We start from the raw sequence: 288,358 nt of genomic DNA on the forward strand, positions 1-288,358 counted from the left end.
GAAACCCTGTCTTGAAAAGAAAAAAAAACTTTACTTTTTTTGTTTGTTTTGTTTTGTCTTGTTTTGTTTTGTTTTTCGAGGCAGGGTTTCTCTGTGTAGCTTTGCACCTTTCCTGAAACACACTCTATAGCCCAGGCTGGAAAACTTTACTTCTTAAACATGCCTCCCTGACAACACTCCTCTCAGCTGTTCACCCTCTTTCTTTCGTTTATAATATTCACACAGTGTTTGCATTGTCAGTCTTCATCTCCTCTCCCTAATTCCTCCTCCTTTGTCCTCTGAGACCAGACTTCCACGTCCAGGACCTCCAGCACTGAGTGGCATTCACTCCTGACATGTGTGGGGTCTTCATGCCCATTCCAGTGACATGGTCTCAGTACTGCCACAGATCTGCCTGGTCCCTCAGGCAGTGAAATACCGGGTGTGGGGCCAGAGGCAGAGAGCCTGCCTCAAGACCTCAGCTACTCCCAGCCAGACAACCTTGGGCATCTCACTCTCTATAAAATGAGACTAGGAGGAGTACTCACTTTTCTTGGGGTGGGTGAGGACTGAATGAGATAATGCACGTTAAGCTTTGCCATGCATGTGGGGGCTTAATAACCATGACTTCTCAGTTCAGTCCTTATATTCGTCTCCCCTCCCTAATCCTGAGGACCCAACATTCTTTGCTATGCTTCCTGGCACTCACGCATGGTGTTTCTCCAGAGCTCTGTCCTCAGGCTTTAGAGATGCTCTAAAAAATCTTACCAGTTGCCCAGCACAACAGCCTCTTGTACAAGACAACCCCACCTCCATGCCCTTCCCCAGTGCTTCCCCAAGTTTTTCATTTGTGCTGTGGTGGGACTTCTGAGCATTTCTCTGGGGACAGGGATTCCCACTTCTGAGCATCTCTCTGTGGAGAGGTATTGAATGGCCCAGATGTTCTCCAGTAAGAGGAGGCAGCAAGGGCTGTGAGCCACAAGCTAACAAGAAGACACCTACAAGCAGAGCAAAGGCTAGGGGAGCTGTCCCTGAGCATGTCTTGTTAGATCCAGAGGTCATTCTGTAAGGCATGAACCTGATGCCCAACAGAAGGGATGGAGACTAACCTCCCTGCACATCCTCAGTCCACCTGTCTCACCGCTCCTGAGATATAATCTCTTCTCAGGAGGCTTCCCTGCAGACACTGTGCCAATTTCCTCACCATGTTAATCTTTCTAGTGACCTTAGCCTGCAGCCATTCCCATTTTACAGGTAAGTAAACTGACCTTCGATGAGCTTCTCCAAGTATGGCTAAGTTTGATTCAGTTCAACAGATGACACGAACTACCTTGTCTGATGGCCGAGCTCTCTTTGCTTCCTTCCTCCTTCCCTTTGTCCCTGACACATTTCCGACGGACACAGAATAACTGAGTTCTGAAGAATCTGGTTTCTTGGAATAGGGAACAAACCAGGGACAACCGCCCATTGGTAGTCGTCCTGCTGAGAAACTGATGGAGAAACTAAGTCCACAAGAGGCACCTTTACCACCAAGGCTCCATGAGAAAACTAGATTTCCAGGATACATTATTTTTAGGACTATCCCAAGAACTCTTCGGTCCAAAAGGCAGCTCCCAGTTTCATAAGCTAGTGTGAGGTGTCATGCTTTAGTGAAATCCTCCACAGATAATAAAAGATGGGTTCTGAAGAATGTTCTTTGTTTATGAATCACATACTGCCTGGATTCCTCTAAGCAACAAGGCTTCTGCTTCCATAGAAATAGCGGAAACAATGAAGTGGTTAACGCAGGGAGCTCAGGTTTGCTTCTGATAAATGTGAGTGACTTTCAGCATAAGCAATGCACCCAGAAACGTCAGATTTGGGTAAATTGGAAACAAATGGTTGAGAAAAAAAATGCTATACCAGAAAAAAAAAAACCAGCCTCAAATTAAAGCCTTTTGCACACACTGAATGAACAATCCTCTGTAGAATACGAGTGACACTAATTTTCCATGGTTCCTGAGGACACATTAAAACACTCTGAATTGTTTTCCTGATAATATTTTTGGGAGGACTACTTCACGCAGTCACATAATTCAAACATGAAATTATATACAGTGAAAACATTTCTTGTCCCTTTATTTCCATGTCTAATTCTCATCTTTCCAGTAAGATTAATCTCTCTGGTTTGTTCCTTTATAGATGTGCTATGTCTTCCGGTAACAAGGCACTGGTATGCCAACACCTTCCACCCCTTTGTCTTTATATAAACTGTAGCACACTAGATATGATTTCTGTACTTGGCTTTTTTTTTTTTTTTAGCAATAACACCGCTAAGTCCTTCAAGTGGTGCACAAGTGGGAGAAACTATTCTACTGTTAAAATGTTTCAATAATGTAGAATAGTAATTATGATGATTAAGTCTATTTTTCTTAAAATTTATTTTAAAAAAAGAGGAAGGACTTGATACAGTACACTTTGGTTGCTTTAATGAAAAAGATGCTATAAAATCCAAACTTTTCAAAGTTTAATTTAAACAATTCTTAAGTCATGAATAGCTAATTAGTGAATACAACTCATAAGCAAAGGCTACTTTTCCATTCCATCCTTCAGCTGAACAAAGCTGTCTTGAATTCTACCATGTCTCTGGAACCACACACATATTCTTTTTTAAGCTTTCTTTTTATTTATTATTTGGGTCTTTTACATCATGCATCTTGATCCCATTTATCTCCCTCTCCTCCCATATCCACCTTCTACCCTTGCAACTCCCCCAAAATAAAATAAAAATTGAGAGAAAATAAGAAAGAAAGAAAGAAAGAAAGAAAGAAAGAAAGAAAGAAAGAAAGGAAGGAAGGAAGGAAGGAAGGAAGGAAGGAAGGAAGGAAGGAAGGAAGGAAGGAAGGAAAAGAAAGAAAGAAAGAAAGAAAGAAAGAAAGAAAGAAAGAAAGAAAGAAAGAAAGAAAGAAAGAAAGAGAGAGAAAGAGAGAGAGAAAGAGAGAGAGAAATATGGAAGGAAGGAAAAAAGGAAGGAAAGATCTCAACATGGGAAGCTGTAGTGGGACACAGTGTGTCACACAGTATATCCTTTTGTCTATATATCTTTACTTGCAAGTGTTAATTGCAAAGAGTCATTGGTCTGGTTTGAGGCCTTTGGTTTCTGCTACACTATCAATACTGGGCCTTCACTGGGGCTTCTCTTGGATACCCTGTTGTTCTCTCTCTGTCTCTCCCTCTCCCTCTCTCTGTCTCTCTCTCTGTCTCTCTCTCTGTCTCTCTGTCTCTCTCTCTCTCTCTCTCTCTCTCTCTCTCTCTCTCTCTCTCTCTCTCTCTCTCTCTCTTATGCTACCCCATACTTTTGCTCACCATAATAGTGCTGGACTGCCCAGTGCCACTCTCCTCAGGTGCCTAGGGTGGACTGTGTGTAGATCTCCTTGTCCTGCTCAATCCATGATGGTGCTGAGCAGGGCCATGCTTTCTCCTCAATGCCTGAGTACACACACATTCTAATATGTACTTTCCTGACTCTTCTTTTGGGTGCCTTGATTATTTTCTTTTAGTATTTGATAACAATTGAGCCCTAAAGAAAAAAACATAAAAATCAATCTTTTTTCCCCCCTACATTTTAATTTCCATAGCAAATTGACCCCAAGAATGCAATGCTAGTTTCATGTATGGATTTATTAAAAGAAGATACATCCATTTTCAAGCATTAGAATCAGCAAGTGCCAACATCTTCTGTGGTACCCAGAGCCCTCTTTCCAGCCTCTAGCCTGTTGGTTTTCAATCCTGAGTGTACATCAGCATGTTGGCAGGGAGGGTCTTGAAAAATACAGATTTTGTACAGGACCATAATCCCAGAACAGGCCAGAACACAGCTTAATACTTTGTATTTCAAATACATTTCCAAGTGAGGCTCACATAGTGTTAAGATTGTGAGTACTCAGGTGCCGATGAGATGCTCCCTCAGAACTGCCCACAGCTAAGGACAGCATTCTCTTCCAAAGTCACGGCCCTCCTGAGGACAAGCTGCTTCTGAAGACATTCCCTACAGAGGCATGAAGGCCCTCAAATCTTGCTTCAAAGCTGAACAAGGCCTCTTGGAATGGGGTGAAATGTGGCTGCAAATTATCTTGGTTCAAAACTCCACGTCTTGCTCAGTCTCACTTGTTTGCCTCTCTAGGTTGTATATCCTGAGAACTCCCCAATAAAATCCTGTGAGCAAATGTTGATCCATTGTTTTGTTTTCTTGAGAACCTAGCCTAAGATATGTTCTCAGATTTAAACATTTACCCCTGAAAATACATAGAGAGTCTTGAAAACAGCCATGTAAGGTGGCTTTTAGATTTAGTGTTGTCCTTGTGTAAAGGACTATTTTAAATCGTGTTTGTGTTGTTTTTTTATGGCACACGGAAAAGGCCCTAGATAATACGCAGAAGTCTGTGCATAAGTCCATTGAGCAGTTTCATCTTACATTGATAGGCTTTCCTAGTGAGCAGCATTATCTTTTTAACAGCAACATTCATTTTCACCTTTAAAAAAAATTAAGTAACAGAAATTACCTTCCTTTCAATAGACATTCATTGAAGGTCACTGGCCATAGTTGTATGCTGTGTGATGAAGACATGAACCATACTTACAAATAAGAAAGAAAATACATATCAAAGTTTCTAAAAATTCACTAATACAAGTGATGGAATGTTAGGTGATGCCTGGGCTTGAACTGATTTTGATATCCAGGAATGTCCCTGAGGAAGTGACATGATGAAGGCTCCATTTTAGAAGAGTGTATGCCAGGTGGTGGTGGCGCACACCTTTGATCCCAGTACTCGGGAGGCAGAACCAGGCAGATCTCTGTGAGTTTGAGGCCAGCCTGGTCTACAGAGCAAGATCCAGGACAGGCACCCAGGCACCAAAACTACCCAGGGAAACCCTGTCCTGAAAAACCTAAAAAAAGAAAAAAAAGAAAAAGAGTGTGGTATGTCAGATACCAACTATGGGAGTTCTAAAGGATAACACATACATAGTACCCTAGAAATAGAAAGGTAAAGGATTAAGATAGACATGAGAGAGCCTGGCTGGACTTGCAGACTTTAATCTAATGGAATGGGGCCCATCGTAGGGTGAGGTCATCAGGTGTCATCAGGGTAAGGTGAACCCTGATTTCTGGGTGAAAAATGAACTGTAGGGGTAATGGAAAAGCAGAGACATAGAGAGGTTGTTGCAGCAATTCTGGTGGAAGATTTTAGGTTTTCATTGTGAAATAGCAAGTTTGTTGCTTGTTTCTCCTTCTGACTGTAAGCAGATATTGACTCATTTATATTATGTAGTAACATATATCTGTATGCTGTGAAACTATGTTGCTCTGATTGATTGATAAATAAAATGCTGATTAGCCAGTAGCCAGGCAGAAAGTATAGGCGGACTAAGCAGACAAGGAGAATTCTGGGAAGAAGAAGGCTGAGTCAGGAGATACCAGCCCACTGTCCAGGGAACAGCATGTAATGGCACACAGGTAAAGTCATGGAACATGTGGCAATATATAGATTAACAGAAATGGGCTGAGTTTGAGTGTAAGAGCTAGTCAGCAGTAGGCCTGAGCTAATGGCTGAGCAGTTTTAATTAATATAAGTCTCTGTGTGTCTACTTGGGTCTGAGCAGCTTTGGGACCAGGCGGGACACAGGAAAACTTCCAGCTGCATATATCAAATCTTTACTTATACTCTCCTTGGTGTCATGCTTAGGAAAGTCCCTTTTATTTGATTATATTTTTTCTAGCACCATAAGTTTTCTATAGACAACATTGAATTCTTTAGCCTTTCTACAATTCATTTTGGTGTTACTGTAAGGCAATATTCCAGTTTTCACAAATGGTTAGTCAACTGTGTTAACAATTTACTAGATAATCCAACCTTTCCCGAGGCATAAAAGCCGACTTTATATACCTAAATTTACATGTAATTATACCTATATTTTGGCTCTATTTTGTTCAAATAAATTGTCCAGGATAAGAAAATTACTCTGAGTCCCAAAATACTGACTTTCAAACTACTTGTTAAAGTAAATGTACTCAAATAGAAATAGTATGGGATTTGGAGGCAAAGAACATCAGAGAGCACATGACATTCAACTAATCGTCTCAGTGTCTTCAGTAACAAAACAGAAAAAGTGGCATTTCACTATTGCTGACGTATCCTTCAAGCTCTCTATTCCAGGCTGTCTGAACTTCTTTATACTTGGCTTTCTTATATAGCTGTTCATGTATTGGCATGTTTCCTTTGTGTTTTAGTCAGTTTCCTTTAGCTAAAGCAAACTACTTGAGATAATCATGTTTGAGAGAAGAAAGGTTTATTCTAGGTCATAGTTTCAAAAGTTTAAGTCTGTGATTGATTGGCCACCATTTGGGGCTGTTGCAAACACAGGGCAGGAGTACAGGGCAGGGTCCTTGCCAAAACTCATCACCTGATGACCAGGATGTGAAAGAGAGATGAAGAGTTCAGCAACCAATATCTGCTCCAAGGGCAATAGCCAGCTAATACTTCCTCACACTGGGCCTTACTTCTTAATAGTAATTACCGCCTCCCAGTAGTGACCAAGACTTTGAGGGATACTTACCAAAACAAGAACACTCAGCTTGGATAGTGTTTTCATTTTGACATTTTGGCAAACTCTTGTTCATTCTTCAGGACAGATACCAATGTCATTTCCTCTTAGTTGGGTCTCCCAGACTCACACACTCTTCTCTTCCAATGGCCTGTGTTCATGTTTCATTGTGCTATAGTTATTCATTTGTGACTCTTTCTCCTGTGGTTGACTTTAAGCTTCCTGAAGATAAATCTTTTATTCCATTGTTTTTCTCCAATCTCAGTATTTAACACTTGCACCAGATGAGTGAACAGGCAGGTGAATGGCTAACCAGATGGAGGACTGAGTGAATGGTTCAGCAAGTTCAGCATTCCATCCTGCCCTTGGCAAGTATATCCCAAGATGTGTTGCCCCTGTGGTCTAGTTAGCTATATTCTTTTTGGGTCCCTGATATTGTGATCCCAATGTAAGAGCCTATCCTTATGGGATCCCTGACTCCTGTACCGGGTTCCTGGAAGGCTAGTTCAAGTTCTCCCAGTAACTGTCTACTTCTTTTTCAGTATTCTGCTCTCTGCCTTCTCTGCAGACATGAGGTTTTTGAGCCCTCTGGACTTATACTTTCAGACATCAGGTGGGTCAGTCCATGGCCTTTCAGCTTTAAAGATCATGTTTTCTGGTGCTTCTTGCTGTTGGCTCCTAACTCGGCCTTTAGGCCCCACAACTGGGCTCTCAGTCTCCCTTCTGCCCATTCCAACCCTTCAAATTAGAGAAAGGCATCAACATTGGTTGATTAATTAAGAGTCAGGTGCTTTCTGTGTGACTGTATTTAATCCTCTCAACATCTTATGAGGACTGAGTTATTTCCATTTATAGAAACCCAGAGAGGATAAGACTTGTTCATATTTAGACAGAAAATGGCAGATGGCGGTAATCAACCTTGAACCTGTCTGATTCTAAGCACTACAAACCTTCTTCATCTTCCTATGAATGCTGGATTCAGTTTCCTGGTAGCTATTGACAAACACCATCCATCCATTCAGCTTTTCCTGACAGCCTCACACCCCACTGAGACTACAAAGGCAGAACTAGCCTGGAGTCTGGCTGTCTGACCTGTGTATTTCTCATTTTCTTCTTTCTGAAGTTTTGCTACACAGGATGTTCCAAGTCCTCCCAGAGACAGTCAGTTTCTAGGCATAGTAAATAATTTATCTATGAGTATAGTTTTCAAAAGTGAAAGTCATCCAGAGCCCAAATGCCCACCACCCCATTTATCAGTTTCTCACATTCTTAGTTATTCAACATGTATCTGTAGCTAAGTACCACACTATAGAACCATTTGAACTTGCCAATCCTAAGCCTTCCTACTCTTCCTTGCCATTCTTTCCCTTGGAGTCATGATAAAGCCTCTTGACCAAGGTTGTCTTTCTCGTCCTTCACCTGGAGCCAACTCCCCATGACCAGGTTCTTCACATGACCTCCCTCCCCTCAAGCAAAGCAAATCCCTTCTCTTGAACACTGTTTTCTCAATGGCAATCACCTCCTTGACTGTTAGCCATACGGCTCAAACTGTCTAGTACACTTTAAGACAGGATATGAATCCAAATTTCAAGTTACCAGTTATATAACCTTAGACACATCTTTGAGCTTCTGTCTACTAAACAATAAGGATAGTGTTATTCTATGTAGACTGATTATAAGGATTAAGAAATAGAATTCCTGGATATATGCTTAGTGTTCAAAGACTAACTGCTGGTATAATTGGCACTGCTGAGAATCTGTATTCATTAAGTTCCCACTGTGGTGGCACAAGTCACAGTGGACAGAAAATGATCTTGATTTGAACAATGACAATCAATTTTCAGTAACCCTGGGATTCTGAGATATAAATTTATTCAGGGAAGGCAAGAAGTAGATATTTGCCAATCTTAGGACCTAGAAACATAGTTGTACTAAATAGTTTGCAGTAACATACCAATACAGATGCAATGTTTAACCTTCACTAATCAGATTGAATAGATTCGAGAGACACTTAGGAGGTTGGTGAAGCACAATGCCCAGTGTGTCTGTGAGGGCATTTCAAGAAACAAATTATAAGGGCACAGACTTAACACTTTAATACACTGATTTGTTAAAAAACTAAAAATAGAAACAATCTGAATAGTGTTGCCTAACCACATATTGCTGGGCCTCCAAGTTTACTTCTAAAGATTTTAAAAATTAGTAGCTCTAGGGTGACATTAGCCAACCAGCACTGTACCCTCCTCTCTTTCTCCCCAAAGCAAACTGCTTCCCTTCCTACCAGGCTCATTCCCTGTGTTGTGTTCCTTGAATGGAGAATTTGTTTCCACACTGTAGACATCGGACTTGGCTCTATGATTTGGCTTTGCCATGGGATATGAATACATGGACTGTGTGCCAAGAACCAGCATGTACTTCTGCCATCTTTTCTCCTCTGCTGTAATGAGGCCAGCATGTCCTAGACACGGGCTGCTTATTCAGCTTGGGTCCAGTATGAAGAGATGAAATTGAACGGTATTTGATCACAAAGAAGATGCCAGCTTGGCATCCAATGTGGGGACACACATTTCCACATAGAGCCTGAGAAAGTGGTCTCTTGGGTAGGCTTGGCATCCTGAGGCATGGCTCTTTTAAGAGGCCCTGCTGCCAAGAACTTAAATGGGGTTTATGAGCAGCAGGCAGTACACTACTTGGTAGGGTGAGACTAGGTAGAATGCCTACTGAAGCTGGGGCAGATAGACAGGCTTCAGGCCTGAAACAGGCTCTGCTCTCACTGACCATAGGAGGGAGGAGCCAGCCCCAGACCATGTGCTCAATGGAGCCATGTGGCAGAGGACCTAGCCACCTCTTAGCAATTTAAGGTTTGTCTCACACAGTCAGAGAAGACTGCAGACATGCCAAAAGTCCGGTCCAGGCAGAAAAAACCTCTAAACAGGTATAGCATGCTTTAAAATGTGCTTAGATGCTGAAGAAAGAAAAGAAAATGGGTATAGACTATCATAGAAAAATAAGTAGTTTAAAAATAATAAAGTGAAGTCTTCAAAGAAATAGTAAAGTAATATTAAAAGGAAAAGTTACCTAAGGATAGAAAATACTATAACACAGGGAGATTGGCCCTTACATGGTGTTTTGCTTTTTTGTTTTTTTTTGTTTTTTTTTTTTGAATTTTTTGAATGCTAATGAACAGAAAAGTGGCAACTGCATTTGGATACATTGGATTATGGAAGGGGCTGCTGAATTAAACTAGCCTATATACTTTAAGAATGTCTTGCCGGGCGGTGGTGGCACACGCCTTTAATCCCAGCACTCGGGAGGCAGAGACAGATGGATCTCTGTGAGTTCAAGGCCAGCCTGGGCTACCAAGTGAGTTCCAGGAAAGGCACAAAGCTAAACAGAGAAACCCTGTCTCAGAAAACCAAAAAAAAAAAAAAAAAAAAAGAATGTCTTAACTTTAGCATGGAAGTCAAAAAATGTATTGCATTTGGGGAGAGGTTATGCTTTTGTTTCCACAGGAAACAAAAAGTTATGGTTCTTTTCAAAATTAATAAAGATTAGACTTGATTGGGTAAGACCTCCTGAAAATCTTGGCTACAGACATTAAGAAAGAAGCCAAGAAAGACTACAGGACAGGTGACATATATACTAATTCCTCTACTATGGGAACATCTCTGAGAATGGATGAGACATGATAAATCTTGTTGGCTACAGAATCCTCATGACGTATTATCACATAAGACACTTTCATATGGCATGGATAGAAGTTTGATTATATAGTCCAATGGACTTAAAAAGTTGACAGATGACTTTTACCTGCTCAAACATAAAACAAAAAAATCATCTTTAGCTGACTTGCACATATTACACATTACATACTTGTGTTAATACAAATATATATTTTACCTTTAAAAGTTTATGTGTTTTCAGACAAAAAGAACCAGACACCAATAAAGACAAGTAGCCCAGGTGATCCAGCCTCTCAGAATGCCTCTTGTTACAGTTTCCTTAAAACTTTGCATCCAAAACAACATCAAAGCTGCTAGCTGAGATGGTCCAGCCTATCAGACTACTCCAGCCAGACTTCAGATAAGCCCTACATTTTCCAGCAACACTGAAACTAGACAACAACTAGCTCTCCTAGGACTTGACCATTGACCCAATTTTCTCAGGGTTCCTTAAAGATGCCATCACCCCCAGACAACAGGAAGTAGTCTAGAAAACATGACACCCACATTCCCAAGATGTAGGGTGGGTGGACTTGGGGCTTTTAGTGAATTATGGATGTTTGTATTTAGGAGGATTGGTTACAAATTGTTGTTGATCATGGTCATGGAGAAAGCTGAACAAAGGAGATTATATTCAGGGATCTCATTCATCAAAGATAAAAGGGGATATAGGAATGATAGGATAAAAGGGTAGATTTATTGAATCTACTTTAAACTAAAAAGCAAGTATTAATTTCAAATACTTTACATTGGTATGGACTTCTGTATACTGATACAAATTTAAGGTTATTTTTGATAGATTATTGAATCTACTTTCAATCGAAAACAGCAACTACCAGTCTCAAATAGTTTACATTAGTATTAATTTTTGTATTTTGATACAAATTTAAGGTTATTTTTGTTATACTGTATGTATGTTTCTACTCTTGTTTAAGACATTTTTGCATATTGATGCAAGTTTAAGGTTATTTTATTATAATATGTGTATGTGTATGTTTCTATTCTTGTTTAAGGTATTGTATATATGAAGCTCATTTAAAAATGTAGTGTAAAGTTTTAGTTCTTGAAAGCTATTTAGGATAATAAAGAAATACAGGTTAATAGTCATCTATAACAATCAACCTTATAGTCATCTTAGGTATGTTTTCAAGGTCAAACTGAGATTATATTTTAAATAGATAAATGGTCTTCAAACACTTCAAAGACCTATGGAATGTTACATTTAAAATGTTTTAATAACATAAGGTTTTTCATGACAATGAGACACCTCTGCTCCTGGCAACACCAATTTACTTCAGAAAAGATGATGGGCATCAAAGAACCTCCATACAGAGTTTGCTTTCACTGTGGCAAAGCTAGCCATTTGGTCAAGAAACTGCCCTTGCCTTGACTGCTGACAGTATGCTGTCCAAAGCTGGACAAGCAAGATACAAAAGAAGGTGACTGCTGAACTTTGCCAAGACAAGGCAGAATAGTCCCTCAAAATTCCTGATTCACAGAAAAGTCTGTCAGATATTCTAGGCCTGTAGGCCAAAGATGGATGCTCCAACATTGTACAGGCATCTAGGGTGACTGTCCAGGCAGCCAGATGTCTTTGTCATTTCTTAGTTTTGGAAGTTGCTTGCTCTGCACTTCCTGTAGACTCAGGTAGTATTATATCCTTCTTGGTCTCTGATGTGAACTGAAGACTAAATAGGTACCTCGTTACCAAATTAAAAAAAAAAAACAAAAAACCTCACAAAATGGGTGTAAAATACATAGGGTTGAGAGACATGAAAGTTTAAGTTATTCATCTAAAAAAATGTTTTGGGATCTGAAAAGATAACTTTGTGTTGGTAATACAAGTTAAGATAAAAAAATAAATTAGGTACAAAACACTGGACTCACCAAGATATGATAGATAATGGAATATTTTCTCTGAATTGCCAAATGGATTAATGGACTGGACATTGTGAATGTATTTCTTACTTAATAATTGTTCTTATTGTATATGGTTTTACTATGTGAGAGTTATAACCTTTCCTTTTTATTTAGACAAAAAGAGAGAAATGTGGAATATTTGAACACTGTATGAAGGTGCATTCTGTGATTGGTGTAATAAAAAGCTGAACATTCAATAGCTAAGCAGGAGGTATTGGCAGGACTTCTGGGCAGAGAGAGAAAGGAGGAGGAAATGAATCTATGCATGCGAGAGACACCAGGAGGCACAGAAGAAGCTGGATGGGCAGTACATGACAGAATGTAGATTAATAGAAATGGGTTATTTTAAGTTATAAGAGCTAATTAAAAACAAGCCTAAGCTAAGGCTAAGCTTTCATAATTAATAGTAAGTCTCTGTGTCATTATTTGTGAGCTGGAGGCCCAAAGGCAAATTCAGCTACACCAGGTTGGTCATAAATACATCTTTATTGTAATAAGCAACTAAGATATGGTGACTGTGTGTGTGAGCAAGATAGAATGACTTTTCCATACAAGACTTCTCAAGGGAAGTGATGCTGATGCTGAGGAGACTCTCAATGGCAAATACTGGGTACACACATGACAGTATACAGTATGATCAATGCACTGAAAACACCAAAATGCAGTTTGGAAGCTGCTGGTAGGAAACAATCACTGACTTACAGGATGAATAGAACTGACAATAATTTACCGTGTATCTCAAAACAGAGTGAAAGGATGATTTTGAATGTACTCACCATACAGAAACAATAAGGATTTAAGGTAGTAGATATGCTAATTACCCTGATTTGATTATTACATAATATATACAAGTCAAAATAAGTTATATTCCACAAATATGCAGTTATTATAAATTAATAAAAGTACAAACACAGAAAGTCATCAGGTAGGAGCCCAAAGAAAGAAAACTCAAACATGACATGTCATAAAGCACTAGATGTTGCTTCTTCTAATGTCTTCTTCAATAAATAAATCAATATTTGTCCATTCCTCAATTCCCAAACACCAGAGACATCCTTAATGGATTTTCATTTCCTTCCTACCCTCAAGTGTAGTTGGCTGTGTCTGCAAATATATGTTCAGATCCACTGCCTCACCCATGTCCCAGGTGTAAATCTGCCTGTTGTTGCCCTGGGTTCCTTCACTCCAGTCCTCATGCTGAAGGCAAGGTGATCTGCTAACAATATGTAAATGATGCCACATCCCTGCTAGCAACCTTCAAATTTTCCACTCACAATTAAAGTTACATTTGAACTCTAAGAATCTAACCCCCACACTCTTAGTTTAATTCACTAAGTTCAAGCTACCCTGAGCTATCCCAGTCTTCCTGCTTATTTATGGACATTTGCACTGTAAATGCTCTTCTTTAGTTGTTCACACAACATTGCCTCTAGGAGGCTTTCCCTGGCCTCTCCAAATTGATTTCTCTCACATCATTTCATTTCTTTCATTTCATTGTACCTATTGATGATTGAAATTATGTAGCTTCATTGATTTATTGTTGTCTGAATACCCATTAGCACTAAAGTTATGAGAGGACAGATGAAAAACGCCATTCCTTATATCACTGGTATACTGAGTAAACTCTTACTAGGCATCTGGTATATACAAGACTGATGGATCTGAAAGCACCACAGGCAACATTTCATCAACAAACCATTGTTTTGAATATGCTGTTTGTTCAATAAAAGTAATTGATGAAGTTCATAAACGAACAAGTCAAATGTCAGGGGAAAGGTTTGAACTAGAAAGAAGTATGTAGGTCCAATGTACATTGTTAATGATGAAAGTGAGCTGTATTAAGAAAGCAACCAAATGCTAATTAAACTGGTAGAGACATGTAGATCAAACATGGCTGACAGAAAATGAGCTAGAAACAGCTCCTTCTTGGGACTCTTGAAATTATACAAGAATCTTTAAAATGTAGAACATGACTCTGAGTAACCAGCGTGAAAATGCCATGTCTACTTCTTTATTAGTGTAGTGACCACTCTGGCATATAGGCATAATTTATTAAGTGCTTTCCATGATAAATGAAAGGAAACTGTATTTGTAATAACCACACTTGCACTGCTGCTTCTAACGATAATTTTATGTGCAGGAGTTGATGAATCTTTTAGGAATTTTAATTAAACCACAATGAGCTAGAGCCCATGTTCAGATTCACAGAGGCTGTTTATCAGGGACATCCTTCCATGGGCTGAATGCAGGGCTCTGTTCAATCCAGAAACTCACAGTCTTCCTGTTTTCAAGTTCTAATTTATTTTTCAACACTATAATGTTACTTTCTTGCTTATTGTTTTGTGGGGAGGTTGATGCTGTTGTGATATGGTTTTACTTTTGGGTTTGGTTTGGTTTTGGATTGAAATAGGGTCTCAATCGTGGTTGACTTGGCTCTCACTATAAAGGACAGTACCCTCCAACTCATAACAGTCATACTGCTCAGGGTTCTAAGTGGTGGAATTATAAACATATGCCAGCATGCCATGCTATGTGTACCTTTCATCCCTTCTTGAAATCACAAGGACTAAGAAAGATATAAATAAAGTTCAAGTACAGCAATACCTCAATGATTCATGTTCATGTTAGAAAAACACCAGTGGGAGGTTACAAAGCCTGAACTCTAGAGAACTAGGAAGTGATATGTGCTTTTCCAAAAAGTACATTCAATAATGTAAAGTAAATTAAGCAAGTATTGACTTTTGCTTGTACTTGGATAGAAGAAGCTAAATTAGTAATAGATTAAAATGCCTTACAGGAGCATATTGCATATTGATTTGTCTCTTAGAGAAGACAGACATTTATTTTCCTACAAGATACCTTACATATTTTTTAATTCACTTTTTCGGAGCACTTAGAAAAATATCAACCCAGATGCACTCCAATTAAATGAGAACTTTGAGTCGGTGCATTTGATTTAATATTTTATTAATTTTTAGTATTTTATTGATTTTATTTAATAGTTTATTGAAAAACTAAAATGTATTCCTTACATGCCATTTTTCCTAGCTTTTCTTAGAGATTTCTGTTTAGATGTGAAAGTATTAATTACTTCTTCAAGTGTACTGTGACTCACCCTTAATCACTCTTCTTTAATGACTCAAGCAGGGAAGCCAGTGACATTTGAGAACAATAGAGGGGAGAAAAGGAACCAGACACATTTCTTCCCCATCCCCCAAAACATCATTTCACAAGTGAGACATGTGCTGAGGCTGCTGACCAATTCAGGGGTCACTCACTTACTTCAGAGTTGAGGAATACTTTAAAGGTTGAAGTTGTGTTTACATGGGGAAAGAGTAAGCCAACAGAGCAGAATGAAAGTCCAGGAAACCATATAATCAGTAGCTTTACATTAAGGAGGAAAGATAGTATTTCTAATAAGTGACTCCAGGTAATGGATAGTAAAATGTTACAAAAAAAAAATTCTTAATCCCCCACCTCATATCAGTTACAAATAAGAATTACAAAGAAAACACAAATATAATACAAATATGATAAACTATGGGGGGGAAATGAGTATGTGTGGTGATATATTGTGTACCCTAATAAAATTTACCTGAAGATCAGAGAGAAAAAGGAACAAGCCACCTCTTGCCTCTAGGACTCCTCAGCCTAAAAAGCCTCAGCCTATAGGCCTCTAGCCAAATGAGCTTCCTCAACTGAAAAGGTTTCTAGTTCCTGTCTCCTCATGCCTTATATACCTTGCTCCACCCAACCATTAAAGGTGTGTGTGTGTGTGTGTGTGTGTGTGTGTGTGCTTCCCAAGTACTGAGATTAAAGGTATGTGCCAACACTGCCTGGCTCTGTTTCTCTCTTAGACTGAGTCAATCTCATGTAATCCAGGGTGGCTTTGAACTCACAGAGATCCAGACAGATCTCTACATCACAAGTGCTAGGATTAAAGGTGTGAGCCACCACTGCCTGGCATCTACATTTAATCCTAGTGGCTTGTTCTGTTCTTTGATCTTCAGGCAAATTTTATCAAGGTACACAATATATCACCACATAATGTCTAAAATCATTGGGATACCCTGGAGAAAAATAAGCCCATTAATCCATGCGTAGAAGAAGCTGAGATAAACACACAAAAAGAACTCAGAATCTATCCAATGAATTATACCTTAGAAGTTTCCAAATCTAATGATGGGAATATAGTTCAGTTAGTTACACTCTTGCCTAGAATACAGGAGGCTCTGGACTAGATCTCCAGACAAACTAGATGTAATTGTATAGTTTGGGGGTTGGAGACTAGAGGATCATAAATTCAAGGACATTATCAGAATACACAGCAAGTCAAAGGGCAGCCTCTGCTACACAAGACCCATCTCAAAAAAAAAAGGCAAGAAGAAGGAAGAAGAGGAAGAAGAGAGGGCACAGGAGGAAGCTCATGGATCATTGCAGGAGAGCAAAGGAAAGCTTTTAAGAGCCAGACATGAATATGATGGATGACTAAAAAGAAACTTTTTTCCAGACATTCATATGAACTCAGCAGTTATGACAGCATTCACAAGACCTGTACAAGCTCAAGCCAGACAGAATCCCAGGATGAAGTCCCAATTCTAGCTAAGGAGCTGTTAGCAATTGATAGCTGTTGAGAGAGGAAGTCAGTTTTCTTTAAGGGAGTGGTCCCTGGTAGATTAACCAAGCCCAATGGAAAGCCTCACATCTAAGAATGCATGGGCATCACAAATTGGACTTGATGGGCTTTATAAAAAGGACAAAGCTACGTGGGTAGGGAGGTGAGGGTGGGTCTAGGAGGAGTTGGGGGAGGGGATGAATTTTATGAAAATATAATGTATGAAATTATCAAAGAGCTAAAGACAGAAAAAGTAAAACCAGGATACACCAAGAAGATCATACACTATGGAATGCTGTTTGATTCTACATGCACAAACCATTAAGTAAAATACTTCAGTACACTTAAAAATAGAAATCAAATGATCATCTCAATAGAGACAAAAGGCTTTTGATAAAGTTCAACATCCTTTCACAACAAAAGTCCTGAATAAACCAAGAATAGGAGCATGCATCAACATGACAATAAAGACTATGTATCACAAGCCTACAGCCAATATTATATTAAATGAAGAAATACTGAGAACATTTTATCTAAAATCTGGAATAGTACCCACTCTCACTACTTTCAGTTAATATCGTTCTTTTAAAAAATTTTTTTACAGGAAATTGGATGTAACTGAAGATCATTGCTTTAAGTGAATGAAGCCAGACTCAGACAAGTATGGCGCTTTTTCTTACATGTGGATTCTTACTTAAAATCGTATATATATAAATGACTTTGTGTGTCATGAAATTAGAAAGGTGATCAAGAGAGGAGGAGAAGACCTTATGGGAGTGGGGGAAGAAGAGTTAATATAATACATGTGACATGAAAGTAGAAGAGTGGACTAGATGGCAATATGCAAAACAGCCTGAGAGGAGCAAGGCACACCAAAGAGGATAGTTGAAAAAGGAATAATGGGAACACACTCCAATGACATCCAAGGATTAAAGTGTCATAGTGAAACCTACTGCTCTCTATGCTATCATAAAAATTAACTTAATTCTTATATCATTAAAAAATATATAAAGGAACACTTCACAAGACAGAATATCCATTGGGCTAATAAACACAAAAACTAACAAATTCCATTATCAAACAGGAAAATGCTAATTTATTTCATTGTGTGCCCATGTACGAGTGTGTCACAGTCCACATGTAAAGGTCAGAAGACAACCTCAGATGACAGTCTAATCTTCCACCTTGTATGAGGCAGGGTGTTTGTTGTTTACCACCGTGCTGTATCCACCAGGCTAGCTGGCCTGTGAGCTTCCAGGGATTTACCTGTCTCTAGTCACATCTCACCATAGGAGGAGTGGGACTGATTACATATGCTTTCTACCATGCACAGCTTTACATTAGTTCTGGGAAATTGAATTCATGTCCTCAGGTTTGGCAGCTAGTATTTTATCCACTGAACCATCTCTCCAGCCTGGAAATGATATTTTGAAAACAGTGCTATGTCACTGAACACTCAACACTAGGCCTTGTTGGGAAGGATGTGGAAACTGAGCCTTCACATACAAAAACAGGAACAGGGCATATTTGCAGAACTGTATTTAGAAAGCCTTCACCACTAACCTAGCATTTAAGCATCTCTCATAACCCAGAAGTCATGTGTTACAGAAAGGGTACATCAAGAATATTCATAACCCCAAGCCCTTTCCCCCAGGAGCACCAATATGCATCTCTTTCCCTGAAATAAAATTTTCTGCAGTATAACACACAGCATGTGTTGACTGGGCATTCCAACTGACCATAGTACTCTTACAGGTTGGACCTAAATATCCATTCATTGGTAGAAAGAATAAATGAATGGTGATGTATTCATGAGCTTGTGAAACAACAGAGAACTGTGGAGATAGTGCGCAGCAACATAATCAAGTGATTGATGGTGATTTTTCTGCAAGGTTTTAGTGGGACTAGGAGCAAGAAGGGGACTTGGTTGCTCACATATTTTGATTTTTATTTCAGAATCATTCAATTTGAGAAAAAATCAAGATGGACAGTTTGTAACATGTTCATAAACCTGAACCCTATAATTTATGGATAAAATAAAATCTCATTACAAGTTACTGCATATTTTCCATTTATTTTGATTACATTTGGAGAGGCAGATTTTACATGATAGCTTCAAACCAACATTAACCAAATTTTACACGAGCCATTTGAAAAAAGATCTAAAAATGTGCTTAGTTATTGGTATTATATAACATTTATCAAGCACCAAGAGTGTGCTGAGAGCTGTACAGAACAAACATAGAAAGACACAATCCCTGCCTTCAAGGAAACCCACCCCTTTAGGGTCTTCACGTGAAACTTTGCCTTACATTTCACACTCTATTGTTCATAAGGCATAAATAAGGAAGGTTGCTCCATTTCTCACTGTCACTTAATAAATATCTCATACTCTTCAGTTATACCAACAGTTATTCAAATCTTTGCCTTAAAATACAAATTTCTGTAGTACAATATACAGTATATAATGATTTGGTATTCACACAATTAATTAATCACAATATTCTTGTAGGTTGGTTATATTAATAATAGGAAGCATGTTGAATTCCAACATTTATAAATTCTCATACCATTGAACCATTAGCAGAGGGTTTTGTGCAATAATATAAACAAACAAATAAGGTGTCACAAGGAATTAAGACAATGGCAACAACAGTACAGATATTCAGAACACTGATTGTTTTTTATCATATCTATTAAGCTAGCCTTGGAGGTATTATTCACATGGCTGCATGCCCTAAAATAATAAATAATTTATGATTAGCTGACAGCAGATGATGTGTGATTGGCTTCATTGTATCAGTTGTTTAAACAAGGGAGTGCTAGAATAAAATTCCTGATAGCAGAGAGCTGAAAAGTTCTTCTGATTAGTGATTGCTTTTCTGCAAGGCTGTGTTCAAAACAAATTCAGATTAGTAAAAAGGATGAAATGATTCTGAATTTCATCACTGGATAGAGACATCTGATTGCAAAATAATACCTTCAATGGTAAAGTCATCTGATTAATGCTATAAATTTTTATAAAAAGAAAAGAAACAAAGAAAGAAACCCAACAAAAATGAAGTGAATTTGTAAAATGAAGTGACTTTAGATTTGGGTACAAAATATGTATTTTCTATAAAAATTATAGAGTGAAAGATGACACTCAGTACAGAAGGCCAGTCACCTTCACCTTCACCTTGGGGTTGGGGGCAGAGCATTGCAATAGGAGATGAGGGGAACACATTGTACAAAGGGATGCATACTTTTCTGTCAAGTAAACTATCTTACTTCATTATAAAAATTGAGTAGCTGGGGAGCTAGGGTGAGTCTGGGATCTAAGAAAAGCAAGTTTGGGATCAAAGAGAAAGAGATCTAACTATAAACATAGTCTTTTATGGATTCTGAGACTCCAGGCATCCATGAGCTCACAGACATGGCAAAGGTGTGGTCCTTCAACACCAGGCTTGGTACTCTCTGACAAAGGATGGCCATTTTCCAAAGAAAACCACCTTCCTTTCTTCCTTTGCCCTTCATGATCAGGCTCCTGGGTTATTACTGGGTCTAGATGCTTTCATTATGTGACAACGTCGAGCTGGACTTATACTGGACTTAGAGCAATATTGGATTTCTTTGGTTACCTCCCCAGAAAGGAAAAAGGTATTAGAAAATTCTATAGGGTTCTTTTACTTCTATGCTTGAATTAGGTTTATAGTCATCCCCTCCCTAGGTAGCTAGGCACATGACCCACGTAGGGCCCATTAGATTTACCCCAGGGCAGTGTCAATGGATGAAATGTGTTTGGTTCATTATATCAGCAGTTTCATCAAGGGAGTGCCATCTGGCCCCCATAATCCCATCTGTCAAATGGGGCAGTTGGGTTGGGATTTGACAAGATTTTTATTATCCTAAGAGCATACATTTCTGTTGTTCTGAAAGTCACAAATCAAGAGGTTGAAAACTGCTATCTCTGACTCTCTGACAGCTTAATTTGTGGTGTGGGGCAAAATGGTGGCATCAGAATGTGGAACAGAGTCATTGTTAACAAGGGGGAGGTGGAACAGGGCCTCTGAGGGATGTAACCTAGTATCTTTCTTGGAGTGAAAGAAACAACCTTATTTGAAGTGCCCAATCCAAAACAGAGCACCAAAGGACTAAAATCTGACAACAAACATGAATGTACGCATGCATGTATGTATGTATGTGTGTGTGTATGTATGTATTCATTTTCAATGACAAGTCCACCTTAAACAAGGCTTAAGTTTCAGTCACCTAATTGAAGATCCATTAGTAAACATAACATATCAACAGAAACAGATACCATGAAGACCTCTAAAAACAAAGGCTCCCTACAGGTGAGAGAATCCATCCCTCATCTGTTAGCATCATAAAATGCACTGTCTAGTCTTCACTAGTGACAACAGGATCTGGTGCAGCAAGCTCAGCACAGTTTGGAATTATTTAGGATGGATGCTGGACTCCTATTGCTTTAGAAATGAAAGGGCTTCTCAGATTCCACTTGCAGAAAGTGTGCAAACTTTCCAAAGTGATTATTCTTACTACCACAGTGTGTGTATGTGCCAGTTTGTTATTAAATAAATTTATGGTTTCTAAATCTGTTAATCATTTTCTTTAGTTTGTTGTAAGACATTATACATAGATGTTGTTAAGAAGTCTTTCTGCCAATTATTGTCAAAGCACCAATCAGGTGGAAACAGAGATCAATCTCTAATAAAATTACAACAGCTTTTTGTACACTTGGAAAAATCTTGCTCTCAATTTATTTAGCAGTGAAGACACAAAACAAAAACCAGGTATTTAGACATGTAGATAGATAGATGATTAAATAGATACCATTTTTTGCACTGCTGACAAATATTCAAAACTCTGGAGTAGATGTTGTTGTAGTTGAGGAGACCTTGGTGCCTTTACCATGTTATTAAATAAACATTCTTTTAAAAGCCACTGAAAATGGTTGGTGCCAGTGGTGGATGGCAATCATGGTTTAGAGTTAGAATGTCAAAGTGTCACCATTGTCTCTGCTCTTCAAGGCACAAGGACAAGTTCCAAACTCTTCAGAGTAGAGCATCAGGTACCACCAAGAGTTAGAAAATCAAGGAACAGAGCCACATGCCAGAGCAAGAACAGGACATCCTTTGGGGTGTCTGTGACCTTCAGATGTTGAACATACCCCAATATGTTACTCACATATGTTGGGGACAACAGGAATGTGGCCTGTCCTGAGTATCTTGGCCCATTCTGCAAAAAGAGGACACTGGATATCATGCTTGGAAGTGCAGCTCCTTCTTACCTGGGCCCAGGAAGAAGGTTCTTAATGCTGCTGTGAAGAACTGCAGGGATTCAGATGTCCTGCAGTGACAGTGACAGAGGGCAAGAAGGAAGTCAATAGCCCTTGACAAAAGTCCAAAGAGAAGCCACATTCATGGACACACATCCAGTTACTTCACCAGCAACAGTCGTAAATTGCCAAGGAAATGGATTCCACCCCCTTTGTGTCACCATCAGCTCCTCCAAAGAGCAGGTATTGAATCTGTTCGGCATAACTTGATGCCCGCCATGAATCATCATCAAAGTGAAAGAATCCAATTAGTCTTCCTTTTTTTTCCCTTTGCTTGGAATATTCAATTTTTATTTACTGATAATCCATGGCATTCTGTAGGTGGCAAAAGATACCATACTTTTGAAAATATATCAGAGTCTAACTATAACTAAGCTTAACAGCTAGGTAGATTTCTTTCTAGAGTATATACTCTCTGAAGACAACCTTCAGCACTGTAGAAAAGCATCTGAGATTTTTTTTTCTCTATTTCAACAAACTGTAGCCACACTGGGGTGAGCTTTTGAAATCCAGAAGAAAGCGGCGGAAGTCGTGAAGGGCAGGTAACGCTGGGTCCACAGGTTCAGGACTTCATCGTGCAGATGGGCACTACAATGACTAGAATGACCGTACATGCAGCAGCTGTGATGAGAGCAGCGATCTTGCAGACCTTGGCTCGTCTGAATTCAGCTTCTTTCCGCTTTAGTAATGAATCATAGCCTGGAGTATAAATATCTTCCATCCAGTATTCTAAGTTGTTTGGGTTTAAAGATTCTTGAGTCTAAAAGTAAAGAGATGTTAGAAATACAGTTAATACCAGGTCTAAGACATCCTGACAGTTTCCACTCTGGAACATTTAAAAGTTGTCTGCAGCTGGTGGCTAGCAATGAGAGCACCATAAGATGCTTCCCCACTAGGCCTGTGCCAGCAAATGGCTTCCAGGGACCCATCCATACATCATAGACTGCACTGGCTTCTCCCTCACTAAAACTGACACAAAACTCAAGGGTCATCTCTATATAAGTAAGCAAAATTGCGAAGACTCAACTTCAAGGGTATGTGATCAAGAGTAGGTTGGCTCCACTGTAAGCAAAGCAAGAAAATTCATTGAAAAATATTCTCTACCAGAAGCCTCTAGGAAAAGATCTGCTTGAGCCAGGCAGTGGTGGTTTATGCCTTTAATCCCAGCTCTCAGGAGGCAGAGCTAGCCAGGCAGATCTTTGTGAGTTCGAGGCCAGCCTGGTCTACACAGTGAGATCCAGGACAGGCACCAAAACTACACAGAAAAACTGTCTAAAAGAAAGAAAGAAAGAAAGAAAGAAAGAAAGAGAGAGAGAGAGAGAGAGAGAGAGAGAGAGAGAGAGAGAGAGGAAGGAAGGAAGGAAGGAAGGAAGGAAGGAAGGAAGGAAGAAAGAAAGAAAGAAAGAAAGAAAGAAAGAAAGAAAGAAAGAAAGAAAGAAAGAAAGAAAGAAAGAAAGAAAGAAAGAAAAGAAAGAAAAGAAAGAAGGAAAGAAAGAAAGAAAAGCTCTGTTCAAAACAAGACTATCTTATCATTTCTAGTCAGCTCATTTCTCAGAGCTTCTACTAAAAAATCAAAGTTACCTCAAGCTCAATCAAAATGTAAAATATTTCCATTGTAAGCATTTGCATGAGCAGGTTATAACACTGTTCAAAGTAAAGGATTTCAGACCCATGGCAGACTGTCCTCACCCTGTGCCTGTGTTGCTGATGATTCTAGACTAAGTGGCAATTTCCCCCAAAGCCAGCTTCTACAGCAAATGACTACTCAAGATTAATGCATTATCTGCAGAGGAAGTATCGTATTTAACCTACATTTCCCATGAAGCCCATTGCACGTTGATGGCTATAATCTATTTCCATGAAGCAGAGCTATGCTCTTGTTTTATGGTAAGCATTTAATAACGTGTCACCAAAAAAAGCAACAACACATTACAGTCCCAAGTGAAGCCACCTAAATCTCTAAATCACAAATCAAATACCCATTGTGAGAAGAGTTCTTAGATTGTTTAAGTTTTATAAACACTAGTACATTAAAGTCACAGACACAGGATCAAAAACAAAAGTAAACCTCAGGCCTGTAGGACTGAGAAAGCTCAGCAGTGGCACATTTTTGGTGGAGTAGCCACAGTCCTAAGGCATGCTCAGCATTTCCCACCTGCCCTTCTAGATAGTTTCTTCTGCACATTGCTCTGTGCCCACTGGAGCCACAGTGTGGACTTAGCCAAAAGGAACCAGAGGAGAGAAAGGTGGAGTGGGGGTCCTTGTGTTCCTCCTGATGGGTTGCAGCTTGCCAACAGCTAGGCTCCCACCAGACTCTAACTGGCAGAGCTGTGGGCCATGGTGAATTTCACAAACAGCTTCCTGCCCTGGAACCTTCAGACCCAAGAAAGACAACAGCTCTTCTCTCTCTTCAGTCTGCTCTCTGGATGTTTCACTGGCTATTGCCGGCCCCTAACCTGCTCACAACACAGTGAACACTCCTCTTGACTAGCAGCCCTTCCCATCATCCCTTTGGGCATGCCATCTGCTTACTGCAGGGTGCTGACAACTCACTGCCATTCAGTCTCAAGATTTCATCCCTCCTGTTGATAACTACCGTATATCTGGGGGGAGGGGTCCACAGACTGTGGCCTGCAGGCCTGTTCCAGCTGGCCTCCTGTCTTTATATAGTCCCCAATTCTGAATGAGTTTTCTATTTTTAAGTCATTTAAGTAAATCAAATGAAGATAACATTTGATGACATTAAAAACTATACGAAATGCCAAGTTTGATGTCTAAAAATATGGCTATTAGAGTAGTCATTTACAAATCATCTGGAGCTACTCTGGTGCTACAGTTGGCAGATGGGCAGGCTGGACAACACTGTATAGGGTCAGGAGAAAAGCACTTAGTGTGGCTGGTGTCGACACTGTTTATAAATTCTGTAAGCTATATAGAAGGGCAGAAGGCAGTGCTAGCCACCCACAATTCTCTTTATATAAACCATAATGTTCTTGATGTGGGCAAAGCCTGTAAATGTCTTTGTAAGAAACTCCTGGGGCCTAGTGTCCACTGCTGGAGTCTAGGAGCCTCTCCCTAGAACTGATCTAAACAGCTTTGCAATGACTAAGCTCTACTATTTAGAATTATATCCCCCATACACATGCATGCAAATACACACACATGAAAACACAGGCTTACATATGTCCATGCATATGTGCAACATGTACACACAATTCATATGCATGTGTGTGTGTATATATATATATATATATATATATATATATATATATATATATACAAACACACACTCACACTCACACGCACACGCACACGCACATAGAGCTGTGCTCTCCATAGACACCAGTGGGCCCCATTTGTTCTCCCTGACATGAAAATCCTTCAACAACTGAATACACATTCAGTAAGGAATGAAGGGATCCAAAGATAGACCTGTCTTGCTGGAGTACTGACCTATCATGTGAATGATGTCCCCACGAAGATTAGGTTTGGGTGGAAGGTTAGACAGCCTTCCCTGCCTTATAACCTTGAAGACAAACGCTGATCATTATGGCCAAAATAAGCTGCTCTTTCCCCCAGATTTCCAGGCCTGGCCTTGGAGAGACGCAGCACATAGAACACAGCAGATTTTGTGCTTTGTGCTCTCCATATCGGACAGAAGGGAACCGGCCTCCTTTCAAAGCTATCTACACTTTGTTATGGGTTAAGAGTCTGCCTGAGAAATAAACTATTTTAATTAGTTTTTTTTTTCAATAACTTCAAGCTGTAATGGCACCACAGCACAGAGAGGTAATACCCAGGTTCCCAGGGACACCACACACATACTCACTTGTTAATTAGGCCTACCAAATGATGAAAATAAAGCCAGGCCTACACCAATGCCTACCCCCTCAGTGGATATCACTAATGGATTTACATATGGACAAAAATGGGCCCCAAGAAACCTGTTCCAGTGCTAACCTGGAACAGCTCTTGAGTTTCTGCAAAGCAACGCAAACCGATAAGCTGGTGCCTCGCTGCCCCACCTGCCTCGGATGTCTGCTCTGCCTTTCTGCCAACACATCACCAGGCAATGAGCTCCCCACCCCTTCAGAACATGCAACTGGATACTCTGTTCCTCCATTGTTAGGCAGAGTTGCCTAAAGCTCTGTAACCCGAACGGCTGTTTTTATTTTATCCTTCCTAATTTTATCTTTACACTTTAAAACACTGGCACATTCAAACCGCATGTGTTTATACATGTAAAATCGCTCAGCTCTCTCTCCCTAAACTTTCAAAATCTGTTTTCAAGGTCACCTCCAGGGCATGGTCAAACATTGGTTATCATAACCTCTGGAGCTGTTTCTGAATGTTTTCTAGCTGGTAGGTTATGATAACCTAAGGCACGCTGATCAAGGGGTGCCACGTGTAGCAAAGTGCACAGAGCTCTGCTTGTGGGAGACTCAAGTTATGATCTAGCCTGCTTGTCATCAGGAAGATGACAGGAAAGACAGCAGCAACCCACAGAGACAAGTGGCATGTGGTGTGTATGGGGATATTACTACACGGAGTAGCAGGGGCAAGGGGGAACTTAGGGTGCTCCTGCTGCCTCCACAGACCTCTTCCAGGATTGGGCCAGGGCTCCCTCCAATTGCTACCATTTAGGGTCCCAGATATCCAAGTGTGATTATAATTCTTTTGTCTGAGATTAAGTTCTTTTAAACTCCTAGCAATGGCAAAGGGTAATACTACAGAGGGACGAGAAGAGAAAGAAGAGGAGATATATTGTCCAGTGGTCCAGTAAAGATCCAGACCTGTCTGACCTGGGCCAACTCACTGAGCTTCCTGCTTCCATTGTTTCCTGTTTTGTAAATTGGAGATGGTCTCACAGGCAACTGTGCCTGGAACTAGGTGATGGATGTGAAAAGTACTATGTGCATTGCCTGACTGCAGCTTGCTCTACCAACTCCTGAGTGCCATCCTTCTCAACACCAACCAGTGCCAGGTTTCTTTTTTATGTATATTATTTTCAGTTCTCACAACAATGCCATTAAGGTTGACATGTTTATGCTCATTTCACAAGTGAGAGGACCACAGCTAAAGCAGGTGAAATAAGTGCCCCAAGTCACAAAGTCTTAAGAAGCTTTGGATTAGGTCTTGGTGCTGCTCAAACCCATTGTCTTTTCTCTGCCGCATGCTGCACCTCCCACACCCTCTTTGTCTAGAGAAAGGCCATAGCAGAAGAGCCTTGTCATAGTGGGCCTGCAGACAGCCCTCATCAACCATGCCTCAAGTGCACGGGCCACCTGGAGATAACGCATTCCTTGGGTGCTATGGCCTCTCTCTCCACACAGCTAAGCCCAGAGGTGGCCACAATGATTCCTTTGCAGTGATGTGAAAACATAGACAGACGTGCTGTGAATGGAACCACTCAGAGCTGCCCACCAAAATAAAAGTGCAGCCCAAACCCAGCCCTGTGGTGGGTGAACAAAAAAAAAAGCATGCCCTCTAGCCATAATGGCATTCACAGACCTTCTAGGAATGGCTCTTACCTGGGGTGGCTCCATATGGAAACATAATCCATAGCTTGGCTCCCACAAACATGCTTATCCCACGTGCTACATATGGAAGGAGAGATCAGCTTGTGTTTCATTAAACAGTTTGGCTCAGGTCTTGTGAGCAAAGACTAGAATTTGCACTTGGTTTTTAATGCATCATTAGCAAATCAGATGGCCAACAAATATATAAATCAAGCACCCTCATTGTTAAATGCTTACAAACAAATAGGCAAGGTATAAATCCCCTTGTTTAAAACAACAACAACAAAAAGACCTCTCTGCTCTCTGATTTATTAAAGTTCAGAATTCTATGGCAAGGACCCAGGGAGTTTGAAGGTTGAGGGAGTGGCCAGATTTAAGTTATCCACACAGCGCATGGCTGGGTCCTCCCACCCAAAAACAGTGAGACTCACCTGTAGGTCCAGGGCTGTCAGCTTGCCTTTGTCACCAGAGTTGCGAGCATACTCCTCTATGGTCCAAGAAGGCTGGCCCCGCTTGACCTCAGCTAGCTCAGTCAGCCGCATGTCTGTATACAGGGGATTGCTCTTCATGTGGGCCTTGAGAGAGGTGGGGTAAGGATGCGGACTGAAGACTTGCTCTACCAGGAAGCTCTCTTTGGGTTGCTTGGGCAGTCGGTGCTGTGGGGGAATGTCATACTGCCTGTCTGCCTGCAGAGGAGCACAGAAACATCCAGAAAAGCCACAGAGATGCCATCAGGTCTCATAGTGCATTTGAGCAGCCAGCCAGCTTTTTAATCAATGAGATCCCAGTAGACACCAGGTAGTAACATGAATTTACTTATGAACCCACACAAAGTCTACCTATTTGGAGAGACATTCTCTAAAGAGAGCTTCTGATCCTGATAGTACTGATAAGAGCAAATGTCTCCACATTTAGAGGAAGTTCTTTATAACCCAATCCTTAAACTATCCTTACCACAATTGACTCCTCTTGTATACTCAGACAATGAAGTTCAGAAAGACTCAATTATTTGCCTGATAACAGGGAGTTGAGCAGGGTTTTAAACCTAGTCAGCTAGTTTTGGGGTCTCTGGTTGAATCTTGTATATTAATGCCCCTTCTTTTCTGTTCAATTTTATACCTAGACTCAATGAGAAAAAGACAGATCATCCAACAGGGAATTACTTAAAAGTTCTGAGGAGAGCCTGCCTTGGAAGAGAGAAGCCAAGCTGGCAACCCCACATGGGGAGTCTCTAATAACTGTCCATGGCCGCAGGCGGCTCTTTCAAAGGTATCTGTAATAAAACTTAAGATAAAGGAATAACTTGGGCAGCATTGTGGAGGTAGGAGTATCTAAAAGGGCTCGATGTCAATTATGTCCACAGGCCTTGAGACACATCACAGGCTACTCTATTCTCAGTGAACCTGTAAGAACAGGGCCTCTGATCTTTCCTATATCCACCCAGAGGTCACTGGGTTTTCACAGAGATGACCCTCCAGCTAGTATTCTCTCACAAATGAGATGGGGTTTATCTCTGTGATCTTGGGGGGTTGTGTACAGTCTCTTCAGCCAGAACTTGCCACACTAAACTATAACTGCTTATCTGCCAGCCTGCCTCCTCCACTGGACTTTGAGTTTCTCCAAGGCAGGGGAATAGCTTGTTTGTCTTTTAATCCTGGCTCCAGCAAAGTGGCACTAATAAATAGGGCAGTTCACCATGATTTGTCCAAGGGATAGAAACCAGTGATATGGCACTAGGTGTATGAGAAAGGGAGCAAAGCATTCTGTTTGAAAGTAATAAAAAGAGGAAAAGAAGAGTGTGAGTAGAGGTGATATGACAAGTGAACAAACACATGATGAGCAGATGTGTGTGGCTGTGAGTGTGCCTATCGTACACCTGTACATGGGCTAAAAGCACATATCAGCACACCTGATCCACCAGCGTGTGCCCAGAAGTAATGTAGCTCAGCTATTTAAAACCATTGAGGCTACTGACAGAGGTATAGACTTAGGTAAATCAAGCAAGATGGGGTTCCTTCTTGCTTTCCAACTCATCAAGGCCAGGGATTTTCTAAGAGGCTCTGCTGGTTTTATTTATTCTGCTTACTTATCATTCCTCAGTCCTAATGTAAGCAGGCCTTGCACAAAGCTGAGGATGGCGGAAATACCCATGACAGTAACCTTGGTGGTAGCCATTGGGCTGGCTGTTATATCCACCACTCTGCCTAGTGCAGGATGTGCAGCATTTCATATCATCTTCCCATTAACATTTCATCATCACAACTAAAACCACCCCCACTGGGAATGTGGAAGATCAGGTCAGAGAGACTAAGAGACAGACTCAGTCTTGCCCAACTAGGAAATGACAGAGCCAGTATTTGAACCATTTCACACTTCTAAGAACATCTCATTGAGGCCCAGGCTTGTTCCTACTACTTAATAGTTTATGCTCTCAGACAGTAGTCAGTATGTATATACATAATCTATATGTTTCAATAAATGGTTTTGACCAGCACATCTGAAGAAAGAGAACTGAAAGCTAGAGTAAGGGATGGGCAACAATCCCTATAGAAGTGTCCAGATATGTGTGAATGAGAAGGCCTTGAGGAGTACACAGATCAGCACCAGCCAGTCTCACCTTATTCTAAGAACAGAGGAAGTAGATCAGACAATCTGGATGTAGGAATTATGTGAAGAAAAGTTTGATCACATAACAAGGTCTGTCCGTAAGAGTTACTGAAGTATTTACTAAGTAGGTGACTGAGTGAATGGTTATAGCAGTTTTGAGGAAATACAAGTGTACTCATCAAGGCAGAGCAGGCTTTGAGGTAAAATGCTGCATTCTGGTTAGAAAAAAGTGTGTGAAACTCAGGCTCAGTGGGTAAAAGCACTTGCCACCAAGCCTGGTGACCAAAGTTTGATCCTTAGGACCTACATGGTAGACAAAGAGAATTAACTCCTACAAACTGACCTCTGACCTCCATGTGCAAGAACACACACATGCACACACACACACACACACACACACACACACACACACACACAACCAAAAAATATGAAAGCCTGGGTTAGAACTTGGAGACCTTTTACTGAGGTGAAGAAAATCTCCAGGGGATTTGGGAATTAGAGGCACTGAACACCTAGAGATTGTAGTTTTAGGGAAATAAACACAGAAGTTGCCCAAGAGACAAGGTGGGAAATGGAGGGTGGGTCCCCAAGCCCCAGGTGGGATGTGAAAGCTGGACTAGAGGATACCAAAGGGCAAATGAGGCAGAGATGAAAGAGATATCACAAATGGTAAATACATAGAAGCTGGAAGCTAGATTGGGCATGTGTGAGCCATGGCTCCCGGGGAGTTCATCACTGGGAAAACTACAGGGGTGGGGTCCGTCCCCCACAACAGAAACAAAGTGGAAACACTAGCTACAAGAGAACAGAACAGCTAATCTGAGACCAGAGGACTTTGACCTGGGCATGGTGGCAGGACATTGAAGGACTGGGTGTTCAGCAATTTCTGACACTGGACTGAAGCTGAGACAGTGACCAACGCTGGTTAGGTGGCAAATGCCAAGAAGAAAAGTCACAATGAAATAGCCACACAGTATAGAGGGCTTACTTCAAACAGTAGCAGCTTGATGTGAGACTTTCCAAGAGGATTGTGTTGGCCGTTTGTCAAGGTTATATAAGACCCTGGGCTCCAGAAATCCAGCCTTAGCCTGGTGTCTCTGGCAAGCAGCTTAGGGAAAAGAGCACCATGGGATACAAGGGGCTCCTTTGGAATCAGAAAAATAAATAAATAATGCCCCTTCAGTTTTCTCTTTCCCCTCATTCTGGACCCTGAACTCAAACCCATTTTTGCAAATTTGCCCTTCTTGACGTCACTTGGGAAATCTACACCTCTTCTTCAGCTCAGCATCCTTAAAGACCACCCTACTACTCCCTTCCCTGCCATCCAATCTTCAGAGACGCTGGGAGGGAAGTTCATGACCTGTCCAATGACCATAGAAGCAGAAAATGGCAGAAAGACAAGCTACAGACTGAAAGTGCATCAACCAGGCATAGACACTGGAACCCATCTAGAGTGAAGGGATCAGATGTGTGTCCCCCGGAACAGTCCCCTTCACCACAGAACAGAAAAAGGAAGTGTTTGAATACATGCATGCATGGATCCCAGCACTGGTGGAGTGAAGTCTGTGATAAACGGTCAAAAATAACACTCACATGAGAAGTATGGAGCGCCTATTTTGTAGGAAAAAAAGAGACAACCAAAGAGGAAAAGGAGACTGTTTATGATGGGCTCTTTTTCCATGGTGGAACAATGAAAATGTTTCCTTATTCTTAGTAATCAACTCTCCTATAGTGAATAGGCTCACACTTTCAAAAGCAACATCATGCATGCAACGAAGTTCATACAAGAGACCTATCAGCAAGGACACTTGCAAAGGCCACTTCGTTTGCTTGCTTGGTGCAGATCCCACTACTTCAGCAAGGACAAGAAGATAACCTTGGTGATGCTTGCCTTCCTCCGTGCACTCCCCCTTTTGCAAAATCCTTCTCACACCACCTGTCCAATATCCCAACTGCACTGTCTACTGTCGGCACCATCACAGCATGAGCTCCACCCAACTGACTGGCACCTTGGCAGCACAAACAGCCTGCCCATGTTGCCCTCTCTGTTCTCATGGGCAGAGCCTGCCAATTCTAGAAGGGGAACCAGAAAGGCACAGTTACCAGCAAGAGACAAGGCTTCTCATGAACTGTCTGAGGCTGGGACAATGCCGAAACCCATCCTAAGAACTTAAATTTCCATTACCTCCTTAGATTTCCGATGCCAGTCTTTGCTATCACCCGGGCCCGCATCTTTTATCTCCTCTTCGTTGAGGCTCATGCGGTTGGTGTAAGTAATGGTTCGCCAGTCTCTGGGAGAGTTGGAGATGCTGGCAATTTTGGACTCTGTGGCACTGTTCTCCTCGGTCAGGGACCTGGAAGACGGCCTGGTAAAGAGGCTTTTCTTTAAGGCCTTGACACGCAGGCTTTCACTATTGCTTCCACTGGCATCGGAGCAGCACCAGTCCGGGCTGTTCTCCAGCTTGGGTCCATGGGAGCCACTGTGTGCGCGGAAGACCCTCGGAGAGGCACTGTCATCGGAAGGTGCCTCACTGGTCAAGGAGTTCAGGTCAATCTGGACATTCACCTTCTCCGGCTGCTGTATTTTCTGATCTAACTTATTGAGTTTCCCAAGGACCTGGGAGATTTCCTCCCGGACCCCCGACAGTGACTCCAGCTTCCGCTCAATCTCACCGATCCTGAGAACCAGTCTGCACACGCTGCTCTTCAACTCTTCTTCCGAGCGGTGGACGTTTTCAGGCCGGTGACACTTGTCTCCCTTGCTGCTGGGGCCCCCGTTGGTGATTTTGGCGAGGTTATGCTCTGGCGAGCTGTCACAGTCTGACTTATGAAGCTGAGACAAGGAGCCGGTGCTGTTGTAGCAGGAGGACTGGATCACTCCCGTGGAGCCGCTGATGCTCATGTCATCGAGAAACCGGAAAATGTCACTGATGTCGTCGCTGACAATTTCTGAGTCATCATCCGAGTGCTTCATGGCATGCCTGTCACTGTACTTGGCCTGAGCCAAGGTACACAAGTCCTTACATTTTGGGGGATCCAGCACATGCTGCTCTGTCTGGGTACCCACGCTGCTGGTGTCCGAGCTGTGCTGCCCACTAGTGCAACTGATGCTCTTGTCTTTAAACTTTTTGACCGCTTCATGCTTCTCCAGGTCCACAGGGGATGAGATCTCTTTAGATTTGAGTCCACTTGGTTTCACTCCATAGCCGGCAGGGAGAACCTTCTGTTGATCCTTTGGCACCAGGTAAGTTTGATGCCTGTCCGGGCCTGAGAAATTGGGGGTCTGGCTGCCAGAATTTGGATAGCGTAGCTTCTCTTCAGAGGGATTTCTATTGAAAAAGGACCGTTCAAAGTCAGGCACTTCCTCCGTGTTTAGGCTCCAGCTTTTGGCAGGCCATGGAGTCTGTTTACTGGGCCTTCCTGGACAGCGCCTAGCATCTTGTGTTCCCATCACTGGGGTGGGTCCAAAATAGGTAGAGGCTTGAAGGTCATCTAAGCTTTCATGCTTTGCCCGCCTTTTGTCAGGGATCGGGGAATACACTGGATTCAGGTACTGGTTGTGGTAAGGCATCTCAAAGCTGTGGTTAAAGAAGGGGGGCTTGTGGAGCTCCTTCTGACTCTGGGTCTCCCCATGATCCTCCTCTGCTTTGTTAGTGGGACCAACCAAACTGGGGGACACAGTCATGAGATTGTGAAACTCTTCTTTGAAGATGTTCCTTTTCTGAACGCAAGACTGAACCACAAATGGTTCCTCACTGGAGATGAAGGTCTCCTTGATGCCTTGGCTGATGGACAGCGAGTCCTGATCTGAAATGGATTCGTTCTCAATATTCATGGGGAAATAGGTCCTCTGCATCTCACAGGGCTGAGGACTGGCCACAGAATATGGAGACAGGGCTTGCAGCCTGTCCAGAGATGCTGCCCGGTTTTTCACCTCTTTGCTGACACCCAACAGGAAGTTGGGCTCAGAGGCAGGGACAAACTGTGGGCATTCCTTGCAGTCCCTCTTCCGGCATTTGGATGATTGCCTGGTGGGGTAGCCTCGGCTAAAGGGCCTCTCGCCTAGCTCACAGTTCAGAGGCTCACAGACTGTTGGGTTGCACACCTCAGTGTCTGACCTGCAAGATTCAAAGGACGCCTCCTTCTTGCGCACCTTGGGGCAACTTGTGGGTAGCTTCTCTTTGGCAGTGCCCCCATTCATTTGGATCAGGTTGAAGATCGTCACGATATCTGCTGCCACCATGATCTTCTTTGACTGCTGATTATTTACAGAGCATTTCATCTTGTCTTTGAATAAAGTGGCTGGAAAGTTGGGGTCGAGACATGCTGTGTAGAAAAGCACGCTTCTCAGTTTGGCAAGCTGAGACAGATCAAACTGGGCACACAGTGACTTGCACAGGTCTTGATAGGAAACAGTATTTTGCTTACTGTCCAATTCTTCTAAGATCTTCACCAAAAAGAGAGAAGCTTCCTGACTGGCCTCCATGATTTAGAATTTGCAAGCTCGCTGACTGCACTCGAGCATCAGTCAGTTCTACAGTAACAATAGCGGAAAAGAAAGGCAGGGAAGACAATTAGAAACAGTGGCAGAGCTCTAAGTCCAGACTTTTCTGAACCCCTTAAAGAAACTCACTTAAAGAAAAATTTAATGACTAAAAATGTCTCAGGGCTTTAAAATATTTACATTTGATTCAGCAATTCCTTTCCTAGGAATCTACCTCAAAGAAACAATGAATGAAAATTAGACATGACAATGTTCACTATATGGTATTCATAGTAGCAAAAAATATTGTAAATATCCAAGTAATAAGAAATACATAAATAAAACAAGTTATAAGACACAATGAGCTTTACTGAACATGAAATTTCATAAATGTGCATTCTTATAATGCAACTTATCAGTTTAAAAAAAGACAGACTGCTAGGATATGCAATGTGAATAAAGCATGAAGCAAAAGAAGCCAGAGTCAAAACACTACACATTGTACTATATGATTTCATTTTATTCCAGTTCTGAACTATAGATCAGTAGTTGCCAGGGGTAATGTGTGAGGAACATGGACAAGTCATTTAGAATGGTAGTCTATATCTTGGTAGTTGTGTTTGCAAAATACATCCATCAAGTGCAAGGAATTATACCCTTAAAAGTGTAGGTTTTACTGCATATAAATGCCTTAACTTAAAAATTACATAAAACTTTTATGATAAAAGTAAGACACACTACTGAGTAGAGAATATGAAAAGAAATCTGCATAAAGTAAGATCTTCATAATGTGAAATTATGTATTCCTAGAAACTAAAATGAAAGAAGATGATGTGCACTAAAATGTAAATAGTAGTTAAGTTTGGGCTTTAAATATGGATCTCTTTCTGAAACAGTACTCTCTTTAGCTCTATATCTTATCATGCAAATTTTCAGAGCTACCGCCAAGTTGAAGGAATATTATCGCAAACACTCATGTATCCACCATCTGGATCCTATCATTAATGGTTTACTATATTTGGTTGATCACACATCTATCCATAATCAGGCCATCTGATTTTTTATACACTTCAAAGTAACTTGCAGGAATCCATACACTTCCCCCTAAATAATATATAATCCCTCTTGCAAGTTCAATGGTTATTTTGATTTTTATTTTCCTATAAATTTTACATACAATGAAGAACACAAATATTAAGAGTACCTTGGCTGGTTTTGATAAATATGTAAACATTCCTGTGTAGTAACCAATGCCTATATAAAGATCTGGAATGTCTCCTCTTGCTTCCCCAACAAAGCCCCTAATGTTGCTCTTATCACTTTTCTTAATAACTTTTCAGCTTTTCTAAAATTCCTACAATGAGCAAATCTGGCTCTGACCAGCCAAGCCTGCAGAGGACTGCCCTGGACAGGTGCCACTGCAGTCTCTCTGCAGGCCGTTCAGGGAGATATGTAGAGCATCTTTCAGCTGCACTCTGGAGCTTGTCTCTAGCCCTGAACTCCAAGCAAAAATGGCCTGAAAACTTCCCCTGTGGAAAAAGCCACCCCTGATCCTTAGCACTTGATGTCAGTTGCTAGGGAGGCCAAGGAGGTCATCCTACACAGCCTGCAAGACAAGACATTCTCTGTTGCCATTGTGTTGAGCATATTATTTGTTTTCTGTTGTTTCTGCTGCGTTTTTAATGGTTGCATTAGTGTGGACTGTTCCCTCTTTTTTCCCCCACACTGGCCACCTTGGTGGTTGCCCTGTAGAGACCTCAAGTGGATCCTCAGCCAGCCATGCTTCCCACACCAGCCATAGGCCACATCAGTCTTTTTCCAAGAGAGGGAATGAAAGCTTCAGGCTTCACACCCAATGGTCCACTGGCAGGTACAAGCCCTCCTCATCACATGCAGCCACCCTGTGTATGCCTGCCATTGGTGCATTAAATTTAACCAGGGAGGAGGGTGAAATGGAATAGAATCACAGCATGAACTAATTCAAAATAGGAAAATTAAAATTCAAATCAAATTTCTATAAGAAAACTACCCATTGGTAAGCATAGGCACAGCTTCTGAGATTTAAAATACGTCAATGACACTCACCTTGTGTTCACTCCCTGAGCACATGCTGCTTAGAAAGGGCCCACAGAAGCCCTTTTTATCCCTTTGTGATCCCAACACCCATGAGGCAGAAGCAGGAGGATTGCTGCTAGTTTCAGACCATCCTGGTCTACATAGTGAGTTCCAGTCCAGCATAACTCTGTCCCCTGAACACTAGACATGTTTTAATTGCCATTGACTTTTAAATTGACAAAGTCCTGGAAGGTCCAGCTCATTTTCAACAAAAGCAATTCATTTCCTCAGACAATACTTCAATAGCGGAAGACCATGGGCTTTTTTTTTTTTTTTTTTTTCCATCCTGAGGGCAGCTGTTGCTAATAGGCTTTTATAAATCTTAGCATGGTCTCTGCCATCAATGTCTGGAGACTCATGGCTAGCCCTTACTTTCCATGGTAAAAGAAAATAAAGTTTAACAGGTTCTGTTCCTGCCGGGAACAAGCCACCAGGAGACAGACTTCGCCCACACAGTGCCTCTGCCCTGCCCCAGCCCTCACTTCCTTCAGATGAAAACATTCTGTGTCAGGATGTTCTGGCTTGCTAGAGGCGAGGACAACCTGTCACGCTTGGTCTGGAAGTAAATAAATGGGTGTAGCTATCAGAGCATAGGACAAATGAATGTAATTTAGAGAGTAGCGTGCAGCAAATGCATATCGTATTTTATGGATTTGGTGGCACAAATCGCATTCATAGCAATTTTTTACTTTAATCCCTGTAACCACCTTAAGAGACCTCTTTTGCTTTCACAATTACTCTCTGACAGACGAGGAAATGGGACCAGGGAATGTAAAGGGCCGCAGTAACTGAGAGCAATAAGACCTAAATCCAGGGCTGCTGAGCTGAGCTTCCTCTGTGCTATGTCCGCCATGTACCTCCCAGGAAAGCCCCAAGATGTGGCTCCCCAGAGAGGCCTTCTCAACTCTCACTGTTGCTTTGCTTGACTACAATGTATCCCTGAAATATCTATTTGCAAAAATGTGTTTACAAAACCAAGACTCTTTGTCTCCTGATAGAAGTATAAATGCTATGGGTAAGCCTGCATCATTTAATTATTGTTATATCATCATCATCATCATCATCATTATCATTATTAAAACTGACAATGGAGGGTTAGGGAGATAGCTCAGTAGTAGTAAAGTGTTTGCTGTGAGAACATGACTGAGTTTGGATCCCTAACACCCATGTAAAAAAAAGAAAAGCCAGGTACTGCAGTGTGCATCTGCATCCCAAGTGCTGGAGTTAGGAAGCAGGAGATGGACAGATTCCTGGAGTTTCTTGGCCAGACAGCCTAACCCAGTCATTGAGATCAAGGTTCAGTGGGGGATTCTGTCTCAAAAAAATAAGGTGGAGAGTAATAGAGGAAATCACCCAATGCCAACAATGTGTGCCTACATACTGTGCTGGCTAGCTTTATGTCACCTTGACACAAACTGGAGTCATCTGGGAAGAGAGAACCTTAATTGAGAGAAAGTGCCTCCATCAGACTCGGCTTTAGCCAAGTCTCTGGGGCATTTTCTTAATTAATGATATATGTGGGAGGGCCCAGCCCACTGTGGGTGGTGTCACCCCTAGGCAGATGATTCCGAGTTGTATAAAAAGCAAGCTGAGTGAGTCATGAAGAATAATATAGTAAACAATATTCCTCTATAACCTCTGCTTCAGTTTTTGCCTCTAGGTTCCCTCCTTAAACTATTTCCTAGCTTCCTTTCATGCTGGACTTTGCTATAAGATGGAATAAATGTTTTCCTCACTGAGTTGCTTTTGGTTGTGATATTTTATCACAGCAACAGAAAGCAAAGTAGAACACATGTACACATACCCACATGAACACATACATACACCACACACACAACTGGCATTAGATATCTATGGATGAAAACAGGTGCACAGACTTAGGGGTGATCAAACATTAGAGAAGCTGAAAGATTTGCTATGAAACTCCAAGTTACTCAGAGAGCAACAGGGGTGAAGGCGGAACGTGCTGAACAGTAAGCTCCCAGACTCTTCGGGTGATAACAGGAGCCAGTGTGCAATATGCAGCCACTGGGAGGCTGCCTACCACACAGACAGCTCTACAGAGTGCGAACAGCATCCTTAGTTTACAGATAAGGAAACTGAAGAACCGACTGACCAGTACTGTACTAACAGAGAAAATGCCAAAGTTGCCTGATGTCCAATAATGAATAAGAGGCCCAAAGCCTTCTGACACTGCACCGGATTCAACCTTGCATTAATGGTAGCAAACATGTCTATGTACAGTGAAGTAGAAGGAAGAGGCTTCTACTGAATGGACTGACCTAGTATGTGACACTAACTTTGAAAATTGACTCCATTCTGTACAAAGAGCAAGACAAGCTTGCCTGAAGCTTGATTTTGGCCTCCCTATTTTTTCATTTCCAAGTTCTTTTAAAGCCTTCTAATTTCCCACTTTAGAAAACTCCATCCTCAATCACACATTTCCAGGGACCTTTATTAGTCCCATGAGTTACTGCCTCTGCCTAGATTACACATCTCCTTAGAGGGAAAATAACAAGCTGGTTGTGAGACTCATTATTCAACTCTTATTAAATAGGAAGAAAGATCATAAACTCATTCCATAGGGAAGTTCTGAAAACCAAGAGGGAAGTTTCTACACAGAGTCAGCGGAAACATCCTCTCAATTCTCAGCACATGCAACTCCCAGGCCAGCCTGCCCCCCCAAACATTCCTACTTGGTACCCACCTCATGCACCTGTCTCTTGTCTGCAATCATTCAGCCCTAGAGCCCCTAATTCTGGAACTGGAGTATGACTCAACTGATAAAGTACTTATAGCATAAACCTGAAGAGCCCAGTTCAATCTCCCAGGACCCATGTTTTTTAAGTGACAGTGGTACATGTCTATAATCCCCATGCTGAGGAAACAGAGACAGAGAGATCCCTGGGGCATGCTAACCAGCCAGTCTTGCCAAAGAGGTGAGCTCCAAGCTTAGTGAGAGTCCCTATTTCAGAAAGTAAGGTTGAGAGCAATTGACAATCTATATCAACTCCTGGGTCTCCACATGAATGTGTATTACATACCCAAACACAAAGCTCTATTTCTGTAGTACCGAGCATGCGTACTACAGGATCAGCTCGAAGAACTAACACCACTCTCTTCCTGGTGCCCATGGTCTCAAGGAAGAAAACAGTCTTTAGGATCAGTGTTGCTTGGGGCTACAGTGATCATCAGCAAAGTTCCTCATTTTATAGATATGAAAATTGGGGCCCAGATGGTGACCTGACTGTTCAAAGGCACATGTGGAAGTAGTGGCAGATCTGGTCCTTGTAGCCACAGCTGACATCTATCCTATTTTCCATATAACATGCCAGTGGTAAATGTCAAGGGTCAGGGGAGTTTAATCAAGGTGTCTCAGCCAGTGGTGAGATGGAATCCAGCCAAAGGGGAGAGGAATAACAGTTTTGTAGAGTTACTACTATCTCCAGTGGCCTGGAAGACTGAAGAGATGGGTGTTTTGAGTTCAGGGGGAAGGGACAAGAAGTGTTCCAGGCAAAGGGCAGATGGTCAAAAGGTGCAGGACAACAGAGTAGAGTCTATGAGATTGATCAGGATGAGGAAAGAGGGAAGGAACAGACAAGCAGGTGGGATTTAGTTAGGTTGTCCCATGCTTTGGATAGATGCCTCCAACATTCAGGTACAATCAAGAGTTGGACTTCTAAAAAAATGATTAGCCATGGGGTACCTAATAGGTGGGATTATGGTCCCTTTGAAAGACACTTCACATAGCCTGGCACATGCCAGACTGAGGGTGTAACAAGAAAACACTCACCAGACATTAGATGCTGTTGCCTTCATATGAACCACCTAGCTTTCAGGGCCATGAATGATAAGTCAACATTCTCTCTAAGTTACCAGTTCCAGGTACTCTGTGACAGTAGAACAGTTCCCTGAGACAGGCAGAATGCTTACTCTAGGGAAGGAGGCCACAGGAAACAGGAGTTGGGACAGTACCAAAGGTGGGGGTGAAGCTGACCATGGCACATATAGGATGCCCAGACTGGGATCCACATTCTCAGATGAACATTCTTTACTACTTTCAGAAGCTCTGATGTGCCTGGACAAGGGGAGAATTCCAGGCTCTTCTGTTTCCCAGCCCATGGCTATTCTCACTATAGAGCAGTCTGTGGCTTTGGAAAGGGCAGGAACCAGATGCCTGGCTTTCCCCCCCACTACACTGTGGCATCTTGTTACCCCTCAAGCCACATTCTAGCAGTGATAAAGGCTGGTGTGCAGGCTACAAGGCTAAAGTGAATGTCCGCCCCCTTCTCCACCCACAACATAAGTGCTCACACGGCTGACATTTGATCTTAATCAAAATAGAGCAGAAGAGAGATGTGACTTATGCTAACAGTCTCTAGGAGCGCTGTGTGAGATCTCTGGACAGATGATAAGCTTCTCTGAATATCATTCCTACTCACTCCTTTAAAGGTTTAATCATCCCTCTGTCACTAAAGCTCAGAAATCTGATGAGAGTGAAGAACACAAGCTTTGAACTGGATTAACAAAAGTCAGCAGTATTAGTATTAAGTCATTCCCACATACTTTTCAAAACACAAAATGAAGTAGCCACAATGTTCTCACTTCACTCACACTCATAAAAAGCACACCTCAAGAGACTTCATCTGCAGAGTTGCTTGAAATCCTGGCTCATTATTTTGTTGTTCCTTTTTTTCCCCCCAGGTTGATGGTTGTTCTTGTGATTTAGTGAAAGTATGGATTGAGGACTTTATAAAAAAAAAAAAAAAAAAAAAGGTCTCAGTCTAGAGATCTAAAATTTGTGATCTGGAGCTTCTTCATTAATTAAAATTTCAAATTAAAGGAAAGAGAGCCCGTTTTTTTTCCTTAAGATCTGCTGAAGAGGGTATTAAGGAACTGGGAAGGGAACTGCGATGCTACTTGTCTAGTGTGTCCCTGGGAAGCTTGACCCGGGCTTAAGCCCTTAGTTTAGAATTCAAAGTTATAAAGCTATCCCCAGATCTGAAAAGAAGGTACATTCTGAACATGGTGGTGGAGGGAGAGCTCCCTTTTTGATATCCTAGAAATTCTGGAAAGGCATGTTTTTTTGTTTGTTTGTTTGTTTTTAACATGCAATACTACACATGCAAGAGAGCAAGATAAATGCTCAGAAAACCAAAGCAGAGATAATGCTGGAAATCATAGAAGGAGGCAGGGAAGTACTTAAGCTGTCCTGGAGGGCAGGGCAAGTCCTACTGTGGGGAAGTAGAAGAGGCATCACAGGGCAGAAAGTAGGAACTTGGAGTGTGCATTGAACTGTTCTCTATCTAACTAACCCAAAGTACAGAATGAAAAGGGGTGAAGGTGTCTGCTAGCCAAAACAGGACACAAAGGCATTGTCACCCTCTGCCTAGGTTCTGTATTAAATAATGCAATCTATACCTCAGACCCAATGGTCTTTAAGATGTTGACTTTGTTTTATGTTTCTAAGAATATATAAGTATATATACCTTATATATGTGTTTTGTAAGGTGTATATATATGCGTGTGTGTATATAAAGGTGTATATATAGGTGTATATAAAGGTGTCTATATCTTATGTGTATACATAAAACCATGGAAACATTTTAAAGACTTTTGGATCTGAAGTTGTTGCCCCAGGGTACAAAGATTCTTAATCTAAGAAATCAAAACCTGTTTCATGTTGACAATCTCCCTGATAGTAGTGGGAATATGTGTAAAGCTGCCTTGGACAATCACGGGATTTTGTGTGGGATCAGTGTCTTAGAGGAGAAATCATAGTAATGATTTTACAAATGAAACACAAAAGAAAAAAATGGTCAATGAGTCAAAAGACATAAAATGACTAGCAGGATTTGAAGCCCAAGAATTTCACAAAAGGGAACTACAATTTTAAAAGGTGTAAAATATTTAAAATGAATACAACACACAAATGTATTATACATACATATATAGTATATGCAGTCTAACTACAACACTAAGAACATAGGATATAATGTAGAAAATAACTAAATAGTATGTGTAGAAACATAATCATTCCTTACAAAACAATGAACAGATGTAGTAACATACCATTTAAGTGAAGTAAAAATTCGTGACCTGAAAGATCTAGGAGAATAGAGCAGAGGCAGGGCTAAGATAAACACAAATAAAAGGTGAGGGATTGGGGCTAAAAGACATACTCAAAGAAGGAGAAGTTTCAGAAAATGTCTAATAGATATTCCATGGAAAAAGTAAGAGAATAGCAGAAAAAAATGATAATGTCTATAGATGTTCCAGAGTTTACAACATGAACTTTCAAGGAGAAAAAAAAACTTACATAAGTGCTAAAGAATACATCAAAAGGTGCTTATCCTTGGATGCCCAGACACATCATGTTGAAACTCAAGTATGCCAGAAACAAAAAGAAAACCTCAACTTAAAAAGTTGAATTCTAAAATTCTTAGTTTTTAAGAATAAAAACAAAGAACAATAAGCTGAAATAAAATGTTTAAGATCTAAAGAAAATAAAAATGTTTATAATTCTATTAAAAGAAACTATTATTTAGGAATAAAAAGTTAAAAAATAACCTCACAGTTTATCACTCACATTCCTCAGAAAGAAACTGGATTCAGATAAACAAAATAAACATACTGTAGTACTGTACAAATGTATACAATAATTGATGACTAATTGTATAAGTGAAATGGAAAGGGGCCAGATGAGAATTTAAACTTCTTGTGAGTTTCCATATGTTATCTGAAGTAGGAAAGAGAAGTCAAATAAGTCTGCTGGATGGTAAGCTGTGGTTATTTAAAAGGCAGAAATAAACTATCGCGTTTAATGCAGGGTTTCTGAACCAGATGAAGGAATTATTTCTAAACACATATCACAATGAATGTAAAGAGTATGAACTTGACAGTTAAAAGACAATGACTGGAGCTGTATTTTCTAAAAAGTGAAATAAAACAGCCAAATATTGCCTGTAAGAGAGATATCCACAAATACAATCACATAGATAGTGAAAATACAAAGAAAATCAGATATATCAGTGCAAAAAATCAGAATGTGGTTCATATGCACTACAGGCAAATGTCACAGACTCTGGAAAAAACTGCCCAAGTTTTCACTAAGCTACTCTGTCCTCTAGATACGTGACTCACATAACCTACAAGTCTCTATGTGTGTCTCCTTAGCTTTAACAATAGGACAACATAGCACCTACCTCATATGACCGAGTTATTTTTATAGCAGTACTTGGCAAATACTAAGTATGTAGTACAACTATTTTTATTATATTGACGTAGAAGGGAAGACTTTCAATTGAAAAAAGTGTTTGGGATTCAGAAAACTACAAAAAAAATAATGAAACAACTCACCAAAACAATATAACCTTAAAAATTAATGCAGCAAAATTCACAAAATTATAGGAAATATGCCAAACTCAGTAGCTCATCTTGAAATTTCTATATCAGAGAGAGAGAGAGAGAGAGAGAGAGAGAGAGAGAGAGAGAGAGAGAGAGAGAGAGAGATCCTAAGGAAAAAAAATTAGCCTCTTAGTAAAATACTAGAAGAATGTTATAAGCAGATCACTGGCACTAAGAATAACATTCTTAATTTAAAATAAATTACTTTGTAATAAAACTCTAAAGAACAAAAGCTATTTCTTTTAAGATAAGATATTTAACTTAAGCACTAACATGGGCTCACAAGTCAATAAATCTGTTACCAAGTACTCTTTTAATAGAAGATGAGTATAGTGGAGGGATTGACTTGGGATTACTCAAAATATTAATCCATGTGTTTTTAATAAATTTGAGAATAAATCTCAAAAAGTAAAGAATGCATGGAAAAATAAGCTTCCACATGGATCTACCACATCATCCACGTAGCAAAAACAGAACCCAAATATATTGTGGGAGTGTCATATTGAAAGACTATATAAAAGCACACGTGGAAATGAAAACAACAGGTTTGGGACAGTGAGGACAGAAAGATGTAGTGAAAGTATTAAAATTTAGGTTCTGTTATGGACTACCTCGACATCGGTGAAATCAGGAGAGCTTCAGATAGCCTAAACACAAGTTCCTACTCTGCTCCAATGGTAAGGTCCCTTATACAATCTTTCTTATTAGGGGACATGGTACAGTTTCCACCTATCCCCCAGTAGCAGGGTTTGCCTGCCTTCAGCCCATGTAATTATTCAGCCAAGCCAATCATGTCCTCCTCTGAGAACCTTCTGACATCACAGACCCTGTCACCCCTAGCTCATTTGTTCACACTGCTCCCAAAGTCCAACCCATGCAGCCCTGGGAAGCATGCAGTATTCGCCAGGCTCCTTCATAGGTGTTTGTCAATCCCTGTGTCACGTGACACATAGTCAGTTATTTGGGGATGGGCATCTTCCCCCACCAAGGAGAAGAACAGCAGGTGAGTGCAGCAAAGAGGTAATAAACTACAACAGCCCTTTCTTTAAACAAACAAAAACCAAGCCCTGAAGCAAAAATGACAGTCGTTACCACCTTTGAAATTTCAGTTGCACATGAGCATCTGTTAGATTGCCTTCTGCACTTGTCTTAATTTTTAGAAAATACGCACTAATTTTTTTTTAAATGAAGTCTGGCATGATGTGGCACACTTGGGATACTAAAGTAAGGTGGTCAGGAGCTCAAGGCAAACGTGGGCTCAAGTAAGTTGCAGAACAGCCTGCTTCACATGAGACCCGTGCCAATAAATAAATAAAAATATAAAACTAGAAGGAAAAGTTCCCACTTGCCGCCTCTTGACTGAGACATGCTAAATTGTGGAGTTAGTGTAAAGACTTTCATAGAAGGCTCCACAAAGGCAAGAGCCGCTACAAAAACTGACCACAGGCATTTGTTTCTTTCCTACCATTTGTGTTTTGCCAGCTTAGTTTCCTTTTTTGTTGTTGTTGTTGTCGTGCTTTTTGTTTTGTTTTTGTTGTTGTTATTGTTTTCAAGACAGGGTTTCTCTGTGTAGTTTTGATGCCTTTCCTGGATCTCACTCTATAGACCAGGCTGGCCTCGAACTCACAAAGATCCGCCTAGCTCTGCCTCCCAAGTGCTGGGATTAAAGGCGTGCACCACCACTGCCCAGCTCCTTGTTTTATTTTCTGAGGAAAGCCCTTCATGTTAGAGGAAACGGAATGATTATTTACTCAAGGTGACGAATTAAGAATCCTGGTCAGCGGAGCTGGAGAGGAGGCTCACTGGTTAGGAGCTGGAGCTGCTATTCCAGAGGACCCGAGTTCCTTTCCCAGCACCCACACTGAGGACCCATGACTGTTTGTAACTCCAGCTCCGGATGCTCTAATGTCCTCTTCCGGCCTCCTGGGGAGTGTGGCATACATTCACACAGACACAAACACACAGACACATATATCAAAGTAAACTGTAAAAGATAGAAGAATTCTGGTCAAAATAGAAAACAGTTTGGGTAGCTAAATAGTAAAAACTAAATAAATCAGTGGAACAGAGTGACAAGAAATGGATGGAGGTGTAGTTCAGGATGCAGCATATGGTAGAGGCAGCCTTTCAAGGCAATGAATGACAAGACATCGGTTTATTCTATAGAAATAAATGTGTCACTCACTGGTTTATCGGTTAGTATTACTGGAATAGTCAGTAAACCAACTGGTTAAAAAATATTTTTGAGTTCACCTTTACTCATGGCCTGTACATTAAAGATGAAACAAAAGGACAAAAGTTTGAGTCAAGGATTAGATAATCTGGGATTCTGAAAGGATATTCTACAAGATCCCAAATGCTCAGATCAGTGAGAAAGGTGCAGATTCATTTAGATAAATGAAAATGCTTGGTCATCATGTCCCTAGACATTATAAAATTTGGAAAAGGCAGGAAGCAGATGCTTGTTGTGTTTTATTGAGAGCTCTTAAAAATTAATAAGGAATAAATAACTCAAAACAAAAATTGCCAATTTACAAAGGAAGGAAGGCAAAGAAAAACCATACACTACCACAACAAATGAAGCAGAACAGAACAGCAATTCACTTGATGATTTTATTATTTATAAACATAAGAAGCATAGAGACATTTTCTTTGTGAAGTGGAAAAGCACCAAGTACTGTGAGGTGTTTCCCTCCTGATGCAGTCTGGGAAGTTTTCTCCTAAAACTTAGGGCTGAAGACTTGGTCACCAGCCTATGGTGCTATTGTACAGAGGTAGAACCTTTAGACAATGGGGTAGAAACCACATACCTAACACTCCATACAATACCTCCCTATAGCCATAGCCCACACTGCACACATAGTACCACCCAAACCCCATGTATACCAACTGCCCATATCCAACACACAGTACCTACCCAAAACCAAATACCACCATCTACCTACACATCGTCCACCCATACCCAACACATACCACTTACCTTATCAACATATACCACCTACCCACATTCCACACCCATACTTCCTATCTGTGCCCCACACCACTACCTACACACACCCCACAATTCACACATACTACCACTTCTACCCAAAACACACTATCTATCCAAACACAACACATTCTACCTACTCACATCCTACACCTGCAACCTCCCCATACCCGAATACCCTACACCTCTCCCTACATACCATCTACCCATACCTTTCATACGCACTACCTACCCATACCCTATGCATTACCTACCCATGCTCTGTACCCACACTCCCCACACATGGCGTACTCCTCCACCCCTGCTACCTATCTATACCCCAGACACACATACATAGTCAAGATAATTCAGTTTCAACAGCTCTGATGAATCCTCCAACAACCTTTCCATCATTTCTGATGGTGGCCTCTCACACTACTGGTCACTTAAGCTGCCCTGACATTCTAAAGATTTCCAGTCCCTCTAAGTTTGTTGAACTTTTATGTTGGTTTCTTTTCTCAGCTATTTGTTTTAGGCTTCCTCAGATACCCAGACAGCTACATTGTTAGCATCCTGCTTGAAGCAGTCCTTTCTGGAAGTCTCAGAGTTATCCCAGATGCTGCATTGTGGCCACTATACCACAGTGGTCACTGTGGGTTAAAATTACCAAACACAAAAGTAAATGGCAGGGAGTAAGGCACAGAGAATGGACCTCACTAAGGAAGACTCTCAAGTCAGAGGGCAGTGGATTGCTCACTGGCAAGCCCTGACAAGGCAATAGAATAGTCTCCCATGGAAGCTCTCATTAGCAGAGGGCATGGAAAAATACTCCAGGCACCAGAAAAACCACACCATGCTCATCTTCAATAAATCATGCTGGAATCATGGCATCAAATCACACACACACACACACACACACACACACACACACACACACACACGAATGCATGCCACCCACAGTCCATTCTGAAGGTCATTCTCTAACTTGAATAAAGAATTAGAAAATTAATCACTTTGCCATAACTCTATGACATGGCCCATTCATCCCATGAATTCATCCCATCCCCATGGCACTTAACGAGAAAGGATTTCATGGGAGTCATGGTTGCAGTAGAAATACCACACTGAGGAATGTACTTGTCGTTGGGTTGGGTTAGGAAGGACTCAGTGCAGGTGAAAGGTGCATGACACACTGACGACACTGAACTAAAGACCACAACATTCCATTGGGAAAGCTCAAAGAAGGTGGTGTGCCACATTCCTGAGAGAGCCTTCCAGTGACTCACTGTGTTCTGAGGAGACCTTCAGCACTCCAAAGGGAGCCAGACACCACGCTGAGAATGAACAGGCTGCCATGGCTCTCCCCTGATTTTTAATCAGTTTCATCCACTTAAATTTTATGTAAGCTTAACATAAAGGGTTCTATTTTCAGAAAGAGGAAAAAGACGTAATTCAATAATCTGGTTTGATACTCTCTCTGTATACATAACATGTATATATATGCCCCCAAAACATGCAAAAAGTTAAGCATTAGCCAAGATCACACAATGAATTAGAAGCATACAGTTGCTTCTGCCTGCCTTACGTTCAATATCCCTCTCTTTTTCTTTTCCTTTTAATTTACACTGAGCCTGCAGGGTAAGCTCCAAAAACAAACATTTGAATGTCAGCGGGAAAAGCTAATCAGTGAGCATTAGCACCATATTCACAGAGGAATCTGGAACCTTTTCCCAGCTAGACTGAGAACACGCATTGCCACTTGGCTGCTGCACCAAGTAGGGCCTTCCCTTCCAGCTCTTGGCCTTCACATCCCACCTCCCCAGGCACAGGCCATGGCCACAGCCCTGTTTTCTTTTTCAGTTGTCCAAGGTTTCCAAAGAGCTTGCTTGAGGGAACAGCAAAGAAAAGAATCCCATACTCGTGTGTGCTATGAACAGAGACAGAACAGACAAATTGCTAAAAGCACAAATCTTTCCAAGGGAACATTAGACTTTTTAGATGCTGGAAAGACACATTAATTTTGCCTCTAGTATTGGACAAGAAAATAATGACATTATATATCGAAAATTCCAAAGGAATACAACACTGACAATGAAACCTTTGTCTCTCTTCCAACTATTAAGAGCTATGCAACACTTTCACACACCAAATTAATCAGAAATGCAAATGAACTGTTTGATCTGCTCTTTCTCTGGCAAATGATGTTTATTTTTACATAGTTACAGATCTGTACACATCACTATCCCACACAATAAGAACCAGACTTTCCTAACCAGACATTTAAGGTTTTCCCTTCAAGCTCCAGTACCTAAGAAAATCTCTAAACTGGCTGCTTTTGCAGACATGCCAGCCTTCCCCATTCTGCCCTTATCCTCTGTCACACAAAAAAAGAAAGCCTATTCAAAGGGGTTGTACAAGGCCAGCCACCCAACTCTCTCCCACCACTCTTATTTGAGCAGTCCCTGAAATGGCCCCCTCCCCAGGCTGTCAATGAGCTGCTGGCTCATTTCAGAAGGCTCCTATACCCAGAGCAAGTGGCTAGCTTCTATTTGCAGAAGACTTCATCAGGAGAGGTGGTAAAGGAAGCTTTTTTGCAGGGAGATTGGGGTAAAAAAAAAAACCAAAAAACAAAAACAAACAAACAAAAAACAGAACAGTCAAGTGCACTGCCCCTCAACTACTCCTGGAAATTCTTCATGTCATGCTGCATAACATCACTGTAGAGCCAAACAGTCAAACCCCCAATCACTATCACAAGGGCAGCTGCCGTGGTCCCACCAGCTCCCAATTAAATCACCCCATCCACAAAAGAAAATGTAAGTTCTACAAAACAGACCTGTGTCGTTTATAGCACAGACGACGTCTCTCCTCTTGGTCTTGGCAAAGGTTACTTAATTCCCACTGACAAGACTATCCAACCAAAACACACACACACACACACCCCACCGTCCCCGTGTGTGTACAACCTTTGAATATAGCCACTACTTGGCAAACAATGCTGTCTCAAAGGCTGTTAGAGCAAGCTACACGAATGCCTCCCCCAGAAGCTCCCTCACTCCTGCGGGGAGGACCAATGATTACTTTGCTGGTTTGGTGGCCCCAGAGAGTACCAGACTTGGCAGGGATGGCGGCAGAGCAGGTGGGAAGGCTGCAGAGCGGTGAGCTAGTGTGTGAATGAACTGAAGCCCTGCTGCCAGCCAGGCCTGGCTTTGGTGTTTTCTGGCAGGTGAAGTTGAACGTCTCCGGGAGAAAAGACGCCCCTTTTCTGTATTAACGTGACTGGAAATTTCAATTTAAGAATGGGATACAGTGATCTGTTCTTCTAGGGTTTATCCAGTTCTCCACCTTACTTTGCGCCTTTGGTGTGTCGGGGTTTTTCACACAGACAGTTCATCTACTTAACCCCCAAAACACCGTTGTCTGAAACCAATTCTCAACCAGGAAAACTTGCCCCAGAACTACATGGTCTTTGGCCTTGTCTCTCTTCCTTCATCTCTTTTTCCCTCCACCAGATAAAGTCAAGCCTAGCACCTGCCACATGCGCGTGCACACATGCATACCACACACTCATGCGCACACATGCACACCACTCACGAACACATACACACCACAGGCGAGCGCACTCGCACACCCCTTTCCCACTACAGTACCTAGCTCAACGAAAAGGGTCCCTGCTCCCAGGAGGCCAGCAGTCGGGAACCCAGTGGACCCTGGGAAGAGCGCCCGCAGCTCAGGACTTTACACAGTGCTCCAGTGAATCTAGCAACCGGCACATAGCGATCACACCTTGTACACACACACTTGTACACACGTGCGTGCGCTCGGGTCCCTACCGGTCTCCTGCTCCGGCTCTCCGAAGTTACCTCTGAGACTGCTCCGGCTCTGGGCTCCCGGCCCTCCGCACGTCTCTCGTGGCTCTAGGGTGATGGTCCACACGGCCTCCAACGCGGGCTTCCCGAAGAATCTCTAGCCAAAAGAGTCCTAGGCTCCAAGGCAGCCCAAGCTCTGTACTTGGGGTGACACCCCTGGCGTAGGGCGACTTCAGTCCCCACAGCGCAGGATCGGGATCTGAAGCCCGGGCTAGGGTTGCGCCCAGACTCCCCTGGGCAGTCGGTAGCCAGTACCCGCGTGCATGATGCTGGGGCTCTCAGCGGCGGGGAGATGCGGCCTCGGCGTCCAGATACGCCCCAACCTCGGTTTCTGAGGCTCGTCCAGTGCTGCCACGTCACGAGCTTGGATATAGTGGGCAGCTCGGGCCGATAACCTAATGGCCTGAGACCCAGTTTGGCTTCTCCATCCTCTCCCGCCTAGGAAGGTGAGGCAGGCAGGACTCTCCAGCAGCGGGTGCGCGCTCCCCGGGGCGGGAGGGGCGGACCCAAGAGGGGCGCGGCAATAGCGCCGAGGGCGTGCCTTGCCAGAGGCTGCAGCCACCTAGAGAGTGAATGCTCTCGCACTCCTAGAGTCCTGAGAAGGCCCCTGTTCTTCTCTGGGTCATGCCTGCTGTGCCAGGGCAAAAGCAAGCAGAAACTGTAGCTGGAGGGAGCTTAGCGGCCAGATCCACCCTCGGGGTTCGTTTCTCCCTAGTTCCTGATGCTGAAGGTGACTGCGGCCCCCAGTGGCGAAGCAGAAGCTAACGGTGTCCAACCGCTCTCCTATTCTCCCAGTGCACTCTGCTAGCCCTTCCAGGGCCTCGGACTCTGCAGAGCTTCGCGAGGCCAAGGCAAAGTGGCCGCTTCGCTCATTGATTTTTCCCTCTTGGCCGGTGTCTGCTTCGTTGGTATCCAGATTGGAGAGACTGGCGACCACGTGACCAACCCTCCCCAAACACGCACGCACACACACAACCGAGTAGATTTCCAAAAGTCCAATTGGGTACATCTACATCGATCAGGACCAGGACTGGAGGCTTTTCCCAAGTCACCCTGTGCGCTGCAGTGGGACTGCCACGCAGCAGTCTGCCTGTGGTGCTACCTTCTCTGCAGATCATCTCCCTCCGCTGGGAAAGTCACACCAACGGCGCTTTACAGCGCAAAAACGGAGTCATAGTTTCAAACTCAGGGAATCTAAAGAAAAGAAAAACCCTGCTGATTGGGGGAACAAGTAGCTAAGGGATAGCGCCCTCTCCCCGGGTCACAGTAGGCGGCTTTTCCAAGAGTGCAGCCAAATGGGGGCTCCTGGCTAGTTTTGTGACCCATGCTCTGTATTCTGGCCTTGGGAGGTGGTGGGGGCTAGAGGGATGCAGGTCTCCATGGCAGCTTCCCTGCGTGAGTTTCCTGCTATGACTGGAAGCAACTGCATTCTAAAAGTGAACCTGCTAATACATGGATACTTTAAATAAAGCCTCATCAGGATAATGAGTTGTTATCTAGATTTTTCCCAGAATTCCGCCCTTATTACTTTAGGGCCAGGCAAGACCAGACCCATCTTAGGAGGATAAAAGCATCTGAAGGGGTAAAACAAAGGTGAAGCCTTTTTTATCCATTGTACCTCGCTTGCCTGGGGAGTCTAAATTTGTAAACAGTAGTGTCATGGTTCAAACATTCTGTGGGGCTAGTCAGCTTTCTACCAGTATAACAAGGATCCGTTCAGTTACAGAGAAGGCAAAGGTGGGCAGCAGGAGAAGAAACCCCAAGGGATAATAGGTGGCCATGATGAGGAAGGAGTCCATTTAGCTTTGGATGCAGGAGCAGCCTGGTTGCCCTCCCAGCTCAGAGGCTACATTGTTTAAGATCTACGCAGATACTTCTCCCAAAGTTAAGACTGGTAAAAGCCCGTGAAGTAAAGCAATTGCAATGGAAACTTGGCTAGCATCTGCCTGCTTCTTGACTCTTTTCCTTTAAATGTATCCCCTTCCCATTTCTTCCTAAAAGACCACCTCATAGACCAAACTCCAGAAGGAAAACATTCTAAAGCTTAGTTAGAATGAGTAAAAGGTTCTCACTTGGTTCAACTGAGGAAGACCATTGGGGAGGGGGTATTGTTTTATTTCATCTTGTTTCCCTGCAAAGAAAAAAAAAAAAAACCTTTTGGGAAATTTGAAACAGTATGAGCTTTTAAAATTTAAACAGTTTTTAAAAAAGTGTAGAATACATGTCTCCAACCCTAAACTTCCTCAGCTCTAGCCAGATTCTGTAGATCTACCCTGGAAGTGACTTCAGGAAAATGCTGGAAATTTCCCCTGGGAAATTCTGCTCCTGTTCTATTCAGCACCATACTTTTCCCCAAGGCAGACAGAGTAAATGGTAACTGTCCCCCACCCTCCAGAGGTCTATGTGTTAAACACCCAGGTGGGGGCTACCTAGTGGGAGGTGGTTGAGTCTTTAGGAGGAAGGGCCTGATAGGAGCTCCTTAGGTCACTGGAGCCATGCCCTTGAGAGAGCTCATGGCATCTGACCTTCTCTCTTTTGTGCTTTTTGGTGTTGAAGATAGAAGTCCTTAAGATGCACCCCACCGCCATTGCCATCCAGGCACCAGAACAATGTTTTTTGTAGTTGTTGTGGTTGTTTTGTTGTTGTTGTTTTTCTTTCTGAGATTAGACCGAAGCACCCAGAACTGTGAACTAAAACAAACTCTTTCTAAGTTAATTATCTCCATGTTCTGTACAGTGGCAGGAAATTGACTGATGTACACAGGTGCTGGAACGCTGAAGCCAGAGGAGCTCACTGGGGAAATCTCTCCTTGGAAACAGCCTGGGGTTTTGTCTTTGCCTACCTCTTTATGAACTGTACACATCTTTGTGCCTCTCTGAAGAGATCTGTACCCAGATCATAATAAATTATTTATAGATGTTTTACTTGGATTTAATATTTGAGTTGAGAAACATGGGTATTTCCTGTCATGTAGATCCTGAAGTTGTTTTTGTCTCAAAAAAAAAAAAAAAGAACCTGAAGTTGTATATGAAAGTGATGAATCTACGGAGTCCATGAAATGTCATCATAGATGTCCTAGCTGGAGAAACACACACACACACACACACACACACACACACACACACACACACACACGATATGCATCAATAATCACATTCTTTATTTGGATTTCTCAGGGATTAACATCTCCCTGCCCCCTCCAGCTCCTTCTCACTTCAGTTCTTTCAAAATCTTTCTCTCTAATATGTATTCTAAATACATATATATATATATATATATATATATATATATATATATATATATATATATATATATATATATATCTCTTTACTTCAGAGGAAAGATGGGGACAGCGAAAAATGAGAAAATTCAGAATTCTCTTTAGGGACAGGCAAAAGCTACCCCTAGTTCACACATGAATACATTTTTGTCCATCACTATGAAATCTCCTTTGGGTGTGCTATAAACATACCACAGTATTAGAAAGGACATAGAGTGTAGCATCATTAAGCAAAGGCATTTTCTCTTCTTACCTGATAACTATATAAGCACTTGAGACTATTTCTCATTCAATCTCTTTCGAGCTTTGCTTTCTGCAACTATAGAAGTGAAATCAGAAGCCTCATAGGATTGCCAGGAAGACTGAATAAATGCATGTGTAAGCTTCATCATAGACATTCAGTCAATGTGTGTGGCAAGAGAGAAGAAGGAAAGAAGAGAAAAAGAGGGCAGAAGAGAAATGAGAGGAGAGGGAGGGAGGATGAGAAAGGAAGAGATGGGAGGGAGCAAGAAATGAAGGGAAAGGAAAAAGGGAAGGAGGGAAGAGGAGACGGAGAGGAAGAGGAGAAGGAAAGGAGAAAGCAGAAGAAAGAAAAGAAAGCCCTTGCATCTTGGGGAATCTAGACAAAAGCTTGACTGTATTGATGAACAAGGGAAACCTTTCCCTCCTCTGGGCTGAAAGAATGAAGTGTAGCTTCCTTTTGCCTCTTGAGAGATGGTGCCTTGCTGATTTAAAAGGTCAGGTAGCACAATCCTAAGAATGGCTTGGCACAAAGGTCAGTGATCAACAGTACCCTCGACTGCTCTTCTGGGCAGCCTGAGAATCCTGAGTCCTCACAACTCCTGTGGGCTCCAGGATTGTCACCTGTCAGTACAGTGCTTACCTGGAGCTTCCTAGGTCCCATCCCATTAAACCTCACAAGTCCTTGTATTATGTCTAAGGACTTAAAAGGATATGCATTAAGCAGAAAGAAATCTCAGAGATTGACACTGGTTTCAAATAATAGAAAAGTAGCTTCTAGCCTCTAACATAGCCTCCTGCTGAAAGTGTTTTGCTATAATACCTGTTCCCAGAGGATTTTCATCACTGTCGGGAATGCCCAGCAATAGGGCTTATGAGACATATGTCTTGAATTCAGTGAACAGAGTGGTTTCCCAGCCCTAGACCTTTGGCTGTGAGTCCAGTGGGTAGAGACTGGTATTAGCAGTTTGCTGATCATGCAAATGAAGCCCAGTAGGAGCTATAAACTTCTGAACCATACTCTGCAGATCTGAAAATAGAACAGAGTTCTTTCCGGTGCAGCACACGGTTGGTTCACAGTGGACTCCTCCCTGAATCTTCTCAACTGTATTCAGGTGCACATCCAGGGCATCTCCACACTGTCCAGGAGCTTCCTCACACCCAGCTGGAAACTGGTGGTGTGTTTGCAAGGTCAGAAGATATTTGTTATTATTAATATTATTACTGCTGCTATTTAAGACTGTCCAGATTTTTTTTATTAGCTTATTTTGGAAGAAGCTGACATTGCAAAGTGTTGATGTTTGCACTTCTGAACTTTGGCAGCAAGACCATGGGCAGGTGGCCTCAGTTGGCCATTCCCATTCTCTCTCTTGAGGTTGTGAATTTGAAGCCAGCAACAATGTCTAAGTTTGGACACTGTTCCACACCCTGTGGTGTCATTGGTACAGTAACCTGGAGAGTTGTGAAGTAACAGAGTCTTAATGGTCCTTTGTTGTAGAATAGCATTGCATGGGATTTCAGCTATCCTTCGTCTCCCCCCAGGTTCCTCAGTGTCTGTGCATTTTCCAAGCTGCATCTTCAGCCTGACTACTGATTTGTTGGCTTCTAATTCCTTCAAACAAGTTCCTTTGCTGCTCTAGCAGGCAGAGCCAGTGTCTGATGGTGGTAACTCAGAGTCCTGACAGGAAAAAATGGCTTGGCATTCTTGGACATCCTCATACTCTGGAAATCCCAGATGAGGGTTCTGAGCTGTAATGGAATGCGGAGTGTTGGAACTTCATTCATAGGGCCATAACGGCACCCACTACTTCCTTCTCCACAAACACAGGACTATGTTAGATGGCACATGCATCATAGTGTGGACCACTCTACAAAGAGGCAGGGTTTCCAGTCCCAGCTCTATCATCTCTGACTCCTTGGGCCAGGTGCTTCCGTTTCCTTACTTGTTCCATGAAGAGGTTGCACTAGATGTTCCTAGACACCTGTGCTGCTCTGAGGGTTAAGAATCCTGGGATGTACAAAGAGTCCCCAAACATTCCAGCTTCTAGCTTTTTACAATCAAAGAACATAAGTAAGGCCTCCTGATGAGGCATCATAATGGAGAGATAAAAAGAGGGAGGGAAGCAGAGAAGGGAGAAGGAGGTCTTCCCACAACATCCAACATATTTAATTCCATCATGTGAGAAGGGAGTGTGAGGGATATTTGCTGTCCCAGTACAGGATATGTGGGGAAGAGTTCGGTAATGAACTTTAGGGAACAAGCCATTCTCATTACCTGTTAATTTGCAGCATCCAAATGGGACCAGAGCCATATAGCATGCTAAGGGGAAGCCACAGTTCCTCCTTTCACTGGCATATCATTCACAGATAAAGTTTTTTTTTTAAGTTGAAACTTAAATCTTTGAAAGAAGTAGCTAGGACTTCCTTCTATTTTTTCCCAACAACACCCAAATATTCAAGAATATTCAAGGGATTTGGGAAGCCAAAACAACGACGGTGTATGGATTTGGGTCAACGTATACCAAGCAGAAAAACTGCCTGAAGCCTAGGCACTCTGTAAATATTTACCTCATGACTTCAGTGTCCTTCCTTGTAAAAATTACTTCAAACAAATCTCATCTGCTCATAAGTTCCCAAAATAAAGTGCAAGGCCCAAGGTGTAAGAGGTGCTCTGCATATGTTTGCAGACTCATTTCTGTATTGCCAAGGCATTCCATCTAGGTAGTTCCCCATGAGTCTAGTATTAACCTCACAATATCCCCCCTGAAGGAGAAGAGGTTCTGTTTGTTTGTTTCCTTATCATGACATGACAGATGGGTGAACAGAACCACACACTAAATGAAAGGACTTCACCAAGGTCGTTTGGAAAAGGGGAATTGTCAAATGCTGATCTGACATTTTCTCCACTAGGCTGCACTTCAAAAGGAATTAGATCTTAATTCAGCACACTAAATATTATTGTCTTCACAGGAGAAGTCAATGAAAGGAAACTCGATCCAGAAGAATGGTTATGAAAACTCCCTTGATGCTGTGCATGGATCGGTGGTGCTGTGAGTGGTGTTTTGTGATCAGACAGAGCCCGGCGTCTCCACCAGACAGGCTGGAAACCAAGCTGGAAACCAACCTGCCCTCTGAGATTCCCACTATTTCCATGAAGTTCTCTGGATCCTTGAGACAAAACTATTTTTAAGGTTGACACAAATGGACGTGTCTCCGGGTTTCTGCTGAAATGACCATTTACTTTATCATTTCAGGGTGTTGAGGTTGCTGTATAGCCTGTACTGCCCAGAACCATCTCTGAGTTAAAAAAATAAAAAATAAAAATAAAAAATAAGGCAGCTTTGTTAGCATAGACCATAGGGTAGCATGCATCTACTCATACCATAAACACTGATTTCACCTGAATGCAGTGATGTCACCAATGGCTAACAGTTATTTAGAACGTACTATATATGAAGCATCTGTCCCATGACTTTTCTCACAAAAATCCTATAAAGCAGGCCATGTCTTTGTTCCCATGTCACAAATGGAATGTTGAAGCAATGAGAGATTTTGTTCTTTCTCCAGGGTCACATTGTTCATAATGGACCAGAGAGTTGAGTCCAGGAAGTTTGCCTCTAGGACTTGTCTTATATCTTGTATTGTGTGTCTTGTATCTTCACAGGACAGTAGATAAGTGACACGTGGCTTCTGCTTTAAATGTCTTACTCTCCACTGGGAGAAATAGATACCAGGAAAGTTCCTAGAACTCAGGGTCATTAGTTAAGTAGAGAATGGTGTAGAGACTGAAAGGTCATAAGGGTGAAAGGAATGTCACTTTGATGATAAATTGATTTATTGTTCTGCATAGGTAATAGATACAATGCTATAAAATTTTACAGTAACTATTAGTTACCAAAAGAGCTATCCTCTCCTGGAAAAACTGCTTTGCCAACTTCTTTTATACCCTTCCATACACAGACAATGAAATTAAAAGTCAATTTATATAGTGTTATTTTTATCCAATGGTAATTATCCCCTACACATTATTTACATATTAATGTCTAATTTTTACTACCACAAAAATATTTTGGGAACTACTATATATTGTTACACACACACACACACACACACACACACACACACACACTAGAGTTGTCTTATTCTTTTCTTAAACTTTATTTTGAGATAATACAGATTCACGTGCATTTGTCTTATTGTTTTCGTAGTTGTTTAATGTTTCAGTGCATAGGTTACATCATTTATCTAATGACTTCCCCAGTGGATATCCAGATCTTCCCCCAGATTTTTACTGCTGTAGATTTTGATGTAACCAATGTCCTCATGCACACCATTTCACACATTAGTGATTAAATACCTGTAGGACAAATCCTTGCAAGTATAACTGCTGAGCCAAAGGGCATATGAAATTTTAATGTATCAATATTGAAATTTTACCCTTCTTCGAGGTTCTATCAACACACACTGTCCTCCACTTGGGGCTCCAGTTCTACCGCTGTTTCATTTCTCCTCCACTCCTTTCTGGGTTCTGCTGGTTCATGTTTATCTTCTTTGGCTCCTTAAACACATTTTCTGTCTCCTTTCTCTTCTGTCCTTTGAGCTTTGCTTATAAGTAAGAGGCTGATTTGTTACGTTTATTTTGGAAAACATGGCATATACTCAGCCCAATTTTGTGACAGTATTTTTCCATTAAATTTCTTCAATTGTCATCTATGTGTTTGGTTGGGTGGTTGGTTGGATGGGTTTTGTTTTGTTTTTCTGTTCCATACTGTATTTTCTTACTTTGGTCCCCAACGGTGATTTTTATTTTTTATTCATTTCTGAATGAAATTCGTCTTGCAATATCTGAATCTTCTAACTGGGAAAGGACATTTCCAAATGGTGTTACCTGGTGGTGGAGAAAGGGGAAGTTTATGCTTGAGGAATGTGGCTGTTGACAAGGTGGTGTGAGAGTTGGAAAGTGTTTCAGCTTCAACCTGTTTTCTTGCAGAGATCAGCTCCTGCCAGCCTGCTGTGGCACTGCTCAGGCTCCTCCTTCCCTCTGGTGACAAGCTGTTTACTGAGCTAAGGTTTGTCCCCATCTGCCCAGACTTCCACTGTTTCTCAACATCAAAGCAAGATTAAACAAGATCTCACCACCAGGTGACCCGCTCTTTCCTGCTTTCTTCCAAACACAGGACTCTCAGCTTTTGAGCTGGGATGTGCTGTCTTGCTTGGGGAAGTGCTAGTTTTGCATGGGACATGCAAAGGGCAGGTATGTCTCCAGGTCTTCTTCACGCCACACAGTCATATGTCCGTCACAGCACTTAGGAGTCCTCCTCTTTTACTCTGTTCTTTTCCTCATCAAAGATGGAGTCTGTATTATTTTTGTCGATTTGGAGGCCATTTCTGAAAGTACAAGGAGGTTCTTTACTCAAAATTTCAACACCACTGGTATCTCTGCCTCAAAGAATTTCTCCTGTACTGACTAAAGGAGAGACAGGTGGATGCTGTGACAGGCTTGAAGGATGAACAAAAGTAAACCAAAACAAAACAAAACAACAACAACAAAAACCTTCCTGGATGTGGAAGGACAAGGCATGTGTTTGAAACTGTTCTTTGCTGATCACTCAGTGTATTGTCAGACAGGTTACCGCAGCTTCTGTTGCTTAAAATGTGACTCTCGGGCTACTGTGACCCCTGGACTGCCGCTTTCCCACCCCAGGGGAAAGGAACCGGATCAAACCTCTGGAAATGTCTTAACACCTCAACAGATGTGTGCTGATTTTTTCGTTTGATTTATTCTTCTCTCAAAGTGTTGATTTTCATAAGCAACTCTGTCTTATTTTTGCATGCCTCTTTCGGCTTTATTGTAATTTTTTTACTGCATTAACTTTCATGATAATTTATAACTGCTGTAATTACTGTTCTACTAATGCGCTTTTATTTTAATATGTGAATGTGTTGGTTTGAGCAAATTAGAAATTTTAAAAAAAAATCATCCAGTAGTCTTTCACAGGGGACAGTGTGTGCATTGCTGCTGCATAAAATTCTCCCCATCTCAGAGGATGTGAGCATCTGTGCAGGGGAACGTTCTGTGGGGTGGGTGGAGGATGACAGGGGGTCCTCTGACACTGGGGGAGTGAGCAAAGGCAAACGGGAGTGGTAAACTTGCTGCATATCACACAGAAGAGAATGAGCCAATCTGTAAAACTGAAGCATTTCAAACTCAACAGCAGTGAACAGTTAATAGAATGGTCAGGGCCAGGCCAGGTACTACATGTGGTGTTCCAAAGTGGTGTGTGGTTTTTTTTCTTTCTTTCTTTTTTTCCCCCCTTGGCCTATTTGTGTGCATCAGGAAAGGGGATCCTAACCAAATAAAAGCAAGCAGCTTAAGGGTTTGTCTTGGCTCAAAGGCACTACAAATCACTACAACCAGGAAAGCAAGGCAGGAGGAGCAGGAGGTGGCTGGTCACACTGCAACGGGGAAGTGGAGAGAGATGAAGCAGGTCACGCAGTTTGCTTTATACTCATCTTGGGTCCCCAGCCCTTAGGATGGTCCTACCCACATTCAGGGTGAGTCTTCTGTTCTCATTTAATCCTCGCTGGAAACACAGAGATATGGCTAACAGTGTGTCTCCTGACTTACTGTTTGACTTTTCTTGTGGCTATATTGAAGGGAAACTAGCCCACTCGAGCATGTGGCTCTGGCAGGCCTTGCCTTTCTCCCCCATTCCCTCTACCTTGCTAAAAGCCATTAGATTACATTCCTAGAGCTACCCACCAAGTTCTATTCCCTTATTTGGTTACTTCCTCCTTCGGAGGCTGAGTACCAAAGTCCAGCAATCAAAAGCCCCCTTTGGTTCACCTAATTAACATGCCCAATTAAAATTAAACACCTCATCATAACATGGGGTCTCCCCTTCACCTTTATAAACCACCATTTGCCTATGTGGCACATCTGTCTCCTCTCTATCCAGAGGCAGTCCTTTGTCCCTCCAGGACAAATACTCCTGCCCCCTTTCTTTTGTCCCCTTCCCCTCCTCCCTCAGCCCCTATCTCCTTTACCACCGCATCTTAGCCCATTCTAACATAGACCTCCCCTTCTCCTCTTAAAAATTATACCTACAAGGTCATTTGCTCCTGTTTTCTGCCTGAATCAGAAAGCAGCCACTTTAACTTCTCTTCCCTACTTAATAAAGGATCTCTCTGTAAGCACAGGTGTTTAGGTGTGGTTCCTATCTAATCCTGGGTCTGAGAGGAAGCTCCCCACTGTTGGGGGTCTCCTTCAGATATGAACAAATATCTGTTCATCTCAGAACACTTGTGATAGAACAATGAGACAATTCCACCTGAGTCCATTTTAGGGACTATGAATTTCTTGTAGTTGCTTAGGGGATCATAGATGACTTGAAAAGCAGCTGTATCCCCAGGAAGCCCACCCAAGAATAGGTGAGGACTCATGAGAGCTGCCTCCCTGGGGTCCCTGTATGATTGCAGGCAACTGGCCCATCAGAGATCCTCTTCTGCCTAATACTTGTTACTGCCTGGGTAGCCTTGGAGAAAGGTCTTGTGAATCCTATAGTCTCTGCTCTCTGAGACTTGTACCTTTTGGTGACTTCATAAGTCTTTGTGGACTCTTGGAGGGAGTGTTTCCATTTGAAAAAAAATTACTACAGAACACAGGGGATTCTGAATCCAGGCAAATTGACAATGACCATCATCTACCACAGATCCCTGCAGAAGTAATCAAACATGTCTACATCCAAAGCTCTTCTAAATATCAGGTGAAGAAACTGAAAAGGAAAAACATATCTCACAACTAAAAGGTATGATGGTATTTTAATATAACTATTGCTATTAGTCTTAGCCAGTATCATCATTTAGAGGCCTCCTGTGAATCAAGTGCTTACATGGCTGCCAGTTCTTTTATGGGGCTCTCAAGCAATGCCTATCAAATTGTTCCCATAAACATCTCTTAGCCTAGCTGTACTTTATCTCCAAGGAGAATTGTAGGATGTACCTGTTTCCAGTTGCTATACTTGTTCTTGGCATTACAGAACTAACTCATCAAGGTGGATAACATGAATCTAAAATATGTGATTAAGTCTGTGGCTAGACCAAAGTTTATCTTTGTTTATGCAGCATAACTCCATGTAGTATGCAGATAAATTGTGCCAATAGAACCAAGAACCTGGTATTCAGAATCCTTCAGAAACAGCTTTGTTGCAAGGCCCTGCAAACCATTTTCAATGCATGAGTTTGTGTCTTTTGGGGCTAGGCTTTTAACCTACCCCAAACTACCTGATGATCAGGATTCTGTCTGCTAGAAACCTGGACTCTTGCCCTTTGGACTTTTTGTGTGCTTGCTCCACATTTTCAGAAATGGATAAAGAAGAATTCTGTACCACCTACAAGATTTAGTAACCACAGGGCAGAGGAAATTACAAACAGGGACCACTGAGCATGCAGCATCAAATAGAGACTTTTAACCCCCTGCCCCTGCTTAAGGAAAAGATCATGGGAAGCTGAGAGTAGACACTGGAAATGGGACAAGGAGAGGTCTAGTGATGAAGGAAGAGAGCCTTCCAGAGAGCACTGGCCATCTGAACTCCATACTAAAGCCTTGTAGCTTTAGAGGGGAGGAAGCTTGTCTGCAGGATCCATACATTATAAGTACCATGGATGGTTTCTGAGGCCAGCCTTAGTGGAGAACTACAGTGCTGATTAGAGTCATTCACTGTACTAAATAAGACTTGCCTGCAGGGATGCCAGGAGTTTGATAGACAGGTGCTTAAGTCAACAGTTTCCTAACTTGTATTCTACATACTTGTGGCTGTTTAGGACTGAACTGTGTGGACTGCACAATATTTGAAACTCAAATCCTCACATCTGCAGTACAAGAAATGAACTTGATGGGGCAACTGCCCAATCGGAGCATGCTAGCTCTTTCTTGGGATGAACAAGTCCAGCTCAGCTCACTCAAAGCTACCTATCCTGCAGGCAGTGCCTGCCAATTGCTTGCCAAAAGGCAAATACTGTTACTTTTCCAAGGGAGATGTAAGCAAACATCTACTCACCACAGATTCGGCATTGATGAGGGACCAAAGAAACAATTCCACTCAAGACCAGCTTAACCAATAAGCTCATTGGGTTTATTTGTAGGAGTATGGATGACCCCAGAATGGCTGCAATGTGAAAAAGTCCCACTCCAGCATGGGTGACAACCTTCTGAAAACTTCATAAACAGAATTCCCTTGTCAGCTAATCTTACAACTAGTGATGTGTGGGTGATCAGTTGTGGCTGCTTCATTTTCAAGATGGCCACATCATATCCAGAGGACAGTACTCCACAACAGAAACTTTGAAGTTCCCCAAGAAGGTACAGATTTCCCCAATCCCATGGCAGAAAGGTTCATTGGTAGTTACCATTGGTAGAGAGTGGCAAGGACAGACAGGGGCACTTTTGGATTCTATATTACAAGGGTACACTTGTAACTCCATATTGTAGAAAAGAATATGCACATACAGATTATGAGTAGCTCAGCAAGCATACACTTTTGATGCCTTTGTTGTTCTGAGTTAAACCTCACCAAGTAGAGAGTAAGACAGACTGCAGACATTAATCCAGCTCAGCATGCTTGTGTGTCTCTGAACCTAGCTGCCCAGACAGATGATAATGAAGGATACATATATGAGATGAGGGAGAAGGTTGCCAAGGCCATAAATCTCAGGGACAATGCTGACCACTTAACTTGTGCAGCAAGACTGAGATTTTGGATAATTGACTGTCTTTCCCATCTACATATGATCTACTGGCTTATCATGGTGAAATAGCTTTAAGACCTACTGCCTTCTCAAATCACTGTCTTCTTGGGTAACCCAAAGCTTGAAAGTTCAATTCTTGTCTTTATTCGTTGGCATTTGTGGTAACAGTAATATAAACTCTGGTGTTCTAGATACAGTCCATTACTGGGTTTAGATGAGTAGGAGGGATGCTGAGAATAGAAGATCATACTGGGTACTGAGGGCTTCTCTAACTGTCAGTAGATTGTAATACATGTCCTTGGAGACTTAGGTATCTGTTCTTGTGTGGTCTTCATTAGCCAGCTGCCATGTTCTTAGCCTGTCTTGCAGACTATTGTGAGTTTGTGATAGTCAGAGGTAGATTGTGAGACTTCCTGTCACCTTTCCACTTCATATTCTTACTTCCTTTAGTGTCACAAGCTATTTGCACAATGGGTTTCCCCCTTACAACTATTCACCTTGAAGATCAAAGTCCACCCGAGGTTGGGAAATCTCTAACAGGAAAAGCAAGGGAATAGTCCCATCAGAGAACAAAGCTATTATTACTAAGGTGAGTCTGTTCTGGAGAAATGAGACTTGTGTCACCTAGAAAGAGATGACAGAACTGGCAAACTGAGCCTCTCTTGCTATCAGCAGCTGATGCTAACTGTCCTGGGTGATTGTCCAAGAAACCTATTCAATCACAAATCAGCTCCTCCTTTCCAGATGTGTCAGGTGAGAAACTGAGAGATACTTGAAATACAAATGGCAGCTGCCAGTTCTGAGTTAAACTAAGAATTTCAAGACTTATTAAAAAAAAAGCTAGAGTAAGAGCCAAGATGTGTGGAATAACTTTAGCTATGGTAGAGAAAAAGATCACAGTGCTAAAGGAAGGATCTTGGAAAGTATGGCACCCCCCACTTAGGCGATGTGTTCGTGGACCACTCCAATAAAACAGATGTTCAAACAGAGAAACAGCTTTATGATATGCCATAAAAAAACTAAAGAAACCATATGCAAAGAAAATCTCTCAGGGTGTGGACAAGAATCAGAAGGTATGGGGAAGAAAACATAACAGTTGCAAGACTTTTCTACAAAAGTTTCTTTAAAAGTATGACTTCAGTGTGAGAGAAATAAGAATAGAAAAAGGATTCAAAAAGGAAGCCATTATCTCCTCACTGCACCATGGAATTGTATGCTAAGGCCTGTCAGCTATCTCTGGATTTCCAACTATGTTCTCCACATATATGCTTGTAATAAATATTGGGTTTTCATATTTTATGCTATGCTGTTTTTACTCTGACTGTGGCTTACACAGACACACACCCTAGACCAGTGCAAAAGGAAAAGGTCAGCATCCTCAAGACCCTGGTCTCAGCACATTTGCCCTGACTCACCTCTGCTCACATGCCAACTGAGTAGAGCCTTGCCTTAAATTCATCACCGATTTCCTCTAAGTAGGTCCACTGTGCAGAAGTTTTAGGCACTACTTTTGTTAATTTTGACTGTGATTCCAAAGGATCTAGCCTCCTCCCAGAAATACAATAACTAATTGAATCCATGTCAAATCAGAATAACATATAACCAGGAAATTTCTCATAAGGAAATATGGATATCAAAGCACAACTTGTAGGCTCCTTCAAGCTTTAGAATGTGTTAAGATGTTTTATTGGTTGCTTTATTAAAAATAAGAGATCTGATCAAAACTTTAAGATCATGAAATTAAAATAGCCCAATGTGTCCAGTTCTATGAGTCATGCCTGATACTGTACAGTCATGAAAAGGTGGAATTAGGCTTCCTCACCCCAGGAGGGATCGGGACATCATTGCCAAGTCTTACATATATCTCTTATCCCAACATGACTGTAAGGTGCTGCTCCACAGGAAGTACATGAAGTCCACTCTCCCAAGACCTCCTACTGATGGCACATGATCTAGGTTCAACGAACTCATTTTCAGCACTAAAAAATAATAATAAATAATGAACTGGGACAAAGTAAAGTCTTCTCTTCTGAGTGGCAGTTTCTGTTCCTCAGATCAATCACATCCTGAGTCTATGTTGAGAAGGTAATTACTCTAACCAAGATGTGCATTGAAAGAGTCAACACAGGCACATGGATTCAAGCTTCCTGATCATTTCTGGAGGGTAGAGACCTCTTCACTGGGCTCTGCAGAACACCTGCCACATGCTATGCTCTTTGGTGGTCCAATAACAGGGTAAATCAGAGCCCTAAAGGCAGCTGCAGGTGGTACAGAATGACAGACTTGCCAGTGCTTTGAGAACAGCATGGGTCCACAGCTATAACTCTCCTGTGAATAGCATAATCATTCAAAAGGATGATAGGATTTAAATAACAAAATTTGGAGCCATGAACTGCAGGCTCTGTTTCTATTGGTTTCCCAGACTCTTTTCAGAAGAACTCGACCTTGTCCTTACCTTTATGGTATCACAAATCATCCTCCCCTAGCCAGAAAGTTTCCTCACTCACCTCCCAGAAGTCAAGAGTTCTTCAGAACCATAAAGCACACTGATCAGGTTCTATGCTTTGCCCCTCCATGTCTGCCTGATACCAGGTGAGATACCCAAACTCTCTGCAACTGTTTCTTTCCACATGCCTTACTTGATTTAACAGAATTATTGGCCCTGTGATTCTACAGATCTCTTTGTCAATGCTAATTGTAAACAATCAGAATGTCTCCTGGACTTTAAATCAGAAAAACAAATACAAAGAGGGTGTTTTGGGGTAAGGAGTCAAAAGGACACACACACACACACACACACACACACACACACACACACACACATGACATAAGATTGCATGTTCCTTTCTTTCTTTTTCTATTGAGAATGCAGGACATGCTTCTGGAAATTTATTGTGATGGACTTGGAAAATTATAATTTAAATTGAATTTCTTGAAAAATCATTGTTTCTGAGATGCTGCTGCCAGTTTTCATCATCTTACTTCTTCCTTGTTCTAGGCACAGTCTCTATCTATTGTACATCTGTGAGAATGTGTTTGCATATCATATATATATATATATATATATATATATATATATATATATATATATATATATATCTTCTATTTATCCCCCTGAGCCAAAGTTTAAATTCATGTGCAGAAATCTTCTAGCAACATTTCATAGGTCCCAAATGGTGGGCATTTCCTGTTAAATTAAGTTAGTGGTGTAATTTATTATATTAACTAAACCAATTTGCATTTGATGGCAATAAAAACTCTGCTGTCCTGGAACTAAAGCCAGTCCTTGGCTGGGCGCATCTCGGATGCCCCTGCAAGTGCTGTCACGGATTAAGAAGATGCAATTAGATGACCGTGTCACCATCTCCTATGCCTCCACTAATAAGGATGGATGCTTCATTCTGACGGACAGAACTGGCCCCTTTCACACTTATTAATGACCTTAGTTAGAATAAAATACTTTGTCTGTCACTTTTCTTGGTTTTCTAGAGAGATAGAGCATTTAAAATCTTATTTATTAGTCTGTAAGGATGATAAATGAAGGGGATGTCATGAATCATCCTAAGAATATAGAATTGTTGACTAGAAATAATATTACAGGTTTTGCTTTTGGGGAGAAATGTATAGGCTTATGGTCAATGGGTTTCTTGGATTTCAAATATTTGTTTGTGTAGTGAATAGGTGGTAAATGTCTGCTGTGTAAAATTCATTGTGTAAAAAAGGTATACAAGGTACCCAGAAAAGTACCAGTCCAATCAAGCATAGCTTTAATCAGATATAGCACACAATGTCCTAAAACTTGTTCCCGGGTAATTCCTTTATCTCTCTGAGAGCAACTAAGGTCACTAATTTCTTGTAGATGCTATGGATTATTTTACAGTTAGGGAAAGTTGAGCTCAGAGCAGCAAAATGATTCATCTGCAGTTGCATGCAGCCAACTAGAACTCAAAGTTCAGCTTCAGCCAAATGAGAACCTTGCTCGGCCTCTTCACTGTGACACATTTTCACACATAGTATGTGGCTGTCAACAAACCACAAGGGGAAAAAGTCCTCTTTTCCTGTAGTACAAATCAAGATTTTTCTAATGAAAGCAGAAGGCTGGAGAAAACATTCAAAGTTCCTTTATTTGGCCAAATGCTCAATTAAAGCTTGCAGAACATTAGTTTTGAAAGCCATGTATTAAAATCTGTTCTAACAATCTCAGTTTGTATATGAAGAAAACTGAAGCTTGTTTGGGGAATAATCGTGGAACAAATTAATGTTGAGTGAGCCCATGTGCATGAACATGAGGCACTGAGCAGCGTTTCTGACTTTACAAACAGCCTAGATTGCAGTCACTGTGGCCCTAATCGTTACTACCTGGTTCACTGGCTGTTTCTGGGCCAGTGTGTCTGAGTTATAATGTAAAAATAAAGGTTTCACATTGATTTTCTGTAATGTTTTTATCTATAGAGTGGGGTTTTTATCAAGGGTGGGGACATCCCTTGGCTAACAGCCTTGGCATTGGCTAGCTGAACTCTGAAGTGGAGAGCTAAACAGAGGTTTTAGACTGTGCATAAATGAGCCTTGGCTCCTGATAAATGTTTTGCCCACACCTGCAAATGTAACCCCTTGCCCTGTCCTCATTACAGGATGCATGGTACAGTTGGAAGTGGGTTGCTAGGCACCACGGGCTTCTTGTGGCCTTCTTAAATAACACAAGTTATAGGCTGCAGCAAAAAATAATTACAGATCCATGCTTCTGAGATTAGCCGTGTGCTCGAGTTAACAAGGAAATCTATGTCCTGTTGGGTTCCTTTTTACCTTTCTAGTTCACATTGTCTTGGGAAAATGTAATTAACAGAGACCAAAGGGGAGCTGGCCAGCAGGGTGAAAAAGTAAGTACAGCGACCTGGGCATTTGCTTTCTCTGCCCTACCAGTGACACTCCTGCGCCTTCTCCCTTTGGAGTCTCGCAATCCTGAAAGGCAAGAAATTCACACTAATTCCATTTTAGAGGTGAGAAAAATCAAGAGCCAAGGAGAATCCAAGTGATTTACACCCAGCCACACAGTAATGATATCCAATTTGATAACTAGAATCAGGTTTCCAGATTTCTAGCTTTCAGCGACCATTTTCCATGAGTCTGCCCCCTCCACTCCTTTTCTAATTCCCCCCTTACATTCTCTGAAATTTAGGCATTCCCCCAAAGAATCAACAAAATATACCACATTAAGAAGCTGTTATGCAAGCCATGTGTTATGGTGTGTGACTTTAATCCCAGCCCTTAAGAGGCAGAGACAAGTGGATCCCTGAGTTCTAGGACAGCCTGGTCTACATGTTCCAGGACAACTAGGGCTACAGAAAGAAACCCTGTCTCGACCCCTCTCCTCCCAAAGTAAAAGAGAAGTTGTTATTCCCTCTAATGTAGGTTGTGGTACTTTGCACACATTAACACCAATAATATATATTTTAACAGGTTCTTTTGGGGGCAGTAGTGTTTGTTTGGAAATTTGAGGGTTTTGTTTTTCTTTGTTTCATTTTGAAGGAAGCATGGAAGAGCCCTTCAGAACATTATTTCAGTCCAATTATTAGATGTACTGGATGTGTTCCCATTTTGAGCTAGGCAAGAATGAGAGGATTATCTAGGAGATGCAAGCTCACATGAATGTGTACCAACACCCAACTACTCATGCCCAGTAGGAAAATCCAATGTGGATGGAAGAACCTGTGGTAAGTTCCAGCAAGCCCAACCGGATAGCTACAGCTAGAACCTCTAGCTCTCTAGGTCTAAGACATGTCATCTGCAGTAGAGAACCATTTCCCATTTGAAAGACATCTTCTGGCAAACTACCCAGCATGCCTTGGTTCCTGCTGGGATTCAAGTGACTGTGAGGTTAGAGCCGGGGTAAGTTTGTGTTTTTGCATGTACTAAGTTATACTGAAGATGGTATGATCAGAATTAGGTTCAAGGAGGTTCACAGGGAGCCTCAATGGGAAGCCCAAAACCCACAGTTTGTAGAATTTTGTTTTCCATTATTGCTCATCAGAGACTACACACTGAAGGGAGATTCAACTGCCAGATTTGTCTCATGGGAGGGAGCCAGCTTTTCTCATTAGTGCTTGAGCAATTGCTCACAAATGGAGAAGGCACAGAAGCAGGATGGATATTATAAATGGGTCCAGGCCTGGGCTTTCTCTCACCAACACAATTTAACTCCCTTTGCAGCTAAGTAGATGTCCTGTCTTCAGACAGGGACTTTGATGCAACACAATCCCTTAAGACCACTAGCCGTGTACCACATGTACCAGGATGATGATAATAGGCCCCTCCACCTTACAAGATAACACAATTCCACCTTACTGAAGCTATTGCCTCATCCATAGGAGAGATTACTCTACCTACCTACTGTACCTCTTACAGTACCCCCATGCAAGGATTCGCAGGATATTAGGCTGCTACAAAACCACTTCAAATAAGTCTTTCACTTTATTTGATTTTGTGATTGTTTGTTTGTTTGGTTGGTTGGTTGGTTAGTTGGTTTTTTGTTGTTGTTGTTGTTGTTGTTGTTTGGTTTTTTGAGACCGTGTTTCACTCTGTAACTCTGACTGTCCTGGAACTCAGTCTGTACACCAGGCTGGCCTCAAACTCATAGAGATCCACCTCCCTCTGCCTTCCAAGTGCTGGGATTAAAGGCGATCACCATCACAGCCTGGTGGATACTTTTTTTTATGACAAAGGAGACATTTGACTGTGTGGTGGTCATTTACTACATTTACACATTACGTCAGATGAAAGGTCCTGGGAAAAGCATGAAAGTCTTCTTAAAAGACCAAGTAAGAGGCAGAATAGGGACAATGCCAATACAATTTGGAGTCTTCCCTCTACAATGAAATATCTGTGCAATGAACCAAGGGCTATACCTAGCATAATGTCCCCCAGTATCTAGAATGTGTACATTCCAGAATCCTAAAGGCAGAGTAGCAGTGATATCTCTTACCTTCATTCCTAAAGTCTTCCTTATTAAAAACAAAAAGTGTGCTTCTATAACTGAATTAGGCTGTCAAGATTGCATCTAGGGGGAAGTTTAATGAGGAACACATTAAGATTCATTCCACTGAACTGGGATGTTAAGACAATGATCTAGTCATTTTTGGATTCACATGCCAGTCGATTAGAAAGTAAGGAAAGCAGCCACCACATTGGCAGGGTGTGTTGTTGCCAATAGTCCCTAGAAACTAGAGTTGTAGCAATGAGGTCTCCAAGATGCATGTGTGGAATACAGAGGCATGGTGGGATCCTCAGTACTTTTGCATCAAGAGATAATAGTAAGACAACAAATGCAGCAAGCCCCAGGAGACATGGCAAGTGTAGTAAGGGTACAGAATACTTAGGGATGAAGAAATAAGTTGCCGCACCAAGCAACCAGGCAAACCACTGGAGCAAGGTGTAGGAGAACACACAAAATAACAATTAATAATAATGCACCTCAATAATGATTTCAGGACAGGTTACTGCAGCAGGGACTTCACCTTGCTTAAGCAGTCAGAATGGTTCTGCATTCCATCTTAACAAGGCAAGATCTGGCCACCACAGTGAAGGTTCTGTTACACATGTGGTCTGTGGGCTTCGCTGTTTCCCACACCTCATCAGAGTCATTTGCCTTCTTCTCTTGACTAAGATTTTTCCCAAAAAAAATTCACACAAACACCTGACACAACCCAGCCTGGGCTATGACTGAGGTCCCCCAGTCTGACTCTGGGTTTCTCTGCAGCCTCAGTATGGGAATTCACCCAGCATTTATTCCCATGTATAACCCTGAGTTTGAAGAAAATTAACATTCCAAGGCAGGTAACCCTGACTGTATTCAGAAGTTTCTGTCCCTCACACTAGTTCCTGAATACCCAGCAGCCGCTTCCCAAATAATTGACTCAGAGGCTTAGTATTACTTATAAATGCTTGGCCAGTAGTTCAGGCTTCTTACTAACTAGCTCTTATACTTTAAGTTAATCCATATTTCTATTTGTGTTTAGCTACATGGCTTGGTACCTTTTCTCAGTAAGACATTCTCATCTTGCTTCCTCTGCATCTGTCTGGCGACTGCATCTCTGCCTTTCCTCTTCCCAGAATTCTCCTAGTCTGGTCGCCCCATCTATACTTCCCACCTGGCTATTGGCCAATCGGCATTTTATTAAGTCAATTCGAGTGATAAATCTTTACAGTGTACAAGAGGATTATTCCGATTATTCCACAGCACCTGACCAATAAGGGATGGAAGCCCTCTGACAAGTACTCTGCTCTTTTGTGTCTAATGGACACATTCTATACCACGTGCCTCGAGATGGCAGAATGTGTCCAATATGTCTGGATAATCAGAAACAATGATCCTTTCCAATTAAGTAACTCTTCCTTCATGTCCAGTGGCACAAGAATCCCACATTCTTCACATTTTGATAGGTCAATTCTGCCTCTGCTTTTTAGGTCTCGGGGAGCAGTAAGCAACTCAAAAGCACAGTCCTGATCGGCGTTTACTCCTTCCCTTTGCTCTCTCTCCACTCCCCTCTTTGTGGTCCCTGAGATGACATCTCAGAATAAGTCACCTTCCATTAAGTACTTACCAAATGTTCTTCTTTCTGGGAGACTCCAGACAAGACACTCCTTTCCCAGCTCCGACCTGCATCACTGTTCCTGTTGTCCAATGAGGGGTCATTGAGGATGATCTTAATGAAGAATGTCTGTTCCAAAGTAACTCCCCAACTTGGTCTGAAAACTTACTGATGGGATTTCAGTCTGTAACCACATCTGCTTGGAAATGGCCCAAGGCATTCACACCTGACATACCCCATTGTAAAAACCGTTTGACAGGAAGATCGCTGCCCGTTCTGTCCCCATGTCTTTTCTTCTCATCCTCTTTCTTTCTTACATATTGACATTCAGGAGTAGAAATGTGAAGGACCTCCTCTACCCTGTCCTCTTCTCCACCACTGCCTCTTTCCTGATTAGTCCCGACACAGCTGGCCTTTGGACGGGCTTGTTCTCTTGAATGGCTTTCCTCTCTATCTCAGGGTGTTTCAAGCAGCCTTCACCTCTATCCCTTGGATGCCAAGTCCCCAGTTACAACCATCGAAATTGTCTCCAGACACTGCCAAAAGTCCTCTGGGTGCAGAAGCCCTTCCTAGGAGGGAACCCCTGAGATAGAACTACACCCAGGTCTCTGTCTCTTTCCTGTCCTCTGGTAAAAACAAAAACAAAACTGCTTTCTTCTTTTTTCTCAAATAATAATGCAAGTCAACAAATATTTGTGAAGTAGCTATTATGTCACAGAATGCACACCAAACATTTTCCCATTAGAAAAACACTGGTCTCTATGGACTGATCTCATTCATTCAATCAATTATAGTTATTGAGTACCTACTCTGTGACTAGAATATTTCCATATACCAAAAATATGTCCATGAAAAGGGATATTACAGATTCCAAAGCTGTACTACAGTATTCACTCTACAGGGTCGGGTAAGGGCATGTGGTCTTTTGGAGTAGGAACACCTGAGTTCAAGTTTCACTTTTGTCACCTTCAGCATTTAGGAAGGACTTTGGTTTCCATGAGCCTTAGCACCCAGCCAGGTAAATCACAACTCCTACAATGCAAGCTGGCTAGCATGTCACATGCTCAGACATAGATGTTGCTCACTACTTGGACATAGCTGTTACTAATCATGAATGCTTATTCCATTGTTGGAGAATGGAAGTAGAGGGTCCTTTGACATTAAACTATCCAACCTTCTCAACATACAGAAGAAAATACTGATTGCTCACAAGAGAATGTGGGTCTCCAGATGATGTACTCAATCCTCATTAGATAAGCTAATATTTGTAAAAGTGACATAATTGGACAGTGTTACAAATATCATCTCCTTTCCCATTTTCTGCCTCTTGGTCATATTTAATAGTGAGCATTTAACCGCGGCTCTCATCAACCTCAGACTGAATATCATTTGAATATTGCTCACTTAATCAGCAAGTGTTGGTCATGTGTTTATTTCTTGCTAAGTAGTATTCTATCTGGTAGAGACTTGACTTTGTGGTACTATGTTTCAGCAGGGGAGGTGGACAACAGTTAATTAAATGCAGTCATTGGTGAAATGATTACACATTACCAAAGGAGCCAAGAAAAAACATAAGTAAACACTATGACCAAAAAAAAAAGTGAGCAGGTAACTTGCTTGGATAATGTAGTGAGAGGAGAACTCTGGTGGAAGTGACTCTGAAGCTGCGATTTGAAAGATCTGAGGAAACCCTTGCATGGAGGAATGGGGACAGAATGCTTCAGGCAAAGGAAAGGGAGGGTACAAAAGAACTGAGGCTGGAAAGGAAGTGGCAGGAGGAAAAAGTGGCTCCTTTGACTAGAGCACAAGACAAAGGCTGGAGAGAAGGCAGGAGCCTGCAGGGACTGGGGATGGGTGGAGTCATTGACAGTGTCCCTGGTGCAATGGGAAGTCGCAGAAGTTACAGCAAGGACCAGAGGGAGCCGAGCTCCTGACCTGGTTTACCTCAAAACCATCCTAGTTGCAGAGAAGTGTCATGGGCTGTAAATGGAGCTCAGGGCTGTAAATGGAGTTCAGGAGAAGAGGAGAGCCTGTCTCTACGGGACTGAAGAACACACCAGGCCAGCTGCTGTGCCTCTGCACCTCCCTGATTTCAGCTGTCACCACAGATAAGAGCAGGGTTATATTTGACAATTCTTACAGATACAATTTTGATTTAGCCTTTCCAGTGCCCATTTAGGTTGGCATTTGAGTAATGAATACCAGGAGTGTTCTGCCCAATATAGAAAGGCAGGTTGGAGACCTTTCTAAAATGCAAATCTGTGTGCACCACCACCCCCCCTTGCTTAGAGCCCTTCATTATATGCTGGAAAAAGGACATGTTGCCTGGCACAGAATCCAAGTCACTTCAGCAATGCTCTCTCCATACCATTCCAGCTCTTGTCTATCACTGCTTTCAACATGTACCTCCAAATCTTGAACTCCCAATTCCTTTGAAAATTTCATACATTTCCAAGCCTCAAATTCTCCTCTCCTCTCTCTCTCTCTCTCTCTCTCTCTCTCTCTCTCTCTCTCTCTCTCTCTCTCTCCCTCCCTCCCTCCCTCCCTCCCTTCCTCCTCTCCCTCTCCCTCTCCCTCTCCCTCTTTTATTTATGCAAACATTTAGTGAACAAACCTTCCAAGATTGAATCCTAGGCACACAAGTTTAGTCAGGATGATGGTTAATTCTGTCAACCTGATTTGTCCTTAAGGAGCACAGATACTAGGTCAAACATAATTTAAGGGGCCTCTGTGAGGCCATTTTTGAATGAAATTAACATTTACTTTGGTAGAATGAGTAATGCAAATTGCTTTCTCTAAGTTAGGTAGACCTTATTCCATCAGTTTGAGATGGTTTTGATTTCTGTTTGGTTTTGCAGTTGTAGGAATCTAACCTAGAGCCTAGTATGTGCTAGGCAAGTGTTATACCACCAAGCAACATGTTCAGTCTCAGCTAATTTCATACACCAATTTAGTTAGGCCATGGAATGCTCACATATCCAGTTTAACACTATTTCTCTGTGTGCTTGTTTCCAGAAAAGACTGACCTTTACTTGGTGGTTGTCTTAGTTCCACTCCCTGGCCACCATAAGCTTGTAACAACATCATAATGGAAAATGCATTTAGTCCAACTTCAAAAGTCTCCATAGTCTATCACAGTCTTAATAATGCTTAAAAGTCCAAAGTTCAAAGTTCATACAATCTCTTAACTGTAATACCCTATAAAATCAAAATAACAAAACAGATCACATATTTCTAACATATAATGGCACAAGATATAAATTACCACTCCAAAACATAGTGAAGAGAGTATAGTGAGGGCATACTGAACCAAAACAAGACCAAAAACCAGCTGGGCAAACTCCAAACTCTGCGTCTCCATCTCTGATATCAAAATGCTCTTCAGGTCTTCAACTCAGTTCAACTTAGTTGACTACAACACACTTCTTACTCTTGGGGTGGTTCCACCCCCTGTTAGCAGCTCTCCTTGGCAGGTATCCTATGACTCTGGCATCTCTAACATCCTGGGGTCTCCAAGGCAATCCAGGCTACAACTTCACATCTTCATACAATAGTCTCTCTACTAGGCCTTCATTCAGGGACACCCCTGACACATGCCTGTACTCAGTGGCTTTATTCCATAACTCCTTTCTTCTATTCTTAACTCTAAACCTGGAACCATGTGGCCAGAGCTGCTAAGTCCTGCTACTTACTGGGGCTGGAACATGGCCCCCTTGTTTAATTATATCTTTACCAGATTTCTGTCCTTCACTGCCTAAGCTTGGCTCTCCTGAAATCTGCTTTGTAAACCAGGCTAGCCACAAACTCAGGGATCTAGCAGCCTCTGCCTTTTTAGTGCTGGGATTAAAGATGTGCCCCACCACACCCAACTCTAAGCTTTTCTTTAGCTCCTTTTCACAACTTAGAAACTTAGCTGGGTGGGATCTTGCCCAGAGGTCACCACTCCCTTTGTTCCATTTCTTAGTCTGTTTATCTCCTTGAACACAGAATTTAGCTCTGTTCTACTTTCTGTTGCCCCTTTTCTCCTCAATTTTTCCTTGCTCAGCTTGCTCCTTTTCATTATATGGCTTCTTTAGAGTTAGCACCAGTAACCATGAAGCAGAGTCTATATTAGGCTGTTTTGAGATTTTTTTTTTCTACCAACAGAATTAATCCAAAATTCTTCACCTTAGCCTCAGGCAGACTTTTTGGAAAAGGGCAAAAAGCAGTCATTTTCTTCACCAAAATATCACAAGACCAATCTCTAGGCAACATACTAAAATTCTACTCCTCTGAAACCTCTTGAGTGAGCACTCCACAGTTCATCAAATCACACTCAGCACCACTGTCTTTTATGGTCCTACTAGTATGGCCTATTAAGCAGTACTTAAAACATTCAACTGTTTTTCTAATCCACAGTCCCAAAGTCCATATTACTCCAAACAAAAACATGGTCAGGCCTATCTCAGCAATAGTTCAGTCCCTGATACCAACTTCTGTCTTAGTTAGGGTTTTCATTGCTGTGAAGAGACACTATGACCACAGCAACTCTTATAAAGAAAACATCTAATTGAGGGTAGTTCACTTAACAGTTACAGAGGTTCAGTCCATTATCATGGTGGGGAGCATGGTAGCCTGCAGGCAGATGTAGTGCTGGGGCTGAGTCCATCATCTTGATTAAAAGGCAACAAGAAGTTGACTGACATATTGGGTGGTATCCTGAGTATAGGAAACCTCAAAGCCTCCCCGCACAGTCATACACTTCCTCCAGCAAGGCCATACCCACTCCAAAAATGCCACACCTCCTTATAATGCCACTCCTTATGAGATTATGGGGGAGGGGGGACAATTGCATTCAAACTACCACAGTGATTAAAACAGATAGCCTTCCCAATGGGGTGGGCATCCATTAGTGAGGACCTAAATGGAACAAAAGGAAGAGAGAGGTTGAATTTTCTCCCCCTCTCACTGTAATTTTCTCATGACCTCAGGCTGAAAGCCTGAAAACTGAAATCTCCATTATAGGCGCACTAGTTCTCAGGCCTTCCAATTACTCCACTGGCTTTCTTAGGTCTATAGTTTATAGGAAGCAGGCTATTGGACTTAGCTTTGGCTCCCTTTATTTGAAGAACCTAATACACTAATGAACTCGGGAATCGGACAAAAAGGCAGACCGTCTCCAGGTGAGAGAGAATCCTTTCTGACAGACTCTTTTTTATTGGGCATTTGCAATTTTCTTGCCTGCAGACTCAAAGGGAAGTTTCAACTTTTCTTGGGGTAGAAGCATGCAAACTTCAGACAAGAGCCATGCCACCGGCTTGCCAGAGTCTCCTGTCCTTTCTTAAGAACTGTAACTATACCTTCATCTCTCCTGGGCCTTTAGCTTGCTTCTTATCTTACAGGCCTTGGGACTTGTTCACTTCCTTAATCATCTGAGGCAACCTCTTATAATATGTTGTCTTGATATATGCACATAAGAATTTATATAGAAATGTATATACACATCTAAAGAGAGATATATCTGAATACATACATACATGTTGCATATACCATTAACCCTTGAATATCATGAGACTGTTCCTGTGAAGCCATGAACAAACATTTTCACACTCCAGATAGAAAGATCATGACATACCAAAGTAAGGATCCTACCAAAGAACTAGGCAAACTAGGCAAACTAAGGGGTTATTAGGGCTACTTACAGAAATAGGGGTGAAGTCTTACTTATAGGAACATAGATTTTTCAAAAGCAGCAGCAGCATCAAAAACCCCACCCCAGCCTGGGTGACAATCACAGAAGCGGCCACCCTGGAGCTCTCTACAAGACTTGCAGACAACTTAACAGGTTGGATGGAGTCTCACAGGCAGCTTGGCTGGTAGGAGAGTCTTCTTTCCCCAGATCTCCTTATTGCTTATATAACTAGGAAAGGGGGCACATGGAGCTTGTAAGATTCACCTTTCTCAGAATTGTCTCGGTAGTCTCCCTCCCTCCAAGAGGAAACATTTCAATTTGGGTAAAATTGCCACACAACACAAATACTGAAAATTATTAATAGCAATATCCAAACTGTGAGCCAAATAGTGCAACCAACATATGCAAAATGGGACTGCTAAAGGAGAGGCAAGAGATAGAGGAACGTTTGAAGCAATGACAGCAGAATTTTCCCCAAATTGTCAGATGCTGAAATACATATCCAGAAAGCTAGAGAATATACTAGCAGGATAATTGTAAAAGAAGAAAGGAAGGGAGGGAGGGAGGGAAGGAGAAAAGAGGGAGGGAGAGAGGAAGGAAGGGAGGGAGGGAGGAAGGGAGAGAGGAACAGAGGGAGGGAAAAAGGGAGGAAGGTTGGAAGGATGGGAGGATGGAAGGAAGCGTTGCCTAGACACATTCTATTCAAACTGCACAAAAATCACAAACGAATAAAAATCTTCAAAGAAGACATGGGGAAAGCACCTAAACTACAGAGGAGCAAAAACTAAGAACTATACCCAGCTTCACTCAGAAAGTAAGTGAGCAAGAAGAGGGTGCTGTGAAATATCCAATGTGTTCAGAAAAAAAACATACCCACAAACCTAAAATTCTGTACTCTGTGAAACTGTCCTTCAAATATATAGTGGGATAGGTTATGTAGAATGACATGTGTTCTCAGGCAAACAAAACTGAGAGAATTTATTGTCAGTAGACCTTCCTTAAAAATGATAAATCCATTAGAGAGAAGGAAAATGATATCAAATATGAATCGGAAGGAAGGAAGAGCAGAGCTGGAGAGATGGCCCAGTGGTTAAGAGCGTGCACTGTTGCTGAAGAGGACTGACGTTTGTTTCCCAGTGCCCATGATGAGTGGCTCACAACCACCTAATGTGCTCTCTGGATCTGCTGTAACTGCATTTGTGTGTGCATGCATGTGTGCACACACACACACACACACACACACACACACACACAATTAAAAATAAAGATAAAATCTTTGTAAAAAGGAAGAGCACTAGAGAATGAGTATGAGAGGATAATATAAAACAGCCATTATTTTTAGTTGATTTGTTAAAAGATTTTTCAAAATAACAATTCATAATTAAATTTATGAATATCCATATGCTGTGTGTGCTTAGGATGACATGAAATACACTACACCAATGAAAAGTGGGCGTCAGCAGAGAGTTAAGGACAGTTTGTTATATAGTGGTTTAGCTGCCCATGGAGCAGCACACCGTTATTTGAAAGTAGAAGTGGATTCCGTGTACATGTATATTGCAAACTCGAAGGCAACCACTGAAAGGGGTTTTAAAGGAAGAATAATCAGCTCACTCACAAATGAGAGAAAATGGAATCACGTAAAATATGCAGTTAAAGCCAGGCCCACATAAGGTGGCTCACATCTAATCTCATAACTCAAGAGGCTGAGGCAGGAAGATTGCCATAGCTCCTGGGTGTCCTGGCCTACATGGTGAGTTCTAGGTCAGTCTAGGTTATAGTTGAAACCTTTTCTTTAAAAAAAAAATTCTTTAATTGGTGCTGTAAGGAAGTCTCAGCGGGTAAGACTGTGTGCTGCTCTTACAGAGGACCCCAGTTCGCTTCCTAGCATCCATGTCAGGCAGCTCACACAATCTATAACTCCAGCCCCTGGGCCATCCCCCTTCTCTAACCTCCGTAGGCACCTGCACTAATGCGCATGGCTGTATGAGGGTTGCAATTGTTGGGAGTATTTCTTCCTATTTTGTTAAGAATATTTTGTACTTGTACATACCTAGATTAAACAGATGTCCTCATTTTCTTTCCTCTTCCTCTTTTACCACATAGCATCAATTAAGCTAATCAATGTGTTATTAAGTTTGCATTATCATATTTAAGATAGAGGATTTCAGAAAAAGAGTAAGCATCCACCAGAAACTTTCCTACCAGTTCAAGGAAAGAATTAGTAAGTATTGTGTCGCACACAGGCTAGTAATACTTTGTGAAATGGAACGATGCCTCATCATTGTTTTTAATTAATTAATTATGGCTTATGGTGACAGGCTCTGGTGTCAAGTTGACAAGAGGTGGACTTGTGATAATTAACCTTGATCAACTTGATTGGGTTGGGGGGTGCAGAAGGGAGTAGTACCATACTCTTGTGTTTGCCTGCAAGGACATTTCCAGAGACTATTTATGAGTAGATAATAACTGAGGGAGAAAGACCAGCTTTGAATGTGGGCACCACCATTCAGTCGGCTGGGGGCAGAGGCCGGGGGACAGTAGACTAAACATGGAGAAAGGAGGAAGCCAACCAAAGCACGTAAGTTCTACTCTTCCAGAGTGAGCACACCATTAGATCCCCTTGCTGGGGAATTTCCAGCTTCTCCTTCTGAGGAACTGTAGTGATCTCCGACCTCCGAATCTCCATCTTGCACACAGCCACTGTTAACCCAACTATGTAAGCCAATTTAATGTAGGAAAGGGTACTTTAAATATTTGTGTATTTCTGAAAAATGCTTTTCCCAGACACTGTAAAACATTCATCTTCTTAGAAAATTATGCTACTGTGGGATGTTTGCTTGTTTGTGTTCTTCTGGGATTTTTTTTTGCATGTGTGTATAATATATATATATATATATATATATATATATATATATATATATATATATATATATGCATGTTTACATGTTTGGACACATGCCTGTGGAGCCCAAAGTTAAAGTCAGATGTATTACTACATCTGAGACAAGGTATCTCATTTGAACACAGAGCTCACTCCAGGGAGCCCCTATCTCCTGTGTACTAGGATTACAAGTGGGCAGCCACACCCACCTGGTATTAAGCATTTACATCACATGTGCATGGCGAGCACTTTACCCACTCTGCCAATTCCCCAGACCTCTGTCGTGTGATTTATTTTTAAAGATTATTTTATTTTAATTAATTTTTTTACATTTTTTATTTAAATGTAATTGCATTACTTCCTCCTTCCTATTATGTGTATATACATGGTGGCGAGGTGGCAGGTATGTGTAAGTGAGTACTTATGCCCATAGCGGCCAGAGACATCAGAAACCCCTGGAGCTGAAGTTACAGGTGGTTACAAACCACCAAGTGTGGGTTCTGGACACTGAACTCCAGTCTTCTTCAAGGAACAGTACATGCTCTTAACCACTGAGCCATCATCTCTCCAGCCGCCAAGCCCCCTTGCTTACAGTTAAATAAAGTATTCTAGAACTAGCATAGTTTGCTGGGCCTAGTATTTGCCCAGATTGTAAGGTACACCGTTTTCTTTCTATTTCAAATTGCTTTTATAATTCTATTTTCATAATATTATTGTTTTTCAGTGTTCCGATATTTTTCTTCAGTGAAGCCCGAGTTTCTTTCCTAGTCCCAGAGCAATTTGAAACAGCTGGGCTGTGAGTGACACTGATAATTGCTTTCTGGGCAGCCTCTTTGCTGGGTAGCCTTGCAGTGCGGTGCAGCCTTACAGTGGAGAGACTCTGGAAACTCAAGTATATGAAGGAGTTCTAATCCATCAATATCCAGGAGCACACCAGCAAGAAGAGAGTGTGTGGCTTGAGTGAGGAAACAGCTGTTCACTCAGTTTTTGCTCTTGGTAGGGGACATGAAATCAGTCGAAGGTTCCTGACCTTGGACAAGAACAGCATCCTGCCATACAGTGACTTGCAGCTGAACACCAAGAAGTTACTGAGGATTGCAGACTCCTATAGCATATTTATATGGGAAATGGTGTAGGCAGGAGGAACAGCTACAGAAGCATTAGTAGCATGTTACCTTAATATGACTGTGGAACCCGTGATGGAGCTGGTCGCAGTATACTGAACAGAGATCTAGGAGCATCTGGGCAGATAGTACTGGGCGAGGTCTGGAATGGGTGAGGTTTGGCACCTTAACTAGTTAAGTGAGGACTTGGTTAAGCAATTTGGCTGCAGTGATAGTATGAGGGCTCAGTTCTAAGTCTATATGATAACCGTGATAGAGTAACCTAAAGGAAATGTTGGCTGGTGAGGGTTGATGGCAGGGTTGGGCACATCTCCCACTGTTGCCATCCTCTGCATATACTGCTCGGTGAAGTCGTCCTGATATTCTTGGTTGTCCTGAGCTAAAGCTACATACAGTGGCTTGGTGGCCACAGCTCTACCACTCATTTCCACAACTGCTTTAGTCGTTCCTTTGGGGGAAGAAAAAGACAAAAAAAAATCATCCCCTTTGCTGCAAGTACCCTCCACCATAACCCTTGCACTAATGTAGTGCCTTTATCAAGAGGAGAAACTTCCAAGGCACTCACTCTCAATACTACCAGTATCCAGATTTTTCATGGAAAGAGCTACACGAGTATCTGATGCTCTTATTTGAATACATCTGTTCTGATTTGTGATTCCATTCCGTCTTCCGTTTCACACTTTTCTGAGCTTGTCTAATGAGAACTTATTTTCCCTTGAGCACCTTCTGTCTTACTCACAGTTTCCTGTGTACCTGTGTGCTTACACACACAGCTTAAGGATTTTATCAGTTATTACTTCCACACCACAGGCAGGTCCAAACTTGCAAACGTCATTCTCAGGTGCTCACCTGTATTCTCTTCTCTCAAATTCTCAATACACACATTGGTGAACAAGTTTGCCCATGCTCCAAGTTCTGCTCCTCATTCTTCATGAGACTTGAGTCTTCCAACAAGTACTGTGAATTCATTTATGAGCCTCTCATTCAGCTTTTTCAATTGCTCTTTTAGCTGCTTCCTGTATATCAAAGTGTACAAATCTGTAGTCCTTGGAGCCATTTTCAATCACAAACTATTTCACATGAAAGCAGAATATGTGCCATACAGTAATTTATTGTCAATGGATTTGCCCAAATTTTAATGACTGTATAGCTCACTCCAAATGATAGATACTGGACTGGCTTGTCCTTTAAAACATCAAAATGCATAACCCAAATAACAGTAGGTAATCATATCCCTGTGAACTCCATCGAGAGAATCGGCTACCTACACTCATCTTCTCCTACATCATTTCTTAGTTCCATTAGGATGCAAATTTTCTGTGTAGAATAATGTCATGCTGTAGCTGGGAACACTAGGATTCATCTCCATCAGACTGGTTAAGCCATATGAAGATGTCAAAAAGAGATGTTTAGGGTAAAATTTCTATCTAGTGTAGCCATTTAGTTTTCCCACATTCCAGACATGTGAGTGAAGATTCTGGTTTCCCAATAGCCAGGGCACTTCAGCCACTCAATACTTCCTAGCTCAGGCTTTAGACTTGGTGGAGCTATGACAAGCCATTCCCCCGAAGAAATGCATGACTCACATCAGCAAGGAATATAAAATAATCATTGTTTTATACTCTAAAATTTTGACAGTGATTTTTTATACAGTCATAGATATCTGTTCCACGCAAATAAAACTTAAAGAGTAGCAATGATTTGACCGGAAATAAAATGTCAGTGGAGGACAACCTTTAGAATTTGCTTTGAAATTCAGAAGAAAAAAAAAACTGAGATGAAGCAATAAAAATGTTAGATATGAAAGGCAAAGACAGAGAGGCAATGTACTTTCGATTCCTTGAGGAGCTGCCTAAACAGAAACAATATCAGTGAACACTAGAAAAAATATTTTCCAAGCAGACTGATGGGTAGACTGATGAAGACTTCTCAGCAACAATTGAACAAGAAGAGAACTGAGTGACATATTCAAAGCATTCACCTAAAAGTATTATTCTTACTAAACACTGCACCCTTTAAGAGAAAGGACAAAAATAAAAGCATTTTAAACATTCACAGGCTGAATCCAGTACACGTTTTATTACTAGGTGTTTTAGAGAATGTGTTCAAATACAGATCAGATACTTGTGATAGAAGTAACGATGAAACACAGTTTGATAAACTATGCTGATAGACTTGGATGAATGTCTACTTTAAAATCTTATTTCATATTAAGAGGTAAACTACAGTTCTCCATAATAATAGCTAAGTGAATATTATGATGCGCTAAGTCACCTCTCACACTTTTGTGAACAACAGAGATATAGTTTCCATCTTCAATAAAGTTAAATCTATATACACTATAGATGTAGACATATTTAAATTAGATACAAACATTTATAAATGGAAGCATCCATCATTCCTAAAACCAAACGGAAAAATGTAGAAATCATAATCAAGAACATAAAAAACAAATTATTAAAAAAAGAAAGAAGCAAGCAATAAAGATGGTGAGGAAAAGTAAGTCCAATTACATCATTAACATTATTTCATTCACATGGCTGGAAACCCCATAATAATACCATGCTTTATAATAGTTATGGAGACAAATATTAAGTAAAAGTATAAAATAAGATGCCTGGAAATGATACTAGAATTGATGATGGAAACAGGAATGTACTGATGCTAGCAACTGGTATACAGAGGATCTCAACTTCTCTTCAATACTTGGTTTCTTTAAGCGAAACTCAAATAGATCACTATGGTTAAATTTGGTGAGCTGGGGTGATAGCTACAGAAATATTGCATTGTACTCTATTCTTAGCTATGTCCTTAAAATATTATCAGCCAAATGAACCTGGCAAGAGAAAACAAGCCAAGCCTTCTTCTTTATCCTCTTGTAATAGCCCTAACTATAGGAGGCAGAGTCTAAGTGGAGTTTTAAACAGTGGGAAAATCCTTCCATTGGTATTTCAGTGGAATAATGGAATACTCATCAGGCAGGGATGTTCACCTATGGATCTCAGAACTGCTCATCAGGCAGGGATGCTAGTCTATGGATCTCAGAACTGCTCATCAGGCAAGAATGCTAGCCTATGGATCTCAGAACTGCTCATCAGACTGGAATGCTAGTCTATGGATCTCAGAACTGCTCATCGGACTGGAATGCTAGCCTATGGATCTCAGAACTGCTCATCAGACTGGAATGCTAGTCTATGGATCTCAGAACTGCTCATCGGACTGGAATGCTAGCCTATGGATCTCAGAACTGCTCATCAGACTGGAATGCTAGTCTGTGGATCTCAGAACTACTCATCAGACTGGAATGCTAGTCTATGGCTCTCAGAACTGCTCATCAGACTGGAATGCTAGCCTATGGATCTCAGAACTGCTCATCAGACTGGAATGCTAGTCTATGGCTCTCAGAACTGCTCATCGGACTGGAATGCTAGCCTATGGATCTCAGAACTACTCATCAGACTGGAATGCTAGTCTATGGCTCTCAGAACTGCTCATCGGACTGGAATGCTAGCCTATGGATCTCAGAACTACTCATCAGACTGGAATGCTAGTCTGTGGATCTCAGAACTACTCATCAGACTGGAATGCTAGTCTATGGATCTCAGAACTGCTCATCGGACTGGAATGCTAGCCTATGGATCTCAGAACTGCTCATCAGACTGGAATGCTAGTCTATGGCTCTCAGAACTGCTCATCGGACTGGAATGCTAGCCTATGGATCTCAGAACTGCTCATCGGACTGGAATGCTAGGCTATGGATCTCAGAACTGCTCCTGCAGTAACAATTAGACTTGAAAATGCAAAACTGGTTTGCAAACTTTACTCCCCATGTATTTTTTTTTTAAAGAAACTCTCAAGTTGGCTGCAGAAATGTGAGTCAGTTTCGAAGGCTTATAAGCCAGAGAAGCATCAGAGCCAAGATAAACATGTTACAGAAAACACATGGAAATCATAGGCAGGCTACAGGAGCTGGCAATCCTAACTAAGGCCTACCACACAGGCCAAATAACCTCTTTAATCAAACCTCTTTTTTTTTTGGAATAATTCTTTGAAATTTAAACACTTTCCCTAATATGCCATAGAAATGTCACTTAGGACTCTAAATATAAATGATTCATGTGCCCATCCCCATAGAAGTACTTTCAGAAACCAGTGTTCCTCATTCTTCTACTGGCCAGATAGCTCCATAGCACTCAGCATCCTAACAGTACAGTAAAGTACACACTGGAGTGAGTTTCCCTCTACAGCTAGACCTACCTACATCTCAGGGTTGTTACAAATCAGAGGCAGAAGAGGAGGCATACAAGTATGAAATGCCTGATCAAGCCTCATTAGGCTTCTCTGTGGCCCCTAGAAGAACGCATCATCTGCTGACCATTGATCTCTCTGTGTCTCCAATCCAGAATCCTACCATCAGATCCCCTCTTCCAAACCTAGGTTAACAATCTCCTCTGCTTGAAGCTTCCCCAATATCACGAGGCAGAAGTGAGCTTCCAAAGATTATTGTCTACACCTGCCTTTTTAGGATAGTTTGCTTTGTACCAGCATTGTGTGGAATGTCTGCCGAGCCAGTCCAGAGTGGTTTGAAGGATGGGCACCCCAGCAGAATCTTTTCTGCATTGCTCATGGCATTTAGCAGAGGTGCCTGCACACAGAAGCTTTAAACAGTTACATTATTGTATTGATAAGATTCAGCTCTACCCCCCAAAAAAAACATAAAACTAGTTATGTCCCATTTCATTCCCTGGAACTCAGGCTTAGCAATAACTTGTGATTCTGTTATTAGGCCAAATAATTTCAAAATTCTATACAGAACTTCCCCCAAATTCCTCAAAAATCAAACAATAGGGAAGTATAACTCAGTGCTCAAGACAGAACTTAGCATGAGCAAGGCCCTAGGATCAATCCCCAGCACTAAATACAATAACAAAAAGAAATCTAAGCAGCTTTCTTTGTCAAGGGAACCAAGAACTGATAAATGAAAAGTTATTAGACTGAAGTACTGAGGGAAAATGAAAAGCCAGAGAGATAACTCTAGCACTCACAGGGGTCATTTGTTAATGGTATAAGGTGAATGGCAGTCACAGCTCCAAAACTTCCCCATTAAGGAAAACTCGCTCTCCTTCTGTCAGCAACTATCAATTACCTATAGCTCTTCAGCCAGGGGTGGGAGCTCATACCCGCCTCCCCGCCTCAATGCTGCGATTTTGTCAGGCTTGACCTTGTGCAGATGTTTTGCATGCTGTCACAGCTGCTGAGTTCCTATGTGCGACTGCCCAGTTGAGTCTGGAAAACAGTTTCCTTGAAATCATCTACCACCCCTGGCTCTTATACTCTTCCTGCTCCGTCATCCTTGATGATCCCTGAGCCTTCAAGGGTGCAGTTGACCACATACCTAAGACTGTATGGGGAACACTAGTGGGTCTCCATGTGTTTTTAAGAAAAATGAGAACACAAAATTGGGTGGGTATAGAAGAGGGCATCTATATCTAGAAGGAGATAGAGAAAGGGAAGATAATGTTCAAAATACAATGAATATTCTCAAAGAACTAATAAAAATACTTTTGTTTAAAATGTTTCATACATTATATTTTGATCATATTCTTTCCCTTCCCCAACTCCTCCCAGAACCTCCCTGCCTTGCTACCCACCCAACTTTATGTTCTTAATATCTTTCTCTCTAAAAGAAAAAAGAACATCAAAACAAATAAACAAAAGAAACAAAAATATAACTAACAAGAGACCACACACAAAAAATAAACAAGCAAACAAACAAACAAAATCATCCCAACTACAGCTGAGCATGGGGTCTTCCCTGGTTGATAAACCCAGCATCTCTCCATTGAAGAAAACTGATTTTTCCTTTTCCCATAAGGTGTCGATTACAAATAGCTTCTTAGTAAGAGGCAGGACTTTGGGCCCCCTTTCCCTTCTCTATGATGGCATTCTGTCTGGCTTGAACTTATACAAGACTTGTGTTTGCTGTCAGGCTTCATCTGTGACTCATAACTTTGCTTGAGATATTGCTTTACTCAAGAATAAAAAGTAACTCTCCAGTTCATGGAGCTCATACAGGAGATCCACAAGCAGTCAGGACAGGTATCACCTGGTGATCTTCCTGGAGCCCTTTATGATGGTCTTGGTATTGTGAAGGATTTGGGGTCCTTGGAAAGAAACTCAACCACACTGATGTTCTTGAATTTGACTTTGGTCAATGGGAAGAAAGAATACACTTTGGTGGCAGGATTGAGAGTATATGGTGCCCAAGGAAGTTAATGAATAATAGAAAGGAGGCTCCTTATCCCCATAGCTGAAAGCACTCTTCCCTAAGCACATGATATGGTCAGAATTCCACAACTCAAGGTGGTGGACAGGACAGGGGGGCCGGCAATGCTAGTAAGAGTTGAAAGTGAAAAAGAAAGCAGGAGGTGAGGGTGGGAAATGGACTGTCAAGTTCTAAGCCCAAATAGCTGAATATACAGAGCATCTGCATGAAGCAGACACTGGCCTCTGGCAGCTTGGGGAAAGCCAGGGTCCCTTGTAGAGTAGATGCCCACAGCAAGATGTCCCCTCAACCCCACAACAGTGGATTTGTTATGAATCTGGCACTGTGTTGATGTGGGCATCAGCAGGTGGCAGCTCTAAGCAGACATTGCTGTCAGCCATGAGAAAGCAGGGCTCATCACAGCATGTTTTATTACTGTTGTTGTCACTATTAGAATAATCAAGGGAAAAGCCTGTGGTCCTCCCAGCTGTCAGCCTCCATAGAAAGAAGGTGCCTCTAGGAACAGCACCCACAAAGCTGCTCATTTCATTCCAGTTCCCAAGAGACACAGGCATCAGCACAGTGAACATGCAGACTGTGGGGATGCCTGCATGATGGCATCCAGGGTCCATCTTCCTAAGCAGGCCTGCCCTTCCTTTTAGCTTGCCAGGAGGCTTGGATGATATAGGGGAGACCCCTCCCTGCTAAGTACAGAATAATCTAAACTCTGATCTTGGAGGAGGTGGTGAAGACAGAACCTCCTCTCAAGGAGTTACTATGGGTACAATGCAAATGATTTTACAGATGGGGAAACTGAGGCTTTTGGGGGAATATTATTTTAAGGTGTGTTACTTTTGTTTATGTTGCATTTGTTTAATTCTGTGAAGCTGTGTTATTTTGCCTGTCTAACACACCTGATGGTCTAATAAAGAACTGAAAGGCCAATGGCAAGGCAGAAAAAGGATAGGTGGGGCTGGCAGGCAGAGAAAATAGATAGAAGAGAAATCTGGGAGGAGAGCAGACAAAGTAGCTGGAGAAGGAGGAGGACTTCAGGGACCAGCCACCCAGCCACCCAGCCACCCAGCCACCCAGCCACCCAGCCACCCAGCCACCCAGCCACCCAGCCACCCAGTCACCCAGCCACCCAGCTACACAGCCAGACATGGACTAAGAAGGAAAGAAAAGGTATACAGAAATAGAGAAAGGAAAAGGCCCAGAGGCAAAAGATAGATGGGGAAAATTTAAGAAAAGCTGGCAAGAAGCAAGCTGGACATTTGTAATTAAGAATAAGCCTCCATGGGTGATTTATTTGGGAGCTGGGTGGCGGGCCCCCCAAAAGGGAAAAAACAACCAACAAACAACAGAGGCTCAAAAGAAACCACTTCCTGCTCAGTAGCAGGAGTGGTCACCTCTTGGACACAGAACAATGTTCCTTATTGTTTGGTTTTTGGGCAAGGTCTTCTATATAGTCCTGGATGACTTGGTATTCACTATGTGACTCAGGCTGACCTTAAACTCCTAGCAATCCTCCTGCCTCAGCTCCCTGAAAGTTAGGATTGCAGGCCTGTACTACAATGCCTGGTAAACAGTGTGATGTTCCTAAGTACACAATGTCTGAGGAAGGAGGGAGGTACTTTGGAAACAGCAAGAGCAAGTCAGAGAGTTGCTCAGGGGTAAATCAGAGCATGCAAGTGTGCACTGACTCTACAATCACACGGCATGCCAAGCCCTTTTGAGACACCGAAAACAAATCAGGCAAGTGATATGACCACCCCTATGGAATATCGGATCCAGGTCAGAGGGCTGCAGAAACTCTTGTCCTCCAGGAGGCATCCTGATGAAATCACCAAGCCTGGCCTCCCAGCCTGGACATCCTGGGGACAGGGAATGACCTCCATGACATTCAGCACTTGTTCTAGACCAAAGATGCCCAAGGGGATGCTCTAATGCTACTTATGCAGACTGGTCCTCACAAGGGGGGGATTAGGACTATTCTTACGGATCACCTGCTACCTCTTTATTACTCCAGAGAACTTTTGAATCTTCATGTAGTTCTGCTGAATGTGCTAGTCCCAAACTGTCCATGCTGGTGTTAGCAGAAAACAAGGCCGAGGCAGTCTCATTAGCTTCTGTCTGTTGTGGGATTTTCCACTTCTGGTTCACAGGGACTGTGTGAACTTCTCCTTTGAGCAAGACTGGTTATACAGACTAGGTTTTAGATCTGCTGCCACCTGGTGGTAGGGATTGCTTACTCAAGAATCAAAACTTTGCAAGGCTAGCTTCGAGCCTCAGAATTGAAGGAAAGGTCTCACCTGCCAGTCTTACAATCTACCTGAGAACCACTTAAAATGATCACACAGATTTCCTTGAATACCTTTTTAAACTCTTTTTATTGACACACACAGGAAAGAAAAATCTGATTGTGCATTGCCCTGAGCCACACACACACAGCATTCAACCCCATTCAAGGTACCAAAGCAACAATTTGATACAGTATCATGAAAGATGAGTTCTTTAGTGAAGGTACAACATAGGCTTATCTAGGCTCTGTTCATTCTTCAAGTCTTGAAAAAAAAATTGTGATGGTGAAGTGAGCATTAGAGCCAAGCTGTGTTGGCCTGTTCCGATTTGGGATTTATTAAATGCAAACACCCTGGCTGGGAAAGAAATGTAACAAGTTCCTTATCTGCCAAATATTGTATTACTTTCATAGGATGTACTAAAATTTGTTTAGATTTAACAAAATGTTAGGGCAGTTCATAAAATTAACTTGGTAGGGGATTTCTTCAGTTTCGATGTGTCCTTTCTTACTTTCTAGTAAGACAAAGAAACATCCTTCTCAATTTTCTTATTTATTGTCAGCATAACTGTTTGCTGTTGCATATATGTTGTGCTCCAATGGGCACAGCTTTATGCCAGAAAGCTCCACTACTGGTGAAAAGCCATGCTAACAATTGACTGGATGGGGCCCATAGTGGCAGGTTGCCATCTCCCATATGATACAGGCTTTACAGATATGAAAGTTACTACTAACCATGAGAAACGGCAAGGGAAAAAGGAACAACTAGAGATGCTTATTTTATATCATAATGACACATTTGTGCTTCATATTGTAAAAAGAAATCTAGATATACACAATGCAAATAGCTCAGTGTGTACACAGTACTAAAAGTTTGTTTGTTCTGAGACAACCTTTGACCTATACAGCCCCTTGTAAGGAATGTGAGACTCAGTAGCCTTGGCAATTGGGGACCCACTGGAGAGTTATTAATGAGGAAGAAGTGTGGGGGGAAGGAAAGAAAGAAAGACATGAAATGACTCTATGGAGAAAAATTGACTACTGGACTAGAGGGACGAGACTAAACTTTAGAATGAATAATGGCTTTAGTTCTAACTCCCTATAAAGTGTGCTATCTGGAGATGGCTCAAGGAAGGTGGATCATTTGAGATGCTGTGTCTTTGTCTTCTCAGATTTCCAGCTTTCTGAATAAAGCACAGATGAAAGACTTGATTACTGTCTCACTTCACTCGTGTGAACTCTGAGTTCTAGTAACATGTGGAGTTACGGCAGTCGGTGGGGCTTTGAAACCACCTTGGAAAGGAAGACATGAGACAGACCGGGTGGGGGTGGGGGGACCTGTATCTCTCTCCCTTTGACTATGAAACTATGGAAACAAACTAATTTCCCCAAGAGTCTCATGTTGGGAGAAGGAAAAGGCTGAAGCCTAATGCCAGCCAGCCAGAAAAAGGTTGTTTCCCAGAAAGAGATATCACACCTTTCTGACAACTTGTTAAAATACCTTGTAGAAGGAACTAGCCCTGAGACAATGTGTTTATGGAGAGCAGTACCACATCTTGGCTGGGACTATTTAGTTATACATACCACTTGCTTTATATTTAAACCTAAAACCATGTCCAGACCTGCTGCGGGCTGCAGGAATATATCATAAGAACTCAGCTGGTTATGGCAAAGTCACTACCTGCAGAGGAAGCCAAGGAGTTTTTGGTGTTACTTGGCTTGTTATATATCAACTGTCTTCTGTTATGAAAATCATGTGTGCCTTCACAGTTTTCCCAATTGACTTTCCCCTAAGAAGGGCTGACAGTGTGGACTGATCACTCTCTGTACATACACATTCCAAGTATTTGGAGAACAACCTCAGGAAAGGCTTTCTCTGGAATTAGATATCTCCCTTAGCCACTTTCCAGGACGACAGGAAACACCACCCAGGTGGGGGCCCAACTTCCGAGAATAACAATGATAACAGCCACCTGCAAGACTCCTGACTTAAATTCCATAAGGAGACACCACCCAGGGAGTGCCCAACTTCTGAGGACTAACAATGATAGCAGCCCCATAGGCAAGTCTCCTGACCTAAGGTAAATTCCATAGCTACTAGAGTCCTGATCATCATAGTATAATTCTCTTGTTGGATCCAGCCTCCCTTCCTCTGGCCTGGAAATCAAGTAAGCAATATTCATTCTTCTTACTGTTCTCCAATTCCAAATACCCAGTTTCATCCCTACCTCTGTAGCAAACCACTTTCAGGGTCCTGCCCACCTCCTTTGACTCTCCTCCCTGGAGCTCTGCCAAACCTCATGGCAGACCCAGATTTCCTTCTTCCCTTTTAGTCTCTCCCCCATTTTATCCCCATTCCTTTGTTTCAGCCTCCAATACCTAGAAATATGTTCCATCTGGGACGAACAATTACTGTACCTGACAGGACTCAGAAGCATTCCCTACTAGGAAACCCACAGCCATCACACATTTCTAATGTCCAGAGAGGGCAACAGAAATCAAGAAATAGAACAGCTATCCAACAAGACATATATCAACACTCAGAATCACAATCAGCCCAAACCCAAATTCCTAGACACTGGCACAGAAACACGTTAAATAACGACCAAGATAACAGACCTCCACCAGTACTCAGCAGCCCCACTGTAGTAAGTAGGTCCTGAGAAATTCAATATGGCTGAAACACAAGACAAAGACTTCAAAATAGCTATTATGAATATATTTGAGGAACTTAAAGAAAAAAATGAACAAATTCATTAATGAAATCTATGCAACATAAACAAACAATAGAATTAAAAGAAGAAATATTTCAAGACATGAAAGAAGAAATAGAAAGCCCAAACTGAGGGAAAACAGGAAATGAAAAATTCAGGAATTCAGACAGGAACCTCAAAGGTAAGTCTTATCAACAGAATACAAAAAGTGGGAGAGAGAATCTCAAGCATTGAAGACAAGATAGAAGAAATAGATACTTCAGTCAAAGAAAATGTTAAATCTTTAAAAATCTATTTATAAAACAGCCAGGAAATTTGAGTCACTGTGAAAAGACCAAATCTATAAATAATGGGAATAGGGGAAGAAGAAGAAACCTAGGCTAAAGGCACAGAAAATGTTTTTTAACAAAATCATAACCTAAAGAAGAAGGTACAAGAAGTGTACAGAACACCAAATAGATTGGAATAGAAAACTCTCCACAACACATAATAATCAAAACACTAAATGTACAGAACAAAAAAAAATTATTAAATGCTGCAAAGGAAAAAGACCAAGTAACATATAAAAGCAGACCTATGGGAATAACAACTAACTTTTAAATGAAGACTCTAAAAGCCAGAAAGGCCTGGACAAACTCAAAGTCTAAGAGAACACAGACTAACCCACTACTAAACCTGACAAAATTTTCAATAACAAGAAGAGAAAAAAAAAACATTTCATGACAAAAATTTAAGCAGCATCTATCTACACATCAGCTCTACAGAATGTGCTAGAAGGAAAACTTCAACCTCAAGAGGCTAACCACACCCAAGATAACACAAAGAACAAAAAAATAATCTCAGACCAGCAAATCAAAAGAGGTGGGAAAAACCCACATGACAATAACAAAATAACAGGAATCAATAAACACTGCTCGTTGATAATAAAAGACACAGACTAATGGAAAAGATGCAAAAACAGGATCCATCCTTCTGGTGTATCTAAGAAACACACCTTAACATCAAGGTGAAAGGATGGAAAAAGGTATTCCAAGCAAATGAACCAAAAAGCAAGCTAGTGTAACCATTTTAATATCTGACAAAATAGACTTGAAACCAAAACTAATCAGACAAGATATAGAGGGCCAGTACATACCCATCAAAGGAAAAATCCACCAGCAGAATATTGCAATTCTAAATATCTGTGCACCAAAATGTAAGGGCATCCAAGTTCATAAAATAAAACACTACTACAACTGAAAATTACATATTGACCCTCGCACAGAAATGGTGGGTGACTTTAGTACCCCACTCTCAGTAATAGACAGGTCAAAAACTAAACAGAGAACTGCTGAAGCAAAATGATGTCATAAACCAAGTAGACCTAACAGATATTTACAGAACATTTCACTCAAACACAAAAGAATATACCTTCTTCTCAGCACCTCATGGAACATTCACTAAAATTGACCACATACTTTGACATAAAGCAAGTCTCAACAGATACAGTAAAATTGAAATAGCACCCTGCATCCTATCTGACCACCATGGATTAAAGCTGGATATCAACAACAGAAATAACAGAAAGCTTGCAAACTCAAGGAAACTAAACTCCACTTAACAAAAAAATGAGTCAAGATAGAAATTAAGAAAGAAATTTGGGCCTGGCAGTGGTGGTGCACATCTTTAATTCTAGCACTTGGGAGGCAGAGCCAGGAAGATCTCTGTGAGTTCAAGGCCAGCCTGGTTTACAGAGGGAGATTCAGGACAGGCACCAAAAGTAGAGAAATTCTGTTTTAAAAAACCAAAAGAAGAAGGAGGAGGAGGAGGAGGAGGAGGAGGAGGAGGAGGAGGAGGAGGAGGAGGAGGAGGAGGGAGAAATTCTGTTTTGAAACACCAAAAGGAGGAGGAGGAGAAGGAAGGAAGGAAGGAAGGAAGGAAGGAAGGAAGGAAGGAAGGAAGGAAGGAAGGAAGGAAGGAAGGAAGGAAGGAAGGAAGGAAGGAAGGAAGGAAGGAAGGAAGGAAGGAAGGTAGGTAAAGCTTTTTAGAAGTGAATAAAAAATTTAGACACAACATATACAAGCTTATGGGACACAATGAGGGTGTTCTAAGAGGAAAGTTCATAGCACTGAGTGCCTTCATAAAAAAAATGTAAAGATCTCCTATTAGTAACTTAATGGCACACCAGAAAGCTCTAGAAAAAAAAGAAGAAATAACATCCAAAAGGAGTAGACAGCAAGAAATAATCAATGTTGGGGATAAGAATCTATAAAATAGAAACATCAACAACAAAACAATACAAAGAATCAATTCTTCAAGAAAATCAATACGATTGACAAACCATTAGCCAAATTAACCAAAAAGAACAAGAGGAGATCCAAATTAGCAGAATTAGAGATGAAATGGGGAGGGTATAACAACAGCCAGTGAGCAAATCCAAAGGATCCTAAGTATGTACTTAAAAACTTGTGCTCCACCAAATTGGAAAATGTAAAGGAAAAGGATAATTTTCTTGATATATAGCACCTAGCAAAATTAAATTAACATCAGACAAGCAATTTAAACAGTCTTAGAACCCATAGTGAAATAGAAGCAGTAATTAATAGTCTCCTGACCAAAACAAACAAACAAACAAAAATCCCAGGGCCAGGTGGCTTTTGTGAAGAATCCTTCCAGACTTTCAAATAATTAACACCAATCCTCCTCAAATTATTCCACAAAATGAAAACATAAGGAGTATTGCCCAATTACTTTTATGAAGCCACACTTACCCTGATACCTAGACCACATACAGACTCAACAAAGAGAGCAAAGTGCAGACTCCATATGAACATAGATGCAAAAATACTCAATATAAATACTCAATAAAACACTTTCAAATTGAATCCAAGAACACATCAAAAAGATCATTGACCATAATCAAGTAGGCTTCATCCCAGAGATCCAGGGATAGTTCAACATATGTAAATCAATAAATGTAATCCACCATATAAACAAACTGAAAAATAAAACCACATTATCATCTCATTAGATGCAGAAAACTAATTTGACAATCTCCAACTTCATGGTAAAAGACCTGCAGATACTTTTTTTGTGTGATACAAGGTACATACTTCATAATAATAGAGATGATTTACAGCAAGTCCACAGCCAACATCAGCCTAAATGGAGTGAAACTCAAAGCATTTCCACTCTTTCCATACCTATTCAATGTAGTACTAGAAGTCTTAGAGCAATAAGACAACTAAAAGATATCAAGGAGATACAAAAAGGAGAGGAAGAAGTCATCTTTCCCAAAGCAATCCAGAGAGTCAATGCAATCTTCATCAAAATTCCAACACAATTATTCACAAAACTTTAAAGGACAATTTTTAGCTTCATATGGAAACATGAACACACACACACACACACACACACACACACACACACACACACACACACACGAATAGCTAAAACCATCTTGAATAATAAAAGAACTACTGAACATATCACCATCTCCAATCTCAAATTGTACTACAGAGGTACAGTAATAAAAACAACATGATATTGTCATACAGATGCGTGGATAAATTGAATCAAACTGAAGCCCCAGACATAAGTTTACATACCTAGGGGCATGTGATTTTTACAAAGAAGCCAGAAACACATGCTAGAAAAAAAATACAGCATCTTTAACAAATGGTGCTCGTCAAACTGGACTTCTCCATGTAGAGGACTCCAAATAGATCCACACTTATCTCTGCACAAAACTCAACTCCAAAAGGATCACAGACCACAACATAAGGCCAGATGCACTGAATATAATTCCACTCATTTGCCCAGCTTAAAATTAGCAGGGAGTCTGGGCCCTGAGGAATCCCATATAGTAAATCAAGAAATGTTGGGAAATTCTTTAAACATGATGGGACAAAGCAGAAGAGAATCCATAGCCTGGAATTTGATTAGAAAAAACAAAACACAAAAAACCTGGAATACAAAATGGGTCTAATAGGGGCATGGGCAAGAAAGGAGAATTCTAGTGAATAGCGTGTACCCAGTGGTAGAGCACTTGCCTCGCATGTCCAGGGCCTTAGATGTCAATCTCCAAAACTCCAGAAACAAAGGAGAGGCTCCACATGATTTAACCATGACTACCCAGTTAATCCACAGGTATGGAGGAAAAGCTCTGTGGAAAAGGGAAGCCTTCAGACCTCTAAGAATCACTCTGCTTAATTTACTTTGTCTCCTGGATCCCTAAAGAGGTGGATTTTCTGTTTTGACCAACTACTCCTCCCCACTTTACCTCTACACTTTCCTCCTGGTCAATAAGCTTCCCACTTATGCCATGACTTCCCACCCATACTGGGTCCACTTCTCATTGTCACCTAAAAGGGCACGAGCCCCAGACACTCATCAACTGAAAACATTTCATATGGAGTCCCTTAGCATCATCAGGTTTCTAAAGGCTTGGATATTAAATTCATTTTTATTTATCATATCACCCTCCTCCTTCAGGAGCTCAACTTTCAAATATGCAGCCTAAATTAACCCCTTAAAATATGCATATTTTATGTGTATTCGATGTTCTTGAAATAGGCCTTCCTTGAAACAACTCTTGGTAAATTAATAGAGACAGTATTGACAATTCTAGAGTCTAATATTTAATGCAATTTCAGGAGATCTAGATTCACATACCTTCAGTTTATTACAGTCAAGCCATTAGCCACTCATGTGCTTCCCTGGAGAAGAAGTTAACTAGGGAAGCTTTGCAGATGTCTTTCATGGGACCTTAGACTGAGCTCTGCTCTGTGGGAGAACTGCTTGGACGTTCAGAAAATAGGAGGCAACTCAAAGGAGAAATGTCAGCCTTGTGCATGCCAAGCACAGATATTGTAACTATGACTGTCATTTACAGAAGCACCAGACAACAAAGGGATCAGCAATACTCCTCTCATTTAATCACTCATAGACTCAAAAGTATATTCCTGGGATCCTGGGGATATGTGGCAGCACTCTGAAAAACTACTGCATTGATAATTCACTTCTGTGACTTGGGGGTCATAAAATCTAGCATAGAAATTTAACATTGGATGATAGGACTAGCATAGTAACAAAAGGAAATTATCAGTTTCCCTTTAGTGTAGATGACTTTCTAAACAGTCTTATTTATTAAGAAACACGGAGCCAAATACAGGGGTAGTAGCCAAAGAGATCAGAGAACTAGTGAAGAGCCACGACTACCTTATCTTACCATCTTACCATGGAGAGAGCTTCTTCCTGTGTAACTTATGTTTTTATTGCCTTCCTGTTCTGCCTTCTCATTGGCTCTAAGCCCAGCCACATGACGTCCTTGTCACTGCCTGTCTATACAGACCTCCAGGTCTCTATGGTTGGTACTAAGATTAAAGATGTGTGTCACCACACTTGGCTGTGCCCTTGACCACACAGAGACTCTGCCTGCCATGTGATCAGATTAAGGGCGTGTGCTAACACCACCTGACTTCTGTTTATGGCTATGTGACCTCTGATCTCCAGGCAAACTTTATTTATTAACATACAAATAAAATCACATTTCAGCACAATTAAAATACCACCACAATTTAGGAAAATTGAAAGGATGCTAGGAATTTTCAAAGTATTCAGTGGGACAGAAGAGCCAAAAGAAAGGCTAAAGTTACACCCATGTGACTGGTGAAGCAAGGGGAAGAAACGGTGGTCACCAAGACTGAACGAGGCCCTTTTTCTCTTTACACTGATTGGCAGAATGCCAAGAGTCTTACATCTTCAGAAACTACAGAGCCCCTGAGCCTGAGGCCGCCAGGTGCTGCTCCTACTGGGACTGCAATTCAGCTGCTCTTCCAACTGCTTCAACAGATCCCTGGAGCCTGCACAGCACAGCCAGAGCTACGATTGCCATTTGCTGAAAGTGACTCAGATGAGGCATGGAAGCTGTTTCTCTTCCTTTTGAGAAAAAGCTAAGCTGCCTCTTCCAGCCAGGACCTGGCCCATCTGGGCCTTCAAAGGGCCAGAATATTGACATCCAATAGGGTTTCCCAGGACCCATGATGAAGCAAGATAGAAGATGGTTGTGCGATCAAGTGTGAAAATACAACACATGAGCACTGGAACACCACAAAGAAGCTCCATCACCCATCTCTTTCTCGCTCATGTGGATAGCTGTTGCTTTTACTGGTTTTGGCGGGGGCCTCATGCATTCTTCCCCCACTTCTGCATTAAATGTGTTGATATACTCAATCATAGCATTATCTCCTATTAGCAGCATCTAACAGTTCTTCCAAAAGTTATCCCCCAAGCCACCTAACACAACCCTAGACCCTTCAGCAGGCTCTTTCTAACATAGAATTCCCCTACTGATGGACTCCCATAGTTCCTATGATGTACAAACTTCCTCCTGGCAGCAGCTAATAAGGCCCAGCTTTTCAGCTGCAGGTGTTCCTGGTGGTCTTTGGCCACAAAGCATTACACTTCCCACTTCCAATCTGCTGCCAGGCAGGAGTATTAGGCTCTGATAATCAGTGTAAAAAGTGACCATGAAAAAATATGTATTTTGTCTGATCTAAGCAATTGAAAAATGTTATGGTTTGGATTTAAAATATTCCCCCCCCCATCACCACTAGCTCTTGTTCTGAGCTTCTTTTTTCCAGTAATGGTGAGTTTAGAGAGGCTATGTAGCGTAGTTGGGATTTTTTTTTTTTTTTTTTTTTTTTTTTGGTTCTTCAAGACAGGGTTTCTCTGTGTAATTTTGGTGTCTGTCCTGGATCTCGCTCTGTAGACCAGGCTGGTCTCGAATTCACAGAGACCCACTGGCTCTGCCTTCTGAGTGCTGGGATTCAAGATGTGCACTACCAGCACCCGGGCTTAGTTGGGATTTTATTGCTGTGAAGAGACACCATGACCACAGCAACTCTGAAAAAAAGAAAGCTTTTAACTGGGGCTGGCTTACAGTTTCAGAGGTTTAGTCTACCATCATCATGGCAAGAAGTATAGTGGCATGCAGGCAGACATGGTTTTGGAGCATGAGCTGGGATTTCTACATCTGGATCTGCAGGCAGCAGGAAATGACAGTGAGCCAAAGTAGGCCTGGCTTAAGCTTCTGAAACCTCAAAGCCAACCCCTTAGTGATGTACTTCCAAAAGCCAACTTACTCTAACAAGGCCACACCTGAAATAGTGCCACTCCCTATGGACCTATGGGGGCCATTTTTATTCAAATCACCACATTGCAAAACTTTTAGGAGGTGAGGCTTGGAAGATGGAAGTAGGCCACTTAGGATGTGAAAGGACCAAGCAGATGCCATAACAGGCTGCTCAGTCTTCTCCCAGAAATAAGGACTCAATTTTAGTTTCCTGAGACTGAGCAAGCAGTTTCTGGGAGGGTTATGAACAAAAGACAATTAATCACTGATGCCCCTGCCAGCAGGGACAGGGAGATAGGATGCACCAAGTCTGGGCCACTGAGCCAGCCCCCACAGAGCCTCCACAGGAGCGCAAGCACAAAGCCTGGGACTTGTCCAGGCCTGCCCAAACATGGAATACTGTAACCCCCAACTAACCTTAGCCAATTAAAAGTTACTCACATGATTGCCACTCGCACAAAACAATCCCAAGTCTGTTCCTGTATAGTCTGTAGACCCCAACCCCTCCCCTTGCTTTACCCCTATAAAAACCCTGCCTCGTTGCTACTTGGGATCTCTCCTGCTCTGCTGCTACATCAGTTAACTCCAAACAGTAAGAAGACTCTTTGCTTTTGCATCAGATTTGCTCTCTCGGTGGTCTTTGGGAGAGTCTGGGTACAACGGTGGGCCTTCAGAGTTTGTACTCTGGCTCCCACTTGCAGCTGTGCCTCCCAATCCACAGCCTAGGGACAATGCAGTGGGATGATGCCCTTGTACACTGTAAAGATTTGTCATTCGAATTGGTTTAATAAAACACTGATTGGCCAGTGGCCAGGCAGGAAGCAGGCAGGGCAACCAGACTAGGAGAATTCTGGAAAGAGGAAGGGCATAGTCAGAAGTCGCCAGCCAGACATAGAGGAAGCAAGATGAGAATGCTGTACTGAGAAAAGGTACCAAGCCACATGGCTAAACATAGATAAGAATTATGAGTTAATTTAAGTGTAAGAGTCAGTTAGTAATAAGCCTGAGTTACTGGCTGAGCGTTTATTACTGTTACTAGCTGGAACAGTAATATTAAGCCTCTGATCAATTATTTGGGAAGCAGCTGCCAGGTATTAGGGAGCAGGCAGGCAGGAGAGAAACTTCTGCCTCCAGCCACAAAAGAGCTCTGCCTCACACTCCAGCTACCATGGTCAAGATCCACCCCATCTAGTCAGGCTGAGTTCTCCTAAAATCATAAGCCAAAATAAATATTCCCTATTTCAGGTTGCTTCTGACAAGTATTTAGTCACAGCAGTTCAGAACTTATACTGGTTTCTGTGTAAGATGGTAGACAAGAGGCCAATCTCTGCATGAGCTAGTAAAGAGGAGAATCAGAATTTTTGTTTGCTTGTTTGTTTTCTAAAGAGAGAAAGAAAGTATGGGCATGAGTTGGGTGGATGGGGAAGATCTGGGAGGAGTTTGGGGATGGGAAATTGTGATCAGAATGTACTGTATGAAAAAATATTTTTCGATTAAAAATTCATATATATATATAAACAGACTGTGTTCCAAAAAGAGATGAGAAAGAGCTTCAGGAACCCAGAAAGAAAGTAAAAGCATCTGGGAAACACACAGAGGGAAAGATGGGCAACCAGGGAAGGAAGTCAAACAGCCCCAGCCATCACGGCAGTTCCCTGGTTCTCAGTGGTGGTAGCTGACCAGGTCTCATCCACTGAGAACAACCCTGGAATTGGACAGAGCTAAGTCAGAGGCTAGTCAGCAGATCAGATTCTGGAGCCACTTGTCTGTCGCTGACTGCCATGTAGCCTGAGAACTTCTCTACCCTGCTCTCTTGTCCTCCACCCTAACGTATCCCTTTCTGTTCCATTATTCCCCTTAACTGTTTACACAACTGTTTTTTTTATTTTTTTAAATCTTCCCTTGCCCTGGAAAGTACCTTCCCCCAATTACTAAATTACTGACCTATGGGTATTCCAAATGGAGCACACATATCTGAAGATTCAATGGGACATGCATATCATACCCCTACACACAAGGCACGTTCTTGTACACATAATATACCCATTTTTTCATTAGAAATTAGCTCAGGGGCTGATGTGATGGCTCAATAAGTAAACTGCTTTCTGTGCAAGGATGGGGACCTGAGTTCAGATCCCCAGCACCCATGCAAAAAAGCCAGACATGGCGATGTGGTCTTGTAACCCCACTCCTAGAGAGGCAGAGAACTGGATCTCCAGAACTTGCTGGCCACACAGTGTATATAGCTAATTGGTGAGCTCCAGGCTCAGTGAGAGACCCTGTATCAGAAAATAATATGCAGGGCAAAGGAGGAAAACACCCAAAGTCTCCACATGCACATACACGGGCAGAAGAACCTACACACACGTACACGCACGCACGCACGCGCACACGCACGCACGCGCACACACACACACACACACACACACACACACACACGCACACACGCATGCACACACATGGCTCCCACCATATATTCTACTTTGCAATTTTGTTTTCTTTTTCATGTAACATACTGATCACATTTGTCTGTATGAACACACATAAATGTCCTTCCTTTTTAATACCTGTCTAGCATTCCCCAGTTGAGGTAGCATAGCTTATTGAGTTCATTTCTGGGTATTAAGTTGTTCTGGGTATTAAGTTTGGAAAGTTATAATAACACTGCGGTGGACATCTCCACACAGGTCTTCATGCATTGCTGAGCTCTGGTGAATTAAATTCACAAATGAGGATGTAAGGAGGTGAATATGGGTCTGGGAGAAGTTAGAGGGAGGAGGTGGGATGAATATCATCAAAATATATTACATAAAACTCTCAAGGTATTAACTGAAAAAATTAATTCACAAAGAACAAATGAAAACCAATGAGCGTATTAAATTCATTTTTGGAATGATCTCTCCTGAGCTTATCATCTAAGGCCTTTACAGCACCCCACACTCTACCCCCCCCACACACACACACACCCTCCATCCATTTACCTGGATCTTTATTTTTTGTACTATGGTGTTCATCACCATCAGAGAAAGCAGATCTTTATTTGATAACCGTTTGTTTCTCCATGAACACAGAAACTTTGACTATTGGTTTACTGTAACAGCCTGGTTATTAGTGCTATATTTACTTATTTATTGTGTGTGTGAGTGTGTGTGCTATGGTGTTTCTGTGCTAGTCATCGACAATTTGTGGGACCGACCAGTTCTCTCCTGCCATGTGGGTCTCGGGAATAAAATTCAAGTTCCCAGGCTTGGCAGCAAGCACCTTTGCCACTGAGCCATCTTGCTGACCCACAACCTGAGTCTATTTGCTAAATAAACATTTGTCATTCACTTGTTCCTTCGCCCATTTATTAATTATACATTAGCACCTATTTCGTGCCAATAGTTCTAAACTCCGGGCATGTGGTTCTAAAAATACCACACAAAACTCACCTTGTAGTTAAATAAATAAAAAGAATTTGTTCTGAGTGATTTGATGGCTAATCTTGGTTGGCAATTTAACTACACCTGGAGCAAACTAAAACCTAAGATGCTAGAAATTTTAGTAATCAGAGTATTTGAGGCGGGAAGATCCACCCTAAATCTGGGCTATACCTTCTAGCAGCAGCCCACATAGAAGGATATGGAAGAAGTAAGTTTTGTTTTTGTCTGAATGCTCTCACTCTCACTGCCAAGTTCATCTACCCTGTTTCTGTGGCTGGTGTCCCAATATAGGCTGAAGACCGGCAGCTCTCCAGGAATCCTCCTGGACCCCGGCACTAGATTCAGACTGCTGAGACATCCAGCCTCATGGATTGAGCAACTACTGGATTCTCTGCCTTTCTCTTGTAAAACCGTCACTGTCGGACTACCTAAACTAACCCTGTGTCTAATAAGGTCCTTTATGATCAGTTTCATTTGTCCTGCTTCTTTAGAGAACTCTGACTAATAACACAGGTGGGGAATTCTCGTGGTTGAGAAACTCTTTAATCAGTTCAAAGCCTGCTTCCTCTTCTGTCTGACAAAATCCTGGTCACTTGTTTCATCATTGCAGGAAGACATCACATGGCTCTGGACCTATCTTGGGTGGAAAGGCAGTCTATTCTTGTATATGAGACTGCCCAAGCCACGCAGGGAACAAGAAAACAGCTCATCAGAATGTTCCACAAAGATCACTTCTTCCTGCTAATGAAAAGATGCTGGAAGAGGCAACTGTTATTTCCCTGACATCTCTGACATTCAGCTAGTAATAATGATGTTTACTGAAGCCCAGATGTCTAAAATTAAACTTCTCATTTAAAATTTATTTTAACATTGTCACTTAATCCATTAAAAACTAGCTGTGACTGTGGGCAACATATGCTACTCAGGAAGCCACAGCTGGAAAGGGTTCAGAAAGGTCTCAGAGAGAGGGAGGGCCTGCCACATAAGGAAGGGTGAGAACTAGCTCCTCTGAGCAGAATTGACCAATCTTGCTCAGACCTGCAGGCATTTCTATCCCAAGTCCTGAGTCCTGCACAAACCAAGAAGTGAAAAACCCAAGAGCTTCCTTCTCCCACCTGCAAGTCTGGAATCATAATGTGTTTGCCAAGCCAGGAGCAGATGCTTAGTATGGCCAAGCAACATTAGATAACTGGTTATGGCAGTTACCTGGTTTGAAACCCAGCCCTCTTGGAACACAAGTTCTGCCTTTGGTGACCTTGGTGGTTTGAAAGAAAATGGGCCCCCAAAGAGAGCGGCATTATTAGGAGGTACAGCCTTGTTGGAGGAAGTGTGTCACTGTGGAGGCAGGCTTTAAGGTCTCATATATGCTTAACCCATGTCTAGTATCTGATTTCATTTCCTGTTGCCTGCATATCAAGATGAATTCTCAGCTCCCTCTACAACACCATGTCTGCCTGCAAGCCAGGCAGCACACTCCCAGCTGTCTTGCTTCCCACCATGATGATAATGAACTAAACTTTTGAAACTGTAAGCCACCCCAATTAAATGTTTCCCTTTATAAGAGTTGCTGTGGTCATGGTGTCTCTTCACAGCAATAGAAACCCTGACTAAGACAGAAGTTGGTATCAGGGACTAGATATTGTTGTGATAGACCTGACCATGTCTTTGTTTGAATGAATTTAGGCTGTGGTACTTTGGGTTAGGAAAGCAGTTGGGTGCTTTAAGCAGTGCTTAATGGGCCATACTAATAGGAGCATGAAAGAACATGGTGCTGAGAATGATTTGAACTGTAGGGGCTAGCTCAAGAGGTTTCAGAGGAGAAGAATAAATGTTAGTATGTGGTCTAGAGACTGGTCTTGTGATATTTTGGTGAAGAAAGTGACTGCTTTGGGCCTTTGTCTGAAGAGTCTGCCTGAGGTGAAAGTGAAGAGATTTGGATTAATTCCATTGGCAGAGGAAATCTGAAAACAGCCTAGTATAGACTGTCATATGGTTACTAGTGTTCATACTTTTAAAGGTTTATAATTAAAAGGAGAAAGCTGAACAAGAAAAATTACAAAATGTAAAATTGGAGGAGAAAAGGAGCATTAGGAAGTGGAATAGAGCCAATGCGTTCAAGGAGATAAACAGATTAAGAAATGGAATAAAGGGAGTGGTGCCCTCATGGCAAGATCCCACCTAGCTAAGTTTCCAATTTGTGAAAAGGAGTTAAAGAAAAGCTTAGAGACAGGTGTGATGTAGGAGCCTTTAATTGTAGGAGACTTTCTCTGTGCTGCCAAACAGCTAACAAATAAAAATATAGAGACTTCATATTAATTATGAATGCTTGGCCTTATCTTATGTACATTCCACTAGCTCTTATAACTTAATTTAACCTATTTCTCTTCATCTGCATTTTGCCTCAGGACTTTTTCCTTTTTTTTTTTTTCATTCTGTATGTCTTACATTTCTGCTTCTTACATATCTGGCTGGCTGACATCTGCCTGGCTTCTGGCCCCAGGTGTTTCCCTCTCTTTCTCCCTCATTCTCTCCTCTTCCTTTTCTCTTGCCTAGATTTTTCCTCCCACTTATTCTCTCTGCCTGCCAGCCCTGCCTATCCCTCTACTGCCTAGATATTGGCCATTCAGCTTTTCATTAGACCAATCAGGTGCCTTAGGCAGGCAAGGTAAAACAAATGCAATACATCTTTACCTAGATAAACAAATGCAACATAAAGAAATACAACACACCTTTACATAGTTAAAGTAATATTCTGCAACATAAACAAATTAACAGATCTTTACATAGTTAAAGTAATATTTCACAGTACTTAATCCCAGCACTCAGAAGTCAAAGGCTGGAGGATCTCTGAGTTTGAGGCCAGCACAGTCTACAGATCAAATTCCAGAACAGCCAAGCTTAGGCAGTGAAGGTAACCATCAAAAACAGAAAGCTGGTAAAGATGTAATTGAAAGACTCTGAGTTCAAGGCCAGCCTGGTCTACAGATCCAGTTTCAGGACAGATAAGTTTAGGTTGGCTTGGGCAGTGAAGGAAACCATGGAAAACAGAAAGCTGGTAAAGATGTAGTTGAATGGGGCGGGGGGAGGGGGTATTGTTCCAGCCCCAGCAAGCAGCAGAACTTGGCAGCTTCAACCATGTGATTCTGGCTTTAGAGTTAAACATAGAAAGGGGTTATAGAATCTCCCTCCACAACCAAGGAAAGCTGCTGAGGCCAGGCATGTGTCAGGGATATCATTGAATGGAGGCCTAGAGAGGCCATTGCATGAAGCTGTGAAGTTGAAACTTGGATTGCCTTGGAGACCCCAAGAAGTTGGAGATGCCAGAGCCATGGGATATCTGCTGAGGCAAGCTGCTAACAGGGAGTGGAACCAGCCCAAAGGGAGAAGTATGTTGCAGCCAACAATGCTGAAAGGAGCTGGAAGTTTGAAGAGCGTTTTGACATCAGACATGGAATTGCTAAGTTTGGAATTTGCCCAGCTAATCTTCAATATTGCTTTGGTCCTGTATTTCCTCACTATGTTGCCTTCTCTACATTTGGAATTGTAATGTATATCCTGTGCCATGATATGTTAGAAGTATGTAATCTGCTTTTTTATTTTGATTTTCAGAGGATTCTAGTTAAGAGATTGCAGGAATCTCAGAAGAGACTTTGAACTTCAGACTTTTAAGTAAGTTTGAGACTGTTATAGACTATGGGGACTTTTTGAAGTTGGACTGAATGCATTTTTGCATTATGATATGGTTACAAACATTTGGAGGCCAGGGAGTAGAATATGGTGGTTTAAAAGAAAATGACGCCCAAAGGAGACCATTAGGAGGTATGACCTTATTAGAGGAATGATGGGAATGTCATTCTGTATGCTGTGAATGTGTGTTGCTCTGAAAATGCTGGTTGGCCAATAGCCAGGCAGGAAATATAGGCAGGATAAGCAGAGAGGAGAATTCTGGGAAGAGGAAGGCTGAGTCAGCAGGTGCCAGTCCATTGTCCAGGGAGCAGCATGTAATGACACACGGGTAAAGCCACAGAACACGTGGCGACATATAGATTAACAGGAATGGGCTGAGTTTAAATGTAAGAGCTAGCCAGTGGTAGGACTGAGCTAATGGCTGAGCAGTTTTAATTAATATAAGCCTGTGTGTGTTTACTCAGGTCCAAGTGGCTGCAGGACTGGCGGGTGAGAAAGATTTGTCCTGACTATAGGCTAGGTGGTTCCCAGGATATCTTCCAGCTACAGAGGAAGTGTGTCACTGTGGAGGCAGGCTTTGAGGTCTCATATTTGTTCAAGTCATGCCTGGTGTCTGAGTTCACTTCCTGTTGCCTGCATATCAAGATGTAAAAATCTCAGCTCCTTCTCCAGCACCATGTCTGCCTGCATACCACCCTACTACCAGCTGCTTCACCATGATGATAATGGACTAGACTGAATGAATGAAACTTTAAACCACCTAATTAAATGTTGTCCTTTATAAAAGTTGCCATGGTTGTGGTGTCTCTTCACAGCAATAGAAATCCTAAGACAGTGGCTAACTGGTTTTCTGGGACTCTTAGCATTTCCTGGCTGTGAGTTGGTTTGGAATTTTTTCTGCAAAGAATTCTGTCTCATCAATCAGGCCATTCCCCTATCTATCACAAAGTTCTTCCACTACAAGTGATCCTCTGATGAGATAGCCTCTGCTCACCACTCCTATCACCCCTAGGCTCTGAAGTTGTTCTATGGGACTGCTTCATCAGTCTATAGTGTTGTGTTTTGTTATACAGTAACTGCTGAACAGCCCAATAAAGGTGGCTTCTTGAACATCAAGTCTGATTTCCAGATCTCATGCACCATGAAATGTCACTTCAATTATCTAGTCTCCTAGCTCATTTTCCTGGAGTCCTAATAATGGGACATCCACAAAAACATTCAAGAATTGACTTCCTGTGCTTCTGGTGCCATGTGAGTATATAGATCCCAAAATATGGATTGGTAAAGTTAAGCAAGGAACTGATAACCCATTGATCCCTATCCTGAATTACCACAATAAACAGAAATAGCTCATTAGTGACAATTATGGAGCTCCAAGAGTAATATGATCTTGCCTCTTTCCTGCATCACCATTCATAATAAATTAGAATTAAGCCAAAATGGATATAATGGGGGCAACTGAACAGACAATAGATTCAATGTTGAACTCATCCTTCCATGGGGAATAGTCCTGTTTTATTTTGATCTAAGAGTTTTGATATCTTTACTGTGGTTCCATTTTTCACACAATGGAAAGGGCAAGAGGTCTTGGGCTTCCTACAGAGAACCCTTTTCCCTCAGGTACCTTTTATGAGTTGTTTTTTTGTTTTTGTTTTTTACTGTTGGAATTTTTTCTTCCTCTGTGTGTTGTTGTAAGGAGTCTGGATCTGGATGTAAGAGATGGAGGTTACAAGAGGCTGGTTGTTCACACATCTATCATAGGAGATGCACTTGGTCTGCTCCTTATAAGCTTCACATCTGGAGACTCCAGTCAGGGCTGAGAAAAAAGCCTACAGGGTACTGAAATGAGGTTTTGGTCCTTTGTACCAAAACTTCCACAGGATTTCTCCAAGCTGGAGTCACTGTCAGAAAAGGAATGAAACACCCAAGGTTCTGCCTGACCCATTTTTCCCCGATGGCCTCAGAGAATAGCTAAATCATAACCTTCATTTTCTAGAAATTGGTAGCAATTATACAGAGAGTTTTGCATCAGGCAAATTAAGAGATTTACACATTTCTGTTGTATAATCACTTCAAAGCCATGAGTCTCCATTCATCTTAAAATGTCTGAGAACACAACCCAGTTATTCATGGAAAAATCCTTTTCCTGCAATGATGCACTTTTCTTCCAGTCTGTATAGAAGAAATGAAGAAAGTCCATCCACAATCCACTGTATAAGCAATGTAGTATATTAATTAGTAAGTGTTCTGGCTTTGTAACTCCAGGCTCAAGTTTCCCAATATAGCTCATTATTTTCCCTACCAGGGGAAGGTGGAGTCATTGGCTGTTGGAGGTAAATGGCCATGTGTGAATTTGGGGGCAAACAAAAATGAGGGGACTTCATTAAAGAGCATGTTATTTTTTTCTCCCTTAGATTTTATCTTATTAGTCAATAGTATGTATCTGTTTTTAAGAGAAAAATACAAATAAGCAATGAACCAAAACAAAAACCTACAAGTCATACCTGGTCTGCAACCCAGAATAAAACTGTAGTGATAGTTTGGTGGTTAAATTTTAGAACTGTTATCAATGCAAAATCTCTCTCTATCTCTCTCTCTCTCTCTCTCTCTCTCTCTCTCTCTCTCTCTCTCTCTCTCTCCCTCCCTCCCTCCCTCCCTCCCTCCCTCCCTCTCCCTCCCTCCCTCCCTCCTTCTGTCCCTCTCTCTCTCTCTCTCCTGCTCTGTGTGTGTGTGTGTGTGTTTATTTCCAAATTAGAAAATGCTATGACTAATGTTTTATAACTTTCTCTTTGGCTGTCAATCAAGTTATTTGCTCCATAAATATTCAGCACATTAAAAAAATATGCTAAAATATGTCATTTTTTCCTCTAATGGTAAAAAAAAAAATAAATGTGATTTTGTTCTCATAAGCACTAGATCTTCTTTCCATTAATTTCCTCTGATAAGCTATTGTTGGATTACAGGAAAGTATTCCGTGTGTGTGTGTGTGTGTGTACCAGGCAGCATACTGTATTCTTTGTTAGTTCTGATGGAGTTTTAGTTAATTACTCCGAGTTTTCCATGCTAAGAATTACCTTAGCTAGAAATAAAGATAATTTTTATGTTTAAAAGTGTTTTCTTCTATTTTCTTTCCCTTGGGAACCCATGTCCAAAAAAAATTAATAATATGTTAGGGCTGTGGCACACCAGTCAATGTCTTCAGCATCCACTTAGGTGTCTCTGCATGAGAAACAAGCTCCCTGTGGCTCACTTCTGTGACACAGGCCATTGGCTCTGATCCCCTTTGACCTCCCTCACTCTCTTTGCTGGGCACTCAAGAAAGTATACATGCAGGCCAGTATTTGAATAATGCTGAGGCCCTGGTAAACATTCAGGCCTCTCTGCTCATCTTTTAAGACCTGTGGCCATTTTTCAGAAGATAAACTGACCAGCATAGGCCTATTGCCCATCCCTAACAAGGCTGTCAGCACAATTCCACAGCTACCAAAGGCCAAATGCTTAAGTCAGACACTAGAAAATTACTTAGATATTTTCCCCTTTTCTTTTTTCTAGCGTATCCGTGTGTTTGTGCAGTTATTTGTTTATGTTCATTCATGTGTCTGTATAGTTTGGGGGGCAGAGGAGGAGAGATGCTATGGAAGCCAGGAGCCTGAAGCAGCCTCGGGGGTTGCTCCTTAGGGATGCTTCACCTTGTTTCTTGAGACAGGATCTGGGGTCTGGAGCTCACTGAGCAGGCTAGACTGGCTGGCCAGTGAGCTATAAGATCTGTCTGTCTCCAGTTCTTCACCAATGAGACTGCAAGTACATGCCACCACAAACAGTTTCTTACAACAGTGCCAGGAAGCAAAATCAGGTCCTTATGATTGTGAGACACACACTTCACCAGCTGAGCTACCTGCCCTGTCCTCCCATTTGTTTATACAGGCACCTTTGGTACTCCTATTTCTGACTGTCCGTATATGTTTCTTGTGTACAACATAAAACTAGGTTTTGGTTTGAGAATCAATGTTTTGTTTCCTAGTTGTCTTCTAATAGCTCTTTTCCCACTGTCTACTGGTCAGACATGCTTGGCATTGGTTCTTATGTTATTTCTATCATATCACTGCTTTGTATCACTGCTTCAAACTTGTAAAGATTTTATATATATAAAATCACAATACATAATATATTGTATATGTCATATATAAAATATATAATATATTGTGTATACATGTCATATATAATATATGACATATAGCGATCATATATCATATATTGCATATACAGTATATAATACATATAATCACAAATGATGGCATTTAATTAGAGAACACTGGGAGGGAAATGACTTCTTTGTATTTAAGAGTCACCTGAATAGCAAGTAAAGTTAGCACATATTGACTGCTGCATGCCAGAGGTGACGGTGATTTTTTGCTGCAGCATAAGTTATTTCCAAGGTCAACAGCACATGATTAAAAAATAATAATTTCTTATGCTTGTTTTTATAGCTTAGAAACTCATAAGGGACCCATCTGGGTGGTTCTGGCTCAAGGTTTCCCATTAAGTCACAGTCAAGATGCTACTGGCTGAGGCTAAGGATATTGAACAGATGTTTCTAAACAGTTCTTAAATTCTATGACACTCTGTGACACCTTGAATAGTCTTGGGATTCCCGCATCATGAGTCCCTTGAGCAACATGTTTTTCCCTGCCCAGAGCAGCTGCCTGAGTGGAGAACATGGTGTGGTCCCTCAGGCTTGAGTCACAGAGAGGCTTTATTGGTGTTTCTCTGCTGTCCTCTTGTGGTCATCTCTCATATTGTTGCAGTTCTAAGAAAATGATAGCATGCACCAAGTACTTACAGAAATATCAAATTATAGCCTAAATGCAGAGCTTTCAAGAGTGTTTACTAGGAGCAGTGGGGGGTACACGGTCATTCAGTTCACCTTTAAAAAGTTTAGTGTTACTAGAGTAAGACACTCAGCCCCCAAACTATTAAATTCTGTGGTACAAGGCATGGCACAAAGGTAGATGAGAAGTCTAGTTCTACTCACTACACACATCACCTTTACCACTGCCATTGCCATCACCACCATCCATACCACCATCCCCGCCACCACTACCTCCATCCCTATCACCACTGTCACCATCACCATAACCACTGTCTCTTCTTCCATAACCAACCACAGACATTATCATCAGTGCTCCATCATCACCATCACCACCCTCCTTGATCCATTCCACGATCACCACCATTACTGCCACCATCTCACCAGCAACACCATAACCACATCAGTACCACCACTACCATCACCGTCACACACACACCTTCATCATCACTGCCCCATCATTACTACCAGCACCAGGACCACCACTACTGTTATGAGTACTGCCATCCCCTCTATCACTGCCGACTCCCCCATCCCCACTATCCATCACCCTCACTGCCACTCTCATCCTGATGACTGCAAACACCACCCCAAATCTGAAGCTCCCAGACAATGTGGACTCTTGCAATGGAAGTTAATAGAATCAACAGCAAATTGAATAGATTGGCTATAGAATTAACATTCATAAAGGAGCTTTTACTTTGCTAAGAGCATCCACAAATATTTTGCTATCAAAGCCCCACAACAGCCCTAAGAGACAAGGCAGGTAGTAGTTGCACCTTTCTCTTTACTTTGCTCTTGAGATTTTCATATAAAGAAATTTAAAAGGGAACCTAACAAACACCCACATATCTGCCACCTAGAACTGACAGATGATAATATTTTGTCATATATATTTCAGTTCTTTAAAAGAAGAAAATAACACTCCACATTAAAGTGAAGCATCTTTTTGTAGCCCTCCCTGCCCCCATTTCTCACCCTCCATCCTAGTGTGATAACCTTCCATTTTATGCCATGATGTCCAATCTGTGTTTTTAAATGTTTAATATGTATTTTAGTGTGTTTGTATAGGCACACAAACGTAGCTTGCTCATAAGAGTACAGCTTTCTGCATGCTTTTGACGATAACTGAGGAGTATCACACTGGAACACTTTGTAATGTTTTTTCACTCTTCAATATACTTTCAATATCATTTCATATGACTGTGTAGGGAGCATTCCATTCATTTCCAACCATAGTAAAGTATTCCCACATGTAAGTCATCCACAGTTTGTTTATCCAGCCCCCTCCTGACGGGCATTTGGATTGTATCCAATGTTTCATCCCATGCACTGTGCTGCAATGAACATCATTGTGCATGTCCCTTAATATCATATTTCTTACAAATGAGGAAACTGAGGCTCAGAAAGGAGAGACTGTGTAATGTGCCCATCCTCACACAGCTCCTAAGTGACAGTCAAAACGGGATCATTATCAATCTGCTCTATCCTCTGAGCATATTTGTACAGGTCAATATTTCATAAAGGAGACAAGAGGGAGCAACTAACTCAAGCTGTAAAACACCCAAACTTGATAAAATGGTGATTCTGAGTAGAATATAATTAATTTTTAAAGCAACATAGATTGAGAGAATTGGATGGTATATGCCCAATACCATTGGTCATGGGCTGGGGTATGTTTGTGTCAAAAATGAATATATTTTAAGAAACTGTCTAGGGACACAGGGAGAAGAGAGTCATTTGCAAGTCACAAACAAAGACCTCAGGAAATGGGTTTCTGCTGTGTATGCAGGTATATGTTCATGTGTGTATATGTGGAGGCCAGAAGACAACCTCTGCTGTCATTTGTCAGTGAGCATCCACCTATTTTTGAGACAATGTCTCTCATTGGCCTGGAGCTCACCAAGTTGGCTAGGCTAGATGGCCAGCTCTGGGCACATAAGTTCACACCACAATGCCTGGGTTTCATGTGGGTTCTGAGGTCCAGGCTCCAGTCTTCATGCTTGTGTGACAAATATTTCATCAACTGAGCTGGCACCCTGGCCCCAGGTCCCTGTCTTTTAAGTGTTTTAACCTCTGTCTGCTATGGTCACAGTTAGACGACAGGACTTTTCTATCCAAGGCTTAAAAGTGACCACCTCAGTGGCACAGGACTTAGAAAAGGACAAAGCTGACTACCCCAGCTCCAGTGACCACTGTTGTCCCTGACCAAGACTTCCTTCATCAGATGGCCTCAGGAGTGGCTGGAGCTAATCTTAGTGACTTACTAGAAAGATGAGTAAATAGTTTTCCTCACCTTACATTTACTAACCAGATTGCCCTGGGAAAAGTTGACTGAAATCTCTGTGCTGTGTTCCTCATTCACAAAAGTGGAATGTCTAGATGTTTTTGTCAACGAGAGCTGTTAGATGCTCCACATGAAGCAATAGAACTAGAATTGCTTAGAGCAGGAACTGATTGCTATTTTTCCATAGTTATTAAAATTAGTATTACTCCCAAATTCTCAGGAAAAATTAGAAAGTTAGCATTTATACTTTCTTCAACTTCCCTCACCCCTTAATTCTTTATTTTGCTATGCTTAAATTATTAAGATTCATAAAATGTATTCATACTAGATTTTTCCATTGTTGTCTGTGAAAATTGGTAGATAACATGATTGCTCAAAAGCTGCTTTTTTTAAAATGGGCTTAAAGTTATTGACATGGTGATGGGTTTCATACAGACATTTTCATTTAGTTATGTCATTTACTTAGACCATATTCATCCCTATACATTCTTCTCTGCCTTGCATGAGCCCCATTCTTTTTCCCAGATAGAATTTTTCTGGGGTAGTTTATTCAAGAATGGTTTTTGTGTTTTCCACCCCCTGAATTTCTTCAAATTTTAGGCTGGCCACCCATAGCTTTTGCACTTGAACTCCAAGAGTTTAGGTCTACAGGTTTGGCCTAGTGGTGCATGCCTGTAATCCCAGAACTCAAGTGGAAGAGGCAGGAGGATCACAGCAAGTTCAATGACAGTTTGATCTTAGTAAGTTCCAGGACAACCAGGAACATAGGCTCTGCCTAATATAAACAAAGGAAAGGATTTTAGGTCTGTTCTAGGCTGAGTTTCTTCTAGACAGCACTTCAGGGTTTTCTCTTAATAAATGTCTCAGAAGGCACTGAGTTTCCAGTTTTTCCTCTGCAGATAACTTACTTCTCATTCTTGTTGATCATTTCTTTCTCATTCCCTGAAGACCAGCAGCTCCACTCTCTCTGTGTCAATGGTTCCTGAAGTGCGGAGTGTCCAATGAAACTGAGGACTGAGGTCTCTGGTTTTACTAAAGCTTTTCTTTTTCATGTTCTTGCTGGCCCCAAATTTTAAAATGTCTTAGAGTGGGGAAGAGTCTGGAAAAATAAACCTCGAACGTGGCCCCAATGTCCCTCCAGTTTCCAACTCATCTACCTCACTTGATCTAAGAAGCTGTTACCTGGGCCCCTGGGCCCACACTCATGATGCCTCAAGATGTCTGAGGCTCTGGCTGGAAACAGAGTTTTCACGCATGAGTCACTGCTGCCCCCTCCATCTGTGGCTCTCTGTGCCCTTGTGCAGCTTCTCAGTTGTATCCACTGACCTATCATTCCTTTCCTTCTACAGCCTAGGGTGACAATTCACTTTGAGTTCTGGTCACCAGATGTCATGATCATTTCTCCTCTTTTCACTCAGTTGATATTTTCTGAAAAGCCTTTTCATCTTTTTATTTTTAACATTCCTGTGTTTTAAAAGTGCATCTGTGTTAGGCACTTTCTCATCACTGTGACAAAAATCCCACAGAGAACTGATTTAAAGAAAGAAAGATTTATTTGGGCCCAGAGTTTCAATCCCTGTCACTTGGTCCCAACACTGTGGGCCTTCAGTAAGTCATAAGATCATGGAGGAGAGCATCTTGCCTGGAGGCAGGGCAAAGGATCCTTTTTGTTTTGTTTTGTTTGTTTTTTGTTTTTCGAGACAGGGTTTCTCTGTGTAGCTTTGTACCTTTCCTGGAACTTGCTTTGTAGGCCAAGGATCCATTTTTAAGCTAGTATCTTAATTACCAGAAATATGACTTATAAATTGAGGTGACATTTTTTAATTGAAATACAGTTCTTCTCTTTTTGAAGGCAAACTGTATAATTAGCCAGGTTGTAATCAGAAGAGTGCATATTGATCCTGAAGAGAAGGCTGTGATTTTTTTTCTTCCTCTTGTATCACACAAGACACCCACCCTACTTGTACCTATTCCCCTTTGCTATGGAAAACAACTGCCAAGAGAGATGACTTTTTAAATCATTTACATATTGTTTGTAAGAGCATGCATGCATGCTGTGTGTATGTGTGTATATGAACTGGGGAAGGGCATGAACATGCCACGGCACACATGTGGAGGTCAGAGAAAACTGTGGGTGTCAGTTTTCTCCCTCTACTGTGTGGGTCCCCAGGATTGGACTCGGTTCCTCAGGCTTGGCAGCAAGCACCTTTACCTATTGCACCATCCTGACAACCCAAGAAATAGGACTTTTTAAAGATTCTGTTGAAACAAGTTCCAAAAGAAGCTGTATACTTTGGCATTCACTAGAGAGCCTAGCGGGACTTCTTAACTGTCTTGGAATGTCAGAATAGTAGCAAACAGTTTTGTAAACCATTGACAACTTCATCCCTATATCTCCACAGCTTAGAAGTCTTACTCAACCACCAATGGCGATCTTCTTAGAGGAATTAAATACAAAAAAAAAAAAAAAGGCCATAGGTTGGTTGTGGGCTCCTTGTTAATCCCAAACAAGCAGTCATTTTCTGTTTTATTTTGAAGTGCTTGTTTGTATTGAGATAAAATGAACCATCCTTCAAAGGACTACAGCCCACGACCACTGCAACCCCAGTGAAGAGCAAAGAAAAGCTAGTGTACTGCCAATCCCAGTCAAAAACCACAGGAAGTGGGAGGAGCCAGCAAAAGTACCTTATCTGTAGCATCCAGAATCTTCAACTGCTGATTATGGAATAAAATAAAACCTTTAGCATATATTAATTTTATTCCTGGCCAAATGCTCTTTATTTTACCCTGTTTAGAAAATATTTTAACAAAATAAAGTCTCTGCAGAAGCTCCACTTGTTTTTCAAACCTACAGTATGTAGCACACTGCTGTGGATGATTGATTGATAAATAAAGTACTGATTGGCCAGGGGGCAGGCAGGAAGTATAGGTGGGACAAGGAGAGAGGAGAATTCTGGGAAGTGGAAGGCTGAAGCAGAGAGACGCTGCCAGCCACCACCATGAGAAGCATGATGTAAGATACCTGTAAGCCATGAGCCTTGTGGCAAAGTATAGACTTATAGAAATGGGTTAATTTAAGATATAAGAACAGTTAGCAAGAAGCCTGCCACAGCCATATACTTTATAAGTAATATAAGTCTCTGTGTGTTTACTAGGGTCCGAGCAGCTGCAGGACTGGTGGGTGAGAGAGATTTGTCCTAACCGTGGGCCAGGCAGAACCAGGAAAACTTCAGCTACAGCACACCATATTTCATTAGATATCTTTCCCATCCCTTCTTCACTCCCTCTTTCAATTTCCCCCTTCTTCCCCCTCCTATGAGCTTCGACACAAGTTCCTGAAAGTGCCCACCTTATACCTTCTATGTACCCAGTCCTTGGTTTTTAATGCCTTCTTTCCCTTAAGAATACTAACCCTCAAGGGATGTCAGAAGTCGTCTTTCTTTTCCACAGGGATTCAGTCTCCTGGGTAAGCTGGTAACAGATGTGCCTTTCAGCTCTTCCTGTTGGTAGCATCCAGGCTTAAATAGATCTTGCTGAGAGTGAATTCTGCTCAACAATGATGTGTATGGTCCAACTCCTTGTCCAGTCAAAACACTTTCTCATGTCCACCTCATGAATAAGGGCAGTTCAGAGCAAGCAGCTCATCACCTTGTTCATGATGACACAATGACGCATGGTAGATTCTAGTTTCAAATTCCGAAGGGCCAAAAAAACTGAGTATTTCCTATTCAAATGCATTGAACACCTCTTCCTATATGTGAATGGGAGTCTCCTCCAGGGAGCACAGGCTTGAAGCAAGGGAGTGCCTTCTTCTTGAATACACAAAGAAGGCTGGAGAAACCATAAGGTCTCCCACACTTTAAAATTTGTATCTAAAACTCTTCATAATGAACAAGGCTCTGAAAGATAGTTTGAGCATTAACTTGGTAAAGGTTTTGACTACTGGGATTCATCAAAAGGCATCAAAGTGACTTGAGATCCGAAATCCAATACATGCTCAGATTTTCCATTTCTCTTTCCTCCCTAAATTCTCATTCATCTCTCCTACTACACACCACACCTATTTTGAAAATTTTATTTGCAGTATCTAATAGATTTCTCTATTTAAAGGTCTTTCATTTTAAATTTTGCTTCATGAGCTGGAGAACTATAAAACCTGACAGGTTAAAAATTAGATCTTTGGTGTGGGTAATTATTAAGCTTGTTACTAGTATATAGTTGCTCAAAAATATTTGGCAAAGAATAAACAAACTGTAAGTTTCATTGCAAACATTCTCTCCAAAACTGAATGAATAAGGCAGTGTCTCCCTTAGTCTGTTCTCCTGACATTTAAATAAGGTTATATGCAGAAGACATTGGCAATTCTATTCCTTTTTTTTCTAAAAGTTAGAGAACATAATCAATCAATCAATCTCTCTCTCTCTCTCTCTCTCTCTCTCTCTCTCTTTCTCTCTCTCTCGAATAACAAGAGAAGTTGTATTACAGTGATGGTCTTGACTTCTTAGACTCTTCAGTGACTGAAGAACAGTAAGTTCAAGTTGGTGGTTACCACAGAAACTGGACTGGCAAAGAGCATGCAGTTAGGGAGCATCTAAGAAGTACAGGTCAAAGCTAGATGTGATGGTGCACACCAGCTAAAACAGCCCTCGGGAGGATTGACAGAGGCCTTACCTGAGCTACATAGCAAGAACTGTTACAAAACAAACAAAATCAAAAAGTAGCAGCCCAGGTGTGCTCTGTCAATCTGGATAGAGACGGCCCAGATGTGAGAAGCGTGCTCTGCCAATCTGGGTAGAGACAGCCCACATGTGCTGTAAACCTAGGCAGCAGATACATGAAAGTTTATCATTTCTCACTTTGCCCTACAGTTCACAAACCAATCTCTTAAAAATACATAGTACTTATTTCAAAATAAGAGACAAAATACCATCAAAAACACACAGAAAACAAATTTATCTTTCATCCAAGCTAAGTAATAAGGTTTCTAAGGTGTCTTCTCAAAGGATTGTTTTGCCCTTTCCCACACTGTTATTGTCAGCTTGGATTCTCAGATTCCTTGCTAGCTTCCTTTTAGATGGACACCCTATCTTCCTTCCAGATCCATCATATTCCATAAGTATGCATTATTACCTTCCTAAAGGCAAGGGCATTGGGGCAAGTGTGATGGTGCCACCCTAAATTAAAAGACTATATCTGATTAACAGGAAATGAGGGAGCAGATCATGCAGACAGGGCATGGCTGTTGTCAAAGAGGAATGAGTTTGTATACAGTCTTTGCACAGCCTGCTGAGTGACAGGAATGGGAAGGGGTCTTCCTGTTTCCATTCCCTTGGGAGGGGCATGGCTCACTGGCTCTTCTCCACATCTCTACCCCATACTGTTCTCTATCACACTGTTTACACCCTCGCTCCGCGTTAAGCTAGAAGTACCCTTAAGGCAACAAAATAGAGGCACACCCTTCCAGAGTGCTCAAACTTGGTTTTTATTAGCACAGTTCTGCCTCCAAGAGATAGAGATCACCAAGGGCACTCACTCTCCATTTGGGTCCTGGTTGTACGGTTGACCCTACTGCTTCCAGGCTAGACCTGATATCCTTAGGTACAGAGAGGCTCATGGGAAGAAAGGCAAAAACCGAGAGTTCCTTTCTCCTCCAGATGGATGAGGACACAACAACCCAATGACCCATGTATCACAGAGCAGTGGCAGAACCCTAAGCCACCCTGGAGGCGCAGGTCCTCGGAGTTCTCCCACAGACTGGATGCTGGATCCCTGCCGCCCCCAACAGTGGCCAATCCCTAGGCTGACCCGTAAACCTTTTGGTTAATGTTACACACACAACAGAATTAGATGCTTCGGATTACTGGCTCTGTGACCTCCAGTTGCTGGAGTGCAAGGATCGGATATGTGCACAGACAACAAGGTGTGGCCTTTGTTCTCCCTGCACCCTGTGTCACACCTCCGTCCCTGCAGGGACTGGAGACCCTAGGGTGCAAGGGGCTGTGGAGTGGTCCAGCGTGGCTAGGAGTGGACCGCTCTGTTCATGGGCCGTTTTTCTGTGAAGAAGCTTTTCAGCAGTAGCACCTGGCTGAAGCTGACCACAAACAGGGCAATAGTCTCTCCAACAGACCAGTAAGACACTCGACTATTCAGGTCTTCAGCTCTGGCTCTGTCCTGGGCCTCTCGCAGACGATAATGTGTCTGGGAGTCGATCACAGTCTTCAGAGCCTCATGAATAGTTACACAGGCAGATTCCATCTAGGCAGGAAGAGAAAAATCGGTCAGTTGTCAACCCTAAGTCAGGCAGGGTAGGAGCTAGCAGCCAAGGTTCATAAAAGCATCCTAGGCATCATCTACTGATGCCTCTGAGGGGTCTGTGTTAAACACTTTATGTGGTTTCATAAACCTACAGAAAAGCCTACTGGGAGCTCAGAGGGTGTAACTTGTCCAATCACACGTTTAGTTAAGTGACAGAATTAGCATCTGACTGGACTGTCCATGTTTCAAGCCCTATCCTGTTTCTCTTATTTAATTTCACAATGCCCTGACAAGCATGGTCACCACCCTCAGTGAAAGACAGCTAGATTGTAGCTTACTTAACCTTATTGATGGGGAAACTGAGGCTCAAAGAGGCTACATGAACTGCCTGAGGTACACAAGCTAATTAACAGCAGTGTGAACTAGTCACAATTATGACGAACTTTGAATTAACTGCTTATTATACTATATAATGGATGCCTTATAGTTTTATGTATAATCATAAACACGTGTGAACACATAACCATACAAATACACACATATGATCACATGTAACACATACCACTTCACCATTTCTTATGCCTGCTAAAATAGTCTATGTCATAGGCAGATCTCTGAAAATGTCTGGAACACCACCACCAGTCCTTGCTCCCTCCCCACCTAGGAATGTATGGCGAGGGGAGCCACCACACCTGTGGTTACAGTTACTAGGCAGAGCTGAATTTAAGAAAGGGAGGGAAATGACCCTGTGGCCTGATCTACTCACACAAACCCTTTCAGCAGATACTCTCTCTAGCCGAAAGAAGACAAACCCTACAAAAATCAGAAAAATGTCTCAAGGGGCTGACAGCATAATGGTTGGCAATGAAACAGGGTCCCTAGCCATCTGACCATACAGAACTGAATCTGGCCAACAGTCTGGCTAACAAGAAGCAGACGATGCTTCCTCTTCTGGGTAAGAACACCATCTGGTCAACAACTCCATCTCAGCTCTGTGAGACTATGAGGAGAGGACCACCGAGCCTGCCCAGACTCTCAGCACCCAGAGTTGTGAGGGAGAGATGGGTGCAGCATTGAGCTACCATGTCTGTTCAATGGACCACTAACGTATCAGGCCTGCTGAAGAGCATGAGTCCCTACTCCAGCAGCTGTGACGACCTGCACAAGATTGGGCCTGTCAATCTTCTGTCATGGGGGTAGTCACAAGGCCCAACCTCTCACTGAGGATCTATAGGCAGTTAACTGTTGCTGGGAGAGGAACAGCCACTACATTCCAATAAATAACCTTTTCCCCAAGCTCTGGATGATGAGTAAAAGTAATCAACTAAATCCACTGACTCATGAAAATTAATAATAATGGGACTGCACAGATGGCTCGTGGATAGGCCTATGGTTAAGAGCACAGACTTCTCTTTCGGAGGACCACGGTTTGATTCTCAGCACCTACATGGCAGTTCACAACTGTAACTCCAGTCCCAGGGGATGAGATACCCTCTTCTGACCCTCTTAGGTACTGCATGCACATGGTGTACAGCTATACTTACAGGCAAAAACACTCATAACACATAAAATAATAAATCTTTAAAAATAGAAATATAAAATAGAATTGATTAATGCTAATGGAGGTAGTGGGGGAGGCTCTAAGTGAATGAAGTCCTGAGTGGATGTGAGCTGTTGACCTGGGCATGGCCAAGGACTCCAGTGTCTTAGACCCCTGGGAAAATGGTGAAGCCTTCCCCCGTGGTCCTAGTGCAAATGTTGATAGTCTCTGCAGAAAATGCCCACTTTAGCTTTCTCCCCTAGATCTTTACAGCCTGAAGATTCACCTTACAGAGAGTTCCTACCAAGATTAACTAAGCCTGCCTCCTTGTTCAACTGTGTATAACAACCCTGCCTCCTTGTTTATCTATATGTAATAACCCTACCTCCTTGTACAGCTGTATGCAACAATTCCACCTTCCTGTTCAACTGGATCCACTAACTGGGAATTCCTCTGACCCTTGGCCCTAGCCTGACACTTCAGCACAGTTCCCTCACCTCTCCATACTGCTACATTGGAGACCAAGACTCCAATCTGAACCTCCGGGGGCCAAAACCATATCCAAACCACAGCACACAATGAGGACACATGGCCTAAGCCCTCCCTAAAGCATTATGTCACCAACAGTGACACCCACAGGAGAGCACTACCCTAACCTTATAAAAGCATGCTGTCTCCCCATCCACTGGATCTGCCCCCATCAGGGCTAGTCTACCGGAAAGCTCTTCAGCTTGTTACCACAAAATTTCAGTTAGCTGATACCCTACCTTGCTTCAGGGGATGTGGCTGAAAGGGGAACCATATGATATCGAGTGAAAACAGGCTGGTGAAAGAAGAACTTCACAAACTCCACTGCCCTCTCTTCCTTGCGATAGGATCGGTCACACTGGAACCCAAGCTCCAGGAAAGGCTTTCTCTGCAGCCCTATCTCAATAACCTTTTCTCTCTCGTTTTCTCCCATTGGTGCACAAGGGAGCCCTTAAACTCAGGCTTACGGAATCTTCCAGTTTCATCAGTGACCAACAGAACAACCTCTACCTTCGGCTGGATCTTTTAACTTTTATTTAAACAGCTAAACGTGCATAGTGGCTGCTGTACTGGGCAATGCATCTCTGTCCTCCAACTGTCCAGAGTTGGTGAAAGACCGGGCGTGAGGCAAAAAGAAACAGAACATATGGTCTCCTCAGAGGGCAAACAGGGAAATGCTGGCCTCCTTGGAGACTTGAGACATTCTGGCTTTGGTCCTAGAATAAGTGTCGCCATAGATAGTTATTCCTGTCTTACAGGTTTCCCAGGCCATGGTGATCAGTCATAAGACAAATATTTGGTGAGCTCCTTTGGGTGCAATGCCTCCTACACTGAAGTATTGAGACTAAGAAGGCAAACAGATCCCAGAGTCCTCACCCTCAGGAAGGCCAGCCTGTGTGGGGGAGCAAGGCGGAGCTTAAACAGAAGGAGAGAGAACTCAGGAGGGAGGCTGGGGCCAATAATCTTGAGAGCCATGGGGGTCAATGGAAACTACACATCCTCCAAAAACATCATGATTTCTCTTCCCCAGAGGTGATTTGCTGTTCAGAGACTGTACTTGGTAGCCATCCTCTCATCCTGACTCGCTACACACGTGCTCACCAAAGAGGCATGACTGGAAGTTATGTGTGTGACTAGAGGACGGGGCTTTGAAGGGATAGCTGGGCCATTCTCACTTCTCCTTCGTTTGCTATTCAAAGGCAGTGGACTCTGAAGCCTGGTAAGAAAGGGCCTTGGGGCTTGGGACATAGCTCTGTAGTAGAGCATGTGCTTAGCAGGCACAAGGCCTGAATTCAGTGAAAAAAAGTAAATAAATAAAAGGTAAGGAAGAGGAAGAGAGGGAGAGATGAAGAGGGAGAAGGGAGGGGGGAAAGAAAAATGGGGAAATGAAGAAGAAATGAGAATAAAAACAAAAGAGCCTGGATTCCCAAGTTACCCACCAGCCTTTGCCAGGCCACTCTGAGAACAGACTCCCAGTGTGCGAGGCACTGACATACAGGTTTGTTATGGCAGCTTGTGTTACCCTCACCAACACACTCCTGATGCATGGCTTTGGTTCTCACAATCTCAGCATATCACACAGCAAAGAGGTACATGGTGCAATTTTGAAAGAGGTGCTGGGCCAGAAAAAGACATTTGGAAGGGTGAAGAGGAGAAGCATCCGATAGGGGAGGGCTCTGGCTAAAAACAGGGGACCAGAGGGGAACAGTCTTTTAAAGCTAGGTGGTGATTCTTGCTCATGACCTAAGACAAGGACAGAAAAGCAGGAACATGCTGAGAGCAGGAGGGTCCAACGAGTCCTGTCCCTGTCACGTCCACTTACCTGGGTGAGAGCTGTGACCCTATTCCCCATGTCTGGGAGAATGGGGGGCTCATCACCCACTTGAAAGTCAAAGTAGACAGTCTTGTGAGAGAAGGTGGAAAATTCATTACTGAAGCAGAACTGATAAACGCCCTTGACCTCCGTCCTGTACGTGAAGCTGTCATACTGCTTCTTGGTCTCCCTGTAGATGATGTTCCCCATGGGGTCCTCCACATAGCAGTCCACATCGTAGTGGCCTCCAGTGATAACCTGACAACCATAAAAAGGATGTGTTACTGGGGGCAACCAAGACTTTGAAATGCTGACCCTAATAGTGACCACTGTAAAGCATTTTATAATTTAACCTTTAGTACCTTCCAACACAAATGCCATGACACGTCCCATGTTGCTGAGCTTGAGCAGTTAAATGAGGGGCAGTGGCCATGATACTCAGTATTTTTTCTTGTTATTTGGACAAAACAGAAGCTTCTGCTCAACAGAAGCAATGGAAGGAAGGAAGGGAAAGAAGGAAAGGAAGGAAGGAAGGAAGGAAGGAAGGAAGGAAGGAAGGAAGGAAGGAAGGAAGGAAGGAAGGAAGGAAAGGTTCATTTTAGCTGCAAATCAGTTTGGGGCACAGTTAGTTCATCATGGAGGGGAAGTCATGGTGTCAGGAGCCTGAGGCAGCTGGTCACACGGCATCCAGAGTCAGGAAGCAGAGAGAGATGAATGCTGGTGTTCAACTGGCTTTCTCCTTCTTATTCGGCCCGGGGCTCCAGCCCAAGGGATGATGGCACCCAAACTTAGAAAGGTTCTTCACACTTCAAGCTAATGGAGAAACTCCCTCACAGACACGCCCAGAGGCTTATCAGCTTGGTGATTATAGACACCCCACCCACCCACCCACCCGTTGGTGGGGAATGCCTACCCTGATGGCTTCTGGAGCCTCACTAGCCACATCATTAAGAACACTGTTCTTGTTCTTAAACTGCCTATGCTAGGCGGAGACAGGCACATACACACACTTTGCATGTTGTCCACAGATGTGAGAGTGCTCTCATCAGTGACTCCATCATACACGAGGGAGGTTGTCTTCAAACAGAAGCATCCTTCAGAGCTTCCACCACAGAAGGGCTGCTGGATATGCACCATTGGGGCTGCCTGCGTCACCTCATTTTTAGAAGTCTTGCCCCAACAGTCACTCATCCCTCCGATACTGCCCCTAGCCCTGCTCCCTAACCCTAGGGAGCAGACCCTTTAACAAAGCAACTGTTAGCTATTAGATATGTCCCTGCAGGGCCTGACTTTGCTGAGCCATATGGTAAAAAGCAAGCCGAGTAACCACATGGGGGGTTGGGGGTTGGGGGGGTTTCTCCTTGTGAACACTGCCAAGGCTCAAAAATCTGTGCTGAACCCTCCTTTCCAAAAACTCCTTTATCACTGCCACTAGCTCACCCCAACAACAACTGGAAAAGATGGGGATGGCTTCAGCACCTACAAGAAATGCAGCCCAAGAGACAGTTGAGAAAGACTGCCAGCCTGTGTCAGCTAATCAGAACTGGGGTTCGCTGAGTTGAAGGTACCTGGGGAGGTCATTCTGGTCCATTCTGCAGGACACGGGTTGGCGACGGACCGCCCCATCCTCGGCGCGCACCTGTAGCCTGCCTAACTCCCCAACCACCCTAGCCCGCTTCGGGTGGGTTCTCTGGATGATACAAACGTCTCTTTTCAGGGGCATGTCAACCGGTCTAGGGTTATCCCCGACCCCCGCAGCAGCCTCTGGTGGCTAATCTTAGCCTCTCCGGATGGCGGCGCGCTAGTGCCCCGGTGAGACGCGGCTCGGGCCGCACCTGGTAATCCAGAGAGAACTTCACGCCCTGCTCCACCTCTTCGTGGAAACACTGCTTGGCGTTGTCCGGCAGCTCGAAGGTGAGCTCAGCGCCCCGCAGTCGCTCGGCCCGGAGCAGGAGCAGAAACAGCAGCAGCAGCATCTGGAAGGATGAAGCGCGAGGGGCCTCGCTGCCCATGATGCTCTGGGCCTGGTCCTGGGAGCAGCGGCTCGGACGGACGCAGGGACTGCAGAGAGCGGGGAGGGGCTCCCTGGAGAGACGTGGCGCGAACTCAGGCCAGCGCTTCCGGGACGGCTGGCGGCGACTCAGTGCGCAGCCGCACACCGGAGAAGTGGGCCCGAGACCTTCCCGCCCGCTGCGCCTGCGCATCACTGAGTTTAGGAGCGGTATTCCGCCCCCTGTCCAGGAGGCTGGACTTCTCGGTGCCTTCCTCCAGTCCGTGTAGTCAGAAACATTTGGGCTTGTACTCTGCTTCTGACTTGCTGTCACTAGTCTCCTGAGAAATCCGGGATATAAGGAACACCCACGGTAGTTAGGAGAGGTAGCCGAAGAAAAAGGAAACGCAGAGAGGGCAATGAACTCCTCATTCCCCTCCCCTATCCAAGGTGAAGTTTTCAACAAATTAAACCCATGGCGACTCCTGCTCTGCTCTGGGAGGAAACAGGCTCTCTCTCTCTCTCTCTCTCTCTCTCTCTCTCTCTCTCTCTCTCTCTCTCTCTCTCTCTCTCTCTCTCTCTCTCTCTCTCTCACACACACACACACACACACACACACACACACACACACACACAAACTCGCTTCTGAAAATAAAAGTTTCTAAAAAGATTCCAGTGACGTTTTGGCATTTGGAGTTCATTGAAAATTATTTTGGGGAGAATCTGTCATCCCCTTTGACTTCTCAAAAGTGTTGAAAGACCAATTGATTTACTGTTTATTTGTGACTACTGCCCTACAGGATTTTTATGTTCACCGTAGTGCCATAAACAAAGAAAATATGTTATTTGCTGCTCAATAAAATTTATTTCAGCAGAGCAGTATTAGATATGGTGAATCTTGATTTTAGCAAAAAGTTTCACTGCCCATATATCCCACCACGTGAGTAAGATTGGCATGCATGGCCACTGGCCATATTGGACCTTGTATCAAGAAGCTAATGTGTGTGAAAGCAATCTGTAAGTTGTGAAACAGCATCACCCATAATATAATTATTAATAATATGTACTGTCTCTGTGCTAGATGTGAAAGAGGGTTTGAGTGGTGTGCCTTGAGGCTCCTTCCTGCCCTGCCTGTCCTTTTTAACACTCTTTCCATTTTTTAATTTCATATATCTGCATGTCTGTATGTCCATATGTACATGAGTGCAGGTCCCTGAGGAGGCCAGAGGCTTTGAATCCCCTGGAGCTGGAATTACAGGCAGTTGTCATTCATCCGATGAGGGTTCTGGGAACCAGACTGGGGTCATCTGGAAGTGCTCTTAACCATTGAGCCATCTCACCAGCTCTTATCGTTGTTGATGAAGAATATCTGAAGACTTGAAAGTTATAATTATCTAACTAGAAGAACCAAGTGAAGAAAAAACAACAACAGAGATTTCCATGGAATATATATGAAATGCTACATTTAGGTTGGGGGAGGCGGGGGAACTCCTGCATAAGTTGAGAGGAGAAAGCCTGACTTCACAGCTGTTTAAGTTGGAGCGGGCAGAGTTAGAATCAGCATGAAACCGCATGTAAGATAAAAGAAGTGCCTGGGTTTTTAAAAAGTAAATTATTGCCTTAACAGGCAACGATCAGGTGGCATCTTGTGTACTATTTTAGGAGAGATATTAACAAAATTGGGGGACGAGTCAAAGGAAGGTGATTAGGAAGGGGCCGCACAAGCACTTCCAGGAGGCTGCTTCAAACAAGGGGATGCCAAAGGAAGGAAGACTTAACATTAAAAACCAATAGGGAATGTTAGCTTTAAAAGTTTACACAATAGCAACCATTTATTTGTCACTAACAATGTATTTGTCACAGTCTCACCAGCTGTTCAGCTCAATGTAGTTTATATTAATTAATCCTCACTAGTGCCATGTATTAAAAAACAATACAAGTTTGTCCCTATCTCACAAGGAAGAAATGGGAGCTCAGGATGTCTAATTCAGTAACACCTGTCTTTGTTCAGTTTTTCTGTGTGTCAGCCCCTCAGACCCACAGTGGTTTATAACCTCCATGATTCTGTGGGTCAGTTGGGCAGCTGAGCTTTGGGCAGTCTTCCCTGGGCTTGCCCATGAAGCTACATTCATCTAGAGTCCATCTGCACTGGCATTACAAGATGGTCCCACTGGCATGTCTGGGGCAGGTGCAGGTTATTGGCTACAATACCTATCTCCCTGCCAAGCATCCTCCACCAGGAGACTAGGCCTTTTGTCTCGTGTGACATGCTCAGAGAAGTACTCCAAGAGGACCCAGGCAAAGATAGCAAGGTTCTCTAAGAGCTAGACTCCAGAATTCTTCCAACGTTACCTTCTATACATTTTAATGGCCAAGAAAGCCCAAAGCTGACCCAGATACAAGAGGATGGAGAAAAAGACTATACCTCTACCTCTAAGGTGAGAAGTGGTCAAGTCTGGTTGTAAAAGGTAGGGCAGGGGGCTTTTGGAACAGGACGCATTTATGACTGTTAAACAATCTGCTACAGTATCAATTTCACCTATCTCATCAACAGCTAAGTCAGAAGCTGAGCTCAGATCTGCACAGTCCTGGAGGCTATGTGTTTCCCAACAAGCACACTGCCCCATCCATCCCTTGGGATTGCTAGTTTTCCATATTTGCATATGGCGAAACTAAGCATTCATGACACTGAGGTGTATCTCAGCGCAACATAGATATCTTTCTGGAGCTGGAATAACTTCCTGGAATTTTACAGGAAGAGAGTGGATGGGCAGCACAATTTCCACCCTGCATATACTGGATCAGAGACAGGTGAACAGCCATATAATGAAGGTACCATGAAGATGATTCATGAGCTAAGTTATATAAGTTATAGAATGTTAGGCAACATCTGAAGTGCCTTTGAAATTTTATATTCTATCGTATGTGGTAGAAAGTCCTAAAACTAAGAAAATCTGAAAGAAAACCAAACAGCTTCTATCTGCCCTAATCCTGAGGTGATTTGTGAAATCCTGTTTAAAAATCAGTATCATAGATTCAAAAAAGCATATGACAGAATTCAATAGCTGTTAATGATACAAACTCTTAGTGACCAAAGAATAAGAGATAGCTTCCTTATTGCTATTAACATCCATTAAAACTGGACCAAACCTTGTGGTTCGTGATAAACACTTAAATACTTCTCGTTGGAGCTGAAGAGAGGCTCTGTGCATCTGAATGCTTGTTCACAAGGATGAAGTCCTGATTTCAGATCCCAGCACCCACATAAAGAGATCTGGGCATGGCCATGTGCATGACTGTAACAGTAGCACTGTGGAGGGCAGAGACAAGGGAATCTACAGGATTTACTGATTGCCACCCCAGCTCCAGAGTCACTGAAAGACCCTGTCTCAAAGGAATAAGATTGACAGTGACATATCAGGACACCAGTGTTCTCTTCTGGCATGCACCCACACAGAGAAGCATGCACCCATACACATGATATAAGCATATACCACATACATATGTGCATCATTCATACACACGCACACACACACACACACACACACACACACACACACACACAAACCTTTCCTTTGAAGTTAGGGTTACAGCATAAGAGCCTACTATTACAATTGTGATTCACATTAAATTTTAGGCAAGAAGATAAGGCAAGGTAGAGAAAGAAGGGAATAAACATTAGAAGGATAAAAGGCAGAATTGAAGTTCCACGAAGCAGGAGGATCCAGAAAGTTAAGGCTGTTGCCCAAGAGTGCCTTAGGCATTCACGCTATGATGTTTTGTTGATTCACTCATTTATGTTCTATAATTTCTCTGTGTGTGTATGATCTCATAGTTCTAAAAATTCAAAGGGTGAGTAAGTGCACTAAGGTGAAATGGACAATACAAGATGGCCTATCTGCGCCATTTTATCCTTATCCCACATAGCAGGAACACTCTCCAACGTGCTGCTAGGACTTTGTGACCAAGTCAGCATTTATCCACACACGAAACTGTTGAAGAGGAAATATGGATGGAACTGAAAACCATTAGATTAAGTGAGCTGAGCCATGCTCAGAAGGCAAGCACGGCAGGCTGGCCCTCAAATGCAGATCCCAGCTTCTATTTTTTAAATATGTGTATTTACATGGAAGTGAGTGTGAGTAGAGGCCATGGAACTAGAAAGAGACCCAAGAGATGGAAGGAAGAGGCTTTGAGAGAGGGGGAGGGTAATAGAACTCATGGGATACGAATGTAGAGAAAGAAATACTGGAGGTGGAAAAGTTTAAACACGAATATAGGATAGGAAGATGGGGAAGAAAAAAACATAGGGAGGACAGGGCAACAAAAATTAAATATTATGAAAGTACAGCAAGAATACCCGACACTTTAGACATTTATCAGCCTTTTAGAATGTAAACTGGTAAAGCAACAAAAAGGAATTAATCCATGTAGTCACTATATGCGGACTGAGTAAGGCAAATAGCAAACTCACCAAGTTAGTGTTCCCATGAAACTAAAAGCAACACAAAACAAACTAAACAAAGAAGTAGAAAGCATTTGCAAACTAGAGAACAGAGTGTGGTGGTGCCACTGCTGCCCTCCTGGGACTTACCAACTTCTCTAGAACAACAGATTTTGTAGTTGTCAAGCATTTAAATGTTCTTCCTATTAGAAGAAACTATCCTGCCCACAGAACCTACAGAACCAAGAGGGGCAGATATTCTGTGTCCCTGTTCCCTAATCCCAAAGCATGTGACTGTGTGTCACAGGTTCTGCCAACTGGTTGCTTTTGCCTATGAATCTAAAGGAGTTCAAATCCTGGAGCAAGACAGAGATGACTGATGGCATTGAGAGTCCTGAGATTATGACAGCCAGTGTCAGCCCCATATCCTGGCATGATTTTGGTAATGGTCTTGGTTACTTACCTTTCTTAATCCCTGCTCCTCTATGAGACCATTTTGATTCTTCTCATTGGGTCAATAGAGTTTGACCTTCTTCACTGAAATGCTGCTTGAAGTCTTGGGAATGCACTGCCCTGGTAAAGTGCATGCTTAGCATGTGCAAGGCCCTTGGTTCAATCCCCAACACTGGAGGGAAACATCCATCTGAAATGAAGCTTGACTGTATTTTTTCTCATTACTTACTCAAAATAGCTCAAAAGCTGTGGATTTGTTCATAATATCAGGAAGAGATGGGACAGAGATTCTACAGAGCACTTATGAAGGTGATCCTCACAATAAAGTGGGTTTTTTATAATTATATCTCACATTATATAGACTGGTCAACAAACTGATATATGTGTTCTCAAAGAAGAGAAGCAAGAGAGGGCTGGAGAGATGGCTCAGCCATTAAAGGCTAGGCTCACAACCAAAAATATAAGAGAGGGAGGATCCTTTCGCAAAGGCTTTCCTCAAGGTTTTTGTGTTGATATTTCAAATATATATGTGAACAAAAAACCTTATAATGGTGCCGGGCGGTGGTGGTGCATGCCTTTAATCCCAGCACTTGGGAGGCAGAGCCAGGCGGATCTCTGTGAGTTCGAGGCCAGCCTGGGCTACCAAGTGAGTTCCAGGAAAGGCGCAAAGCTACACAGAGAAACCCTGTCTCCAAAAAACAAAAAACAAAACAAAACAAAACAAAAAAAACCTTATAATGACATATGTAAAGGACTTAAAAGATTTAGCAATGCCAAACGTGTCATCAATAGTTCAACTGTAGTGTCTACTGCATGGTCCAAAGGCTCCATGAACCCTCATGGTTCACCCAGGTCACCTCCACCCTGCAGCTGCCATGCTCTCAATGGTTCTTTGCTCACTTACGGATGATTTTACAGATTCTAGGAAACACATGGTGAATTTTTTGATATTGATTTGTTGTTACAATTAAAATTCCCCCCCCCCACACACACACACAAACAACCAGTGCAGCTCAATATTTAGCTGAGAGATTCTGTCTTAACAGTGTGTGTCCTGAATTGTAGGGGAAAAATACACTTAGTTGCTTGATGGCATTTCACCTGTCACCTGTGAAGTCCCCAACTTTTGTTTGGATAATTATTTTGTTTTACACTTTATCCCTGTCAAAGTGGGTATCTGAAACCCTACACTGGAGGCTGATAAATGAGTTTGTTTCTAAGGTTTGCTTGGGTTTCTCTGTGTAACAGCCCTGGCTGTCCTGGAACTCACTCTGTAGAACAGGCTGGCCTCAAACTCACAGAGATCTGCCTACCTCTGCCTCCCGAGTGCCACCACCACCACCCTGTTCCTAAGGTTTTCTCAGAGAGCTTTTTCTTCTCAGAGAGGGGAAAAGAAATAAGGGAGGGAGAGAGGGGGAGAGAGATGCCATTCTTCCCATATTGGTCAGGGTAGAAAAGTCTATGATACCATAAAAATTAACCCCCAAATCTCATGGCTCAGTAAACTTTGTTTACATATAGTTCTCCTGGGTTGGGGAACAGAGACCTCCCTACATCATCACTCAGGTTCTCAGGCTGACAGAAATCCCAGGTTATTTAAATAAACTTATATCGACGGGGGTTTCTAGTGCTTTGATAAAACGCCATGACCAAAAGCGACTTGGGGAGGAAAGGGAAACCTGGAGCCAGGAACTGGAGCAGAAGCCAGGGGGCAGTGCTGCTTCTTGTGGCTTGCTCAGCCTGCTTTCTTTTTTCTTTTTTTTTTTTTTTCCTTTTTTTTAATTAAGAGATTTTTCTATTCATTTTACATATCAACCAGTCACTGGATGAGGTTCTATCATGACAGTTAGGATGTTCAGTCATCCAATCACCAAGGTAGATCAGCTCAGGCACCCTCTCGACCATTGCCAGTAGTCTATGGTGGAGTCATCCTTGTGGATTCCTGGGGATCTCCCTAGTACTCTGCTTCTCCCTATTCCCATGGTGCCTTCATTTATCATGGCATCTATTTCCTTGTTCTCCCACTCTGTTCCTGATCCAGCTCGAACCTCCCACTCCCCTAAGCTCTCATTCGCCCATCCCTTGCCCTCCATTACCCCCCCCCCCGTCACCCCTAGCTTGCTCATGTAGATCTCATCCAGTTCTCCATCGCTGGGCAATTCCTGTGTCTTTCCTAGGGTCCTCCTTACTATCTAGTCTCCCTGGAGGTGTGGGTTGCAGTCTGGTTACCCTTTGCTTTACATCTAGTATCCACTTATGAGTGAGTACATACCATGTTTGTCTTTCTGAGTGGGTTACCTCACTCAGGATGATTTCTTCTAGTTCTATCCATTTGCCTGCAAACCTCATGATGTCATTGTTTTTCTCTGCTGAGTAGTACTCCATTGTGTATATGTACCACATTTTCTTTGTTCATTCTTCAGTTGAGGGGCAACTAGGTTGTTTCCAGGTTCTGTCTATTACAAATAATGCTGCTATGAACATAGTTCAGCATGTGTCCTTGTATGATTGAGCATTCCTTCGGTATATGCCCAAGAGTGGTATAGCTGGGTCTTGAGGAAGATTGATTCACAATTTTCTCGAATTGAAGACCCCGACATTAATCCACACACCTATGAACACCTAATTTTTGACAAAGAAGCCAAAACTGTACAATGGAAAAAAAAGAAAGCATCTTCAACAAATGGTGCTGGCATAACTGGATGTCAACATGTAGAAGATTGCAAATAGACCCATATCTGTCACCGTGCACAAAACTTAAGTCCAAGTGGATCAAAGACCTCAACATAAATCCAGTTACTTGGAAACTGATAAAAGAGAAAGTAGGAAGTGTCTTAAACACATTGACACTGAAGGTATCACTTCCTAAATATAACACCAGTAGCACAGACACTGAGAACAACAATTAATAAATGGGACCTCTTGAAACTGAGAAGCTTTTGTAGGGCAAAGGACACAGTCAATAAGACAAAATGACAGCCTACAGAATAAGAAAAGATCTTCACAAACCCCACATCTGACAGAGGGCTGATCTCCAGAATATATAAAGAACTCAAGAGACTAGACATCAAAATACCTAACAGTCCAATTAAAAAAAAATGGGCTATAGAGCTAAACAGAGAATTCTCAACAGAAGAATCTCAAATGGCTAAAAGACATTTAAGGAATTGCTCAACATCTTTAATCATCAGGGAAATGCAAATCAAAATGACTCTGAGATACCATCTTACACCCGTCAGAATGGCTAAGATAAAAAACACTGAAGACAGCTTATGTTGGAGAGAATGTGGAGCAAGGGAAACACTCCTACACTGTTGGTGGGAATGCAAACTTGTACAGCCACCTTGGAAATCAGTCAGCCTGCTTTCTTATACTACCTAGGACCACCAGCCCAGGTGTGGCACTGCCCCTGGAGCTGAGTCCTCCCATGTGAATCTTCAATCAAGAAAAGACACCACAGATTTTCCAAGAGGCCCGTCTAATGGAGGGTGTTTTCCCAACTGACATTCCCTCTTCCAAAATGACTCTAGCTGGTGTCAAGTTGTCATAAAACTAGCCAGCACACGGTCCATCTCCTCTAGCCCACTTCAACAAAATTAGTCACAATGAGAATGCTGATGCTGATAAACAAGACAAATGCTTGAATTTTCAGGGAAAGTCAGGTTGGATTATTTGAATCTAAATTCTTCCTGAAAACTAGTTAAAAAAAAAAAACATTATTTTAAAGATACTTTTTGGAAAACATTGCATAGCCTAGCAAACAACAAAGAACCATGAAGCCAAAACGGAAGGGAGAACTGCATACCAGAAGTGGAGCTGCCCCAAGGTCACTTCCCCACCAGTCCATTTATCGATCCCGGAGATTCTGGGGTTTTTATTCTGTCAGCTTCGCTGGGAGAAGGAACAAGAATCAGAGTTGGAGAAATAGTGAGGGGCTTCGCCATGCCACTCTCTTGCGTAGGGACAGTCCAGCGTCATGGTCATCAAATTCTGACTCCACCCAGCATCACGTTGCTCCTCATCCCAAGCCACTCTTGCATCACCTCGGCTCTAGAAAGATTCCACTGGGCTTCACAGGCTGTGTTGGTGACTGTTAGATCTCAATCCTGGGTAAACTAAAGTGCCAGGTTCTCCCAGCATCCCTCGGTCCCTATCTATTACAGGGTATAGCTGGGATACCTCACCCGCTACCCTAAACTCTCCAGCCCAGGGGCTGAGCTGCCCTTCCCCCAGCGGTTCTTTGCTATATAATCCAGCTGTTTTGTTTACACCTGTCCTCTTTTACCCTTTAATGCCCTGGTTTCTTGGTCTCCTGATCTCTTGGCTCTCCCCTCTCCCCTCCCTACTCACCTCACATAGCCCAGCTCAGGATCATGTTCACTCTGGACTCTCCCAGATGTCACGGCCTCTGACTATGCCCTCCCTTTTATCTACAATAAACTTTCTCCCACACCACACCGAGGAATAGTCATGTATTCCTTTCTATTTCATTTCTTTTTCTTTTTTTTCTTTTCCCATTCAGTGACTCCCAACTCCATGACTCTGTGGCTGTTGTTTCTTTGCCCAGAGAGTCTGCCAACTCAATTTTGAGATGCATTGTTATAGCCTCTATCAAGCCTCTTGCCCTCTTAACCTACATGTGACAACATCTTACCTGCTCCCTTTATATAATTGCATTGGATTCTTCCTTCTGCATCTGGAATGTCTTGGTTACTTTTCTATTGTGGTAACAAAACACTCCGACAACAGCGGCGTGAAGAAGGAAAGGTCTATTTTGACTTGCTGTTGCAGGCCGCAGTCAGTCTGTTGGGGTGAAGCCAAGGCAGCAGGAACTTCAAGGTAGCTGTTCCCATCACACCCACAGCCAGGAGGAAAAGAGCAATGAATGATCTTGGGAAGCCATCTTCTTCCTTTTTCTGCCACCTGGGACCTCAAGCCTGAGGAATGGTGCCACCTTTCTTTAGCATGAATCTTCCCACCTCAATAAATCATCAAGATAATCCCCAGAGGCTAATCTAATCTAAGTAATCCCAACAGGTGTGCCTGAAGTCTTGCCTCTTGGGTGACTCTAGATTCTGTCAGGCTGAAAATCAATATTAATGAACCATCCACAAAGGGAGACTTATTAAGAAGCCTTAATAAAAATCCAGGTATAGTCTACATGCAGCAGCATAAATATGTTTAAAATGTTTAATTAGGTAAGTTTTCAGATATGTACACCTGCCAGACCACTGTCATAATCATGAAATGAGCATGTACATCAACTCTAAAGCCACCTCATTGCTACATAATCCCTCTCCACATCCACTTCACCCTCAGAATAGCATATTTTTTTTTACTACACAATGTGTTAGGATTTTCTAGAATTCTGAATAAATTGAATCATAAAACAACAATCATTTTAGCATGCCTTCTTAAACTCAGCATAATTATTTTAAAATTCATCCATGGTTTAGTGTTTGCCAATAGTTCGTTCCTTTTTCCATTTCTTGTGTATGTATACATTTTCCCCTGTCTATCTAATCTATCCCATTGTTCTATTTGTCTGTACGTATGACACCACCACATTGTCTTAATTACTAGAGATTTATAATAAGACATGAAGCCATGTAAACCTAACCCTCTGGCTCTGTTCTTCTTTTTCAACATTTTATTGGCTCTTGAAGGTCATTTGCTGCATTTCCAAGCAATTTTTTTAATTAATTTATTAATTTATAGAAAATGTTTTTATAACTGAACCTGACCATGTATGTGGACAAGTGCCTTTTGACAATGTGCAAAATGGCAATTCACTGAGCAAATAGTGCCAGAAAAAAAATGGATATTCACATTCCAAAAAAGTAACCCTAAATCGATAGCTCACATCATAAGCACAATTTAATTCAAGTGGAGTATAGATCTAAACATAAAACCTAAAAGCACAAAATTTCTAGAAGAAAACATAGGACAAAATTTGTATGACTTGGTTGGTAGAGAATTCTTAGAAAACCCAAATCACAATTTGTAATAAAAGAACAAAATGATAAATTGGACTTTACCAGATTGAAACTGTTCATACTTTGCAGGACTCTTCCAGGAGAATTAAAGAAAGTCAAAAAAAAAAAAAAGAAAAAAGAAACAACTTTGAAAATATTGTTCAAAACATTAATATGAATAATTTTATGTCTAAAAATGATAAACTTAGAAGAGAAATAAATAAATTCTTAGAAAAACGTAAGATTTGAAATCTGATCCAGGAAGAAGCAGAGGAGACTACCTCCGAGTGTCTGGGGCAGTTTAAAGGTCCTGTCTCAGAGGAGACTAGCTCCAAGTGTCTGGGGCAGTTTAAAGGTCCTGTCTAAACTTCTTTTCCTTCCTCCCTGACCCCAGCTGTGCTCACCATTCAGTTTGTACAGCCTCTGTATTTTTCCCTAGAGTTACTCCTGGATCAATAGGAGAAAAACTGTCTATTCTCTTGGTTTTCATCTGTCACTGTCAGAAGCTAAATGACAGCTGTGAGCCCCTTGCATTGCAGAGAGATAAAATCCTTGTGATTTTTATTATCTCTGTAGCCATTCTCTGAAGATGAGGGTAAGCAACACTTCCCTTGAGGCCATATCCTTCCTGGGCCCTTGCCCTTTCTCAGTCCCATTTTCCCACCTTCCTTAGAAAGGTCTCTGAAGTGCACTCCTCAATGAACCACCACAGCCCAAATCCCTGCTGTGGATTTCATGAGCCCAGCCTAAGAAACCCTATATCTACTAAGTAAATATAATGAATGCTACAGTTTAGAAGTGGAAAATCTAATCTACATTTTAGATTTAGAAAATCTAGCAGCCAGTGTAACCCACAGAGAGGGTATGGGACTTCTAAGATTTTTAGATGGTAGGGCTCCACCCTCTTGAAAAGATTTGTGAGTTCCCAGGAGAATATCTGCCAGAAGGTGTCCACTCTCTTGTGTCCACTCTTCCCTTCTACACATCCCCATTTGATCCCCTGCTCTCTGCAGTGAGGTATATCAGCATGGGGCCCTTCACATCATCTTGCTCCTAAACTATTCCACTTTCAGACGTGTGTGCCCAAATAAATCTCAATTCATTATAAATCACTCAGACTTGGTATTTTTTATGTCATGATATCATCAAAATAAAACAACTGTTACTTAAAAACTTAAGGATCAAGTACCTGATGAAAGAGAGAGAAGAAGAAAGAGAAAGGGATGGGGGAGAGAGAAGGACCCCTTTATTCCTTTTAGATATAGTAACAATGCCAAACTGCCAAAAGTCATATTTCCCAATAACACCACAGAACAGGAACCATGTTTTCAACATATAACTTTTTACGAGACTTCAAATTCATAGATAAAGGGTGTTTAAAAGGAAAGGTATGCTCCAATTTCATTTATAAATATAAAAAATGAAAATTGGTCTTGCATTTTATTCAAATTTTGTAAAATAAAGATTCAAATTCATTTTTATATTTTCTTTTACATGGAAAACAAATTATTCCAGCATTATTTATTGACCAGAAACGCTATCTCTGTCACACCCAATCTTCTCACCTATGTGAGGTCCTGTTCTATTCTGGTTTTGTAGGTCAGTTGTGTATTACTGCATTTCATTACCCTGCTTTAATCACTATTGCTTTTTTAGGTCTCATCATCTGGTACCATGATCTCCCTTGTTGTTATTCTTCAGAACTATTTTAGCTATTTTCATCTCATTGCTACTTCATATGAACTCTAGGATCATTTTGTCATTTTCAAAGAAAAAATCCTGCTGGTATTCTCACAGTACTCACATTAAAGACAACCCAGGGCTGGTGAAGTGGCTCAGTGCGGGAAAGCACCTGTTGTCAAGCAGGATGACGAGTTCCATCCCTTGGGTTCATATAATAGAAGGAAGAGAACTAACTCCTCCTACAAAGTTGAACTCTGATCTCTATGTGCACACACACACACACACACACACACACACACACACACACACCACACAACACCACACCATATCACACACCACACACATCCCCCCAAAAAATCCCACATTTTTTAATGTCCTAAATATGTTTTAAAAAGAAAATCTCAGTTTTCTACATGCTAACAATATCCGCTGATATATGAAACAGTATCCTGATTGTAGTCACAACAGAAGTATAAAATCACCAGTAATGGAATAAAAAGAGATGTGTAAGCTCTCTATGGAGAAAATGAAATAATACACTAAGGGATAAAGACAATGAAGCAATGAAGGCTTGAAGTTATAGAGTTGCCATCTATGTCTCTGGATTGCAAGACTTAATTTTTAAGGAATACTAATTAGAACAAACATAACTAATAACCTCAAAGAATCTCATTAATAATCTCAATTACAATTTTAATATTAAATGAGCTGAGAGTGAGGAATAATTTGCTCAACAGGAAGACTTAAGAGTGAACTGTCCCATGATTTTTGGAAGTAAGTCAAAACCCTAGAATAATTAAATTACCATGCTCTGATACTGGTGTAGAAAGTCAAATACACCCATGAAATGTAATTGGATAAGAGAATATAACACAATGAAGTAGGATCAGACATTGTGTGATGACAGAATTTAGGAACAGACTCGGGAATTAGAGAAAAAGCATTGAGCATATTATGAAAATGACTCTCCAAACCAGTGAGTTTATCTTTGGTTTCAACTAAATAAGTAGTAACTATCTTTATTATAATACAAGAATGTATTCTTTCACATAGCAGAAAGCCTGGAGATGATATGGACTCCAGGCATAGAATTATCAATACTCTAGATCCATTTCTTTCCTCTCCAATCCACCCTCCTTCTCTCCTCTCACCCCCTCCTTCCGATCCTCTCCTCTTCCTCTTCTCTTAGCTCTACGCTCCTCTGAATGTTGGTTCCATCCTTTGACACTATTCTCATATTGTCAAATGAAAGGTATCAAACCAAACAAACAAATCTGTTTAAGACAACATGTTTATTAATTATGACTGCTAAAAAGGAAGAAAAAAACCTTCCCCTTACACACAGAACAAAAATCCTCTCCTTCAGTGCAATTGGGCTGACTTAGGCAATGTACTCCTTCATCTCTAGATCCAAAGCACTAACAAAGGAAATCATGTGATCATTGGTTTATTCGGGATCCTGTAGCAGCCACTAGTAATTAATCCCATTCAGGACTTCACTTAGAATATAGGTTCAGCTTCTGTCACTCAAAGCTCTTGGGAAATGTGCTGGCTACATGAACAAATTTATTAGGATCTTCCAGGAAGGAGGAATCAGATTTAGTAGGCAACCAACTATCTGACACTGCAGTGAAGACAGTGTTAAATACTATGAAATTGCAATGGGATATTTTAAAGAGTTAATTTAGGTCCTGTCTCCATACTCTATTCTCCAAAACAGAAGTGTGCTGTGGGATGGTCTGTATGTCAAATTGCTCTGATTGGTCAATAAATAAAACACTGATTGGCCAGTGGCCAGGCAGGAAGTAGGTGGGACAGGGAGAGAGGAGAATTCTGGGAAGCAGAAGGCTAAGGTAGAGAGACACTGCCAGCCGCCGCCATGACAAGCCGCATGTGAAGACACCGGTAAGCCACAAGCCACGTGGCAAGGTATAGATTTATGGAAATGGATTAATTTAAGTTATAAGAACAGTTAACAAGAAGCCTGCCACGGCCATACAGTTTGTAAGCAACATAAGTCTCTGTGTTTACTTGGTTGGGTCTGAGCGGCTATGGGACTGGTGGGTGACAAAGATTTGTCCTGACTGTGGGCAAGGCAGGAAAACTCTAGCTACAGAAGTGTCTATGATTGTGAGCACATCAGTCAAGAGAAGACAGAGGACGCTGAAAGGAGGTCAGGTGGGTGTTTCATCAAGCTGATTATCTGGACTGATATATCTAGACATTGCCTTGACTTTTTTGGTTTTTTCACACCTTTCTCTTTTCTCCCACTTTCCTCCAAGCCTCACCTACACTTACTAGTCTTTTCTCCAATGGCTGCCTCTAGATTTTAACTATATGAATTCAAAATGGCTTCCACAACCAGTCTTCTGAGATTGGGCCATAGAATCCCTGTTGTGGTTTGGACATGAAGTGCTCCCCTAAGACATTTCATGTCTTGAAAACTTGATCCTCAGCTGCTGCAGCTATTGAGAGACACTGGGAACTTTAGGAGGTGAGGACTTTCTGGAGAAAGGGCGTTGTTGGGGACATGCCTTTGAAGAGAATGTGTTTTGCATGATCTATTCCCATTACTCTCTGCTTCCCAACTGTCACAAGGTGGGCAGTTCTGTTCCACCATGTGCTCCCGACCATGCTGTTGTGTCTCGTCACACCCTAAGAGGAATGGAGCCAGACAATCATACATTGAAACCATCAGACAAAATTAATCTTTCCTCCTTTAAATTGCTTCTCTCTGGTATTTCTCATGCCCTGTCTCCCACGCATACACACAAACATACACATAAAAAAATCTTACACAATCACATCCTGCTCAGGAGTTCCATGAAAACAGTCAGACAGACTGTGCTACATGAGAACTGTACAGTACTTACTTCCTTTCATTTCCTGAGGTCATTCTTTACTTTGGAAACATCCATACTTGGCAAATTTAAGCAATAAAGATCCTGTACTTCCATTCTATCCTAGCCATCTTTAATTGTCACAGCTTAGACTCGTCTGAGAAGACAATCTCTTTGGAAGGATTGCCTAGATCAAGATGACCAAAGAGCTGAGAAAACAACCTAAGTGAGGAATGCTGTAGAATAATCCTTTGTACATTATAATGATTTGTCACTCAAATTGATTTAATAAAATGCTGATTGGCCAGTAGCCAGGGAGGCAGTATAGGTAGGGTAACCAAACTAAGAAGAAGGAAGAAGAAGGGTTAAGTCAGGAGTTGCCAGCCAGATGCAGAGGAAACAAGATGAGAATGCCGCACTGAGAAAAGCACCAAGCCACGTGGCTGAACATCGATAAGAACTATGGGTTAGTTTAAATGTAAGAGCTAGTTAGTAAGAAGCCTGAGCTATCATCTGAGCATTTATAAGTAATATTAAGCCTCTGAGTCAATTATCTAGTAAGCGGCCACTGGGTATTTGAGAGTTGCTGGCAGGACAGAAACTTCCACCTACACTTGGCTTACAATGTGGGGCAAGAATTTCCACATAAAACCTGGAAAAGCTTTAAAAAAGGGACGCTAAACACACAAAAGAACAGAGTCAAGCACAGCTTCTTGGTAGCAACATTTTCTGGGAAAGGCTCTGTTTGCTAGCAGCAAGCAGAAGCATGGTTCCTTTAAGACATGGCTTCCTGGTTCATTCGGGCAGCGCTGCCAGCTCTTTTGGGAGGTCCTGCTATAGAACACTTGAATGGGGTTTGTGGGTTGTGGGATGCATGCTGCTTGGTGGCAGCACAGACCCAACAGCTTCCCGGAATTGGGACACTAAGTATGACTCTTGCTGATACCTCAGCCATGAAACTAGGCTCTCAGGAAGCCTACTGGGGCAGAGCCATGCCAGTTTAAAAACTGATATGGTCAAAAAAGGATTACAGATATACAGCGAGGACAGATTCAGATGGAAAAAAAACTCTAAACGGGTTATAATATGTTTTTAAAAAAATGCATAGGCTTGGGAGAAAAAATAAAAAGGATAGAGAAAGTCCTTCAAAAAGTAATAGAAGAAGAAAAAAAGTAATAGAAGAACAAAAATAATAAGCCACATAAAGATGGAGAATACACAGAGAGATTAGATACTATATGTTAATATGTTGTCTTTAAGTTTTTAATGGTTAATTAATGAACGATAACTGCTAAGAGACATTTGATTGTGTAAACTACTAGATTAATCCAATCTATATATTTTGAAAATGCCTGATTTTGAAATTTAAGTTAAAAGATATGTTACTTTGGAAAAGAGGTTATGCTTTTATTTTCACAAGAGATGAGAGGATCTGGATTCATTCTGGGTTAAGAAAAATCAGGTTTGATGGAGGAAGACTCCCTGAAAAATCTCGAATGGGAGCAGATGGCCCAGATGATCCAACATCTCAGAGCACCTCTGCTGTGATTTCCTTTGAGTTATACATTTAGAACAGCTTCAAGGTGACTGACTGAGATGACCAGCTCCCCCAATCCACAGGAAATAGTCTAGAGAACTGTTGTTTTTTTTTTATTGTTTAGGGGAGCTTGTTACAAGTTGTTATTGGTAATGGTCAGGAAAAAAGCTGAACAACGGAGATTAGATTCAGGGATCTCACTGTAAAAAGAAAAGGGGGGATATAGAAATGATAGGATAAAAGGGTAGATTATTGAACTTACTTTAATTAAAAAACAACTATTAGCTGGGTGGTGGTGGCACATGCCTTTAATCCCAGCACTCGGGAGGCAGAGGCAAGTGGATCTCTGTGAGTTCGGAGAGAGCCTGATCTACAAAGCAAGTTCTAGGAAAGGCACAAAGCTACACAGAGAAACCCTGTCTCGAAAAAACCAAAAAAAAAAAAAAAACCTATTAATTGTACATAGTTTACATTGGTATGGATTTTGTTTTATTAATACAACTTTATAATTAATTTTGTTATATTATATGTATATTTCTATTCTTGTTTAGGATATTATGTTTATGCAGCTCATTTAAAATGTAATAGATAGTTAAGAAATACAGATTAAAGTCATCCATAATAGCAAATTTATAGTCATTGGACTGGAGAGATGGCTCAGAGGTTAAGAGCACTGACTGCTCTTCCAGAGGTCCTGAGTTCAATTCCCAGCAACCACATGGTGGCTCACAACCATCTATAACAAGATCTGGTGCCCTCTTCTGGCCTGCAGTCATATATGTTGTATACATAATAAATAAATAAATCTTTAAAAAAAATTTATGGTCATGTTAGGTATATTTTCAAGGTAATATAGAGATATATTTCAGATAGATAGACAATCTTCAGACACTTCAAAGACCTACAAAATATGGCAATTAAAATGTTTTAAGAACTTAGGCTTTTTACGACAATGAGTCATGTTTGCTCCTAGCAGCACCAATCTACTTCAGAGATGATGGACAGCACAAAAATTCCATATGGAGTTTGTTTTCTTATGGCAAAAGCTAGCCATGTGGGCAAAGAACTAATAGCTGTGAACGATGACCATGAACCATGAACCATGAACTGTGAACCAATAGCTGAGGAGCCCCCATGGAACTGGACCAGGCCCTCTGGATAAGTGAGGCAGCTGATGAGCTTGAACTGTTTAGGAGGCCCCCAGGCAGTGGGACCAGGACCTGTCCTTGGTACATGAGCTGGCTCTTTGGAACCTAGGGCCTAGGCTGAGACACTTTGCTCAGCCTTGGTGCAGGGAGGAGGGGAGTGGACCTGCCACAACTGAATCTAGGCTGGGCTGAATCCCCAGGGGAGACCTTGCTTTGGAGGAGGTGGGAATTGGGGATGGATTGGAGAAAAAGCTGGGGGGTGGGAGGAGGGAGGACAGGGGAATCCATGGCTGATATGTAAAATTAAATTAATTATAAAATAAAAATGCTTATTTTAAAAAGAAAAGAAACTGACCTGCCTCAATTGCTGACAGTTACCATCCAAACTGGACCAGCAGGAAACAAAAAAGGCAACTTCCAAACTTTGCCAAGACAAGGTGGGACAGTCCTTCAGAATTCTCTGCTTCACAGGAAAGTCTGTCAGACATGTTAGGCCTGTAGGACAAAGTTGGGTGCCCCAACATTGCAGAGGAACTTTGGATGACTGTCCGGGTAGCTTGAGGTCCCTGTCATTAGGTAATATTTCACCCTTTTGGGGTCTTTGATAGAGTTGAAGACTAAATAGTTATAATTATAGTTTTCCTTAGTTAAATAAAAAGTAAATTAGGCATGAACTTTAGATACAAACTTTAGACTCACCAAGAGAGATAATTAAGTATTTTCTCTAACTTGTCAAATGCAAATGGATTGGATATTGTTACTGTAATTCTTACTTAATAAATGTTTTTTTGTTGTATATAGATTTACTATATTAAGGTTAAAACCTTCCTTTTTAATTAGACAAAAAGGGTGAAATGCTGTGGAATAATCCTTTGTACACTGTAAAGATTTGTCACTCAAATTGATTTAATAAAATGCTGATTGGCCAGTAGCCAGGCAGGAAGTATAGGCAGGATGACCAAACTAAGAATGATGGGAAGAGGAAGGGTGGAATCAAGAGTCATCAGACAGATGCAGAGGAAGCAAGATGAGAATGTCATACTGAGAAAAGGTATCAAGCCAGTTATGGCTTAGTTAAAATGTAAGAGCTGGTTAGTAACAAGCCTGAGCTACCAGCTAAGCATTTATGAGTAACATTAAGACTCTAAGTCAATTGTTTGGGAAGCGACTGTTAAGTATTTGGGAGTTGCTAGCAGGACAGAAACTTCTGCCTACAGGGGAAGAATTTATTTTGACTCATAGTTTTTGAGGTTGTAGTCCATCACTGGGGAGGGCATGGTGAAGCATAGCAGTTCACATCATGGCATCCAGGAAGGAGGAACAAAGAAAGATAATGCTGTTCTGTAGGCTTTCTCCTTTTCCCTCTAGCCTATGGGATGGTACCACCCACATTCACAGCAGCTTGTCTCTGCTTGATCCTCCCTGGAAAGGTCCTCACAGGCATAATCAAAGATGATCCCTTTATGAATATCTGAGGTGTTTCATAATCTCATGAAATTGATAATCAAGACTGACCATCAGATGTTTTCCCACCAAGCTTGACCATGTGGCCATATCTATCTATAGTTTTACTCCATAAAGGAGCAGTTTGCATTACTGAACCTGAAATTCTAAGCCTTTCATGGGTCTTGGGAATGCATCCCCTCCTCCAAGGTGAGCCACTTTGGCCTTGATCCTCTTTGCTTCTTCCACCTCTCCCAGCATTTTCTCCTCATGCAGGACAATCACTCATTATCTCTCCTCAAAGCATATGGAATCAATATTAGGTTCCCTTTCCCCAGTGTAGAAGTAGAGAAAAGACAGGTGAAAACTAGTCTGAGGAGCAATCTTCACTCTCCTTAAAGGAATCTTTTTTAATAAGCATTTTGTTTCATTTATAAATATTATTAACAACCTTTTTGGATATTTAGATAAATTTCCATCATAGAAATGGTGTAGCATACAGAACTTTCCTTCCCCACCCTCTGTTGTGATTTTAGGAGTTTAGGCATGGTACTAAGAGCCAAGCCTGACAATATCCAGAGACTCACAGAACACTAATATTTACAGGACAGGAGAAATCCTGCAAATAGTCCATTTTATACTTACTGTCTGATCTTGAATGAGAGCTTACAAGACACAAGGAGGAAAATTCAGTGACTCCAAATCTGTGCTACCAGCTCTGGGGGAATGCAGACACCCCCAACATCCTAAGCAACAGTGGTGAGTATTTATCTTCAAATATGGCAACACACCTTCTCGTTAACTGCACTTTTTTCTACAGGAAAGAAACCAACCATAAAGTTCATGTAACTTAAAAGTTTGTCTTTCAATTTGTGTGGATGTAAAATATTGAGTCTCTGTTGAAGTTGATGTTGCTGGGAGATGCTATCAATACCATCTTAAAGACCATTACCAGCCCAAGCATAGTGAGATTCTATCTTTAAAAGATAAGAAAGAAAATGTACAGAGATAATACTTACCCTTGAAATTTCTCTGATTAAAAAAAAATGAGAAGTCATTTGTATCAAAGGATTGTAATATATCTTTTATTGACATCCTAGAAACATCTAAATGGTTTCCTTGAATGGACTTGGATACATGTTTGTACACATCCTCTGCTTGAGACTAGGACAGAGCACTGCAGAGAACCAGGTTAGGCAGCACAGGCTACATCTGAAGCACCAACACACACAAAGCAGGAAGGTCACATACAACCTGAATGTACAAGGTGCCATTTACTGACAAAATTCTAAGAGAACTGACAATAGTTTGTATCTTTAAAAAAAAGGCTTTGGAATTTCTAGAAATTAAACCAAAGTTCTAGACTTTAAACTTCAGGCTCACTTTCTAAATTATATTAGAAATTTAATATAATTTAGATATTATATAACCTAAGTGGATAGATTATTAAAAACATAATTTGAAGCTAACTTACAGAGTGACTAGATTTCCAAAGGGAAATGATAATCCCTGACTAGAAAGCATGTATGAATCTAAAACATTTTTTGAAAAGCATTTCTGTGAAGTTCATTGAAATGGACAAGAATGCTTAATTAGGCATGACCAGTGATGCAGTAATTTGGCCATTACACTAGCTTAGGACAGTCTAATGTGACTAATACATCACCAGGAAGTGATGAGATATGGTGCTGTCCTAATGGCTACCTAGAGAAAGGCTGATGGAAAGGTCACAACTGGATGACACCAGCATGAAAATATCTGATCTTATGTTTTTGTGCAATGGTCCGACTACTCTGAATGAGCAATTTATCATTTGGTATTTCACTTAAGCTAACTAATATGAATGTACCACAGTTGACTACTTAGGATAAATTAGGTTACCAAATCTTAGCTAAAGCCTTAGGAAATTTTCTTCTGCAGTTGTCTTTTTATCCTCACAGTTAGATACTACTAGCAGAAGTTATTTCCAATTGGCACTAATCATAGTTTTAAATGTATTAGAGATGTGCAGTGGGGTGTGTGTGTGTGTGTGTGTGTGTGTGTGTGTGTGTGTGTGTGTTGGCATGATGAAAGCAGGGTCATCTTTATGATTCTTTCTTTAATGCATTGAGAGTTGTTATTTGCTTGTGATCACATCTACTTAGTGAGAACTACTGAACAGTTCTGAAAAGCAAATGGCTTTCCCACACTAAATCCAGTTCATGAGCCCTGATCTTCACACTGTATGTGCTCTTCTTCTAATATGCTTCCTTTCCTGCAAAGTACAAGACCTTTAATACTCCTTTTTGTGTAAATTTTCTAAGAGTTTTGAAGGCTACATCTCCAATTCACTTTGTCCTTTATAACAAATTTCTACCACATACAGTATTTCTTTAGAACGTTGGTGAGTTGCCAGGAAATATCTGGACATGTCTAGAGTCTTTCTGGTTGTCATAACTTGGGTGTCAGAATGTCATCTACTAAGTAGTGCCAGAGATATTGCTGTTTATTCCAAAATGCCCAGAACATACGTCCCATAACAGTTACCAGCCCCAAATGTGAAAAGCACTGAGATCCAGTAAGCACTTGCCTTAAAAGAATCAATTTTTTTGAAAAAAAATAACATTTTGTTTTGTTTATAAGTATTACTAACAACTGTTTTGGAATATAAATGTAGATAAATTTCCATCATATGACCTTAGAGAAATTATGTAAGATATAGAGCTTTTGTGGCAATTGTTTATGTGACAAATGAGTTTTTAGGAATTGGTATTTATACAATCACTGAGGGTCTCATAGAGACACTTGAATCTTTTGGTTATGCTTGTAATCTTTTGGTTATACTCTGTTTTGTATAGGGCTTCACTTACTGCCTGATATTTTTGAGACTTCCAGGATCTCAAGAAATAAATAAGAGTAGCTGCCTCTCATCTAATGATTTGTACTCATACCACATGCAAAATCTGATGCTTCTATCTGCTGCATGGTTTAATCCTTAGCACAGCTTTATGCACACTGTGACTCCCGTTGCACAGCTGAGGGAACAGAGGCTCAAAGTAGCATCGATACTTCCCTAAAATCAAACACTTGAAAAATGAAAACCCTGATCCATCAGATGCAGACAGAGCCTTGATTGTTCTTCTGCATGATGCCATCCATGGGGACAGCCTGAGTTTCTTAACCATTGAACAAATGCACCTCATCCCACAAAAGAGGAAAAATAAAAAGGGGGAAAACTAGGACTCTAACACCTCACTTACAATGTAGCTACATTATGCCAAATGTGCTACATCTCTTCCTTTATGAGTTTGCTCAAACCTTGAAGAATTGTAGAGGTGATTTATATAAATCCTCCATCACCTAGATAATACAGGTAAAGAAGAAACCAGATTGCCCTCAAATTACTCAGATCATTGAAGAGGAAATGATGGTTTTCACCCCATTAAATGTTCAGGCTTTAAAAATTGAACTGGTTCCTGCTGCTTCCAGCTGGAAAGCCACCCACTGTCCCATTTAATCTGTACATATCCTATGGTGATTTATCATTATGCTTTCCATAAACCTCCCCAAACTGTCTTAAAGATAATCAGGAGGCATTTGTAAAGGTCTGTTGGGTCAATTACATCACCTTTGAGTCCAGCTCAGTTAATTATTTTTTTTTAAGGGAGTGTTCCATACTGTTTCAACATGGATCCTGTGTGGTGTCTCTGGATTCATTTCTGGAAGAAAGCTCAACTCTGAATTACTGGCAACTGTAACACATCAGAGTTGTGATATTTGAGGATTTACACACATTCACATTAGTATGTGAACAAAATACATTAGTAGACAATCTGAATGGCCCCTACCATTTTCAACAATGCTCAAGTACAGCAAGAGGTGAGACCCACATGTCAAAACCTCTTCCATGAGGAATACTCTGCTTCTCCTTTGCCATGTAGAAAACTTAGGTATTCAGATACAGTAGTTAGGGGTGGGTGTTTTTGAGCTCTTCCACATCCTAGAAAAGCATGAAAGCTTTGTTTTCTTTTTTAGGCACTTTATAGACTACTAACGACATGTCCTGAATACACTCTCATGTTTTAAATTCATGGTCTGTGCTTTTCTGGCAGAAAATACCAACCATTACATTTGTGTGGTTACCTTCCAACTGCAAAGGTGTGTTTCCTTTGGAGAATTACTTTTTCCCTCCTGTACCTTCATCTCCACAACCCAATTATCCTGAGCTCTTTTTGGTGTGTAAAATAGTAACAACAGCAGCAGCAGCAGCACCCAGGGGTCATCTCAGAAGTGGCACTCTGAAATAACCCTTGGGTTTGTCTCAGAAGTGAAGCGGCACCTGTCAGTCACCATGCTTTCTGAAGTTGCCACACACCATGATTGGGAAGAAGAGGGGCTGTGTGGCTGTGTTGTTCTAGGTTTGGTTTCTTCCTTATTCTATGGACTGGAGGTGGGAGAACTGTTTCTAAGGGGTTCTAGGTCATGATTTCTTCAAAGTCAGATAGCTGCTTCATCTGTTCAATCTGCATAGAATGCCTTCGAAGGAGTTTCTTTTTACTTCTCAAGTCAACTCTCTTTGGTGAATTTGGAGCAACAGGAAGCATAGACTTTAAGCCTCCAGCAAGTGGAGAAGGTGGTTTGCTACTGGCTCTGATATCTGGGATAGGTGGGTTTGAACTCACATTTAAAGGGGGAAGAAAGCCAGGCCTCGTGTGAGCAATGCGGTCTAGTAAGAGAGTTCCTGAACCTCTTCTTTCTAGAAGATGAGGGGGCCTGCGGCGCACTGAGCTGGGAGATGTGCTGGGTACAGTGTCCAGGCACTCCCGAGAGCCATGGAAAAGGGACAAGTGGGAGCTGTTGAGCTTCTTTCTGTCCAAATGTCCTTTGCCTGACTCAAGGGACATGGAGTTGGGTGGGTCAGCCCCTGGCGGTACGTCTAAGTCATAGAGGTCATTTTCCAACAGCTTGAGAGATGCTGAATCTTTCAGAGCTGATGGTCCTGGTGGACACATCCCACCCTTCTCTTGGTCAACAGGAAGTGTTCCTCTCCTGGCCAGGCGTGGGTGGGGAGCCTGGGCTTTCTCATAAGCTGCTTTCCAGGTAGCTGGTGCCGAAGCTGGAATCTTCAGAACTTGTTCCTGTACTGTGGGGAAGAGAGTGGAGTCTTTACTGTCAATGCTGTTGGTTCTGGAAAGGGACCCCCTTCTAGGGAAGGGCATGTCACTGATGCTCCTGATGACCTCATTGTCTGTGCTTGTGCCATGGCTTTCGTCCTGGCGTGTGGAGGCTGCCAGCACAGAGGGAGCAATCAAGCCCCAGGGTTCAGACTGGAGCCTCTTCAGTTGGGGCAAACGGGCCCTTTTAAGGCTAGGCACTTTCCTGGTGGGTGATCCAGACTCATTCAGGATCTTAGAACTACTACAGCCATTTTGGTGTCCTGTTTGGAGGATGAAGAAATCATCATCCTTCTCACTGGGTGAAGAACCTAAACCAGGAGCCTTCAGTTCAATGTCAGAAGGAGATGCACACAGTGGTGGTGACTGTCTGTCTTCCACTTTGGGTGATGGAGGGACATTGAGATACTGCTTGGTGGTTTTTGTGCCTGAAGACGATTTGTCTGTTGTTATAATAATCACTTCCTTACCTTTTGCTTTGCAGGCATCAAGAAGATGCTTCAGTGCGTCCTTGTCATCCGCATTTATTGCATAAACAAGGGCTGAAGCCCCAGTGCGATCCTCAAGACTGGGGTCTGCTCCATTCTCCAGCAGTAAGGACACCACTTCTCCTCCAGCTCTTCTGATGCAAGCATGGATGAGTGCAGTCTTGCCAGACTTATCCTGGATATTGGGGTCTGCCCTATTGTCCAACAGATACTTCACCATCTTAGACTTGCTAATGCTTTGCTGGTCCACATGCTTGGTAATGCATGCCACCATGAGAGCTGTTTCACCTTTGTCGTTGCTCTCATTGATATAAGCTCCCCCTTCCAAGAGGAGTCTGGTCAGCCGGAGCCTCCCTAACCATACAGCCTTTAAGAGGGAGTTTCCATCAGTCCTCAACTCAGTGTCATCATCCATCATGGTGGCTACAACTTAGGACCTCTGAGCCACAGGGGCAATCAGACCTAGCAAGGGAAGAAGAAGAGAAAGCATTATATAGTCTATTGCTATTCTATGCAGCAGGGTTATTTCAAAGTCTAGATGCAATCATGTCCCTGCCTGATCCCAAGCTGTGTTGCCTGAACTGTGTTATTGAATGACTATGAGTGGGTCTATTCATCTATAATGGAGGTAGAAATAGTAGTGACCTACATCTTAGGGTTATTCTAAAGACTTCTTCAGATAGTGTATATAAAACACCTGGCTAAGGGCTGCAGAGTTGGTTCAGTGTTTAAGAGCATTTGATACTCTTGCAGAAGACCTGGGTTTGAGTCCCAGAACCCACATTAATCTGTAACTCCAATTTTAGGGGACCCAACACCTTTTGACCTCCATGGGCACCAGGCATACACCTGGTACACATATGTGCATGAAGTCAAAACTCATACACATAAAATAATATTAATTAAGTCTAAAAAATGTGTGTAAAACAAACACACACAAAAACCACCTGGCCACATGAAAAGCAATTAGCATAATGCAGAGCACACAGTAACTATTTTTAAATTGCAAGATATGGTTGTGTTGACTTCTCAGTTAACACAAATATAGAAATCTAAGTTCCTTTAAAAAATAAACATTCATATCTGTTTTTGTTTTTACTGTTGGATCCTCAGCACTTAGCAGTGATTCACACATAATGAGTGGGGCACTTTACAAATAATTGTTAAAAGCATTGTTATTGATGTGCATCAGAATAGCTAGTAGAAAATACACCAACGTGTTGATCCTTATTCTAGGTAATAGGCCTAGGGAGGAATTCATTTTTTTCTTTTTGTTGTGTTCCTAAAATGAATATGTATCACTATGAGTATGAAGAAAATGCAGTAATAAATATATATGATAGAGTCAATATAACCATTCTTTTCCAGGATCTAGTCTCCAACTTTCCCAGGAGATGTCAGAATTCCCATTTGCCTAATTCATAGCAGCTTCCACCATGCCATGTTGTATCCTTCTCTCCTGTTGAACTGATACATGGCAGAGAATAGAGAGCAGTGTTGAATTTTTGTTCTCACATATTGTGAAACAAATTGTAAAACCAAAGTTTCCTCCATCAAAATTTGTCACACTCTAATTTTCTGTCTTGTTCTCTTCATGGGAGTTGTCTAGTCTATGGGTTCAGAACTTCCACACTGTGTGCTTGAGATGCATTTTACAAATAGGAAGTGATAGGAAGGCTGGCATGGATGCCCTAAACAGCCTATAGGTACCAATTACATTGACTCATGTCTGCAAGAATGGCCTCTCCACATGGACACCCTGGGTAGCCAGCTCTAACTGAGCTGACGGCCTGTTATTTCTCCCTCATCTGATCTACAGCATTCTTTCTCTTCCTGTATTACTCAAAGCAATGGCTTCGCAGTTTCTATTTTCTATAGATTTGGAAGGCAAAACTCTCTTGGCTGAAATTGAGAGATAAATGCTCATCTTTTAAAAAATTTTAATGCATAAAAAAGAAAACCAGGGCCTGAGAGATAGCTCAGGTAGCCATACAAACAGAAGGACCTGAATTCAAGCTCCAGAACCCACTTAAAAAGACAGGCATGGGAAAGCACATTTGTAATCCTAGAGATGGGGAAATAACAGTAGAAGTATCTTGGGGGCTCTGTGGCCAGAAATCCTAGCCTAATCATTAAACTTCAGGTCCTAGTGAGAGACCTTGCCTCAAAAAATTAAAATGTGGATGGCTCCTTAGGAATATAATACCCAAGGTTGGCCTCTCCATACTCATGCACAAGTGCTTGAGCATACACACACACACGCACATGCACACCATTGCCATGGCTGCCGCCATCGCCATCACCATCACCATCATCATCACTGCCACACCATACCACATTAAGCAAAAGAGGTTTCGTTGATCCATCCCAGCTCCTCCTGGAAGCACTTTCTTTAAAAGTAACAGCAGCAACAGCCCGATCTGTATCTTCCTGCTTTGGCTCATTTCCCACTACTTCAGATGCATCATTCTGAAGACTTTGAGTCTAACCTGCTGCAATTGTGCTTATATGTTTCTATGAGAGTTTCTGAAAAATTGCCGTCACCTTAGGGCATTGCACAATTGACATATCGACATGTCTGTATTTCCATCTCTTTCCCCATTCCCTTTCTCCTTTAACATCCTATCAATCTTCATCTTCTCTGTGTGTCTGTGGCTTTTCTCTCTCCTGCCATCATAATGATCTCCTTAACGGTGTGCTTCCTATGGTGGCTGTGTTAAAGTCTTGAATTGTTCAATATTCAATAAACTTCTTAGTCTCCAAGCTCTGGCATTCCAAAGCAGAATTTCCAAGCATTAACTAAATGAAAGGGGATAGCCAGTGAAAATACTTCTTGTCATTCTATCACAGAAGCCTTTCTTCCCCTGACCCTAACTCACCTTCTAGATTTATTCCCTGAGATGCCAGCTCTTCTCACATTCTACCTTAAAATGTCAGTGTTTCTTATGTACGCCCACTTTTCTCCCTCCTAGCACTGCTCTTGTTTCTAACTATAAGGACTCCCTGCTCTTCTTTAATTATTCATCATCCTCCAAACATCAGCTCAAATGTTACTTCCTTTGTAATCAAGAGAAAAATCAATCAAGATCCAAGAGGGAAAGTTGAGTAAAATTACAATGACTCATATCCAGACTATATAAAGAACTCCTCCAAATCACTTCCTCCAAAAGAGGATACACAAATGACCCATGAGCTTTACATGCTCATCAAAGGTACTCAGTCTCATTAGCACTCAAGGAAAATCAAATCAAAGCACAAGGTACCACTCAATATTAGACAGAATGACAACCCAAAGGATGCAGGAAGTCAGAAACCATCAGGAACATGTTGGGGTATAAATAGGTACCACTATACTAAACTGAAGTCTACATTCTGACCCGGTCATCCCATGCCTAGATTGATACTTGTGGTAAACTATAAACCATGGCTACAAAATTCTCCTATCCTGGTATATGTATGAGGAGCTGACCAATAAAATAGGCAAAATAACACCACTTTTGAGCAAAGCCTTCACAGGCCTTGCAACATCTAACTAAGTTTTCCCATTTGGAACCCACCTGCTTTATGAGGAAGACTGAGCTATCCCAACAGAAAGGGATAAATCTCTAAGTTTTCCCTCTTGGAAACCACCTTCTTAGTGAGAAATACTGGGATACCCCACTAGAAAGGTCAGGTGGAGCTTCAGCTAACTTCCTGAATGTAGGTGAGACCATTTCATCTGTCTAGCCTTAATCAGCTCCCAGATGATTGCAATTGACTAAGTGAAACTACCAATAATCCGAGAAGCAAGTTGAAGAGAGAACTACCTTCTCTCTTCTGAAATTTTTGGCCTTTGGAGGACAAGAAAAGGCACTCTAGAAGACTTTCAGTTAATTAGTGTGTTTTTGTCTCTAATTATGTGAGTTAAAATTTCTGCTATTTATAATCAAATAAGTCCTGAATAAAGTATCAGTGCTATTTGTTTATCTGTTCATTTATTCATCAGCAAACATAGTCAGATATGAAGATAAAGAAATACATGGTTATTTATATGGATATTAAGGGATTTATATGGAATGCAAGTATTTACAATCTAGAAGGAAGGTAATAATAATAAAATTTTATGGTATGCTTGCCATGTACCAAACAATGTGCTGAATAATGACAATGTTCTATGCATCATCACTTAATCCTTACAACAATACCATGAGATGGATAGTAATGGTACCGGTTTCTTAAATTGAAGTTTAAACTGGGCATCAGGGAGAGAAAGTCACTTATCTAAAATCACCTAAGTAGTAGGTTGTAGAGTTAGAATTCAAATCCAGCAGTCCCACCTCAAAGTCCATGTTCTTGGCATCTATGTGAAATAACTGTAGTTTGGTGTAGTAAGTCCCAGAATTGAAGACAAACATACAGCATCGAGAAATGAGTACCATGAGGAACTAAGGGTACAGATTAGGAGAAGATTCATAATGAACACACAATTGGGCTAGCCCTTAAAAAGGGGGTATGGAAGTGTCTTGGATCAAACTATTGAAGGTGTTACACCTGTGGTTATAAAGAAAATGGTAGCATATCAAAGAAATTTAGAGAACCTTGTGGTATAGGGTCAGGGATGAAGGGGTGTAGGCATTGGCAGAGTGAGCTAACTAGTAGGCCAGGCAACACCTTTTGGACTGTTGTCCTAAAGGTAGATGTTGGTATGTGGAAATGCCAAATAGTGGATAGCTGCAATTGAAAAGATGACATAATCATTGGTGAGAGTGTAGGAATGGATTGGGAGGCTAGGAGGCCACATAAGAGCCTTGTGGAGATGAAGAGAATTAGGGCTGCCCCAATACAGAGGCTGAGGGTGAGTAAAGCTGGAGAGAACTTAGAAAGGCAGAACTGACCAGTGATACGTTTGATGTGTGAATCAACCAATACCTACTTTCCTTTCATTTGATATTTGTCTTCTACTGTGCCCAATGAAGCAAATGCTACGAACACCTAACACTGGGAAGATGGGATACTTTACTGGGGGTCTCTAAACTTAGATTTCTCACTGGATACAGCTGACACATCCTCTGAATTTTGAAATCCTGTCACTTTAGCCACTCTAGATGCTATTATTTTAATTTTAAAACCTTACCTGATGCCTGGGTCAGTAAAACATTTGCCTTGCAAGCATAAGGACCTGAGTTTGAGACCCAAAATTCCTGTGAAAAAGCCAGGTGTGGCAGAGCACACTTGGAAAACCAACACTGGTAGGCAGAGACAGGAAGATCCCTGATGCTCCCTGGATATCCATGTTAGCCTACTTGATGAGTTCCAGACCAATGAAAATTATCTCAAAAATTAATATATATATATATATATAAGTTTTTCAAAAAATTAAAGATGAACAATAATTAGAACATAACCCCAAAGAAAATGATTTTCTTGTGATTCAGAAAGAAAGTAAACTGAGACATGAGCAGTGTCTTTCTGCTGCCTTTCTTCCCATGCTCTTGACATGCCCACTACATACACCTCTCAATGATCCTTAAGACATAACTAATTTAACATTATGACTGTAGTGATGACTAGCATGATTCCAAGGCACTGGGGCTACAAAATAAATGCTGAAGACTAAGTACCACCAGCATCCAAAAGTTAAATCATGTACTGTTTGACTAGCATGACAGGGGGAAGGTGTACACCATCTTTGTCCTGAAGCTCTTCCGTTATTTTGTTATTTATAAATGCTTAGAAGTCTTATGTCCCTTTTAAGCTCCAAGAGGCCATCTTACTCAATCTTCCAGATTTAAAAAATAGGAAGCAAAAATGACAGGCTTTGAGTCTTTTCCTCTTTGAATCTAGAATCATTCATTATCATATCTTTCCAAGTGTTTGGCCTGAGTTTTTCCAGACCAAAGCCACAAATTAAAGTCCTAAGGCCCATGTGACCCACAGTCATGTGCTGTTTGACTGGCATGACATTTTAAATGTTTTTGATTTCTTGACTTTATTTCCTGAGTATGAATGTTTTGCTTGAATATGTATCTGTGTATCATGTGATTGCCAGGTACCCAAGGAGGTCACACAAGGGTGTTGAATGACTGTGAGCTGACATGTAGGTTTTGAGAATAGAACACAGGTCTTCTGCAAGAACAAAAAGTGTTCATAACAGCTGAGCCATCTCTCCAGCCCCTGGCATGATATATTTATTATTATATTTGAATACAAGGATTAGTTATTGTTTAGCATGAGAAGGCCCTCTCTATAGTATTACAACTATTCATTTACAATTATTCATACATTTGTTAATTTATCTGGACTAAATAGGGACAGAGGTTTACATACAAGCACAAAAGGCCATCATGCCATAGTTTGACCCTTTCTCTCACGTCCTATTGCTGACCTCTTCAAGATTGTCAGAAAAATCAGATAGAACAATAAATGTAGAGGCTTTCTGTTCTTGTTGTTAACTTGAAGGTGCATATGGTCAAGTGAGACATCATAAATTATGTAATTAGTGGTTACTTTGGTAAAGATGTAATGTCATAATGTCGTTTCCTTGCTGGCTACTTTTTTTTTTATTTCTCTTTACTGGACCACATCTTGTGAGCCCATCTCAGCTGGCTACTTTTTTTGGTCACAAGTCCAACAAATTTCCAGTTATCTTCCCTCATTTGTCACACAGGCAAATATTTCAGCGATCTGAAATATGTTGTTATGCAAAAGAGAAAGTTCTGTGGATATTTTGTGAGTATCTTCATAATTATTTATGCCTTACCCAAAAGGCTTAGGTATATATTGTTCTTATTGACCCAGAACAGACTACTAGGACTTTCTAAGATGTATTTCATATCCATTTGTTTCTGGCTATAGTTCATCTTGTTTTTCCTCTACTTCTTCAACTACTTCTGAATATAAGCCTCGTATCTTAGGAATCTTTAAAGATGGTTTTAAGTTCTTTGGGAACAAAAATAGATTATAGTTAATATGCATCTATTAAGTTGATCCAAACGTAGTTTAGAAGTCATTTCTCTCACATGTTAATATTATTTATCTAAATACTTTTAGTACTGAAATTGACAAATTCCAAGCTCCAAAGGAAATGCCAGTCTGCAGAAGGTGGTATTGCCAAACAAAGATGCAAGAGAGCTGTTCAGGATTTCAGCTCTGTTGCTAGGTAGGTACCTAAGGAATTTGGGACAAGTGTTCCTTTGCCAAATGAATAGGATAACCCCAAGCCCTACCCATTTCACAGTGTTGTAAGGATCAAATGATAGGCAGTATGTGAATTTCCTGTAGGGAGTTCTGCTTAAAAATTCCTAGTGGGTTGTAAGCTTGTCTCATGTCTTTTCCATGGAGTCCTGCCCTGCTCTGAACCCAAGCCTGCCCTGTAATAGCATATTTTTTGTTACTGCCTTGTAGCTTTTCCAACTACCTGCTACTTTCTTCTTTCCTACTAACTCCACAGTTAAAGTTTGAGAAATACAAACACACACACACACACACACACACACACACACACACACAAACACACACAAACACTTTTTGAGACAGAGTCTCATGTATCTCAGTGTGGCCTCAAATTCACAAGTAAAGGAAAATGGCCTTGAACCTCTGATTCTTCTGCCTTCTCCTCCAGAGTACTTAGATTGCAGGATTGCAACCATTACACCCGGTTTTACGATTGTGAGGGTCTTACCCAGGGCTTTGATGGTGCTGGGCAGACAGTCTACCTATTAAGCTATAGCTCCAAACATCTGCAGTATGTCCTAAGGCATAGTGCTACAACTTTGTTCCGGTTCTGTCCCTCCAACTCCAAGCTCAGAGCTGTTCCACAGAGGGAACTCTGCTCAGACTTATGGTTCCACTTCTGCAAGCTGGAGTGGAGTTTAAGGTTCAGTCAGCTGTAACGTCCCTGGTTGTATAAGCTTGGACAAGTTTCTTAGTCTCTCTTACTTCAGTTTTTCTCATCTGAAAAATGGGGATAAAAATAGCGTACAGATAGAGCTATCACGGTGCATAAAATTATACAATCTATGTAGAGCGTTTGGCACAGGGTGTAGGCACACTGGAAGCGGTGTAAATGATAAGTACTTGAGAAAGTTTGGGTACACACTCCAAAACTAAGGAGGCCACTTCGTTCAGCTGCAGCATTTGCGGAAGCGTGGAAGGGTATCTTTGCACTCCGGCTCTTCCTTCTGTAGTCACAGGAAGCAGTTAGAAGCCCATTAAAAATTGAACTTCACATTTGTGTTTGCGGTTCAAGAGCCTTGTCTGGCTGAACCAAGGGAGTCGCCGCCCATAGCTCATAGAGGTAGCAGTTTAGGAGCCAATCCCAGCGGTTGGCTCAAAGCTGCCTGGGGGGAGGAGGGACTCTGTCCGAGGTGCTGAAACCGGGGTGCGGCCGCGCCTGGTGTGTGGGCGTTCATTGCTATCAGTGTTGTTGGGCACCTTCCTGAAGGCCGAATATGGGGGAGGGAGGGATTCAAATGAAGTCAGAGCAGTAAATGCTCATGCCATCATTTTTTTTTTCAGAAATTCTCAGACACATATGCTTTACGATTATGTGCACATTTTCAGATTTTTTCACATTTCACATCTTCTCATTGCCCACTCATCACAGATTTAGGCAAAAAACGTTAAGACTTTGCTATGGCTTCAGTTCCTGTAAAAACCCAGACGCCTAACAGCCAGCCCCAATCTGCAACCATTTCCTACAAAAATCCCTGGCTCCTACGCATCTCATCCCCACGCGTTAATGCAAATATATATATTTATATTTAAATTAAATCCTTCCATTCCAGTCTCCCACAATTTCCTGTGATGAAAGGAGGCTCTCTCCTTCAGCCCCGCCTCCTGCCCTGGCTAGACAACGTGGACTTACTTCTGGGGAGCCTTGGGTCTCACCTAGGTGACCAGCGGAAAGCCCTTAAGGCGCACTTACCAGTGGGGATGCTTACCTGCTTACCCAGCGATGCTACCTTGGTCCAGGACTTGGACAGTGTTATCACTTCCATAGCACCTCCTCCTGCAGCTTCAGCTTAGCTGCCAGAGAGCTCTGCCAGTCTGAGGCATCGCCAGCAGCCAGGCTAGCCCTGTCCTCCTCGTGGATGCCGTTGAATGCAGACTTGCTCGGAACTTCTTCAAGGGCCATAAATGAAACCTCTGTGTCAGTGTCTCAGATCGCTCTCTGCTCTTCCAAGTTGTGGCGGCCAAGGAAAGGGGCGTTTAATAAGAAAAAAGAAGTATTAAAGAAACGTGAGAACGCTCCCCCAGCTTGGAGCTGTTGGCTGCAGAGCTCCTGCGCAGCCCAGTCCTGCAGCTTTGGCTTCTGCTGGCTCTACTGGCTGACAAGCCACTGCTGCCCGCTGGCGCCCGAGAATGGCTCTCCAACCGCGAACAGAGAAGGCTGTGTGTGTGGGTGGGTGTGAGAGAGGAAGCCAGAAGGAGGGGGCAGCGAGGGTGGGGAGGTGCTTACCTGCCGCTGTGGGAAAAGGAGCCGCTGCCCCGCTCCCTTGTCCCCAGCTCTGGGAGGGATTAGATTTAACTCAACAACTTAGCAGGAGCCTTAGAACCCCTGGCTGGCCTGCGCACTTGGTGAGTCCAGACCTTGGGGTCTGGAGATTTGAAAAGACCTTCTTTGGTCATTCTGTGGCTTTGCATGCCTCAGATTTGATAAATTTGATAAAAATCTTTGGGGTCTCAGGATGAAAGTCTGTAATGTGGAGAGGAGAGGATCTGATTATTTGAGATAGTTCCCACATGCATGATTCTGGATTCCATCAACTTCATCCTTTACCCCACCTCCTCCTACTCTCATGACTTCCCATGGAGTCATCACTAACAGTATTTGTTGTCTTAACTAAATTAATTTACGGATACTGCATATCATTCATAGCAGAGCGCTATATTTGGAAAGTGGGTGTCTTCTTCCTCCCAGCCCTGTAGCACCCTTCTCCCACTAGTCAGCTTCCAGAGGTAAGCTGAATTTTCTTCTATATACACACACATAGCATCTATTTATCCTACCCCAAACCGTCCTACTTCTTGAGTCAACTTTAGTGAAGTCTATATTCCTTGAAAATTATCTGTCTCATTTATATGTCCAACGTTTCTAAGTGTTGCCTTGCCATTTTTTCCAGTATTATGTGATTATGTGGGAATTTCACACAATGTACCCTGATCACACTCATTTACCAGTCCTCCCAGGTCCACCCCTGCAACTCTTGTGCCCTCTAAAAAATAAAAATAAGCCGGGCGGTGGTGGCGCACGCCTTTAATCCCAGCACTCGGGAGGCAGAGGCAGGCGGATCTCTGTGAGTTCGAGGCCAGCCTGGACTACCAAGGGAGTCCCAGGAAAGGCGCAAAGCTACACAGAGAAACCCTGTCTCGAAAAATCAAAAAAAAAAAATAAATAAAAAAAAATAAAATAAAATAAAATAAAAATAAAAGAAGAGGGAGAAAAATTAAAGCTACATTTTGCCATTTGTGTATGTATGTATGTATGTATGTATGTATGTATGTCTTTGACACTGTTTGCAATTTTTTCAGTTTGCATTCTTAATGCTCTCTGTTGGCATTTTCTACTACTCTATCTTCTATTTATTTTAGAATCAACCTTACTAGAGGGCTATCTATTTTACTGATCGTTCAAATGTATGAATGCTATTTCCTACTGTGCCTTTATTAGTTGGTGGTTTCATAGTACCTTACCCAGAAGTTTCCATCCAGTATCCATGATATTTTATGACTTCAGTGCTGTTTCTGGATTTTTTTTCCCCTTTAAAGGTTTGTATGGTCACTCCCTACATTCCCCATCTTGCTAAAGGAGTTTTCTATCCCACAGTCTCAACAATGGTTCTTTCCTAAATGCCTTTATGGTTTGTGGCTATTACGTTTGTGCAAAGAGGTAAGGTTAGGATCTGACAGATGTGAGATGCCAACTGTCCCAACACCAGTTCTGAAAAACCCCATTCCTCTGTGCCCTGATTTAACATGCTATCTCTGAGAGTGATGTATTATACTATCCAAACTCTGCTTGACCATGTCTGTTCCTTTACTCAAGCATACTACTAGATTCAAATTGTTTACTTATGTGAAGGTAGTTTTTTTTTCATTTCTATTAACAAATTGATGTTTGTTAGGGAGAGTTGAGCTCTCATTGAGTTTTAATGTGGGATTATACTAACCTAACAGAATAATTTTCCTGGCATTCCAGTTTTCCCCTCAGAGATATTTAAATCATTAACATGGTCTTCTATTCACTGAGAGCTTAGATGACCCTCAAAAACCATCTGTGCTCCGTGAATTTTAAAAGGACAGATTTTCTTTTTACTATCTTTTGAAAAGCATTGATGGCTGCTGGAATGTTCTTCTCTCTCTCTCTCTCTCTCTCTCTCTCTCTCTCTCTCTCTCTCTCATTGAGTCAATTTTGAGTAGTGTGTGTTTGCTTGGAAAAATAAACTATTTCTTTCATTTTTTTGAAACTGTAGTTTTCCAGTTACAGTTGTCCTCTCGTATTTAATTATCTGTGAACCAGATCTTTCGTGTCCTTTCATCTCTGATGTCATGTTCTCACCCATTATCTTTGCTGTTTATAACTCGTGTTATTTTCCTGTAGTTTTAATTGTCTGACTTACATAATTTCCATTTTATAGTCAACGTATATGGTCATTTCAAAACATTCAATGAATATTTTCTTTCCATGTTTCAATGAAAACTTGAAATTTATGTTTCAATTTATGAAAACTTGGCATTTATGTTATACGTTCAAATATGTCCTTCACACCTCTGTCTTGCACTATGAAGAAGTACATGCTGTTGGATGAGAACACAGATCATGGAGACAAACTGCCTGTATTTGAATCCCAGTTCTACCCCTTACTAACCACAGGATCTCTGGCAAAAGAAACACTGAACCTATTCTTCATGCTCCAGTTTCCCATTGTGTAAAATAGGATGAATTCCTGTGTCTGTTTATGTGTTAGTTACATCTGTTAGTATTCAACGTATTGATAATAATCTATTAACATTTTTAAAACAAGCTGTTATAGTATCCCAGGATATTTAAAAGATTTCTTTGCAAAAAAAAAAAGTCATTGAATCTGGGTTTATATGACCTCATTTGCCCTCTTTAGTGTGCTCAGATTCAGCTGTGAACAAGACATATTGTCTGCTTTTGCAGATGGATCTGCTGAAGATCTCTCTCTCTCTCTCTCTCTCTCTCTCTCTCTCTCTCTCTCTCTCTCTCTCTCTCCCCCCCCCCCCCCGTGTGTGTGTGTGTGTGTGTGTGTGTGTGTGTGTGTATTCTATGCCACTATTGCCATATGTGACAATATGAAGCAAAGGTTCTCAAACTACTCCAAATCTGCTCATCGGTGAATAATACAGCCACTTTGTTACCCATAGACCCTTTGTACAGAACCCACAATAGTGATAACAATTTTTTAAAACTAATTACCAATAAAAGCCATAAAATTTTAATAATCTATATTGCCAGTCCCCTCTAGCCAAAGACACTAGACCACTAGGTCTATCAGTTCTTGATTCTTCCCCACTGTGTGCTATTTGAGCCTAAAGATTGTTCCTATAACATGTTGTACCTGCTTTCCGCTAGGAGTTTTAGCATTCTGGGTCTTGTGAAGACACTTTGAATTGACTTTTGTCAGGATGAAAGCTCTAGATCTCCTCTCACTCCTATCCATGTGGACTGCTCCTTTCCCCGGCACCATTTATTGCATCATTTTTCCAATGTACAGTCTTAACGCCTTTGTCAAAGGTTAGGTGCCTGTGGCCATGTGGGTTTGTTTATGGTCCTCCATTCTATTCCACTGTTGTGTATGTCTGGTTTGGTGACTGTGGCTCTGTAGTACAATTAACGAGTAGGCATTATGATGCCTGCACCACTATGCTTTCTATTTTCTACACTTTTGTCTGTTTGAGATGCTTCACCATGAACTTTCAGATTGCTTTTTCTAGGTCTATGGAAGATGCCATTGGAGTTTGGATGGAATCCATAGATTTCTTTAACTGATAGAGCCATTTTATGATATGAATTCTACCAACCCATTAGCATGGAAGATCTTTTGTTTTCTTCAATTTTTGCAGTGTCTTAAAGTTTAAGTTATAGATATCATTCTTATGTAACACTTTTACATTTGTTTATTCTGTATTATGCTTGTGGAGCATGTGTAGAGGTCAGAGGATAACCAGCAGAAATTTGTTCTCTTATTCTACGATGGGTTCTGGAGAATGAACTCAGGTTGTCAGGCTTGGCAGCAAGTTGTCCTACCCCATGAGCCATCTCACTGGCCCAATTCCTGGATAATTTTTAGGGTGTTGCAAATAGTATCATTTTCCTTACATCTTTCTTATTAAGTTCATTATTGGCATTTGGAAAAGCTACTGACTTGGGCTTTTTTCAGATTTTAATTTTTATATGTGTGAATGTTTGCCTGAATATAAGTCTGTGCACCATGTGCATGAAGTGCCTTTGGGTGCCATTTTGAGAATGGAGTTACAGAGGGCTGTGAGCCTCCATGAAGGTGCTAGGAGCTGAACCTGGTTATCTGGAAAAGCAGCAAGTGCTCTTAAGCACTGAGCCATTTCTCCATGTGCTATTAATTTTTATTTGTAGATTTTGAATCCTGATATTTTTCTCAAGTTGTTTGTTAAATCTATGGGGTTTCTGGTGGAACTGTCATGATAATTTAAGTATAGGATAATGTCATCTACATGCAGAGGTAATTTTATGTCATCTTTTCCTGTTTGTATCCTTTTTATTTATTGCTCTTATTGGTCTAGCTAAGATTTTGAGCAGTGTATAAACAAGAAGGGAAAGAGTCAGCACTCTTGTCTTGTTCCTGATTTTGGAAGCAATGTTTTCGATTTTTCTCCTAGCCAGTAAAATCCTGGTTATAGGTTTCTTGTGCCTAATCTTTGTCATGTCAAAGTATGTCTTCTAGTCTTGGTTTCCTCTGGACTTTTATTGTGAGGGGATCATGAACTTTGCCATAGACCTTTTCTGCATCTATTGAGATAGTTGTGTGCTTTCTGTCCTTGAGTCTGTTTATGTGTTGTATTACATTTATTGATTTGTATATATTCACTATCTTTGCATCCCTGGAAGGATACAATTTGTTCATAGTATATGATCTTCTTAATGTGTGTCCAAGTATTTTGCTAAAAATTTTTACACCTATGTTCATTGGGAAATTAAATTGTAATTTTCATTTCTTGTTATGTCTTTATCCAGTCTGAGCATCAGTGTAATGCAAGCTTTTTATAGTGAGTTTAGGAGAATCCCTTCTCTTTGTAGTCCATGGAACAATTAGAGAAATGTTATCATTAGCTCTTCTTTAGAGGTTTGGTAGAATTTTTCAGTGAATCTAGTTGGTCCTGATTTTCCTTTGCTGGGAGACTTTTTTATGCTATTTCAATACTGTTGCCTGTTATGGGTATGTTTAGATTGTTTAGACTCTTTTCATTTAGTTTTGGTAGATCATATGCATCTAGAGTCTACATATTCTAGGTTCTTCTAGTTTAGGAGAATATAGATTTCTAAAGAATTTGCTTAATGATCATCTGGATTCCATTGGAATGTGTTGTAACATCCTTTTTCTCACCTCTAACTTTATTAATTTGAGTCTTCTCAACCTTCCTTTTGTCTAGTTTGGCTAGGTGTTTATCAATTTGTTTATATTTTCAAAGAACCAACTGTTTGTTTAATTGAATCTATATATTGTTGCTTGAGTCTCCATTTCATTAATTTCTGCCCTGATATTTATCATTTTTTGCTATCCACCATGTTGAACTTGGTTTTTCTTATTCTTCTAAGACCTTGAGGTACATCATTAGGTTATTTGTTTGAGGTATCTCTGAATTTAAAAAAAAAAATATATATATATATATATATATATATATATATATATATATATATATATATATATATGTTGCTGGAGAGCTTCTCTCCAGGTTCCATCAAACCCCACAGTCCCACAATCCACATATAAAATAATCACTCAGACACTTATATTACTTATAAACTGTATGGCCATGGCAGGCTTCTTGCTAACTGTTCTTATATCTTATATTAACCCATTTCTATAAATCTATACCTTGCCATGTGGCTGATGGCTTACCGGCGTCTTTACATGCTGCTTATCCTGGCGGTGGCTGCAGTGTCTCCTCTCCTCCTTCCTGTTTCCCCAATTCTCCTCTCTCCTTGTCCCACCTATACTTCCTGTCTGGTCACTGGCCATCAGTGTTTTATTTATATAGAGTGATATCCATAGCATATATATATATATATATATATATATATATATATATATTTCTTCACTTATTTTAGCGGCACATGTGTGCACATGTGGATGTGTGCATGTGTGTGTGTGTGTGTGTACACAGTACATGTGTGGAGGTCAGAGGACAACTTTCTGGAGTCAGTACTCTCTTCTCCATGGGACCCAACATGCAAACTCAGGTCATCAGGTTTATGCAGCAAGCACATTTTCATGTACCACCTGAGCCCTGCATCTCTTCAGCCCTTGAAATTTTAATATAAGCACTCAAAGCCACACACTTTACACTTAGAACTGACTTGGATCTCCAATACTTTTAGTAACTGGTAAACAATATTCATTGGTTTGGGGGAACTTAAAATTTTCCTCCCTGATTTTATTAATAATCCAACTGCCATTCAATAGTTTGTATTGTTCATGCTCCATGCATTTGTGTAGTTTCTCTTACCACTGATTTCAAGTTTTATTGTAATATGATCTGATGAGCTATACAAGAAGTTATTTTGATTCCGTTGTATTTTTTAAGACTTTCTTTGTAGTCTGAAATGTGATCAGTTTTAAAGAAAGTTCTATAGGTTGTTGAAAATGGTATTTGGTATATGACACATGAAATATTCTGGAGTTATCTGTTAAGTCTAATCATCCATGGTACAGTTTAAACCTGAAGTTTCTTTGTTGGCTTTTAGTTGGTATGAACTATCTAAAGATGAGATAGTATTTAAATCATCAAATATTTTCATCATACCTCTCTGATATGTTATACCCAATAGTGTATGTCTTTTCAAACTAGAAGCCCCGACATTTGGCACATGTATTTTTACAATTGTTTCTCCTCATTTCTAAATTGTTACTCTTATTACTATGTAGTGACTTTCTCTCTTTACTAATTCTGACTCAAAGTGCACTTTATCAGATATCAAAATAGCTGTGCCAGCCTGTTTTCAGCTTCTGTTCACTTACAGACTTACTTCCATCTTTTGTCAGTCTGTGGGTGTCTTTGACAATGAGGTGTGGTTTGTTGTTTTTTTTTTTTTTTGAGACAATAGATATTGGGCTTTATTAACATTTTTATTTTATTTTTAAACTGTGTGTGTGTGTGTGTGTGTGTGTGTGTGTGTGTGTACATGAATACAGGTACCATAGAGATCAGAAGAAAGCATCAGATACTCTGAAACTAGAGTTTCAGGTGGTTGTAAGCCACATGACATGGATATTGGGAATTGAACTTTGGTCCTCTGGGAGAGCAGTTTGCACTCTTAACTGCTGAGCCACATCTATAGCCTATAGATAGATCATTGTTTTTGATCCATTCAGCTAGTCTACATCAATTTATTGATGACTTGAGGCCATTTACATTTAAATTTACTAATAAGAGAGGTTTATCAGTTCCTGTGATTTTATTGGTTATTCTTCCATATGCTTTGTATCAGTTTATTCTTTTTGTTCTTTCCTATTAGAATTAGAAGTTGATGATTTTCTGTGTCAAATATAATAGATTTCTTTCTAGTTGTTCTTTGTTCATCTATCTCACTCAAAACTGTATTCCATCCTGTGCTCTTCAGATTGAGATGGTCCTTCTTTATCCCCTGTATATAGTATTCTTTTAACTATCTTCTTTAAATGCTTGCTTGATGATCACGAATTGCCTTGGTTTGTGCTTGCTTACAATATCCTTATTTTCATCAGCTTGAAAAGATAGATTTGCTGAGACAGTCATTTTAGTTGTCAGCTATTTACTTTTAGAGATGAAAATAAATCATTCCATCTTTTCTTGGTTTTTGGTGTTGCTTACAAAAGCTATACTCTCATTGTAATGTTTTGACGTTGTAAATGGACTCACTTTTTTGCTTTTACAACTTTTAATATTGTTTCTTTGATTTGTGTTTTGACATCTTTATGATTTGTGACAGAGCTGGATGTGTATTTGGGGTTCTAAATGTCTCGTGTTGAGATGTCTACCTCCTTATCTAGATTTAGAAACATTATGCTATAATTTCATTGAATATATTTTTAATGCCTTTAATTTTTATCTCAGTTCCATCTTTTATCCCACAGATTCTTATATTTGATCTCTTAATATATCCCATAGTTCTTGGATGCTTGGTCACTTCCATTTTTTTTCTTTCTTAGTTTTTCAATGTAGCATTTCCTTGACCTTGTCTCCATCTTTGATAGTCTTTCTTCAGCCTAGCCACAACTATTTGTGATGCTTTCAATTTGCTTTTCTTTTGATTTGCTGAATTTTCCTTTTCTGTTTGTTGTTGTTGTTGTTGCTGCTGTTCAAAATTGCAATCTCTTTGCTGATTATTTTTCTTCTATGTTGCTTATCTTTCTCTTCCATATTGTTGGATCCTCATCCGTTTTGCTGGGGTCTTCCCCTATATAGCTGACTTCCTCTCTAGATCCTGTATTTTATCTGTCTGCTTGTTGTAGTCTCTTCAGAATCATTGGTCATTTATACAAGTGAACTTTTGAAATCTTCAGCCAACATTTTACCTATTTAAGTATCCTTGAGTATAGTAGTTGAAAAGTTATGAGTTTTGGAGGAATCAAGTTACCTTGTTTTTACATATATCTTATATTTTAATTTTTGGTTTTATTTGGGAATGTTTGGGACATTTTTTAATGAGGAACTTAATATTCTCAGAGTAGAGAAAAGAAATTGTTGTAACAATTTCAAACCACACACTTAAAATGAACTAAAGCCCACTAATACATCACTAATGACTATGAGTCAGAAAATGACAAAACTAATGTTTAGTGTGCTATGGATTTAAAAATAATTTAGGATAGTGATTCAGGGAGAGGGGAAAATAGTGAAGTAGAAAAGTAAAATGAAAGAAAGAAAACAATGGAAAGGAGTATAGTGAAGCAGTAAAGATGAAGAGATTTGGAAACTTAACAATGAAAAATATTTCTCAATAATTAGAACCTTTAGAAACAAACTTTGTTTTATTTTGTTACATTTATCTATGTTTGTTACATAGATAAATGTAACAAAATAAAATAAATGCAACAAAACTAAAAACTAAAAACAGAAGAGTTTTTGAAAATAAAGTTCAAAATATCACTACAAGTATAGCAAAAAGAAAAGCAGGAGAAACACAGGGAGAAAGGGAAAGGAAAAGAAAAAGGTTATCCAACGATGAAAAGAGTGCATAATTAAAATTGGCAGATAGGTGGCTCCAGAGCTGTGTCTGCCCATAACACTGAGTGTCAAACCCCAGGGTGATCTCAGTTGATGAGATTTGTTCCTGACAACCGAGGGAGAAATTACCTTCCCCATGCATGTCACTGTCTGAACCCAGCCTATTGCTTGCACTTTTTGGCTTGCCAACACCAGTACACCTCACTCTTCATAACTACATCGCAAGGCTATTTCTCACCTTCGGTTCGTGGCAGGCTAAATTTAGGCTTACTGATTTATGGTGCTCTCTGGTCTCTGGTCTCCAGGGTTGCACCGTTTTAAACAACAGACTCTCTTTCAAGGGGGCACCCAGAAACCCCACTCTCGGTTGTGCAGAGCGACAAATGAAATTATTTTTCACTAGTGGTGACTTGTCCAGAGGAATTACTTTCTCATCAAAACCTGCCAGTGGATTTGTGGTTTGTGAGGGCATGAGCTTGCTCAGATAGTAGGTAGGGCTGTCAATCTCTTTTCACCTGGACTGCCTGGCTTTCTGTTTGGATGAGCCTTCCCACTGCCTCCAGGGAGAGCCAGGCAGTTAGAAGTCTGGTTACTTGGCTCACATCTTTCTGAGCTTTACTCATTCTTTCTCTGCCCCTTTCAGTTGTCTTTTAGGGGACTTCTGGAGCTCTTCCTCTCGTTCACTTTGTAATGAGTTGTTCTTTCTTAGTCTCACTCTTCCTTACTGGGTTCCACCTGTGGACTATCTGGAATGCTTCAAGTCTTCCTAGTTCACCCTTTCCTTTATAAGATGATTGCACTGGGTGGTTGTGGCACTCACCTTTAATCCCAGCATTCAGGAGGCAGAGCTAGGCTAATTTCTGTGAATTTGAGGCCAGCCTGGTCTACAGAGTGAGATTCAGGACAGGCACCAAAACTACACAGAGAAACCCTGTCTCGAAACCGCCTCCCCAATATAAAAAATGATTGGTGTCTTTCAAATGTATCTGTTAGGTATGCCCACAGTTGCCACAAGTAACAGAAACCCTCATCTTAAACAATGTAGAGGGTTTTTTTTTTCTTTTTTAATTTCAAATTCTGGTAGGAGGGCTTAACCAAATATATACTAAGTGTACAACATAGCATTGCTAATAGGCTCAATGCTGTCCAACACATCACTAGAGAAGTGCTTGTTTTCTTATCAAATTAAAGGTCTGAGCATGGCCTTGGGTGAGTAGTTCAGGAACTCATGGCTTGCAGGGTTAGCAACAGTGATTTCTGGCCCTTGCCTTCTCATTGCCAGACTGATGCAGAGGACTCAAAGCATAGCACCACATTCCAGACAGGAAGAATTTAAAGGGTGTAGCCATTTCTACCACCAAAACTTCCCCAGCAGCGCATCTCCCAATCACCTTCGCCTTTAATTACATTTTACTTCAAATGGACCATATGCAAGAGATACTAGGAATATGGAAAGCAAGAATGTTGTGATCGGCTAAGATAAAGAAATGATTCAGTTCCTTGGTCTGATCTACTGCTGGTTCCAAATAAATCAGCATATACTTATCAAAAATAAAAATAGTGTAATTATCATGTTTGTTATTAATTTTTTCAAGGAGTAATTATGTGCATTTATATTAAATGACACAATATAATTTACATAAGAGAAATTAAACCATAAAATATGGGATATTCATCTTATACCCTCTTCTTGTCTCCCTTAAAATATTAGCTACAAAGTTACTAATTAAATTGATTTTATTTTCCTTTATATAGTAGTTCTATATCATTACATTCTATCTTCTTTGTCATTGTTAAAGGTTACATTATACTTTAATGTATTCATAAACCAGACTTCGTTTAACCAATTCTCTGTTTAACATTAAGGCTTCACATATTTTCCATTTTAATATATGTACTCTCAGTACAGGAAGTCATTTTAAACCTCATGCTGAATTGGTAGCTTAGTGACTCTAGACACAAAAGCCTCTTTCTGAACAGCATACTCCAGGAACCCTGAAGAAGTGTCATGTAACCATGAAGCCTGCCTGCAGACCCCTCTAGATGGGGTGGTGAAGGGTAATGCTGAATTGCAACCACACAATATTAATGAGGTGGAAATCTGGTTGGAGCCATAGACACAAGCTTGGCATACATGAGCTGGCCCTACAAAGAACCACTCATATTATTATTAGTAAGCATCCACAAACCACAAAGGAGGGTAGGCGCCATCATCCACAAGACCATCACAGAGACTATATACAGACTGCATGCCTACCTGACTCTCTTTCCTTTTCTTTCATGCTTCTAATATATAACACCCAATGCCAATCTGGTGGAGCAGTTTTTTCTCTCACACTGTTCTTTTTCTTTGTGTTTTTCATATATATGTATGAAACTCAAGCTCAATGAACTCAGGCTGGCCTAAAGTTAAAGGTTTTCTTGCCTCAGCCTCCCAAGTGTGGGCATTGTTTTATGTCAGCTCAGTAACTTACATCTTAACATATACAGTACTATCTGAGTTCCTTTACAAAAAAATCAAGTACTGGAGCTGAAGGGGCACTTGTTTGCAATTGACTGTTGCTGTATTTTCATAGTGGGTCTATCTATCAGGTGTGGTTTCTCCTTCAAATAGTAATTTAATCTTAATGTATTACTGGCAATTGAGTCTGGTGCCCTGAACCTGTTGGATGAGGATCTAACTTCTGAGTTTTACCTTTAGTCCAGTGGAGAGAGATTAACATTTTAACCCTCCTGCACTGAGCATTGCAGTTATTGCAGTTATTTCCACTGCAAGAATATGAGTGATTAAAAAAATACCTAAGCAACAATCTAATCCCAGATACATAAATCTCAATACAGAAACATAAGAAATATGAAAACCAAAGTACATGAAAATACTAATGACCTCCAGTGAGTAAATTAGATGAGTAAATTTCAAATGACTGACTATAGGAATGCTGAACGAAATAAGAAGGCACAAATGAACTCAATTAATTCAAAGAGAGTACAATCAAACAGATGAATTAAATGAGGATGTCAAAATAAGATAAGAAAGTAGAATACAAGAGAAAGAAATAATGAAAATCAAACTCAAATATCAGAAATTATCTCAAATGATGCCAAGAATTTAGAAACAGGGTTGCATGAAATGAGAACGTTCTTGTACTGAAAAGGAAACAATATTAGATGAAGAGATGGCCTGCAGAAAGGAGAAAACTGTTAGTTGTGCATAAGACTGAGCCCAAAGATTACATTATTTTAAAGGTAGTCTATGGTAAGTCAACCATTCTTCAGTGTAAGGCTGTGCATCCAAGAGTATATAGTCAGCACAAATTAAACTTGATTAGGGGTGGGGGGAGACACAAAATTGGGTGGATGGAGAGGAGGTATGAATCTGGGAGGAGTTGTGGGGGTAAAAATTATTGAAACACATTGTACAAAATTCTCAAAGAGATAATAAATTTTTATTCTGTATGTATGGCCTACATGTTATATCTGTACATCACCTGCATGCCTGATATCTATGGAGGCCAGAAGAGGGCATTGGATTCCCTGGAAATGGAGTTACAGACAGATGGGAGACTCAAGTGGGTCCTAAGTATAGATCTGGGACCTCTGAGTGAGCAGTAAGTGCTATTAACTGCTGAGTCATCTCTCCAGTCCTCTCCCCCAAAAAGCCTTAAGATTTGTTTTTAATTATGTACATGTGTGAGTGTGTGCCTTGTGTGGTGTTCTCCACAAAATTTAGAAAAGGGTACTGGATCCCCTGGAGCTGGAGTTGCAGGTGGTTATGAGCTAACTGATGTGGGCAATGGAAACTGAACTCAGGTCTTCTGGAGGAGCAAGAAGTGCTCTTAACCAGTGATCTACCCCTCCAGGCCCCCAAAATTACTATTTTAATCAACTAGTACCTTGGTAATCATCAGAGAGTGCACTATAAGATTATAAGAAGGTTCTTATTGTTGAGAAAGAATTTGAACAAGCTAGATGGATGTTGATGGTTACTTTTCTCCCCTGGTAACCTGCATAGCATCTTCCAGCACTATGAAAGTTAGCCAACAGGGATAAACTTCCAGGTCAGTATCAGTTTAATTTATCCATGTCTTATGACTCAAGTATATAGTGTCTTTATAATTGTCTCTTACAGTCAAGTTCAAGAGAGTAACCAAGAGTAACCAAGAGCATTGACAATAGCTTTGTGACCTTACTAGGCAACAACTTCAAAAGAAGTAACACATTCCAGGCACTGGACTTTTTGTTTGTTAGCCTCTAGTGTCCAGTACGGTCATTGTTACCATTACAGGGTAACTCCATTTTAACTATTTTTTAAGTGTGTGTGTGTGTGTGTGTGTGTGTGTGTGTGTATTAGGATGCTTCTATGGTAGTAGGTTTCCATATGACTTTTTCAAAAGGTCTTTTGTGTTAGTTCTATTTCCTTTTATTCCCCCTCCATCCTGCTATTCCACCCCCTATGCCTTTTAACTCTTACTGTTCTATTACTCCATTTTACTTCTGTATACCACTGCATTCTATCTCACCTCCCATGAATCCACCCCCACGGCCCTTTACTAATTTCCTGACCTCTATGGGTATTCCAAAATTCAAAACTAACATCCACAAATAAGAGAAAATTTGTGATGTCATCTTTCTGAGTCCAGGTTACCTCATTCAGGGTGATTATTTCTAGCTCTATCCATTTACCTGTGAAGTTCATAATTTCATGTTTCTTAAGTAGCTGAATAACTTTGCATTGTGTAAAATGTACCCTGTTTTCATTGTCCATTCATCGGTGAATATAGCAGCAATGAACATGGGTGAGCAGGCTTTGGATCTATAGAAGACCACAGAGTCCTTTGAGAATCTGCACAACAATGCTACAGCTGGATCATGTGCTAGGTCCACTTCTAGATATTAGATGAGCCTCCGTGCTGACTTCCATAGTGCTTGCACTGCTCTGAACTCCCACCAACAGAGAATGAGTGTTGCTCTTTCCCCACAGCCACTCCAGCATTTGTTACCCTTTGTGTTTATAGCTTTGGTCATCCTGACTGGGGATAAGATGAAATCCTAAAGTAGCTTTAATTTTCACTTCCCTGATGGTTAAGAGTGTTGGAAATTTTAAAAATATTTCTCAATTGTTTCTATTTCGTCTTTTGAGAGCTCTTCATTGAGCTCTATGCCATAATTTTAATTGGATTGTTCTTTTTTTTACTTTGTTATAAAAAAAACTTGGAAATAAATAAAAACAACATACACAAAAATTAACCAGCCCCAAAGACTGTGGAACATAATGAACTCATGTGCAACTCAACTTGGCATTCAAAATGGAATCTGTGAAGCTTCACATTAAACTTATGCACTTACCCACTCCAAAACAAAGCTAAAAATCCACAGCAGAATTAGAACTAGAAAAACATTTGCCTGCATTCAGTCCTTCCTTAGCCCCTCATATTTAGCTTTCCTTGTTCCCTTTTCTTCATGTTATACTGTACCTACATGTAGTTTACATATATTCATATTTTATTGCTAGATTCCACATATGAAAAAGAACATGTGGCTTGTTCTTTCTGAGATGTCTATGACTTCACTTAATATACATTCTGAGTTCCTCCATTTTCCTGCAAAATTTTAACTTCACTTATCTTTGGAACTGTTCATTATTTGTGTGTGTGTGTGTGTGTGTGTGTGTGTGTGTGTGTGTGTGTGTAATTTTAGTTATTCACTCATTTTTGATGAACAACTAGGTTGATTTAAATTTCTTTCTATAGTGAATAAAGCACCAGTAACATGGGGTGCAAATATCTCTATAATAGGGTGTAAAATATCAGGGTCATATGATAGTCCTATTTTTAATTTTTGAGAAATATCTAAACTTACTTCCACAATGGCTGTAGTAATTTGCACCTCCACAAACAGTGAATAAGGGTTCTCTCTCTCTCTCTCTCTCTCTCTCTCTCTCTCTCTCTCTCTCTCTCTCTCTCTCTCTCTCCTCTCCTCTCCTCTCCTCTCCTCTCCAACATTTGTTGTCAAATTTCTTGAAGATAACTAGAAAGTGGTAGTATCTCAAAGCACTTTTTAATTTACTTTCCCCTGCCCCCTGGTGTCTGGGAATACTGAACACTTCTTAAAGTAATTCTTGGCCATTTGTCTTTATTTGTTCATTTTTTTGAAAAATGTCTATTCGGTCCATTTGTTGATTGGAAGTTTCATTTCTTAGCTATTTAACTTCTGTAATTCTCTGTAATTTCTGGATGTTAGTGCTTGTCTGAAGTTTAGCTGGTAAAGATTTTATCCCATTCTGTAGACTATCTGTTAACTCTGCTGATTGTACAGAAATATATTTTCATATAACCCCATCTGTTGATACACGAGGCTAACTCCTGTGCTATTGTTGATAGTTTATTAAAAAGTCCTTGCCTACCCCAATATTTTACAGTGTATTCCATGTATTTACTTCTGAATTTTTCAGTGTTTGGGGTTTTAAATTAAAGTCTTTGATTCATTTTGAATTGGTTTTTGTACAAGGTTGCTCTTTGTTTATTTGAGTGAGATTCCCATGAGTACAAAAAATATTCCCCTACAATCACTCCTACATTTCTTTTAGCTCTTTATATCTGTGCTAACAGAATGGAAATCTTTTCAAAGTTGCCTGGAATACCTTTTCTTGCTCATTCAGCCAGGAATTGAAATGAATCATCTAGGGACATAATATTTTGAAAGACCTACCATTAACGCCATCATGAAGCATGACTTTCTGAGCAGTGAGACCCTCCTTGAACCACTCAGACCCTTTGGCACTAGCCTATGCAAATAATGTTTTGTAAGATGGTGCCCAGAGAGGGCTTGTAAATGTATATTCTGAGCATCCACAAATATTGAGAGCAGAGAGAATGACCCTGTACTTTCCCTCCATTGTTTACTTCTTGAAATACAGACAAACTGGTAACTGAAAAGTCCAGCCCTGTAAGTTTTTGATTAACATTTCCCTGATGATTGGACATTTCTTTTCATATTTCTCAGGCATTTGAGATTCCTCTGTTGATAATTATCTGTTTAGATCTATATCCCATTTTTAATTGGATTATTTGGTTTGTTGATGTCTAGTTTCTTGAGTTCTTTATATATTTTGGATATTAGTCCTCTGTCACATGTGGAGTTAGTGAAAATCTTTTCCAGTTCTTTAGGCTGCTGTTTTGTCCTAATTGAAGGGATCCTTCAATTAGGACAAAAGCTGTTCAGTTTCATGAGGTCCCATTTATTTATTGTTGGTCTTGGTGCCTGTGCTTTTGGTGTTCTGTTCAGGAAGTTGTTTCCTGTGCTAATGTGTTCCCCACTTTCTCTTCTATTAGGTTCAGTGTATCTGGTTTTATGTTGTGGTATTTGATCCACTTGGACTTGAGTTTTGTGCAGAGTGATAGATATGGATCTATTTGCATTCTATATGCAGACATCCAGTTATATCAGCGCCATTTGTTGAAGATGCTTTATTTTTTCTCACTATATTTTTCTGGTTTCTTTATCAAAAAGCAGGTGTCTAGGTGTGTGGATTTATGTTTGTGTCTTCAATTCGATTCCATTCTTCAACCTATATATTTCTTATATCAATACCATGCAGTTTTTATTACTATAACTCTGTAGTACAGCTTGAAATCAGGGATGGAGATACTTCTGGAAGTTCTTTTATTGTACAGTATTGTTTTAGTTATCCTGGGTTTTTGTTTTTCCATATGAAGTTGAGTATTGTTCTTTCAAGGTCTGTGAAGAACTGAGTAGGAATTTTGAAGGGGATTGATTGTGGTGAATCTGTAGATTGCTTTGGTAAGATTGCCATTACTACTCTGTTAATCCTATCAATCCATGAGCATGAGAGATCTTTCCATCTTCTGATATCTTCTCCAAATTTTTCTTCAAATACTTAGATTTTTTGTCATACAAGTCTTTCATTTGCTTGGTTAGAGTTACCCCAAGATATTTTATATTATTTGTAGCTATTGTGAAGGATGTTGTTTCTATAATTTCTTTCTCAGCCTATTTGTTGTTTGTATATAAGAGAACTACTGATTTTTTTTTGGTTAATCTTATATCCAGCCACTTCATTGAAAGTGTTTATGAACTATAGAAGTTCCCTGGTAGAATTTTTGGGATCACTTACATATACTATCATATCATCTGCAAGTAATGATACTTCTTCCTTTCCAGTCTGTGTTCTTTTGATCTCCTTCAGTTGTTGTATTGCTCTAGCTAGAACTTCAAGTACCATAATGAATAGATATGGGGAGAGCGGACACCCTTGTCTTGCTCCTAATTTTAGTGGGATTGCTTTAAGTTTCTCTCCATTTAATTTGATGTTGGCTGTTGGCTTGCTTTATATTTCTTTTATTATATTTAGGAGTGTCCCTTGTATCCTTGATCTCTCCAAGACTCTTATCATGGAGGGATGCTGGATTTTGTCAAAGGATTTTTCAGCATCTAATGAGATGATCATGTGCTTTTTTTTTTCTTTCAGTTTGTTTATATGGTGGATTACATATACAAGTTTCCATATGTTGAACCATTCCTGCATCTCTGGGATGAAGCCTACTTGATCATGGTGGATGATCTTTTTTATGTGTTCTTGGATTTGGCTTTTAAGTATGCTATTGAGTGTTGTGGTTTGGGAATCAAGGTGACTGTGACCTCATACAATGAATTTGGCAATATTCCTTCTATTCCTACTTTGTTGAATAATATGAGGAGTATTGCTATTAGTTCTTTGAAAGTCTGGTAGAATTCTGTGCTAAAACCAACTGGCCTTGGGCTTTTTCTTTTTTTTTTTTTCTGGTTAGGAGGTTCTTAATGACTGCTTCTATTTCCTTGGGGTTTGTAGGTCTATTTAAATATTCATCTGATCTTGATTTCACTTGGTATGTATTAAGAAAATTGTCTACTTCTTTTAGATTTTCTAATTTGGTGGAGCACAAGCTTTTAAACTACAACCTAATTCTTTAGATTTCCTTGGTGTCTGTTGTTATATCCCCCTTTTCATTTCTGATTTTGTTAATTTGGATATTCTCCCTTTTAGTTAGTCTTTTAATTACATTGGATAAGGGTTTGTCTACTTTGTCCATTTTCTCAATGAACCAACTCTGTTTCATTGATTATTTGTGTTGTTCTCCTTGATTCTATTTTATTGATTTCAGTTCTCAGTTTGATTATTTCTTCCCATCTACTCTTCTTGGGTGTGCTTGCTTCCTTTTGTTCAAGAGCTTTCAGGTGTGCTGTTAAGTTGCTAGTATGAGTTCTTCAGAGGGACAGAAATTTAGCTAAGTTTTCTTCATAGCTTTGCAAGAATCAGAGCCTGGAGGAACAGAATTCCCTCCAGCTATGGCCCTTGAGGCCTGACTGCTGTTAGCAGCGGTGGAGATGCAGTTGCTGATTTGGACAGCTGTGGCTTAAAAGGTAGCAACAATTTTTAAAAAGGACAACAGCTGACTTCTTAGGTCCACTTGCTTGGAAAATCTTTTTCAACCATTTACTCTGAGATAATGTCTATATTTGATGTTGAAATGTGTGTTTTTTTGTTTGGTTGGTTGGTTGGTTGGTTTTTGGTTTTTTCGAGACAGGGTTTCTCTGTGTAGCTTTGCGCCTTTCCTGGGACTCTCTTGGTAGCCCAGGCTGGCCTCGAACTCACAGAGATCCGCCTGGCTCTGCCTCCCGAGTGCTGGGATTAAAGGCGTGCGCCACCACTGCCCGGCTTGAAGTGTGTTTTTTATATGCAGCAGAAGGGTGGATCTGTTTTTGCATCCATTCTGTTAGTCTGTGTCTTTTTATTGGGGAATTGAGTCCATTGATAATGAGAGATATTAATTACCAATGATTACTAATTCCTGTTATTTTGGTGGTGGTGGTGAGGGGGTGTGTGCAAATGTTTCCCTTTTTTTTTTTTTTTTTTTTTTTTTTTTTGGTTTTGCTTGTGTGAGACTAATTAGTTCCTGTGTTTTCATTGGTATAGTTAACCTCCTTGGACTGGAGGGTTCTTTTTTCTATTATTTTCTGTAGGGCTGTACTGTATTTGTAGATAGATATTGTTTGGATTTGATTTTAGCATGAAATATCTTGTTTTCTCAACATCTATGGTAATTGAAAGTTTTCCTGGGCATGGTAGTTTGGGCTGGCATCTGTGGTCTCAGACCCCGCAGGATGTCTGTACAGGCTCTTCTGGCTTTTAGAGTCTCCATTGAGAAGTCGGGTATATTCTAATAAGTCTATCTTTATATGTTACTTACTCTTTTTCTCTGGAGCTTTTAATATCCTTTCTTGGTTCTGTATGTTTAGTGTTTCAATTATTATATGAAAAGAAGACTTCCTTTTCTGGTTCAATCTATTTGGTGTTCTGTTTGCTTCTTGTACCTTTATAGGAACCTCCTTTTTTGGGTTAGGAAATTTTCCTCCTATGATCTTGTTGAAAATATTTTCTGGGTCTTTGAGCTGGGATTCTCCTTCTTCTATTCCTATTATAATTAGGTTTGGTCTTTTCATAGTGTCCCAGGTTTCCTGGATGTTTTGTGTCATGAATTTTAGATTTGCATTTTCTTTGACCATTGTATCTATTTATCCAGTGCCTGATAATCTCTCTTCCATCTCTTGTATTCTATTGGTGATGCTTATGCCTGTAGTTCCTGTTCACTTACCTGGATTTTCCATTTCCAGAATTCTCTCAGTTTGTGTTTTCTTTATTGCTTCTATTTTCATTTTCACATCTTGAACATTTCTATTTGTCTCCCTTCAATTAATTGTTCTTTCTTGACTTTCTTTATGGAATTTATTCATTTCCTCCAGTTTTTTGTTTGTCCTTTCCTTGATGTCTTTAAGGGATTTATTTATTTCCTCTTTAAGGATCTCTATCACCTTCATAAAGTTGGTTTTAAGGTTGTTTTTTATGTGTTTCAGCTATGTTGGACTTTCCAGTACCTGCTGTAGTAGGACAGCTGGGTTCATGTGGGAACGTATTGTCCTGGGTATTGTTGATTGTACTTTTATGATGGTGTCTAGGCATCTGGGTTTAGGGTAATTATATGCCTAGGTGCCTATTTCTGAGTTTGTCTTTGTTGGATAGGTATTTTCTTCCTTGGTTTCTGTTTCCTCTTTTTCTGCTGGTCTTTGTTGCTTGGATTTCTGGTAGCCCCCATGTTGCCTGTGGTCCAGCAGAATCTCCATCCAAGTTGGGGGCTGGATTTCTGGCAGCTAGCATGGCCTCTAGTTCAACAGGGAGTCTCTGCCCACTGGAGGCTGTTCTGGTTGGTGTGCTCTGTTCTTCTGTCTGGCATGGCCTCCACCTGAAGATTGGATATTCACTCAGAGTTGGAGGAGTGGACATCACAGCCGGGGGGTGGGACTATGGCAGTAGGGTGGGCAGTGGGAATGGGAAGGGGTAACAGCAAATTTCGTCTTTGGGAACCACACCAGGGGTGTGGGAGAGTTCCACTGGCAGGTAGTCCTTCCGTGTTGTTCTGACTGGCCTGGCCTACAAGTTCCTACAAAATTTTAAATAATGGCTATGTTTTGTCATGCTACCAAAATTCCAGGAAATTTTACACCCAATTCTCACAAGCTATTATAAGCAAGGTCTGACACACTGCTGACCATCATCCCTCAAGTCACAGAAAAGCTGAGGCTGAAGGGCTCTCAGCAATGGCATGGCCTAATTAACATTCCCTATGGACAGGGAAAGCTCAGACTTGGACTTACTGAAAATCGCACTTACGATGGTTGACAAGGGAAAAAAAAAACCCTTCTGCCCTTCAAACTGGTCCAGTATGAAATGATCTACATCTGGGACCTCAATGTGGGATGCCAGCAACAGCATATAGTAGCTTGAGAACAATGCAGATTCTCAGGCCCTGTGCCAGCCCTGTGCTGAGTCTAGATAGCAAACATTTCAAGTCAATCTTCTGCACATCCAAGCTTGGCTTGCAAAGCAGTAGTTCTAATGCAGACTGTCTGTTAGACTCACGTGAAGTATTTAAGACCCCACACCTGAGTCCCACCTTCAGAAATTACATAACAGGATGGGCTAGAGCCCAAGCATGGGTCTCTTTTTCTAAGAGGTAAACATGGTTTTGCTACAGAGTCTAGAAGATGTTAGCTGTGCCACACGTCCCTCATGATGCCTACAACACTGAGGTCAACTTTCCCAGGGAAGTGAGAATGAGAGTGGCCATACCATGTGGTGGCCCAGTGGCTCCCTAAAAACCAGAATCCCAAGACTTGACGAAAGCCAGAGTTCTCAGAGTCATGGCCACCTGAAACTTCTCTGTTATCCTGACCATCAGAGAAAATGGCAGCTCTGGGGAAGCCTGCAGAGGCAGCAAGCTGTCTCGTGTGATATTTATGCTGCCGCCTCTGCTTCACTTCTTCCTTTCTTTGCTCTAGAGAGACTGAATCCAAGGTGTCACCACCACATAAAAGCAACACTATTATGGCTGCCCTCTTCCTTCCCACTCCATTCTCAAAGCTCCTACAGAAGCGATTTGGTCTTTTCAGATTGAAAGTATGTTATAAAAATACTCAGCAAATATTTCAGCAAAAATAAATGTCCCTAAATAGCCACTCCCTCCAGTAGAAGTCATGATCACCCGTGTTCCTCCTAAAAGCCTAAAATAGAGTCCTCACTTGCAGCTCCTCCAAGGAGCATCCTTGTTTAGCTAGCCTAGTTAGAAGCTGTGAGCCTGTGCTTTTGGGTCCTGTAAGAGCCTTGTGTCTTTTTAAAAATAATCTTGTTCAAAAACCCTGTTTCCCCCAAAGGAGGTTTAGCATATGCAAATTTCCAGGAACTAGGCGCCAAGCCCTGGGCAGTCTGGAGATGCAACCCTTGTTTGCAGTCCACAGGGAACACTATGTGGATGGGGACCAGGGATAGGGCTGCCCAGAAGTTCCTTGAGAGCCCTTCTGGGTTACTTCCTTCAGGCTTCATGTCCTTGCTTTTAATATTGGTAAAAATGGAGCCTGACATGTCAAGGTTCTCCAGAGACCCCTTGTTCCTGCCCTTACATTTTAACTGCTCCTTTCTAGGGCAGGTGTTGAGGATAGAGCTTACATTTTGACCCGGTTTCTGCCTTGGTCTGGGGCAGGATCATGACTGATGGTGCTTGCAGCACAGGCTTATTCTGGTCCAGGTGGGTGTGTGAAGAGTCAATTGCTACTGACTTCTGCCCAGTGACTAAAGAACTGAGGGGATCAGGCATAATGGCAAATATCTGCAATCCCAGTACTCAGGAAGGTCAGGCAGGAAGGTTGCCATGAGTTCAAAAGTAGCCTGCTCTCCACTCTGAGACCCCATATTTAAAACAAATAAATGAACTGTATGCCCATGGACATGGCCAAGGAAACGCCTTCCTCAGCTACTTTTTCTATCAGTACAATGAAACACCAAGACCAAGGCAATTTATAGAAGGGAGGATTTATTTGAGGCTTGCAGTTCCAAAGAGTTAGAGTTCCATCACCACCATGTCAGGAAAGCATGTCGGCAGGCATGGACAGAGGATGGAGCTGGCAGCTGAGAGCTGAGGGCTCATTTCTCAAACCATAAACAGGAAGCAGCGAAAGAAAACTAGGAATAGCACATGACTTTGAAACCTCAAAGCCCACCTCAAGTGGCATACTTCCTCCAGCAAGGCCACACCTCCTAAACCTACCCAAACAGGGCCACCAACTGGGAACCAAGCATCTAAATGCCTAAGAACATGGGGGCATCTCATTCAAACTACCAGAGCATTGTTGAAGTCTCTCTTACTGACATCATATCTAAGTCTCCTAGGGGGCAGAAGCTCTTCAACCTATAGCTGAGCTTCAAAACCTCCCAGGAGAGTCTGCTGAGTCATTTTCAGCAGTGGGAACACCCACCAACCACACAGTAAGGAGAGGTTCAAACACCAGCTACCCCAGGGAGTTCGTGTTTGTCTCTGTAAAAGAGTTAATGCAGCCACGTAAGCAAGGCCACACAAGGTTAATGGGAGAGCAGTGGAACCAAAGAGAGCTTTGTGAAGAGAAGAGGTGTTCACTTAACTGTGAAACAGATCTTTATTTGTATCGTGAAAGAGACACTGCCATAGTTATTTTGAACACTGTGGGGAAATTGAAGTATTTGATACTGTGACTGACCAAGGTCGTGGGAAGAAGAGGGTTTGTGCTTCTGTACCTTTGAAGACCATAACTAAATGGGTAGGGCTATCATTCAGAAATACCTTCCTGCCCTAGTTTATTTCTATTGTTGTGATAAACACATGCCCAAAAGCAACTTAAGGAAGGCAGGCTTTCTTTTAGTCTACAGCTTACAGCTATAAGGAAAGTCAGGGCAGGAACTAAAGCAGAAGCCGAGGAGGAATGTCCTTACCAACTCCCTCCCCTTGGCTTCCTCAGTTTGCGTTCTTGATTCTATCATTCCACCATAATTAATGAATCACGCTTGGATTGCTGGATGTTTGTTACATTTTTTCTCTAAGAAATAATCATGAGCTATCTAAAGTTATTGTTGTTGGGTTCTAAGAAATATGAGTTATTGTCTTTGAATAATCAGAAGACTATTGGAACAGTAACAATATTGTAACCACAAAGGAGTAGGTGACAATTTATTTTCCCACTTATACTACAGTAAAGAACATCTTTTGCTATACTTCTATACTCATTGGCTATTTTAGGATTTAAAAATTCCATTTCATGACCTGGCAAAATGGCTCAGCAGGTAAAAATGCTTGCTGGCAAGCCTGGCTATCTGAGTTTTGTTGTGGATTATTATTTTAACTGGGCAAAGGTGTGTTACATTTGATTATGCTGCAGAATATTACTTTAACTGTGTAAAGGTGTGTTACCTTTGTTTGTGCTGCATTTATTTAATTATGTAAAGATGTGTTGCATTTGTTTCACCTTGCCTGTCTAAGGCACCTGATTGGTCTAATAAAAAGATGAACAGCCAATAGCTAGACAGGAAAAGGATAGGCGGGGCGGGAGGAGGAGGAGGAAGAGGAGAATGAGGAGGAGGAGGAGGAGGAGGAGGAGGAGAGAAGAAGAGACATGCCTGAGGCAAGAAGCCAGGCAGACACCAGACAGTCAGAGAAGCAGTGAAAGTAAGATACACAGAAGTAAGAAAGGTAATAAGCCCCAAGGCAAAATATAACTAAAGAGAAACAGGTTAATTTATGTTAAAAGAGCTAGCCAGAAATGTGCCTAAGCTAGGCTGAGCATTCAAAACTAATCATAAATCTCTGTGTCATGATTTGGGAGCTGGTAGGTAGCCCAAAAGAAAAAGCCTGGTACAGAGTTTGATCCTTGGATTGCTGTGGAATAATGCTCTAGTACACTGTAAAGATTTGTCACCCAAATTAGTTTAATAAACATTGATTGGCCAGTAGCCAGGCAGGAAGTATAGGTGAGGCAAGCAGACTAGGAGAATTCTGCGGAGAGGAAGGGCAGAGTCAAGGAGTTGCCAGCCAGACAAAGAGAAAGCAAGATGAGATTGCCAACTGAGAAAAGTTATTAAGCCATGTGGCTAAACATAGATAAGAATTGTGGGTTACTTTAAGTGTAAGAGCTAGTTAGTAATAAGCCTGAGCTACCAGTTGAGCATCATAAGTAATATTAAGCCTCCAAGTCAATTATTTGGAAGTTGCTGGCCAGATACAAAAACTTCCATCTACACTGGGTCCCATGTAAAGGTAAAATGAAATGACCAATTCCACATGTCTTCTGACCTCTGCAGATGCACTGGAACCTATGCGTTTATGTACACACAGACATCATACACACATACTACTAATAAATAAAGTAGTTCTCTTGTAGAGGACCTGAGTATAATTCTCAGCACCAATGTCCAGTGGCTCACAACCATCTGTAACTCCAGTTCCCGGACATTTGACACCCACTCTTCTGGCCTCCCACATACTCATGTATGAGCTAGCTCTCTCTCTCTCTCTCTCTCTCTCTCTCTCTCTCTCTCTCTCTCTCTCTCTTTCACACACACACACACACACACAAGATATGAGGTAGAACATTGAGTCTATTCTGAGAAATTAGATAAAGAAATAATAAGATAAATGGTTAGATAATTGAATCTACTCTAAAAAGAAAAGGGGGAAGATATAAAAATGACAAAAGGTAGATTATTGAATCTATTATGAAAAGAAAAATATTATGGATATGATAAGATAAAAAGGTCAATTATTAAATCTACTTTTAAAAAGGAACTACTTGTTTTCAATAGGATAAGTAATGAAAATTTTTGTCTGAGTTTATCAAATGTTACTGAACTGGACATTGTTATATATTAATGGAGTCTTTTTCTGAATCTGTCAAATGTCAGTGGACTAGACATCATTAATGTAATTCTTGACTGTATATATTGTATATACTTATTGGATAGTTTTTCTTGTATCAGTTATGTTTTTTTAAATTTTAGACAAAAAAAGGGGGAAATGTGGTGGTATTGTGTTCCCCAAAATATTGTGCATGCTAATAAACTTATCTAGGATCAGAGAAGAGAATAACTACAATATTAAACATAGAGGATAGGCAGTGGTAGCACATGCCTTTAATCCTAGCATTCCAGAGGCAGAAATCCCTCTGGATCTCTGTGAGTTCAAGGCCACATTGGAAACAGCCAGGCATGGTGACTCACACCTTTAATCCCAGAAAGTGAATCTTTAATCCCAGGGAGTGATGGCAGAAAGCAGAAAGATATATAAGGCTTGAGTACCAGAAACTGGAAGCTTTTAGCTTTTAGCTGGTTAAGCATTCAGGCTTTCGAGAAGCAGTTCAGCTGAGATTCATTTGGATAAGGACTCAGAGGCTTCCAGTCTGAGGAAACAGGATCAGCTGAGGAACTGGCAAGGTGAAGCAGCTGTGGCTTGTTCTGCTTCTCTGATCTTCCAGCATTCTCCCCAATACCTGGCTCCGGGTTTGATCTTATTAATAAGAACTTTTTAAGATTCCTGCTACACACACACATAAATAAAAATAAAAACTTAAAAAATTGCTCTATTAAAGTAGCTACTAAAAAAACATGCACTTGCCTAGTCTCAAACTCTGGACATTTCTGGGCCCTCCCTCTAGTTAGAATGGCCATTCTAAATCAGTGATGTTTAAGGTTTTACACCTTCACTAACATCTACATTTTCATTCATTTATCCACCATAAAAAAATTGAAACTAGAAAAAATAGCTTAGTATCCATTTTCAATACTCAAGTCTTTTTGCCTAAATTTCATTCTTCATTGTCACCAAAATTGCCCTCTCTTGGTGTCCTGTTTAAAAGCTGCTCTATACCACACTTGCTACCTACAATCACACATGTATACATTAGAGGCTAGGGTCCCCAGATGAGAAGAAACATGCTGTTTTTTCCTTCCAAGTTTTCATCACCTTGCTTTAATATTATCCCAAGGCCATCAATTTTCCTGTAAATTTCATAGCTTCATTTTTCTTTACACTGAATATTACATTCCTTAATTAATGGGTGTGATTTTTTTTTTTCGAGACAGGGTTTCTCTGTGTAGCTTTGCGCCTTTCCTGGATCTCACTCTGTAGACCAGGCTGACCTCGAACTCACAAAGATCTGCCTGTCTCTGCCTCCCAGCACTTGGAGGCACTTAAAGGCGTGCGCCACCATCACCTGGCAGGTGTGATATTTTTATTTGTGAATTCATTACCAAAAAAAAGCGAATTTGTTTGATTAAAAACATTGCATTTCATTATGAAGAGTGAAATACTAATTTCATATGTCATGGAAAAACACAGTTTTTTTGCCACGCTTACTCACATTTATGGAAGTCCAGTATTTCTTCTGTAAGATTGGGAATTTTGCCCATTTTTATGTTATTTAAAAGAGTGTCATACAGTAAGTCCCACAAAAAGGGTTTAGAAAGAAAAATGTCCTCTTGTATTCATAATAATTTCAAGATGCAGAGGGTTAAATCCTCCAGAGCATGTTCTCACAAGTGCAGTTTTGTTGGGATACATCCCCACTCACCAACAGTTAGTCAGACTTTTCATCACGTGACAAATGAGTCAAAGGGAGGATGTCCCTTGGCTTGTGACTTCAGACGTTACCATACATGACTGGCTTACTGCACTGTTTCTGGCCCTGTGTTGAGGCAGTGCGCCGTGATGATGTTCACTTCATGACAACCAGGAAGCAGCGAGGAGTGACAGGACAGGACCAGGACCAAGATTCACCCTCCATAGGTGTGCCCCTGGCAACCCATTTCTCTAATAAAACCTTACTTTCCATAGTTTTACTGCTACCCAGATTTCAATTCATCAATAGATTAAACAGTTAACTAAAGGACCCTCCTATCTGTAAACATCCCCATAGATACACCCAGAGTGTGTTCCCATTCACCCTGGTGTCTAGCAACAAAATCAACTTCACGTTCCAGATTACTTGCCATTCTTCACCTATGATTTTTTTTTAGTATTAATTTATCATTTTTATCATTAATTAAATTTATTTATTTATTTTACATCCCAACCACAGTTTCCCTCCTTTCTTTCCTTCCATTCTCTCTCCCTAACTCCCACCCACCCAACCCCTACCTCCCACCCACCCAACCCCCAACCTACTCCTCCTCTGTTTCTGCTCAGAAAGGGGCAGGCTCCTGTGGGTGTCAACAAAGCATGGCATATCAAGTTGGGGTAAGACTAAGCTCCTCCCCTTCTATTAAGCCTGGTCAAGTCAACCCAGTATGAGGAATAGGTTCCTGGAAGCTAGTTAAAGCCTGAGGAACAGACTCTTCTTCCCCCACTAGGAGTCCCACAAGTAGATCAAGCTCCACAACTGTTACACATATGTAGAGGGCCTAGGTCAGTCCCATGCAGGCTCCACAGCTGTCAGCCTAGAGTCAGTAAGCCCCTATGGGGCCAGGTTAGTTTTTTCTGTTGGTTCCCTTGTGATAACCACACACACACACACACACACACACACGCACACGCACACGCACACGCACACACACCATCTCACCACCTGCTGTTTTGCACTGTCTGACAAGCTATCCATCACTATACATGGTCCCTCAACTTCAGATCTCTGCAACTTTGAGTCCAAATAGTCCTCTTTTCTTTATAATTTACAATCATTCCTCCCTTTCTTCAACAGGATTCCCCCAAGATTGGCCCAATGCTTGGCTATGGATCTCTGCATCTGTTTTTATCAGTCACTGGATGAAAGATCTCTAGCCTCACTGGGTCCGTAGATTGTAGCCTGGTTATCCTTTACTTTATAACTAATATCCACTTATGAGTGAGTACATACTTTGTTTGTCTTTCTGGATCAGGGTTACCTCAGAATGATTTTTCCTAGTTCCATCCATTTGCCTTCAAATTTCCTGATGTCATTCTTTTTAGCAGCTGATTAATACTCCATTGTGTAAATGTACCACATTTTCCTTTCCATTCTTCGGCTGAGGGGCATCTAGGTTGTTTCCAGGTTTTGGCTGAAGAGAGATCCTAAATAGTCTTAATAATAAAAACCTGGAATCAGATATTAGGTTAAAAGCTGAAAGTTTAGAGAAGCAAAGAAACAGTTACAGTCACCTCTTACTTCTCCAACTCCTAAGACTGAAAAAAGGCCAAGCTCCTGTCTCCACCCCACCTTATCACTTCCTCTCTCTGCCCAGCCATATCATTTCCTGTCTCCTGTCTGTACAGAACTCCAGACATCTATGGTTAACTAGTAGCTATTTTCTTAATATGTGCTCATGGCACATCTGTGGACAACCACCCTCAGCTTTCTGATGCAGGTAGTGAATAGCAAAATGTTATGGGAAGGGTTTGGCAATATCTTGGCAAACTGCATATGTGATTACTCTTCCACTCGGCTTCATGAGGAGTAGTTTGAGGGGAAATGTGGGGTGGAAATGATATAAGTACAGGAATCATGTATGAAATTCCCAAAACATATTAATAAATAATTTTTTAAAAAGTAAGGAGCATTAGCAAATGAGCACAGTGAAGCTTTTTGAATGATGAAAATGTCTTGAAACCAAAATGATGTTTGAACAATAATTGAAATATACTAAAATCACTAAATTATACATTTACAATTGAGTTTGATAGCATATAAAGTATTCCTCAATAAAGCTCTAAATCAAAAATGACTGAGGATGTATACAACATTCTGCCCAGAGTAGTACTATGGTGTGGATATGATTTAAGTGGTTCTCTATGGCATCATTTGATTAAATTCAGTCACCACTGTGAGTTATTAAGAGGAAGGAAACAAAATTGATCTATGATATTTATAGGTGGGGCCTGCTGGGATGATGGTGCAGGCTTGGAATCCCAGCACTCAGGAGGCTAAGGCAGGAGGATCATGTGTTCAAGCCAGCCTGTCTCAAATAAATAAATAACCTCTGGGAGATAATAAGTATTAGACAGACCATTAGGACACCACTTTATGGATGAATATTGGAGGCTTTACAAGAGGAAAGGAGACCTGAGGACATACCCATGGGTGCATATGTTTGTGAACATACACACACACACACACACACACACACACACACACACACACACACACCATCTCACCACCTGCTTTTCTGCACTGTCTTAGGGTTCTGACAAGCTATCCATCACTATACATGGTCCCTCAACTTCAGATCTCCGCAACTTTGAGTCCAAATAGTCCTCTTTTCTTTATAATTTACCTTATCGATATCATGGTGTTATGAACAAAAGGAAATGTATAAATATAAGCAATCTCCAAGCTATAGAACCAAGTAGGAAAAGGGGTAAAGTAGAGTATTTTGAGTGAGGTTTATTTTTTATTTTTCATTTGTAAAGGAGCATATATTTCCAAAGGAAGCCATGGTCTTAGAAAGCAAAAATTAATACAGCATTACTCTCTAAAGAGAGGGAACACCTAGAAGTAGGGGGACTATGGAGGAAGCAAGCCTCCTCTGAATTCTAGATGCTGCACTTATCTTGTATTTTGTTTTTTCATTTGGAACCCTGACAGGGTTTCATATAACTGAAAATATAAGGAAAATAAATTTTCCACTTTCCCAGACCAAAAACAACCTGAGACAAACTACCTAACATGTTTGTTACACAACTATGGCTCAAGTGACTATCAACACACTGCTTGCACTAGCATCTCTAGCACAGGGATGCCTAAAATGCTCACATTTAGCAGCCTATGAAGCCTGGTGTGGACTGAGGAGAGGAGGGTATTTGTGCTCGGGGGTTGGAGCAGGATGGTGATGATGCTCTATCCAGCACAGGTTGTCAATCAATGGCTGTACTATATTGTTCTTGTGTGCTGTGAAAATCAAGGACAGGGCATCAATGTCAACAATTCATTCTCAAATGGTTCAGGGAAAGAAAAAAAAGTCGTTTGAAAGATTTCCCTAACTTTTTCTATATGTTTGAAACTATTTAAAAGTAGAAGGGTACCAAAAGCACAAGTAGGCTATTGACTTGTTTTTCTGCAAATTAGTAAATAAAGGAAAAAGATGGATGCCCTGTCCTACTCAGTACTTGCTGTAGTACTGAGTAGAACATCTTGAATGTTCCCCAGAGACTGCCATGTTGAAGGCTTGGTATCAAGGATGTGCTACTGGGAGGTGATGGAAGTTTTAAGAAAGAAGGTTTGTGTTAGGTCCTTGGGTTCTTGATGGTATTCCTTCAAAGAGGATAGTGGGACCCTAGCCCCTTCCTCATTCTCATTTTTTTGCTTCCCATCATGAGATAGATGGTTTTGCTCTCTCTCGTGTTCCTGCCATGATGCATTCCCTCACCACAGGCCCAAAGCAGTAGGACCACTGATGATGTGCTGAAATGTATAAAAGTGTAACCTGCAACAAACATTTCTCTTAATGAATTATAAAGATTATCGTTGTGATGAGTGCTAACAGTCCTGAGTTTGGGAAAACAAAATAGGTGATCAGGGGACTTTTGGGGTGTTGTTTTCTTTTGTTGAATTTTGGTGGTGGTAGTTAAAGAAAGCAAACCCTCCACTTTTCAATCCTCAGTGATATAATGGATCTAGACCATATTCATCAGTATATGTGATGGCTATTCTTGATTGTCAACCTGACTACATCTGGAATTAACTAAAACTCAAGTGCTCGGTACATCTGTGATAGATTATTTTCTTAATAAAATAATTTGAAATGGGAAAACACACCTTTAATCCAGATCTTTTGAAGTGGAAGGATCCACCTTTAATCTGGCCACACTTCTGGTGATTGTCTACATAAAGGACATGGAAAGGGAAGCTTGTTCTCTTGGCTTGGTTGTTCTCACTCTCACTGGCAAGTCCATTTCTTCATAGATATTTGAACACACTTCTTTGGGATTCTGGAATACACTGAAGACTAGCTGAGACATCCAGCCTTGTAGATTGAACAGCTACTGAATTCTTGGACCTTCCATTGGTAGACAGCCATTGTCAGACTAGCTGGACCACAGCCTGTAAACCGTAGTAATAAACCCCATGTAGAGAGATAATAGATGACAGATAGATAATGGATGGACGGATGGATGGATGGATGGATGGATGGATGGATGGGTGGATGGATGAATGGATGAGATTCATCCTAGTCTATAAGTTCTGTTTTTCTACAGAACCCTGACTGATACCTTATGCATTAGAATTCTCAGGTTTATTTGGTTTCTCTAAAGCTGGTAGAGCTGTTTGACAACACTGGAACTCAGAGCTCAATCTCAGGGTTATTGCAAACAGGGCTATCAGACATAAAGATACAGTGAGAGATACTCTAGCTCACCCATGACTGATAGTGTTTCTTTGCTTGTTTCTGTTTGTTTTGCATAGTGCTGGAGACAGGAGACAGGGCTTTGTGCATAGTAGGCAAGCATTCTACCCCTGAATCATACCTCCAGTCTAATGACAGTCTTGACAAAACAAAAGCTAACATTTGTGATGATATTTTATTTGTGCTGAAGTGTGATATTTTATTTGTATGTTAATAAATAAAGTTTGCCTAGAGATCAGAGGTCATAGTCAGCCATAAACAGAAGTCAGGTGGTGGTAGCACATGCCCTTAATCTGATCACATGACAGGCAGAGTCTCTGTGTGTTCAAGGACACAGCCAAGCGTAGTGGCACACGCCTTTAATCCCAGTACCAACCATAGAGACCTGGAGGTCTGTATAGACAGGCAGTGATGAGGAAGTGATGTGACTGAGCTTAGAGCCAATGAGAAGGCAGAACAGGAAGGCAATAAAGGTACAGGTTAGACAGGAAGAAGCTCTTTTGGGAAGCTACAGTGAGGTGGTGAGCTAAGGTTAGTTTGCGGCTATTGCTCTGATCTCTACAGCTTGCACCACTGTATTTGGCTCTGTGTTTCTTATTTAATAAGACCATTTAGAAATTCGTCTACAAACTTTTAGTCTAGCCAAGTTTTTAGAATCCCAGAACAGTAATTCTCAGCAAACTGAAGATAAAGTCTTCATCAGTCCCCAGCAGAGAACATTTAGTAATGTGTTAAGCCATCGGCTGTCACAGCTTGAAGAGAAGAACGCACTTACTTCACTTCATTGTGAAGAGGACAGAGATGCTTTGAAACCACCGTGCACAGTAGAGTTCCCCACCAAGAAAGAATCAGTTTGTCCAAGGTATCAGCAGTGTGACCTTGAGAAACTCTGCTCTAGATTCCACTGCCTGTTCACAGGCCGAGCAGAAGGGAGCAATGTCTTCAATGACACCAGAAGGATGACATCAGTCAAATCCGGAACACTTGAATTTTTACAACACAAATGACCCACTTTCTTCAACAAACAGCATGAAAATGAATAAGATAGAGGACTGTGAAATCAATTTTCAGGTGCACAATAAAAACAAATGAATGCCATGTGTGGCTGTTGGGATCCTGATTCAAACAAAGCAACTGACCAAAATGAAAAAAAAAAACAAAACATTTTCTGAGGCATCATGGAAAATGTGGATACAACCCAACTCTTAATAAATGACATTAGAAACATGTTTGTAAATTGCATTAGATGTGATTTAGTGTCTAGGTTATCTTAAGCTTTCATTGGAGATGAATATTAGATATACCTGGGTGACTTGCTTTAAAAACTGAATTTTCAAAATACATTTCATAGACTTTAGGAAATCTTTGAGATCTTTTTTTTCCCAGTGATTTCCAGAGTTAAAATTATTTTTATAATAAATGGAGGTGTTTTTTCCTTTTGGACCACTTTGACACAAAAGCAATGGAGTAGCATGGTGCAGATATCCTGGTAGCCGTGAGTTCTTGAGAGCCACTTGCTCAAGATGAAGACAAAACATCCAAATGGCCAATTTGGATGTACCACACAAAGCAATAAAGATCATAAATTCTGTGCAAACTTGACCTTTCTGGAATACAGCCTTTCAATATTTCATGTGGAGAAACGGAAGCAATCACACTGCATGCCAAGGGATGCTCACTGTCTGTGAGAAGAGAACTCCTGGCGTTCTTGCAGCTTCACGCTGAGCTGGGCACTTCTGCCATGCAAAAAAAATGTTTACTTGAAGAACTAGCAGATAAATGATGGTAAAGTCAGACCTGAGTATTTGGGAGACACTTTTTCAAAAACCAGCGAAGTCAAGTGCCATTTCAGGTAAAGCCAATTGTAAAAATCTGGTCTTTCAAATAAAAATCAGAATTTGAAGATATGCATATCCCCAACTTACCAGAATGTAAAGATGTTCTGATGAAGTATAGGTAAACAAATGTGTGTTTGAATCCTGTACCAGGAAAGACATCAGTATTTTTACGATTGGTACAACTTAGTCAGCCAGGACTGTCCAAATGATTGGTAATAATGAAACAGAAAATAACACATGGGTAAAGATCCACTCAAAGTACAAAGAAGACAAAGGATTTTAATATAAAGAATATTTAAAATACATCATAGAGTTTAGATTCTGCACTGTGTTATCCAGACAAGTCTTTTTTTTTTTTTAATGCCACTCATGGAGCTCAAGCTTGGCAGATAGGAAGCTTATTTACTTGTAAGGAGGCAGAAGTCCTGAATCTCAAATCTGCCTCCCTTAGACAACACTTAGGAATACTTATAGGATAAAGAAACAGGGTAGTCTGAGGTATGAGGGAAAGTTTAGCTGGAGTTTTCTTGGTCCTACCTGGCCCATGGTCAGGACAAATCTCTCTCACCCACCAGTCCCACAGCCAAGTAAACACACAGAGACTTAAATTATTTATAAACTGTATGACTGTGGCAGGCTTCTTGCTAACTATTCTTATATCTTAAATCAACCCATTTCTATTAATCTATAAGTTGTCATGTGGCTCATGGCTTACCGGTATCTTAACATCTTCTCATGGCGGCGGCTGGCAGCATCTCTCTGCCTCAGCCTTCCACTTCCCAGCATTCTCCACTCTCCTTGTCCTGCCTATACTTCCTGCCTGGCTACTGGCCAATCAGCATTTCATTTATACAGAGCAATATCCACAGAAGGAAAGCAAAATGATTGGTGGTTAGCACATGTGTAACCCAACCTCATGACTCCTTATAGGTTGCATGTTCAGAAAATGATGGTGTTGGCATGATGGATAGAGCTGAGGGCCCTCTTCTGTGAAAAAGGTGGTCCAGAAGACACTTACACAGACTCAGAATAAGGGATGGTGACTGAACCAGACAAGAATATGTCCAAATTCCTAAAAGCAATGCAAGTAATTGTTGCCATAGTGATAATGTGCAGTGATGATGTCTATAGTAAAGCTAGTTGAGTCTGTTGCTTTTCTATTTTCTGAATAACTTTGCAAATGGGTGATCAAAGTGGCCAGCAGCCAGGGAAGCTGAATGGTTTATTCAGGGTGACCCTATGTTCCACAACTAACACTTATGACACTTGTGATAGGTCAGTAAAGTATCAGAAAAGAATATGCTCAGGTACTTGAGAAGACAAGGCATGCCTTCATTCCCAGCTGTATACCCATCGTCCATGTCTACCTCCCTTTCTACCATCCCTTTTTGTTTGTTTGTTTGTTTATTTAAAGCAGCATTACATTTTCCATTCTTAGCATTTTTCTATACTTTAAAAAACATTAAGGATCTCAAAGAATCTTTTTTTTTCTTTTAAGATTTATTTATTTATTATGTACCCAGTGTTCTGCCTGATGGTGTCCTCGAAAGCCAGAAGAGGGCACCAGATCTCATTACTGGTGGTTACAGTCCACTCTGTGGTTTCTGGGAATTGAACTCAGGACCTCTGGAAGAGCAGTCAGTGCTCCTAACTGCTGAGCCATCTCTCCAGCCCTCAAAAGAATCTTTTTGTTTGTGAAATGTATTGATAACCACAAACCCCTTCCTGGACCACAGCCCTTTCCAATGAAGCATGTTTCCAATAATTTGGTAGTTAGAAGTGTTCGTTATCTGTCAAGACTCAGGGTTGACCTCATGCAGGACAATATAAAACAAGATAGCCCCTGTGACTTTAGTGCCACTGGCAAGGCCAGGTGCCCCTAAATACACAACCTCTGACTTCTAAAATGTCAAACATAAATGTAACTGACACTTTGATTCCTTTTTAAATGGCTCACTGACACCTAACTAGGGATGTGGCTTAACATTTTCTTTCCAATGATAGAAACCAAAAAAAGAGCAATGGATCTATTTGAGACACATGGATTCTAGGGCAGTGTAGATGTCTTCATGGAGATGCCCAGTTGGGTATCTGAGTTTGTAACTCAGGAAACTGGTATGAGATAGAGATAGAGATGGGAGAACTGTCCACATTTACACTGTAATGAAGATGCAGGTGTGGGTAAATCCAGTCAGCATTACAGAAAACAGAAGGGATTCAGAGAAAAGGAGCAGGGATGAGGCAGGAATGGACGACTTAGCATCTTCCCACTCAGAACCCATAGTGTGTTCCCTTTGTCCCACTCAGACAGAACCCACAGCACTCCCCTTGACTCTCCTGAAAGTTGGACTTACAGCTTAGCACCCATAACATTCACTTTCCCTAGAGAGTGCTGTCTTTGTCTATCAAAGTTGTGCTGACCATGACCCAGGACCTTAGCCTCTCAGATTAGACGATTCCCTTGTTATTTCATATCCCCTCCCTGAGGAGAAATCATGAAGCTGCAGCCCCTGTAGACATGTTTTTGCACTGGATTTAGAGGTATGGGTTCACTGCTCTTTGCAGAGCTCAGACTAAATCAACGGTGCAAGTCCTGCTGGTACACACCCTAGGTGAAGCAATTTTCCATGACATCCTAAAGCAGCTCTCCATTGAGCATCCCTAGCTCCTGCTTTGTGGAGCTATTCCCTCCCTGTCATGAAAACTCTTCCTTGAGAAGACATCATGTTTATGAAGGCAGTTAGGATACCATCCTGGTGGCTGACAGCCTGCTGTCCTCAGGAAGAGGCCGCATTCAGCTGTTTCTCCCACAACCACCTATGGCCTCAGTGGCCATGGTGTTAGTTTAGCTAGAGAGTTCACAATGATCTGCTTACAGCTACTAGATTCTATAAGATGCTGGGACATCCCTCCCTGTGCCCTGTGCTCCAATCTGAGTGCTGGGAGGTTTCCATGGAGTTCTGTCCAGAGTTGGTGCTTCTTGAAGCTCACAGATGTTTTGTGCATCTCTCACATCCCAATTTATGTACATGTCCCCACTCATAGACCTGCATCCTAGCCCTGGAAAAACCTAGCCAGAAAGAGTTCCTAACATGAAGGCTGTGACACTTCCCCAATAGTTGACTTGTGTCACTCTTGGAAATATTTCCACCCTGACCTCTGAGTCTTTTCCTGTTCCCAGAAGGCCAACCAGAAAGGAAAGAGAGCCAAGTTTCACAGAGTGCACAAATTTATCTCAGCCATTTGCTGATCAGATGGTCTGGGCCCCTCACTCATCCCTTGAGTCCAGAATCCTCCTCCCTGAAGTGAAGTGGAGGTGTTATGAAAGGATTGTTTCAGAGACATTGCCTCCTTCTATGTCCGTCCTCCATGCCCAGACCCAAGTCTTTGGTGGAGCCTCGCTTGTTCCCACCATTAGAGATAACCCAGTCACTGTTCGCTCTCCATTGGCCTTGTTGACCAAGTGTCTATCTGTCCTCAGCTGTAGGCTGAGTCCTAGGGTATGAAGATGAGAAACCACACGTTCCCTGTTCCCCAAAATGCCAATGCAAGGCAAGGATGTAGTGGTAGAACTGAAGGGCAACAAGAAATTAGGGAGCTCATGTTCCTGTATCAACACCACCTCTCACAGTAGAAGGTGTGAGAGAGCTACTGGGATAGGGTGAGTCAATTTTCTTTAAGATTATGGCGTTTGTAAGTTGACCAAAGTCTGGTAAATGACTACACATCCAAGAATATATGGGCGGCAAAAATTGGACTTCATGGCTGGAAAGAAAACATGGACCTCAAGATGAAAGGGGGAGTGGATCTGAAAGGAATGAGGAGGGGGTGAATATGATGGAAAAATATACAAAATTCTTGAAGAACTGATCCAAATCATCTGGAAACCCAGGCAGGTGTGAGTAATGCCAACAAAGGCAATCAGCAACATGTAGAAAGGTAAATGACATTTTTTATGTTTCTAGACTTTACATGTACTTGTAAAACACTCATGGGAGGCTTACAAGCAAGAAACAGGAAGGACAATTTGTGTGTGTGTGTGTGTGTGTGTGTGTGTGTGTGTGTGTGTGTGTGTGTGTGTGTGTGTGTTGGGAGTGTCTGTGGTATAATTTAAGGCTGTAACAGAAACTAACATTGAGAGATACATTCATTTATCTAAATAATCTAATTGAACCCTATGACAGACTCCTAAGGGGAGGGTTTTTTTTTTTATTAAAATCCTTATATTGCAGAGACAAGGATGCATACAAAGAAGTCTTAGCTGTACCTTTGTAGATTGTCTTGGGCCCAGTGTGCAGGGGATTAAGGGAAGAGAGGGCAGCCAGCATCCTGAATGCTGACAGAGAGGCCACATCTTTCCCCTTGCTTCTTGCGCTGCCATGGCGACAGTCAGTTAAAAATAGTTTAGTCACAAGTTGAGGAGTCAATGCACAGTGACACTGAGAAAGCTCTGCTGTCTGGAGAGCTGGGGGACAGGGCCCCTTCCTTCCTGGAGCAGGCTGCTCTGTGTGGGGGTGTTTCATATGTTCAGGGCCCAGTGGCAGGTCTTCTTATAAAACAAAGGTGGGTGGGCACAGGTAAGTACTGGGCATGGTATGGCCAGTCTCACTTTCTCTCCATGAACCCCTTACATTTGGAGCTAGTATCTTGATCAACCATCTCCTACTGGACCCTGAAGGAGGCCTGCCAATGTGTATCCCCATGCCACTGTTCTGCTTGCAGCTACCACACAGTCTGGCCTTTTATTGCCTGCTTATTGACTGAATAAACAAGATGGCAAAAATTAAAATCTTAACTCCTTGCTTCAGAATATATTTGAGTACTGCTGACTCACACACTAGCAAGCTATGACATCTTATTGAATAGACTCGTAGACTCTGCCTTCTGAGCTGGGTCTTGCTGACTTGGGTAACTTCGTACTCTCATTGTGCAGAAATTCAGACACAGACACTCACCCTAAGTCACAGGGTGTCTATCTCCCATGCCCCAGTGCTGTGAGCTTCTAGTGCTGCCTTTTCTTATCTCCATATAGAAAATTACCTGAGCTGAGGGTTCCTATACCCAGAATGATTTCAAGACACATTTGACCACTAAGAATATTGCTTTGAAGAGGTATCACATTCAAGCTTTTGGATAACTACAGACTACAGGGGCTATGCCTTATAGATGATTTCAGAACCCCGGGAAGGCAAAGTGGGGAAGGAATGTGTGAGGGATCCTGCCATGCCTTTGCCGGGGGATATTTGCATAATGAGCCCAGTGCATACATTAGCTCCTGACTTCACAATCCTGAGAAGTGAATGGGTATTATTAGTGTCATTTTTGTCTAGAACTGGGTCACAAAACAAAAGGCAGACTTTCCAGATGATTCCCAAGGGGCAGACTCTGTGTGGGCACACTGACAGCATGCCGAACTGGTCCAGCAGGATCAACCATCCACCCTTCCTCTAGGAGAAGAATCAGCCCTCTTGTTACCCCTAGACTAGAGCTGCCAACATTTGTACTTACATCTGCTGTGATTAACTACACTATCTCAGTCACTGGCCTTGGACTTGGTAGGTGAAGGACACCTCAGTATTTCTGCCCATCTATGTTTCTTTCTTTTTCAGACAATCATTTTCCCTGTCTTGGTGACTGATGCTGCCACATGCCTATACCCACAGAGAATCACCACTCCCAACCATACATCTACTTTCATCAGCCAAGCACCAAGTCTTGCCTATTTCTCTTACTAAATGATTACCTTTTCCACATCTTGGTAGAACTTTACCTGCATACTTACAGTAGTAACCAAAATATTTCTCCCATTCTGATCTTACCCTATATATCCCACACTGTTCCACTTTCCAAAGTCATATATGTGTGGGCTACCTGATCCAGCTGTGATACTCATTTGTGTAACAACTTTGACTCCTTGAGATCATGAGATAGACTCCTTGGCCCAGATAGTATACCCTTGACCACTGTTCAGCCCTTAACCTTCACCTCTATCAGCCTTCATGCATAAGAATATGGTTTCTGGACCCTGGAAATTCTTTCTTTGCAGCCCCAAGTATACCATGCTGTCTCTCACCTTTGCATTTTCCACATCTCCATCTGCAGCTGGTCCTTTTGAAGGATGAAATATTCAGTACAGTTAAAATTTAAAAAAAAAAAAACAACACAGGGTTTCAAAAATGCAACAAAGCAGGCAAACATGGGGAGTAGCCTAGTAACCCCAAACTCTGCTTGGCTTGGGCTATACATGTATCTTTCCCCTAACAGTGTGATTGGCAACCTAGGTCCCTTACATGCAAACTATGCAAACACATCACCCTCCTAGCAATGCAACTGGCAACCTAGGACCTCTACCTGCATCAAGTAGTGTATGTGCCTCATTCTAAAGAATGGCCTGAGTTGTTCTCCTGTCCACCATCAATGCCTCTCCTTTCATAGACAGCTTCTATTCAAATATATACCCATGTTGTATTGATCAGATTTTGTTAACTCGACACAAACTATAGGTTTGTATGAAGAAAGAACTTCAATTAAGGAATTGTCTCCGTCACACTGACCTGTAGGTAAGTCTGTAAGGGCATTTTCTTGATTAATGGGAATTAATCACTGATCAGTGCACCCCTGGGCAGGTGGTCCTAAGCTGTATAATAAATTAGTCTGAGTAAACCATAGGAAGGAAGCCAATAACTAACACTCTCCTGTGGTCTCTGCTTCCATTCCTACCTCCAGGTTCCTGCCTTAGCTTCCCTCAGTGATAGGTTGTGGCCTGAAAGTGTGAGTTGACCCTTTCCTCCTCAAGTTGTTTTTCAACAGTGTTTTATTACAGCAACAGAGAGCAAACTAAGACACACACACACACACACACATATACATATATAGGTATACATACATATACACACATATATACATATACGTGTGTGTGTGTGCGTGTGTGTGTGTGTGTGTGTGTGTGTGTGTGTGTGTGTGTGTGTGTGTACACAGAAGTAAGGGGGCCAACTCATTCTGGACCAATTTAAGGTTCATGAACAATAAGGCAAACCATGTCCTTTGAGGGAACTTTTAGGGGGAAACAACCTCTTATATATAACTGGGCATGAAAATCAGATACATCATGGGAAGCAACATCCACAATAAAGAAAAGCTTGTACAACTCAAGTCTGTTCTGTCAGGAAAATGTTCCTATCCTTAGACACAATGAAACAAGCTCAAGGAAATAACATAAGACCTTTGAGGGCCCTTTCAGTAAGGTGGTCGATGTCACTCTTGGTATTATATCAAATCTGTACTAGTACTTGGTTTTTTAATAAAGTTCCCTTACCATTTCAAAATCTTTGCTTCAGTTATTTGAATAAAGAAGCCAACACCCTGGAAACACCTTATCCAGAAACTGACCACTAGTAACAATGGTATATGTTAAACGTTTGTAATTATATAATAATTAATATCATTAATCACAAAAACATAATAATGCGATGTAATTTGTGCTAGTCAGAAGAAATTAAATGACTTGTTATTTACATAATAACTCACACTGTCTTTTCAGCATTAAGTCCAAGTAGAATGACCATTCATCCTGATTTGTGAGGAAGTGGTGGGGTGGGGGCAGTGATAAAAACCAACAGTCCTGACCAAATCAGGACAAAGAAATGCATGGTGACCTTCTTCCTCCAAAAGTGCCCATGGCCCTCTCTGTTTACCACTTATAAATAAAAGGCATATGCTGAATGGGAAGCCTGGGATGCCTGGCTCTGCTCCCCACTGCTACCCTTCCCTATAATTTCCAAGGCTATTTCTTCTCCTCCTTACAGACTTATTTCACTTCAGCACTGGTCTGTCAATCACTCCTTCCCTTACTCCCTCACATTCTTCACTCCTTTCCTCTCTAGCAGAGCCTCATGGTTTTCTACTTGTAAGTCACTTTATTCCTTTAGGTGATGAATGCCTTGAATGTGAAGCTGGCTGAGAGAAATGTATTGGGTTATGAATGAGTACAACCATCTGCACAGCCCATCCTTCAACTCTATCAAAGCTGTTTGGATATGGATCCAAATTGTTGAGTAGATTTTCTTCACCTTCTCCAGCAAGGCAGGAAGAGTAGAAGGGTTACTAGAATATAGTCAGTGTCAAGTTTTTCCTGTTGTTCTGATAAAATACTCTGACATGGACAAGCTAAGGGGGGGAAAGGTTATTTTGGCTCACAGTTAATCCTGGTGGGGAAGTCACATCAGCAGTAGCTCAAGCAGCTGGTTACATTGCATACTCAATCAAGAAGCAAAGAACAGATGAATGAATGTTTGTGCTCAGTTCACTCTCTCCTTTTTAATATGATACAGGATCCTAGGCCTGAGAATGCTGTTGCTCACAAGGTACAGACCTTTCTATCTCAATTAACCCAATACAGATAATCCCCCACAGGTATGCCCAGAGGCCCAGCATCCATATGATTCTAGATCTCATCAAATTCACAAGTAAGATTAACCATCACAATGGCCATCCTTATAAGTAGGCTGCATGTATTCTCCATGTGATCTGTGAAGATCCATGCATTTGGAAGTCATCAGAGGCACATTTGTTGCTGAGAGAAACTGGAGGCACTAAACTATTTTCTCATCTTCCCACAGGTTTCTGGAATCACAACTTATAATTAATTAATGCACAGTGATATAGCTTGACCCAGATTCCCAAACTGGAATGTTTCAACTACAACTGACAGAAAATGTGTAACTCTCATCTTCCAAGCAGACTTAGTTAGCATGCCTCCTCCCTCTGGACTTCAAGATTTCTTCAGAGATGAGTAAATATGTGTATTGAGCAAATATATGTGTATATGTACATATACAAGATACATACATACTCATTTATGTGACAAATATTGACTAAATCCTGCTTTACACCACTTACTATGCTTAATGTTTCCCTGACTTGTCTCACTAAATCCCACATGAATTCTATGGGACAGACACATTATCTTGATGGACAAATGAGGAAAAACTAAAGTTCTGAGTGGCTAGGTTATGGCTCAAATCATCCACCTAGTCATGCACCTCAAAAAAACAAGTTCCTTGATTCAATATATTTGCTCCTTGGGGGAACCACCTTCCTTCTCTAGGTTCTTCATAAAGTGGGGGCAGGGTTATTTATGGGTAGATGGAATCTGATCCTTAAGGAGTAAGTTATTATAGATGGCAAAGGGTAATTCTTACGTTTTCTAGTCTCTCTACCAACCATCCAGCCCTCCCTGGGATCGAGTGACTGCCACTCTTCCCCTGCTCCAAGCAGGAGTCTGGGATGTATTTATTGCTCTTCACTTCGTGGACAAGCTCATTCATTCTATAGCTCTGGGATGCTGTCTCATTCCCAGATTCTGCTCTCAATTATTCTTTTGCTGCTATCCCATCCCAAGCCTATATAGAACCAGTTTTCATCTCTTTTATTTTTATTATTGACACATGGTCTTGCTATATAGCCCAGACTGACCTGAAACTCATGAACCTCCCGCAACATCTTCCCAGAAGCTGTGGGAATGATCCTCCTGGCCTAGCCTCTCACATGCTTGAATTACAGCCAAGAGCCACCATGACCAGCTCCATTCTCTCAAATGAGCAGTCTCCATTGCACTTGTTCTGTTGGAATCATAGGGAACATGGGACATGGAGTCTGACAATATTGAGAAAGTAACTGTTTTGTTTTGTTTTTCTAGTTTCCCTATCTGAAAGTTTGAAATCAATGGCTGTGTCATGGCTTGCTATAAGGACTGAATGAGATAAAGTGTGGCAATATTGTATCCCCCAGTATATTGTATACCTTAATAAACTTATCTGGGGTCAGAGAACAGAACAGCCACTAGATAGACATAGAGGCCAGAAAATGGTGGCACACACACCTTTAATCTTAGCATTCTGGAGGCAGAGATCCATCTGGATCTCTGTGAGTTCAAAGCCACACTTTGAAAGAGCCAGGCATGGGAACATACATGTTTAATCCCAGGAAGTGATGGCAGGAAGCAGAAACTTATATAAGGCATGAAAACCAAGAACTAGAGTCTGTTAAGCTCTTAGGTTTTTGAGCAGCAGCTCAGCTGAGATCCATTCAGATGAGGACACAGAGGCTTCCAGTAAGATCAGCTGAGGATTGGCAAGGTGAAGTTGGCTATGGCTGGTTCTGTTTCTCTGATCTTTCAGCATTCACCCCAATACCTGGCTCCAGGTTTCCAGGTTTGTTTTTATTAATAAGACCTTTAAGATTCGTGCTACAATTAAGTATACTACACACAGTAGTCATTCCACAATGCCATTTCCTCATCTAGCACACACCTCTAAAGAAGTATACCAAACGGTAACATTTGAAGTGCATTGTCCTTTCTCCTTAACACTCTATATTTAAAGTGTGTGTGTGTGTGTGTGTGTGTGTGTGTGTGTGTGTGTGTGTGTGTGTGAAGGTGTGTGCAGAGCTCAGAGGAGGACAACAGGTGTTCGGCTTTATCACCCTCCACCTTATTCCTTTTACACAGGGTCTCTCACTAATCCTGGAGCTATTCTGCAGACTGCAAAACCCAGAGTCTTCTGTCTCCACTGAGCACAGCAGTGGGGTTACAGGTATGCATGGCCATGCCCATCTTTTTGCCTGGCTGCTGAAATCCAAACTCAGCTCTTCATGCTTGCATCGCAAGCATTCTTACCCATTGAGCCACATCTCCAGTCTGCTACCTTTAAATGTTTAACTTCAAATTTTGTGAGTTTGGTAAGTTATGAGTCTTTCAAATTTCTCTTTCAATCCTCACTACTCCAGTATGATTTATTAAACTTTCCTTCCATGTTGCTTAGATAGATACATCAGAGTCTTCCATGTAATTTGATACAATTCTTGGCCCGATCTTTTTGTATCTGCACTCCAGCTGGTTTTATTCATTTTATACCAAACAGGTAAATCCTCAAATCCTCCTTATCTCTGCTTTCTCTACACCCAACCAAAACTGCTTCTTAGCCTTGGCCATTTATCTTCCAGCTATACTATTCATGAAGTTTTAAGACAGATTTGAACACTTTAGATTAGGAATGGCTGGCTGCATAGAAGATGGAAGGCTGGCACTTTCAGGGAACTTGTATCTAAGTCCCACAAGGAAAGAGTAGGGAAGGAGGGAGAGAGATTAACACCTCCCGGCTCTTTAATACTCCCTCACTGATAAATCAGAGGAAGAAGATATAAAAATGACTGACATCCCCTGTCAAGCTCGCCTACATTGAAAGTCATAAGGAGCATTCTAAAAATTGGCTTAGTGGTTGGAAAATTCAAGGAGAATCCCAAGAACTCTGGAACCCACGCTGATGTCCAGTCTTCCATTCCACTGGCCTTTAAGATGCTTGAAGAATCTAGCAATTCTCAAAGTGGAATCCCTAGCCAAGAGTGCCAACAGCCCTGGGAGCCTGCTGGCAATGTGTTTGGGCCCCATTCCAGCTGACTGAATCAGAAACCCTGGGCATGGGGCACACTGTGTTTTAATAAGTTTACAATTTGACAACCACTGGACCAAATGAGTATATATTTATTTAAAGTCTACCTCTGCTTGATTTTTCAGATGTGCTGGTCACCTGGTCAGCCCCTGAGTGGTAAGGTGCAGGACATGACAATCATGTAGTAGCCACAAAGCCAAGGACACTGCTGCACCATGTGCACCCTGTGAAGTCATAAGAGAAGAAGCCATGTTTCACTGTTCTTTTATTCCCACATACTAACCAAATATAAATCTGTTTACTTTGATCTCCAGGAGGACTCAAAGGCACTAGAGTGCCGGAAGAGGACTCGTGGGTAAACTGCTTACTCTGCAAGTGTGAGGACCAGCATTGGGATCTCCAGAGCTTGGGGAAAAACCTGGTGGAGCCCTGGGGAACAAAGACTGTGGACCCTTGGGGCTAGCTGCCTATGCAGTCGAGCCAAAATGGTAAGCTTCAGGTTCAATGAGAGACCCTGCCTCAGAAAGGAAGGTGGAGAGGAGATCATGGAAAGACGTCCTGACTGACTTCTGCCTCCGCACATGTCAAAACAGCAAAATGGACATGCACATACACACACTTTTTAAAAGCACTGTGGCTTTCCCAGCTTGGATCACAAGCATCCTGGGTTGACATTCTGAAGCAGCTATCCCTTCTTGCCATGATGAGTGGGGTTTCTTCCATGGTACCTTCCCCACTGATTCTGCCTGGCAGTTATTGAGTATCCTGAACATGCATTGGTCAGTGGTCACTTTTCTAGCCACTTTATTTCTTGTCTTTGTAGGTGATCTGTATCTTCTTAAAGGACTCCAAGTGCTGCCGACTCTTTGGCCTAACATTTGTTATGTGCAGCTCTTTCTGCTTCAGAAGAAAACTGGAAATATGAGCTTTGACAAAGCCTGGTGGACTAAAGGACATTTGAGGGGCCAGGATTTTTCTGGAATAGTCTTCCCATCTGTCCACCTGCCTGATGTCTGCTCGGCCTTGCATATTCACCTAACAAGAAGCCTTTTGTTGTTTGTTTGAGTGTAGTCTCCTTAAATAACTAGCCACTTCCCCAGCACCACAGTTTGAATAACCCATTCTTGCTGGGAAATAAAAAGGCTTCATCATGTCATCTTAATTAAATATTCAACTCCCAGATGTCCTTGAATTCACTTTTGGAGTCTCCATTCTCTCACATTAATCTCTTCATTTAATTCTGCCCTAGAATTGTAGCATAGTTAAATATCTGTAAGCTTACAAAACACTTTGCATTGTTTTGGTTTTTTTGTGTGTATGTGTGCAGAGTGATGGCAGACAGATTCAGTGTCTCACTGGGTAGCTCTGACTAGGCTAGAATCCAGAATTTTCTATATAGACTAGGTCAATCTTAAGCAGGTGAACCCTCCTGCCTCTACCTCCTGACTGGTGCCATGAGTATGGGCCACTATGTCTGGCTGCTTTATGGGTTTCAAACATTGTTTTTAATACCTAATAGAAGCATATTTACATTCATTGTTCTTCTTTTTCAGATGTTTTTCTGGTTCTAACCTTAACAGAATGTATCAAATAAAATTCACGTTGGGCCAGCAAGGTAACAAAAGCTATGGTAGAGAAGAGAACCAGCTCCTCGGGGTTTCCTCTGACCTCCTTACACGCATGCTGTCCCTTCTCCACACACAAAGAAATGCTAATCATAACAAATAAATCATTTCTGAGCTCAGTTTGAACTTTATTTAACAAAGCCCAGAAAGAAATTCTTGCTGACACGGATATCCTAGAGCAGAAGTGTCCAATCAAAATGTAATGACATCTGTTCCTATCAAACATAGGATCTACATTCTAAAGTCTAGGAAGAAGAGAGAGGGGAAATTGATTTTAATAGTATATTATATTTTGTATACCTACAATCAGTTCAAGGTGTAACCAATGAAAACATACTGATAAAACATTTCACACTCTTTCTTTATGCTCTATCTTAGAAAACCACTGTTTATCCTCATAGCAACTTCAGTCCAGACAGACCCAATTTCCAGTGCTCCATAAGGCTAATCGCTGCCGTACCAAGAGGCTCAGCTTTAGAGGTTCACAGCTTTACATCCTTCCTTAAAACAAAGTTGTTTAAAGATAATTTTGGGCTTTTCATTACTGCTTTTATCTTTATTTTTATAGTTTTGTTGCATTAAGAGCTTGAAATATTATTTGAACCAGTTCCTTTTTGTATTTTGTTTCGTTTTGTTTGATAGGTTAGTATTTCTCTTGACCATCAGCTTTATGGTTCTTAAATGAAAGTTCTAGAGGCTCTTGAAAAGGCGTGGGTCTTCTGACTTTTAGGTCCGTGTTCACTTTATCACCCACAATGCCTGTGTTCACTTAGGAAAGGAGACTTGCCGGGGTGCCATAGCAAGACAAGCTAATGGTTTCTCCTGCTGGTTTGTGTCTAGTCCTTTCCCTTCTAGTTCTTCAGTGGATTTTTCACTTTTTCTTTGCACTACAATTTTAATGACAAAAGAGCTGTACCTTGGCCACTGTACACTTTTTCTTCATAAAGTTCTGCTTTTATCTTTCTTGTCTGAATTAAGCTTTTATTTACATTTAAATGATATTTTCTGATTTTGTTCATAGTTTTCTGATATGAATACAGAGTCTTAAACATTTTTATTCATTTTTTTGAAATTTTCATACATGTATTTTGATGATATCCACACCCACTCCTTCCCCTAGACTCTTTCTAGATTCAACCTCACTTCCTACCCACTCCAAACTTCTTGTCCTCATTTTTTGAATAATCCATCAACTCCAATTTGTAATGGCTTTATACATAAATGTGTGTGTGTGTGTGTGTGTGTGTGTGTGTGTGTGTGTGTGTGTGTGTGTGTGTGTACATAGATATAGATATATTCCTGGGTGTAGGGCCAGCATGCAGCATGGTTGGCCTATAAGAGAAAACTGACTGTCTAGAAGCCACCAATTTTTCATAGCTCTTCAGTTAAGGTTGGGAGTTCATGAATCCCTTCCCACTCCATGCTAGAACATTGACTGGCTTGATCATGTGCAGGTCTTGTGCGGGCAACCACAGTACTGCTAAGTTCATGAATACAGTGATCCTGTCATCCTCTATGATAGCCTTTGTAAGATGAGTTTTTGAAAGCAGCATATAGTTAATTTTTTTCTTACTTGACTGATGAACACTATTTAAACAACCAATTAACACAAAAACTATGATCTTAGAAAAACAAAATTATTCTTTCCCTCAGTAAATACAATTTATCTGCAAGAATGCCGTCTTAGTACTACTGATCACCCAGAGGGCTGGGTAGAATGCTTCTGCCATGTGTATGATGTTTCACTGTCCCCATGCCAGAGAAATCCCCACCTAGACCTTTGGTTGTAATGACCAAGAATGTCTCAGACAGTGCCAAACATTGCATGGGGGACAACATCTCTCCCATTGAGAATACTGTTCTAAAAAGATCATTCCATACCTTCTTCCCAGGCTCCCCACAGACCTATTCCTACTGGTTCCTGACAAACAGAGGTTTCAGAGTGAGATGTGTGCCAATGGGTTGCCTCACAGCAGTAAAGAAAGTCTCTGTTTCTGCTAGAAACTTACATCTTCCATGACACTTTTCAAATTCCAGGCGGGAGGTTGTAATTCTCCATTTATTTGAATACTATCAATTTATTCCTTGCTGCTGTGTCTTCTGCTCCAGTTTCTTTCACATTTTGGGAGAGGGGTTTTCTGTACCTTACGTGCTGTCATTTTTCCATTGTCTGCTCCCTCAGCCCCAGCTCAGAGTTCTCTTCCCTGCATGTCTGACACAATGATGTCAGGCTACAGAAAGATTATAATTAAATGCATAGTCAGCTCTGATCAGATGACATTAAACAGAGGTGCCTGGAACAGAGAAGAGTGTTCTCTAAAGGGAGAAATATTTTTGCATGAATATTTTGGTATTTGTTAATGTGCTAGAGTTCATAGGGAGGTGTAGGAGGTGCTGAATAGAAATCCAATTTGTAGTGATTATTTCCAAATTAGGACTAGCATAGAAACCTATGAAGAGTGGGAGGTAACGTCTTTTGCTCACAGAAGAGGGTTTAAAGGTACTGGGGAGAATGAAAAAACTCTACCTAAATGTTCTTGTCACAAGAATTGTGGAAGAGTGGGCAGGTCCCCTAAGGGTTGAGACAAGAGTTCTAATGGAAGCTGGACCAGCAGTGGACAGTCCTTACCTCTGACCTTGTGAGCATCCCTTCACTGTGTCCGATAGCCAAAAGTTTGCACATGGATTTCATAAAGTTAAAATTTCAAGAAAAATGTGTGTAAGATCTTAATAGAAGGTTTTGTGATGGGATTCTTACATAGATAGAAAATTCAAGCTAGCTGAGTGACTTGCAGTGAACTCTTATGTCATTCCACAGATAACTGTAGAGTACCTATAGGCTTTTAAATATAACCTGTGATATAAATAGATGCTCCACGCTATGTACCATAGAATTTCACAAACCATTGCAGACAATGAAAAAATAGTTTCAGCCACAGTGGCAAAGCAATGCCATCGGGGCCATGACAGAAAACAGGTTGACTGTCCAAAGGCAGACGGCTAATCCTGGGAGGCAATGGGGCAGAGAATTAAGTCAAAGAAGGCATCTTGGAAGAATTAGGGGTAAGCCAAGTCTAAGTAGATAGATAGTAGCTAGCCTGGTGAAAGGGTGAAGAGGCTGAGACTTGCAACAGACTCATGGGTGCAGAAGTAACAAAAGCAGTGGATTCTTATTAAACCATCAAGCCCAAGACTGGCCAGGAAAGGGCCATGGTTGCCCTTTATCAAACCTTAGTATTTAATTGTGTTTGGTGATCAGGACCCACTGGCTACACCTTTTTGCAGCATCTTGTTTTTCTTTTCTCTGTGGCTTCCCAAACTGGCAACATGCTGTGGGATGGTCTTTCTGTATGCTGTGAATATATGTTACTGCCATTGGTTAATAAAGAAGCTGCTTTGGCCTATGGCAAGATAGGAGACAGCCCCACGGGAAATCCAAGAGAGATACAGAGAGAAAAAAGTTGGAGTCAGTAGAGACACTATGTGCTTCTGCCTGAGAAGCAAGATGTAATGGAACTCAGGTAAAGCCATGAGACACGTGGCAATATATAGATTAATAGAAATGGGTTAATTTAAGATGAGTGAGCTAGTTACTAATAAGCCTGAGCCATAGACCAAACAGCTTGTAATTAATATAAGCCTCTGTATGTTTATTTGCGACCCAATGGCTGCTGGACACAAGAGAACTTCCATCTACAGCAACACTTTCATAGTTATCCTCCATGGTAGTTCCTCTGACTCAGCCTCTTTTTTTGATCCTTCTCTTCTTTTCTTTCTAAATATTGTACCCAGGTTCAGTCATTGGCCTCTACCTCTTCCTTCTTTATTCATTAACAGCATTCAATATCACCTAACTGTTTGCTTCACAAGTCCATCTCTCAAATCTATTCTTTTCTATATCTATTCAACTCATAATCCCCATCTCTAATTTGATATATGTATCCGAATTGCTCAGTTTCATGTAACAAATATCCAAAATAACAAACTTTTAAAGGACAGAAGCTCATATACAACTCATTTGTGGCTGATATGATGACCTCAAAGTTATTTGAATTGAATCAGATTGTCGTGTTAGCTTTCAATAAATTTATATAATGTGATCCCATCCTCATGGTCCAAGATAGAGTGCCTCAAATTCTCAATAACAGTGTTCTTAGCAGTTGATAAAAGGATGCATGCCCAATCATTGCAGACAGGTTTTGCCCTTTCCCTTGCTAAACTGTTAGATTACATTCCTAAAGCTAGCCCCCAAAGCCTGTTCCCTTACTTAGCCACTGACTCATTCCTAAGACTGATCACAAATGTCCAACTACCAAAACACAAAGGTGCAGCAATCAAAATACATTATTAGGTACCCTGGCTAACCTGTCCAATCAGGACTTACCAACTCACCCTACTCACCATAGCACAGACTTCCCCTTTTCTCCTTAAAACCCACTGGTGTTGAAAAAAACAAAAAACAAAAACACCTGCTGTTTGTTGTCTCCTTTTGCCTGATCCAGCGGCACCACCCCCACCTCCTACTCCCACTTCCCAACCCCCATCCCATCCCCCCCATCTCCTCCATGCACTTGTCCCTCTGGGTTAATAAATCTTCGTGCTAAGAATTTGGTGTCTGGATGTGTTCTGAGCCAACTCCCCTACAGACGGATAATGAATGGGGCTGTTACAAGTTACATTTCTCAAGAACAGACTTGGAGATAAATATTTGCATGAATGAGGTTTGTTAGACTGTGTTGTTGAGTTCGGCATCTGCAGGTGAGTGAAGGAAGTAGAATGACTTGACAGAAGTTGGGTTGTGATGCACTAAAACCAGACCTCAGCCAATTATGTGAAGAAAAGAATGGCAGGGGGAGACCTTGATCTGGAGGAGGTGGGAATGGGGGGTGGGCTGGGGAGAGGGGTGGGCGAGAGGGGGAGAACAAGGGATTCTGTGGCTATTATGTTGAACTGAATGGTGTTGTAAAATAATAATAATAATAATAATAAAAAAACAAAACAAAAAAAAAAAAGAATGGCAGGTAGCCCTCAAGAGTATCTCATGTTGGGCCAAGGTGAGCAGACCTTTTAATCTTCATGTGACCCAGTCATGAGATGTAGACTGTACCACCAAGGACCAGAACATTGAGATGGCTCTCCAGTCTGAGAACAATCTCTGTAAAGAGAGACACAGCTGAAAAGTGTGAGCCTGCAACATTCCCTGTAGCCAAAAAATGAAGTGCTTCAAGCCCGAAGCTGGGAGAAGTCTGGGTGGTGACCAAGAGAATCCAGGACAGTCCACTTCGTGTGCCACAGATCCACATGCTTGACTGAACTTTTGGGAACAGTCCCTTGAAGGGGTCTCCTTTTCTCTTTTAAAAACAAATTAGGAGCTGGGGAGGTGGCTCAGTTGGCAAAGTGCCTACCACGAAAGCACTGGGACCTGAGTTTGGGTCCCCAGATCCCACGTGAAAAGTCAGGCATGGTGACATATGCTTGTAACCCCAACCTTCGGCAGGAGAACAGCAAGCCAGGCAGATCCCTGAAGCTCAATAGCCAACTGGCCTAGTCAAATTGAACTTCTGATTCAATGAGTAGCATCGTCTCGAAAAGAAATGTGGTGACTGATAGAGGAAAGGCATGTGACATCAGTCTCTGGCCTCCACATGAATGCACACATGCATACACATGCGCACACACAATGCACATACAAATGAATAAAAAAGAGTAAGTGGACTTCACCTTTGCTGTTGTGTCTGGTCTCAAGGCCATAGCTGGTCCTGTCATCTGCTTCCACTGTCCTCCATATGAGAAGACCTTCACTCTCAGGACCTCTTCTCATCCAGGCAGGCTGCTTTTGTAGTTTATCTTGTGGTCTGGGCATCTAGTCACCGTGCCCTTCTCAAACTGTGGCTGCAACATTTGTTCATCAAAATTGATAGGAGAGTATAAAAGCTGCCCTCAGAGTATCACCTTGGTGCCACATACATTTTTCTCTGCCTCTCGTTGGCTGGCAGCACTCTATTTCAACCTTATCACAGTCAATCATCATAACGGACATTCAGAGTTACCAAGTAACAGCCAGGATTTGAAATTTAATGGGTCTCTTATTACAATTTTTGGGAGGCTCACTCTTTATACCCTAAGACCAAGATCTCTAAATGGCACAGACACCCCACAAGTATCATTGGAAGCAATATTCATCCACTTGTGCCCTTCTCCATTCTTTAGCTCCCAGACCCATCTAATAGGGCACCATTGAAGTCTTTTAAGTAGCAAAGTGGAAATTCCAGTGCAGTGAGGGTGAGGATATCTCATAAGAGAGTATTTTAAACAGGAAGAGTAGTATAGAGGCTGTTAGATTGTCCAGACAGGAAATTATGTGGATCTAATAATGGGGTATTATTAGAACCTGACATTTCCTGCAGCAGGAAAGAAAGCACTTGGCATCCAATTAGTGTTCCTGGGTACATCGGGAGGCATAGTGTAGGTTAGGAAAGACATTTGTTAAGCTTTCCCTGCACTCACCGAAGCAAAACTATTACAGGACCATTCCAAAAATAACTGAACCAAACTGGTGAGATGTAGCTAAGCCATACGTCAGCTCAGTCGGCAGAGACACAGACATCCCTGCATCAGCCCCAGCCAGTTCTTACCCCAACCTCTGAGCCCTGCTTACCCCTCTGTGCCTGAATGCTTATCACATCTGCTACTTGTTCAAGGTATTCACATGTAGACTCTCATCAGCTCTAGTGTCGGATCTCATGAAACAGGAAGCTTGCCCTAGACTCTTTTGTTGCCCCGACAGTGTCTGTCAGAGCTCCTGACCCAAACAATAAACTCAGTAAATGTTGAATGGTATTGAAAAATCCTGCAAGTGAAATTCCCAAACTGTCTATCTGTGATCAACCATAACAATACTAATGATGACAAGAACCATTAATTGGAACAATCTTTTGGGCTAGACACACTATTAAGAGATTTACGTATATGGTCTTATTTAATTCTTCATGAATCCCTATGAGGGAGGTATGACTATTGTCCCCACTCTGCACAGGAAGAAATTCCAACACAAATTAAGTAGCTTCCCCAAGGCTACCCTGTTCCCAAGTGGCAAACCCATCTTTAAAAGAGAGGTGTGCGTGGAGGCTGGGGAGGTGGCTCAGTGGGTAAGAGCAGTTACTACACAAGCATTAAGACCTCCATAAAATGTCAGGCCTGGCTGTCCACATGCCTATGTTTTAACCCCAAAGCTATGTGGAGTAGAGACAAAGGGTCCCTGGAGCTTGCTGTCCAGCCAGTCCAGCCAAAAATGATGAGACCCAGGCTCAGGGAATAAGGTAGAGAGTAATCGAACGGGACACCCAATATCTTCCTCTGACCTCTGCACACATGTGCATAAGTGCTTGTATGCATGCTTGTACATGTATACCACATACAGGTGCATACACACATACACACACACACACACACACACACACACACACACACACAGAGGGTGGGGGACAGTTTTGGGGGAAAAAGAGAGAGAGAGAGAAAGATAGGTGGGTGCTATCATTATGGACCTGAAAAGGTGGTATCAACTTTTGAAAAATCCCAGAGTTATATGAGATCCACGTCTATTAACCATGTCTTTCAAAAGATCACTAGGAACCAGCACATACCTATCTAGAGCATCTCATTCCTTTTCCAACTATTCATACCATCCCAGCATCCGTGCTGACACCCTGCACCCATCAATGGTTGTGTTATTGCAAGCCCTTCCCCATGCCCCTAACTGCTGCCCAGCCTCTAGCCATGTGTTCCCAGGGGAATTTCACAGATCTCTTTTACACAGGCATTTATTTTCAAGGAGCCAAAGGTGTCATCACAGTTTCTCCGTCATCCCTCCCCCACAGCTGCTGTCCTTGTCCTGCAAAGCTCCATCACCTCAACACCAAGTGAAGTGCACTGGCCCCAGACATGTGAGAGCCAGCTGCCTCCAATCACATGGAGTAGCAAGGGAAGACCCAAATCAGAACACCTCACCCATGTGACTCACCTTCTGCCTAACCACCAGCTTTATCTACTTACCCACAACTAGGACAAGTTTGCTCACCCTGGCCTGGGCAATAAGTTAGAACCTGCCACAAGGACAAAGTACCTCACATCTGTTAAGATGGCCACTATAAAAATAATAATAATTGCCGGGTGGTGGTGGCACACACCTTTAATCCCAGCACTTGAACAGCAGAGGAAGGTGGATCTCTGAGAGTTCAAGGCCAGCCTGGTCTACAGAGCAAATTCCAGGACATGGCTATACAGAGAAACCCTGTCGCATTAAATAAAAAAAAAAAAAAACCAAACCACCAACAACCACAATAATAATAATAAACAATTGATGTTGGCAATATGGAAGAATTAGAACCCTGTGCACTATTGTTAGGAATATAAAATTCTAAAGCAATTATAGAAAACAGTATCAAGGTCCTAAGGGGAAACAAAAAGCAGAACTCCACATAATCAGCAATTCTGTATCCAAGTCCTTATCCAAAAAAAAATTGCAAGACAAGATCTCAAAGAGGTATCTTCACTCTCCTGTCCATCACAACATTATTTATAAGAGCAAAAAGGTGGACATGGCCCAAAAGCTAATTAATGGATGAATGGATAAACAGCATGTGATATGTCCACACAATGACAATTCCACCCTAAAAGAAGGAAACCTGCTGTATGCAACAACATAGGTGAACCAGGAGATCATTATGCCAAGCGGAAAAAAGAAAAACACACACACACACACACACCAATCACAGGATGATCAAAACTGCATGGTCATACCTGTGTAGGAGGTGTCTAAACAGTCAGTCCTGTAGAAGCAAAAGCAGAATGGTGATTGTCAAGGTCTGAGCAAATAGCTGGGGATGGGACAATGACAATCTGTTTAATTGTGCAAAAATAAAAAGCCTTGGAGATCTGCTGCAGAACCAGGCGCTTACGGTTAACTATACTATACACCTAAAACACAATAAGATAAAGTTGGTGGTACATGTTTCACATTAGTTTTTTAAAGTAAAGACATGAAATTAATCCAGGCAGCTGTAAGCATTAACTTTGTTAAACCTAATTATAGGAGAGGCATGGGAGGAGTATACAGCCCAGGACCTGTCTCACTCTGCCCCTCCAAATTTGCCTTGACCTGAGTGACCCTGCAGGGACACACAGACGTATAAGAATTTAGGTTTATACAGATGTAAAAATTCATGAAGCTGAAACAAGATCAATACACTTTAATGTACATGTCATACCTGTGCTTTTACAGGTGTGTGCGATAGTGTGTTTCTCTGTGTCTATATATGTTCCTCGAGCTTTTTCATGGGCTCTTTTTCTTGTTCAGTTGTTTTGTCATATTCTGGTCGGTTTGTTTGGCTTTTTGTTTGTTTCTTTGTTTGTTTGTCTTATTTTATTATTATTCCTCAGATAACTTTTTATTTTCTAAGAAGAGACAAAGAAGGTGTGGGTCCACATGGGAGGGGAAGTGAGGAGGAACTGGGAGGAGTAGAGGGAGGGGAAATTGTAAATAGAATAGATTGTATGAAAAAAAATCTACTTTCAATTTAAAAAATGTAAATTAAAAGGTCAAGAGAAGATCAAATCTGAGAGATCCCTGATTGGAAAGCAAAGACATGTCAAACATTCTGAGCAGGGCCAGCTCCCAGAGGCAGCTGTCCTTTCTCTGAAACCTTCTGAAAGAGCATGCTGTTATGTGCAGGACCAGTGCACACCTTTGCTTTCCTACCACCCTAAGACAGTTGAGGGTAGGATCCTGCCTGGTGCATCATGGCCCCTCCAGTGCCCAGCATAGTCACTGGCTCATCATTGGCAAATGGCAGGGATGGTGGCATTCTAATCATTTAGCAGAAACCCAAGAAGCCAGGCTAATGTTTAAGGCCAGTCCATTCTGTGGGGGAAAGGGCCTATGGATCCAGGTGCTAGTAAAGCTGGCCCCCAGGAAAGTGTAGAGGGTGAAACCCAAGTTATTTACCAAAAAATATGATTGGAGCTTCAGGTCAAGAAAGATGATGTCACTACATGATTCCCTCATAGACAACACTATAAATACTGTAGACTAAGTGTGTGATTGGGTAACCTTTAAGCTGATTGACCCAATGGGGGCATTTGTCCCCGCCAGGTCTTGTTTTCTTTATGCTTTAAAAGGAGCTTGTGTTTTTACATAAATGAATCCTTGCCTGACTTGGTTCACTGCTGTGTCTGATTGTCTAGAGGTAGGGGGGAGGCTGGGGAACCGGTGAGCAGTGCACTTACCTTTCCTTAATTCCATGTCTCCCTTTTCGGGGGACCTAAGTTCGGTGGGGCAGGACCCCACACCATCTAGTCAGCAACATTAACAGGATACCTGCTGCATGCCTGAAATGAAGCAAACAAAAAACTGCTAGGAAAACAGAAATGCTTTTAAGTTTCTCTCTCAAAAAAAAAAAAAGAAAAGAAAAGAAAGCTCTCTGACAAGATAGGTTTGCTCAGAAACTGTATCTGGTAGTTTTTAATTTCACATTTTACCAGAGAGACTCATTAATATTATAGGATTTGCCTAAAGATACAGCATGCAGACTTCAGCTCAAGCAGTTGTCAAAAAGAATTAGGGAAGATACCGATTGTAAGGTTAAAACAGTATCTCATTGCCATGGCAATCCTGCACGTCCTTAAAGTGGAGGTATTTAGGGCTGGCAGGAACCAGGGGCCATGAAGCAGGGAGAGAATGGACCAAGACGCAAAGTGAAAATGACTGATAGATGCAGCATGTGCACAGAAAATAATCAAGCTCTGGAGTTCAGAAATGTACACAGAAGGGGTCATGGAGACCACTCTTATGCGGGTGGATTCAGGAGGCTCTCTTACCAGGCCCAGAATCTGGCTACCACAGAATGCCTGGAACTGTAAACAAAGAGCAGGAACAGAAAGCCAGAATGCATGCTTTCTGGGACTGGGGATGCAGCTCCCTTAGTAGAGCAATTGCCTAACATGCATAAAGCAGCCTTGGTATCTATCCCCAGAGTGTCATCATAAACTGGGCATGATGATGCATGCTTGTAATCCAGGGACTCAGGAGGTTGTGGAAGGAGGATCAGAAGTTCAAGGTCATCCTTGACTGCTGCATTGTGCACAGCTTCAGGGATTGACCTAATTGAGGTGATAGGAGAATGAACAGACAGACGCAGAAAAGCTGGGCTCTGTAGGATGTACTCACTCTGATAGAGAGCCCCAACTATAATAGAACCCTGAAATTTCAGTGTATTTATTTTTTTATATCTGATCCAAAGAGGTAGCTTTGTGGTATACAGTGGAACAATGAGGCAGGTTTAGTTAAATCTCAGTAAGAGGTCTCTGTAAGGCAGCAGTCTCAAGCTGCAGTCAGTTATCCAGGAGGAAGGGGCTGTGGTTGATAGTGTTTTTAACCAGTGGTCAATCATTCATAAACACTTGGACTGGAGGAAGGCTTTGCCAATTCCCTAAGCCTGGGGAAGGCACTGGGATCCTTGTCATAATTGTGCTCATATCAACGGCACACATTCACTGGGGCCTTCCTCTGTCTTCTATACTTGGCTACATGGGGAGTTTGAGGCTAGCAGTGACTACATGAGACACTGCCCCACACACACACACACACACACACACACACAAAGAGCATATGGTATCTGTGGTGGGTGCATCATAACAGTGAAGGGTGAAGGAATGGGGGACAAAGAGGCTCATAGAGAGTGGAAGGCATGGCAGAGAGTCTTATTGCAACCAAGACAGCCCTTTTCCTGGAGCCCCCATGAAATACAGTCAGGCCAGTCTGGGTCCCCAGGGCCTTAAGACTTTGGTGACCTCAAGACAGCTGCCAGTATATGAGCAGAGACAAAGCTGGATTCTGAACCCAGCTCAGGGGCGGGAGACTTCCTGAGATATTTCAGCATTAATCATCACCCCTTTTCCGATTCAGGACCTTTCCTCCATCACCATGACAACCCATATTTCATAATAACCGGGAGGACTCTTCATTACAAGGGATGAGCAAAGTGAGCCTGCAGAGGTAACTTGCCCTTAGTTCGGAAGAATTCATCTGTTGGGGCCTCCCAGGATATCAGGAGAGTTGCTGAAACCAGAGGACCAGCATCATGGATGTCCAAATTCAACAGAAGGGACTCTGCTAGGACATAGATGCCCTCTCAGTGGACACGTCAACAGATAAGGTGAATTTCTGTATTCCGTAGTCCCTAATTGCACAATTGAGAGGGTTAGAAATCTTTCTGTAAGCCTACACAAGCTTTGGGGTGAGAATGTTAGAAGATGCCATCAGATGATGAGCTTCTGCAGAAATGAGAGAGGTGCCATCCGGCCACATGGACCCAGAAGCAGAGGCACGAGAGCCAGGCTGCTGAGCGGGATTCAAATAGCCACTGTGTTCTTTAGCCTTCAGCTGAGCATCTAGGACAACTCACCTCAGCCTTGTCAGTGCCTCTGAGCCCATCAAAGGTTCTTCAGCAAAGCAGAGCTGCTGCAGGATGGGAGATTGGGACCACTAACAATGGCCTGACGTGGATGGTCACACTTCACCTGATAATAGTGTCCGCGGAGTTCCACTTAGACATGGACATATGGAGAAAGGGACTGTTCCCCTAAGCTTTGTCCTCATCTGCGCAGTCCTGGACAGAATGTCTGGGAGTGGGGGCAACAGATAAGCGAGAAGCCCACCACACTCAACACAGTTGGATCAGTCGGTGAATGGAGAGCTAGCACAGACCCCAGGGGTGAGGAGGCCAGAGTCCAGGCTCAACAAGGAAGGACTGTAATTGAAAGTAGAGAAAACAAGAGAAAAACCTAGAGTTTCAGGGCTCAGAGATTTGAGACAGGTTTCTGGAGATCAGCCAGGCCAATGGAGTCTTTAGATGGGGAGACAGACCTGAGATCACACAAAGTCCTGCCAGTACTGCAACCAGCCCAAAACAGGAGTGTCACAACACCAGGAGGACCTGGTGACACTTGGGATGGGGACACCTTGCTACCCTCTATGTAGATAGTAGCAGATTAAGGTCTATCCTGCTTTTGCCAAGACCAGTCCCCATGGGGCCCAGGGATCATTCACCCAGGACCAGATTGGCTCCTAGAGACAAAAGTCATATATTTTGACAGTGCAGATTTAAAGCAAGCGATCCAAGAGCAATGAGGCTGCAGACTCTGGCCACCTCCTCCTCTTCTCCCATTGGAACACAACCTCCCTTGAAGATACCTCAAGACTTGTGGTTTTTAATATATTTCTAATTTTTCACTACATTTTGTTTACTTATTTTTGTGGGGAGGAGAGGCATGCGCAAGGAAAGGCCAGGGAACAACATGCAGGGGTTAGTTCTTCCTCCAGCATCTGGGGCCCCAGGGTCAAACTTAGGTTGTCAGACTCAGCAGCAAGCACTTTCACCCACTAAGCTGTCTTACAGGCCAAATCATTCACATGGTGCTGACATACACATCACTAGTCCAGCGACTTATCCCAGTGCCCCTGCTGGGGGTGGCTTAGTGCCTCAGACAGCAGGAAGCAGGAAAGAAAGCCAGAAGAACTCAGGAGGCCTGGAGTTCCAGCCTCACCCCTTCACAAATGGCCCCCTGAAGAGCCATTGTGGGTGTTCTGGAATGACAGGGTCTCTGTCAGTTTTCTTGTTCTGAAATGGCAGCTAATACCTACCTCGTAGATTGAAAAGTGACAACCATGTCACACTTGAAGTCCAGACAACCAGCAGCCTTGCAGTCTGTGCTCCAGAAGCAAGGCAGGAAAGCCAGCCCTGTCAACCTCCCATTGCCCTAGCTCTGGACAGTGGGGAAGACAAGTGAAGACAGGTATTATCCAGAGAATACCACATTTGCCAGAAGAGAGAATGTTATCCTGCTCTTTCTGGTAGGCATTTTCCAGGTAGGGAATAAGGTGTTTTCCCTCCCCACAAAAGGAAGGCGGCTCCTGAGAGAGCTTATAAATTTAGAGGGTGCTTTCCAAGTGAAAGACTGTTTTTGGGTCCCCAAAATTAGACTGTCTCCAGACTTCCATCTATGTTTATGTGACCTGTGCTTGGAGAAAGGGGATGTCATGGGACGGGAGTAGGGGACCATGATTCATGGGAAATGGATCATCCCTGGTTGTAATAGCTCACCTGGCAGTGCTGGCCAAACACAAAGATAATTGCAACTGGGATGTGAAGAAAACACCTGTCTTCCCATTCTCACCCACACCGCCTCCAGAGGGTGTGTTGGGGTACAGGCAGAAAGAGCAGACCATTCTGCCATTCCTCAGTGAAGCCTGGCTTCATTGCAAACAACAAACACTCCCTGTCTCACCTGCTCTGGGGAAAAAGAAGAGCTTAAAATAGATGTGAGACCAGCATTTGCAAATGATCGGTGCTGAGTTCTTTGTAAAGGCAACTGACAGAACGTTCTGGAAGGTGAGTGCCCTATCCCTGACATAGAGCTGCTCCCCAGAGAGACGAGGAGCACAGCAATGGTGGGAGAATAACGGGGGGGGGGGGCAGAACAACCCACCTCACCCTCATATTGCAACTATTTAATAAACCAGATACATTCTTTCTCATAACCTGGCTGGCTCAAAGGCTTTCTAAATCTGGAGGCGGGCAGGTGGGGCTCAGGAACTGTAGATTCAGCCAGAGCAGAGCTGCACAGCAGAGGATCAAGAGGTCCTTTTGTAAAGGCTAGCCATGGCCACAATGGGCAGGGACGAGAATGCCAGGATCTGGGCCTAGATTGGAGGACATGCAGTGAGAGACAGAAGCCTGCCCAGTGCTAGGAGATTCTCTGTGGCTGTGTCAAAGTTGTGTGACCCCTTGCTCTGTGCCCTGGTAGTTGACCCAAAGACAAGACTGAAAGACCAGAAAAAAAAAGTCAGCTATAGCTGCATATGCCTTTAACACCAGCATATAAGAGGCAGAGTTAAATGGATTTGTGTGAGTTTGAGGCCAACTTGGTCTACATATTGAGTTCCAGGACAGCTAGAACTATATAATAAGACCTTGTCTCACAAAAACAAAACACAGCAATAAGAAGAGACAAATCCTGATCTAAGAGATGAAAACCCTGGCCCTACTTCATTATGAAAAGACTCCGTAACAGATTAAGATCATTTGTGGGGCAAGACTTTGCTTTAGTTCCTTTAGAATAGCTGTGCTTATAAAATGTGGAATGTATTGGAGCAGCCTGCCAACTGGGCACCAGAGAATAGACACTGGAAGCCACTGGTGTGCAATGCATTCGCTGACTGCTTCTGAGAAATCCCTCAACCCAAGCTGAAAGAGCCTGTCTGGGAGGCTACTTACTCATTAGTGTCTCCTCAGCATCCATCAAGGAGAAGTAGATCATAGTAGCTGCACAATGAAGGTTTCCTGAATGAATGGCTGGATGAATAATAGGATGGGTGGGTGGGTGGATATGGATGAATGGATGGATAAGTGGGTGGGTGTATGAATGAATGGATATGTGCATGAGTGAAGCTTTTGGACAATAAAATCTTTCCTCCACTGTGTTCCCACTGTACCATTATGTCCAGGCTATAGACTTTCCTCAAAGGAAAAGAGATATCTGTGTTTTGAAGTGTGTGGTCTTCAGCCTGACAAGAGTAAACTGTGACAGCCTCCAGCACTATGACAGCAACAGCGTCAAGCGTCCACCCTCTAGTGTCCAAATGCTAGTCTGCACCATAGGTTCCACCTTTTGCAACCACAGCTATTTTCCAAAGGGGATCCCAGCAGCAACTTGCCTCCCACAGACCTTGTTAGTCTGTGGGGTCTTTCTCCTATAATGAAATGCAGTCTGAAATTTAAATCTGAGTCTATTATGGCAATGAAAGGTATGTTGTGTGGCTTTAGGAGCTAGGCTAGAGGCAACAATGTAATGGCTCCTGGCACTCCTGGTCCACTGTTTCTTAGATCTTGGCCATGCTATGAAGAAGCCTAACCGACTGCACTAGTAGATCATGTATATTTCCAGACACATCCCCAGGTCGGCTCTGAACTGAAGTACACTGTTTTGCCAATCATGTGAATGAAATATCTTCATGGAAGAGAAACAAACTAGTTCCCTCAACCCCTCTCTAAGTCATAATTCTGTGGGCAAAATAAATTAATGTCATTTGAGCACAAATTTTCACAAAAATTGTGCAAAAATAGACATTGAGAACAAAAAAAAAAGTCAGCTAAATAGATCAGAAAAGAATAAATTAGCAATACTTATTAAACATCCTTAAAAATTACCATGCCTCTTTTGGGAGCCTGGTGCCTGCAGTGTGGCACCTTGTGCAGACTTGGTGCGGCGGGGAGGGGCTTGGACCTGCCTCCGCTGGGTGTGCCAGGCTCTGCTGACTCCCCAGGGGAGACCTTGATTTGGGGGATGTGGGGATGGGGGGGTGGGAGGGGGGAAGAGATGGGATCTGTGGGTGGTATTTATGGTGAGTAGAAAATTTCTTAATAAAAAAAAATGAAAAAAAATCACCATGCCTTAAATCCAACACCCCGTTTTGGGTGATTTAATCCTTGTGAAGAAAGGAAATATGAGCTCTAAAATTTTACTGCAAAAATATGTTTTAATTTGGTACATACACACAATGGAATTTTATTCAGATGTTAAAGAGCAATGAAATTAAGGCATGTGTGGGAAACAGATGAAACTGGAGATTATCATGTTAATCAAAGTAAGCCAGACAAACATCACGTATTTGTATATGTGAAATCTAAACGTAGATTCTGGTGTGTGAGTGGGAAGGAAGCCGCCTAAGGAGGGGAACACAGAGAAGGTAGCAGAACACGTGAGACGGAAGCAGGTCTGAGAAAGGGAGGCAAAGAGCTAGGGGGAGCGCAGAGATACAAACAGGAACAAAGTATCATGGTGTGTATATATGAAACTGATGCAAGTAGAAACAAAGTATCACGGTGTATACATATGAAACAGAAACATCACACCGAAACCTATTATTTATGATGGCAGAAGCCTATCATTCCAACCACGCTGGCAGCTGAGGCAGGAGGATGACAAACAAAAGGCTTTCCTGAGTTCCAGAGTGAGTTCAACACCAGCCTGTGGAACTTAATAAGACCTCGTCTCAAGACTAAAAGTTAAAAGAGGCCTGGGGATATGGCTTGGTGGTAAAGCCCTTGCTGGGAGTGTACGTGGTTCTGAGTTCAGTCTCCCAGGAGGCAAAAACTAAATTATGCTAAAGACGTGTAAGTGAGAAGAGTGTGAGTTAGAAAGAAGGCATTGGCAGGCAGACAAGAGAGGGTAATGGGATATGGAGGTGATCGTAATATATTGTATACATGTGAGACGTTTCCAAAAACACTGAAAACCACCCAAATATTTAACAGGGATTTGAGTAATTCAATTTGAGCAGATCTCATTCTATTCTGGTGACCAAGTCTCACACTTGGTCATAGAGTACGTCTTCCAGTCATCTCATTGCTGCTTCTAGTGCGGGACTCTTACAAAAGGTGACTGTATGGACTGTATTTACATCTTCCCTTAGATCCTGCCCGTTGTTATTATAAGATGCATTCTTAGGGGCTGGAGACGTGGCTCAGCAGTTAAGAGCACTTGTTGCTCTTCCGGAAGACCCAAGTATTATTCCCATCACCCACATCAGGTAGACCACAACTGCCCGCCATTCCAGTTGTAGGGGATCCAGCACCTTCTTCTAGCCTCCAAGGGTACCCACACACACATGGATATATTCACACAGATACACATATGAGTGTAGGTTAAAATTAGTTATTTTAATTTATCCTTAGTGAAAAGGAGGTGAGCTGCATAAAGGTACACACATTTTCAGTCACAAATAGAGAATTTTCCACGGGGCCTGTATTCCGATCAGTGATATAGGACTTGCTATTTCTCCACACCTTTAAGTGTCCTTGAGCAAATATTTATGTTTCCACTTGTGTTTCTGCTATAAATTTCTACTTTGTGTACTTTATTCATCTTTCTCTGTCTGGGCTATTTGTCTTTTTCTCATCAATTTATATGGCTGTCCTTTTTTCTTTTTCTTTTATTGAAAACAGTTTTTTTTCATACAATGTATTCTAATTACAGTTCCCCTCCCCCCTACTCTCAGTTCCTCCCCAACTCTCCTCCCATCTGGATCCATATCCTTTCTGTCTCTTGTTAGAAAACAAACAGGCATCTAAAGAATAATAATAAAATAATATAAAACAAAAAATAGGAATAGGACAAAACAAACAGAAGGAAAAGAGATAAAGTAAAAGCTCAAGAAATGCACACAGATGCAGAGACACACCCTATTGCACACACAGGAATCCATAAAAAAAACTCGAAACCAGAAGCAATCATACATACGCAAAGGACCTGTAAGGTTCATTTTGTGTTGGCCATGGACTGCTGGGCATGGAGCCCGTCCTTTAGATGGTTTGTTTGTATGACTGGACTTTACCAGTCATACGGCCTCAGGAATATTCTCTAAGGATTGTGCTGGCCATTATAGCAGCCATAGCTATATATGTAGCTATCGCCATCCAACTCACTGAACTTAAATAAAATTTCAAATCCATCTCTTCAGTCACAGCAGCTTCGCTTCAAAGGCCAGGAGATGCCTGTGGCTGGTGAACAATTCCCACAGCATGGGAGTTTTTGCTGTACATCATACCCTCATCCACCATTTATCATTCATCTTCACGTTGCCTTGCAGCACAGCTAACTTGGAATTTTTATATTATTAAGTCTGGTAATCTTTTCTTCATAATTACTAAATATATCTTCCCTCGTTAAGTAAGCCAACCTTATCCCAAGATTATTACTTTGAAGGTTACAGTATTTTAGATTACATTTATTTATTTATTGCTGGGAGCAGGGCAGGCACTCACCTGCTACGGTGCCTGTGTGAAGGTCAGAGGACAACTTGTGGGAGTCATTTCTCTCCTTCCATCACGTGAGACCAGGGAATAGAATTCAAATCATCACGTTGGTGGCCGATGACTTTGAATGCTCAACTGTTTTGCCAGTCTCTAAGCTTCAATTTTTATTGCTAAGATTTTACACCACCTTTTTCATTTAGAGTTTTTAAATCTTTTTTCTTTTTCCATTTTCATGCGTGTGCTATGCATGTTTGTGCATTCATGTTTGAGTGTATGTGGACACATGGGGGTGCACATAGATGAGTGTACATGTGGAGGCTCAATGTGGATGTCAGAGACCATCTCCCATTACTCTTCCACTTTATTCAGTGAAGCAGACCCCAGTCAAATCCAGAGTGCCCCCAGAGCTTGATTGGGAATTCCCTGTCTTCTGAGACTGGAAGTACAGGCAGGCAGCCACACCTACTCAACATTTAGGTGAGTGCTGCAGAGCTGAAATCTGGTCCTCACGTTTATGCGCCCAGCAGTTGACTGCAGAGCTCTCCACCCAGCCCTTAGATCTTTAGTCTACAAGGCGTTTTTTTATACTCCTACATGTCAAGCCTGCTCATCTGGGTTTATTTTTGCATCCTTCACATTGTTGTTAATGTTCAGCCATGCACTGTCGGTGCAACAATGCTTTTATTAGTGATCTGTGCTCCCTTCCCAGGCTTACCCAGCTCTGTCTTTACCCTCGGTCAGGTGAATGCTCAGTTGCACTTTCAGTGCCAATGTTCCCTCTCTGATCACAAACTCCGGACTTTGTACAGTAAGAAAGTAACGTAGGAGGACAAGGACAGAGACAAATGGACAAGGCTGTGATAGTGAGATGCCTTTTGAGAGCATGCGGCTTTCACAGTACCCCATCCATTCCCTGCAGATCCTGGGTGTGGTTCTGTGGTGTCCCCAGGTCACCTGTGCTCAGCTGCAGTGACTTTAAGATGACCTGCTGGCAAACCTGAAGTCCTGCTTCCCATTTCTTCATCACCATCACCTTCAAATGCTTCCAGGCTCTTCCCCAGCTACAACCTGGGCCTGTGCCCAGACGGTACCCTGGACTCAGTTTGTTGGACATCAGGGAGGAAACCACATCAGACTCCAATGGAAGGCCTTGTGAGCAGCAGAGGAAAGGCTAGCTGCATTATTTCTGGAACCCAGAACAAAAAGAAAATGACAGCTGGGCGGTGGTGGCACACGCCTTTAATCCCAGCACTCGGGAGGCAGAGGCAGGTGGATCTCTGTGAGTTCGAGGCCAGCCTGGTCTACAAAGCAAGTTCCAGGAAAGATGCAAAGCTACACAGAGAAACCCTGTCTCAAAAAAAAAAAGAAAGAAAGAAAGAGAGAGAGAGAGAGAGAGAGAGAGAGAGAGAGAGAGAGAGAGAGAGAGAGAAAATAACAGCTTCCTTTTTTAAATATCTTAAGAATTTCAGGATGGTGTCAGTAGAGTTAACTGAGCCTGGGGCCCTAGGAAGTATGGAGCCATGAACCTTCTAGGGACTCCAGACCTGGAGAACTGGGATTCCACCCAATCTGCTTCCATACTCAGACTGTGATACCCTCAATGTCCTGGATGTAGTACTGTATAAGTTCCATGTCTTCAGAATGCATCTACTGTCACAAGCCTTGTCCCTGTATATTTGTTCTCATTACCTTAAGCTGCTTTACTTAACTGGAGCCCTGAGCCCTAAAAGCAGGGATTCACAGGGCCCCATCTTCCCTCCACACCCCCAGCCCTATGCCATGCTCCCCACTGAGAGCCTTGACCCAAACTGTCCTATTTTAGGAACTCCCACCTCAATGAAACCATGTAGCCCAGTACATCTGTACCCAGTACAACCTGGCTCACATCTGGGGAAATGATGGTCCATACTCTGTAAGAACAAGGAACTAGGTTCAAATTCCCATCCACCACACCGTATACAATAAGTCTCTTCTGGACTCTTACTTAGACGTGCTTCAGAAACAGTTGTGAGGACTGCACAAAGTAGGACTCAAGCCCTGGCACAGACCAAGAACCAAATAGTAGTAACTTTTTAAGAAGAGTTGATGTGGCCAAGTAATAAGAGCCTGAGCTTCTGGAACAGTCCCAGCTCTGCCACTAGCCACCTCTACCCCACACTCCCAAAGTCTCTTCCGGTTTCCATGGAGGTCACAAGGGAGAGCTGCTAATCGTGTATGCTTTGTGCGCCGCTTTTAAGGACTAAACCTGTTAATGTGTACAATCCAGTGAGAGCAATGCCTGCACAAAGCGCCGGTCACATAGCTTCGTGTTTCATTGATTTGGAGTTCTCAGTGAGTGCTCTGGGAACCTTCGGGAACTGGAGGAAGAGCTGGGTTTGGGGTTTTCTACCTCTTAAGCAGGCCTGGTAGATTATCTGGGCCATTGTTTTCTGGTCCAGTTAATGGGAATAATGGTTGGTGCCTACAGTTGTTGCAAAAACCAAATGTGCCCCTGGTGCCAGAGTGCTGACTAGAAAGAGGCAAATTCCATTGTCATTGCGATGATCTTTCTGGTCATCAGAATCCCTGGTCTTGGACTGGCAAGAGGGTTCAGTGGGTAAAGGAGCTTGCCCAAGCCTGACAACCTGAGTTTGATCTCTAGGACCCACTTAATGAAAGGAGAGAACTGACTCCCAAAGGTTATCCTCTGACCTCCACGTGCATACACACACATACAATACATACATACATGCATGCATACATACATACATACATACATACATAAATGTAATTTTAACGTTAAAAAAAATAAAGAAACCCTGGTCTTGTAGAACTATGGAAAAAGAACCAGCTACTCAGCAGAGACAGAGAAGGCAGAGACCCACACCCACACTCCAGCCAAGCAAATTCACTTAGAGGTTGCCCAAGGCTGGATGGAGAGCCCCAATCTGCACAGCTTAAAGTACTCTTCTGAGTGAGGGGGAACTCGCTCATCCTGGCTCCACTGTCCCTCATTCTTTTCATAAGCTCTTGCCTCTTCCGCCATCCATAAACATGAAGGCATTCCTTTGCAGGGGATTTAATATCAAGGCTGTCTGTCTGACCCCTGAGGAAGTCCAAGCTTCCTCCCCAGGTCTGTGTCTAACCGAATGCAGCTTTCTGCTCTGCAGACAACCCTGCACTCCCTTGATGTCCCTGGGATTGATTGCTCACACTAAAATCCGCTGCCTCAGGGATTTCCAGACAGAAGTAAGCCTTCTTTTCATGAGCAATCACGAAGCAGCCTGGAGCAGGAAGGCGGGGTGCCCGCATGCCTGGCTGGTCTCTATAGATATTGGATCACACAAGCCTCCCCTCTCCCTGACCCCACACAATAACCTCCCCCGGGAGGGAGTTGCCTGGGCCAGGAAGGAGCTGTGCCATGATAGAAAGGCATCTACATCTCGCTACACAGATGGAGGACCCAAGGTTGTGCACAGCACTGGATCTGCTTGTGTCCAAATCTGAGTGTAAACTGAATATCCTTAATCACTGTCAAGAGCCCACTGCTTACATCTGAGGGGCCTTGCAGGGTGGGAAGAGCATGGCCAGACGTGGCTTTGACTTAAACCCTGGGAAGAAAAGGTGAGTACATTCAGAGAAGTGGGTCAGGAGTAGACACATGTACAAAAGGCCCTCTGTTCTCCTTCCTGGAGATACCATCCACAAGCTTGCATCTCTCAGAGGCTGTGTGTGTGGCTGAGCCTGGAAGCTGTAAGAGCTGACAATGCATCTGTGCACATCTGCCCCTCAGGGCCTTCTATTCTACAGACATCGAGTTTGAACCCATCATGTACTAAGCTACATGCCAGGGCCTTGGGATTCAGCAATGAATAGAGTCAACAAACCCACTGTGTTCTGCCCACTTCCAACCAGGTGCTCAGACCACATCCCAGGAAAGCAGGCTCCATTTGAACCTTTCCACTCACCAGCCGTGTGTCCTGGGCTCAAGTTTAGACTCTATCCTCTGTGTGACATGGTACATGTCAGTTACCCACTTTGAACTCTAGTATCCCAACTATAATCCAGAAATGATGACAGCAATGGCGAGCTCAGAACACATGTGTCATAATTAAATGAGGTAAATAAACTTGAAAAGAAAGGGATTTTGCTCACAGATGTTCCTAGTAAGCCCTAAATCAATGGACCATCTACTTTTAATCATTAGTATCCTATCTTCCCAAGGACAAACAAGCTTTGTTTCCATCTTTTCATGTGTATGTCTTTAGACCAATCAAAAAAAAATAGAAACAGTCTGTATAAAAATGGAGTTATAAGAAACTATGAAAATACCCCTCCCCCGAGAATCAACTATAGAGATGTGCTCTGTTTTGCTGTAATTTGGAGCCCAGCAGGGTCTCCCCAGGCAACCATCACATCCTTGAAGAATCATATGCAACAAAGGATGGTAGGGACTCCTTAGCAACCTGAGCAGCCAGCCTCTAACTGGCCTGGGTCGGGGGGGGGGGGGGGGGGGGGGGAATGTTAGCAGAGCCTCTAGACTGCACTTTATTCCTCTCAACAGCTCTGGCCATCTATCCTGTAGCCACCTAAGCTCCTTTCCATGCCCTCTGGTCAACTCTGGGCAGCAGGTGCTGAGTCTCCTCTGGCACACGCAACCTCATGAAAACACTCAAGGGCCTCAGCCACCTCTGAGAGAAGGAAAGACCCTGAAGAGACTTCTACTTCACTTGCTGTCCCCAAGATCCAGTTTGCATTTAAAAAAAAAAATGAACCGTCATAACAATGGTCAAAAACTTAGCCAAAGTCACAGCAGGCATGGCAGAGCCATCCAGGGCTTGAAAGCAGGCACCTGGAGACACAGATCATCGGCTGTCGTTGCAGCCACACCCACCAGTCTGAGGTGTCCGTGGGAAAAGGCTGCAGAGCTGCAGGGCCTGGGCCACGTCCACATCAGTGAAACCAGAATCTGTGAGGATGAGGGGCACGTCAGCAGCGGTAGATAGCTAAGCTTGCACAGCACCCCATTAGAGCAATGAGACCCCAGCAGGACACCAAGGGCCTTTGGGACAGTCCTTGACATCTGCTCTTAGCCAAGGGTGCGCCTCAGAGCTCTGGTACAACTGGCTGCCTGTCGGAATCGTTCAGAGCCACCAGGTGACCGCCGGGAGCAGCTACAGTTAGGAACACTATTTCGTGAGCTGGACCACTCAGTAGGAGCACTTGCTGCACAGACACGAGGACCAGAGTCCAGATCCCCAGCACCCACTTAAAAAGTCAGGCTTTTGTCCATACCTGCCTGGAATCCCCGTGCTGCGGGATGAGGAGGACGGAAGGATCCTTGGATTGGTGGCCAGCCAATGTGGCCAAAATGACAAGGTCCAGTTCAGTGCAAGATCCTGTCTCAAGGGAATAAAGCAGAAAATGATGGAACAGTCCACTTGATGTCCTTCTCTGGCCTTCCCACACACATGCATGGACACACACACACACACACACACACACACACACACACACACACACGAGTGATGTGTGTGTGTGTGTGTGTGTGTGTATGTGTGTGTGTAGAGAGAGAGAGAGAGGGAGAAAGACAGACAGAGAGAGACGACAACTGTTTTTGCCAGCAGGATGGTGCTTGCTCATGGACTGAGACAGGAAGATCATGAGTTAGGAGCCCACTTGAGCTATATAGTAAGACCCTCACTCAAAAAACAAAACAAGCAAACAAAACAAAACAAAAACTTGTTTTATTGTACATCATAATCTAAAAAACTGTATTTACTCTTTAAGGGAAACACAATAGTTAGTTGTAACAAAAAAAAAAAAATGAGCTGTTCAGTTGAACTGCTAAGCACAGCATGTTAGTCTGTAACTAGCCATCCAGCGTATGAAAGCATCGATAGTACAGGAGTTTCACCTGTGGCTTGACCCCTTTCAAGCGGGTGGAGGCAGACTCAGGCGTGTATCACTCAATGACTGCCACTTGTCCATTCACACAAACGGACTGGATTGGATTTGGTGGGAGTAATTAATACAGATAAAGAATCAATCTGAATCAACAACATAATAAGCAGCCATCTTTAATAAAAAGAATGTGTTTGGTCAGGGCCGTGAAACATCCCCTTAGCACATGTCCTACAAACTGAGAAAGACAGAAGTGTTTAGTGCGTATCTGCCATTTGCTGAAGACAATTTCTAGGATGGAACTTAGGCACAAACAGAAATGTCTGTTCTTACCCTTTTAAAAGAGGAACCCCTAAATTCCATAGTTCCATAGCCCTTTCATTCACCATCCAGCTATCTGAATGTAAGAGACTCAAAAATAAGGGCTCCCCAACTCCCATTCTCACCCACTGTCCTCCTGGAGGCGACTCTAAGCCCAAGTGCAAAGAGCACATTTTAAATAAGCAAAATGAAGACTTTACCAAGTCTATCCCAGCATCCTCAGGCAGGAAGCTCAGACTAACCTTGCTGTCCTTCCCAGGCGACCTCTTCCTCAAGTCCTGCACTACCCTGGGGCATCTAAGGGCAGTGGCATCAGGTTTTCTCCACAAAGAAAGTGCAGGTGAGCCAAGGATTTCTGAAGGCAGTAAGTGCCAACCACCCACCCTTATCAGTTCTCCGTCCAACACTTAGAGTCACAAAGCTGGCTGGAAAAGTGATAAGGAAACATGATTGGCAGGCAAAGAAGTTCCAATGAAGCATTGCCAGACCAGGTGAAAGCTGACACTTGATCCCCCCACACCACCACCACCACCCTTCCTTAGCAGGTCACTCTGCAGCACCCACCAGAGTCTCTCAGGCCCTTCCGCTTTGCTCTGACCACTCCCCGCCTTGGACCGCTCTGGAAAGCAGTGGATTCTTTGCATTTTAAAATATATCTTTTTTTCTATTGAAAGTAAAAATGATTTTCAGTTTTAAAAGTTAGTAAGCAAAGCCAAGTGAGCAAAGATTTTACCAGAGGGCTCCTGCGAGTCTGAGGCTGGGGGCCTGGTGAGTCCTGCTCCTCCCCAAGTTCTGCTGCTAAGCCAACACCCACATGCCATTCATAAAGTCCCTACAGGAAGTCTCCTCCTCTCACCAGGATTGGTCCTCCAGAGGGGCTGGCCTCAGTCCAGAGCCCATCGACAGCAAATCTGCTCAGGCTGGACGTGTCCGCCCTGCTGCACGGCCTTGGGGGGGATTATGCCAGGGTGGAGCTCATGAAACCCGGCTCACTGTCTCATCATGTCAGGTGCTTCCTCTTGACCCTTTCACCTTCCACACTGATTCCTCCACAGAGCCTCTGAAAACCCAAAGGAGTCAGAATGGCCGCCATCATAGAGACCTTGACACCATTCTATTTATCGCGATGAAATCAAGGAAGAATATTCCAGGATTCAACAACGAATCTGTGTTGTTATGGGGAGGGCATCGACTTCCATCATGTCTGCTTACCACTTCTTGATTGTGTAGCTGAAAATCACTGCATCCCCCTGAGCCTAGGATTTCTGCCCTATAAAATAGTGTTTAGTTGACCCTTTGGTACCCATGAAAGATTGGTTCTAGGAATCCTGAAAAACCCCAAATCTGCAGATGCTCAAGTCTCTTATACAAAGTGATGGAATGTTTTCATATGACTTTCATTTATTCCTCTGTGTGCATTAAATAATCTCCAGAAGGATTTTAATACCCAACACAATGTAGAGACTATGTAAATAAAAATGCTGAATTTGGTGATGGAGAGACAGCTCAGCGTTGAGAACACTGGCTGTTCTTCCAGAGGATGTGGATTTGTTTCCCAGAACCTACTGGCCGTTCACAACCATCTGTAACTGCAATTCCAGGAAATCTGACACCATACACACCTACACATAATTAAAAATAATAAAGGCAAATTATTATTATACAAATCTGATTAAAGAATGACAAGAAAAAACATCTACACACATTCAGTTCAGATATGATTTTCCCCCAAAATTTCTACCCTTCCGCATAACTAAATCTACAAACATGGAACTCGCAGACACAGAGAGGAGATGACTATTCCACCCAAATCCCAGGATCATGTGGGAATCTCCTGAGACAATTGATGGAAAGCACTAAGTTCAAAGTCACCATGGCTACTTCCAGGTTAAGTCACTTTTGATAGGTGTCTAGAACTTTCCAAATTTCAGTTTCTTGTTTTAAGAACTTAGGTGCTCTAAAATCTACCCCCAAAGAGTTGCTGCAAGGATTGAGATGCACAGTGTAAGGTTCTGACTCACTGATGTCTATGTGCTTGAATCGGCCTGAATTTAAATCATGCACAGCTCTGTGAGGTTCTACAATTCCCTGACCATCTCATTTGGCATATCTGCAACACACACATGTGACAACCCCAACCCACAGGGCAACAGTAACAGTTAGAGGAGATGAGTGACCCGAAACCACTTAATCCAGAGAATTTAACAGATGCATAGCCAACATCACTAAAAAGATAAAGCCTCTATTGACAGTGGCCTTGACACAGGACCTACCACCCCATGACCATGACTTTAACAAATGTTCTAAGAACTGTGGTGTTTTGGACCATGTTCACAATTTCTTTAGGTTCATATCAGGCCAGTCTTGTGAAAGAGCCTCTGCCCTGGCTGTCATCTGTACATGAGGCACCAAATATGCATCTATTGCAGGCAGCTCCTTAAGCAGGACCAAGAAATAATAGAATCCCCGCCCTCTGACTTAAAGAAAAATAGGCCAGTGCCCAATGAGAGAAATAGGACCAAGGCCTCTGCCCCATGAATTGTCACAGGCAGCCCCAGATTTGAAGCAGTGAGTGCTTTGACATGCAAGGAGTCCTCCAGTCAAAGACAGGAGGAGCCTGAGATGCAATCCAATGGGTGATCTAAACATACCACAAAGTCTCTAACACCAGCCTCTAGGAGGAGCTAGGTCTGGGCAATGATAATACCTGTGCTCCAGCATCCACTTTTTTCCTGATGAGAAAGTGGAGCCAGCGTGGAAATGTGGTGAAGGTCTGAAGGATACAGGTCTGTATCTGATCCTTGAGAAGAAGGTGGCTTCTTACCAGCAGGAGGGAAACGTAGCTCCCTGACTAGATGTCAGGCTACAGGACCATCTTACCACCTTTCAAAGACCCAAAGTGTGAGAAGAAAAAAACACAGTGGTTGACCTCTTCTTCTAGGAAAACAGCTGTCCTGTCTCTTTTGAGACTCCCACAGTTCTTGACACAACTCTGGTTCTGGGTCTGTAAATACTACAGGGCATGAAAACTCACAAGTATTCAAACTCAAGAGTACCTTCAAAGATGGCTCCTATGTGCTTGAAAGGGAATGCTTCTAGCAGATAGAAGGAGTCCATAGCAAAGGCCCCTCTCTCATCATCTTGTTCCTCTAGCACAAAAAAAAGGGGGTTCACATTTCAGTGTCTAAAGTAAGTTGCTTAACATGCTTATTTCTTACCATCATTCTATTGAATTCATTTTCATTCCATGTAGCCCATCTGACAGACATTGAAGAGATCAGAGGTGCTGTAGATATTAGACACAGAGAGAAGAATTCAGTCTCTACATCCAAGGAAGTTAGAAGGTCATGGGTAACAGTGACCTGCAAAGCCCTTAGCAGAAAAGAACCCCGCACTACCTTTGGAGGAGATGGAAAAGAATGACTTGTGGCTCCTGCCTGAAACAGAGGTAAGGGATGTAAGGCAGAGGCCCTGGAAAGGTGTTAAGTTGGAGACAGCCAACATTCCAGTTTTCAGGTGAGGGTGTGAAAGGAGGCCAGGGATGTAAGATGAAGACCAATCACCATGCCGGGGTGATTTAATGTGTGTCCTGCCTGGTAAGCAAAAGGAAGCGCTAAGGTCCTAAGAAAAGCCACAGTTGAGTCAGACATGAAGAGGGAGGCTTGGGGACAAGACAGCAATGGAAAGATCACTCAAGCCGCTGCTGTCAGTGCACAGGAGAAGCACAGGGAAGCAATGCTGTGTGCACAAAGACGTGCCTCTTCTCTAACTGAAGTTTAAAGTTAACACTCCGACATAGATAAAAAGCTTAGTTGGTAAAATGCATGCTGCACAAGCACAAGTCTGAGTTCCAGGAGAGTAGGAGGTCCTCTCTCTAAACAAAGACAGTCAGCTCATAATAGAACTCCTGAGCTTGACCTCTGGCCTCAAAATTCACTGGTACATGTATGCACAAGTGCATATGAAACACAGATACCTTCGCTCACACACACACACACACACACACACACACAAATGCACGCATGTATATACACACAGAAGAAATGCACCAAATAACTAAATAATGGCCCTTTGATAACTAAGTAGTTCCATTCAGGCAACATCTTCCAGCCGCTTGCTGAGCTCAGCTCAACCCTTCCTTCCGGGCAGCAATAGTCATGCAACACAAAAAGCATCTTCCAGAGATAAACCCCATCTCTCTAGTCCAGGGACCCCTCCAGACAGCAGTCGCCCCCAGGAGCCAAGGAGAGTCAATCTGCACGGCCTCTTGAGTTTATTTAGACTTGTTGCATTTCCACCAGAGAGACAAAAATGCATGCATGAGCCGATCCCAAGACACCCACAGGGCTCAGGCCAGTGTAGCCCTTTGACTTACCACTCAAACTTCTACCCCACTGAGCCCCACCCTAACAATCCTTCCAAAACTCACTCCAACTCACTTTCCAGGACTAAGTAACAAGACAGTGTGTTGCTATCTTCTGATTACAGGTGAGTTCATTGGCTTTGGACTTTTGCTCCTAAAAATACCATCAGCACATGAAGGTACAGGTGGGGGCGGGGGGTCCAGGGGAGTCCTATAGCCACAGCCAAGGAAGCTAGATTGCTTTCACTATAGCTGCCCCATGAACCCACAGGGTCACTCAGATTTTATATATATATATTTGTGATTTTTACTAAAACATGCTCTAAACACACTAAGGCCAAAATAATATTTGACTTAATTTTTTTCACATCTGACTGGGCAGTGGTGGCACACGCTTTTAATCTCAACACTCGGGAGGTAGAGAATCTCTGTGAGTTTGAGGCCAGCCTGGTCTATAGAGCAAGGGACAGCCAAGGCAGGGAGAAATCCTGTCTCAAAAAAAAAAAAAAAAAAAACCTCTGATGCAAATTACTTTCCAGAAGCCTGTTTTTCTCAAGGTAGCACCCTCCTCATTACATAATAGAAGCAGACTCAGAGAGGTTAAGGAAGTTGCCCAAGGCTTCACAGTCGCTCCGAATTATAACCTATTTGATTTCTCTACATTGTGCACTCCGTGCACAAAACAGTGAATTAGCATAGTACTCAACTCCCACAAACATCACAAATCACACATGCCATGAAACTATTTCCTATTCCGATTAGCCCCACATTGAAGACCAGTTTAACCGTGGGGCTAGCTTGAAAGGTTAAGCAAAATAATTACCGAGATGCTAAGCCGTGCCTTGCCCATCTTTCAGGAACACCTTGTCCAATAAATGACCCTGGAGATCCCCAAGGCACTTTCTCTTTCTTTAGCATTGCCTGACTCTATTCAGGTTATGAAATCCCAGCCCACCAGTTCTCAGCTGGGCAGCCCGTCACATCAGTTTGCATCTCACATAATCCTTTCCTGCCGGCTGACTGCTTCCACCTAAGCCTTTCTGTTTGCCTGCTGCTGAGTTCCTTCTGAGCAGTGTCAAATGTGACCTCAGCAGTTCACACCCCTGTTCCCCAAAGCTTGCACCATGTTTGGGGCACATTAAGCTGTAGAACGGACTAAATCAGGACAAGCAAAGGGACAGAAATGACTGATCACTGGGCCCCTTACAGCAGGTGCCACTGCCTGGCCCCTGGGGCTCCGACTCTCAGGCTCCTCCCTGTACTCCATCTGGCTGAGCTCAGCTCATCCCATTTAATGAGCTCAGGAATGCAACCAGTTGAGACACCCAGTGTTTGCTTTGGCATCTTTGAGCTGAACTGTGGCCCAGGCTCTGCTCATCCACCTGCAGGATCACATAGTTCAGCCCTCAGACAGCATCCAGAGGCAATGGGAGGGCAACACCCGGAGCAGGGCTCAGACTTGTTGAATATGCTCTGAAGTATAATAAATAGCCACTAGGAGTGCCCTGCAGAGCTGCTGTGGACCTGGGCTAGCATCTGGGGAAGACTCTGTTCTCAGCCTGACTGTGTAACCTCAGAGCTGGAGGCATCAGGGTCAAGGAAGCTATTCTCTTCCCTGAATGCCACTAGTCCTTAATGGTCCTCAGCAAAGCTGCCTCCCACTGAAGTCCACATGCCAATCTGAGGTTTGATCAGAAAGCACTAGCTAAGCATATGGGCTAGGGATTGAAACCAATGCTGTCAGGCTCGGGTGTAAGGAAGTTAACAGAGGCATAGAAATGGAGCCAGAAATCCTTTACCCAACCTGCATCTGGTTATGATTTTATACTAAGTCAAGACTTTAAGTATATAAGAAAGGGGAAGAAAAAACATGACCTTGGGGTGGTTTCAGAAAACCTGGTTTGCAAGTAGATCAAGAGCCTAAAGCCAGGGAAGCTGTGTTTGGGTGGAGGGACCAGACAGAGTATTCGCAATGCACTCTGGGAGGTGAGCAGTGGGGCTAGAGAGGTAGATGGGTACAGACTGGAAGGGTCTTAAAAGTCACGAAAAAAAGAAAGGCTCCTCTTCTGGAACTGGTGATCTATGGAGGGCATGGACTAGCATCATGCACACCTCATAGTCCATTACTTATTCCGTCTCCCCCACTAGGACATAAACTCTGAGAGTTTTGTCTGTTTTATTCATTGCTGCTTCTAGAGCTGAAGCTGCGATGGCAAACGCTCATTCAACATTAATGAAAAATGAATAAGTAAAAGAATGACTTCCTTGCTAGAGAGTGGTGGGCTGTTAGTGAGTTTGGTTTTGTTAATACAGAGCCTGGTGTCCATAATCTTAACATCTGAAGGAAATATTTAAAATCCTTTTCTTCTTTCCATTCTAGCCAGCCAGCCTCCAACAAGCCTGTGACCTTAGGGATCTCCTGTAGAGGGTAGCCATTCCAGCTTTGACCTGGAAGTTCCAACCCCCATTGAGGCCTCGGTTAATGGTCAAGCCTACAATGCAGGGCTGAGAGAGGATGCTGAAGACCCGAGATCCAAATGCGCAGGCTCTCTCGGTTCCTGGACCCTGGACACTGGAGGTAGACCAAGCAGAGTTCTCCAGAGAGCACTGCCAGACTGTGCTACACCTTTCTCAGACCCTGTAACCTATCCCTTCATTTCTAAGTTACCCCACAAAATAAACCTCCCTTTTAACTACATGGAGTGGCCTTAATAATTTCACCAATAGTCTCCTCTGCAGTTTCCAGATTAATCTGACTCTGCAAACCTAGATCACATGCAAAGTGATGAAAACTAAAGAGAAACAGTCCAGAAAGGTAGCCATGCAGGAGGCTGGTCACGGGAGAGATCGGGGTTGGAGTCTCAGCTCTGCTCTGTGCTCTCCTAAAGAAGGGGACAAAGCTGAGGCTGAGCAGTTGCCTTCCAGAAGCCTTCATAGAAACCACCCCACTGCTCAGACCCATTTCTAAGCTGGGTGCAGTTGACTCATGGTGATGCTCAGAACCATATATAGGCCGACACCTCTACACCTTGCTCTGGAAGACACATTGGCTCACCTGGCCCCCACTGTCTTTGTATGCTTCCTCTGCCCAACACTCAGAATGCAGACAGGTTGAACCATTCCCCCCTTCATCCAGTGTCATCTATAAGATCTTTGCACGATGCTCTAAGGCTCTAGCCACATGGGAACAACCAATGACACAAATACACCCCCACATTCCCTTCTCCATCCTTTCATCCATTACAGTTCTTCATACTGCGAGTGTATGTTTGGCTGGGGGGGGGGGGGAATACGACACACCTCAGTTGAGTCTCTTAAATTGTTGCCCAAGTAATATCTCTCTCTCTCTCTCTCTCTCTCTCTCTCTCTCTCTCTCTCTCTCTCTCTCTCCTCCTAGCATACCCAGGACAGCCAAGTCACAAGTTTCCCCTCCCACATTTCCAGACAACAAATCCAAATGGGCTAACAGCCATCTCCTCCCATACTAATTGGACCCATTGTTCTTCCAGATGCCCCTTATCCGGGGATGTACTTGGGACCTTTTAGACATTGCTGCAGCAAAATGCACCATCTGTGAGGAAGGAGGCCAGCACCTTGATCTTGAAGCTCCCAGTTCTTAGAACTGTGATTAATACATTTCTGTTACGTATAAGCCACATGGTTTGTGGTGTTTTGTTTTAACGGTCTGAATGGACTGAGAACCCTCTTTTGCCAAGAATACAGCGTTTACTTCTTCTCCATGCCCGAACCCTCTTGTCTATAAAGAAGTGGTGGGAGATGGAGATGAGGGAAGTAACCCTAGGACAATGGAATCGTGAAGTAACGACCTTCAGAGATGCCCCACACCACCAAATTCCAGAGCTGTGGTGTGTGTAGGCAACAGGATGCCCTGCTCCATATTGTTCATGGGGCTTCTAAAAAAAAAACATTAAAGAGAATAGCTTGCCCAAAATCATCCAGCTGCATGACAGCGGGAACAAAGACTTTAGTCTTGAGGATCTCAACTGCAGGAGTGGATCCTCCCGGCCATATTCTTGGGGAACATTTCAACTAGGTGCCAAGTCCCACTAGGACCGCTCTCCAAATTCACAAATAAAAACACAACGTCCTGGCATTCCGATGGTCTCCACCGGCCCAGCAACAACGTAAAATAGAAAGTACCAGCCCTTTCCGAGCTCAGGAGTTATGTGACTTTAAAAGTCCATATGTGATGAGGGGACATCAATTCCAGAAGCAGTTACCCAGACAAATGAGTCACAGGGGAGTTTTGCCATAATGATATAGACCTTCTCTAAGTCTTGGTCAAGGAGAACCAGAACTTTTTCGCCAAGAGTGGAGATTATTAGAACTCCAGATGCATGGTCCCATATTCAGTTAGGGAAAGACAGAACTCAAAAGGCTCTTTTTCTAATATCATAAACTTTCCATATTGCTTTCCACACAACACTGGGACTGGGACAGATGCCAGAAGATGAAGTAAGAGCCTGGGAGAGAACACAGACTTATGTTTCTACTTAGAGAAACCTGGGTCCCTTCTTGTTCTCTCGGCTTTGTCCTGTCCCCAACCACTGAAGACACATCAGAGTTGCCAGAAAGAGGGGCCTTTCCTGCACAGCACAGAGCTGCAAACCTATCTGAGTACAAACAAAAGCATTTTTAATTGCACATCGTGAAAGTAAAATGGAAAAAAAATAAAAACAAGGTTCAGCTCAGGCCCTCAGGCCCCAGACACCCGCACGGCCCATACACACACCACCAAGATGTGGAGAGTGTGAGTCAGCCCACAGTCTTCTCAGTACAGCTTCAGAGGTATTTGCAAACTGGAGAGTGAATTTAAAAGTTCCTGGGTTTTGATCTTGCAATCTCCACGCTTGAAATCCTCTCGCAAAGGACGGGCAGAAAGTAGAAAGGGAAAAGTGACACACAGCCATTCTCTTCAGCACCGTATGTAATGACCAAAGAGCTGAAATTTCCAAGATGGCTCCTGGAAGGATCAGCTAAATGGACTGTGCATCATCCATCCTATAAAGGGGAATCATTGGCCCAATTCACTGCACAGTGCAGCGATCTGAAAACATCCACAAATTCTTTGCAATTTACCCTCTCAAGAGGTAGAGTGGTGATCCCCACCTCACCTCCAAAGCTATGTGAGCCTCTCCAGCTGCCTTGAAGGGCAGAATGGGGTGGAAGTGTCTCTCACAGTGTTGACTGCCACATCTGCCCCAGGTGCTTCCAAGAGAGGGTTTGGAAAGGTACAATTTCTGCTGCTCACTCGGGATACTGTGACCCGTGAGCTGCTGTGTCAGGGTCCACTGTCTTGAGACATTGGAGAGGGTAATGCCGGAAGAACCCCAGCCCTGTGAATCTCTCCAGCCCAGAGACATAGACGTGAAGGTACCATCCTGGGAACCCTGACCCCAACCATTATCTGATGGCAGCCCCTGAGAGACTCTAAATGAGAACTGCCCAGCCATGCCCAGGCAACACATAACATAGCAGAAGACATTATTGTTATTGGGTGCTATGGAGTTAGCTCAGTGCTTACCATGTAAGCATGATGACCTGAGTTTGATACCCAGTACCCACATAAAAAGTCAAGGTGTGGGATACACTTATAATCCCAGTGCCGGTGAGGTGGAGACAGGAAGGTCCCTGGGCTCTCCGATCAGAGACCTAGCCTAAAAACTGTGATCCTGGGTGTCTGTGAGGGACTCTGCTTCAAAAATTAAGACAGGTGGCTCTCGAGGAACAATACCAGAAATTGATCTCTGACTTTCCCATATGCGCATGTGCATGCAATGTGCACAGAAATAAATAAACAATGTATAAAATCTTTAACAGAAATTATCTTTGTTCGTTTAAAAAGCTGTTTTAGGGGTGGGTTGCCATACTCCCCGCCCCCCCTTGCAGTGAATAACTATCCAAGAGGCAGATACACAAAGGGAATGTAGCGAAATAGAACGGTCTGAGTTGGAGACTGAACGGGCCCTCAGTGTGGAACTACTTCTCTGTCACACGTAGGGTAAAGAGAGGGAGGGTGTCCATCTGTTGTGGGACTTTCATTGGCCCTTGACACGAGTTTCCCAGCATGTTGGCATTTTGTACCAACAAGCGGGAACATCCCACCGCACCTAAAACGCTGCAGCTGCAGCGGCGGGGGGGGGGGGGGGGGGGCGGGGAGGGGGGGGTGGAGAGGTTGGGGGGGGCGTCTTTCCACTCGCTTCGCTTCTGCTTTTGTTGCACATGCTCTTTGGGAAATGTTTGTCGTTCGGTTCCCCCTGGTGGCTGTGTCTTGCGCCCTCATCCTCGACCATCAGCAGTCTGGACCCCTCTAATGTTCAACTAGAAGACCCTGCCCCATGATCTCTGTCCCCACTAACAAGGTATGCACCTTCCAGTGTGTCCCGGTGCCTTCTGGTGCAACATCTGTCTGGCGTGTGTGCAATTCAGTGTACAGTCCCAGGATTCAGATACCAACCTGAGGTTCTTCAGCTAGGGAGCCTGCCCGAGACCGACCTAGGCCTTCTGCTTGTGGTTGACAGTTGTGTAGCTTCGTCTGTTTGTGGGGCCCCTAGCAGTGGGGCCAGGATCTGTCCCTGGCGAATGAGCTGGCTTTTGGGGACCCATTCCCTATGCTGGGATGCCTTGCTCAGCCTTGATACAAGGGGCGGGGAGCGGGGGGTGGGGGTGGGGGTGGGGAGCTTGATCCTGCCTCAACTTCATATGCCATGTCTTGTTGACTCCCATGGGAGGCCTTACCCTTTCTGAGGAGTGGATGGGAGGTGAGGGTAGAAAGGAGGTGGGGGAGGGAACAGGGAGAGAGGAGAAAGGGGAAACTGTGGTTGGTATGTAAAATAAATTAAAAATTTTAATAATAAGAAAGGAGGGACCCCATTATAAATATGAAGTTATCTAAGAAAGAAAAGAAAGACGTTTGTTTCTTCTCGGCTCTGGCATTCCCTGCTGGGCCTGCAGAACTCACTCTCCCCACACTCTTACAGCACTTACTCCCCACTGCGACATTGTCATTGCTGGAGGGGTACAACTGAGGCCAATCTGGGCTACAGAGCAGCTACATTCTCTTCTAATTCTACCTACCAGCCCCTGGCCTTTAACAAACTGGGGCAGCTTACCTTCTCCTGTAATTGGCTAGAAATATTAAAAACACCTGTTTTGTTTTGTTTTTTTTTTTCACTTCCAGCTGGACTACACCTAAGAATTAGATGTTAGAGCCTCTGTCACACACAGGACACACACACTCTCTCTCTCTCCTCATCAGCATTTAGTGTCCATCAGTTTATGGAGCACACTTCCCTCCTCTTGGTCAGAGTGCAAATGCCCATTTAGTTCACTCTACAACCAGCAGCAAATTGACCTTTAAGAGACTTATGTAACAAAGACAGATGTTAGACCGTTGTGTTGGAAGTAGTTGTATCTGGAAATTTGGAGCAAGGCTACACTCACAGGCTGGTGTGGAGAATGAAGGGCCCTTGCCCCCAGAAAGTGTTCATCCTGGAATCAATAATGACTCTATAATGGGCTGAAATGTAGACTTAAAAATTCCCAGGTTATTTTTAGGAATATATGTATATTTACTTACATATATGCATGCAATAACAATTAGCTTTAAAAAGAGGCCATGACTTTAAAGGAGAGTGCAGAGAGATATACGGAGGGTGTGGTGGGAAGAAAGGGAAGGGAGGAAAGTAATTGCATTATAATCTCAAAAAAAATAAAAATTCCAATGCCTTGAATGCCCTTCTGGGAGTAAGAAGAGGGAGATGAGAGATGTGCCAACAGCCACCGGAAGCTAGGAGGGAGAAGCCATGTGTGAAAGGACTTCCGGGAGGAAGTCACCCATGAGAACCTCAGACCTATGAAGAAATACGTTTCTATTGTTGGAAGCCACCTGTTTTCCGATCATCTGTTAACCTCAGCTCAGACTAATACAGGCCTTGAAGGAGGCATGGGAAGAGGTAAAACTGCTCCCTCTGACGGCTACACAGGCAGGAAGCAGAGGGGAAAGGGCCTGCTGTAGAGCACTGTTTTCCAGAAATGATACAACCGTTACTCCATTACCATCTGGAAATCAGTGTAGATGTGACGACTGCCTTAGACCCTCATCAGATCAGGCCTGCTGATATTCTCTCATAGAAGGAGTAGGCTAGGCTAGGCCTGGGCCAGCCTGGGAGGTCCTGGAGAAATCTTACAGATGAGCCACCCCTGAGCCGTGCCACTTAGTATTCTCGCCAACCACTCCATAAAGCCTTGTGAGAATGAGGGCCTGAGGTCTATCTGCGGGAGGAATGGAGGGAAGGCTTTGAAGAGCAAGGGGAGAGCAGAGTCCTCTTGCCTGAGACCAGGGAAATTGGTACAGGGGTATTGTGGGGACAACTTGGTCTTGTCAGGCAGGGCCCACTGGGGTCATTAGTTCAAAGCAGAAGAAAGAGGTCTCTGTGGTGTAAAACTGTGATGGGAGCTGCCTCGGAGCAAAGAGGGCCCCGCACCTCCCCAGCTCCTCAGGGAGCTGTCTAACAGCAAAGGCAGCAGAGCTTTTTCCTCATTTTAATTTGATCAGTTCAAAGGAGTGTGACCTTATTCTGCAATCACAGGCTGGTGAAGCCTGAGACATTCCAGAGAGGTGAGCATGCCTGCAGTTTCCCAAAATAGGTAAGAAATTAACACCTCCAAAATAGCTGTGTGAGAGCCACCAGAGGGGTGCAGCCTGGTTCTGGGGCAGCTGCTGCCTTCTTCCCTTCTCCGTGTTCCTCTTCATCCGGCCCTTCCCCACCCACCTGCCACACTCCTCTCCACTCCCTACAACCCTCTGTTTCTCTCTCTGCTCCTGTCCTGTCCTCTAGACCTTCTCCTCTCCTCCCTTCCTGCCCCTTCCCACCTCCATTTTCCCCTCCCTGTGATCCTCACCTTTCCTCCATCTTCTTCTTCTTCTTCTTGAGGGAGACGCTAAGCCCACAGTTGTGTTTCCCAAGGCCCTGAAGCAGCAGGGAGTCCCTTCTCCTCTACTTGGAGACAGTGCAGCCAGCGGCAAGTCCTGGCTGGTCTCTGGCTAAGCAGGAAGCCTCAGGAGTTTAAGATGTGAAAAGGGGAGAAAGGCTCCTTCCTGGAAGAGCTCTTCTTAAATAAAAAAAAAAAAAAATTAAATCCATACCTTTTTTCATGCAACAAATAACCTTGGCTCGCATACTGAACACCTACTGTGTGCCAGCTCATTGGTGTAATAAGCATTCTAGTGAAAATGGGCCCACGTGCAGAAGGTATGTGCAGGTGCAACAGGGACAGCTTATCTAAGGAAAGGGTGACCATATTACTCATTCCTGGTCTAGGACATATATGAGAGCAATGATTTCACTACAGCAAAAGGAACAAACCAGATCTGTTTCCAGCGGATGAGGATCTCTGGACACCCCAGCTCTGAGGATCACTTAAGGGTACCCATTTGATAACATAGACAATCTGCAGAAGCAAATTTGTAAAGTCAATTAAGAACTATTTACTATTTGTTTCAAGGTCTCACTCTATAGTTCAAGAGAGCCTCAAATCTCAATCTCCCTGCCTTAGCCTCTTGAATGCCTGAGTTTTAGATAAGTGCCATGCACCTAGGAGTTCACCTTTAAAAGATACTAGGCACTAGAAGAGTTTCTGTTTTATTCCTTGGGGATCTAATATAATGATGGAAGAAATTGTTGCAATCACATCAACAGGACAAAAAATAAAGGGACACACAAGAAGCACCATCAGAAGCCAACATGTATTTTTATAAAATTCCATATGTGGTGCTACTAAAGAATATACTCTGAACTGTCACTAGAAGAACGCTTTCTTTCGGAATGTAAAGACCAGTCAGCATTACACTCACTAGGTAAACACTGCAGCTGTTGTCTTTAAATAAGAACCGACAAGAATACTTCTGGTCTCATTATGATTAAGCATTGTTCTGAAGCATGTAGTCAACAAAGCAAGGTAAGGAAACAAAGCATACAAAATTATAAGGGAAGACAAAACAAAATTATACTCATCAGGAAGTGTAACTTTCTACCTGGAAAAACTCCATCAGGATTTAGTAAAGTGACAGCTGTAAATGGTTACATAAATATGAATAGTATTCTTTTCTTACAATTAGTGTGTGTGTTATGATGTGATATATCCATACATACATTTATACATATGTATATGTTTGGAATTAAATAAAAATGCTAACATTCATAAAGAAACAAAAAAGAAATAATTATAAATCTAAAACATTTTCTTGAGGCAAGAGATAATATCATGGAGATGCTTAATCTCATTAGAAATTATAACTACAGTTCATAGTATTCAATTTTTTATTTAAAAGTTTTCTGGAGCAATAATACATTGTAATAAATAAACCTGTAACATTCAATTTTATTAACAAGTTTTCTGAAATAATAAATGTGAAGAAACAAATAAATCATCAGAGAGAAGGGTGGCCCTATAAAACATATTCTGAAAATCTGTAGCTCTTGTTTTTTTGTTTTTTTGGTTTGTTTTTAGAGTTATTTGGGGCTGGAGAGATGGCTGGACAGCTTAGAGCACTTCCAAAGAAGACACGGATTCAGTTCTGATCACACACATCAGGGGCTCACAACCACCTAAAGCTCTCGCTCCAGGAGATCAAATATCCTCTTCTGGCTTCTGCAGATATCTACTCACACAGTGGGGTGAATAATACTCTTCAGTATTGGAATAATGAGTTATGTTGAATAACCTACAAACCCCAACACTACCCATCACACAGATGCTGCCATTCAGACTCACAGTTCCAACTCACGGTGCCCATTAAAAATCACCTGGAAGGCTCTTAAAAATACCTATCTCTAAAGCAGTCCTTGAAGGGCATCAAATAAGAGCATCACACTTGACTCTGAGTGTGGTGCACACACGTACATGTACATAAGTAAAGGTAAAATTATTTATTTTATGTATGTAGGTTACACTTTTGTGTGTGAGTGTGTACACATGTTGGAGTGCAAACCATCCATGCTGAGGCCAGAAAAAAGGCATAGGATTCCTGGAGGGGGAATTACAGGGGACTTAGGGATGTCTGCTTTCTTACACGGGTGATTGGATCCAAACTCATGATTGGTCAGCAAGCGTTCTCTCTAGCTCCAAAGCAGCAATCCTAAGACAGCAAATGTGAGACGTACCAGAGCACTGGGAAGTCCCGAAATGGCTGGTGGCGCCTGTAAACAGCCAGAATAAAATGTCTGTTCTCTGACAGCATTTGATAGGATTTGAGGAAGTCAGAAAAATACTAAAAAATGGCGGGCAGTCATTTTAAAGTTATGGAGACAAATTTGATCACCGTGTTAGGCCTGACTTTCTTTCTTTCTTACTTTCTGATAAAAATAAATGATTTGATCCTTGCTTAAGTTTAGTGAGAAGCAAGCCAGCATGTGGGCAACATGTGAAAACTGTTGAAGTAGTAGGGACGGTGGTTTTCAAGCCACCTTCAGCAGCCTCTTCCTCCTTCCCTAGTTTCTTTGTTTCTGGGCAGGGCACGTGACCAGCTCTGGCCAATGAACTGGGACAAAATGACTTGGGCAACTTCTAGCCTCAAATACAGAGGAATGTGGTGTGACCTTCCAGATGTTTCTTTCCTTTTTCATGGATGCCAAGGAAGCCCAGGACTCAATATGCTATCAAAGCTGCCATTGGCTGCTCTCTGCCTGCCTTTAGGAGATAGGCAGTACGATCAAAAAGCAAATATTTGTGTGAGAAGCCACTAAAATGATTCCAGTGTTCTAGTCTGGGAATAATGAGTTATTTAGAATAACTCACCTACCCTAACACCAGCTGTCACCCAGATGGCGGCATTCAGACCCATGGTTCCAAATCACATTGCACATTAAAAATATCTGTTCCCCAAGCCAATCCTTCCAGAATACCAGGCTTGACTCTGAGGGTAGTGTGGGCATGGGATCATTTTAAGGGATCATTGTGCAGCCCTTGTTTCAAATACCACTGCTTTAAAGTGAGAAGCTATGTGTTTCACACTCATAAAGGTAACAGCACACTTGAGTCATGGTTGGGTCAATATCTGCTCTTCAGACTGGCCTTTCTCTCTCTGTGTCCACACAGCAATAAACATACCTGTGTTTTATGTTGGGTTAAACTATGCTGGTCTTACATACAGCTGCCGATTCAAGAGAAGCTGCGAGCATGCATACCATATGTATGTGCAAGCATGCACATGTATTTGCAGGCCTGAGAGGTGTCCGAGGCCTGCAGTCAGAGGCTCCTCTGTAAACGGGCCAGAGGGCCTAGCATGGGAAGCTCAGTTTGAAATGTTCAGTGTTCAATCTCTGGAACACTCAAAGGCAAGACCCTAATAGATTTTGGAGACACTCTTGCATGCTGATGACATTTCTCCACTTTAGCCCGGATTAAAGCTGGAATTGTGGGTGAGATTACTGTTGAACAGGGTGATGAATGATTATTGCTACTTCCACGCCTGGGACCAGGTGTCCTGCATGCAGCAAGATTCCAGGGACACAGAGAGGTTCCTAACACCCTCATGACAGAAGTCATGTGTTCTAGGACATGAGGCAAGCTGAGAGCCGAGTGGGAGGCTGTTGTGTGAAATCACAATTCTTTTCTAGTGCTGAAATGATAGGGTGTGAGTCTTCTCTTTCCCCCTACTCCCAGGCTTGTATGTTGGCAGCATCTGTGACCCAACACAAATCAGTGGATGAAGAGGCTCTTCAAGAGAGACAGTGACCAACAACAACAACAACAAAAAAAAAGCACGTGAAAAAGGCTCAAAATGACACCATTCCTGTGAGCATCCAAGCAGACAAGCAAATGTCTACAAGGAGCCTGTGAAATCTGGCAGATTGCGTAGAGCTAAAATGGTCACGTCAGCAATGTGACTCATGTCCGCAGTGATGTGATGAAGGTGACATCTCATCAGAAAAGATAAGGATTAAGATGACTCAGGAACTGTGGGGTTGGGGCCGAGATGGAGACTGACGAGCTCACCATGTCAGAGCAGCCTGTGGCTGATCCAGAGGATTGTAAAGGGTGCCCTGGCAGCCATGTTCTTCCTTTCACGGAGGATGCATTATGATATCAACAGGATTGAAAGGGGCTAAAGAGGAGCATGGTGGCTCGGGGTGCTGTATAAGATGGAGTAGAACCCTAAAGAGCAGCTGGACCACTGGGCTGTCCAGTTAATAGACGCTGGGCAAGGATCCAAAGTCCAGCAGAGTTCTGGGCAGATTCTATTTCCAGATGGTAAACCAGGGAACCAAGGCAAGTTTGCTTTAACAGCCATGAGCAAGAACACGGTGATGGGCTGTCTCTGCATGGCAGAAATTCCTGGGCTGCCCCTCACCTAAGCAGGGCAGTGGTTAAATACTGGGTGGCAAAATTAAGCCCAGAGAAGAGCCTACTTCAGGTTCCAGAGATGCCCTGAAGTACTTCTCACCAGCACTGGGATTCTCTGGCAAACTGGCTGGTGACCAGTCTGCAGTATCAAGCTAGGCTTCAGAAAGGGGGTGGGGAAGGGAACTGGATGGATCTAGCTGCAGTGAGCCTCTCCATATGTATTAACCAGATTAAGACTATCCACAGGGAGTCACTGTCATCCTCTCGCACTTGGTCAGTGCTGCCTCTATCTCTGACCATTTCCATTCCACAGCCCCGTAGCCCGTGTTCATCATTACTCAGTTAATCTCCCCAACACAAGGTTGCTCGGCAGCTCTGCAAATACCCAGCACACAGCTGCTGCTTGCTCCCTCCACCTGGGCCAGTGGCAGACATCACTAGGTGGTTCCAGTAGCCTTTCCCTCCAGACCTGTGCAATGCCTTGGCCTTATCCCAGGCAGCCACAGCCTGCCAGTCAGTGTTGGATGTTGCCACCTGACCATAGCCTTTAATTCCAAGAACAAAGCCAAATCAAAGTCAGCCCCACCATTGATGTGGAGGTCATCTCTACAGCTCTCATTGCAAAGGCAAAATTGAGTCCTTTGGCAGAGACTATCTAGTCAGCCTGAAGTGTCCGCCGTAGGATCCTTCTTTGGTTAGAACAAAGCATGCTCAGATTTGTGGGAGGGGTTGCAGAATAAAAAACAAAAAAGTCACTAAATTTGTAGAGAATTGATGGTCCTGAACCTGTGGTGATTCAACTGACAGGGTATGTTTTGTTGTTGCTGTTGTCTGTTTTTATTTGTTTTTCTTTACAATGGGGTGGAAAGCATACTCATACAATCATTTTACCACTTGCTTTCAGGATAATATGCAAGAAATTACATGATCTAGTCAACGACTTATAAAACTGACTTTGTATTAGACTGTTGCCTGACCACACTCTATGAGACTGTTCCAAGTATGTTGGAGGTGGGCTAGCCCAGGTAATGATGCTCAGTAGGTTAGGTGTAGTGAGTCCCATTCATTACATCAGCTTATGGTGGTCTTATCAGGCTATAGGCCCATCATAAATCAAGGAGATGTATATAAACCTTTCTATAAAAAGAAATATCAATAGTTGAAATAAGAAAAATGATCTAGAAATAGAATAATGGGACCATCTAATTGCCACCAGAGTTAAACACTAAGTTACCAAATCTGGTCAACACAACCTTAGTGCTGGAAGCATACATCAACTCTACATTATTTATCAGAAACTACCTAAGATATATCCTCTGATGTTGAACCAAGTGTCCAAGGACCCCAGGGTAGAGGGTCACCAAGAACCTTCCAGCTATGCTACCCCTTCAAGAGTACTTCTAGGCCATGAAAGGAAGGATGGAGAAAGACTCTGCCACTCTGCCTTCTTCTTTAGCTCCAGACCCCTTCCTTCCAACCAGGGTGTGGTTACCTGGGTGACTTAGCTGTTAGTCCCTTCCCCCTCCGCCACCAGCTCCCAGCTCTATCGGATCAGTGCCCTGTTCCCTTGCACAGCTAATTCACTGGGACTTTTTATAATCACCACAGCCACCCCAGAGCTACTCCTCCCTCAGAGCATCATTCACACAGAGACCATGACTAAACCTCCCCAGATTTTAAACAGTGATTTCCTCACACTTCTGAAATGAAAAGCACCTGCCTGACAAGTCAGCTCTCTGGGAGCCCTCTCCCTTTAAGGGATCGCCTGTGAGTCTGGTAAGCGTGAGTTCTTGCCTGGGCCATCAAGAGGACGGGTTAGGAACTGGCTTTCATCTTCCCTCATGGCTCACAGCATGTATGTGGCCAAGAATTTACTAAGTGGCCATGCCTGTGGGCTGGGAATTTAGCTCAGCTGGTGAACTGCTTGCTGCAGGAGCATGAAGAGCCTGTTCAATCCCAGCCCCTGTGTAAAAATGCCAAGCACGTGCCTGAAATCCCAGGGCTGGGGAGGCAGAGACAGGAGGACAACAGTTTATCTGAATCAGTGACCCCCAGGTACAATGAGAGACCCTGTCTCAAATTAATAATAACAATAATTATAATAAGTGGACAGTAGTTGAGGAAGAAACCTCATATCAACGTTCAGCCTCCACAGGGATGTGTACACATGTGCAAGCACACACACACACACACACACACACACACACACACACACACACACACACACGAGAGAGAGAGAGAGAGAGAGAGAGACAGACAGACAGACAGACAGACAGACAGACAGACAATAGAATCCTGTCTCTAACGATCTTAGCAGATCTCAAAACCTCACAGTGGGCTTGGGGAGAAAGACATGATGAGGCTTTATATCAGACGAGGTTCTCGTGAGTATGCTGGAATTCCTCATCCCAAATGTTCTTCTCCCTCAATAGTCATGTGCAGACACAGGGTGGGGTTGGATTCCAAACAATTCAAAAGCAAGATCAAGAGATCCAGGCTCCACGTTATTCAGCAGGCCCTGGGGTACAATCACAGACTAACTATTCATTTAATGTTCAAAAATTGATCTTTAACACTTAATATGGCCTCTGGCAGTCCCTGTATAAGACTCTGACTCACCCAAAACACCAAAACATCTGGAGACTTTAGACAGTCCCACGCCACAGCCTCTAACAGTCATAGTGTGTTAGCATCGGAAACGCTGCATTCAAACATAGCCATCCCATCTGTCCCACCTTCAACTCCTCGTGGTGTCTTTCTCTTTATGGTTGCAAAGCAGGTGCTCTCCCCCTGGGAACTGGGAGTGTAAGGAAGCTTCAAAACACCTTTCCTTCTTGTTCCACATCTGCTGGGCTCAGCAGAGCTGCCTAAGATAGTGGGATTGGAACAAGTGGGGACCAAGTTTCTAAAACTGACAGCTAGTGGATCATGAGTGATGGGACCGAGTGGAAGCCCAAAGAAATTTCTCAGAAAGCAAAGGATGTCGCTGCAGAGAAGTCATTAATGACCCAGCTTCTTTCCTTGATATAACAGGCTCAGAAGATTAGTCTGGAATTTGCTGGAGGTAGTTTTCATCTTGGTTTAATGATGGAATATGACATGACAGCTGTATGGACGTGTTGGAGCAATACATAATTGCACAACCAGGATGATCGGAAACTAACTCCATAACTCTAGCTGAAGCCTATTGATTAAAGGCATTTGACACCCAGGAGGAGGTGAGAACCCTAATTGGACTCCACTGTAGTTTGGATAAGGCTCTGGAAGTCAGGTGCCTCTCATCTGCAAATACCCTGAGGTTGAACACACTGCAGAACTCCATGAGTTCTGCCACAGCTCTGAGCTCACCCTACCTGGGATGGTGTCCCCGCTTCACCCCTTAATGGCCACTTGTCGCTGGGAGTTGCATGAGCTCTGAGTATCTGTTCAATCACTCCCTGGGTCTCTCCCTCAATCAATGGGAAGGTTAGAAGTCTCCTGTCTATAAAGTACTTACTGGCGTAAATACGTTATATTTAATGGGAATGGAGGTGAAATCCTGCCTGTAATGTCCAACAGGCAACTGCAGCTGTATTCACTATGGCTTGAGAGCAGCTGGGAGAGTCTGGTCAGCTCTAATCCAAGATTCAGCCATGCATTCACTTAATTTAACAGGCAAAGAGATTTGTAGTGGCCATGACAATAAGAATTCACGTAAGGGGGAACATGCTATGTGCTCCATGGGTAGATACTGGACATTTGAACTTCAGTAATGCACTGAAGGAAAAGGTGGTCATGTCGTGGGTGAGTGAGGAACAGCCTCAAACAATCCATTGTGGACACAGGCTGATTCGATGGCAACAGTGTTCAGAGAGGAGAGAGAAGCAGCATGGAGCCTGGCCACAAAATTTGTCGGTATGGTGGAAAGCGGGGCTTAGGGAACCGTGTTCTAACCAGGAATGTAAAAGGTCTATGGGACCCTGGTGCTCGCAGATCCTGCATAGCATTTGAAAGCTTGATCGTTTCTCAAGTGTCCGGGACACCCTCATACCTAAGGCTGGGGGTGTGGTGGGGACAGATATGTGACGGAAGGTCGGTGCCTATTGTAGATAAGCTGCTCTGCTGCAGGGAGGGGGTCCAGGAGAGCTCCCAGTCTACAGGCCTTGGAGGGAGAAAAGAGGTGTGGACTTCTGCCTGAGTGAATTCCCAAGCCCAGTGATGGATCAGAGCAGGGTATGGGCCAGAGAGTGTCAGGATCAGATCCTGTCACCAGGAAATAAGAAATCCAAACAGGAGAGTTAGAGGGCTGTCATGAACTGTTGCTTCAGCAGGAAAACTGGCCCAGGATCTGTGGCTAGAAGAACTTCAGCCGATGGCTTGGCGGCACCCTTGGAACCCCTGAGTTAACTTGCCACCAGGTCCAGCAGTGAGGCATGACGTCTCCTGAGGTGCCAAGTGTCTCCATCAGTATGAGTGCTGTATGTGCCAGCTGCAAATGACAACTAAGAAGCCCAGCATAGTCAGTGGTTCCCGGAAGAGGAACAGACGTGTTTTCAGTCATGCAGTGCTAGTGAGGTGCATATTCACCTGTACTAGCCCCTTTCCAGCCATGTCCCTGTAAGCAACTCTAACAAAACTTAGGGGATCATTTAAAAAAAAAAAAAAGACAGGAAAGTAAAGTAATAGGGCCTATTTGAAGTAAGGGAAAGGACCAGCAAGAGAGGGGAGGTGACAAGAAAGGGTAATGGAGATGAATATGAATAAAACACATGGTATGTGTGTATGAGATTGTCATAATGAAATCCATTAGTATGCCTAGGTAATATATGCTAACTACAAAGTAAAATTTAGAGGAAAATATGCCACACACACATATAGACACATACATACATACACACATATGCAAGTACACACACATATACATACGTACATACACATACATAACACACATACTCAAATACCCATACATAAATACACACATACACACACAGCCCAGCCATCGACCACATTTTCTGATATGTGACAAGTCACTCTCTATTTCCAAGCCTCAATTTCTACAAGTACATGGTGACGATGGCCCTACTTCCCAGAGCTATGGTGAGAATCAAGTGAACTAACGCTGGTAAAATAGGAGACCTCCGTCTTCCACCTCGGTGACCCTGCTCTCCCGCTCACGCTCTGCAAAAGGAACCAAGATGGGTCACCTGTCGGGTGATAGTGTGAAACTGACAGAAGCTGGCTCATCCTTATCATCGCTGTGGCTGAACAGAACCCAGTCAGGTCTGCAGGTTGACAATTCCTGTCTTCCTGTGTGGGACTCTTCAGGGTGGGCCTAGAGGAGAAAGCGCCCTCAGCTGGCAGAGGTTTGCAGAGTTGAACCCATTTGCCCTGATTATCAGCCCTGATCTAGGGGGCTTGGCTTTGCACTTTTCTTTGGCTTCCTAACTAAGCATTGCTCAGCACTTGCCTGATGTGAACACTCGAAGTTTAAGGCCCTTCCAAGTAACTCCTTTCCCTGAAGCCTCTGGACCAGGGCTGCTAGTGCACGCAGAGGGGCAGACCACGTCAAGAAAAGACAACTACTAATATGCACAAACGCTCCCTAGAGTTCAGAGGATTTCACAGACCCCTCGATACCAGGTTAAAGGCTGACCGTGCCCATCCCCCAGCATCGCGGGTCCTGCAAACCTAACTGCTTCCTGCGAAGGGCCCGGACCAAAATCACTCAATAGTTAGAGGCATCACCAAGAGAACACTTCCTACCATGCCTCTTTAGGCCTCCTGATGCAACATTTGATGTGAGAAATTGAGGATCAAGAGAGGACGCCAACCTCGCAGCCCTCTATCCAGGAAAGCACTTTACCAGAAAGAAAACAAGGACTGCCTATGTTGGGCCTCCATTTGCCTAAACTAGCCAACATCAAGACTCGGTCAGGGCCTTTTCTCACCACAAGGGGGCGCCCGTGTCATGCGTTAGTTTAGAATGTGGTTGGGGGTGTTAACACCTTAGAAGATTGTGATCTCCGATTACAGATAGGGAAACTGAGGCCAGAAGAAAGCAAAGGGCTCCTGAGTCATCCTGAGTAATTTTCTTCTCTGTGCTCTCCACTCCCGTGTAAGGCTTTAGATTAGCGTCATGGCTTTCAACAAGGGGACTTGGTGCTTGGCGGATATTCCTCCCAGAACAGGATGAGGAAACGCTGGTTTCGGACTGCCCCACCCACCCGAGACAGCACCCGAGACAGCACCCGAGACAGCACCTGCGAGCACTGAGCCCCTAGTCGTGTGCTACAACGAGCCTTTGACATACTGAGCTCTGTACAAGATTTCCTCCAGATCCTTGATCTGGCTAGGAAATGGTTTGGAAACTGCTGGTCTCTGAAGATGCCCATCATCCAGAAACTCCACAACTCTATTCCAGAAATGTGTGCAGCTTCCAAAGGACAGAGCTATGTGGTCCTGATACCCCTGAGAAATTCTGCAGGCAACAAGGCAAAGATAGGGTTAAAGTCAAGGCATCACTGAACTTGAGACCTGTTCTGACTGCTGCTGCTGCTGCTGCTGCTGCTGCTGCTGCTGCTGCTGCTGCTGCTGCTGTAATTTCCATGCTGTGATGAACTGTAGCCTTGAGCTGTGCATCAAAATGCACCCTTCCTCTCCTAAACTGCTTCTGTCGGGTATTCTGTCCCAGCAACAAGAAGGAAAACTAACAAAATGAGGTTCGCGTTAAGAGAAAAAAGCCAGGCACTCTCAGAAACAGAATGACTTTATGTTCTCCTGCCTCTCCAGGGGAAAACCTCAAATAAAAAGCAGGAAAAGGTGAGTACCTGTGGAACATCCACACTCTTCCTGAGGCGATGACTGCCCGTCTCTTTAGTACACATCCCCATCCCTCCATTCATGGCCAGATATTCTTTCTTACCACCAGGAACTCTCTATCCAACCCCAGCTTTGCTCCCTTGACACAGGTCAGTCTCCCAGAGGCTGCCCAGGCATTGGTTTGACAGAAGGCTGTCCAGGACCTGTGCCCTCCATCACAAGGGGGAAGGGGAACCCCTGAGAAGGTACATGGTTTCATCTAAATGACATATTTGGAACCCAGATTGAACAGGTAAGCCATGTTTTCTAGACAGCAAGAAGAGAAGGCAAAAGTGCCTGGAGGTCTGTGCAGCCTGTGGGTACTCTCGGCTCCAGAGGGAAGTGACCATTTATTCCAAGTTCCTTCACATTCAGACTCTCATAATAAGTGTCTGAATGCAGCCAGGGAAACCAAAAACATGTAGTTCTTTCCTTCAAAGAAGTCAGAAACCAATCCCCACACTACCATGAGAGGGGGTGCTGGTGGCGCTCCCAGAGAGAGGGCACTGTCCCTACTACAGAGTAGGAAGGCATCCCATGGAAGGTATATTAGTCTGAAATTAGGAAGGGTGCACTGGGTCTGTTCCACTTTTGATGGGACCTGAAGCTTATAAAGGTAGGTGTGTGTGTGTGTGTGTGTGTGTGTGTGTATGTATGTATGTGTCAGTGAGTGTGCCTGTCTGTCTGTAAGTATGTACATGTATGTCTCTGTGTATCTATGTGTCTGTGTGTCTGTCTGTCTCTGTGTGTATGAGACTGTGTATATCTGTGTGTGTGTGTGTGTGTGTGTGTGTGTGTGTGTGTGTGTGTCAAGAGGAGTGGGAGCTTGATTTAACGAAAGGTTAGAAAATAAAGTACAAAATCTACGATTGATTTTAAATGAGAAAAGGAATCACAGAATATAGTTTTTGTAAAGCTAGAAAATATTAGGGACTTGACAAAAGAACATTGTTCTCACCAATGTGCCTGACTTGCCTCTAACAGGCTTTTTTTCCTACATTTTTGTTCATTTAGTCATTAGTAGTTTCTACAGAAAACCAGGACCTTGTAATGTCATCTTTTCTTGTCATAAAAATATGAAAAGAAGTCAATCTTTCCTCCAGCTTGGTAGATCAGAGAAAATTTATGGTTGGTAATTTCAGTTAGATGAATGTTAATATTTAGCATGGTTACTATTGCCATTACTGTCCCATCACTGTGACAAAATCCCTGGCAGAAAACAATTTAAAGGGAGAGTGCTTTACTTGCATTCACAATTTCAGAGTCCCAGCCATAAGGGTAGAGAAGGCCTCGCAGTTGAAGTGTGAGGCAGCAGCTTCCAGCGTCTCGACAGATCAGGAAGCAGAGACCAAAGCTAGAGACAGACCATACCCCTCAAAGGCTCGCCTCAGTGATCCCTGCTTCAAGGTACGCCACACACATCCCAAAGAGTCTACAAACTCCCACAAACCCAGGGTCAGGTGTCCAATCTCATGGGCCTCTGGAAGGACACTCTATGTTCCAACCATGTAGTTACGAATTGGGGAAAACTACCAATGATCTTTTATATGTGTGCTGTTTAATTTCAATACACTTCGGGTTGTCTTTTGCAAAGATGACTCTTCAGTTCTTTTGAATTTGAGAGCACTTGTTAGCCAATTTGTTGACAACAGTTCTGTGTTAACGTCCTATTATCACTTTTAAGTTATCTTTGTCAATGTCAGTACTTATTCCAAATACGCAAAAATATTAATCTCTTTCAAAGATGTCCATATGATTGATTTCTCTTCATTAACTCACCAGCCAAGCCATCCATGAACCCATCCATTACCTGTATTCAAAATGTCTCTCCTACTCTTAATGAATTGCATACATTACAATTCACTTTTCTTTAATTAGTGTGTGTGCGTGTTTACTTTTCTTTAATTAGTGTGTGTGTGTGTGTGTGTGTGTGTGTGTGTGTGTGTGTGTGTGTGTGTTATATGCATGGACATACAGCAAATGTGTGTGTCCATGCATGTGGAGGCCAGAACTCAATGAACTCCTCTGTTTTTCTCCACTGTATGTTTTTGAAACAAGGTCTCTCACTGAACCTGTGTGCCTTAGTTAGGGTTTCTATTGCTGTAAAGAGACATCATGACCACAGCAACTCTTATAAAGGAAAACATTTAATTGGAGTGGCTTACATTTTCAGAGGTTTAGCCCATTATCATCATGGTGGGATATGGCAACATGCAGGCAGACATGGCGCTGGAGAAGGACCTAAGAGTTCTGCATCTTGATTTGCAGGCAACAGGAAGTGAACTGTCTCCACATTAGGCATAGCTTGAGCATATGAGACCTCAAAGCCCACCCCCACAGTGACACACTTCCTCCAACAAGACCACATCTTCTAATAGTGCCACTCCCTATGAGCTGATGGGGGCCAGTTACATTCGAACCACCACACTGTGTAAGACTAACTTGCTAGCAATCTCCTGAGGTCCTCCTGTCTCTGCCTCCCAGTACTAGAATTACGGGAGAGCACCACTGCAGTCAGCTGTGTATAAGTGGGTGCTGGGGATTTGAACTCAGATCCTCATGCTTGCATAGTAAACCCTCTACTGATTGAGCCATCTCCCAGCTTCACCATTCACTCTTCAGCAGCAGGATAAGTTCTGTTAATTTTATTTCCATAGAGTTTTCTTATCACTGATTTTTACCTGAATATTCTCTTTTTCTTTAATTAATAAATTGAAAGATATCAAATGGATTTAGCCAAGTTGGGAATCTGAGTTAACTTGTTTTAAGAAACCACTCAAAAAAATCTTACCAATTTTAGTAAGACTCAATTAAAGTGGTGTGATTAAGCTTTAACTTTTTGAAATGAACTTTTTGTATCTTGTATTGGGATTTGAGTTTTTCTTCTAAGTCTTAAAAATACATTTAGACTCTTTAAAATGCCCTGAGCTTACACTGTAAGGCTTGAATGATACCTTTTGGGTCTAAGCCAGGAGGTATCTGACTTGGGAGTGCTTACAGTTGGTATGGGTGAAGTTCACTGCCATCCTATGCAAAGGTTAATGGCTGTGAGCTGTCTCTATGTAGGCCCTGCTTTCAGGAACATTCCCAAAGCTCCTTGTGCTAACTCACCTGCCGCTGTGTCTCTGAACTGCAGACCACCAATAGCACCACACTGTGGGTGTCCTATGACTCCTCCATTGTCACAGACCCAAGAGCAAGTGTGACTAGATGCCATGATGGAACACGAAGAGATGAAGGACTCAATCAACTGCGGGCAAAAATATCTTACTTCTGAGCAAGTATTAAAACTTCAATATCTAATGATCACACGAAAGGGACCTTGGGAGGGGCGATGCACTAAAGTTTCCCTAGTCTCCTATGAATTTCTGAAAATAAGGCGAAAATTACAGAGAAAGAGAAATTAGGAAACAGAAAAAGCACAAAGAAACCATAGCCACTCATTCAAAAGAGATAGCCCGCAATAAGCCTCATTATAGCTAAGAAAGCAGGAGGCTGGAGACACTGGGAGCCAGATGAGAAGAGGCTGGTGTTCCCAGGGAGGAGGGCAGAGCTGGATCCTGCAGCCAGTGATGGTCTCAGTTGTCCGCACAGCTTTCCTTCTCCCCCCGCATTCCTGGGGTCTCCCCTGCATTCCCTTTGTCAGTAAAGACCTTTTGACAGCTCTGGTCTGCTGTCTGAAGAGAGAGGTACAGTTTGTGCAGAGTTGAACTTCATCCCTCTTCTAGGCATTGTGTGAATGTCCAAAGGGAAGACGGGCACCACAAACAGAAAGCGGAAGCTGGGCTCACTGCTGCGTTGCCATGTTACCTGCCAAGGGCGCTTTACAGTCTACAGGACATGAATGCCACCTTTGGTGCGTTTTGATTTAGAACTTACATCCTTATGAGGAGACCTGGCAGTTACTAGTACTCTTATTTCACAGTTGAGGGAACTGGGCCTGTGGGGACCCAGATGACTCACTGTAAACAGGTTAACAAGGCCCTGTGTGAGTCATCCTCCTAGCCAAGGACAGCCAGGCCCAGCACCGCCTGCATTGTCATATCAGTTGTCACAGGACAGCCTGCCTTGGGAGATGTGTCAGAGGTGATCTGCGCCTGCCCGTCCACGTGGAAGGATGGCGCCACTGTCCTTCCCACCCACGCTCCTTTCGCTTCTCTCTGGGGTTCTCAGACCTTCAAGCCACAGGACTGAACATTGCAATATTGTTGGTGTATGGAAAATACCCCTACCTCTAACTCTCATCCAAACTGGAAGAACATCTGTTATCAGAACAGCTATGGACACTGGGTACAAATTGGTCAAAGATTGTCTACATTGAGACTGCCCAGCCCACACAGGCAGAATGTCCTGAGGACTGGGGTCAGAGCAACAGTTTGTACTCAGCATTAACCATCTTAGGTATCTCCAAGCTAGCCAGCCCTTTCTCTGCTGAGTGTTGGGCATGAGAGGCCGTTGGTGCCTTGGGAAAGAGCTGTTGGTTGCTTATCTGATGCCTTATGTCATGTACAGGCTCAGCTACCCAGGGACCTCAGTGGCCTGGAAGCTTCCAGTCTTTCCCCATGAGGAAGACTAAGAAAAGAGTAATTAACCATCCATTCTTAATTGTTGAGAGTCACTGTAGCCTTAGAGAGCCTCTTCAGCTTTGGGGTCTAAGGTGGGGAATTGACTGCAGCAAGTCCCAGGACTGGCAAGGCCCTGGACGGCCTAGAATGAGGCTGTCTGATATAAGGTGTCAGATGTGGAAATCCATAGCCATGGAGTCCCGGTTGCCCTGATCTCAGCTCATCAAGACAGCACAGAATCCTTCTTAGGGTGTTTGTCTCCCTCCTTCTCCCTCTACAGTGCACACAAGTCTGGGCATCCTCTTAAAAGCAAGTCCTGACTCAGGAAATAGGAACCACATGAGGGTCTGCCAGCCAACAAGCTCCCTGGTGGTACTGGGGCTGGACCAGACTGCACTCGACTTTCTATGGTTCTGAATCCTCCAGTTCTCTTCCAAAGCCGAGAGAGTGGGGAAGATGGGCCAAGGCCTGACAGCCACGTGACATGAGCAGCTCCAGCATCAGTGACAGGAAGAAATGAGGCTCTTCTCTCTAAAGAGAATTTAAAGGTGGCCTGTGGTATTCCTGAAATAGTTTGATCTGTAAGGCATCCCCAGAAGGTGTCTAGCCAGGTGTCCAGGAGGAACATGAGTACTCTCAAAGGCATCAACAACACCCCATGGGGATGTCCATCCAGTGACTATGTTGCTTTGGTTAGTGGGAAAACCAGCCTCGATGCCAGAATCCTTAATGGATAAGAAGAGGTCTAAGTTTTGCTCCCATAAGCTGTATGGCTTTAAAAAAAAAAAAAAGAAAAGAAAAGAAAACTCTCCAGTGTGGGGTTCTTCATCAATGGCACAGGAATGATAGCAGAATGAGAAAAGGTACAGAGTATAAAATCCTCACTGAAGACCTAGAGCTACAAAGTACCCACTAAACGTCAATAACCATACAAGTATCCATTGTTATTATTGACCATCAGAAGCTATGTAAGAGTGCAATTGGTTCTGTGACCCACAGAGTTCATCGAAACCTCAAATCCTGCTTCTCTCTAAGGTGAGTCACCAGCCAACTGGCGAAGGATGAAAGGCAGACTTGAGACAGAGAGAGACATCGGAGGTCTCCTATTTCCAATCTCCCTTTGTCAGCCAAACAATAAACCTCAGGGCACTTGACAAGCAAGGCTGGGGTTCAATATTTGTGTCAGGGTACATCCACTTGGCATTTAAACAGAGCAGACTGCCTGCGTCCTTGGACTGCTGGAACAAAGCACCACACACTGGTGACTCAAAATACTAGAAACTGATTATCTCTCACAGTTCTAGAGGATAAACATCTGAAACCAAGTTGTCAGGGGGTCACACTCCCTCTGCAGGAACTAATAACAAACCCTTCCTCCTCCCCTCCCTTTTTTCTTCCTCCTTAGTTCCTTTCTTCCTCCATTCTTTCCAGTGTTCCTTTTTCTCTCCCTCCATCTCTCTCTACTTCCTTCTTCCTCTGTCTCTTCCTCTTCCTCTCTCCCTCCATCTTTCTTCCTTCCTCTGTCCCTTCTTTCCTCTTTCCTTCCTTCCTTCTTGCTTGGTTTGTGACAGCCTAACAGGTCTCTGTTTCTGCCTTCGTGTAGATTTCTTCTCCATCTGTCTCTCCTTACCCCCTCCTCTTCATGCACAGATCTCATTGTTTTTGGTCTCCACCCTAAATCTAGAATATCTGGAGGTGAAAAAGCTCACTGGCAGAAAGGCTTTTTCGCGGGCAGGTTATGGTCTGAGGTTCCAAGTAGAAGTGAATGTATAAGGGACACTATTTAACCCAGTCGAGGGGCAGTCTTCAAAGCTGGGTGGCATCATTCTCCCAGACAATCACAAAGCATGTCCTAGTTGAGCCAGGTGCTCGACTGTGGTACAGTGAACACTCTCTGAGCTTGTACTGGAAGGAGCAGGATAGAAGGGCATCATGGAGTGGAAAACATGCCTTCCTTCTTACCCTCCTTTTTGTGGACATAAAGCCATGCCCAGAGGAGGATGGTCTGGAGTATGATGACTCTGGCAAGAGTCACTTTCAAACACTTTGAGACACCGGGGACACTAGCCTGGAGGGTACAGTTAGGGATACTGGACAGAAAGCAAGTACATTTACTGTCTTCAATGCCTACACAAACAGAGTGGATGAGACATTACAGGCTCTACAAAAATAGGGGCTATAGGGAAGAGTGCTTGACTCATCCAAAGATGTGTCCTCTATGGTGATATTTTATTTGTGCTGAAATGTGACTTTATTTGTATGTTAATAAATAAAGTTGCCCGGAGATCAGAGGTAAAAGCAAGCCATTAAGCAGAAGTCTGGAGTTGGTAGCACAAGCCCTTAATCCAATCACAAGGCAGGCAGAGTTTCTGTGTAGTCAAGGATACAGCCAAGCATGGTGACCCGGGAGTCTTTAATCCCAGTACCAACCATAGAGACCAGGAGGTCTGTATAGACAGGCAGTGACGAGAAAGTCATATGGCTTGGCTTAGAGTCAATGAGAAGACAGAACAGGAAAGCAATAAAAAGACAAGTCACACAGGGAGAAGCTCTCTCAGGGGAAGGACAGCAGTGAGTGGTAAGCTAAAGGTAGTCTTGGCTCTTCACTAGTGCTCTGATCTCTTGGGCTTTTAACTCTGTATTTGGCTCTGTGTTTCTCATTCAATAAGACAGTTTAGAATTTCATCTACAGTCCTCCCCATTTCCACTTATCCTGGAGTATGGATGTTCCCTGAGGATGTACTGCATCCCTGATTCTCATACAGCTCCCTCCACAGGAGTCTAAGACATCCATTGGATGGAATAGGTGCAGAGGTGGGTTCATGAGCTGAATGAAGAGGTGGCTAGTTGCTTATCTCCACTCACTTTTTCTTTCCCCAAGCTGTATCCATTATTCCCCACATGCTCCAGCTCTCCACCAGTGACTTTCAGGAGAATTAGATTCACCTCCTTCAACTCTTGCTCATTTTCTTGCCAATCTTACCATATGGGCTTATATGTCTTCTTGCCTTACTTCCCATATGCCTACAGGACAGGTTCTTCAACTCCAGCACTCTTAACACTGTGGGCTACATCATTCTGTATAATGGGCATCTTCCCTGTACACTGAGGAATCTTCACTAGCCTTTGCTTCTCTTTGGCCTTTATCCACAGAATACCAGTAGCAGCCCCCAACTTCCCTATTTGCAGTCAAGAAAAATTCTCCAGGACTTGGGAAGTGGTGCAGTTGGTATGTTCAGGTTGCATCATGAGTCAAGATTGTTTTTTGGAGCCTTCTCTATGAAATGGGTATCAACCCGGGAGATTTTTGTACCCTCCCCCTGAGACATTGGGCTGCATCCACTTCCTATTTTTATTTTTCTCTCACTAAACCTGGGACTTGCCCATTTGGCTAGCTGGCTAGTCGTAAACCTCCAGGGATCCTGCAGTCTTCAGCTCCCAGGGCTAAAGTTACATATAGGTATAGGCTCACCTGGTGTTTCTGTGAGTGCTGGAAGATAGAACTCAGATCCTCCAGCTTACCCAGAAAACACTTTACACTGTGTCATCTTCACAGCCCCCAAACTGGGAAGTGTTTTAAAATCCTTACACTCTGCCAGTCAGCCTCCAGAGGTGGCATCCCAGAGCCACACTTTAAAGGGCCTCAGGCAATGTCACTGTATGGTGATATTTTATTTGTGCTGAAATGTGATTTTATTTGTATGTTAATAAATAAAGTTGCCTGGAAGTCAGAGCTAATAGCAAGCCATAGCAGAAGCCGGGCAGTGGTGGCACACACTTTTAATCTGATCACATGACAGACAGAGTCTGTGTGTTCAAGGACATAGCCAGTTTGGAGACATATGCCTTTAATCTCAATACCAACCATAGAGACCTGGATGTCTGTATGGAGAGGCAGTGATGAGGAGGTCACGTGGTTGGGTTTACAACCAATGAGAAGGCAGAACAGAAAGTCAATAAAAAGACACACAGTTTTTCAGGGGAAGGACAGCAGTGGCAGCAGGTGATAAGAAGGCGGTTTTAGACTCAGCTCTTAGCTACTGCTCTGACCTCTTGAGCTTTTAACTCTGCATTTGGCTCTGTGTTTCTTATTTAATAAGACCATTACATCTACATCACTGTGTGCACAAAAGTGGAAAATATTGTCCTAAACCCTGCCTACCACTAGCTTCCCAATGTGCGCGCGTGCGCACACACACACACACACACACACACACACACACACACACACACACACACACACACACACACACATACACAGAGAGAGAGAGAGAGGGAGGGAGGGAGGGAGGGAGGGAGGGAGGGAGGGAGGGAGGGAGGGAGGGAGGGAGGGAGAATCTGCTCAATCCCAAAGGATTCAGTCATGAAGTCATTTCCATCTTCTGCATTACAACTCTGTCTCCCACTTCATGTTTTTATTCCTATTCTGTTCCCCTTGTCCAGAATTCTCTCATCTACCCTCTTTGGAGTAACACCAAAATTTGAGGACTAGAGGCCTTGATGATGGTAACATTGAGCAAGTTGGAGTATTAGGGGGAGGACTGTATTTGAACAAGGTGCATCCCTAGACTGAGAACTGAGTCCTAGAGAAGAGCAAGTGGAGACAGGTTTTCTACCAAGACCTGAACAAACCACTGCAAGTTATTTACAAAGAGATGGAGCCTTTTGGAACTCAGCCTACAAGCAGAAATGCTTTTGCCTTCTGTCTGTTGCCATGGTCTCTGTATGCTTTTAGCAATTAATTACCACTATTAATTTCCACTATTACCCAGCTCATTACAGTTCTTTTTTCATGCCTATTGCTGGCCCTGGGGCAGCTGACTCCCACAAAAATATGTCCCAATATAGTTGACCTGCCAGTAGCCAGCCCAATCTTGCATCAGAGGAAACCCTGGGGCTACTTGGTTAGATTGAAGGTCTGCAGCCCTGTCTGGGGTGGACTAAATCACCTACAGCCAGCTATAGCAACTTGGGAACATCCCGCACCTGGGATGTGGAAAAGTCCCAGGCAGTGAGTCCCACAGCCTTGTTGCAGCCTGATTGCTGCTGCTGCTGCTGCTGCTGCTGCTGCTGCTGCTGCTGCTGCTGCTGCTGCTGCTGCCTGTGGTGGTGGTGGTGGTGGTGGTGGTGGTGGTGGTGGTGGTGGTGGTGGTGGTGGTGGTGGTGCTGGTGCTGGTGCTGGTGGTGGTGGTGGTGGTGGTGCTGCTGCTGCTGCTGCTGCTGGTGGTGGTGGTAGTGGTGGTGGTGGTGGTGGTGCTGCTGCTGCTGCTGCTGAGCTCTTCCCCTCCATGCCCATGGACATCTGCTTCTGTACCTAGCCCACATTGTCCCACCTTGGCTCCCAGGGGTAAAAAAGACATTTGTACATTCTTCTCATTGGGCTTATTATTCTCTCAGAGGTGAGTTCTTTGTTCACGTTTCAAGACAGGATAGGTACACCTCCAAGCCTCCTATTACTATCTGGGTTCAGTAGCCCCTCTAAATTGCTTCAGACCCCTGGAGGAACACCTCCTCCAGTCCACTGACCACTCTCGATGACGCCAGCGTGAGTGGATGCTACAGAAGTGTTAAGGTGGAAGTCCAACCCCGGGGTTAGAGCGGAGACTGACAGGTGCCTCCCAGATTCTGAGCAAGGTTGGCCTGAGGGTCAGGAGCAACACTAGCCTCAGTGAAAGCTACTGGGGAGATGGTGGAAGCTTCATGGTCTCCTCATCCACCCAGTGCAGCCCTATGGGTGAGGGGTCAGGGTGTGGCTTGTAGGAAAGGCACAGAAGGCCCATGGCACTGCAAAGTCAGGAATCAGAGGGAACATGGAAGCAGAGGGGATCACTCTTCTCCATGGTCATCCCAAGAGAGCTAAGCCACCTGCCAGCCCTGCACAGTGTCAAGAGAATACACTGTCTCTGTCTCGATTCAGAAGAGATGCCTAGCCTACCTCAAGAGTCCAGGATGATGGCTCTTGAGAGTAGGTACCCCAGAGTAAGAGAGTAAGGTACCCAGTTCAGAGTAAATACACTCAGAGACAATGTCATCCTGGAAGATGGACCCAAAGGGAACCTAAAGCATGTCAGACCCGAGTGGGTCCACATGAAGGCTGGGGTCTGGGATCTGAAAACAATGTTATGATAACAAAAATTGATGCCTTAGTAGCCAGGAAGTCCTACAGGACCTGGAGACAAAACCCAAAAATGCAGCCAGCAGGAACACACAGGCCTCTTCAACAAGCTGGGAGAGGTGAGGCAATCTATGGTTGGCTGGACCTGTGGTTCTTAGGTCTCTGGTGGTAAAGTTACACTTCACAGCAAAAAGATTGTGGCAGAGCAAATCTGTTCACTTCACAGAAGCAAAGAAGAGAGTGACTGAGATCCTCAGAACTCCTTCAAGGTCCTTCTCCCAGTGACCACAAGACTTTCACCAAGCCCCACCTCTCAGAAGCTGAAGGTCAAGTCTTTGACACAGAGGCCTTCAGAGAATGCTTATCCAAGCCAAAGCAGTGGCTTTCTTAAATTCACACAGTTCATCAATGACACAGCCAGGATTTACACTCACTTGCCCCTGTCTAAAAGGACAAGTACTCAAGGGAACTCTGGAAATCCTGATGGGAAGAAATGAGAAGTGCCCTCTGCTCTCCAGGGCCCCTGAAATGGATGAATACTGCCTAGATCTCCCTTGGGTTCAAGGTGAAATACTCTGCCCAGGCAGGAAGCAGAGCCTCTCATGGCACTTACACATTCTCTGGAGTAGCATGAGGTTAGCAAGCCTTGGGTTCTGCATTACAGAGTGTCTTTTTCCACAGCTCCTATGTTTATGGAGCTTTGTTTGTCCTACGGCCACATTTTAGGCTTCACAGAGGCTGCACTCAGCCAGGCCTGCACAAGGAGGCAGCTCAACACAGAGTCGAAGTACCAACCTTAGGACCCTTGCATGGAGGACAACCACGAGAAGGCCACTTTACAGCACTGGATACCCATGAACAAGATCACGTATGGGAGGTGTCAGGACAGGGGCTACATGGTCCCATCTATGGCAGGAGATGAACACAGAGGAGCACTGACCTTCAAGGGAACTGTGAAAACAGGACCAATCACTAAGTACAGGTATCCAGAGCTGATTATCTCAGTTTATTCATGATCCAGATCAGGAGGCTGGGGTCCCCTCAAATAGGATTTAACAGCAGTCTTTACAAGTTCTTAAAACCACATCTTGAATCCCATTATTGGTGTGTGTGTGTGTGTGTGTGTGTGTGTGTGTGTGTGTGTGTGTGTGTGTGCACATGCCCATACATAGAAATGGAGGTCAGAAGACACTAAATGTCCTTCTTTATCAAAACTCTCTGCCTTCCTCACTTGAGACAGAGTCCATCACTACACCTGGAAACCAGCAAGTCCCAGTGATCCTCCTGTCTCTGCCTCTCTGTAACACTGGGGTTACAAGCACGTGGATGTAATTGCAATTACCTTTTTCATTCTGGGGGCGTGAACTCAGGTCCTCGTGCCTTCACCTGAACCAGCACTCCCATGATGTTTTTTCCAATATAATTTCATTAATTCTTTGAGAAGTTCATCCAATGTGTTTTTAATCATGCTAATTCCCACTCCACCCTGTAAGTCCTCCAAGATCCACTCTCTTTTTTGAAATAACTCAAGTTATTTTTTTTAAATAACAATCTGTACTATCATATTCTCATAGGTACAGGTCCATCCATTAGAATGTGGTTGACCTAGCCAGGGGCTCCACTCTTAAAGAAAACATCAACTGTCATTAGCTCCTCAGTTAGGAGCTAGGGTTCATGAGGCCCTCCCCACCCCAGGCTATAATGTTGACTAGATTGAGCTTGTTCGGATAACCACAGCTGCTATGAGTTCATGAGTACATGGGTCCTGTCATGTCCAGAAGACACTGATTTGCTCCAGTCTTCTCTGACCTCTGGTTCTTAGTCTTCTGAGTTCATCCTTGAACCTGGGTTGGGGGTGTGATGTAGATGTCACATATATGGCTGAATGCTCCAAAGGCATTTATACTCTATAATTTGACCAGCTGTGAGTTTCTATATTAATCAACATTCATTGCACAAGGAAACATTTTTGGTGAGGTCTAGAAGCTACACTAATCTATAGGTATAAGGATACAAATTTAGAAAGCAGTTTAGTATTGTGTTTAATATTTAGCAGAATAACAAGTTCAATCAAGAGGGCTTTGAGCTCCCCAACCATGGGTTCTTGACTAGATGTACAGTACCACGTATACATTTCTTCCTGTGGAATAAGACTTAAACCTAATCAGAAATTGACCTGGTTGCTCCTATAACATTCATGCCACTATTACACCTGTGGCCATATCTTGCCTATCAATTGTTATAGTTTACAGGAGGTGTCGCTGTTGGTAAGACTCTTGATGAGTCTTGTAGGCTATTTCCCCCAATAGCCGACAAGAACACCTTCTGATACTATGAGAGCTGGCCAAGTAGGAAGCTTCCTGGTCAATATCAGCTTGATTTCTCTGTGTCCTGTGATCAATGTGTGTGGTGTCTTCGCCAATAGGGTCTTATCCTCAAGTTCTGGTGGGTAACCAAGAGCAAGGGAAATATCCTGCATTGTTTTTCCTTGGGGGAGGTCTCTGAGACACCTCTAACCAACAAAAGGAGAAGGGGGTTATCTCACATCTGGTACTGGGTTTTTTATTTGCAACTTATGGCTCAGGAGAAGAGCATAATCCCAGATTATGTAGAGTAACTCCAGCTCTCTCTCTCTCTCTCTCTCTCTCTCTCTCTCTCTCTCTCTCTCTCTCTCTCTCTCTCTCTCTCTGTGTGTGTGTGTGTGTGTGTGTGTGTGTGTGTGTGTGTATTATGAAATTGTAGGTCCATGTGTCTTTAAAAAAATCCTTTGTGTTAGTTAGCCTTTCTCTGCCCCTCCTCTGCTCTACACTTCCAATGTTCTCCCCATTAAGTCTCCCTCCTTGTTATTCACCCTTTCCCCTCATGACACCTGTGTTCTACTTTCCACCTTTAGGATTTTTTCTCCCCCTCTTCACCAATGGTCTTGTTCTAGTTTCCTGTATTTTAGAGGTTCTCCAAGTTACACACAAATCTAGAGACCCGACCGCTATTTGTTTTTTAAGATATTGTGAAACATAAAATACACAAAACGGCACTTACTCAAATCAAAATGAAGCTAATTTTGCTAATTCTGACCACTTGGTTCATTCTGTAAAGAGGTATTTCTCCATGCCTTTTCCTAACTTCTTTCTCTAGAAATAACACTGTTATTTCTTTTCTGATATACTAGATCCTTTCAGACCTTCCTTTGTGATTAAGTAAACCTATGCTGGCATGTTTAATGGTTAACTATGGTCAAAGGCATTGTAATTATTTGGGTGTCTTCCTTATGTAAGAAAGAATAAACCAGGCATGATGGTTCATGCCTGTAATCTGAGAGACTAAGGTAGGAAAATCTCAAGGCCAGCCTGGGCTAGAGTGTGAGACCTTGTCTTCATCAACCAAAACAAAATGAACAAATGAAGCCAAATAAGAAAAGGGGAAAAAGGAAACATTCTAAAATACCAATTTAATGAGAGAACATGGCATTGACCAAGTGTTCTACAGAACTGACTGCCATCTCATGACCAGGGCCGGGGGTAGCCAGGATGGTAGGGAGCCACTGTGACTCAGTGTGACTGCTGACCTGGGAAACAGGAGTGCATGAAGCAGGAAATGCCAAGAGCCCATCAGGGGATGGGTGCTCATCAGTGTGGCGTTGGCACCTGCCCCTAGGAAGCTCCCAGGCATGCTCTTGAATCAAGTTGGCAGCTCTAGCCACAGCTGACCAGCCTGGCAGCCCAACCACAGCATGCTGACAGGCATGCCCAGGTCAGCAGATACTGAGCCTTCCCGGACACTTAGGAGTAACACTGCTAGTGAAAAACAACGCAACAGGGGACATCTGGGAGTGGGCAGCATCCCATTTAATCCCTCACACTTTCCCTGGGGGTGGGGGGAGCTATTATTGGCCCGGTTTCCAGAACTGATACTCAAGGAAGTGAGGTCACCTGCCCACATTCTCTCACACTCCCTGGTGGTCAGACTGTACCATGCCCTCCCAGAGCTTCCACGGGGAAGTAACTTTCTCCCTATTTTCCAGATAAAGAAACTAAGCCCAAGGAGGTCCGGATCTGCATCTTCTGACTCGAAACAGCCTTACTCCTCCTCCCTCAGACCCAGTGTGGGGGTGGTGCTGCGGAAATTCAGAGAAGGGCAGGTTGCATAACATGGCTTTTCTCCTCCAAAAGCTGCGAACACCCACTTTCCCCATTCACGAATCTGGGCAATGAGTGGTGGGAGTCAGGGAAGGATATATTAAAAAAAAAAAATGTCTTCAGTCAGGGAGTTTCACAGTATAATTATGTAGTGAGGACACCAAATTAGCAGAATGAGGGACTGTCAGATGCAGCAGTGGTACAGCACCACTGTCATCCCCAGATTCACAACCACTCACAGCCTTCTGGGGAGGCTGGGAAACGTTCCTCTCTGTAGATCCTAAATACACCCTGCTGGTGCTAGGAAGTCTCTACTGGATGAGTTCTCAGCTGCCATTGACCCCAAACTCCCTCATTTCACACTTGAAAAGCTAAAGTCCTCCAAGGGCTGGACAGCCAAGTCTAGCCCCACCCAGGCACTCTAAAGTCAAGTGGGAAATACGCTCCCCTTGGGCTTCTAGAGTCCAAAATAAATGCATGCACAGCTCTTTGCATCGTTACCATGGTTATAGATAACAAGGGCCGTGGCAAAGCACAGAAAATTAGTTAATGATGAGAAAGAAACTTCCAACAGTGACACATTCCGCATGAGCGACCGGCTTTACTTCCTGGTGCCAGGGCAAGCTCTGATAGTGAGGGGAGATAATAGCATAGGGAGAGCAAGCAGAGCACACTGGCCACACAGCCTCCTCCTGTCCCTCCTCAGGCTTCCTGCCACCAAAAAGCATAGTGTGAACCATGAAAAACTCTCATGACCCCTGGAGGCCTTGTTTCCTGGCCCAGCAGAGGAGGGCCACAGGGAGATAGCCTCTGGCCTTTGGCCAGCTTGTATGAGCCTATCTGGGCAGTCAGAATAAGAAGTGGGTAAGACCAAACACAGACATGTCCCACTTGGCCTTGCCTGATCGCTTTGCAACTTGCCTCTGTGTCCTCAAGTTCCCAAGGCACCTGGTTTCAGTCTGTGGTGGTGATTTGAAAAGGGAGCTGTGATTATTCTCCTCCTTACAACCAGCCACTCCTCTTCATACTGTGTCTGAGGCTCCTCCATGGGCACCAGCATCCTTGCCCTTCTGAGCTGTTTTGAGCAATGGAATGTGGACTCGACTAAGCCACAAATCCTAAAGTCCTGACCTCACTCCCAGAAACATCCGTCCGTCAGGGTGACCGTTCGCATGGAAATCAACTAAAACGGAATGCATCAGCAATCTACAGGCATGCTTTTTCCAGTTCTGCCTCAGTCCCAGTCCTTGGGAAGCAGATGTTGTGGAGGGGGAAATGGAACGTCTCCAAAACTCTCCTGCAGGGATGCTATGAGGAGAGTGGGTTTGTGAAAAGCAGCGTGGATAAATCAGCGGCTCGGGCGGCAGTGGGATAGTGGTGATGGGCTGACCCTGAAGAATGACTGGGAGAACAAAGGTGGCATGGAAAAGCCTGAGAGTATCATGAGGTCTGGGGAATTACTGCAAAACCCTCCTACCTCGGGGAGTCTCTGAGCCACAGGGAGCTAACAAGGGACGTCAGCCATCTGCAAGAGGCAGCCTGTAGGAGAACAGCTTCGTGCACAAGCAGCAGTGGGAGATCAAAAACATAGTAGCTGCTGTGCTTGGAGTAAGAGGGGTAAAGACTCTGGTCTCGGCCAGGACACAAATGCCCCCCCAGTCCAGCCCTCCTGGATCACAACCTCCCACCAGAGAGTGGGTGCCCCCTCTCATCCTTGTCATTCAGTCACTCTGCTCTGCTCTGTGCACTTTTACCTAGGTGTGTGTGTGTGTATGTGTGTGTGTGTGTGTGTGTGTGTGTGTGTGTGTGTGTGTGTGTGTGTGTGTGTGTGTGTTAGTGTTTGTCTGCAGGTATGTCTATGCACTGCATTCATGCAGTGCCCACAGAGACCAGGAGAGGACGTTGGATCTCCTGGGATTGGAGTTACAGACAGTTGTGAGCTGGGAATTGAACCAAGATCCTCTAGAAGAGCAGCCAATGCTCTTACCTTCTGAGCCAGCTCTCCAGCTCCTCCTGCTCTGTGCACTTTAATTGTACTATCGCCCACTGGTTTTGTTTCTTTCTAATTTTTCTATCTCTTACCACCACAAGGTTGGCTCCCTGATAACAAAAATGTGTGTCTGTTTTCCTCATTCCTATATCCCTAGTACATTAAATGGTGCCTGACACTCAAAAAGTACTGTGTAATGGAGAACATTACAAAAAGCCATAACCAACTCGAGTGCAGAGAACAAGTAACTGTGTGGTGCTCAGCCCCAACTGATAGGTCTACAACACGAGTCCTGCACCTGAGGTTTGGGGATCATAAAGGAAGAGGGGGTGGAAAGATTGTAGGAGCCAGGAAAACAGAAGGTCACTGTGAGACTGTGTCCTAGAAATGTCAGAAAAGCTACACCCACGAAGTCTCAGCAACATGACTGTCTAAATAAAACCTGAACAAACATGACATCAACAGACATACTAACATGCAAAGGGGAAATGTCATGGGACCTCATCCCTGGACAAAGAACTACAGGCAACTAAGGAATGTTGAAAACAGGAGAAATAGTATTTCTCAGGGAAGAGGCCTCAAGTTAGTTATCCAATACCAAGTGGTCAGCCCTGACATTGTGTAGTTACTTCTGTGCACACTATTAACATTATACAGACTGAGCAGGTTATATTTATGTACTGGGGAATATATTTACAAATATGCATATATATCAACAATGAAATAGAGGCCATGAATTTGAGAGACAACAAAGTGGGTGGTATACAGGAAGTGTTGGAGGAAGGAAAGGGAAGGAGAAATTTATGTAATCATATTTTAATTTCAAAACTAATACACACACAAACATACACACACACACACACACACACACACACACACACACACACACACACACTTCGGCCTGAGATGGTCAGACAGTATAACATTACACCTGCAATCCCAGCATTCGGGAGGATAAAGCAGAAAGACCCTGGGTTCAAGCCTGGCCTCACTACATAGTGAGACTCTGTTTTAGAAAAACAAAACAAGAAGAAAATAACCAATGGAATGAATGGGTGAATGAATATATGAATGAAGTAAGAAATATGTCTTGGTAGGTCCTGATGGGCCACTTTCAAATAGTGTAAGCTCCGTGTTATGAATTAAGTATCTGTGACCTTCAAGGATTCGTGTGTTGCTGCTTTAACCCACAGTATGATGGTGTGGGAACTAATTAGGGTCAGATGAGGTGACAAGGGGAGGTGGAGCCTTCAAAGTGGAAGTAGAGCCATATAAAGAAGAGACCAGGCAGCTTGCTGTTGCCCCACAAGCATTTGAGGAAAAGACCATGTGAGTGCAGAGAGAAGGGAGCTCAGCTCTCTGCGAGCCAAGAGAGTCCTGAGCAACTCTGGGCCAGCATCTCCACTAGACTTTCCAATCTCCAGAACATGGAGAAAACAAGTGGCTGCTGTGTAAGCTGCTGGCCTACGGTATGCATTCCTTCGCAGCAGCTGGGGGAAAGTAAGGCACATCAAGGCCACTGTTAACTCACACAGAGAAGCTCCACAAGTTCTCAGACCCCCAGAAAATGCTTCACAACAGCAGGTGTCATTCCTCACAACTTCAGCAGCCACAGGATGTAAGGCCACCTTTCCGATGACTGTTACTAATTCACAAGGAGACAGGAAATTGCATGTTTGTGACTGGCAGCAGCAAGGGCATATAAGAAAGGAAGTGGGGGCAACATAGTTAGCTAAAGTTCCTGTCTTGGAAGAACCCAGACACGCTCAGACAGTGGTACCCAGAAGACGTGATGATGGGAAAGTGGGCTGGCCCTGGGGGCTAATCAGACCAGAGCTCTGGGACAGTTTTCCCTACCTTGTTGCTATAGCAACAGACTCCAGCTGCAAGTGCCCACCTGTCACCAGTACCAAGGCCAGACTCTGATTGCATCTGAATAGGCCTGTCAGTATGGGAACAGAGAAAGCAAACACAGAAAGGTCTTGTGTGGCTTGAGGAATTGTAGGTCACAGTAAAGAAGCAAGTCCGTGGCATAGATCTGTTGAGATTCCTGCTGGGTGCCTCTACCCCTAGGTATATGCACAAAGCCCTGAGGCTGCCCTCTTCCAGCAGCAGAACAGCACGTAAAATGCAAAAGGTACCATAATACCACCCACTGTGCAAGGACGCAATGGTGAGTACAAGAAGACCAAGGAAGAACCTTCCTGTGCCCCTGCCTCACAAAATTCCACCACCCCGACTTCTGGCCGAAACACAGGACTTTAGACAGCCCATCTCCAGCTCTGTTACTTACCTCATTGTTCACCACCAAACTGAGGGTGGGAGTATGTTCACTCCTGTCTGCTGTCCCAAGCAGCTCCCTAACTTCATTCATGACCTACTAGCTCCCTAGCAATGGTGATATCTCACTCCCAGATGGCCAGGCTAGAGCTGCAGGCTCTGTGACTACTGTCACATCAGTGACTTTCACAAAGCTCTTTTGTGGTCATTCCTCCAGCTGGGGAGAACTGTGTAGCCACCCTTCACATTCCACAGCCACCTTCCCAGGCCAGGTCACTTCCCCTCCACCCCTGCAGTGCCATTCTTGTCTACCTGAATCAACTTGCATTGTTTAGATCTAGAATGTTCCCCAAGGGCTTTGGGGAGGTGGTTGGGTCTTGGGGGTTATGACTTCATCAATGGGCTAATATGTGCATTGATGGACTCGTCATTTGATGGACTACTGTGTGGTAGTGGGAACTAAAGCAGGTGAAATCTGGTTGAAATGAGACCCTTGGAGGAATGCCTTGTCTGTGGCCACTTCCTTCTGCTCTCTCTACTTTCTGTGTGCCTTGAAGTCAGCGCCACCCAAGTCAGGGCACCCCATGTTATGTAGCTATCTCCTCCAGACTGAAAAGTTTCTCCACTGGAGGAAGGCAAGAGACTGGATGCTCATAGGGAAGTTTACAAGAGTCTCCTGATTCTTTCTTGGGCTTCTGAAAGCAGTAAATGCTTTCTGGGGAAGAAGAGACTCTCTAGTGGATCTGCCTGCAAGTTTTTTTCAGGGACCTCCCATGATGTCATGAAACATCACCCACACTCAGGTAGGCTTTTCCATAGCATAGCTGTCTTTGAGTCACCCCTGCTCCTCTAAGTAACTCTGGTAAATGCATTGGTTCATCAAGCTAGACTTGGATAGAATTTCTACAATCTATGATTACTGTTCTACCTAGAGAGAATAGCAATTTTTCATGTCTCTCCAGGGAAGAGCACACAATACCCCATTACATCCAAAGATGTCCTACTTATTAGTAATGACATTGCTCATATCTCCACATAACAGAAACCCAATGTGTTTATTTATCCCACATAAGCCCAGAGGTGGGGCAATCGTTCAATGGGCAGCGGTTGAACATTAGACCACTTGCCCTATCTCCTTCCTACCCTTATCAGTTTGAAGGAGCCCAAGTGCCCATCACAGTCCCCAGTGTCACATGCTGACCAGCAAACATGCAGCAGTAGAAAAAAAATGTTCTTACCTCTCCCCTCTTCAGAGCAAGAAACTCTCATCTCATTGGCTAAAATTGTGTTCCATGCCCATTCTTAAACCAGTCAAGCTGTAAAGGGTCACATCTGCTTGGTCCAGAACCAGGACCTATTCACCTGACACCAAATAAACTCTTGTTCTGTACCCCAGAATAAATGATGGTGGTAGGTGGAAAGGAAATCAGTTAGTTCTAACCAGGTGTGGCTGGATCATCTCCAACGCCAGGCCAAGGTGCAGGAGCAGCAGAGTTGGGGAGGAAAAGGGCCAGTAGCAGCTAATCCCTGAGGACATGATTGAAATGGTCTGAACAGAAAGAGAGTGACGTGGGGTGACAGAGGAGAACAAAGAAAACAGATCCAAGAGGCATCCCAGTGAGCCTTAGAGCTGCCTGGTTTTGGAAGTTGTGGGGATAGGTCTGAAGGATGACTTGAGGCTTTCCAGCAAGGTGGTTCCGTTTGTGTTAACTTAGCCAGACATAGTTATCCTGGTAAACCCAAAGGGGCAATAGGCTGACACATAGGACACGGCACGGGAGGGGCATTCTCCAGGCCTTTCCATGTTTAGTGGTGTCATTTGCTCCTCAGCGCAACTCTGCATGGCATGCAAAGCGAGGTGAATAGGGGCACTCCCGTTTTACAGGTGAGGATACTGTCGCTGGGACCATGGCTTTGTGCCCCCAGGTGACAGGGCCAGGAACTGGGACACAATAGGCAGCAGAGCTGCAGTCAGGCTGATTTGAGCTAGAATCCCCTTGACCTGTTCCTAGTCCGTGCCCAGAAGAGAGGCAGCTCCATGCTCTGACTTCAAAGTTGAAATTTCTTCATTCTCCCTGCCTCATAGCAAAAAAATCTTTTGTTGGTCGGTCTCAAAGGGACCAATTTCCTTGCACTATATTTAACTGATATTTTTGAAGTATAATAATTGGACATTTTTATTATTTTCTCCGAATGGGGAAGGACTTTTTAAGTATGACTCAAATCCAGCAGAAACGGCAGCAAAGAGAAGAAAGAGAGGGGAGGAGGGGGAAGAGAAGGAGAAGAGAGGGAAGGAGGGGGAAGAGAAGGAGAAAGAGAGGGAAGGAGGGGGAAGAGAAGGAGAAAGAGAGAGAGGAGAAGGAGAGAAAGTGGTAAATTTGACTCTGAATGAATAAACACTGGAAAGAATCTCATAAACAAAATCAAAATGCAATGGAAGAAAATACAGAATTTGCAATTCAAATCCCAAACAAAAAGCAAATTATCCTAATAAATACAGTGCTCTACACATCAATCTAGCAAAATAAAAGACCCACCAGCAATTAAGAAAATGGGCAAAGAATATGAACCAAATTTAGTGAAAGAAAATATACGTGTGTCTTAATATTCTCAGCATCCAATTAAAGGCACCAATAAAACATTTTCCACCTTATAGTGTGTATAGTGTGTTGAGGGCAAAATATGGCCATTGCTTGGTGAGAGCAAGAGACCCAGGTTCCCATACTCAGCTGGCATAGGAATGTCATTAGGAATTTTGTGGAAGAACGCCATAAAATATTACAAAGATATCTGCCTTAGCACTCTAAAATTCCACTTCTTCTGCAGAACAGACTGGCATCCTATCATAAAGGCACCAACCCATGTTCCAATATTGTTTGTAAAAACAGAAGATTAGACACCACTCGAAAATTCACCAATTGGAGACTGTTGATTAAATTACGATCCATCCATCTTTAAAAAAAAAAAAGGCAGGAATGGCAAAGAATGATTTCCAAGCCTGAATAGCAAGGACAGAGCAGTCTGCAGAAGGAGGTACTGGCCATGCCAGGGAAAACTACATATGGAGTGGAATTTGCACACAGATGGGAGAACTTTCTGGAAAGATAAATAAGAAACTGATGGCACGTGTTGCCCTGGGGAAAGAAATTGAGTAACTGGGAACAAGGCAAAAGGGAATACGTTTCGCTATGAATTCGTCACAAATTCTAAAATGTTGGCACTATATACATTTATTATATGTTAATAGATAGACTACAAAATGGAAATGCAACAGTAAAATGAAAGGGTAAAAGCTGCACTTAATGCTGGAAATGGATATTATTAGTTTTCTGTGCTACACAGTAAATTATCACAATTTAGCAGTTTGAAAAGCAAACATTTACCATCTCGCCCTTTCCGTGGGGCAAGAGTCCAGGCACAGCTGAGCTGGGTTCTGTGTTCTGGGTCCTGCCAGCTTGTAATGGAGGTGCCAGCGGGGCTGCATTCTTATCTGGAGCTTGAGTGAGGAACAGTCCAGCTCCAAGTTCACTCGGGTTATTAGCACAATTCATTTCTGTTTGGCTATATGGCAGAGGACCCTAGTTTTTCGCTGGGTATTGGCTAGAGGCCACTCAAATTCTGGAAGCTTTTTGTGCTTCCCTGCCATGTGGGAGTCTCCAACAATCTGGTACCTTCAGAAAGCTCAAAGGAGGGAGTCTGCTCTGATCTGCTAAGATGCGGTCTTATGTAACACTCACTCACCAGAGTGCTGCCAGGCCTCCTTTGCTGCATTTTAGGGTGAGAAGCAGAACCCAGGCTTTTCACTCAGAGACCAAGAATGACAAAGTCATGAACACCAGGAGGTGGGGATCACTGTGGTCTCCCATCCAGCCCTTAGCTACCTTTCACAGTAGCAGGAGCTGCTCACAATGGAGGCGGCAAGCATTCAAAGCCCACTGGGAATAGGAAGAAATGGAGTCCACAAACACCCCAAGTGCCTTTTTAAATTTTTATTACATTTATTTGTATGTGTGAGAGAGAGAGAAGGGGAGAGGGAGGGAGGGAGAGAGGAGAGAGAGAGAGAGAGAGAGAGAGAGAGAGAGAGAGAGAGAGAGACTTTCAGTTCTTTCCACCATGTGGATCTCAGGGATTAAACTTAGGCAGCCATGCATAATGGTAGGTACCTTTCCTCCCTGAGCCATGTCACCATCCTCCTAAGGTCCTTTTGTCCAACATCACCCCCCCACCCCCACCCCACCCCACCCCCGCTTCAAAGCTTCCTTTTTTTCCTGAATACCTTTTCACTTTTGAAACAAACCCCTCTCCCCAGGAAATCAAAGTTTCTTCAGCAGCTCTCCTGAGGATCCTCCAGGCCCGACCCACATGGTTGACTCTGTCTCTTCGCGCTCTTCTGTCCTCTTTTGGCCACATCCCTCACATAGAAGCTCACCATGGACCATCTAGGCTCCTTTGCAGTTCAAGCTCAAACCCTGATGGGAGTTCCTTGGGTGAGTCAAGGGTCAGGCATTTTGTGCTAACTAATAAGAACAAGGTGTGCTTTCAAGTGTCCCCATCACCGTCATGGTAACAACTACTAGCTGTTGATTTCTTCACATACCTGCCTTTTCCCACAACTCACAATACTAGACCCCTCACCATTTAGAACTCATGTATTTCAGACCCACAAGTTTGATAGCTGTCTAAAGAGGGCTAAAAGCTCCATCTTTCCTCCATGTGGACACCCATTCCTCTGAAATGTCTGGTCATGTCAGCTTTGCAGGGACTTGTAAGGTCTCTACCTCCTGACATAAGACAGCTTGCCTCTATAGGAAGATAACATTGTATTTTCCTCCTTCTGGAACTCTGGGGAGATGCCTGGACTCTAAACCATATAACCCCTCTCTCTGCCCAGACCCTCTCCTCAAACTTCAGTGTGAAAAAGAAAAGACGTATTTCAAAGGCAACTCTCAGGATGGCCCTTCCCACCAAATATCTGTAACAAATGAGCCCTCCAAAGTCACTTGGTCCATCTGTATCCTTCAGAGCTTAAAATTTCCCCTCCATCTCATTGTTCCTCAAAGTTATATTAGCTTCTACTTGCTTACCTCCAGGGATGATGAGCTCACCACGAGACAAGGGCATCCCAGACAATCAAGTCCAAGCTTCCCCCTAACTGAGCTAAATTTAATGACCCAGCCAATAGAGGACTTCTCATTAGGTCAAGATGGTAAGAAGAACATCCGAAAAGAAAGATTTTGTTTTTCCTATCAACCTTGGAGAAAAGCATTACAGAAGCTAAGCCCAAGGAATATCTGGTCATATCCTTGCCCACTGGGTCCAAGGCTTAGTTCATACACCCTGCCATATAGCACAATACCAAAGGGTGTGTGGTTTACAAACAACAGAAACACATTAAACATAGTTCTAGAAGCAGAAAAATCAGAAGCCAAGACATTGGCTGGTGTCTGCTGAGGGCCTCTTGCTCCATGTCCACATGATAGAAGACAGAATGACAAGTGAGCAAATGCTGTATGAAGCCTCTTTGTAAGAACTTAGCCTCATTCATGAAGGAGGAGCCCTTGTGACCTAACTACTTCTTAAAGGCCCTACCTCTCAATACAATTCCATTGACCAGTAAGTTTGATACTTGAATGTTGGGAGGGACATTGATGGGTGGCTATTTTCTCCCATAAAGTGCTTTGAATGAGAAATGTCCCCCCTAGTCTCAGGTGTCTGAACACTTCATCCCCAGTTGGTGGTGCTGTTTAGGGAGGTAGTACAGCCTTGGTGGAGGAAGTGAGTTATTGGGGGAAGACTTGGAAAGTTCATAGCCTCACCCCACTTCCACTTCCCTCTCTCTGATTTCTGCATATGCATAGAGATGTGATCTCTTAGATTCCTGCTCCTGCCTCCATCTCTCTCCCACTTAATACCATGCATCTTATCTCTCTAGGACTGTAAATGAAAATAAAGAGTTGCTTTTTGTCATGATATTTTATCACAACAACAGATACTTTCTGGTTGGGTCATTGCCATCCTGAGTTGGATCACCCACATAAAACCCTCACAAGATTGGGATTATCAATATTCTTTGTGGAAAGAGGGAGAGGCTCACAAGGCACCTCCTTCCACCCAAGATATAACAACAACAATTGTTGGGGGACCAGAGACTCTCCATGGGTATAGCTGCCCTTAAGTTACACATGAGACTCAAGTGACAATGTGCTCATGAGTTGTCATACATGCTGGGATTGGGCTGCGTTGCAGGGATACAGCTACCTGAGAGTTACTCAAGCTCCTGTAAGCAATCCCAATAAACGCATTGATTCACCCAGCTGGACTTAAGCGGAATCATTTCTTTAGTTGGTGTTCTGTCTAGAGTGAATGGACTTTGTGTGTGTCTCTCCCCAGGAAAATTAAAGCAGTAAACATGTTCAGTCACAGCCCCCAGGATAATACTAAGTCCCCAAAGCATCATCTTTCAACCTTCACTATCAAAGGCCCCAACATGGGGAGTCACACCCATCTCCTGTCACATCCATCCTGCTACTCATACTCTTGTGTACCAGTCCAATGCCACATCTGCTCCTTAAAAAGACCCCTTTATACACTGTGACTTTCCTCCCTCCACGTGCCTCTCTACATCCTGTGGATCTGTTTAGCTGCCAACTCTTCTGAAGTTTTTCTTCTGGGTCCCAAGCAAGCCTCGTTCTCCTCCCCAGCTCTCTTGGTACTCTTTGCAAGGTAGCTTCCAGGTTCTAAGCACCTAATCCTCATATCCCTGGGCAAATACCACCTCTGGCTTTTATTTACAGCCTTTAGAGAAAAAAAATTGTCCATTTCAAAGAGGAGGGGGATGGGGGGGGACTTAGAGATGCCACATGGGCCAGGGCCACCCATCAGCTAAGGGATCCAAGGTTCAAATCCAGGCCTTTATTTGTGTGTGGTAGAGATGGAGGGTAGGCACATGTATGAACGTATATACTAGCTGGCAACTAGCTGCATTGACCTACTGTCTCCACCTCCCCAGTGTTAGGCTTACAGGTATGTATCACCATGCCCAGCATTTTACACTGACCTTGAGGCTCTGAACTCAGGTCCTCATGCTCCCACAACAGGAACATAATCCATGGGATTCTGTTGTGTTGCGGCCACTCGGCCAGTGTTTTTGAAACATTTCTAGACTTTGGCCCTTAATAACAAATGCATTTTATCTTACCACCTAGTGCTCACCTTCACAAATGACAGCTTTCAAAACCCAAACCAGTCTTTCTTTTTCTAGTACCTTTGGTTTTTTTGGGTTTTTTTATTTCATTCCCTTTAATGCTGGTTGTGAACCACTAAATTGACTTCATGACCTGATAAGGACTTCCAGTTGCTTGGTTAAGCAGCTCCTACACTCACACACAGGATGCCCTGTGGGTCCCCACCCCTGACTTCCACTGAGCCAGGGCTCTGCCCTGACCTTGGGAAATAGCTGGTTCCCTGGAGCCAACAGACAAGAACTCTAGGACTCAGAAGACCCCATGATGAATCCATTCCTCCTGGTGCTAAATTCAAAGGGCAGCAGAAGCTTCCAGATGACATCCTCTGAACCGACCCTGACATGACAGTGTCATTGGTCAGTAAGTCTGAGGTAGTTGTTACCATGGCAGGGTCAGAGTTGCCATGGTCATCGTGCAGCCCAAACCTAGGCAGAGACTGTGACACTGTCAACTTCCAGAACGTTTGTACCCCTCTCCTTCCGCCCCATGAGTGGTGAGACAGGGCAGCAGGACGGTGATGGACTGGTGTATTTAATCAGCCTCGGATTTCACCTTTGCCTAACAAAGGCTGAGCTCACTAAGAAGCTAGATTCTAAATTTAGCACCAAACCCTGGGAAACTGGTGCATTTGCCCCCAGCGCCTGCGGCAAAGCTGGCTGTGAGGTGGTTGCTCCACTTTTGCTCATGGTCTATCCTGATGCACAGGAGTCCTGCTGACTCACCCAGGGCTGCAGGCTGGCAGGGAGGTACAAGAATGACCCTCCTCTGCTGTGCTGCTGGGAAAGGGGGCTAGCAACATCTTGGGGAGCTCATTTCTCAGGGTCTTATAGTACCCCCAAACTCAGTTCTGTAACTATGTGGCACTGCAGCAGTGGTTTCTATCCCACTTCATCTGGTCCTCTTGGCCTGATGGGGAACTTCCAGAGTTGCAGGGAAAATACCTTTTCCATCCTCCATTCATGAAAGCATTTGTTGTATGCATGAATCCTGGACATCTGCACACTCTTGAATCACTCACTAGATTTCTGAGTCCTTGGAACAACTCCCTCAACCTTCACAAATGCCCTGTGAAATGGGCACTATGGTGAGTCATTTCACATTGGGGCAAGATGATTTGCTGGTGGGTACAATACCAGCGCACTCCACATACCTATGTGTCCAGGGACTCTCGCCTGAGACCTGGCTACTATATCTGGAATCTGGAAGGCCCCTTCCCACACTCCCTATGTGTGTTAACAGAAGCGGCCTCCCGCAGCCTGTGAGACAAAGTCTGGTGGGGATGGAGTCCCAGATCCAGAATTTCTTGCTAGCTCTGTGGACCTGGGCAGGGGACTTTGCCTCTCTCAGGCTCAGTTTCCCACAAGAAGGAAAGGGAAAAGTTTTACAAACATGCTGAGCGGCCCTCCCTTTCCCAGAATTCTCTCCCTGGTGCCTTTCCTGTTCAGGCAGAAGTGAAGCTGCAAGCCATTTTGTGGCTCATACAAATCGTCATTTAACTCTTTGGGACTTACAGCTATTCTCAGTCCACCTAGGTCTCTCTTTAGCATCCTCACTTTCTGGGCCATGTCTATTATTCAGCTCCACTTCTGAGCCATATCTATTATTTAGCTCCACGACAGGACCTCAGCTTCTTCTGTAGAGGTCACCATACTGTCAAGGTTGGCAAGAACAGTGTTCAGCCATCTCTCTGACTTCCAACTAAAGTAACCATAACATCCTGGAATTTCCCCAGATTTACATGGAATTTCCCCAGTTTTAAAACCATGAGGCTCGAATCTCAAGTGCGTGCTCAGCTCTGAGGAAACAGGACAAGGAGTTAGTATATCACTTGTTTCAGTTTGTGTTTGCTGATTGTAGATGATTCCTCCCTTTTATTTTTCCTATAACTTCCTTCTCAGCTGCCTGCTCAGTGGAATTCAAAACCCAACACCAAATGCAAAGAAGTAGCAGAGACCTCTCAGGCAGCCCCACACTGTGAAGTCAATTCTCTGAAAGGAATCTCAGATAGGAAGGTAAGTGATAGATAGATGGATGGATAGGTAGGTAGGTAGGTAGGTAGGTAGGTAGGTAGGTAGGTAGGTAGGTAGATGATAAATATAATTGATAGACGGATGGATGCTTTGTAGAGCTGTGGGCGTCCAATGAGCACCATACCTGGCACAGAGGAAATAGTCAATACGTATGAGACCCTACTGCTGTTACTAAAAAGTTCCAAACTACGTGTGTGTAAGACAGTGGTGGTGACAGCTACATACATGAGCCTCAGAGCCATGTATGTAGGCCCTTAATCTGCCTATAGGGGACAGCAATACTTGTATTTAGGGAGCTGAGCTGAGCTGAGGCTGCCTGCTGAGGTCACATTTATGCCTTGATGTAGGTTAGGTTCTAGCTACATGGTGTACACATTTCTAACACTCCACTGGACTGTACATAAAAAGTATGCACACTTTACTGCAGTACAGTTCAACAGGATACGACATTTCAAAGAATATGGGAGTCTCAAAGGGAAAAAAATCTAATATCTAAAAGTAGGTAATTCTTCTCTGCCAGTGATGTGCCAAATGGAGTCATATCACTTCTTTAAACCATAATGCCACATCCATGAAAGGGCCTTGATGGAGGCTGTCAGGAAGCTGGTCCCCATGACCCCTGAGTTTTTACAGAGAAGCAATACTCAAAACCTCCCCTAGGGATAAGGCAAGTGGCAAATCCCCACAATAGTAGACCCACCAAGTGTTATGTTCTGTACCAGGAGCCTTGTAGATACTAGACCTACAATGTGCTGGGCATGGTGCTGGATGCTTCACTGACAATGGACCCACTAAGTGATAGGGTTGGCCCCGGGTGCCTCCACGACAGCAGACCCACTATGTAATGGGCTCTGGGCCAGGTACTTTGCTGAATCACCTCATTTCCCTTCTATGGAGCAACGCACAGTCACTGAAAGGGGCACTCAGGCCTAAGCTTCAGGTTGGGAGTTTTTAACTCATTTGCATTTTTTAATATTTCTACTGTATTTCTACAGAAAAATAAACTACAGAAATTAAAAACTGAAAATACACAATTGTCAAAGAAGCTATTTTTCTCCCTGTGGGAAGGGAGGGCTATGCTGGATTTGGGAACCAATTGAGCATAATTCTAAATAGTTCTACATTAATGCAAAGTTAGGCAATTACTGCACCTGCCGTATCATCCAGGGACCATGATTGTCCCAATTGCCATGTGTCTGATTTCAGCTTTGATTAACCAAAAGCAGGCTTGGTTGGAGGCAGGGAGATAGTCAGGAGGCTATTGCAATAGGAAACGGTAAAAGCGCTCCTGGACTCTGTTGCTATAGCAACAACACAGCAAAGCTATTTAGTTGTTAACTCCTGGGAGAAAAGGCAGGACAAAAATTAGTGTAAAGTTATAGTACAATTTAGACTGCAGATATTTAACCTCTGTCTCACCGTACTCCTCTGAATGCACTCAGCAGGTTCCCAGTGAGCTGCGACTGTACCCTTGCTTCTAGGCCAGACATCGTACCTGAATGCTGGAGAGTGCGGTTATCCAGGGATGACCCCTAGAGCTAAGCTTTCAAACCACAATGCTCAGAAATCCCATGGGGATTTGTTGGGACTCCAGCTTGTGCGGGTGGAACCTGTGATAATGCTCTGGACCATCCTGAAGCTGCTGGTTCATAAACCACACTTGAGCATGGCCGTAATTGAGACTCTCAGAGTATCATGACGAAGGGATTAGAT

General features: G+C 42.6%; 3 protein-coding genes and 1 pseudogene across 5 annotated transcripts; all 4 read right to left on the reverse strand.

The window, feature by feature from the left end:
* Positions 1-18,865: 18,865 nt before the first annotated feature.
* On the reverse strand, positions 18,866-51,971 carry Minar1 (membrane integral NOTCH2 associated receptor 1). Of its 3 annotated transcripts, XR_006074268.2 has the most exons (5): positions 51,089-51,203; positions 32,468-34,816; positions 28,107-28,361; positions 27,688-27,753; positions 18,866-22,916 (listed from the first exon to the last, which is right to left on the reverse strand). XR_006074268.2 is itself a non-coding variant. In XM_042281412.2 (4 exons), the coding sequence occupies exons 2-4, from the start codon at positions 34,766-34,768 to the stop codon at positions 22,719-22,721; spliced, it is 2,754 nt and encodes a 917-aa protein (XP_042137346.1). In that variant the 5' UTR covers positions 34,769-34,816; positions 51,119-51,971; the 3' UTR covers positions 18,866-22,718. The 3 variants fall into 3 exon arrangements, 2 of the variants coding, with proteins under 2 accessions (XP_042137346.1, XP_006991555.1); XM_042281412.2 differs by lacking the exon at positions 27,688-27,753 and having other exon boundaries at positions 51,119-51,971; XM_006991493.4 differs by lacking the exon at positions 27,688-27,753.
* Positions 51,972-82,295: 30,324 nt separating this feature from the next.
* On the reverse strand, positions 82,296-113,390 carry LOC121831176 (polyadenylate-binding protein 1-like; annotated as a pseudogene).
* Positions 113,391-120,768: 7,378 nt separating this feature from the next.
* Tmed3 (transmembrane p24 trafficking protein 3) lies at positions 120,769-127,583 on the reverse strand. Its single transcript, XM_006991494.4, has 3 exons — positions 127,282-127,583; positions 125,456-125,704; positions 120,769-121,565 (listed from the first exon to the last, which is right to left on the reverse strand). The coding sequence occupies exons 1-3, from the start codon at positions 127,456-127,458 to the stop codon at positions 121,329-121,331; spliced, it is 663 nt and encodes a 220-aa protein (XP_006991556.3). The 5' UTR covers positions 127,459-127,583; the 3' UTR covers positions 120,769-121,328.
* A 21,993-nt stretch (positions 127,584-149,576) lies between these two features.
* Positions 149,577-231,547, reverse strand: Ankrd34c (ankyrin repeat domain 34C). Its single transcript, XM_006991495.4, has 6 exons — positions 231,461-231,547; positions 218,926-219,027; positions 217,441-217,469; positions 214,363-214,533; positions 161,522-161,751; positions 149,577-153,062 (listed from the first exon to the last, which is right to left on the reverse strand). The coding sequence occupies exon 6, from the start codon at positions 153,016-153,018 to the stop codon at positions 151,414-151,416; it is 1,605 nt and encodes a 534-aa protein (XP_006991557.2). The 5' UTR covers positions 153,019-153,062; positions 161,522-161,751; positions 214,363-214,533; positions 217,441-217,469; positions 218,926-219,027; positions 231,461-231,547; the 3' UTR covers positions 149,577-151,413.
* Between the last annotated feature and the right edge of the window lie 56,811 nt (positions 231,548-288,358).

The sequence above is a fragment of the Peromyscus maniculatus genome, chromosome 7 (assembly GCF_049852395.1).
Source record: "Peromyscus maniculatus bairdii isolate BWxNUB_F1_BW_parent chromosome 7, HU_Pman_BW_mat_3.1, whole genome shotgun sequence".
Taxonomy (NCBI): Eukaryota; Metazoa; Chordata; class Mammalia; order Rodentia; family Cricetidae; genus Peromyscus; species Peromyscus maniculatus.

Bases quoted from the DNA above. Each gene is read 5' to 3' on its own strand.
- Ankrd34c (XM_006991495.4), bottom strand. From the start codon at position 153,018: ATGATGGATGATGACACTGAGTTGAGGACTGATGGAAACTCCCTCTTA.
- Tmed3 (XM_006991494.4), bottom strand. From the start codon at position 127,458: ATGGGCAGCGAGGCCCCTCGCGCTTCATCCTTCCAGATGCTGCTGCTG. The intron at 125,705-127,281 runs GTGCGGCCCGAG...TATGGTTGTCAG, and splicing joins AGTTCTCTCTGGATTACCAG to GTTATCACTGGAGGCCACTA. The intron at 121,566-125,455 runs GTAAGTGGACGT...CTTCCTGCCTAG, and splicing joins GGGTCACAGCTCTCACCCAG to ATGGAATCTGCCTGTGTAAC.
- Minar1 (XM_042281412.2), bottom strand. From the start codon at position 34,768: ATGGAGGCCAGTCAGGAAGCTTCTCTCTTTTTGGTGAAGATCTTAGAA. The intron at 28,362-32,467 runs GTAATGGAAATT...GCTCCTCTGCAG, and splicing joins GGCATCGGAAATCTAAGGAG to GCAGACAGGCAGTATGACAT. The intron at 22,917-28,106 runs GTGAGTCTCACT...CTTTACTTTTAG, and splicing joins TGACAGCCCTGGACCTACAG to ACTCAAGAATCTTTAAACCC.